This window comes from Cyprinus carpio, chromosome A5 (assembly GCF_018340385.1).
Source record: "Cyprinus carpio isolate SPL01 chromosome A5, ASM1834038v1, whole genome shotgun sequence".
NCBI classification, from domain to species: Eukaryota; Metazoa; Chordata; class Actinopteri; order Cypriniformes; family Cyprinidae; genus Cyprinus; species Cyprinus carpio.
The window spans coordinates 21964702-22253059 of NC_056576.1; the positions used below are offsets into that span (position 1 = coordinate 21964702).

At 37.7% G+C, this 288358-nt stretch overlaps 14 protein-coding genes, 2 long non-coding RNA genes and 1 pseudogene across 40 annotated transcripts; 5 read left to right on the forward strand and 12 right to left on the reverse strand.

Moving 5' to 3' along the window:
* Positions 1-7974: 7974 nt before the first annotated feature.
* On the forward strand, positions 7975-8539 carry LOC122145052. Its single transcript, XR_006160066.1, has 2 exons — positions 7975-8142; positions 8240-8539. It is a non-coding gene; the product is annotated as an uncharacterized LOC122145052 (long non-coding RNA).
* Positions 8540-21829: 13290 nt separating this feature from the next.
* On the reverse strand, positions 21830-39404 carry LOC109104832 (insulin receptor substrate 1-B-like). Of its 2 annotated transcripts, none has more exons than XM_042756489.1 (3): positions 38700-39404; positions 33278-36463; positions 21830-22587 (listed from the first exon to the last, which is right to left on the reverse strand). In XM_042756489.1, exons 1-3 carry the CDS (start codon positions 39043-39045, stop codon positions 22580-22582), a joined length of 3540 nt encoding a protein of 1179 aa, XP_042612423.1. In that variant the 5' UTR covers positions 39046-39404; the 3' UTR covers positions 21830-22579. The 2 variants fall into 2 exon arrangements, with proteins under 2 accessions (XP_042612423.1, XP_042612422.1); XM_042756488.1 differs by having other exon boundaries at positions 38694-39403.
* A 10183-nt stretch (positions 39405-49587) lies between these two features.
* LOC109104831 lies at positions 49588-55594 on the reverse strand. Of its 5 annotated transcripts, XM_042756493.1 has the most exons (5): positions 55269-55594; positions 53626-53692; positions 52178-52761; positions 51795-52081; positions 49588-50537 (listed from the first exon to the last, which is right to left on the reverse strand). In XM_042756493.1, the coding sequence occupies exons 3-5, from the start codon at positions 52722-52724 to the stop codon at positions 50526-50528; spliced, it is 846 nt and encodes a 281-aa protein (XP_042612427.1). In that variant the 5' UTR covers positions 52725-52761; positions 53626-53692; positions 55269-55594; the 3' UTR covers positions 49588-50525. The 5 variants fall into 5 exon arrangements, with proteins under 5 accessions (XP_042612427.1, XP_018973686.1, XP_042612424.1 ...); XM_042756490.1 differs by having other exon boundaries at positions 49598-50537; positions 51795-52761; positions 55269-55593; XM_042756491.1 differs by lacking the exon at positions 55269-55594 and adding an exon at positions 54700-55211 and having other exon boundaries at positions 49598-50537; positions 51795-52761.
* A 607-nt stretch (positions 55595-56201) lies between these two features.
* On the reverse strand, positions 56202-71877 carry LOC109105317 (retinal guanylyl cyclase 2-like). 2 transcript variants are annotated; one of them, XM_042756495.1, is made up of 20 exons: positions 71200-71877; positions 68159-69224; positions 67221-67522; positions 66205-66580; positions 66015-66099; positions 65795-65909; positions 65367-65486; positions 64314-64397; positions 63994-64170; positions 63614-63770; positions 63328-63477; positions 63010-63158; positions 62595-62758; positions 62329-62521; positions 61719-61893; positions 60843-60941; positions 59114-59208; positions 58336-58421; positions 58156-58244; positions 56202-57539 (listed from the first exon to the last, which is right to left on the reverse strand). In XM_042756495.1, the coding sequence occupies exons 2-19, from the start codon at positions 68973-68975 to the stop codon at positions 58157-58159; spliced, it is 3432 nt and encodes a 1143-aa protein (XP_042612429.1). In that variant the 5' UTR covers positions 68976-69224; positions 71200-71877; the 3' UTR covers positions 56202-57539; position 58156. The 2 variants fall into 2 exon arrangements, with proteins under 2 accessions (XP_042612429.1, XP_042612428.1); XM_042756494.1 differs by having other exon boundaries at positions 68159-69175; positions 71200-71876.
* A 3484-nt stretch (positions 71878-75361) lies between these two features.
* Positions 75362-77735, reverse strand: LOC109104833 (E3 ubiquitin-protein ligase lubel-like). The gene is made up of 3 exons (XM_042756496.1): positions 77296-77735; positions 76907-76949; positions 75362-76135 (listed from the first exon to the last, which is right to left on the reverse strand). The coding sequence occupies exons 2-3, from the start codon at positions 76919-76921 to the stop codon at positions 75656-75658; spliced, it is 495 nt and encodes a 164-aa protein (XP_042612430.1). The 5' UTR covers positions 76922-76949; positions 77296-77735; the 3' UTR covers positions 75362-75655.
* Positions 77736-82500: 4765 nt separating this feature from the next.
* LOC109083401 (very-long-chain 3-oxoacyl-CoA reductase-like) lies at positions 82501-89520 on the forward strand. The gene is made up of 11 exons (XM_042756504.1): positions 82501-82766; positions 84281-84327; positions 84992-85067; positions 85181-85291; positions 85935-86002; positions 86112-86156; positions 87490-87524; positions 87610-87691; positions 87791-87856; positions 87933-88082; positions 88287-89520. Exons 1-11 carry the CDS (start codon positions 82502-82504, stop codon positions 88422-88424), a joined length of 1083 nt encoding a protein of 360 aa, XP_042612438.1. The 5' UTR covers position 82501; the 3' UTR covers positions 88425-89520.
* A 432-nt stretch (positions 89521-89952) lies between these two features.
* On the reverse strand, positions 89953-100158 carry LOC109079634 (solute carrier family 12 member 9-like). Its single transcript, XM_042756507.1, has 14 exons — positions 99430-100158; positions 98183-98396; positions 97913-98047; positions 97656-97793; positions 97283-97557; positions 96619-96796; positions 96341-96452; positions 96066-96223; positions 94601-94683; positions 94380-94504; positions 94032-94224; positions 93778-93952; positions 92487-92633; positions 89953-91475 (listed from the first exon to the last, which is right to left on the reverse strand). The coding sequence occupies exons 2-14, from the start codon at positions 98376-98378 to the stop codon at positions 90652-90654; spliced, it is 2739 nt and encodes a 912-aa protein (XP_042612441.1). The 5' UTR covers positions 98379-98396; positions 99430-100158; the 3' UTR covers positions 89953-90651.
* Positions 100159-100360: 202 nt separating this feature from the next.
* On the reverse strand, positions 100361-103695 carry LOC109104827 (annotated as a pseudogene).
* Positions 102887-121971, forward strand: LOC109105200 (guanine nucleotide-binding protein G(I)/G(S)/G(T) subunit beta-2-like). 2 transcript variants are annotated; one of them, XM_042756506.1, is made up of 10 exons: positions 102887-103014; positions 114246-114355; positions 115630-115668; positions 115761-115867; positions 116674-116737; positions 117035-117197; positions 117439-117505; positions 118001-118202; positions 118297-118513; positions 120556-121971. In XM_042756506.1, the coding sequence occupies exons 2-10, from the start codon at positions 114299-114301 to the stop codon at positions 120660-120662; spliced, it is 1023 nt and encodes a 340-aa protein (XP_042612440.1). In that variant the 5' UTR covers positions 102887-103014; positions 114246-114298; the 3' UTR covers positions 120663-121971. The 2 variants fall into 2 exon arrangements, with proteins under 2 accessions (XP_042612440.1, XP_042612439.1); XM_042756505.1 differs by lacking the exon at positions 102887-103014 and adding an exon at positions 106395-107231.
* LOC109104824 (misshapen-like kinase 1) lies at positions 121967-163960 on the reverse strand. 6 transcript variants are annotated; one of them, XM_042756503.1, is made up of 32 exons: positions 162752-163960; positions 156804-156869; positions 150492-150665; positions 150427-150435; positions 149862-149972; positions 149560-149650; positions 149020-149150; positions 148135-148189; positions 147021-147099; positions 145249-145424; positions 144540-144609; positions 142166-142376; positions 139926-140036; positions 137468-137644; positions 137228-137389; positions 135798-136064; positions 135531-135610; positions 135343-135446; positions 134405-134499; positions 134165-134188; positions 132910-133058; positions 132711-132831; positions 130253-130369; positions 129986-130097; positions 129053-129208; positions 128537-128680; positions 128273-128407; positions 127984-128084; positions 127516-127665; positions 127163-127322; positions 126757-126896; positions 121967-126294 (listed from the first exon to the last, which is right to left on the reverse strand). In XM_042756503.1, the coding sequence occupies exons 1-32, from the start codon at positions 162806-162808 to the stop codon at positions 126211-126213; spliced, it is 3819 nt and encodes a 1272-aa protein (XP_042612437.1). In that variant the 5' UTR covers positions 162809-163960; the 3' UTR covers positions 121967-126210. The 6 variants fall into 6 exon arrangements, with proteins under 6 accessions (XP_042612437.1, XP_042612436.1, XP_042612432.1 ...); XM_042756502.1 differs by lacking the exons at positions 150427-150435; positions 150492-150665; positions 156804-156869; positions 162752-163960 and adding an exon at positions 139164-139250 and having other exon boundaries at positions 130253-130372; positions 135798-135956; positions 149862-150020; XM_042756498.1 differs by lacking the exons at positions 150427-150435; positions 150492-150665; positions 156804-156869; positions 162752-163960 and adding an exon at positions 139164-139250 and having other exon boundaries at positions 149862-150020.
* Positions 163961-167496: 3536 nt separating this feature from the next.
* LOC109069543 (phospholipase D2-like) lies at positions 167497-190107 on the reverse strand. The gene is given in 26 exon segments (XM_042756509.1): positions 167497-167946; positions 168342-168459; positions 170581-170734; positions 171554-171688; positions 171927-171976; positions 172079-172192; positions 172300-172388; positions 173387-173491; positions 173614-173727; positions 173836-173954; positions 174782-174938; positions 175043-175237; positions 176634-176710; positions 176713-176743; positions 176922-177000; positions 178304-178387; positions 178507-178650; positions 178755-178865; positions 181333-181467; positions 181585-181643; positions 182264-182329; positions 182420-182513; positions 182617-182759; positions 182832-182959; positions 184915-185043; positions 189645-190107. Coding segments are annotated over 25 exon segments (2832 nt in total). The 5' UTR covers positions 185021-185043; positions 189645-190107; the 3' UTR covers positions 167497-167721.
* An 8859-nt stretch (positions 190108-198966) lies between these two features.
* LOC109089019 (ceramide-1-phosphate transfer protein-like) lies at positions 198967-208259 on the forward strand. 2 transcript variants are annotated; one of them, XM_019103138.2, is made up of 5 exons: positions 198967-199404; positions 200867-201498; positions 202358-202416; positions 202603-202775; positions 204012-208259. In XM_019103138.2, exons 2-5 carry the CDS (start codon positions 201429-201431, stop codon positions 204649-204651), a joined length of 942 nt encoding a protein of 313 aa, XP_018958683.1. In that variant the 5' UTR covers positions 198967-199404; positions 200867-201428; the 3' UTR covers positions 204652-208259. The 2 variants fall into 2 exon arrangements, with proteins under 2 accessions (XP_018958683.1, XP_042612444.1); XM_042756510.1 differs by having other exon boundaries at positions 201327-201498.
* An 840-nt stretch (positions 208260-209099) lies between these two features.
* On the reverse strand, positions 209100-220974 carry LOC109089021 (sodium/potassium-transporting ATPase subunit beta-2-like). Of its 8 annotated transcripts, none has more exons than XM_042756516.1 (9): positions 220925-220974; positions 220578-220672; positions 214108-214236; positions 213868-213972; positions 213545-213750; positions 213040-213099; positions 211935-211961; positions 211504-211599; positions 209100-210810 (listed from the first exon to the last, which is right to left on the reverse strand). In XM_042756516.1, exons 2-9 carry the CDS (start codon positions 220666-220668, stop codon positions 210643-210645), a joined length of 882 nt encoding a protein of 293 aa, XP_042612450.1. In that variant the 5' UTR covers positions 220669-220672; positions 220925-220974; the 3' UTR covers positions 209100-210642. The 8 variants fall into 8 exon arrangements, 6 of the variants coding, with proteins under 6 accessions (XP_042612450.1, XP_042612447.1, XP_042612446.1 ...); XM_042756513.1 differs by having other exon boundaries at positions 220855-220964; XM_042756512.1 differs by having other exon boundaries at positions 220890-220961.
* Positions 220975-222449: 1475 nt separating this feature from the next.
* LOC109075141 (neuronal tyrosine-phosphorylated phosphoinositide-3-kinase adapter 1-like) lies at positions 222450-266155 on the reverse strand. Its single transcript, XM_042756517.1, has 7 exons — positions 265219-266155; positions 244113-244359; positions 234975-235372; positions 232081-233778; positions 231739-231963; positions 230479-230582; positions 222450-225747 (listed from the first exon to the last, which is right to left on the reverse strand). Exons 2-7 carry the CDS (start codon positions 244295-244297, stop codon positions 225352-225354), a joined length of 3006 nt encoding a protein of 1001 aa, XP_042612451.1. The 5' UTR covers positions 244298-244359; positions 265219-266155; the 3' UTR covers positions 222450-225351.
* Positions 266156-267887: 1732 nt separating this feature from the next.
* On the forward strand, positions 267888-273403 carry LOC109052109 (diacylglycerol O-acyltransferase 2-like). The gene is made up of 8 exons (XM_019069573.2): positions 267888-268369; positions 270283-270378; positions 270508-270615; positions 271120-271190; positions 271309-271513; positions 271614-271788; positions 272466-272650; positions 272805-273403. The coding sequence occupies exons 1-8, from the start codon at positions 268354-268356 to the stop codon at positions 272957-272959; spliced, it is 1011 nt and encodes a 336-aa protein (XP_018925118.1). The 5' UTR covers positions 267888-268353; the 3' UTR covers positions 272960-273403.
* A 23-nt stretch (positions 273404-273426) lies between these two features.
* On the reverse strand, positions 273427-275421 carry LOC109107736 (zinc finger HIT domain-containing protein 1-like). 5 transcript variants are annotated; one of them, XM_042756520.1, is made up of 5 exons: positions 275225-275370; positions 274820-275002; positions 274620-274699; positions 274204-274373; positions 273427-273813 (listed from the first exon to the last, which is right to left on the reverse strand). In XM_042756520.1, exons 1-5 carry the CDS (start codon positions 275244-275246, stop codon positions 273792-273794), a joined length of 477 nt encoding a protein of 158 aa, XP_042612454.1. In that variant the 5' UTR covers positions 275247-275370; the 3' UTR covers positions 273427-273791. The 5 variants fall into 5 exon arrangements, with proteins under 5 accessions (XP_042612454.1, XP_042612456.1, XP_042612453.1 ...); XM_042756522.1 differs by having other exon boundaries at positions 274832-275002; positions 275225-275369; XM_042756519.1 differs by having other exon boundaries at positions 275219-275365.
* Positions 275422-278970: 3549 nt separating this feature from the next.
* LOC122145054 lies at positions 278971-281053 on the reverse strand. The gene is made up of 3 exons (XR_006160069.1): positions 280362-281053; positions 280180-280237; positions 278971-279256 (listed from the first exon to the last, which is right to left on the reverse strand). It is a non-coding gene; the product is annotated as an uncharacterized LOC122145054 (long non-coding RNA).
* Between the last annotated feature and the right edge of the window lie 7305 nt (positions 281054-288358).

Genomic DNA, 288358 nt, shown 5'->3' on the forward strand with positions numbered 1-288358 from the left:
CACTGGTCACTCTCAAGCTGGATACTGGTGCCAAAGCAAATTTCATTGGCATGTCAGACATAAAAAAATATGACAGAAAAGCCCAAAATCAAGAAAAAACCAATAATTGTCAAGGATTATGTAATGTCTGTTATGGGTTTTGTTTCACGTTCATGTTTTCATGTCTTTTATTTTGTTATTGTTTGATTTTGCTGTTTGTGTCATGCTTCCCTTGCCCTCTGCTTTGTGTATGTGTCATGTTCTCATTGGTTATTGTCTGGTCATGTGATTATCAGTTCTGTTTGTTCTCATTGGTTGCTTTAGTCATGTGTCTTGTTCCCACTGGTTTGTTCTTGTCATGTGACCCTCATTGTTTGTATAAGTAGTCATGTTTTTGCCATTGTGATTTTTCGTGTATTAACGTAATGTTGTAATCTGCTGCCGGTGAGTCAATTCTGTTCCTGTCAAGTCAAGTCTGTTCCTGTCAAGTCAAGTCTGTTCTTGTCAAATCTGTTCCTGTCAAGTCTGTTCCTGTCAAGTCTGTTCAAGTCACGTCAAGTCAAGTCTTTTTTTACTGTTTGGATTATATTTGGATTTTGGATTGCACCGTTGTAAATAAACTGCACTTGGGTTCTCACTACGCTTGCCTTCAGTGGACTGATTGTTACAGACTACAATGGAAGAAGTATTGCCTTTAGGCATATGCAAGCTAAAAGTAACAGTGAAGCACAAAGTGTATCACCTACTGTTCTCTGTTGTTGCTGAGGAACTGGAGCCCCTGCTAGGTGACAAAGCCTGAGAGCTTGAATCTTGTCAAAAGGGTGTACCACATCAACCATGACAGTTCAGTTGTGACTACAAGTAACTCTGTGGATGACATAGTGCAGAGCTTTGCAGATGTTTTCAAAGGCTTTCGTGTTTTACCTTTTCTTTACAAGATTCCGCTGAAGGAAAATGCACAGCCTGTAGTGCATACTGCACGCCGAATTCCAGCTCCACTCAAAGATCGTCTAAAGAAAGAATAAGACAGGATGACCATATTAGGAGTTAACTGAAGAATAGAAGAACCAACTGACTGGGTGAACTCTATGGTGTGTGTCAAGAAAAGAATGGAGACTTAAAGGGATACTCCATCCCAAAATTAAAATTGTCATTGATCACTTACCCCATGTCGTTTCAAACCCGTAAAAGCTTCGTTCATCTTTTAGATGAAAACCAGTAGGCTTGAGACTGTCCCATAGACTGCCAAGTAGATAACAGTGTCAAGGTCCAGGAAAGAATGAAAAGCATTGTCAGAATAGTCCATCTGCCATCAGTGATTCAACCGTAATGTTATGAAGCGATGAGAATACTGTTTATACAAGAAGAAAACAAAAATAACGACTTTATTCAACAATTCCTCTCCTCTGTGTCTCTCCAAATCAGCGTAGCACCATTTTGACAAATCTGAGCTGTATGTGACCGGCTTACGGTCTTCTGTATCAGCCATGCCACAAGGATACGTTTTTTACGTGTATTTACACTTTGGTTTGAAAGCAAACAGCGCATCGGCACAGCGCGGCTGACACAGAAGAGTGTACGCCATCTGCGTACTGCTCAGAATTGTCAAATGGTGCTATGCTGATTTGGAGTAACCCTTTAAGAGTGTGCATGGTTCCTAAAGATCTGAATGACAACATAAAGCATGAGCTCAAATACCAAATTTAGTAGATATTCTTTCCTCAGGCTACCATTTGGAATTGTCTCTGCTTCCAAAATCTTACACAGAGCGATGGAGAACATTACTGAAGGACTTGAAAGAGTCAGAGCATACATTGATGACATCATCATTTGGGGTTCTTCGCTTCAAGAGCACAACAACATACTGACCAAAGTGCTGCAGAAAATCTGATTGAGTGGACTGAAACTAAACAAAAATAAGTGCCAGCTTGGTGTGCAAGAACTTGTATTTCTTGGGGACAAACTGTTAAGTCAAGGGATATAGTCAAACAGTGAGAAATCAATCCATTCTAGAAATGAAAAGTCCCACAGACAGGAAAGGAGTACAGAGTGTTATCGGTATGGTGAATTATATAGGAAAGTTCATTCCATATCTTTCTGCAAAAACATCATGCCTACGAGATCTCCCACAAAAGACAACAGACTTTGTATGGACAGACAAACATGAGAGTGAGTGGCAGCAGCTGAAATTAGCATTGACCTCTGCACCTGTATTACAATTCATTGATCCTACTGAGAAAACCAAAGTGTCCACAGATGCCTCCAAGAATGGTCTTGGTGCAGTTTTATTGCAAGCTGATGATGAGATCTGGAAGCCAGTAGCACATAGCAAGGTTTTTTTTTATTATTTATTATTATATAATAAAAAATAGAAAAACTAGATAAAAAAGAATAGAGCAAGCTAGTTTAGAGGCTGTTTTTTTTTTTTTTTTTTTTTTTTTTTTTTTTGCTTTTATTAATTGTATAATAAATAAAAAGAAATCAAATAAAATACAAAAAGATTAGAGAATCTAGTGTTTTTTTTTTTTTAAAGAAAACAGGCAGTTACTAAATTAATAGAGTGCAAGTCTAAAAAGGGCAAGTTTTTTTTAAAGAATATAATTAGAATAGAGTGCTTGAGTTAGAGGGTCAAATAAAGTTGGAAATTTTTTTTTGCCAATTCATTGAATTTCAGTCGGAGTTGTGTGACACTCAATCATCATTTACGAATACCATAGGAACAAATGTATCTCACGTGTAGCAAAAAGTCAGTGACTTCTTTCATAAAATGCCATTTTTTTGGTTTAAACTCTATAAAAATAGTCCAGTCCAAAAGTGTTGTTAGTGTAAAACATGTTGGAGATTAGCTGATAGGCTGTCGATTCATTATAGGGGGTCATATGATCGATTTCAAGTTTTTCCTTTCTCTTTGGAGTGTTACAATCTGTTCGTGAATAGATAAGATCCCAAAGGTTTTACTAAAGTCTCAAACCCAAAGAGTCATATGATCATATGATATTCTTTATAAAAGTTAAGACTCGTCCATGCCCTCCTAAAACGCCTTGTTTAAACACGCCCTCAACGTCTAGGTCACTGTGTGGGAAGATTTCCATAACGCCGCCCAAATGTTCAGGCAAAGAAAGAAGGCATAAATTTGATTCTCGCTGTAGTATTGTTGCTGCCGCTGCCATGTTGTGGAGACACTGTGTTTCATTGTGAAAGCGAAACTACTTGGTTTGGCCTTCCAAAAGAGGACACGACTAGAAATCAGTGGTTAAGTTGTATTTACAACACTGTTGCAGAAGAATTCAACCCAAATATTCAGATGTGTGCATACAAGTAGCGCTTGTTGTTTGTCGTTTCTCCGATCACAAATGCAGACATGGTTTTATGTTTATGCGTTTCAGAAAGGCGGGGCATAGAGGAGAAACAATAATGTACAGTATGTGGAAAATAATCTTTTTTTTTTTTTTTTTACTTAAACCGCATAAATACATTCCATTACACCAAATACACAAAATAATGTTCTTTTTAGCAACGTCATATGACCCTTTTAAATTATTGCTTTTTAAAATGTCATTGAAAACCTTGAAGGGAGACAACCTCTTATCTGTATCTTCTGGAGACAATACAGTTATTCTGTCTAGTTACAGAAAAGAGTTTTGCCTTTGTCTCTCTTCAAGGTTTTCAATGACATTTTAAAAAGCACTAATTTCCCATTGTCTTTTTCTTTTCTTGAGAAACACTTGATGAATTTGTTTCAAGGCAAACAGAATCAAGCAGATCTTTGGCTATTTAATAAATTCTTATGATCACTTGGTTTCTGTTCTCCTGCTCTTCTCCTGCATCTGCCTCTTAGCTGACAGAAGAGTTCTTTCTTGACTGACTGAATATTAGACAATAGACTTATAGCGTTAATTCATAACTGGGACATTAATCTCAATGGAAAAAGTGTCCCAGTTTCCTTGAGAGATTAGCAACAAAGACTAGATCTCCTTTAACACAAGGCTGAAACAAATGAAATAACATTGTAGTTACAACAAGTAAACCTCTTATAAGTCTATCTATATGAATAGCCTGGGATAAAAAAAGATCTAAAATTAAAACGGATTACATCAACTACACTGACTGCTTTATGCAAACATCTGAAAGAAGTGAGCAAGTCTTAACATTATATTTCGCGCATAGTTTTCTCGGGATCTAGCGCCCCCTTCCTGTTATGTTTTGAAGTGTTGAACTGTTTTAACCGCTGTTGCAAGTTATAAAACAACAAAACTTTAATTTTAAATAATAGACCTATTATGACCACAGTGTTTCTATCTTTTTACAGAGCACGTTCACTGATCAAAAGAAACAGACCAACAGAACAGACCATTATTCAGGTAGACTATATCAAAGACATATACTTAATAACTTAAATCTTTGTCCAAACATATTATAAATATATTGTTCTTTCATAAGGATTTGGATATAAAAAAGTTATCAGGCGGCGTTAAATATCAAACCGTTATCAGCGGTTTATATAGGTTTGTAGATATATTATTTATAGTTTTGTTAAATTTGTATTTCATCAGTTTCACTGTAAATTTAGCAAACCGCAGTTCATGAGCATGTGTTACTCCATGTAGGGATGTTTGTTTTATTTGTATTTCATCAGTTTCACTGTAAATTTAGCAAACCGCAGTTCATGAGCATGTGTTATGTTAGTTGATCTATAGGCAAAGTAGCCTAACAGTGTAATCTATTAACTTTGCATAAAAACCCGTCTTAGGGTCTCATGGGTCCGTGTATCTTTTGGTCATTGGATTTTTTGTTTAAATTGAAAGTAGAAAAATGAGAAACGGCTCCTTTTTCGTTTTTAAATTTTTTGCAAAAAACGAAAAACAAGAATTCGGCTTAATTTCCATTTCAGGGGTAGAAAAAATGAATAAACAGCTTGAATATTCGATTTCTACACGTGGGTGGGAATTAAACGCCCATTTCTGCTGATTGGTCAGACAAAAAAAAAAAAAAAAAGATCAAACTGTCATCAGTTCTTCTGCAGTTCCGCGCGGCAGAATACTAGTCCTCTGCTGCTGCTGCTGGGGGGATTTCATAGCCTACCATATTTTCCAAACTGTAAAGTCACTTTTTATCATGATATATACTGTGATTTATTCTAAAATGACTTAAATAATGCATTTAACGTCAAATAACCTTAATGTAGACTTTTAAAAATAGGCGCATCAAGCAGCCTACTAGCTGTGTATTGGTTCATGTTTTGCGCTAAAGCTGTGCATTCTGTTGTTTTTTCTTTATTTTTTCAACGGGACGACATTTTGTAGTCATTTTGAATGTACACAAATAAAAATATGCATTTTTACCATATGACTATAAATGACAACTTATTAAATCATTTCCCCTCTTCAGGAACAAATCCAGGTGAACATCAACTAATTCTCAATATTAATTAAATAAACTGTTTAGATTGCTGCATATTTCCTGTGCACTTCAATACTGGTCTGTGCTTGACAGTAGTCGCGTTTTTTCTGTTTTTATTTAACTAGGGTAACTAGTCAGATGTTGTTCTAAAGGGTTATTAGGTCTACCTTCTTTTTTCCGAAACAGACACACAAAAATGTCCTGCTCGCACTTACCCATTTAATGGCAGAGAACGGTGACTTTCACTTTTCATTCTTTAAGCGGATGCAAATCTGTCATAAAATAATATGCATCTCGTGGCGTATGCTATATTCCAAACGTTCTGACGGTATACAGTAAGGTTTGGTGAGAAACAAACCAAATGGCAATTAATTACATTTATGTAACTCTTGTGTTTACATTCCTGTGTGCGAGAGCACAAGTGTCAGACTAAATCAGACTACAGTTACTTTTTTATAGATTACATATTATTCACACAATAGAAATAAATGATTAATCGTTTATTGATTCTCTCTAATTCCTCTTTTTTTTTTTTTTTTAAATGTTCCTTTCTAAAATAGTCTACCGCTTATATACACTCAGAAAGTCTTCCAGTTTGTGGACATTCACACAGGTTATCAGTCATTAATCCGGTGGCTATACAGCATTTGACCAATGGGTTTACAAAAATAATTTCAGGTTTAAGAAGTGTTTCAACATTGCATCAACTACTGATGAACGCATTATTTTTTTATTTAAATGATCACTCAGTAGGTTAACCATGTATTATTATGTATTATTGAAAGGCTTTTGTCTTTCAAACTCATTAAAATGCACAAATTCTCATTATTTCTTATTTGCAGACATTCTCAAACTCTTTGTCCTCTGAACCTCTTTCACCTAACATATTTACTTTAAAGGGGTGGTCAATCAGCAATTCTGTAAAAGACAAGACATCTCCCTTCCATTAAACTTTGAGCATCGTAACTTTGCAGATGTTTTTTATGCTCAAACAGCAACATTACACACTAAAGTTAAAAAAAAAGTGAAATCATAATCAGTGATCCTTTAAGTACCCTCTGGCATAGATGAATGGTCATATGGCACAAACAAATGAAGGTAAACATAGTTTATTTTTTATTTTTTTTTAGTTGTATGATTTATTTTAATTTTACATTTTTATGATTTAATTACTTTTCAGCCTTTCATTAAACTCTACCCCCAAACCCCCCACCCCCGCAGTTCCTTTACTAACCTCAATTTGGGAAAACCCTGACGTAATATAATGTTTAATGCACTTCATGTTGTTAATTACAATGAAAGGAATATATTTTCTCACTATTTGTATTTTTACATCATTATGGTACAAGTTTATCCTGTTTAAATCAGTGTGATAAATGAGTTAGGTCAAAAGTAATCAAAAAGTAATCTGACTATATTACCTAAAACGTGAAATGTAGTGGATTAGTTACTGATACTTTTGTCATGTAATTTGGAATCAGTAACGGATTACAATTTGTAAGTAATCTACCCAGCTCTGAATATACCCAAGTCAAAGCATTATTCTTTCCTTTTTGTATTAGTGTTTCAAATATTTATTTTGAAATAATTAATAATATTTATAATAATAATAATTAATTACTTAATAAAACAAACAAACTTACTGGGGGACCAGGGTAGGATATAGCCTGCCCTGGCATGCCCAGCTGATGCAAAGCATAGAATTTATATCTTCACAGAAGAAAGCCCTAGGCTCTGCCACAGAACAGGTTGTGTCGAGCCATTCATTTGTCTGGTTGTTTGATGAGGAAAAAGATTAAATGTAGTTGCAATAAAAAAGTTTTAAGAATCTGTACACTGCTGCTGCAGAAGAGGACTAGTATTCTGCCGCGCGGAACTGCAGAAGGACTGATGACAGCATGGTTTGATCTTTTTTTTGTCTGACCAATCAGCAGAAAGGGGAGTTTAATTCCCGCCCACGTGTAGAAATCGAATATTCAAGCTGTTTATTAATTTTTCTAACCCTGAACGAAAAAACTAAAAATTAAGCCGAATTCTTGTTTTTCGTTTTTTGCAAAAAATTAAAAAAACGAAAAAGGAGCTGTTTTTCATTTTTCTACTTACAAAATTAAACAAAAAATCAAATGACCAAAAGATCACGGACCCTCATGCCATAATTTTTTTTGAATACGTCTGACTTTGTATTTAATGTGAATTTAATTAAAAACATTGTAACAGTGTCAGGGGAGTCATGCACTCATTATTTTTGTGGGGGCACGAGTGAAAGTGTGTGTGTGTGTGTTTGTAGGCCTATCCTAAAATAAAATTAAGTTTTGTAATCAAGAACTGGTTTCTGCAATAGAGAACACTGTAAAGATTTCCATGAATTATAATTTTTGTTTTCTGTTTTTGGGTGGTAAATATTAATAGGGAAGGGTGGGGGCAAAAATGTATTTATCTTATGTCACAAATAGGCTACTCTGCTGAACTACATTTGCGCTCGTGTCTTGTACTAAAAACGTGGCACTTAAGTCAAAAGAAGTTTAAAATGTAAAAAATGAGACCTTAAGTTGTTTACGAATTCCACTGCGTGTCTTGCATTTTTCAAAGCAAAAATAAATTCTTTGTGATTTGTGAATGTTTTTTTTTTTTAGAATGTCCTGTGACGGGGGCAACAGGGGCTGCGGTTGTGTCTGGTGTTGGTCTTGATCCAACATGTTTGTCTGTAATTATGAAGTGTTCCTGAAGATCTTAATTAGCTGCTTCAGATATATTTGCAGGAAGGTACTGTAGTTCTCCAGGAGCAGGACTGAGCATCCCTGCTGTACATTATGCCTTCTCGCTTACATTATGATTGATCTCTCTCTCCCTGTTTCTCAAGGAAAATGGCCGAAATAGAGATTATTCCAGTTGATGGCACACATGTGGGGAACCCACCCAGATTTACCCTAAAGATAGTAACTGAGCAGACACATGCAACAGAGCTTGTGGAGATGTTAACTCGTAGAGGTCACTCTATTGAGGCTCCAGATCGCCATAGTAACTCTGCTGTTACAGAAGATGATGACAACGATCAAGATTACACAGATGCATTACAGAATATATAAATCTTTGTGTAGATTAGGACATTTTTAATCACAATATTTAGTTTACTTCAATTACTTAAATGAGAAATACATAACTATGTATGCAAGTGAATTTTTTTTTATTATTTTAATGATTATAAAACAAACTTTATCATAAGAGGTATAAAATGAATCATGCAGGACAGCATTTTGTACATGTTGTAACTTACAGTAAAGTGTAGTACTTTGCTGCAAGTTTGAGTGGAGTGGCATAGCTGACATATGCTACAATTTTGCTAGTTTTCTCAATAGCAAGTTAGCCATCTCCACTTTAGTCTTACTGTAGAACACAGTTGCACATTGGATCTGCTGAATGGAAATATTAACCTCTGTTAATGTCAGTGCATGCACTGCAGAGTATAATGAATGAAATATACAGTTTTGTCAAAGGGAAAGTGTGCAACAAAAACACAGACAGAAACAGAAAGACAATATATATTGGATACATGAGTCTACTGACACTCCAGCATCCTCACAATCCTACACAAGAAAAGCAGTCTGGATAACAGATGAAAGATCTACTGTAAAAACTTCATACATACAGGGGTTGGACAAAATAGTGTTAAAACCCATTATTATAGGGGTTAATATAATAATAATAGCCTAATATCATTTAGGCTGCAGTGAAAAACAGATGTTGCATTATCTTTTATTTATCTTTTCATTAGCTATACTTTCTAGGTTGTATATCAGTGTATTATCACTTGTGTTTAGCAGTGTTTAGAGACCTGTTAGACTTCCAAAAAGGGCAAAACATGGGAGCCTGTTTGGCAGAAGCATCTGTAACCTTTTGTTGTTTTAGGAAGAACATTCTTTACGATCATGACTGCATGCACAAAGCATGGCAAGACTTCATCCACGACTATCAGTGAAGAACATCATTGTCCAAAAATGAATGACATCTGTCTAAACAACACAGAACCACTGCAGCAAATTGACATTAAATTTAAAATTTCACCCTGAAGAAGGAAAAAAAAGACCACAGATAACTTTACAAAGCCAACAACCATGAAATAACTCCAAATGCTAAAATTTTCTTCACAGACACCATGATAAAATGCAAACAATGTGGTGTCATGATCATAAAACCTGGGCAGGTGGAGCATCAAAGATGAACAACATCTGCCCTGACTTCAATCACCTGAATTTAATATTATCAAATCACTGTGGCCAGTTTAGGAGAGAATAGTGAGAAACAGACTCCCTGATGTTCTGATTCAGCTGGAGTCTATACAAAAGTTGTATGAATCTATTCTAAGAAGGCTGGAAAATGTATTAAAGGCAAATGGTGGTAAAACACCGTAATAAAGAAATATTGCCTATTTCCTATGTATTCACATTATTTTGTCCAACACCTGTAGTTATGTAAAAGTTCTACTACGGAGCACCTCTGTAGAGCATCTATAACTTAAACATGACAAAGTGAGCCTGCAAAGGTTTTAATTGGTTATCAATATGCATACACTATCAAATAAATTTGGGTTATTCACAAGCAACACTGGTAAGATCATGAAAATACGTGTAAAAAATAAAAATGAAACAACTGATTCATCCACTATTTCTTTTCCCAGTTCATCTGTGCAGAAGTTGAACTGGAAGTTTGTCAGGATTTGGTAGGGGATCCTTTTCATTTACCACTTTTTTCCTGGAGATAATTATGTTTAAAAAGTTCTTTCTGGTAAGAAAAAAAGAAAAACAGAAAGGTTGTTATTAGAATGTTTATCAAAATGTATGGTGTATTTAAGTTCTTGAATCTTAAAACTCACAAAAATTATTACAAACACACACACACACACACACACACACACACACACACACACACACACACACACACACACACACACACACACACACACACACACATTAGTGCAAGCCCCCGTATAAACATGCATGTGAGGAACAAGTTATACACAATAAAAAAACATGCTGATGAAATTATAACGTACTTTTGATTTCAGCCACTTCATAGCATCTTCACAAGCTTTATCATTTCTTTTACATTTTAATAATCCTTTGTCCTCGTAGAACAGACAGTCCACTGCAAATGTGTGCTTTCTCTCCAAAAATTTACTGCTGTTTGACACAACAGCCTCAGGGTCAAATGTGTGATGAAGCACCACTAAAATGACTGGCTTACTGTCTACAGAGTGTAAGAAAGAGAAGATGATTGTGAGATACCCAGTATATGTAACATATTATATATTTCAGATTATTATTTTTATTTATTATTATTATTAGGAATCTAATGCAATATCTTCTATAAGCCATTTCTTACGTGTAATCTTACTGAGAGCAGCATCAATGTCAGTTCCAGTGCGAGAAACAACTGAGAAGAAAACTAGGTCAATTTCACTGGGCTTCTTTTTCTTTTCTGCATTTTTCAACTTGATACCCGGATTCAATTTTAACTTTGCCTTAAGACTTTTTCTGAATGCGTTAGCGATGTCTTTGAGATTTTCAGGTGTGACGATGGAATATTTAACTGCAAAGAAATAGCATATGAAAGATATACAGGTTAGGCCCAGTCAGTTGAGAAACACTGAAACCTCTTCAGAGGTTTAATAGCTTGAAGCTTCTTCAAAATATTATTACATATCATAAATTAAACATGATAGATAGCAAAATAGTCATGTGACCGACAGTAAAGCTGTGAGACAACCTAAAATCTTACTGATATGCACTATAATCTATAATAATATCTAAATGCTACTTTCAAATAAACACAAACTGCTATGTTGAATGCTATTTTAGACCCTATTATAGGAGGCTTAAAATTCAGTCATCATTTACTGACGTTTACGTTGTTCCAATTCAAACTTCTTCTGTGGATCATAATAACCATCATTCACTTTCACTGTATTGTGAACTTCACTGCGGAAGACTTTTGTGTATGCATGTATGTATATCTGACCTGCCCATTTAGGTTAAACAGATTACGTTCATAAGGTTAAGATTGCGAATAATGACTCGCTGCAATAGAAAGAACTGTGTTTTGTTATTTAGCCAATGTCTGACTTACTCGATCGCATCATGTGCTAATTCTGAAGTGGAGGGGTGAAAAATATTCGCTGCAGAAAGAACATAAGAGAGTAATTAAAACAAAACAGTTACATAGCTACACAAAGTTGCTTTTAAAAGCCTGTGACAAGCGATCATCACGGGCTACGTACCTGTTTGTATTCAAATTATTATCGTCTGCAAACCTTGTTATATTTATCTTACCTTGTTTGTCTTGTTAAATAATGCTATTCATAGAAATCTTGAAGGGCGAAATTGATGTTTGAAGACCATGAACGCTAAAAAAACAAAAAGTCTGGCGTATGGGTGGAAATGGCAAAATGTGAAAGTGAAAGCAGCTTTTAAACCTACGTCACACATTTCAGAACTAACCAGATCGAGTCACGGGAAGTCAGCTGAAACAATACATACTGTGTAGGGCTGGGCGACATGGATAAAAAAAGGCTCAATAAAAATTTTCATATCAGTCGATATCGAGAGTTATCACAATACATTTCGCATCTTTATTTCTTTCAAGTTAAAAGTCGGCATGAAATCAAAATTAAAAATTCTTATTTTTTAATGGAATAGCCTACTGTATTGTTTATTATAAATAATTTATCCGTATACTTCATTATTATTATTTTTTAATTAATGTGCCCTCATAATCTTTAATCAAAAACGTTAACCTCCCCTCTCCCTCAAAAGGACTCATCTTCTCTTCTGGTCACGAGTTATGGCGCAAGGGCGGAGCTATTGACGTGGGAGGTAAACGCTGGGATAAATGACGGGGATGGAAAGGTTGAGGCTGATGCTTCACTTTATAGAAATTAACGCGACCAGTGCTGATGCAGCCATGGGGGAGTACACTACCCTGAAAAATTGAAAGGATATTTGGATATTACCACAACATTACTCTTAGGACATCGCAAACTATTTTTTATTTATAAATATGACTTAACCTGATGGAGGATGCGCTCAGTCATTCAGGCAGTCTCTCTTGTGCACATGCTGTTAGGCTTGTTTTGTGCCATTGATCATCCTCGTCATCTTCATCCTCAATAAATAAAACATTATTTCATGCTAGGGTGTCGGCTGTGAATCCAGTGGAGAGAAATCCCCCCCAACTAACTGCAAACTGGCATTCAGATCTGCCTCCATTTTATTAGCAATGCCCAAACTTCCAATGATCTAATCAATTCTCGAAGGATGAAATCAGGTCCCGCCCTCTCATTTCAGATGCTGTTTTACTCGGATAGACGTCACAGTAGAGAAAAAAAAGACAATCACTACGTCCGTTTCATGCCAACTTTAAAAATTTTCAAAAAACATCTAAAGACTCATCTTTTTCACCTGCACTTAACCAACTAATACTAGTACTTACCTTTTTCTTTTTCTTGTCTATCATATTCAAAAAAAACAAAACAAAAAAAAACCCTGGCTACGTGTTCTGTACTAGACTAACTGAGACTTGTCATAGCACTTGTATACTGTTGTTGTTTTCTCGTTGATCTGATTGTTTCTACTGTTCTCATTTGTAAGTCGCTTTGGATAAAAGCGTCTGCTAAATGATTAAATGTAAATGTAAATGTAAAAGCATATTTTTACTCCCAAGTAAAAGTTGTAGAAACTTGGGCTTTTTCTTGAGGAGTGAGGTGAGAGGTGCACAGATATGGCTGGAGTTGGAGATGAATCTGCGATAGAAATTGGCAAAACTTAGGAAACGTTGGAGTTCCTTGATGGTGGTTGGTTGAGGCCAATCTCCAATGGCTTGTACCTTCCTCTGGTCCATGTTAATGCCATGATGGTTGATGTAACCGAGGAATTGGATGGTATCATGGTGGAACTCACACTTCTCCAGTTTAAGATACAGATGGTGCTCTCTCAACTTCTGAAGGACCTGTTTCACATGGTGGCGAGGTTCAGCCAGGTTCCAGGAGTAGATAAGCATGTTGTTGATGTACACGATCCTGGTGGAGGTACTTGAACCCCTGGTAGACCAAGGGTGAGTTGGAGAGGCCATACAGCATCACCTGATATTCATAGTTGCCTGATGGTGTTATGAATGCTGTCTTCCATTCATAACCCTCACGGATCAGAATGAGGTTATACGTGCTATGCAGGTCAAGCTTGGAGAAGATGTGAGCCCCACGTAGCTGTTCCAGGGCGGCAGGGACCAGAGGAAGTGGATAACGGTACTTGACTGTCTGGGAATTCAGGACCCTGTAATCAGTGCAGGGCCTCAAGCCTCCATCCTTCTTACTGACGAAAAATAAGCTGGATGCAGCTGGTGCAGTAGAAGGTGGATGAATCCCTGTTTGAGAGCCTCCTCAATGTACTCCTCCATCGCCTTCTGTTCCAGAATGGACAGTGGGTAAATTCTCCCCTTTGGCAGCATGGCCCCAGGCAGCAGGTCAATTGCATCCCGTGGCCGATGAGGTGGTAATTCCATGGCTGCCTGCTTGCTGAAAACATCCTGGAACGCCCTGTAGTCGGGGGAATCTCTCGAGCTTCCAATCTTCTGGAGCGTTCCTCCTTGTCTTGGATGATGATGGTTGATCTGCTGGAGGTGCAGAAGACTTCTGTACTGAGTATATACAGTTTTGGATGCAATAATCACTCCATTGTAGGATCTCACCAGTGTTTCATTTTAACTTCGGAGAATATTGAGTCAACCAAAGGCATCCCATGATGATGTACACAGTTGAACCCTCCAGCATCAAAAAGGAGATGGGCTCTTTATGGAGACCACCGATGCAGAGCGTGATGGTAGATGAGCAATACTGGATTTTGCCTGAATTTGCCAGAGCACTCAGAATTCGTACTCTGCATTTAACCAATCCAAAGTGCACACACACCTAGCAGGGAACACACACATACACCGTGAACACAACAAATTAGAATACTTCATAAGACCAATAAAAAAAACATTTTTAGTGAATTGTTGGCCTTCTGGAAAGTATGTTCACTTGTACTCAATACTTGGTAGGGGCTCCTTTTGCTTTAATTACTGCCTCAATTCGGCGTGGCATGGAGGTGATCAGTTTGTGGCACTGCTGAGGTGGTATGAAGGCCCAGGTTTCTTTGGCCTTCAGCTCATCTGCATTTTTTGGTCTCTTGTTTCTCACTTTCCTCTTGACAATGCCCCATAGATTCTCTCTGGGGTTCAGGTCTTGTGAGTTTACTGGCCAGTTAAGCACACCAACACCATGGTCATTTAACCAACTTTTGGTGCTTTTGGCAGTGTGGGCAGGTGCAAAATCCTGCTGGAAAATTAAATCAGCATCTTCAAAAAGCTGATCAGCAGAAGGAAGCATGAAGTGCTCCAAAATTTATTGGTAAACGGGTGCAGTGACTTTGGTTTTCAAAAAACACAATGGCCCAACACCAGCAGATGACACTGCACCCCAAATCATCACAGACAATCACAGAAATGCAAAACTTGCTCTCATCTGAAAAGAGGACTTTGGACCACTGGGAAACAGTCCAGTTCTTCTTTTCTTTAGCCCAGGTAAGACACCTCAGGAGTGGCTTTACAAGAGGAATATGACAACTGTAGCCAAATTCCTTGACACGTCTGTGTGTGGTGGCTCTTGATGCCTTGACCCCAGCATCAGTCCATTCCTTGTGAAGTTCACTCAAATTCTTGAATCGATTTTGCTTGACAATCCTCATACGGCTGCCGTTCTCTCGGTTGGTTGTGCATCTTTTTCTTCATCACTTTTTCCTTCCACTCAACTTTCTGTTAACATGCTTGGATACAGCACTCTGTGAACAGCCAGCTTCTTTGGCAGTGAATGTTTTTGGCTTACCCTCCTTGTGAAGGGTGTCAATGATTGTCTTCTTGACAACTGTCAGATCAGCAGTCCTCCCCATGATTGTGTAGCCTAGTGAACCAAACTGAGAGAACATTTTGAAGGCTCAGGAAACCTTTGCAGGTGTTTTGAGTTGATTAGCTGATTGGCATGTCACCATATTCTAATTTGTTGCGGTGAATTGGTGGGTTTTTGTTAAATCTGAGCCAAAAACATCACAATTAAAAGAACCAAAGACTTAAACTACTTCAGTCTGTGTGCATTGAATTTATTTAATACAAGAGTTTCACAATTTGAGTTGAATTACTGAAATAAATGAACTTTTCCATGTCATTCTAATTTACTGAGATGCACCTGTACATATGAAGTTAGATTTTTAAGTGTTTTTTTTTTTTACCTATAAATATTATCAGCTAGGCCTATAAACTAACTTCATAACTTTTATTTGCACCTATATGGCAAGATGTTTTCCACTTTCATTGATGGGTCGTTTCATCTTGTTGTGTAAATGTGTTTAAATTCTTCATATTTTTAAATATTTTAATCTTTGGTAGTGAATCTCACTGACTCTCTTGTGAGAAGTGAATCAGAGTTTCATTGGCTGTTCATTACAAATGTCACACATTCATGTGCACATACGGCTTCATAGCAAATCATGAGTTGACAGAGAAAGTAAATAATCAGCATCATGGTACCAACAAAGCCAGACTAGACTGGTTTGTTTTTGTCAACTCAACTAATCCTGTAGTTTGTTCAGCCACCTTGGTCAAAGAGCAGGCTACAGAAGACCAGTATAAGTTATTTGCCTTGGTACAAGTCCTTGCTCTGCCATTTGATCTTTGAACCGAGCAGATAACTGGTCCGCTTCAAATGAGTACCGCTGTTTCGTTACACTTTTGGCACATAAACATTAGGCTATATCGAACTTGTCATATCGTTTTATCTGGGAACATTATATGGCAATAATTATCAATTTGTTTTGCCCTGAATTTTCCACAACAGGGAGAAACCATAGACTGTATAAAAACATGGACGTAGTGTCTGTGACGTCACCCGTAGATTTCTGAAGAACGTTTTTGAAGCTCAAAGTGGGTGGAGCGGGCCGGGGATAATCCCGGATAATCGAAAATGGGAAAAGAGGCGGGAGCTGGTTGCTGAAACCACACCCACCTAGCTTGACAGCGGTGACAGCAGTGGTGATCCACCTGTCACTCAAGTGGCCACGCCCTTAATTATGCAGAACTTTAAGGCTTAGTATAATTTAAACGGATGAGTTATAAAAAAAGTTATTCGCCCCCTCACAGTTGTCATGAAGGGCAAAATTTCTGCTGTAAAGTTGGGAATTTTAACATGGGGAGTCTATGGGACCCATAGATATATACACTAGATGTCGCCTTGGCTACGGCAGATCATTGGAATGAATGCATCAATAGAGCCGCCATCTTGGAACAGGGGAGCCCCTCCTCTTTAATGCATCAGCGTCAATGTAGGAAAGGTCTAATGGAAATAAAATCACCATAAATCGTCATGAATGCGATTCAGATTATTTTATTTAATGCCTTGTCAGCAATCAAAGCTATTTTCATTTCAAAAATTAAATTACAAAAACAAAAACATCATATAAATACAATAAAAACAAAACAAATATAAACAGCAAGTCATATTATAATTTTTTTTTTTTTTAAATAACATATGATAAAAAAAAATCCAAAACCTTTTCAGGCATAATCTCATTAAATATGTCCTTAAGTGAAGTAACTTCATAAAAGAGCATTCTGCTTGTGTTAAGTCCAGGGCAATCTAATAAAATATGTTTGACCGATAAGGGAATCTTACAAAACATACATAAAGTTTGGTCTTCACCTTTAACCAAAAAAGCATGGGTCAATTTTTTATTTCCTTATTAAGAGCTTCGGAATCTACAAACAAACAAATCCATAAGTCCATAGTATTTAGTGTACTTCAAGGGACATAGCCAAGTGAGAGCAGAGTAAAGGGCCTGGCTGAAAAGGTTGGTTCCCGGTTTTTTGTTGTTGTAAACCGTTTCTGTTTTTTCCGTCACGTCGTAGCTCATCAGATACAATCGGGGTAAACAGCCAGAACCAGTATGTTTGGATAAACTTGTTCAGGTGGACGTTTTAACTTAAGACTCATCTCCGTTAGCCAAGAATGATTGAAGTTAGCGTAGCCAGCCAGCCTCGTGCGGCCAGTCGATGAATTGCAGGTTTAGTCACTTCCGTGTTGTTTTCACGAGAGAGACCGGAAGGTTGCCGCTCGGGAGAAACTGATGACAAAACTGGGCTACAAAAAAGTATTAACAACATACCGATTGTTCAGTAAACAAAAACACATAACAAAAGATAAAATAAAGTGGCATTTATTAAAAATAAAAAATACAAATATACTTTGCATGGAGTATTTACCAAAATCAGTTATACAATATATAAAATAAACACAGATCAAAATTAAAATAAAGTATTTGCATTTTTGTTTGTGGAAAGGTGTCGTAGGTAGAGTGATGAACTACACCTGTCATTGTTATAACTTGCCCTGTCTGCTGAAAGGTTAGTAGGCTAGTCCTTTTGATCCACCTGTTTTATTATTTATAACTCCGCTTTTCTGATGAAGTTTCATCTTCAGGACTGTTAGTTTGTGTATTTGTAGGCTATTGAAGATTTTTTTTTCTTTACTCTTTCTGCCGTTTACATCGTTACACCACTAGGGGGCCACTTACTTTTTGTAAGTCATTGATACAACAAATAAGCCAATTCATTCAGCAACACTGATCCATTCCGGAACAAAACTCCTTCTGTATTACATTTAGAAAAAAAAATTCCTAGCTTTTTCCTCCAAACATTTTATTGAAAATCTGGCCATAAGATACTGTCTACAGCCAAGTATGGGCCTTTGTGCAATTCAAGTTCCTCAAGCTCCTCTTTTCTCAGTGCTAGGCTTTTTCTGATCATTAGATGACTCAGGTCCTTTTTGGTCACCACATTTTACTGCAGTTTAGATAATCAGCAGCAAAATAAGTGTTTTATTCTTCAATCTGTTTTGCAACTCAGCGACCCGCACATGTATTTTTGTAAACACATTTACTGTACCTGCCCCATATGTAAACATGAAACTTAGAGTTTATATTCAGAAAGTTGTGATTATAAACTATAAAAAAAAATAAGAGAAGGAAAAAAAGCCAATCTTTATGTAATGCATGTTGATGATATGAAAACATAATTGTGATCAAAAGCGTTATCTTTTCTTTTACACTCTAGTGATCCTTCATCCTCATAGAACAGACAGTCTGGTAAGTGTCCAAAAGTCCAGTAAGTAGAACACTAAGTGTATTCTCCCTGTCCACAAATTTACAGCTGTTTGGCACAATGCGCTCGAGGTCAAATGTGTGATGATCATATAGCACTATTAAAATGTTTGACTTGCTACCTACAGAGAGAAAAAAAATAGTCACTGTCAGTTATTGAGTATATATGCAATTGTTTTATATTCAGGTATGCAACACAATATCTTCTGTAAACCAATTATTTTTTTTTACCTTTAATTTAGCTGAGTGTGCAGCCCCTGAGTTCTAGTGTTAGACCAAGTCATGCTCATGTTTCCAAACATGTATGATTACTTTCTTTGTGGAACACAACAGGAGATGTTAGACAAAATTGTTAACTACTGAAAAGAAAAAGGGGGGGGTGGGCGGTAAAAAAAAAAAAAAAAAAAAAAAAAAAAAAAAAAAGAACAGTGATTTCTGTGCACTGCTCAAAAACAGCAGCTGTTATTGATGTTTTACCACACACTAACCACACGGTGTCCTCAGAGGCCTAACTTTGGCACACAGACACACTGAACGATTGTGAACGTTCCTGTCTTCCCTTGCTAGGGATGTGATGTTGTATTTTTCAAGGGGTAATGGCCGCCTCAGAGTCTCGGAAATGGGGACAAGATTGTACGTCGGCACACGCAAACGCACGCGCGTTCACATTCACACTCGTGCCTGTTATAATCATGCGGCTTAGCAGGTGGTTTATCCTTTGAAGTCATTTCAGAGGCGGGTGTCTGTCTAGACTTCAGTCACACAAACACATGCACGCGCGCGCATACACCTTTCCAACATGGACGGCTATATTAAAAAAAGACACAGGACACTCATTCCGGTTCTCTCATTCTTTTTTTTTTTTTTTTTCATAAATTGGAGTGACATTGTCTTAATCACAGGCAATAATCATTGAGAAATTTTTGAATTCAACAAACATTTCTACTATATCCATACCATACAGTCTCCCATTGCCCACGCGAGCCCAGTATTTCCCCTTATTCACAGAACTGTACAGTAGCCCACAGCCTATTCATTCTCTTAATGAAACCCTTTTATACACAATTGTAATTGAATGTTTCATAGAATTAGATATACAGAAGAACAGATCAACTTTGCAACTTTACACAGACCCCTGATTGTGCATATCAGACCCTTTTTCCCAACAATTGCAGGTACTTAAATACAATAAAGGATTACTTTTCTTTTTTTTTGTATATTTTTTTCTGGACTATACATAGATAGTCCATACCTACAGTATACATATGACCTTGGCTGTATTTCTACATCAATTAATACCATGTTAATGTTTTCTGGAAAGAAAGTCTGGGGACATACAATTTTATACACAAAACCAGACTCAATAGAACTGTCATTCTAAAGAAAGAAAGATCCCACTGCTAGAATGCAGAATCTTCAAACATAATTCCCACTGTTCTAGAATAAAAAGCATCTTTTACAGCTGCCGTGTATTAAATAAGAGCTAATATAGACAATAAGGCAATCAAAATATAGAAAAGAAAAGACATGGAGTAAAACAGAATAGCCAAACACGCTTTGCAGTTGACTGGACAAACAGAATCACACAAACATGATTTGATGGTTTCTTTGTTTTTGTAATGGTCTACCTATGAGGTGGATTAAAAAAAGGCATATGTCTAGCTCAGAATGATAAGTAAACACAGAAGTTAAAACTCAGAAGGGGACTTTATTAAGCCCACTCCACATTATATTCACCACCTGTTGTTGTTCTCTTAGATTTAATCCCTAGTACAGATTATGAAGCATGTGAACGTTTTGGTGGGAGGTATGCATGTTATCTGTAATTACTAACAACCACTGTAAGTGATGTGGATGAGGAGTATAAATACTTTAAACACTTAGAAACACTGCATTGAATGTCACATTTTTACATATAAATGAACCATATAATATGCATAACCTAAGGAAACTCTTATTTTTACATGATAGAAAAGGCATTCATATAAGCACTATAAGGCTTCATGTTGATTCCTGGTAACTGAAGGCAGCTGTTGTACTATGTGAGATATTGAGACTACATTGGCAAAATAGGTGATAGAAAATACGCAGATTGTGCAGGCAAACGAGGAAAATATTGGTTACTAAAAATCTGGTATTAACAAGCATGTTTTAGTTTATGAGATCACTCATTTTCCTCAGTGCATGATCAATGGTAGTGTGTGAGTTAGGAATTTGGCACTAAAACAGGATCCTTTTGTTTTTGCAAGTTACATACACTACACAAAACAAAATCTAGATTAATTAGAAAATTGCAGAAGCCAACAAAATGAATCGTAAAAGTCAAAGCAGGTGTTTAGAAAAAAATAAAAGACAAACAAAAAATATATATATATATATTATATATATATATATATATAAATATATATATATATAATATATATATATATATATAAAAAAAAACATGCTGCGTTTCAGCAAAGACAGGCACCATAGTCCAGATGGCAAAAAAAAGACCCTGTTCCCTTGTAACTCTCATTTGTAAATTGCAATACTGAACAAAATAAGCGAAAGCAGAGGAAACTGGAGCACATTCTCTATTACAGGGTGAATTAAGTGTGTCTGTGTGTGTAAAAAGTAAGTTACAGGAGTGTAAAAACCAGTCAGAGTATCATCAACAAGTCTGATGGAGAAATTTGGATATCTGCATGTGTTAAATTCATATAGCAGCTGAGTCTGTGATAACAGAGCTGCATTTGAGGGAGGCACAGTTTTAAATCTGAATGCGAGTGTATGTGGCCAAAATAACCTGGGGATGGGAAGCACTACATTTAAACACTACCCTGGTTATATGACTAAAGACAATAGGCTATGGATGGACGGACACACACACACACACACACACACACACACACACACACACACACACACACACACACACACACACACACACACACACACACACAAGCAGTTTCCATTATATTGATCAAACCTATCAGTCATCTGATTTTGTGCTCATAGCCATCTGATGCTACTATGCTCAGATTATTAGAAGAAAGAGTAGATAATATTAATGTGTTTAAGTGTTTATCTGTGTTGAGGAGTAGATGCATTCAATAAAGTTTTAATCACACAGCAGTATGGTATATGCAATCAGTTTTGATCTTACTGTGTGTGCGTCCAGATCTTTTTTAGTGAACTGAGGCACAACATGGCTGAGGCTTAGATGACTGATTACACACACACACACACACACACACACACACACACACACACACACACACACACACACACACACACACACAAATACAGCACAGTAAGGCAGTCTGATAATATAAACCATGGCAAATAAAGCTCTTCCATCTATCAAATAGTTTTTCTTCACTGTGTAACTATCTGTCTTTCGACTTTGTTCAGCATAGCGAACACAAAGGAATGGGAAAGCAAAACAACAACAACAACATCAGCAGCAAAAAACTAAAGCATTTTTTACAGAGCACATTGAGACCTGTGTAAAAATGGCTACAATCAAAAATGAGGCACTTTTCTAAAAAAAAGTTGTATTTATATAGAGATAGATATATTCTCAGTAATATTATGTCTGCTATATATTTTTGATCTATCATCATACTATTTAACACCTCTCTTAGAATAATTGAAAGTATGTGGTAGAGGAAAAAAGGAATATCATTGGCTCCTGGTTGGCAGTCAGAGTCGCAGTGGCCCTTCATAAGCAGCTGAAGGACATGTCCATCTCAGTGATGTCTGACGGAAATGACTGATAGTCTTTTGGCACAAATTTTATTTTGATCAAACCAATGGCAACTAATGAGAGTAAATGTTTTTATGAGGCAAGGGCAGTTACATGTCCACTGCTGAGGGATGTGGAGAATCGCACCATTTTTCAGGACACATCAGGTGCACACACAGACAAACACACTCACGCAGGAAGGACAGGTGCTGACAGGTCCGAATGCAGGAGCACATTAACAATCTGCAAAAAGAAAAACAGACAGAGACACTCGGTTAGGCATCTTAAAAGTATTTACAAAAAAATTCAAAAGTACTTGTTAAGGACAAAATATACAAATCTAATGTCTATTGCAGGTGAGCAGTAAAATAAATAAATTAAAATATAGAATTATATACAATAATGTTCAAAAGTTGGGGTCAGTATTTTTTTTTAAATAAAATAATAATAATAACAATAAATAAGTCGTGATAATAATAAGGAATGTTTCTTGAGGATCATGTGACATTGAAGACTGGATTAATGGCTGCTGAAAATACTTGTCTACTTTGACATCACAGGAATAAGTTTAATTTAATTTAAAATACAGGTGTGTTAAAATTTTTTAATAATATTTCACAATATTTCCATTTTTGCATATATGTTTGTTTTAATTTAAAATACAGGTGTGTTAAAATTTTTTAATAATATTTCACAATATTTCCATTTTTGCATTCCATTTTGAATTAGCAAATTTGCCCAGAACATTTGTTGTGCTCATTTTTTCACAGATAATTTTTTTGCCATAAAAATTGGGTTTATGTTTTGCTTTTTTTAATCTGAATTCTGACTGTTTACAATCTCAAGGCAGCAAACACAAAATGATGTGTTTTCACAGTGCTGCCTTCAGATGTGAGGTCATTAGAGGACACTGGTGCCAGTCTACTGTAAGCCATTACCTACGCAGTCTCATACTCTTAGTCTCAATGTTAAAACAAACAGCATACCAGAGGATAACATAGTCACAGAGGCACCAAACCACTTTCAGTTTAGTCTAGAGACAGGAGACAGTCGGAAAAGATTCAGATACGCACAAACACACACTTTCAAGCAGAGAAACACACTTGAAAAATATAAAAAAAGAAACGTAACTAGAAACTGACCATCACTGAGATTTTTTCATTCTGTTTACTTGAGAGTTTTTCTTTTTGTCTATATTTCTTCTACTCTCTGTATAAAAGCATCAATGAACAGGTCCCATGGGATTTCCACATTTTTATTATTTTTTTTTTTCAATTTCTCATCTTTTTTTCTTCACTGCACTTTCACTGTCAGACATGATTAAGAAACATCAAAATACTCTATTTCTGTCCTTTTTACTGCCAGTATTGGTATACGTGGATTTACACAAATCTGATATCATATTCCCAATGCCCACACACATACACGCACACACACATCAGTCTATATGCACAAAAAGGCCAGACAGGTTCACATTCAAAGATGTAGTGCAGTATGTGAACAGCCTACACTCCAGTGAGAAGCACCTCACACACTGCAAATGCAGCACACAGTGCTCAAGCAGCAAACACTCCTCCCTGTGTAAAAGTGAGAGTGAGCCCACACACTGCGAACATTCCTCCCTGTGAAAGCCGGTGTAAGCTCACACACACGACAACGATTCCACCCTGTCTAAAGCCGCGGTCACACTAGACTTTGAGCATGTGAAATTTCTATACACACTGCAGTCGTAATATGACGTCACGCTCACCATACTTCTACACATAACACATATAAAATGTAAAAATATGCTTCACTTTACTGCAATGCTGCAATCCTGTAGAATTAATGTTTGCATTCTTTTAATTTAGCTAAGAGACTATGCTGATCTTCTGATCTACTATAGACTGCATACCCCCCAATAAAATGTGGATTAGTGGTAAAAAGACATTGATTTTTCAAAGGCCAATTCTTAGATTATTACCTCAATCCTAAATGTATGGTTACTACAAACATTTATCGTTACTTATTATTTCAACCCGGTGAAGGTTTAATTAAAGGTTTAGAGGAGCACGGTAAAAATTAGCATATAAAGGCATATATAAAAAATGCTTACCTTGCTTCAAGTGACAATGCTTCTAGCATCCCTCCACCACAACAATAGCCTATTACCTCTAATTATTAACAATTGAATTTTAGGTAATTCAAGAAATATAGACAATGCTTTTCCTTTACAGTTTCTTTTGGTGCAAGTCTAATAGGAAGACTCAAATTAATCAAATCTTAAATGTTACTGAATCTAGCCGCTGTCATTATGAATTTATAGAAAATTCATTTTAATTGTAATTTTGAGTTTTGAATGCATTATCTGAAAACAAAACTGATTTGCTAAATCACTGTCAAGCTAAACATTCACAAGCCTAATATTTGGCATTTGTAACAAGGATGTGAATGTTGGCTGATGTTCTGAAGACGGACAAACACTTGAAAGAGTCATACAACAAATAATGTGAGTTCAACTAAGCTATATATCCTGTTGTTCATAGGAAGCAGTAGTACATCACTGGGACACACAAATGGCGCCTATAAGAACATTCCACCACTATGCTACAGTACACAGTAAATAGATAATTTCTGTACATGCAAACATGCATACAGTCCCTCTGCCTCATAAAAACAGCTTGGAGGAGTGAAATGTCTTGAGTAAAAGATAATACATCCAGTTGTCTATAGTAAACAGCTAGATCATTTTACTATAATCTGGATCACAAAGTTTCTCCATCCTGAATTGGTGGCTCCCTCCTCTTCTCTCTAACAGACCAACACTGTCATTGCCAAATATAGAAAACAGACATGAGTGAGACAAGCTCAAAGACACATAGGCTAGGACAGATGTGTATGTGTGTGTGTGTGTGTGTGTGTGTGTGTGTGTGTGTGTGTGTGTGTGTGTGTGTGTGTGTGTGTGTGTGCGTGAGCTTGTGGAGAGAGAGACACGTAGAGAGTGGTTTGCATGTGTTTGGGTCTGTTTATGTACTTTGGGAGGTGTGTGAATTGTGATAGAGAATGTTGTATGGATCTGTGGAAGAGGAATTGCCAAGCAGAGTGTGACTTAAATGTGAAAGGCCAAGAGAGAGAAAACAGGCCTTTGAGTGTGTGAGTGTATTCTTAACATTCTTTTGAACTTTCTATTCATAAAAGAATCTCCCTCAAAATATGACTTTTTCCACACACACACACACACACACACACACACACACACACACACACACACACACACGCTCTCTCTCTCTAAAAAAAAACTATTGTTTTAAAAATTGATAATAAGAAGAAATTTTTGTTTTGAACATTGTTAGTATGTTGGAATGTAGGTTGATGTGAAAATGAGGATTGGAGTAATGGCTGCTGGAAATGCAGCTTTGCAGGAATATTCAATATTACTGTTTTTACTATATTTCTGATCCAATAAATGCAGCCGTTTAGCATAAGCGACTTCAAAAACATTTTTCACACACATTGTTGATTCACATGATCATTAGGCAGACATTTCTAAATGATACTTTCTAAATAACAGAAAATATTTCAGCTGTGTATTTAACAGGTCAAATAAAGGGAATAAAGGAAAAGTGCTCAAAATGACATTGTCTCCATCAGCAATGCCATTTCATCTCTCTCTCTACAAATTCTAATTCATGACATCACTAGCAGTAGGCAGGGTGCATGGTATGCTTCTTGGAAGAGTCCTACACATTTGCTGTATATGTGTGTGAACTGGCCAGCTGCCACCTTCACCTTACTGTATGAAATGCTACAGACTCTCTAGAGTAATGAAATGAATCCAACAATACACACAATCTCTCTATCCAACCTTACTATATCAGCAGTCTAAACACACACATTACAACTCATTCTTTCTCATCAGTCTAACTATGCCTCCTGCTCTGAGTGCATACACATGAGTGAGTGTTTGTGTGTGACAGTATTTGTGTGTGAATGGTTTGTTAACAGCAGACAGATCAATTGGCTCTGCTCTCGGTACACCCACTTGAGTTAACCATAATCTCTCTCCCTGCAGACAAGCACCTACCCACACACATATACCCATATTCATACACTCACTCACACACACACACACACACACACACACACACACACTCACTCACACACACACACACACACACACACACACACGCATTATATATATATATATATAAACACATGCAGATGGTGTTTGCTTAACATATATGGTATCAGTTTCCACTGACAGTATTTTACAGTCTTATCGGTTGAGTGTCTAGACTGAAATTTATTTTCAGGATTTCAAAGATGAATTCAAAAATGTATTGGCTTACTCTCCTTCATGGAAGGCATGTGCAAAAATCATGTTGTAAATTACCACTGGATTACTTAAATCCACTTAATCACTAAAATTAAGCAACATTTACCAGAAAATTACTAGAATATTTACGTAATAGAATTAAAAAAAAAAAAAAATGATAGGATCAGATGAACAAGCCCCAGCCTAAGAACTATGGACAGCCTGACAACTATGGACAGTCTAACAAGAGTTAGCATTAATAATTTTTTATAATTTATTGACGGTTATACACAAGCAAACTATTACTTTCCTGCACAGTTTAGGGCCAACCTGGCTCTTACAAACCTGTCAGTAATTCTCAAATAATCCTGAAGACCTTGATTAGCTGGGTCAGGTATTTGATAAGGATGGCCACATAAGGTGTATAAATATGGACACTTTTCACATTTCCAGGGTTTTCGGTCATAGTGTAAACTCCTAGTGGTGAATGGAAACTACAACACGTGTATTTGCATTCCCATTTGCTTCAGTAGTAAAAGAAAAATCTACAGTACCCTTTCTATGACTTTCCAAAGGAGGAAAAAATTTAAGTTGCCTGCAGTGTTCAGAGGAGAGAAATTTGCCATTCCTCCCTCAGCCATGGTGTTAGAAACACTGACATCAGCATTAACTAGTTTTAATTTAATGTCAAGGTAATATAAACTAGTTTTAATTTTGGTAATATAACACAAAGCATAGTGTTATAAATGTACATAAAAAAAAAATGAATATATATAAAATTTTGCTACATTTACTACATTAATAACTGTGGAACCATGTTATCACAGTCTGTGAAAAGGGTCCATTGGCCACACAAAGATCTCCAGGACCATGGTATATTATAACTAATTATTAACACATTCGATTTCATAAAAAAAAAAAACATGCACAGCTGTAGTAACTACAGCTGCAGGAGAAATAGTTGTTTGGTTGAGGGCCTGTGACTGTCAGTCTAGATTTTACACCTCGGCCCTATAATGAGCATGTATAAATGTATGTGAGTGATACAGTCAAAGACTCAGAGAGGACGGTGCTGAATCTCTAGCTGACAAGCAGAGACTGAGAGAGAAAGACAGACAAGCAGGGGGGAGAAAACGAACAACATTCTCATTAGTATCACTAAGGAAACGAAACGGATGAGTCTTCCTTTGACGTAGGACAAATCAAACATCCAAAATAAGCATCAAATCTTTTCTCTTCCACTACAAAAGCATATTTTTTCATGTCATAGAAAGTTCTAGGCTTGAAATGGAATAAACAAGGCTCAAAACTCTGAAATATAACCTTCAAAAGGTCAAGCATGTATATTAACAGTACAGTCAAATTGTTCAGTCAACAGTACAGCATTACATTCAGTTCCCAGAGCCTCGGAGCAGTAGCGGTTTTTGACACGGGTGAACTGGGCAGCGCCCGGGGCGGCATTTTTTCATGATACATGGGGGGCGGCACGAGCAGTTAAAAAAAACTAATAAATAATCCTCTGCGTCGCCGCCACGAAGCGGTTTTCTATTATCTATCATTTCACTGTGTGGGGAATTTGGCAAATTGGCGCCCCTGCTTGCTGAGAAGGTGCTGTGCACAGAAGCTGTGTGAGAAGGGGAAAGGGGAGCAGGGCGCGTGCACAGAAGCTTTGGGGAGCGGGGCTTGCACAGAAGCTTTGGGGAGCGGGGGGGCGGGGTGGGGGGGGGGGGGGGGGGGGGGGGGGGGGGGGGGTGGGGGGGGTCCACTTTATAGAGCAATGCTTTAATGGAATTAGTGGGCTAAAGTCAGTCACACCTCGACTTTCTTCCAAATAACGCACATTTCATTCATAATATTATAAATACAGGTCTATAGTTCGTGCACATTTTTGTTTTTCTGAATTGTGTGAAATGGCTAATAAATATAGGTAAAACAAAATGATTATGTGGTCACCAAGGTGAATTGGTTTAGTCTTGACTTCTGGTCGTGAGTGACAGTGTTGGGGGGATGGGAAATCTGTTGATTGTCCAGTGCCAAATAAACACAGTTTGCCCAGGGTGTAATTCAATGTAGAACCGCCCCTGCCTCAGAGTACATCCCAGACTGTTAGTGAATATCAACTTTAATAGTGATGTTGCGATTCAGTAAATAACAACTTAAATTTCAGTCTGTTCCTTGGAAATACTTTTAAAGTGTGACACTAACATTAAAGGATTAGTTCATTTCTAGAATAAAAATTTCCTGATGATTTACTCACCTCCATGTCATCCAAGATGTTTATATCTTTCTTTCTTAGTCGCAAAGAAAAAACATTCCAGGATTTTTCTCCATATAATGGACTTAAATGGTGGCCAGCTGGCTGAAGGTCCAAATTGCATCTTCAATGCAGCTTCAAAGGGCTCTACACGATCCCAGCCAAGGAATAATTGTCTTATCTAGCGAAATGAACTGTCATTATCTTAAAAATAAAAATGTATATACTTTTTAACCACAAATGCTCATCTGGGACATCCTGCAATGTTTTCCTTAAAAACCTTAATTTCTGAATGAAGACAGAAAGACATGAACATCTTGGATGACATAGGGGTGAGTAAATTATCAGGAATTTTTTATTCTGGAAGTGAACTAATTCTGTAATTATTCACTTTTCAAATATTATTTACAAAATAACTGGATACTATTAAAGGGATAGTTCACCTAAAAATGAAAATTACCCCATGGTTTACTCACCCTCAAGCCATCTTAGGTGTATATGACTTTCTTCTTTCTGTCGAATAAAATCAGAGTTATATTAAAAAATGTCCTGGCTCTTCCAATCTTTATAATGGCAGTGAATGGCTGTTGATATTCAATAGTCTAATAGAAGTCCAATAAAATGCATCTATCCATGTACTCCAAATGTAATACACACAGCTCCAATGTGTTTTTATAAGAAAAATATCCATATTTAAAACTTTATAAACCTGAAAAATTGCAAACACAGAAGAGCAAAGGAGAGAGCAAAACAAAACACCTGTCAATTAGAAGTACAAAACAAGAATTTGTAAAGAAAAATGTCAGAAGGATTTCGTTATAAGCCAAGAGTAGACTGGTTTTCCTTTGCTGTAAACAAAACTTGGTTCTCACAAGTCTAGCATATATTCTCACGGGAGTTTATGCTATCTGCTGGAGTGCCACTCGTGTACACATGTACAGCAGTTAGCAGAAGCTAGAGACCATTATAGTTTTAAATATGGATATTTGTCTTACACAAATGCATCGATTCACTTCAGAAGGCCTTTATTAATACCTGGAGCCATGAGAGGCACTTTTTATAATAGATGGATGCACTGTATTTTGCTACAAAATTTTGACCACAATTCACTGCCATTATAAAGCTAGAAAGAGCCAGGGCATTTTTTAATGTAACTCCAATAGTATTCATCTGAAAGAAGAAAGTTACATACACCTAGGTTGGCTTAAGGGTGAGTAAATCATGGGGTAATTTAAATTTTTGGGTGAACAATCCTTTTAAGCCACATTATTATTACATTTTCTCTATTTAGCATTGTGCTCTTAAATGTATTATTTAATTTAATTTAAAATTAATTTTAAGTTTGAAAATCCCTGTGCAAGTTAAAGGCTTTAAGATAACAGAATTCTAAGCGAACTTGTAAAACGATGACAAGACATCTTGTGATCACTGCACTATTTGTATTGAGATGCAGAATAGGCCTTTGAATAAAATTACACTGTTCTTTTATTCAGAGGTTTTGCTTCATCAGGTCCAATAAGGTTGCAGGATCAGATGTAGACTACAAAGACCTTCTAAAGCAATTCATATAACAGAAAAAAAAAAAAAAAAAAAAAAAAAACCATAAGACGCAAAATCAGCACATTAAAGCAGTTTTCGAAAGGAGATCAAAGATCTGTGCTTTTACAACAAATATGCATACAGACAAAAACTGATCCTAAACTTCTGCCCAATGAGAGGTGTGTTACTTGGAAGAGTTACACTGAGGACAAATTGGATTTTTTCTCTCCATTTTCTAACTGATGATAATTCTAGCTGGGTAATGTAATGAATCACTGCACATACACAAAACACACACATACACTGCCATGCATTAATGCTGGTGTGAGTAAATGCCCTCCTTCAGGTCCACTATAAAGGAATGTATTCTCCTCTAGACTAGATTACAGCTCTTCTGACCAACAGCAACCTGCCTGTCTAGACAGCTTTGGGTCGGAGCAGATTCCCCTCTTCTTAGCACCACTGTGGTGACTGGGTTTGTATGAGGTAAAGCCTTCAGAGCGTTACTTGGAGTCACACAATACCTGCATTGACGCTCTGACTCCTTGTCTGTCTCTGTTCATCTTTCTCTGTCTATCAAGTCTCAACCTTACTGTCTTTCAGAGACCACATACTCTTTGTTAGTCCATTCTTTTGTTTTCTGGTGTAATCTATCTTTCAAGCACTAAAAACCTTTCTTTGTCTTTCATACTATTCGTCTTACACAATTTCCAATTTCCACCCCCGCACACTTTCCACCCTGATGGTAAGTAGTTTAAGTAAGATGGTTTTCAGGATGTTTATCAAGCCTAGCACTGAAGTAAATTGCAGAGTCAAGGATACACCTTCACATTTCTTTCTTTTTTAAAGTTTTGGACTAGGCTAAATCATTTCTATTTACAAATCTGCGGTATGTGAGTTATTGAAGATGGGTCTCTTACTCAAAATAGACACAATTTAGCAACCACATAGCAATGCCATAGTAACACCCTAGCATTGTGACACTTTTGAATGGGCAAACACCACTCACTTTTTCTACAGAAAATTTTAAAAAAATTAAAATTGAAGTGTACAGTCTCAGTGGCAGCTGCAGCACCAATCAGAACTGCAAATAAAATTGCTGTTTACAAAACACTTCCTACAGATTGTTTGGAAAAATACACTACTGTGCAAAAGTCTTAGGCCATTAGTATTTTCACCAACTATAACAACCACATTTTTTAAGCCAGTTATTTCTCTTTTGCTGTAGTGTGTCAGTAGAAAATATTAGTTTACATTTCCAAACATTCCTTTTGCCATTAATTGTAATAATCCAGTGAGATTTTTGTATACATAGAGTCTGACAACAGCCAGTGCTCCACACAGAGATCTGATCTCACCATTATCGAGTCCGTCTGGGATTACTTGAAGAAACAGAAAAAACTGAGACAGACTAAATGTAGAAGAACTGTGGCTACTCCAAGATGCTTGAAGAAACCTACCTGCAAAGCTACGGTACTATGAAAAGGCACTTGTATAAAAATACTGTAAAGTGATGATGCTTTCAAAAACAATGTAGAAAATAGATTTTATTTATCAATTAATTTCTATTAACTAAATCAAATCAACATTTGGTGTGACCACCCTTTGCGATTAAAACTGCTTTTGTCCTTAGTACACTTGTGCATAGGTTTTTAGCTTTGCAGGTAGGTTTCTTCAAGTGTATTGGAGACGTTGCCACAGTTCTTCTGGATTTAGTCTTCTGGATCTCAGTTTTTTCTGTTTCTTCATGTTGTGCATACAAAAAAATCACACTGAATTATTACAATTAATGGCAAAAGGAATGTTTAGAAATGTACTGATAAAACTGATATTTCCTACTGACACTACAGCAAAAGACAGAAATAACTGGCTTAAAAGCATTTTTTGTTGGTGAAAATAGTGTAGGTAATACACAGTAGTGTAGGTAATCCCACCCTCAAAACCTTTGGTTGAATCAGTGTTGCTATGTTGGGCAATCAATGTTGAATGTATCACAGAGCCACAGTGTTTAAATATTTTGGAGAAATCAACACAGAGAGAAAGAGAAGAGATATGAGTAGAAGCAGAACCACATTCAGGAACATTTTCAGCAAGACTGAAGTTAAATAGCCATAATTATCTACAATCACAGTGAGTTAAATATATATGCGGATACAGGGCTGCTCAGAGGTATCCCTTATAAACACTTAGACAAGCCACAAATATGCTATATTCTCTATCCACACACATCTAAGGAACAAACATGCATACAGTACATCTGTACTCACACTGCCCTTACCATGCACTCATGAACTGTAACAAACACACACTCACAACCAACAACCTAAATGATCTGTGGTAAATAATTCAATGCAGAAGTTGTCCGATTCTTCTTACACTCAACCTCCCCTTCCCTGATGGAACCAGGCAGAGAGCAGTCCAAATACAGAACTAGGCCTCTTACAATATTTACTATTGTTCTATAACAAAAAGAAAGATAGGAGTGAGGCCCCCAAATAACCCTTGAAAAGCCCATTACCATCACTGTGTGAGCCTCAGCAGGAAATATTTTGAAATTTCCAACACAAATAGACTGAATAACAAATAAAATGACTGCATTCTATCTTGAATGAAGAATAGTATGTTGACCAAGGATATTGTTACTTTATAGCCTTTATAATTCTTCCTCAATGAGATAAGGATTCAAAAAATTCAGCAGTCACATCATGACATTTTGGTTAGGAAGGAAAAACACCAGAGATTAATACTTTGAAAAGACAAATGCTAACATGTATGGAGAAGCAAACATATGAATTGGGCTTCAGTAATGCAGTAAATAAAGTTTAGTAAAAGGACAGTGTTTTTACCTTTGCTGTCCTTCCTGCTGCTCTGATGAACTCTCAATTCATCTGATTTAATGAAATCAATGCTGGCATATGTGTTGATGCTGGAGCTTGTGTTTCCTCCTGCTCCACCCAATCCCCCAGTTAACCCTCCTACTACAGGAGAGAAAAATGAATGAGGGCCAGAGGGTCCATCCACACTGGTTTGATTCTCCTTACTGACCAAGTCCAAATCAATGTAGTTCAGGCCTTGCTCCAGGGTTAAGGAAGATGCCTGAGCAGCAGGAAGATTTGCTACTCCAGGACTGGCACACTGTGGAGAGGGTGGCTGATTATTAGACCAAAGGTTGCTCTCTAATCCTTGCTGTCGTGTTGGACCAACATGTGGTGTTTCAGAAAAGGGACAAGGGGAAGCAGAGGGGGAGAGGGGGTGAGTTGGGGGAGTGATGAATGTCTCTGAGCGATGCCGCCTTCTTGCTGTTGATTCTGCCCTGACTAGACGGGCACCCTGATCCACGTTTGAAAAAGCCTTGGGTGAAGGGAAATTCATGTTATGCTCCTGCTCCATGGAGGATGGCAGAGCTGTTTGGCCAGCTTTTGGGGACTTGGGTGTTGTATCTGCAACCAATCCAAATTTCATCTCAGTATAGTCCGTAAAAGGAGCAGAAGCCACATCTGCAGATGTCAAGCCTGTCATACTGCTCTTCCTGAGTCCCATTTCCACTTCTTGTTCTACTTGATGAGCTCTGCTGATCTCCTCTCTGACCTTTGGGGTAGGTTTAAAAGAAGAGAGCGTAGTGAGAGAAGAAGGAGAGCTACCTAAGTCCATGTTTACATATTCAGACGATAAAGAGATGGAGGTGGAGAGGGGTGCTGAGAAGCTCCGAGGAAGATTGGCAGATCCACCTTGACATTGCTGTGGTTGGTGAAAGGCTCTTTGATGTCCTTGTGGTATAGAGTTCCCTGACTCAGCCGTAGTCCTACCCTTCTTATGTCCTACTCGCTCACCCTTATATACAATGCTCACATACTCTCCAGGGCTTTGGGATGCAGTTGGGAGCAAAGTCTCTCTGACTCTCGGCAGCGTATTGGCTTTGGACACATCCACAAAAAAAGTGGATGACTTCCTTGACTGTAAATGACCCTGTTTCTGAACACCTGGCACACATCTCTGCTGGTGATGGTGTTGGGCTGAAACTTTGGGGTGAGCCCCCCCTACCCTGTGTCCTGCACCCAACCTAGTTGCTCTTCCCACTCCACCAACAGACAGAGACAATGACCTGTCCTCAAGACTTTCACTGCTAGCTGAACTAGAGGAAAAAGACGATGAGGACAGAGAGAGTTGTCCACCACCACCTGAGCCCACAGGTGTGTCCCCGCCACAATGGTAACCACCATGCCCAACTTTTCCTCCTGCTTCACCTCTACCCATACAAACCCTGTCCAGATCATCCTCAAAACGGGTTGAGAGGGTAGTGTGTTTGTATGAACGTGGCAGCGAAAAATAAGAATAAACCATCTTTGGCTGCAGTGGTTGCTGCTCTGGGTGTGATGGAGGAGTACTGCAAGCTGACCTGGCACAAATAGGTGACATGTTCATGTAGTCGCTGCCTGCCCTACTCTCCATGCTGCCCCTGCTGCCCCAAATGCATCCACTTAAGCCATGTAAGTCTGGTGAACAGCTGCTATTAGGAGACATCATCATGTAGCCCTCATTGATGGGTAGGCGGATGTGCTGAGGGGGTGAAACACTACTGTTGGGGGTCATGGCCATGTATTCATCTCCACCCTTTGGCACTACATCTGAACCAGTAACTGACAGTGACAATGAAGCAGGAGGAGCCGTAACGCCTGGTAGCATAGACATGTATCCACTATCAATTGAGGAGTCTTCAGGCCCCCCTTTAGTACTGACACCTTTATCTGCTGAGTTTTCCTGCACCAATGATGTTGTAGCTGAACCCCCTGAGCCTCGGCGAGATGTGAAAGACTCTCTACTTGCACTGCGTGACATCACTGCATAGTCTTCTTCATCCTCTTCTTCTTCTTCTCTGCGGTGTGGGACCAAACGCACTTGGGTAGAGATGGGGGGTAGGGAAGCACGCTTGCTAAGCAGCCTGCGCTCAGCCTCACACTCGCGAGTAGATGAACGACGTAGAACCCTGCGTCCATGAACACGTTTGTGAGACCCTTCTCGGTGACCCATCAGGATATAACTGGCTCCACCTTCAACAAGAGCAGCAGGGAGTCCTGTGGCTAGCAGGGAGTGCTCTCCGGGGCTGGAGCCATACTCATCTGATGAACCATAATCACTAGGTGATCCTGACATGGACACTCTCTGAGGAATTCGCGCATAAGTGCAGATGGGCACTGTTCCAAAGGCAGCTCCACCCAACCCACATTCTGACCCATGGCCCGAACTGGACGAGAGGCTGGGGGCTGGGGAAGGTGCAGGGTTAGGGGTGTATCGTGCTAGGCTGAGGGTGATCTTTGCTGGAGTGGGTGCACGTGTAGGTTTAGGCCTCAGGGTTGGGGTAGTAGAGCAGGATGAACCATTGAGACTCGGACTTGTGCTGAGTGCTGTTGCTCTGCCCCCTCCATCATCTGTACGTGCCCCGATGCTGGCTGTTCGTGACCTAGAGAATCCTTGCCGTGGAGTTGGAGACGTGTTGCTGTTGGAGACACCAGGGGTTTCCGTTCTAGCACGTCTGGAAAAGCCAACCTGTGAAGGTGGCAGATTTGGGTGGTGTCGTCTAGAAGGTACACTGATAGGGTTAGACGCAGTTCCTCCTCCACAGCTTACACCAACAGTCTGGGATTTGCTTCTTTGACGAAACTCTTCGCTCAGAGCCTTCATAGCCTCAAGAAGGGTCTCATGCATGTTCTGCGCCACCACTGAATCCTCTACTTGCATCCAGAATTCTCCAGGACCTGTCATGGCAGAACGACCCACTTCAATAAAAAAGAAGTTTTCTGAGTGGCCACAGCGTCGCACATTCATCAACTGGAGGACCACAGCTGCAACATCAGAGTTGAGTTTGACAAAGTTGACTGTTTTGTCTGTCAAGCAAAGTCGGTAGATTCCAACTAGATTCCTGGCTTGGCCCAAACCTTTAGGCCAGACTTTCACTTGCCAGACTTCCTTAAAGGCAGGGCCAGGGGAAGGCAGTCCACAGTCTCCTCCACTGCCACACTCATCAGGAGTCTTACCTACAGATATAAAATAAAAAATAGAAAGACAATAAAAAAAATGCATATATTTGAGGGAATTTTAATGTAAAATGTGTTTTGCACTATGTTGATTGTGTATATGTATCTACTTATAGACATAATTTAAACATTCAATTTCTCATTTCAAATAAGAATTTTTACAAAAATTAATATTTTTTTTCATACAGCACACCATTAGTTGAAGGAAGCTTTGTGTTATTAAGCCATGCTAATATGAGGAAAATTATAGTCACTTGCTGGTCACATCCTAAAACTTTGGAATTAATTTCATAAGTGGAAAAATCAAATACAATGTTATACATCTTTAGAGCAAAATGTTATGATGATGTGCCTTTTCTATCCCAATGTCATCTTATTAACAGAACTGCCATGAAAACATCAATTTTATTAAATATAATGAAATATTTCAATTTATTTTATAACCACAAATTATTTAATTTTATCCTCACCCAGGTTTTGTGTAGGTCAAAAGGGCAAACGTTTATTTGTTACATTCGTGACAGCATTCAGTTAAAGGGGTCCTATTATGCTCTTTTTCAAAGTCTTGATTTTGTTTCGGGGGTGTACTAGAACAGGCTCTAATACTAGGTTGTTAGAAAAATACATTATTTTTCACATATTTTACATTATTACAACATCTCTCACCCCTGTCTGGCATGAAAGGCTCGAATAGCTTCTGTATCAAATGAAGGCCCGCCTTCTGTAATACGAAACGTGCTGTGATTGGTTAGCTGGGCCAGTGTGTGTTGTTACTGGCAGCACTCGGCGCCTGCTCGGGAAATGTTAGATAGCCGCGGCCGCCTGCAGCGAGCTTCAGTGTAAATATTGGTCAAAATCTAATCTATTTGAGCGTCATTTAAACCCAGATGATTGTAACCACTCTAAGCTTGTCTGCTTTGGGAAAGCTAGCGTGTCTCCGACATAGTTATAACACCCTTGTAATAATCCAGTAAGATTTTTGTATACATAGACTCTTGCCTTCTCTAGTGCAGCTCAACCAGGTCTCATCCCATTAATCGATCTTTGTGATATCACAAATCCCGGAAAATATGTGTTGTAGTCCAAACGACTCATTCGTTGTACGTTTTGAAAAGTGATTTCTGTTAAATAAAATATCTCCTTTTGAAGTGGACTTTGAGCTTTGTAACTTTGCAGATCTTTTTAATGCTCAAACAGCAACATTACAGACTAACTTAAGTTAAAAAAGTGAAAAAGCATAATAGGACCCTTTAAGAACAATAAAGTAGACCTGTGCCAACCAAACCAATCAGATCAGGTCAGAACTAATTTTGACTTAATATGCTAACTGGTTGTAACCGATTTGTTTGCATACTATTCGATTTTATTAGAGTTGGTCAGACCAGTGTTGCACTTGCATATTTTTTAGCGTGCTTGTGAAAACGGAGAAAACTAAAGATGCTCTCTGTGCAGTAGTTTGATGCAAACACTTCAGCCAAGTGAATCCATTATAGCCTTTTTACAGACGCTAATCAAACCGAGGAGGGCTTATAGAAACGCTTGCTTGGCAACTAATGTCTCCATATCATCACGTTGATGGCCTGCTGTTCAACCCGGTGATCGGTTCATTCAACGGTGGGGTGGGGGGATCGTATTCTACCAAAACACGAGGGATGGGGCAAGAGGAGACCCGTATTCCAATAAACACGCACGCGGCTCCCCTCCCCGGCAGAATCGCTATGACAGAAATGTAGGTTACACGCACAACATGCATTTAAATGTGTAGAAAAACAAATACAGTCGTGAGCGCTGCAGCAGCGTCCGCTGCACAATGCGCCACTCTTGCATTACGCACTATAGTAGTTCTGTCTAGTGCTGCGAGCATTTAAATATTGAACATTCTGCATCTCGATTTTCTATTAACAATCTTATTAAAATCAAATTACGAATTCGTCCATTTATGAATTTACTGAAAGGCTGAACAAAGCATGCAACGCAATCAATTTGGCCGTTTAAATACCGCGTGCGTCCACATTTCCAGGTGTGGTGGCTACATTAAACAGACGGGTGGGGTAGAACATGCATTTGAATCCAAACAGCTTCGCAAATATAGATCCAATGAAGCCAAGGGGCTCCCATCATCAACGCGCAAGTTGATGGGCAGGTTAAGCAGCTACAACCACCAAGGTCCATGCTGCAGCCTATGTGAATGAATTCGACTCAAGGGTACAATCATCATTTTCTAGCTCACATTTACATTGTAGATCCAGCATGGCCTGGTACCATTCGTTTTGGACCTCCTCAGTGTCCGCGGCTATGGCAAAGCTCTCCCCGCGGGTATACAGCACTATCATATGCTTGTTCTTTGAATCTGCCCGTTTGTTGATGTTGAAGCAAGAGTCCAGGTTCACAGCTTTCTTTGGGACTGGTGATTTGCTTCGGAATTTCTTTTCGTTTTCATAATATTCGAGTCTGGCTGGGCCCTGCTCCGAGGCAGCCCGGAGAACGAAAAAGCGCCGGTGCATAGATTTCTGCTTGCGGAGATAACCGCTTTTCCGCACGTCCTCGTAGCTCTGCTGCTCCATCGCCGTCTGGTTCTCCATTGCTGGGCGAGTTGATGTTTTTTTTTAATCCACCAGTGTCTGCCTAAAATGTGTGGTATGTTTTACATTCGTTCATGACAGCAGGAGTTCTCTTCTCTCTCATCATGCAATCTAATCATGCAATCACGCGCCCTCGAGGAGAGCCCAAATAAGCGCTCGAGCTTGTTTTCCTCCTGGTCCAGCTTGTACGGTTGTGTGCACCCAAGCTCCACTGACAGGCGTGCACATGCGGCATACGACGTCTGCACTAGCATGCAATTCTGCTGTGTATCACTGCAAGCGTACCAGAATTGTTTACTGTACAGCTCTAACCAGCACACTAGGATGCCCCCCTCTGCCTGTACATTAATGAGACTGGTAAACCCGCTAATGCCAGTTCATGTACACGGTGTACACCAAGCGGAACTGAGACTGCATTGATTTCATTGATGTCTGGAGATGGATTCGTTGAACGAGACAGTTCAGAATCCTCTGGGTTTAATTAACACATTTCGCGTGCCAGATTTTCTTTTCAACATTAAGTGTTTCTTTTAATTGCCAGTTTGTGAATTTGGACATGGACATTTGGAGGAAATGCACGTCGGATGTTTTTTAGAATTATTCTTAAGAAAAATTTCCACGATTCTGTTTTTCACGTAGTAGTGCATTTTTTTAATTATTAAATGCGGAATCCCCTTCTCTCCGGTCATTGGCAAGTCTCTTGCGCTAGTGCATCTCTCATAGCGAGGCGTTTGCGACACCTGTTGGTTACCTTCTGCAATTTTGTGTTAGTGCAATACGGCGAGACTCAATTGCCAGTTTTTACCTGTACCAAGAAATTATGAATATTAATGCTGATGCAAAATCTGCAGTTAACGAAAATACATGCACATAATCCATTTACAAAATGAACATGAAACAGACACTTAAAATTTCAGCTGAAAACGAGCAATTTGTACCGAGAATGTTTCTCAGCCATGTTCCCTGGCCACTGTCATTCCAAGTCAATAGAAGGGCCGACACACATGCTTTTTTTCCTCTTGCACTCCTACTGAAAAGACAACAAATGTGATTGTTTTCAAACTTTTAAAATGTGTATTAACAGATTAGATCTTCCATTTTAATAAAATAGCTAATGGATAATGCTTAAAGTCCGCAATGCATGAAATCAAAATTGACTTTATTTACTTTACTAGTGCACATTGCTAGTCTTGATGTAAACAATTAATCAGTGCAAGTTAATCCTCTGAAAAAATAGTTTGTCTTTTTAATCTTTAATCAAAATCTGAACATTTACTTGCCCTCTGGAAATGCATTCCTTTACTGATGACATCAGTTTGACGGCTAGGGCAGAATATCCTTAAACACACCCCTCCAACCATTAGGTTGCAATGAGTGAGAGACAGAGAGAAGGAGTGCAAACATATAACCATGCCCTCTATTCAATATTCCATTTCAGCTGGAAATATGTCACTACACTGAAATAAAGTCGGCAGCAACTTCCGGTTCACGCGGACTTTAAGTAGTGCTGTCAAAAAAGATGCATAATATTTTGCAGTAGGCCTATGTTATCTGTTCTAAAATCATCGTCCGACTTCCTCCACACCGTCTTTCATCACCCCAACCATGTCGTTTTCTTAAGCAAAAAAGAAGCTCTCACCTACTTTCAGCGAAAAGTTATAGGCCTACTACTTGTCCGTTTTTATTAAACTTTGTTGTTTATTGCAATGCACAAAAAGGCAGAACACACCTCAAAAGCCTTCTGATTGGACAAAGAACAAAAATCTGACAACAGTCACTTTTTATTTTGAAGTTTATTGAGACTAGGGCTGTCACGGAGATTTGCGTGATATCTCAGTAGGCCTACAGTAATTTTTCTGTCTTTTCATTTTGCTAAGGCCCATCTGGCGGACTCAGGTCCCTCATTTAAAGGGGTCATATGATGCTGCTTTAAAGGACATTATTTTGTGTATTTGGTGTAATGCAATGTGTTTATGCAGTTTAAGGTTAAAAAAACACATTATTTTCCATATAATGTACATTATTGTTTCTCCTTTATGCCCCGCCTTTCTGAAACGCGTAAATTTTTGCAAAGCTCATAATTCTGAAAGAGCGAGGTGTGCTCTAAAAGGTCAGCTATCTAGTGCATGGTGATTGGCTGAATTCCTCAAGCGTGTGATGGAAATGTTACGCCACTTAACATACTATGCCGTTTCCCAGCGGCACAAGACTCAATCCAGCTGCTCGTGCACATCCCATCATCGTTTTCTTTTAGCAGTTCAGTCAATGTACTGTTAGGAGTAACTGAATAACTCGGGGTTTTTGTTTATTTAAATGCGGAGTGTGTTTTGGTTGTGTTTATATACCGGGTTATTTGTTTTTTTTGTGTATTAGTGTGTGTTGGGGATGTAAACCGTTTCAAATGATTCAGGTCGATTTGGTGTCCTGGTTCGACCGGTTCACTAAGAAGATCTGGTTAAATAGAAAGATTTGTTCGCAACCCGGACATCACTAGACGAGACAAAACCAATAAAACCCATTACAAGCGAGCCATTTGTTGCATCCAGTTGGGACATAATTACTGATTATAATGACTTATACTGTCTTTTTACACGTTGCGTATCACACTGCGTAAACATAAAACCATGTCTGCATTTGTGATCTGAGAAACAAGCTCTACACTACTGTTCAAAACTTGCATTTGAATCATCATTGGCAAATTATTTAAATATAAAAAACGTACTTACAGGCTGTGAGTCAGAAGCGCCAGACTGTCCTTGCAAAGTTGGAACTGCCTCACTTTATAGAAACATTGTGCCACAGACGCATTGCAGGCTACTGGTTCAGTAAACAGTTCTCATCCTCCATAAAATGCTCAGCACACATCTGAATATTTGGGTTGAACTGTTCTGGAACAGTGTTGAAATTCAGCTTAACCACTGATTTCTAGTCGTGTCCTCTTTTGGAATGCCAAACAAAGTATTACTTCAATGAAACACAGCAACTCCACAACATGGCAGCAGCAGCAACAGAGAGAATAAAAGTTATGCCTTCGTTCTTTGCGTGAACATTTGGGCGGCGCTATGCAAATCTTCCCACATAGTGAGGTAGAGATGTGGGGGAGTGTTAGAATGAGCTGTTTTAGGGGGGTGTGGTTGACCCTTAACTTTTATAAAGAATATCTCTTTGGATTTGAGACTTTAGTCTTTACAACTTTACAGATCTTATTTATGCACCAAGAGCTTGTGACACTCCAAAGAGAAAGGAAAAATTGAAATCGCATCATATGACCCCTTTAAGAAGGACCACTGAAAGGGGACAACTGTTTAGTATTGACATGAAACTTGATAACTTGGTGATGTCTATAAACTAATGAAAAAATACTTTCATTTACAAACAGCTATAATGAACTAAATACATAATGCATTTTTCGTTTATCAATAACAACTCGTACAACCTTGCTGACTTTCAGTGAAAATTAATTGCATAACATTCTTCCTTTAGATTTAAAAGACATCATGCTTTATTTATATATATTTAAAAAAAAACATAGTAGAACGCCTGAAAACTTATGCTCATCTAGGTCAAAGATGTATTTATTGCTGTCCTGATTTACTTTTTTTAATAAGTCCATTTCATGATATTGCTAATTTTTCATGTTAGTATATCTTTGTATGTTCCCTGTCTAAAAATGTATGTTGTGCAATAAAAAAATTAAAATAAATACATAAAACAAAAACACACAATTGAGGGGTTGATTGGATTGAGATTGACAAAAAAAATAAGTACAAAAAACTACACGTTCAGTTGTTTTAATTGAACGCAATGAAGGGAACGTTTTGGTTGGCCAACTACTAAACGTTTGGCACTGCGGGGTTATCAGGTGTCCAGTTAACTTTGTCTCTTCTTAAGATAATTACAAAATTGTCGAAAAGTTATTTTAAACGAGGAAGGAAATGGAGGTAAAAGGTGGTCCGTCAAACCCCGCAGTGCTTGCTGACGTATCATTCTCTTTTCAAGATGAACTGACTGTGAGCCTTAATGTCGGGCAACAAACCGAGCCCGCCGTGGACTCGGAACATGATTATGAGGTGTGTGGATCAAAGGAAACGCTTCGGTTACTTAACGTAACCTCGGTTCTCTGAGATAAGGGAACAAGCATTATGTATGGGAAAACTCCTTTTTTCCTTTCTGCTGAAGCCTGATTTGTTCACGTTTGTGTAGCTGCACAAACCAATGGCGCTTCAGCCCGCCAAAAGGGGCAGGGCCGACCACTATATAAGTCGGCCCATAGCGCCATACATCAGATCATTCGACTGAAGCGACGATCATCAATTCTTGCAGCTTGTAGTGCGGCAAGTGACATAACGCTTGTTCCCTTATCTCAGCCCAGTGTTAGAGCACTAATAAGGACCCTAAGGGACTTAGGCATTATCTCACCCCAAGCTTAGCTGAGGGCATGAGAAACCACTGCCCACATGGGAGGTTTAAACAGATAGAATCCGTGCCTGCAGGGCGGGGATGTCTAAGTTATAGAATCTGGCAAAAGTAGACGGCGACGACCAGCCAGCGGCCGCACAGATCTCACTGATAGATGTGCCGCTGGACCACGCCCATGAGGAGGCCATTCCCCTTGTGGAGTGGGCTCTCACACCAATAGGGCATTCCAGTCCTTCTGATGTGTAAGCCAGAGCTATTGCATCAACAATCCAGTGAGACAGTCTTTGCTTGGTAACCGGCAGACCCTTCTGGCGGCCTCCAAAGCAAACAAACAGTTGTTCAGACTGCCTAAAAAATTTAGAATATTCCACATAGACTCTCAGAGCCCTAACAAGGCAGAGAGCGTTCGGTCCCTGCTCGCTGTCTGCATCGGGGGCGCCAGTAGGCATATTACTTGTGCTCTAAAGGGAGTAGAGAGCACTTTAGGAACATAGCTGTGTCTCGGTTTCAAATGACCTTGCAGTCATTGAGCCCAAACTCAAGACACAGGCACTGACCGACAGCGCTTGTAAGTCACCCACACGCTTAACCGACGCCAAAGCAAGGAAAAGGGCCATTTTAAGCGATAATGGCTGCAAGTCAGCCGAACTGAGCGGCTCAAATGGGGGCCTTTTTAGAGCCCCTAGGGCCATGGATAAGTCCCAACATGGCACAGTCCAAGGGCGAGGAGAATTCAGTCTCCTTGTGCCCTTCAGAAATTTTAACGACCAAGTTGTTTCTGCCTATTGAATGGCCGGCCACAAGAGAATAATTTGCCGCGATGGCCGCCACATATACTTTGAGTGTGGATGGGGCGCACCCCTTGTCCAGCAGCTCTTGCAGAAAAGTCAGCAGGCAGGACACGTCACATGAAAATGGGTCCACCTGCCGTGCAGAGCTCCAAATTGAGGAATACTGACCATTTCAGGCCATAGAGCCGTCTCGTAGATGGTGCCCTTGCCTCAAGAAAGGTGTTGCTTACTCTCTCTGGGAGCCTGCAACATGAATGCTCCACAACTCTGGGCGGGGATGCCAAATCATGCCTTTCGCCTGCGAGAGAAGGTCCCTCCTCAACGTGATGGGCCACGGAGCCATCGTCACCATCTGCATCAGCTCTGGAAACCAAGCCTGGTTCTTCCAGAGCAGAGCTACAAAGAGGAGGGAGCATTTGGTTTCCTTGACTCGCCTGATGATCTGGGGAATCAGGGCGATAGGAGGAAATGCATACAGACGAGCACTGGGCCAGTTGTGGGCCAGGGTGTCCCTCTGTATTGAGAAAAATGTTGGGCAGTGAGAGTTGTCTTCTGAGGTGAAGAGGTCGACCTCTGCCTTCCCAAAGACCACCCAAATTTGCTGTACCGTCTGAGGATGCAGCGCCCAACAGACCAGGACATGGTGGCCTTTGATGGCTGGAAGGAAGGAATACAGGGCATAGGAGACCCCCAACATTTTCAAATGACTTTGGTTAATCTTTGAAACACAAATTAAGATATTTTTAATGAAACCTGAGCCGTTTCTGTCCCTCCATTAAAAGTTCAGGTAACCAAAACTTTCAAGAACCAAAATGGAGTTTTAAAATGAATCCATATAAATCGCTTTAAAACAGATTTAAATATCCTTTTATTTACATCTTAATAATGATCAACACATACATGGAACATCACTTTTAGTGAACACAGCAGCTCAAAATGTGCATGATATGTGGGAATCAGTGAGGTTTGTTGCTGCTCGTAACACATGCATAAGCATCCATATTTACCATATGTGACCCTGGACCACAAAACCAGTCTTAAGTCGCTGGGGTATATTTTTAGCAATAGCCAAAAAAAAAAAAAAAAAAAACATTGTATGGGTCATCGATTTTTCTTTTATGCCAAAAATCATTAGGATATTAAGTAAAGATCATGTTTCATGAAGATATTTTTTTTTAATTTCCTACCGTAAATATATCAAAACTTAATTTTTGATTAGTTATATGCATTGCTAAGAACTTCCTTTGGACAACCTCAAAGGCGATTTTCTCAGTATTTAGATTTTTTTGCACCCTCAGATTCTAGATTTTCAAATAGTTGTATCTCGTCCAGAAATTGTCCGATCCTAATAAACCATACATCAATGGAAAGCTTATTTTCAGCTTTCAGATGATGTATAAATCTCAATTTTGAAAAATTGACACTGAGGACTGGTTTTGTGGTCCAGGGTCACATATGTGATGCGCAATCCCTTTAAGAGGATATTCCTGGATTTATCCCTGAAATGCCATCTGTCAAATGGATATCGATTATACCTTAATGCCTTTCAAAAATATCTTGTGCCTGACAATAGGACCCTGATTCTGGACAAAACTCTGTTGTGTAAGACTTTAAAAAGAATACAGGTAATATGTATCTCCACACCAGAATACTGGATACAGTCTCTTTACCAGATCCTGTCAATGTCTACCATTTTAAAATGTGTTAAAAATTTGAAAAGTTGTGTAGTTTATTCCAGCCTTTTGTTGCTCTTCAGACTTCCTCCTTTCTGTACTTTGATTAGCACAAATCCAACAAGTTTTATACCAGTCTAAAAGCAATAAAAAATTGCTTCTTCACCACATCATCATGTGACATTGAAATCCTTGAAATGGAGACATTTTCTTATCTCCAACTTGTGAAGACCCTTGAAACCACACAAACATAAGATTAAACAGCAATAAAATGCACTATAATAGCAAGTAAAATGATAAGTAATATAGAATTTAATAAGTATAGGTTGCCATTAAGTATCCTTAGATGCATTAGTACTTAAAATGGAACGCTGTATGTATCTTTCTGTATTGCACCATGAGTTTTGTTTTAAGTGATAAGATTGCTGACATTTAAGATATAAAAGAAGTAAAGTGGCACAGTGATATAGGAAAAAAAAAGTACAATCCGATTCTCTAATAGCTACGTTTTACATGGATACAAATCAGCTAGTGTCAACTAGTGCTACTTTATTGAAGTTTACTTGAGTTGTTATTCCTGCTAACCAAAGTCCAAGTCAGTCAGGTGTAAGGCACAGATACTGTAGCATAGATCCAAAGCACAGGGGAAAGATGGGATCAGTGCAATGTTATATTTATTTTGTATATTGTATCAGTTTGTGAAATTAATTGTTACTGATTACTTCTGTATTGCAATTGACAAATCTTGCATTTGCATTTTGTCCAACCCTGGGAGGAATCTCTGTTCAGGTTTGTGGTGACATAAATCTCTGTCTTTCTGCCCTCGGCCTTGTGCAAGTTAGATTCCAGTAGTTTGCTGCATCCTTGCTACAATCATCTTGCAAGCAGATGAAACAGAACCCATGAAAGCATGATGGGCATGTAACAAACTTGCATCCTTCTTCATGCATAATCAGATTATGGCACTTGGGACAAGCTCTGAACATTGGACAACCAAGCACTTTGCTAATTGGATCTGAGACCACTTCACAGGTTAGCAGTGTGGAGACGAGGGGGCACAGCTTGTTGGTGCAGGCAGCAGAAGTGCGGGGGTAAAGACAGGAGCCACAGAGAAGCTGACTGGTTGGGCATCGAGTGCACTGAAGCAGTTTATCAGTAGTACCTTTTATATATGCAGGTTTAAGTGCAAAGAAACAAACCAGGCACTTTGGAAAAATGTAAGACATTGGTGGAAATTAATAAAGATTTACATGACACTATGTTGAGTCTGGTTCAGATTTAGTTGTACAATGAAATGAAGTTAATATGGAGTGCTTACTGTGTTTGTGGGATCTAGACTGTTTCTCCCTTCCTGAGATCCAGAAGTCCTAATGGATTGGTTATTAATTATTGATTGAGTTTGAGAGGGAGAAGAAAGCACCTTTACAGAACAGACAAAAGATACAGTGATTAATTTGATCAGTTTATTCCAGTGACTTAGCCAATAGCACTGCCAGCACTAGTGCTCCATTGACATTACTGTCTTTATGCTGACCTGACATTTTTAAGCAGCGTTTTAGGGGTCTTTTGTATATTTGACTGGTATTTAATGATGCAACATCGTAGTTACAAGCTAAGAATGTACAGTCATGGCCACTTCTTTATCACTCTTGCCTTGTGACAATGTGCTCCACCATGCTGGAAAATGCATGGATCATCACCAAATTGCTCATGGATCGTTGGAAGAAGTCGCTCTTGCAAGAAGTTTTGATACCATTCTTTATTCAGGGCAGTGTTTTTGGGCAGAGTCATGAGAGAGCCCACTCCCTTGGTTGAAAAGCAACCCCACACACAGATGGTCTCAGGATGCTTCACTGTTGGCACGTCACAGGACTCATGGTAGCTTTCACCTTTTCTCCTCCGAACAATCAATTTTCCAGATGTCCCAAACAGTCGGAAGGGAGTTTCATCAGAGGAAATAACTTTGCACTAGTCTTCTGCTGTCCAGTCCTTGTACTTCCTGCAGTATTTCATTCTGCCCTTGACGTTTTCCTTGGAAAGAAGTGGCTTCTTTGCTGCTTTTCTTGACACCAGGCTGTTGTCCAAAAGTCTTGGCCTCACTGTGCGTGCAGATGCTCTCACACCAAACTGTTGCCATTCCTGAGCAAGCTCTGCACTGCTGGAGACACGATTCTGTAGCTGACTCCTCAGGAAGAGACTGTCCTGGCGCTTGCTGAACACTCTGGGACGTCCTGAAGACTTCTTCACTGCAGTCGAACCTCTCTCCTTGAAGTTCTTGATGATCCGGTAAATGGTTCTTTCAGGTGCAATATTCTTTGTAGAAATTTTCTTGCACGTAAGGCCATTTTGATGCAAAGCGATGATGGCTGCATGTGTTTCTTTGGAGGGAATCATTGCTAACAATAACACTATGATTGGAAGAACTTCTTCCCTCTTTTTATAGCAATCAGTCTACTCTTACAATCTAATAAGTATGAAAGTGATTAACCTGACTAGTACTCATTCACACTTTCACATGTGCTGCTGATATGATTAGTCAATTAATGTTAGCTGGTCATTTTGTGTCAGGATCAAAAAACAGTGATTTATTTATTTATTTTTTTTTTTTTGAAAAGTTAATTTTTTGGCCAATGTAGCTAATTTAAAAATGCATCTGATCACTCTACACAATAATCTAGAAAAAACGTGAATGAACACCACAACAGCTTAAGCAGCAAACTTTGCAAAACACAAAATTTATGTCACTGCCAAAACTTTTGGCCATGAGTGTATTCAACAGTATTCTCACCTTAAAAGTACTTTCCTCCAGGCTGAGATCTTCAGTCACCTGTGAATTTCCTACAGAACAATAATTGGCAGTTTTTTGGGTATTATAATGTGAAATGTGTAATAAGAGTAACTGAAGCATTGATTAGGCATGTTGCGTCGTACAGGACAAAGTGAAAGTGAAAGTAATTTTTCAATAGTTGTGAATATATTTATAAACAAATGGATTAATAATTTACCATTCAAAATGTAAAAATAGTTAATAAATAACAAATACCAGTTCCCATTGTTGTCCTTCTTCTTTCTCACGCTTCTCAGCTCTTCCTTGTTTGGGTTTATACCTGCATTTTTCACACAGTTTTTTCTGGTTCTTCTAGTACATTTCATTTGATCTGTTTGAGTGAGATTATTTAAAAATCCTCACCAAAAATGTCTGTGCTGTGCTGTCGATCTGTTCTGAGTGTGAATGAAAGCGCAACATAATTTGTTTACAGGAAACCCCACAGCTGAGCTCTGGAAAGTCCTGGAGATTCATGACATAATAATTAAACCTTTAGTGAGTTTAAATCGTTTGTGTATTTGTGAATTAAAATATACAGGCCATAATATAATCCATAATATTCCATTACAAACATATATTGAAATTTGGTTGTGTAAACTTTTTCTGAGATTCATAAAAGAGACAATGTAACTGTTTCTCTCTAACTTTAAAATCAGATAAAATGTGAAATACTTGACCTTTGCTATAAGTTATGTAATGTATAGTTCCTCAAAATAAACATGTTTTTAGCTAATCAGAACTTTACAAAACTTTACAATATTACAATAAAAATGCATTATATTCCTGCAAAAGGTCAATATACATCTTTCATAATAGTTAAATATCCATTTATACTCAAGGTTTAAATGTAAATAGTGAGTTTTGTTACTGTTGATGTTGGATTAGCTCTTATGTTTATATAAAGCTTAAATACTTCATCTGAGAACCTGAGAGGTAACCTGTCAAACAGGTTTTCTTGCAGAGGACATGCCTGTACTGAAAAGTCAAACATTTATTTCTGTATGAAAAAGTCTTTACTCACACAATTAAACACTTGAAAACAAGCGGTACATTTTTAAGATTTAAAGCTACTAGCTCAAAGCCACTAGACATTAATTTCCAAAAACATAAAAAATACAAAACAATAAAAAGCTAATGTAACAAATCATTATTAACAAACCTGTCTGTTTGTGCAGCATTAACAATAGCCATTATTTTGTAGGCACCCAAAGCTAAATATTTAGCCTGCCACTATGCACACAGTGTGGGGAACACATATGTAATAAAATTCATCCTCTTATGCACCAGTCCATCAAGCTTCACCCACCCCTGTAAACACGCTGATGTATGTGTGGAATAGACTATAAATCTGGTTCTAATCCCCTGTCTTGAGCTGAAACCCCATTATATTTGATGGTCCTTATGTGGGGCAGTACATTTTGACCTCTTCTGAATCATGAATAGGATTCTGTGTGTGTGTGTGTGTGTGTGTTTGTGTGTGTGTCAGCACACTTGTAAGTGTACTGTATGTGCATGCATATTGTATGCTTGTTTGTTTCTGTCTGTTCAGTTCTGCCTTATTAGACATCACAACATCAGTCAAGACAAAGTCTTGCATTCTTCCTAAGGTCTGAACCCAAACGTGTTTAATGTGTCTTTGATCTCCCTATAGTCCTGCCAGCAATACCACTTTAGCCGGTCACAACACAAGAAGGCCTCTGATGATCCGATTCCATATGATGTGGCATTAACTGTTTGCCAAAAGCAGTTCTCACTCAGTACTTCTGCACTTCAGTTTGGTCTCTGTGAACACATTGTAATTGTTAATTAGAAATAATGATGCTGAATGCAAAAAAAAAAATTTGTGACCGCATAATTTGTAACAAATTACTTAAAAAGGAACTAAAAAAGTGATAGTTCACCCCTACTTATTTGGAAATTTGACCAAACCTGCATGAACTTTTTTCTTCTGTTAAACACAAAAGAATTTTGAAGAATGTGGGTAATTAGTTGTTGGTGCCCACTGAAAAAAAAAATGCTGTGGAATGGGGACCAGAAATTGTTTATTTACTCACATTCTTCAAAATATCTTCTTTTGTGCTAAGCAGATTAAATAAATTCATACAGATTTGGAACAGCTACAAGGTGAGTAAATGATGACAGAATTTTAATTTTTGGGTATACTATTCCTTTAAAGGTTTATGAAAATGAAGACCTTCATTCATCTTCAGAACACAAATTAAGATATTTTTGATGAAATCCGAGAGCTTTCTGACCCTGGATAGACAGCAATGCAACTACCACATTCAAGGCCCAGAAAGGTAGTAAGGACATTGTTAAAATAGTCCATGTGACATCAGTGGTTCAACTTAATTTCATGAAGCTACGAGAATACTTTCGTGGACAAAGAAAACAAAAATAACTTTATTCAACAACAACAACAACAACAAAAAAGGCTGGGCAAAAAAAACGGCATGGCATCCTCTCTGTTGAAATCTGCAGACATGTTTACGAAGACTGTTTTATGTGCATCTTCTGCTTATAAACAAGGTGCAGCGCATCCGGGTTCTACGTCGGAATGCTGGCTCCTGTATCAGGAGGATCACACACATCCGTTGTGGTACTTTCGTGAACACGCATCGAAGACTGACGCAGAAGAGAAGAAATTGTTGAATAAAGTCTTTTTTTCTGTGCACACAAAAAGTATTCTTGCAGCTTCATAAAATTAAGGCTGAACCACTGATGTCACATGGACTATTTTAACGATGACCTTACTTTTCTGGGCCTTGAACGTGGCAGTTACGTTGCTGTCTATCTAGGATCAGAAAGCTCTCAGATTTCATCAAAACTATCTTAATGTTCCGAAATTGAACGAAGGTCTTATGGGTTACGAACAACATGTGGGTGAATAATTAATGGCAGAATTTAAATTTTTTGGGTGAACTAACCCTTTAATTTACATACAGAGTATATACTGTAGTTGTGTATGTCACCAAAGAAAGTGAGGGTGTAATCATTGTTTATAAATAGTTGGTTTATTTAACAGTTAACGTTAGTCACCTTATCTCTATGGCTCCGCTGATGAGCCCTGAACTGCTCAGGGTTTGTGAACATCTGTTGGCAGAATGGGCAGACTGACTCTGGGAGGGTATTCCACGGTACCCGTCTGACTGAATCAGGAGAGTTCAGCTGTTCTTCCAGGTGACCTGCCTTTGTCCAGCGCTTCTGCTTATCTGTGTACACCATGTTAATAACCGATGGTCTGTTGTTTCTCCCCAATGTTGCGTCGCTATCAGATCCAGAACCAGATTCTGATCTAGATCCGCAAACTGATTGTAAAGCAGCTTCTGGTTTAGTAGAACAGAACCTTAGAGGTGCATTACCTTTCTCTAACCTCTGTGGCACCTCTGAAGTGTAGTCGTGTTGAGGACTCTCCTCCTTACCTGAGACTGAGGTGTGTGTGTCTCTTGGGAAAGAAAATGCTGTAACTCTATTCCTGTTCTCGTTGTTTTGATCTCTTGCCTCGTTCCTTAGGTTATTCTTCACAGTCCCAGAGTCATCTTGTTTCCCCTCTGCATTAAACCTGACGAGCCCTGCACTCCAGCTTTCTAAAGGGGGCACAGACAGCTGCTGAATGCAGTGGTGGAGAGATGGGTAGTCCACATATTTAAACTTGGGAACCTTTTCCTTAGGACTGGTGGGCCTGTAGTCTGGTGCCTTTGTCAACGAGCAGGATCCCAGCCAACCATTGAGCGGAGGCACAGAAAGCTGTTGGATGCACTGGTGCAGAGAAGGGAAATCCACATACTGGAAACGAGGCACCTTGCGAGGGACATCACAGAGATCATCTTTTCTCACACGCATTTGTGTCGAGGTCTCAGGGTCACCCTGCTCCTTCCTGACCACTCTATCCTCTGTGTCGCACTCTGCTGAGGCGGAGCGCTTGGCATTGCCACCTCCATCTGGAGGCAAGTGCCTCCTGTCCTCCATCCCTCTGACTGCACAATCCTGCTTTCGTCTCCTGTGACTATAAAGAGATATAAAATCAGTAAAATATCAGTTCTGTAAGTTAGGACTAGTTTTGATTGTGATTATTTTTTAAAGAATATTTCAGATTTAGCATTTATGGCATAAATTGTGATTATTTTTTAAAGAAAGGTTCAGTGTCTGTTGAATTTAGGTTAGTAATGTATACTTGTATATTGAAAGTTGCGTTGTCTTTTGTACAATAGCGTAGTAATGTGTAGTCACACACAGAAGTCACTTTCAAAAGTCATGTGAACTTATAATTTTACACACACACTTGAAGTCACTTGCAAGGCTTTATAATTTACAACTTTATGTAGTATTAGCAGCAATGTTGTAAAACTGTAGACAATTTTAAAAGGTTAGTACATTCTGTGTATTTACATTTTATGGCTGTACTATTGAAACAGTGTGTATTTTGAAGTTTCACAGATTGACCCCATTCATTTCCATTGCACTGTAAACGCCTTACTGTAACCTATTTTTTTAATTTTTTAAGAAAAAAAGGGAACACCACACTTTATTTTTATATTCATATTATTATTTTGTGGTAATCAACATAATGCCACAACAAGTGCTGTTGATTGAGCTGAACTTTTATTGAACCCAGAATACCTTTTGAAACATATTTTCACTGAGCAACTCCACAAGAATCAACATGAATTTTTCTTTTGTGATAAATAACCCAGTTACGGTTCAACAAAACTGTAATTCAGTCTCTAAACATTCTGGGACAAACAAATAATTACAGATGTGGGTTGATGCTTATTACATAGATTAAACAGAAAGGCATTCATGCTTTGATATGTGAAACAGGCTTCAACATGTATACTGGGACCAAATCCTTTAAAAGAATACAACTCACCCTCACTGCACAGGGGATGTGGATTTCACACTGTGTGGGTGGGTGGGTTTACTCTCCACAGGCCAGGCTGGGAAAATGATAATAACAAGAAAATAAAGAAAAAACTCTGAGATGGCAGGAGATGTGTACACATAACTGTGTGAGCACTGTAGAAAGTGTCTATGTGTGCGTTTGTGAGGGGAGAGATGGTCTGAATTGCTCTTGTAACCCTGTGCCATAGGTATAAATAGCTCTGCAGGTATGGAGTAAAGGAGAAAAGTAGGTCAGCTTCAGACTGATCACCTTCTCCAGGGGGCTCAAAACAAAATATCTGTCACACACACACAACACTACGGTCTTCTCTTTCTGTATTCACTATGGTCAAAACCAAGAACACCCAATACTGCCACACAAAAGCCTAGGAACAGCCCAGCCCACCCTGGCTTCAGATCACAACACACACCTACTGAAATTGACACTGGCTCACTCCCCATGTGTAATCAACAGGTGAAGAGATGTAGTTTACCGCCTGGTCAGCCCACAGGCTATACGTAAATGGAAGATTATTATTTTTTTATTTTTTTTCTGATCTAGCACCAGTATGTCACAACCACACCCCAAGCGTTATCCTATAAAACACACACAAAGACCCAAAATTGCTTGAATGTTAGGAGAAAAGATTATCATCCCAATCAAGCCTGTGCTGAGAGAAAATGTTTATGCTGTGCTCAGTTGTGAAGTAAATATTTCCTGTTTATTGAGGGCTATGGTCAGTATATAGATTGCAGGGCTTATTGTAGGTTTCAGACAAAAAAAAAAAAAATATATATATATATATAAAACATATATATAATATATAATATATATATATATATATATAATGTTATATAATGTTTTAAAAATACCTATTTTACTGACTTTGCATGTATTGTGTCAAACTAGAAATGTGTCATGACATAAAAATACTTACAATACAAACTTTTGATACATTGTTGTCATTTAAAACAGCAAATTGGTTAAATGTAACATTTCTTTCTTCTCTTTTATATTTCTAAAAGCCCCCGAACATTGCCTGGCACAGAGAGAAAAACACACACTGTAGAACCCGCCCTGGAATCGTGCCGGGCGTGGAGGATAATAACCGTGCTCCACATTCACTCTCGCTGTGTTGTTCATGAGGAATTGGGTCACGCGCCGTGGCCTACATTTTTAAGGTTTGTTGTCTTCGGGTTTTTTCCCCCTCCCCACATTTATTTGGGCTGGCCCCGCCCTCGTTGCCTGAGCAGTGCAACGGGGGTTGGGGAAGAGCGGAACAGTTTGAGGGGAGCGCTGCCAAGCAGTTAGCGCCCTCGCCACATGCAGACAAACAGAGCATTCACACGCGCGTGACAGCAGAAATGTGCGCGTGCTGACACAACGGGCTAATACAGAAAGATGCGCATGTCTATAAACATATTAATTTGACTTCTTATTAAGCCGCGTATCCCCCCGCAACATATTACACCTGTCATGGATAGCACATTAGAAAATAAGCTCATTCAGACAACTGTTGTTACAAACCTGCGTTAAGTAATAGGAGGTGACGACAATAATTCAGCTATAAACAAATATCAGGTTGAATGTATCAGATATAATTGACACATTTCATGTTTCCAGAGGTTTACCTTATGTTACCGTAGTAGTCCGTGGCGGTCCGTGAAGTGCATGTCAAGTGAGTTCTCCGTCGATTTAATCTCAATTGTGTTCGTCTTATTTCAAAGCAAGAGCTTCAACATCATCAACACAGTATTTTAAATAAAACATAAGGAAATTATTTCTCTCTGGTCAAATTAAGGCGTTTGCTTTCTTGAAGGACCATTTAAACTTATTCAGTTTTAAAACTATATTTATCCCGTGTTAGTATCAGCGACACTTTACCAGAAACAGTTCCTTAATGTGTAAAATGTGGTTTGGCTCTAGGAGCCGCTATTCGGATTCTGACAGAGGGAGACGAAAGCCAATCATAGTTTGGTCACGCTTCATGACACACCCATGGACTCCGCCTCACTCACGTATCTTTGTCCAATCAAAGAGCTGCTTGTCGATAAACGGGCGGAGCTACCATGTCCTAGTTCCAGGCGAATTATAATTCAGCTCAGACTCCGTTTACTCGAGTCACCCGAGCGCGAGTTGACACCCAATCCTCCGCACGTCTTTATCAATCAGTCATATTAGCCCTGACATATGCACGCAAAACAGAGATGTCTTTCCTTCTTTTAAAATCACACGGATATACAACTCGTTCAAATGTTTAAAATAATAATTATAATGATAATCCATCATGGCAAAATGAACACTAGGATTTTTTGCCTCTTGTATGTTTATATTATTTTGTCCATACTGTCAGCACACAACTCTTGCTCAGTGTAGGAGAAACATCCATGTTTGTAGTTTATATTTGTTAGTCGGATGTGCAGGAAGACTTTGAGTTGACACATTATCTGAAACTCTCCAAACAAACCTAAGATATGATGACCTTTTTTGCTGTTGGTCCACTTACTTATATGGAGCTAAATAAGCACATGGATACAGTAATTACTAAGAAAGATTGTACACACTCACTAAAATCAGCTTTTATTTACACAATCACAGACAACAAGATAAAATGGCGAGACTGCAGTTGAAATTCAGCTACATCCTGCTGTGATTGTAGCTCCCCAGATTGTGGTTTAGGTATCAGGCGACAGAACGTCATCCTGGACAGTCAGCCACAGGCGCCAGAACCCTCCTATCTTAATGAAGATATCCAGACCACACATTCAAAATTCCCTCTGTCATGTAGTATAATGCCCCTTATAGGGCACGCATGCATTTACTGAGTGTATGAGCAGACAATGTAGTGCTGAGAAAATATTTGGACAAATCTCTGATAAGATTTCTCTTTGGTAATAGACTGCATGTCAGGACTTTGAAGCAGGGTTTGACATCAGGGTATTACGCATGGGTATCAGGATCATGTGCCTTGCTATTATAAACCTGACAATTTGAGTCTCAGCCACTGGTCTATATATGTTCTCTATTATAGATCAGTGGTCTCAGCTCACGAGTTTCCTTTTTAATATATCTCTTATTCTTAACTCACAAATAAATATTAATAATTGTCTGCCATATAATCTTGGATTTGAAAGGTGTTTGCTTGGCCGTGAAAACGGTTCTGAATGCATTTCACTTTCTAGAAAGGCCAAACAGTGCCACATGAAATTAAACTGAATGAAAGCATTTTCAAAACGAATATGTGAAGAATGTGAAGAAGTTCTTTTTTGAACTAACACCTAGTTTTTAAAGCCTGAAAATCCTAGCAAATAAAATCAACACGGTATTTTAAATAATTTCAATACATGGATATTATTGGCATTATTTCCACTGAATTATGACTAAATTGACAGGTGCCATTATAAACAAGCACCATCAATTTGTTGCTTTTGCTTGTTTTTGTTTTGTATATATATATAAACAATGAAATAAAGAAAAAATCTCTTTGCAGAAGTGGAGGGATTAACTGGAGGGATTGCATAACTGCAGAGATGAACGAGGCGTGTGTTGCTGCTCTCATTTTCTTGTCCTGATGAACTGTTATCTCAGCAGTATCTTTAATTTAGTATTAGATGAACTGCAGTATAAACTCTTTACAGTTTTTTAAAAAGTCCTCTGTGACCATCCATAGCAGTTGGTACATGCCTTCTTGTTGAGCTGATGGTTTTGATGGGCTGGCATTCAGAGTTCAAGTGTTTTTGCTTCTTCTCAGATGTCCTAGTGAGCTTTTCCACTCTTTTTAGGAATGAATAAAGTAGAAAAGGGTAATCGAGGGGGTGAACACCTCAGTCCACCCCTTTCATCCCCTTGCCCCACTTTCTCCTAAATCCGATAGGCTGGTGCAGAAACATGAGCATCACAACCTATTGGAAGGCACAGAAACAGAACAGCATGAGTACAGAAGTTTAACAACCTTAAAGGGTTAAAAATTGTCTTTGATCTTTCAAGCTGTTTAATGGCACTCAGCGGGTGGTGCAGTGCTTCAGTCCAAAAGAAGTGAAATAAAAAGCCCCCATCCATAAAAAAGTGTCTTACATGGCTCTGGGGGGTGAACAAAGGCCTCTTGTAGCGAATCAATGCATTTTTGAAAGAAAAATATCCATATTCAAAACGTAATAATCACTTTAATGTAGCTTAATATAATATAACTCCGACTGGATTCGTCTGAAAGAAATGAGTCATATACACCTAGGATGACTTGAGGGGGAGTAATTTATTAGCTAATTTTCATTTTTGGGTGAACTAACCCTATAAGTTGCATGGCTCATAGGGATATTTCACACAAAAATAAATAACTTCTGTCATAACTTACTCACCCTCATGTTTTTCAAACCTGTTTTATTTTCTTTCTTCTGTGGAACACAAAAGACTGGACCCCACTGACTTTTCAAAATATATTTTTTTATGTCCCACAGAGGGGAACATCATTCGAAAGAAGTAAAATATGACTGAAGTAACCAAAATGTTTCTGTTCTCTACCTCAGTTTCCCATATTCTTCTGTCGATCCAGGAATTTCTGCCGCCTGTCCACAGGAATCTCATCCAGGCTGATACCATGGTTGCTCGCCCTTTGTGGCAACATAAAGAAAATGATCAATTGTCTACATTATAGACATCATATAGTGATGTACATGCAGATAGAACTGGTTTCTTTCTTACCCAGGAGTAAGGTCTGGCGGTACAGGTAATGGCTTGTTGAATCCATCTCTCCCAACCAACCAGAATGTTTCCTCTACACCTTTACCCTGTTAGAGAGTGACAGGAGCTCATATTATATTCTTCAAGACATTTTAGAGGCATTAAGCTCAATACTGAATAGTGTTGTGTGTGATCCCAGGAGGTTTTTTGGCAAATGCCAAAACATTTTCACCTTCACACTATTTAATTTTATTTATTTATTAACGGTGGACATATGTGCAACAGAACAATTCTGTTATTTTTGTATTCAATTTTTTTCCTTAAAGTCCTAAACCTTTCTTCCATAGTGTAATTTCCATTAAATGAATTGCCTGTAATAATATTCTGTGGTGAAAATTATTGTGATGAAAATTTAGAACATGAAATTTTTGGGATTTTTTTATTTATTTTTTTATTTCTTTTGTTCATTTTATGGCTAGCATTCAACACACAACATGTCTCATGTTTCATCTCAAGTGTGGTCTTCACTATTGTCTTTGTGATAAACCAGATCTACTTTTGATAAAAATATATTAGGGACAACATTGTTCTGGAAATTGCACCAGAATTTTGGGACAGATGCAGTTCTGGAAATATGTATCTACTATATAATCATCACAATCACATCAAAGCTAATATTGAATTGGTTTATAATTATTTTACTATTTATGATTATCTGTTTAGACAATAGTTGTGCATGTATAGTCATAACAGTGCCTGAACTGTAGAAACACCTATCAGTGTGTGTATGTCTGCGTACCTTGAGCTCTGTCTTGCCCCTACCATCTATTTTGTAGCCAAGTTTGAGGCTCTTCAGGACATCAACAGTACTCTGGTTGACATGAATTCTGTAAGCTGTAGAAACAGGAACAACAAAACAATGAAGAAAAACATAGTAAATTAATTAATATTACAATAAAAAGTGTTACAAATTGAACACCACTTGATCATTGTCCATACTGGTTTCTTGTGAATTAATACAGACTCAGGACATCAAGAACATATTATGCAGAATTCCATTTGGAAGTAATGACATATGAAACCGCTAGATGGCAGTATGTCCAAGACTGCCTGATTGTTCACTCTGAGCAGCGGACTTGGGCTACTCTAACACTGTTGCCGCAGGTTGTTTTTTATGTCCGCGGGTTGAGAAACGACCCAATAACGTGATTTAGCCACTGGATTGCGAATCTTACCAGCGGAACCCCGCCAAAACACGTGCTTTTTATCCCCGGAACGCGATTTTTAACGGGAGACCCTCGAAACGCGATTGGGAGGGTTATGTTGTGAATACCTGGCAACCCTGACTCTGAGCTAGTTAAAGCTGAAGCACTGAGCATAATACATCACTCAAGACATTCTGTCACTTTTCTGTTTCCTTCAGATAATCTGGACAACTGTTTTAGTCATTTCATTGTGTAGGTGAAATCACATAGCACTAGATGCGTAATCTATGAAAATCTTTAATTTTGAAACAAACTGTCTGAATTTGAAAACAAACCCTTCTTGTACAATATGATAATATCTATAATAATAATTTTGAGGTACTTCAACTCTAAAAATCACACTTTTCACAATTCAAAAGTTTGGGGTAAGTAATTTTTTTTGAAAGAAGTCCCATTCACTAACCTAACCTGCATTTGTTTGATAAAAATACAGTAAAACAGTAAAATTATTAAATATTGCTTTTTTTATTTTAATATATTTAAAGATTTCATTTATTCCTACAATGGCAAAGCCATTGCTCCAGTCTTAAGTGTCACATGATCCTTCAGAAATCATTCTAATATGAACTATTCAACATTATTATGTTAAAAACAGTTGTGCTGATTAATATTTTTGTGGAAACCGTAATACATTTTTCCAGGATTTATTGATGATTAGAAAGAAAGAAAAAAGAACAGCATTTATTTGAAATATAAATCTTTTGTGGTATTATAAAAGTCTTTACTGTCACTTCCAATAAATTTAATGTATCCTAGTTGAATAAAAGTATTGATTAAAAATGTACTAACCAAACGTTTGGAATGTCAGTGTATATATGTGTATTTTTTTAGGTATTGGCAACTTATAATCATATTTCAAGATGTTTTTCCATGTTCATCAACATGAAACATGTTCTAAAGGTGAAGTAACTGTTCTGGGATAAATGTGGCAGAAGGTCTGATTAAAGGTGAGACAGTTCAGGGTGATATCAGAGCCTGAGTTCTAAGAGGACATTAGCTTTAAAGCAGAATTTTCTTTCTAATTTGGCTTATACTCTTAAGAGCTTACAAGGAACTCTGCACTTTAAACCCTTTGAGCTTCTCACTGACATGCACTCACTGATCAGCACACACACAAACTACTAACCACTGAGTCTTCAAACTGATCCTTAGCCAAAGACAAATTCCTGGAATCATGACTTTGGAGACGTCCACAAGCACTAACATTGTTACTATCAGACCCGTGCTGATGTATATACATATTAAACACATAAGTGTACTCACGCAACCCTGTGGATTCCATTCGGGAGGCTGTGTTTACAGTGTCCCCGAACAGACAGTACCGAGGCATCTTCAACCCAACTACACCTGCTACCACTGGACCTGTCACATACACATGAATAGAAAGTTAGCACATTAGCAACTCTATAGAATTACATGTTGTGTCAGACACACCTGTGTGAGCACCATGTGATCTCTACTGAGTTGTAGGGTGGGGGAAAGAGCCAACAGCATGCTAACTAATTGGATGAATCTGATAATTGGATGATGCCCGGGATTTACATTTCACTTGTTCTAGGAATACACAGCCATCAAAGGATCAAGTGTAAATACGTTTTTACATTTAGCACAATGTTCAGTTTGGTGATGTAAGGCAAGACCATCTTTGTCAATGAAAAATACATCCACTGGATTAATTATGTGTTTGATTTTTAACTTTGTGAGATGATGCACTTAGTTTAAGGGTGTAAAGCGCTTAGAAAAACTAGTTTAACTGTACTCTTAATATTCTGGCTCTCTTATGGCTTTGTTAGCTGTGTAGGGTTACAAGGCTGCTTCAAAATTTAACCGGCTACATGCCTTATGTAAACTACCTTTCAAAAGGTTTTTTTTCTAATGTATACTTTTATTTAGCAAGTATGCATTAAATTAATCAAAAGTGTCAGAGAAGACTTTAAAATTGTTTCAACAAAAATATTAAGCAGCAAAACTATAATAATATTTTTTTCATGAGCACCAAATTTAGCATATTAGAATGATTTTGGAGTAATGGCAGCTATTTACTATCACAGGAATACATGACCTTTTAATATATTGAAAATATTAATGATTTTGATCAAATAAGGAGCAAGAGACTTGTGTGCTTTGTGCTATTCTTACCAGAATGGAGTCCAATGCGGATTTTGACTTTGACGTCAGGCATGTGCCTCATTTTAAATGTTCCGATGCAGTGCAGAATGTCCAGACACATGTTGGCCATCTCTGCTGCGTGACGGTTACCGTTGCGATTTGGAACCCCTGATGCCACCATGTACGCATCACCAATAGTCTCTACCTGTTGATATATAATGCGAAATGCAAAACTGTTTGTATGTACCATAGATATTATCTCAAATTATATCATATTATATAAGTGATTTATTATTTTCATTTATTCCATCACAAGATAAAAAACCTTTAAAGAATGTCTTATTAAAAGATTCACTCAAAGATCACTCTCAAAAGTCATCTCTGGGTGTGTTAGCCTTTCAAAAGGTACTAATATATACAATTTAGATACTAATATGTACACTTTAGGTACTAATATGCAACTTTTCTGCACAAATATGCACCCTTTAATGTTAAATAAGGCACAAAGGTGTACCTTTTGATAGGGTACCACACAGTGACAGCTTTTGTAGCTTTTTTCTGAACTCAGCATTGATCGTGAAAGAATCTACTCAATTTCCACAACAGTTTTTAAGTGAAAGATAAAAAAGCTCATGTAAACCTTGTAGACATCGTGGATTGCGATGATTCCATCAAAGAGTGTGTAGAGGTCGTTAAGCAGATCGACCACTTCGATAGGTTCACTCAGAGCAGAGATGGTGGTAAAACCCACAATATCACTAAAATACAGTGTGACATCTGAAAAGTGCTCCGGCTTCACTGGCTTCCCTGTCTTTAATGCCAAGGCCACAGATCTGAAAGACAGAATGGCATTATAAGAAACAAAAGGAATGTGAAAAGATACTGAACATCTGAAGTGGGACTCACTTGGGCAGCATCTGAGCTAGAAGAGCATCAGTTTTCTGACGCTCTACCTCTAGTTCTTCAGTCCTCTCTCGGATCAGATCCTCCAGGTTTGAGGAATACTGCTCCAGCATCCTTAACATTGAGTCAATTATATTCGTCTTCTTTCCCTTGTTCATATTCTTAAACTGCAAGTTAGAAAAAAAAGGGCACAGAAAACAGGAGATTTTTTGTTGTCGTTTTTCCCCTGTATATTTTATATAATGAATATTTTAGTGTTTTTTTTTTTTTTTTTTTTTTTTTTTTTTTACTGGAAGAAAAGTCTTTATGTTTGTTTATTTGCTTTCTTTTTTAATGGCATGCAATGAAAATAATGCAAAATTTTACCTTTGTCTCTGTGTGTGTGTGTGTGTGTTTGAGAGAGAGAAAGAGGGTGTACCTGTCTGAAGATCTCCTCAAATGTGGGTCTCTTGTCAGGCTCCTCACTCCAGGCCTGCTTCATGATCTGAATCACCTCCAGCGGTGCTTCATCCACAGACACAGTGGGTCGGCACAGCGGTGGAGGAGAGCGCACCTTATCTATGATTTCTGCACACAGAGATACACAACTTGAGTATTCACAACTTGGAACACTGTATTCATATCTGAATTGCTCCAAACCAACTCAATTAAATCCTTGCCATCTTTAGTTTGTCCATTAAGCAGGTGAAAACCTGAGTGGTATGGGATAATATATTGGTATGTGAGAGTGTCTAACCTTCAGGAGGCATATCCAACATGCAGAAGGGTGCACAGCGAGAGATCACCTCCTGCATGATAATAGCAAAGCTGTATACGTCAGCTGGATACGTCCCCTTCTTCTTCAGTTTAGGATTCCGCAGGATCTCTGGAGCTGTCCAAAATTGATCTGTACCAAAAATACAGAGATCAGAATCAGAAAGACTGAGTATATAAAAATAAGCAAGAGGAGAGGAGATAATGAGAGCTTCTATGTCCTGTTTATCATCTCATGATTTAGCTATTTCCACATCTATTACACGTACCCTCTGGTTTGGTGTCCTCCAGGATGATGTTTTGACTGCTGATGATTTCATTTAAGCCATAATCTGTAACCTTCAGGACAAATCGACCATCTACCACACAGTTCCTTGACTTCAGGCGTCCGTGAATGATCCCACGATTATGCAAGTACTTCATTGCCTGATAGGAAAAGATAAAAAGGCATTAGAAGGAAAGCGACAGAGAATGAGGAGTATGAGGAGATGGGAGCAGGTGACATCCTTGACTGTTCATTAGTTAACAGCCAGTCATTCTTTACCACATTTTCATCCATATCATACTGAGCTGTTTTTACTTATCCATTCATCTATGCTTTCATTCCACCCTTTGTTTACTGAACTATTCTACCTTCTCAATTCCTCACCCTGATCAGGTCAAGAAGAAGAGAGGATTTAAACATCCAGTCCAGTCTCATTTCCTCGTTGTTGAGCAGGTCTTCCAGGCTGCCTCTGGTGCAGTGCTCCGTAACAATGCCAAATATGCCAGTGTCCAAGAACAGACCCAGAAACAGGTTCAGATTCTCATGACGCATGTCTCTCAGCTAGAGTGAGGGAAGAGGGGGACAAGCAGAAGCAAAAACAGGTACAGGGTGGGAAGGTGAGTATAGTGTTCAGTTTTCGTTTCAAAATCGGTCCACAACTTTTAAGCTAAATAATTATTAACTTTCATTCACTTATCTCTTACCTTGATAAAGACGGTCTGAGTGCTGTCACTGATTTCTGAAACAGAATCTTCACAAGGGCATTTCTTCAGCCAGACCCAGTCACCCTGACAGCACAATTTAATTTAAATTAGATAAATGGTTTAAATAGAGTTTAAGGTACTGCATTTTTATTGCTATTTTGGTTTTATTGAATATAATGATACTGTTATGTCTATAACATAATATAATTTGCTTTAGTATAACATGCAGATTTATAAACAAACATGCAAGGAGCAAGTGATGTGTAGAATTTTGTGAAAGTTCTGCAGAGCTACTAATACTTTTCCACAACAACTGATGTATAAAAAATGGCTGTATGTTGTTCATATTAATATACAGGTTACTTTATACTACATCCCTCTAATTTGATTGTTAATGTATTTTGCCTGCAGTGATGAACAGGTTTTTCAAAGTTTAAACCTCAACTTTTGTTTTCATTAGTGAACGTGAAGCAAGAAATGGAAAACCTAATGAAAACTTATTTCCGCCATAGAATAAAAAAATAAAAAGGTAATTGCAACTTTTTATCTCACAGTTCTGGCTTTTTTTCCTCACAGTTCTGAGTTTATGTCTCACAATTAAGACTTTTTTTTTTTTTTTTTTTTTTTTTTTTTTGAGATATAATTTTTTTTTTTTTTTTTTTTTTTTTGGATTTTAAGATGTTTACTTGTTATGTGGAGTTTTGATGTTTCAGTTGTTTGGTTTATAATTTGAAAATTGTGATTATGTCAAGCCAGAATCGTGAAATATAATTATTTTATATCTTGCAATTCACTGCTGGAGAAAAATATATAAATTAAATGCTTGAATTTTGTCTAAAAAGTTATTTCATATTAACTTACCACTTATTGAATTGTTTTATAAGACCAATATCACACTTGGAATCATGCTGTTGAATATCAGCTAGACTGTTTTTACTTGTTTTTTTTTGTGGTTTTTGGTATTTATTGTATTTAGTTTATGATAATTATTTTAAAAAGTTTATCTATGTTTTTTCTATGTATGTAATCTAAAATATCTCAAATTTCACACACCTCAAAAACAGCAACATTGGACGTTTCAGGAGTTGATGTAATGTAACTGCGACCTGAAACTGAGCGGTGAGGGGTTTTAACATCTAGTTGACTCTTCACCATACTCTCCTCATTCAGCTTCTACAGAGAGAATGGAGAGAAATTAAGAATGTGAGAGACATAGACAAAAACCTAAGTGAGCGAGAGAGTAAGTCCTATTTAGTATCATCACATGTGCAGCAGCGCACACACTAAAATTGTATTCAATTAATTTAGATTATTACCATACTCTCCTCATTCAGCTTCTACAGACAGACAGACACACACACACACACACACACACACACACACACACACACACACAGAAATGGACAATGAGAAAGACATAGATTAAGTCTATGAGCAAGACAGAGAGAGAGAGAAAGGAAGAGAGAGTATTTGTGTCTGACCCTTCTGCTGAGTGTGGTGTTGATGAAGATCAAGTCATCCAGTGTCAGCACTATCTTTGTGGGGCTTCCATTTCCTCCTCCACTAAATGCTCCTAATATCCCCTGCCCATGTTTCCTGGACACACACACACACACAAATATGCTTATTTGTTTATCAGTAATACAATAAACTGATTAAATACAAGATGATTTGCTGCAACTCAACCAATTTAATTCATACCTTATATGGAGAAAACATGCACCTGCTCCACTTATCAACACACAGAAAAAGAGAAGGAGGAAGAAAAGGGTCACTCCATCCAAGCCTGCAATGAAAGGAAAAGAACGACGGACAGAAACAGACGTGATATTGGTGCTTTTAAATATATTTTAATAAAACTGATGTGGTACAAGAATTTTTGCTTTCTCACCTCCACTACAAGCGACATAAGGACTGAACCAACAGTTTGAGTCAGTTCTTGGAGATGCTCCAGCAAAATGAATTGATTTCCCCAAGTACTTCAACCCTCCATATTTCCCATACGTGTGTGGTGCTTCCAGGGTGTGAGTGCGGTGTAGGCTGGACCCAGAGCCATCTGAATCCAGGACAGCGTAGCGGGCCTGCATTCCTTCTCCATCAGTGCCTGCTGATATCCGCTGGTTAAAGCCACTGAATTCAAATCCACCCTCGTTTTTAGCCAGTGCATCACCCGATACCCAGCGTCCTCCACTCGCTACTCGGCTCTGCTCTGCAGCCATGGCTGTATAATAGAGCATGTTATAGATGGTCCCAAAGAATGGAGAAACCTGCCCAGAAAGAAAAAAACATCCACAAAAAATAGAACAAATAAGACCATGATTGGGATTCTAAACAATTTCTCAAACTAAAAAAAAAATTTAATGATAAAATAATAAAAGTAAACATATTTTTATCAATAGTTTTAATAGTATTATTTAGAATCTATTATAGATTTTACAGTTTTTAAAATTAGTTTTTATTTTTAATTTTAATTGTACTTTAAGTAATTTTGTTGTTGTTTTTGTAAATCATTTTTTATTTTAGCTATTATAGTTATACTAAATGAAAATGAGAAACGTCACCTTTGCAACTAACTGAAATAAGTTTTTAAAATATTTTAAGTTTCAATTTCAGGTAACATCTAGTTTATAAAAATGGTTTTAGTTGTAGTTAATCATGTTTTATGAGAATCATTTAGAGACAAACTCAACTGAGCTAAACATCAACCTGTCTTATTGTATACAAATTACATAAATATTAAATATATAACACTAAAATATTAATAAAATCTATAATCTTACTGTTGTGAAGATGATTTGTTGTTAATTATTGTTTTTGTTTTTTTTTTGTTGTCGCAACCCTTTTGTTTGTTTTTTATGATACCTCTAATTCTAAAACACTAAGGCAAGTTCAGACCGATTGTGTTACCTCTTCAGCTGGTGTGCTGGTACGGATGTCATAGGATTCCTGTGCTGCACTAAAGGCCTCATAGAAGTTTTGTTCCCCTTGGTCCATGGTTATTGTCAAGACCCCATCATACGCTCGTCGCAGTTTGGTGTCATTGGCCAGGACTGGATAGTTTGCATTTTTATATGGCAATGAATACAGCAGTGTGTCATATGGAATGAAGATGTACCCACGGTCAATCATTCTCATGTCCATCGCTGTGGTTAGCAACTTATACTGTTCCTCTCCACCAATCAGAACAGAGTGCATGCACATGATGACAACTGCACACAGAAAATGAAGAGGGAGGGATAAGAATGGGGGAATGTAAAAACAGAATTGAGGAATAAATGAAAGGATAATTTAAAGTTAATAATTATTAAAACACAATGAGAGACATCCCACAAAATGATATACTCAAAAAAAAGAAAGAAAAAATGGTGCTAAATAGCACTAAAAGTGCTCCATTAGCTCGTAATCATAAGGGAACCACTTTTAGAGCTATATAGCACCTATCTTTAAAGGTGCTATACAGCTTTGTCAAATGGTGCTATGTAGAACCATAAGAGGATATCTCAGTATACCTGAGGATATAGAAGTAGATCATATCAACTGAAACGAATAACAATGACTTTGTCATCTTTTTTTAATTCTCATTTTTGCTAAATGAGTAACACTGTAAAAAAAAAATCTTTGAAGTTATAAATAAAACAAAGCTTATTGGAGTATGTTTTACAAATTTTTCAGTCTTTATACTTCAAAATTACATGTTTAATTCAATGTGTTACATGCCAATTCTTTGTAATTCTTTGTGAAATTTACTAGCAATTTCTGAGTAACAATTCTACACCAGTTTTTTATTCAGTGTTTTAAATTTTAAATTCATATTTGCATTTTTAAACTTAACTCATAGAACTCACCCCTCACTCGATCGGTCTCCCGTATTGTCTTCAGGGCTCGCCGTGGCCCTTCCTTGTCCATTTCCATGGTAACAGCCACACCAACTGGCAGACCAAGAGCACGCAGGGATTCTGCAAGTTCATGCCCAGTCGCTTCCCACATGTCATTCTCCGCTGTTATAATCCCAACATGTGCCCAGCGGAAAAAGCGCAGCACAGAGAAGAGCACACGAGAAGACAACGGGAGTGGACGCAGAAAAGTGGGATACATTCCATCATCCATGTCAGCCTTCAGACAAGCCCAGGACAGGATGCCCTTGTTCCAATTCTTTGCCAGCAGTGTAGCAGCAGTGCAGTAGCCAGGGTTTGCCGGTCCAAGAAAGGCCGAACCGTAGCCCTCCAGCTCGACAAAGCGTGCCAGCGCTTTCGAGCTTGAGCAATCCTCATTAATTAGTGTGTAATCATACCAGTAGCCTTTGTTAAGGTCAGGGTCTTTGTTTATTCGGCTCATAGCTAATCGTGCAGCCAGGTCTGGCAGGGCTTTGGAGAACATGGGGTCACATGCCCATGGTCCTACGATGGCAATTTTGAAGGTGGTGCCCCAGGCCTCACAGGGCAAGTATGATAGCATGACTAGAGGAAGGAGTATACAGTTCCCCCACCAGCTGTGACTGCGGAGCACTGGGGTCGAGGACACTGGACTCCATGAGCCATCAGGGTGTTTTGCTTTTTGCTTTGAGGTTTGTTTTCTTCGTCTCTTTCCAGCAGAGGACTGTTGCCATCGTGGGTGGTGGGACTGGCAAAGAAAGCTAGAGTTTCTGCGGTCATCCATTTTCATTTTGTTTTACTGTTTATTGTCAGGGACAATGAAAGAACAAGTGGCACTGAGAGATGCTGTGTTGTATTGTGTGAATATTTTGTTAGCGACAGTATAAAGGCTGATAAAAAACACACCCAAAACACCCAGCTCTCGATTTGGGTTCTACCCACTGAGGGGCACTAGCCCAAAACTATTGCACAATAACCAGCCATCACTGTCTGTTTTAGAGATGAAGCAAATGTGTGCAGATGTATTTGAGAAATACAACTTATAAGGGTTTGGTGAATGAGAAGGAAAGAGGGGGAAAAAGACAAGGGATGAAAACAGAGCAGAAAAAGTTAGTTTTTTTGATATTGGAATATTAATTTACATTACATTGCATATCTTTTTAATATAGTTTACTATATGTAGTAGTGATGTGAGAGTAACAGTGGCTCAAAAATCAGCATAAGGGTCAGGGGCCCTGGGCCCGTATTCACAAAACATCTTCAAAACATCTTAAAATATAGTGACCTGGTGCTCAAAAATCAGCAGATTCCTAAATTTTTTTGTTTTTGGAGGTTTTCCCACTCTAAAACTAGCTCCCAAAACATCTTAAAATATAGTGACCTGGTTTTGTAGGTTATGAAGTATCTGATTTTTTTGATTATATCCTTTTTTTTTTTTTTTAGTGTATGCAAGAAGTAACAGCTGTTCTTGAGAATCATATTCTACTCTGTTAATTAAAAGGCTGTTTATATGCATATTCACTAATTATTTACTAGAAGCATACATGTAAGAAGCTGACAATTAGCTGAACATATACTTGTTTAATTAGTGACACTTTGCCTGCACTTTAAAATCTTTATTTGAATGTGGCAACATTTTTATTTTTTAAACCTTTATATAGGTTTTAAGAGAAAAATCTTAGCTAAAAACTTTTACTGCTATTTAGGAGAACTCTTAGTGGTAAGATAAAATGTTTTGTGAATACGGGCCCTGATATCTGACTCCAGGCTTGGTCTGATCAGCTGACCAGCCACATCCTCACCTGACTCATGTGCCATCTGTGTTTAAAGGTAGAGTTGGGGTGAAATGTCACATGACTTGTACCAGGCTGTCTGCCATTCCTCCCTCCCTCTCTCCCTCTATCCATTGCTCAGCAAGCAGCAAGCAGATTACAATTAAAGAGCTCTGCCTTCATTAGCCCTGGCCATAATAACTGCCAAATAACGTGAGGTTTAATCAATCTTAATCTTAATCAACCTTATCTCTTTACACCATCATCACTCTATTGACCTGTCAAAAGAGTTTTGTTCTTCGATGTTTTTCTTTGTTCTCCACCCTCTAATCCATGTCTTCAACATTCTGTCTGAATTCTGTATAAATGTCCTGTTTAACCCCTCACTTCTTAACCTCTAGGTCTGGCTTGCTCTCTTTCTTTGGACCATTAGCCAGCTCTGAAATAACTCAGGATTACAGAGGATTGCACGGGACCTTGCTGTCAGACTCACACTACCATGTACTGTGTTTGAGAATTTTACTGTCTATCATATTAGAGAACTATCACCCCATTTATTCAGTCAATTTTACGGCATTACAGCACAGTAATTTTATCAGCTAAAGGAATTTCACATTTTTTGGCTTTATACAGTCTGCTTAAATATTTAATTTGGAGTATTTAAATCTGTAAATCTAGTGATATAGCTATTTATATAGCTATTTTTGGCATTTACGTATGTATAAAGTATGTAATGTGTTAAGTAGTGAAGTGACTGAACATTTCAGTAAATAGACAATACTATTTCAATACTATTTTTTTTTTAATCAACAAAGACCCATATCTTTGAATGTTAGCTGAGTTAGCATAATTAGCAATTGACATCATTCAGTAGCTTGATACAGGCAGACATTTCATTTAAGTAGGACCAATAAAATGAGCTAGTTTAAATTACACTGAATTTTGATTAAAGTAATAATAATAATATAATGAAATTAATTGAGAAGTTTAACAGATCAAATACTGAAATAAAACAATAAATTTCTATTGAAACAAAATTATTTTTCAAACTATAATACAAAAAAAAAAAAAAAAAAAAAAAAAAAAAGAATCTTTCTAGTTACCAAGCCTAAGATTACTTAGCATCCCTCAGGGACGTCCTAATCCTCTAAGCCTCAGAGAATACTCTAGCAAATTCAATATTGAAAACTACTGTTACCCTTAATAAAGGATTGCTAATAAAAGAGCAAAAGATCGGCTAACCTGGCAAGTGTGGCTAATTGAGAGCCATGATGAGTTCTCGTCCCATTAGAACACAGAGAGTCTGAGAAGAACCAGAGCGGGACCAGAACCGCACTCCCACAGAGGAAAAAATCCAAATTAAAAATGTAAAACTCCAGACTGAAGGTGGAGAAAAGACAGATATTCCATGTCAAAACAGATAAAAAAAAAAATAAAAAAAAACTTTTTAAAACATGTCCTTCGTCTTATCGTCTTTGAAAAGCGTAGTATAAAAAATATAGATGTAGAAATCCACCTTTCTCTTTTTAAAATGGAGAGGTTGATCTTTGGTTTGTGGTCCCTGGAGGTTGGAGGCCCTCTGCTGAACTGAGTCCTGCCCCAATCTGGAGATCTTAATGGGGGGAGCCACTGGAACAAGAGCGCCTCTGAGTCCTGGGTCTTACTGGGAATAGGTAGATTTAGAGAGAGAGAGATGGCAAGAGACAAGGAACAAGCAGAGGAGAAAGGAGGGGCAGGCCGGGAATCCAAGCAGTGACTTCTTAACACTCTTTAGCCTATAATCCACACATACATGGCAAAAGGCATTTTGTCTCCTCAGTGTGCATATGAGCTTGTAGCCCAGTAACAAACAAGATGAGTGACAATTTTAAGTAGAAATAATAACTACTCTTAAATACTGACATTTTCAGTCACAACATTAGACATTAGGCATTTTAATTATTTTTAACCACTTTCAGTGTTTATAGTCTAACTGTAAATGGATAGTTTTGGCAGACTATTTCATTTTTAATGAAATGTCGTGATAGATATTACAACAGAAATGTTGTATGATGGTTTCTAATTAAGCTGAGGATTTGATCCCACTGACTATGTAGGATCAGCAGCGAGCCAACAAACGTTACAGACTGAGCTTGTACTGTCCCGCTCCATTTTGTTTCCTTGGGTGCTCTCTGTAATTTTTGTTTAAGCTGCCTTAGCCAATATAACAGTCGTCTTGGACACCCAAAATGGCTGTACTAGTCACAGTCAGCCTTGATGATTTATTCCTATACTGAAAGTGTCAGATAACAGTAACCGAAATAAATGAGAAGCATCTGGTCATGTGGCCTCAATACAGCAGCCCCACTGTTAAGATTGAATAAACAGATTTCATAAAGCTACTGACATGACACATTTTTTTTAGTCTCAACTTTTTTGGGGACAATTTTTTTTTTTTTTTTTTTTTTTTACACAATTTAACACAATGGAGATGATATGATATGATATTGTTTTCTTTAGTGTATGATATTGTTTCCATTAGTGTAACCCATCCTCATATTACATTAAAAAATCCCAAATGTCAATGTGCCCCTCTTTCTTTCCTGCTCCTCCTCCCTTCTTTTTGATCTTTCTTGAGTTTATAAGCTCGGCAACAGGTGAAAGGAGATTTGAGTTCCCAGGAAGCCCTAAGCCATGATACCTCTTTGTTCATTGTGACATTGTGTCCTATAGCACAACCCTATTACACTCTTCTTTGAGTTTACTTTGACATAAAAGCTAAATTTTTTTAGTCTGATATTTGCAGATCAGACAAAGACATGCTTAAAGGCCTTCTGGAGAAAACTGGAAAGAAAGGTTACATGGTAACCAAGCTGTTATTACAAGAAGCAGCATTCAAAATAGTGAAATGAAAGGATGGAGATATATGAAACTAGAGAGTGGGAGCTGTGAGAGGTCACATCAGCACTTGTGAAGTGGTAAGCGCTCCAAGGTCAAAGGTCAAAACCTGTGAAGATAATATCCTGACTATATCCTTGAGCAGTCCTCCAGCCAGGACTCCAGCACTCAGACCTTTATTCAAATACAAATGAGCTTGTCCAAAATAAATAATTTAACAAATAGAACAGTGGCTGATTGTGATTACAATAGTCACCATAATTAGTCCCATTAAGAGTTCTTTTGGAATTATCTAATAAAGATTTATGGACAGATTTAATGTTTGATTTGATGTTGATGCTTATAAAACAAATACAAAATTGAAGAAAGAAAATTATTAGATTTTACAATAAAGTTATCTCCTAAAAGCCACAGAAAGAGTTATTTATAATAAATATATATAGATATATATGATAGGTAAAAATTGATAGCCTGAATGCACTGTAAGTCGCTTTGGATAAAAGTGTCTGCTAAATGCATAAATTTTAATTTAAATTTAAATATATATGACATGGTTTTTCTCTCTCTTTCTCTCTCTCTGTATATGCTGGTTGAATTTTACATGTACATAATATATTGCTGTTCAGAATTTTGGGATCAGTAAGATATTTTAAAATAAATAAATACTTTTATGCAGCAAGAATGCATGAAGTTGATCAAAAGTAACAGTAAAGACATTTTTAATGCTACATAATATTTCTATTTTGATTAAAAGCTTTTGAACTGTATGTTATGCACCACTCTTTTCCCTTAAAGTAAAGTAAATGGTTTGTTGTGTTCTAGAATGTTACTGTCTTTCACTTGATCCAGTTAAATATTTCCTTCCACTTTATTATCCCCATTAATGGTTTTAACAGAAGGACCTCCATACAGCCACTGGCAATACTGGCTCAGCTTTGACCACAGCACTATTAAACACTATGTGGATGGCTCATATTAATCAGCGACTGGAAACAAACTTTTTTGCCCCAGCACAAGTTATGTGCCTGACAGAGAAGACAGACATATTTTTGTCTTAGTCCTTCATTTCTATTTACCCTTAAGCTCCCATTCCCAAGTTTTATTACCTAATTTACTGAACATTAGGATGTGTTATAGCACCACGAGTGTCTTGATCAAGGTCAAAATGGTGTAAAGAGGTGGAGGTTACACAACCCTTAAAGGCTTTTTCAGTCATGACTGGCTCTGCCCTAGATTTTTAACTTGTTGCTGACTGACTGATCTCAGTAGCACTTGGCCCACCCCTGTTTGTGTGTGTGTGTGTGTGTGTGTGTGTGTGTGTGTGTGTGTGTGTTTGAGTGTCACCCTAGCTCATGATTGATAGGAGTCCATTTTAAGTTAATCAGATTAGTTAGATTTGGCTGTGTTGTACTGAGCTTCAACCCGGCAAGCCTCTTGCCTCTGATCGGAGAGAGAGAAATTTTGTTAATCAAAGTTTGACAGAATTATCAATACATTATCATAGTAAAATCGTGTTAGTATAAATACACTAAAATGTGTGTATGACATGGAAACAACATGTATGATGTATTTGCGTAAATCTGCATTGTTTAAATAGTTCATCCAACAATGAAAATCCTCACCCTCATATCCTAAGTCTAATGGTTTAAGATCCAATTATAGGCTATATTTTGGAATTATGAACAGAAGCAGGATCATTTAAAGTCCTGCATCGATTCAGTCTTCCACGTTTTTGGAAAAACTCAACTACTAAATGAGTACAAGTTAATGTACCTATTAGAAACCTGTCTCATATAGAACGCAAAAAAAGTTATTTATGGCAGAAGATCTGATGGATCGTTCACAAAGAATGTGTTTTTTACATTTCTCTGTGCCAATTTTACAGGTGCTCGAGTCACGCATCTCTTGCTCATGATACAGTGTTTTAAAAATGCAGAGCTCAAGTTCAACTAAAAAAAAACATGTTACTAGACCCTTTTTTCCCCATTCGACCACACTGAGTCTCCCCCTTTTAAACCGCCCCTTTTCCATACAATAAAAGTGAGTGCAGTGACACGGCTGTCAAGCAGATAATTTTCCTAGAGCTTAAATGTAATTCTGTCCCTCATAAGGATTACGATGGAACCAAGAGCACTTGAGACACTCCGGGTTTCCACTCCAGGTTAAATCATTTGGTCATATTTACCCTATTGCTCCCCTTCTGTACCTTTACCAACACAGTTCATCATAGGACACACCTGATATGAACTAAACCAGTAAGCATGGCATAAAAAAAATCTCTATTTATAATTTTGACCCTAACAATGAGACTGTATCAATTCCCTTAAAACCAAGAAGGCCTGGTGACTGCTTTGGCAAGCTTAAGTTGGGAAAATATGACTGTTTTAAAAGAGTGTAGTATATCTTTTCAGTAATGGCCAAGTTTAAATTGACTGTCTAAAATTAAATTGCTTCCTTGAAGGCATATTACAATGCCTGATTATAATCTTGGTGCAATAACAGAAGGATTTGATAAATTAAAATAGTATTAAGGGTTTTAAAGATGTTTATTGATATTATGCAATATAATGTAATCAGCATTTCAGATTTGGAAAAAAAAATGAATCATTTCATGCAGGCTTCATTCATTAATCAGTGAATTACTGTTACAGTACCTTTTTCTGAAAATGTACAAGAATTTACAATAACAAGCTTAACATATAAATTTATATTCCATTATAAATCACACACAGGGTTGGCCTTAGCTGGCCATATTTCATTATAATGTAGGTAGGTTTTAGTGTTCTGCCATTTATGAGTTTTTATAGTCAAATTGTTTTCATTACAGTCCTAAAACAGTGAGACTCTGTTTGTTGTCCACAATTCTGCATGGAATTATATCATTATCTTGAAATAAATACAGTCGATGGGTAAGAAACCCAAGGGTTTCAATATTCTGTATCCCGGGGCAAAACTCACGGAGGCAGCGGAAGCAGAGGTGTGTGTTACACTGAGGGCAGATGATGTTGGGACAGCCTTTTCCGTTGTGTGTAAGCAGGGTCTTGCACCCTGGACAGGCCCTGAAGTATGGACATCCTCTTGCCGAGCTGTGTGGGTCAGTGATTTTTGTGTCGCTGAGGAGGGCAGCACGGAGCGCACAGTTCGGCAGTGTGCAGGAACTGGTGATCGGAGCACTGCGTGGCCACTCTCTCTGACATGCCATGCAGAAACGAAACACAGACCTCTTCACATCAGAGCAAGATCTGCAGACTGCACACTGACCATCCAAAACTCCGACATTAGACTGATGACAACTGGGACACTGGAAAGGGGGAAAGAATTGATGAGATATGGTCACAAAATAAAATGAAAGAGGAAATCCACTTCACACATTCCTTCCACTTGCTTTTCCCGAGTAAAAATGACTGCACCTTTACATGAAATATTTATTAGTACGCTATAATAATAATAGGCCTACTAATATAAAATATATAATGTTTACAATGTTTAACAGTGAGTTATTCCTTTATAGATCACATAGGGTAGGTCATTTTTCATTAGGTACGCATTTAGCATTAAATATACACATAATGTCCAGTAAAATATGTAAATGAATGTGTAAATTACATTCTGGGAGGGAAAAAAAGTATGATGTTTTCCCAATTTAATCAGATTTAAATGAGTAAAAGTACACATTTTGTTTCAAAAGTACAGTATTGAAGTAGGCTACAGTAAGCTTCACACATTAAGGTTTACACAGTTACATAATTATTCATTCAACAACAGTGTCATAGCTTCAAATTTAATAGGGCTAATCTTATACTAGTAGCTTTATGGGTACATTTCACATCTCAAATATAGGCTAATCAAAATGATTGAGCAATAGCTCAATGATACTAAAAGTTTTAACCCAGGAAGGCTCTTCTAGACACTTATCAGTGGAAAACTGCGTCACAGTTAATCAGACACCTTGACATAGTGTGCTAAATAAAGTCTAAGAGCTTAATTCCCTCCCATAGTATTCTGGTAGAACAAGTGCCTGAAAATAGCTTGTACGAAATGTTTGACGTCATTAGGGATCACTAAGATCTACCTTTGGAACATTCATGGCTCAAATCCTCCACAGATGGACAAACCTGAGAGAGAGAGAGACGAGGGTCAGCCAATTAGTAAGGAAAAAGTAAGACAAAGAACTGTGCTGACAGGGAAACTGAGGACACTGTGTCTCACAGTTACACACTGTACCACAGAATGATCCACAGTATGACAGTTTACCAAGAACATTATCTATGTGTAAAATAACAAGCATTTTGAGAATCAATATGTCTCTGCCAACAAGAAAAGAATATTCCTTCCTACAAGTGTGAAATCAAATAGTCTTAATTCTACCTACTTATGCAGTTAAAGGGACTCTTAGCCTACTACAGAATGTGAGGAGAGTAAATAACTAGTAAAATGAATAAAATGTGAATCAGTACTTACTGGACACCAGCACACTATTCTAAGCACTTCTTTATTAGAAGAGACACAACATGTTAGTACTCATTTCCCGTGAGAACAGATCGAAGGGGAATACCAAAAGTCCTGCGTCTTTCACTTTCTGTTTATAGACAGGAAAAAAAAAAACAGAAAAAAGGATACCAAATCTACCCCTATTGGAAGTCTTCCAAAATATAAATTTTCACATGAAAAAGGTATACTGTATGTAAGGTTCTTTGGCTGTTTTTTTCCCTTGCAAAACACTATTAATTTAGCGATTAATTTAGCCAGCGATTACAAGATGATTGGTGATTTAGGTTTATATAGCGCCACCTGCTGGTCAGTGAATGAAAGTGGAAAATAAATTCTTGCTAGCTTGCAGTCCCTCTTCTCTTTATATTCTGGTTCTGATCACTTGATCACAGATCACGTTCTCTGGTACTTTTCTATTCTCGAAAAAAAAAAAACTAAATACACTGGAAATACACTGAGCTATCTTTAACAGATGTACTGAGTGTTTCTATAGTCTTCTTGCATTAGCAGCACACGTTTTTCCTGTTTAACACTAAAGCTGCTTTGACCCACTCTGTATTGAATAAAGCACTATATAAATAAAGGTGACTTGACTTTTACAAGTCTTTACAAGGAGCTTTTACAATGAGAATGAAGCATTAAAACATGTTTACAGTTTGTTAAAAATATTAATTTATCTCTGGATTAAAAAGAAAAGACAAAACAGAAAGTTTTTAAAAATATTTTTAATAGTTTATGCTCATCCACTAGAGTCCCACATGTTTAATGATCTCAGCATTATCCACTATCATACAGGGATCTGTCTCAGGATCATCATCGTCATCATACTCATCGTCGTAGCATTGTGGACGCAGGCAGCGAAAGCAGAACTCCTCCTCGCAGTGGGGACAAATAATGTTAGGGCACCCCTCACCATTGTGTGTAACTAGGGCCTGGCATCCCGGACAAGCCCTGAAGTACGGGCATCCATTCACTGAGCTTTGCGGGTCACTGATCTGTTTGACGCTGAGGAGGGCAGCACGGAGTGCACAGTTCGGCAGCATGCAGGAGTTGGTGGTCAAAGCGTTGCATGGCCACTCCCTCTGACATGCCCAGCAGAACTGAAACACGCGCCTCTTTGCTTTAGAACAAGGTCTGCAGATTGCTCGCTGTCCATCCAACTCGCTGATATCAGATTGCTGACAGCCAGGACACTGCAAGTCAGACAGACTAGTTAAATTGTGGCCAGTATGTGGCAATAAAATACTTTTGTCACTATAAGTGAGTCATTGAATCATTCACTCAGTCTATCCTTATTAATGGTGCTACTGTGTGTTGGCAGGAGATTCAGTGATTCATTTGATCAGAACTGTTTGGAACTATAAAAAAACCCCACAATATTCTGCAGTTCTTCTGTCTAAAATGCTATAATATATATGTTATTATAAATGGTATTATATAAAAGTTATTTTCTTATTGAACTGTATCAGAGCATAACTTGACTAACAACAGGTTGCAGTATATTGCGGTATCCTCTTTTGGAAAAACAGATGTTAAATAGATGCTAAATACTTCTAAATGTATAGATCTCTTTTCTTTCCAATAGTACGCTGTCATAATGTGGGTAGTTTTTACAAATTCATGAAAATAAAATGAAAATAACAGTTGTACCTTTGGACTGGTCATGTTTAAAGTCTGCTGTTCCACATCCACAGATCGACGGAAAAAACTGTGAACAATATGAGTTACTGGTCACTTAAAGTAATGTAATACTAAGCCACTGGTGAACAACATGAGCACAGTTTTCAAATCAGTCAGTAAAATGCCAATAAAATAACAATAATAATAATTAAAGCAAACAAATACCTTCTTCACTGGCAGATCATAAACACACCATACTCAACACTTGTCTGTGCAAGGAAGCTGTGTTCCTTCCTGTCTGTAAACACATCTCGAATGAGGGGGAATACCACAGTTATATGTAACTTTCACTTTGTCTTTACTCACTAATCTTAAAGGGGTCATATGATGCTGCTAAAAAGAACTGTATTTGGTGTAATTAAATGTATTTATGCGGTTTAAGGTTCAAAAAACACATTATTTTCCACATAATGTACATTATTGTTTCTTCTCTATGCCCCGCCTCCTGAAACGCATCGATTTTTACAAAAAGCATTTTTACAAAGCGTTTGAATCATCAGTGGCAAATTCTTTAAATATAAAAAAACATACTTACATTCTGTGATTTAGAACAGCAAGCATTGTAGTCTACTCTCCCGGGATCAGGAAACAGTCCTTCATAAAATGCACTGGACACATCTGAATATTTGGGTTGAACTGTTCTGGAACAGTGTTGTAAATAGAGGCCTAGAGTGAGCGGAGGTCGGCTTGAGTGAACGGCGTAGCCGGTGGATTCGACGAAGGAGCAGCTGGCCGGCTAGCAGCAACCACATGTGACGCCCCCAGGCTGGACTCCGCTTCATCCAGGGTGAAAGCTGATCCAGCGATCCACACCGCAAACTTAAGTTGATGTATTTCCTCAGCGACCAGCACGGACCAGCTCTAGACATGACGAAGCGGATATCTTCCTCTTTTGGAAGGCCAAACAAAGTTGTTTCGCTTTCACAATGAAACACAGCACCTTCACGACATGGTGGTGCAGCAACAACAATACTACAGCGAGTAACACCTTCTTTCTTTGCGTGAACATTTGGGCGGCGTTATGCAAAGCTTCCCACATAGTGATGTAGAGATGTGGGGGTGTGTTAGAATGAGCCATTTTAGGGGGGTGTGGTTGACTCTTAACTTTTATAAAGAATATCGCTTTGGATTTGAGACTTTAGTCTTTGCAACTTTACAGATCTTATTTATGTACCAAGAGCTTGTAACACTCTAAAGAGAAAGGAAAAACTGAAATCACATCATATGACCCCTTCAAGCACAACCCTATATGACTTTTCTTTCCCACTGATTATATGCAAGGTGGGATGACTTTAACTGACACCAACAGTTAGTACAATATTTATTGTCTGTTAAGCTTACAAGCTGTCATTTATAGGGCAGAATGGTATTCAGAGAACTTTTTTATGTGACATGAGCTGCATTTAAAAATTTCAGTTATAGCTTTTTACTTGATCATTGTTTTTAAATGAAAGTCAAATACTTAAATACTCCCATCTTAAAAATATTTAATATTATACATTTTAATAAGATAACAGTGATTTATTTTGCAAAACACACACACAAAAATGTATTGCATATTACATTTTATAAAACGGTTAGTTTTATTCCTCAGTTCTGATTGGTTTTATTCACAATACAGCACGCTATAACTGCTTCACTCAACGGTTCTGTGTATCACCAAAGTCTCTTTTAGTGTTGATAGTAGACGTACTATAGGAGTGGGATGACTTTCTTTTACATAAGGTAACTTTTAATTTTTACAATGTTTTTGCAATGTATTATCACAGGCTGTAATAAAAAAAACAAGTATAGTAATATATACAGTATATACATTTGGTTTGAATATGTTTTATTAGGCTATAAATATGTGACTATGTAACAGCTCCCCTTTGAAGATATGAAATGTTTTCTGAGGCAGCTTGATGATACTCAGCCACTTGTTTGTAAGGATTAAGCTGCATTCATTCATTCATTCATTTGATCGCTTGAATCGTCGTTCGGCATCTCTAATAGTTAGGAATCTTCAACTTGGTTCATTCAAGTCATGGTATTTATATATGGGGCGCCGTTTGTAAAGCGGCTCACGCTGAAAATAACAGCAACATTTTGTCACATTTAGCTTCAAACAATGTTTAAAAAACTGTTAGGAATTTTTGACAGTCACTTTTTAGCACATTTACAACAGTATTTGTCAACTTAGAGATATTTTAAATAGTTAAATCTAAATATTAAATGTTACACTTAAATGTTAAATGTTAAATCTAAATGCTAAATCTAAATCTAAATGTTAAATCTTAATGTAAAATCTAAATTTTAAATTTAAATGTTAAATCTTAATGTAAAATCTAAATGTTAAATCTAAATCTAAATGTTAAATCTAAATCTAAATCTACATGTTAAATCTGAATGTTAAATCTTAATCTAAATCTACATGTTAAATCTGAATGTTAAATCTAAATCTAACCGTTGAATCTAAACATTTAAGCTCCATTAGATTAGGCCAAAGACTTTTGAATGGGAAAAAATGCAACACTCAATATGTCCCCCCAATCGCAGGAAGCCCCGCCTTCTGAATGAAAGAGCCAATCGCTAATCAGTAAAGTCAGTGCATCACTGCAGCTACTGTTAGAAGTCCCGGTTGCTAACCGTTGTGTGGTAACCGTTTTATAAACGTAATAAGGTACTCAAGGCAGTGCTGTATTGTGAATAAATCACGGCTGAAGGGTGTTATTTATTCACAATACAGCACCGCCTCCAGTACCTTATTGCTTAAGTCAGTGGTTCCCAATCCTGGTCCTGGAGAGCCCCCAACACTGCACGTTTTTGGTGTCCCTCTTATTTGACACACACATTTGAGGTCTTGGAGTCTTCACTAATGAGCTGATGAGTTGAATCAGGTGTGTTTGAATAGGGAGACATCTCAAATGTGCAGTGGAACCACTGGCTTCATAACTTAAATGTTTAAACTTTAAAGTCTCAGAACTAACATCCACCAGGTTGAGAAGCATTTCGATATCGCCATCTTGTGTTTGTAAACGGAAACATAAACGAACGATTCGAACAAGCTGTACCGGCATGTCCTTAATATTAATCTGTCATCTACTCCTGTGCTGTACAGCTTACATAACTCTGGGCTGTTCCTGTGTACACTTGTCAATGTTTACAAATGATCAGGAAATGACAGCGTTTGTTTGTGATTTAATATCTATGAGTAAGACTACAGTCAGGGATGGCTTTTTATCTGTCCCGTACAGTAATATATTGTTCAAACAGGATGTCATTTGTAAGTGATAAACTTTGACGTGAATGGCAAGTCGGACCACATGACAGACCCAAAAAATCACACTTAGGATCCACACAATCACAGAGGTGTGGAGAGTACATACAGTTAACGACCTCTCACCTGTTAACACGAACAAAATGTTTGTTCGAAGAGGCGTTACACTTCGGCGTAGCTTATGTTCTATTCTATACTGATGACCAATGACAGACAGGCCTCGGCGATGGGAGGAGCATGCATATAATTACGCCTGTGTATGTATGTGGAGTTTTTTCCAACTCTACAGCATACCAGAAGAAGCCCAACACGTCGTTGCAAGGGAGTAAGATGGGAGACACTGCAGAGCTGAGCTGGTATTCCTTGGTGTTGTATATCATCGGTTCCATTACGGTTGTTTATTACCTGCTGAGGTGGTCATGGCAGTGCTGGCATGGATTCAAAGTGTTCGTGCTCTCTCAGATCTGGCAAACGGACCTGAGGAAATATGGCCAATGGGCTGGTAAGGTTTTCTTCAAAGATGCACAATGGGTTCCTTTTTCCGATTAGTATGTAATTATAAAAGGATCTATTGTTTAGTGTGGATGCATTAGAGGAGCAGGATTAAATCGAATACTTTAAATAATAATAGTTAATCATTTGCTTCTTCTTTCACTATTAATGGTATGGCAAGCTATTGTAGCATTTATTCCCTTTAACTAGTCATCCAAAATGTATTATTATGCTATTCATGCTTTTAATTAAATAATCTGTGATAAGAGTGACAAGTTAATACAGCAGTGCTACTGATAACAAATTAAAAAGTGAATTTTATGGGGTTATATCTACAATATGTTAACTATTCACTTCCAACTAGTGTGCATTCCAGTTGTCCCTGGTAGTCATTATAGTTCTACTAGCAACTAATCATCAGGCACTTGTACTTATTTCTCAATTTATTAGATACAAGTATCCATTTATGCAAATCTTTTCTTATTCTTACTAATAACATTTTGATGTCTTACATTTTTATGAGTAACTACTAGTGACCAGTTGAACAGATGCTAGTCACTACTGTAATAAGTATTAGTATCTAATGCATAGTTAATTATAAGATTGAAAAAGATTCTAGTTACTGTAACATTGTGTATTAGTAATTTTAAAATAATTATTAGTATCTTAAAAACAATACATATAACAAAAATGCATGTTAAAATAGCTTGCCATAAAATTCTGATCAAGAAGATTTCATAAAAAAAGTTTTTCTGAACTAAATTGTACATTTCTTTGAACATCAAAACTTCCACTTCGGTGTTCTTTGTACATTATATCATAAACAATTATAGTAAAATATTGTTTTATATGAGCTGTCTAAAATATTTATTTCTCATGCAAATGTAAAATTATCTGATGTACTGCTCTACACACAGGAAAAGCTTTCCTGGAAACATAACATGAATTTCTATTTGAATAAAAATCAATGTAGCAGGTTTTGTCACTTGTCTCTTTTATCTAGACTTAGATGATAGTGATTGATATCTTGCTGACAAAATAACTATTACCATTTGCGCCAGTTTGTACCACTCAGCACTGGTTTTCTGCTGGCCCACCTGGTGGAACATGCGTTAACAAGCAGAATCCTACTAATTAGTTGGTGGACCACAGGGAGTCCAGCAGGCCGGCAAGTGATGCAGCAGGGTCAGCAAATGTTTGTGGTTACATAGCATGGGGGTGTCACACCAACATCTAGTGTCTAAAACACAACATGTGCTTGTGACCTGCTTTGCTGTTTTTTTCTGCTGGGGTGTTCTTTTGCATTGGTTGTACAGTACTCACTCTGCCCAGGGCGTCTGCATAGCCAGAAGCTAATCATTGCTGCCTTTTTCTTGTTTACTTAAAATGTGCAGATTCCAGACATAATCAAAACTCTTAAAAATCAGACAAGAATTATAGTGGTTAATGTTGGGTGATCTAATGATAACTGACGATAGAACAAGAAGGATGAGATATTTCACTAAACTTTCCTGTCTCTCACAGTTGTAACTGGAGCAACATCAGGGATTGGTCGTGCATATGCTGAAGAGGTCAGTAAATAACTCTCTTTTCTGAAAACATTAATTATGTGGGAGTTTAAAAGCATTCATTTTGATACTAAAAAAAAATTAACTGCAGATCTTCGTCGTTTTTTTATGCACGTTGCATTCTTCCTCTAAGCTAAATGCAATATTTGACTGATTTTGGTGTCCTGTAATGGCTTTAGCCTTCAATTTAAGTAAAGTAATGTCAAGTTTGCTCTATAATTGTCATTAAAAGCAGCGTTCGATAATATAGGCAAATTGCTATAATAACCTAGTCTGGAGGATCCAGACACACTAGTAATTTACGTTTTCCAAAATCTGCATGGATGTGGTAAAATATTTTATCATATAAAAATCCGGGCCTCTCATGGCTTCCACAGTGTGTTGTTCTTGTCCTCAGTGAAGGAGTAAGTATGAAAGGATGTCCATAAAAACTATGTGTTTGCACTCCTGCATATCTAACAGAGAATAAGAGGGACTCCTGTGATCGACTTCCACAAGTTATTAACACTGTTACTGTTATTTTTGGGGTCCAAAAAAATATTGGACTCATTTTGTGACTTTCAATCCGTGGATAAAAATCTGTTGAAATGCATGGCAATAATTACTATCCTTAATATTTCCTCTATATACATACACATTAATCTTTGTGGGTGTATTTATGTCTTAGCTTGCCAAACGAGGATTAGACATTGTTCTGATCAGTCGTTCGGAGGACAAGCTTCGCAGTGTCGCCAAGGAAATAGGTGAGTTGCAAGATAAAAGTCAAGATGAAAAATGTAGCTTCTCCAAGTGATCCAAGCAGAGACAAATCCATTGTAAAAAGAGCAAAAAGAGTATAAATCTGTGTTTGTTTCAGAATCTCGGTACAAGCGGCAGACACATGTGATTCAGACAGACTTCACAGAGGGCCATTCCATCTACTCTGCTATCGCAAAACAGCTAGAGGGCCTAGAGATCGGAATTCTGGGTAAGATAAAGATCAACAATGATGTGTCAAACAGTGAAGATGGTGCAAAAGAATGAAATGAATTTTGGTAAGCCTCATAGGGGCCATAGAATAAATGCTTTTAATTTGTGGACCAAAAATCATCATAATATAGTTTTAAATGACCATTTTTTTTATCCTTTTTTATTGCTACTGTACCTGCTTCTACAGTATACAAATGACTACACTTCAATGTCAGTAATGTCACTGGACCACAAGGCACTGAGGTTTTATGAACATTAAGAATGACTGTAAAGCTGCTTTGAAGTATGTATTGTGAAAAGTGCTACACAATTGAAATTGAAAATTAAAACCGAAAATGTAAAATTAAATGCCAGCTACTCATTTTCTGTAAATCTGGTAATTCCTCCCCCTAGTATCATCATCATCATTACCTTCTGGTGATTAGGAGTAAGAGAATTTACACCCCCCCCCCCACCCCCTTCTCATTTTTTCGAGTCAAGTCACAGCTGCTGTTTTTCCTGCTTATTTTCTGCTTGTACTAGATCAGAAACTCTATGCTTTCAACAGTTAGTATAATAAAACACACTAAACACACAGTACTGGATAATTTAGTCTGCATGTATTTATATCTATTATTAATTTCTTTCTGTTTTCTCTGTAGTGAACAATGTAGGTATGAATTATATAGGCGTTCTGGCAAATTTTCTGGATGTTCCTGATCCAGACCAGGTCTGACTCAGCTTTTCTACACCACACAGCTTGACTTTCTACTCTATTGTAATCGAAATCCATTGTATGAAAGTGTCTATTACATGAAGTACTTTTTTTTTGTCTCCAGAGAATCACACAGGTGATAAACTGTAACACACTATCCGTCACTCAGGTAAGACTATCTTTATGTGAACCTGTTTATACATGGCCTGTTATACCATATATTTGTTATCTTAAATATCATCTTGACATAGCAGCATACATAGGCTCTTTTACTAAATGTGTGCAATTTTTTGTGCATATGTAAAAAAAAACATATACAGGGGATGGGAAACATAACGTGAATGCCTGGGAAATAAGCAATATTTCTTTATTAAAGTGTGTTACCACCATTTGCCTTTAACACAGCTTACTACATTCTTTGAATAAATTCATATAACTTTTGAATGGTCTCCAATTGAATGTTTCTGATCATATTGCTCGCATTTTAGCATCTGTGTTTATGATGAAAGTTTTAGCAATTACAGCTCCATGTGTGTTAGCTTTGTAAAGTTCCCTGTGGTTGGGGTTTTTTTTGTGAAAAGAGTGTACAAGGTGAAAGCTGAAGTTTGCAGTCACTTTGCAGTAGTTGTTCTGTTTTGTTTGGACACAATATTTCTTAGTACTTTGACAGTTCCTATCATTCACATTCCCTGTCATTCACTCACGCTGATGTAGTCTTGCCATGCTTTGTTGATGGCAATCATAATCATAAAGACTCCAAACAACTGGGCTATTAACAGACACTCCTGCTGAACAGGTTCCCGTGATTTGTCTTTTGTAAGTCATCGATTTGACCCATGGCTTACTAAAAACTGCTGAACACAACTTATACTATACTGATATATAACCTAGAGAGTATAGACAATAGAAAGATCAATAAAGACAACTGCAACGTTGTTTGTTTTTTACTGCAGCCTACACACACAATATTAACCCCTGTAATGTTCACATTATTTTGTCCAGCCCTTTAGATGGATATGGATATAAAAATGGTTACAGGTTCCATATTATAGATAATCCAGTAATTTATAAACTACATACATATAAAAATACATACATTCACTACCAGTCAAAATTTCAAAATACGTTTTTTTATATGTTTCTTATGCCAAGGCTGAATTTATTTGCATTTATTTTACATGATCCTTTAGATATCATTTTAATATACTGATTTGGTGCTTAATTATTAATGATAATGACATATCATTATCAATGTTTCTATAAATTTTAATACTAAATTAATTTTTGAATGGTAGTGTATCATGGTTTCCACAAACTGTTTTTAACACTGATGATAAGAAATATTTCTCAAGCAAGGAAATATAAAAACATGAAACAGTCATTTTAAATTGTAATGTTAAACAATATTACTGTGGCACATTGACCTGTGATTCTAATGCCAAAAATAAGAATTTGGTGGCGACGACAACAGTGGTGTTGATGACAATGTTGTTGTTTTGTAGATGAGCAGGCTCGTTTTGCCAGGCATGCTTGAAAGGTAAACACACAGCCGGCTCTGATCATATCGGTTTATTATGAAAACTGTGTTTATGCTTTAACTGAGGGCTTGTGTTTACCCTCAGGGAGAAAGGCCTCATTATAAACATATCATCAGAAGCTGCATCTCAGCCCCAGCCAATGCTGTCGGTGTATTCTGCCACTAAGGTACATCTTTGTTACACACATAACAAATTTCATGAAGCTTTATAGAATAACACACAAAAATAACAACTAAAGCGTGTCTTCCTCTTCTCTTACACCTAGATATTTGTAACATATTTCTCTCGCTGTCTGCATGCAGAATACAGCTCAAAAGGAATCACGGTTCAAGTAAGTCCAGCACTAGTAAATATCTCGTACATTTGTTTTTGCTGAATCTTAATGTTGTTTCTCTGCCTTTGTCCAGTGTGTGGTCCCGTTTGTAGTCTCCACTAATATGACTCATAACGTGCCTGTCAATCCAATGGTGAAAAGTGCTGCTTCATTTGCTAGAGAAGCTCTGAACACTGTGGGTTACACATCATACACAAGCGGATGTTTAACTCATGCACTGCAGGTAAACACCACTCACAATCAGTTTGTATAATGTGGGATATCAGATTTATAACAATTATACCCTCTTCTCAATATACTGTATATCTCAACAGTTTGTACTAAATAAACATGCAGGGTAATGTCCTATACATTTGATTTTATTTCAGTAATTTAGAAGTATGAATATGTTTATGGATCGATAACTTACCATCCTTTGTGGTTTCAGCACTTTGCTCTGTCCATATTTTTCCCGGGTTGGCTGCGTCTCTCATCCTTTTGTGTGCAACGCATGGCAACATTTGCTCAGAGCATTGAACCCCACTTAAAGGAGAGGATGGCAGAGACAAAAAACAAACAGGACTGACACAAATCCAGTGGATGTATAACACAAAAACAGTTTTTACTGCAGTGATTACAATAGGGACATACACACATTTACATTTTTTATGGTAAGTTGGCAGATCTATGGTCTACATAAAATTAACATTTTGATTTGCATTAGAATCAGGAGTCCGAACCTATGGACCCTTTTCACGGTTCAGTTCAATGACATTTACATTTGCATTTACAGCAGGGTGAACTGAGAAAGGGTACATCTAACTTTTCCTCCTTTAAATGCATATTATGTTCAAATGTTTAATAATTAATGATTAAAGCTAACATTTAATTTTTAAAAGACAGTAAGATCTTGAAAGGAGTGCAAATTCCTTTTATGATCGATATCTGTTTCGTTACAAGGGTTGTAACTGTTTAGTTACCCTTGTTTTATGTGTTGAATGAATCAGCATTTTTTTTTAGAAATGCAATATGCCAGTTGTGATGCTTCAAGGTCTAGTTGTGATGGCAATAATTAACCGCATCATATGAATGATTGAATGATTAGATACTATACTTTTTAACTATATGGGCCTTTCATGCAGTTTCAAATACGGAATGACAGTAGATTTTACCTCCCTACACTCTAAGTGTGAAAATGTGAAAAATATCCATAGGATAGTACTGAAGAACATTAACTTCTTTACAATCACTAGTTTATACTATTGGCTATGACCTTTACATACATCATGTATTTATTGCTTTTCAATAATGTGACATGAAAACTCAGTCTAGACTGGAAGGAACAGCATTATAACTTGAGCATACAGAAAGAAAGAAGACTGAATTATTTGTTTGATGACATAGTCTTCTGTTTACAGACTCTATATTGTATATAGTGCTGGGGAACTTCCTGTTGAGTTAAATTGCTAATAATGCACCTCAATGATTTCTGATCTCAGATTTCTGAATACTTAAGATTGTATGGAAGCTGGATTGTGTAAAGTGATTTTTGCATACTGAAAGCAGTTTAAATTTTTTATATATATATATATATAATAAATGTACAGAATGGAATTACTTTTTAGTATATATTTTGTATAAGACTCTTATTACAGGTTTGATAAAGGCCTGATGTTCTTGGACTGTGGCAATGTGTTTTTGTTAATGCTTAACACACGCAAACGTGAAAAATATTCAAGTATTATTTTTACCAGTGTCCCTTTTCAATTGACAAAGACTGAAGCACAGTCTCAACACAAACATCATCTTTAGCCCTGACCAGTCAGACGCTGTTCATGAGCTCCCTGCTCCGCTTCAACCCAGTCAGCATTATCATAAACACAAAGAGCCTTTGAACTGTAAAGACTGCAAGAAACACACAAAATTAACAGGATGTAAAAAGGTAAAGTAAATAGTCAGGGGAAATTCTTGAAGCTCACAACAGGAAATCCAGAATTAGCAATGAAAACAGGTGCACAAGAAGACTTACTTTCTTATACACACACACACACACACACACACACACACACACACACACACACACACACACACACACACACACACACACACACGTGTAATAATAAATTACATGTCTATATAATTGCCCAAATGACAGTAAATAAACTATGAATGCACAAATTCAGTTCAAGTTCTGCCATGACACCAACAATGACCCAAACCCACAAGGGCTCACAAGCTGTAACTGGGTCACAAGGGGTTCAAAGGGTCTGTTTTATACCAAGAAAAGCAAAAATGATTAACAAAATCCTCCAACAGTGCATTACAATAACAAAAAGTGAACAAACAGATTAACTTTTCCCTATTACAGTGCAACTGTAACCACATCTCATTTAAGACAAACTCTTTCCATCCTAATTAGTCAAACATTTTTTTTCCATATTGCATCTTGCACAAACACATAAACATGGATAACAGAATATGCAAGCACTCACTTTCCAAGAACTCTAAACTTACTGTTAATGAGAACAGATGGAGGCGCATGGAGAACACAAAAATAACTGCGCACAACATCATGATTCGCCAGTATATACCCATGAACACAAAATAGCTGTTTTCACCAATGACACAAACTCCATCCATCTGTTTTTAAATAACATTTTAACCCAGAGGAAATAATTCAGCAGTTTATGAGATATGGTCCTCAAAATCATCCACCATTTGAGAATATTAGGAATCAAATACACTTGTATTCCACTCACTCAACATTTCAGATGTTCCTCTCGATCACACAAACATGTTTTGGTTATTGTTTCTCAGAGTTCAGTACATGTGACCGGTGTGACTCCGTGAATCAAGAGAGTTGGGCCCAGGTCTCGCGTCAGCATATCCAGCTGCGTCAGGTACTGCTGTGAAAGCTCAGAATTGGAGGGAGGGTGGGGCAAATACAAGAAGCGGACTGCTGCCGTAGAGCTGTGTTCCCTCAGCAAGGCGTTCATGGCACACAAGAAATCCTCTGACACTTTTTGACCCTCTGAATTTGGCCCTCTAAACATGCATGCCACGTTATCCCACGCCACAATCTTAATAGTGGCACGAATCCTCAGCATTCCCAGCAACTCTCTAAACTGCTCCTCATTGGTGAGCCAGCCCTGGTCTCCCGATTCTGTTGCCACACAGACAAATATGCGTAACCTGGCACGGCGCCACCTATTGGCCATGTTTAACACACACGCCATCTGAAGCAGGAAAAGACTGCACACGTCTGCGTAACTGGCACTGCCTGGAGACAGTAGGTTTGTTGGCCACACGTCAATGGTGTCCACATTGTCATTTCCCTTTATGTATGTTACGCCTTTGCTCTCAGGTGGCAACTGGAAAAAGTAGCGGCCTAAACAAACGTTCTTGCCCATTTTTATGGCATCATAGATGATGCTCACATACTCCTCGGGCTGCAGACCGCGAGGGCTCTCGGCGTGGCGCACGGGTGGAAAGTGAGCCTGTAAGGATGGAAGGTCCACCCCGAAATTATCCCCCTCACCCCTATCACCCTCACAAAAGACAGGGTCCTGCAGGAAGTAGTCCTCTGGATAGCAGTTGTCATAGAAGCCCAAGACCAGGGTATTAGGCTTCATGCCTCCTGGAAAAGAAGATAAAAATTATGGTCTGACTACATAATACATACTACATACATACGCTGTATGTTTTTGAATCATGAAAATGAACCAGCTCATAGGAGTCACTTGTTTACGAATCAGGCTACAGTAGTTTTAGATGTTTTTGATTCATTATAAGGAACTAGCTCATTAGAGTCATTTGTTTGTGAAATGGGCTACATTATTTGTGCTTCACGTTTCTGAATCATTAAAAACAATCATCTCATAAGAGTCACTTATTTATCTATTAGTCTACAGCTGATTTGCATGTTTTTGATCGTCTAAAAAGAACCAGCTCATAAGAGTCATTTGTTTGTGAATCTGGCTGTACCTATCTCGCCATGTTTGTTTTTGCATTCAACTTGAAGGAAAAAAAAGTCAATAGAAAGTTGTTTCTTGCCCTTTTTTGCCATACACTTGGCCTTTTTAGTGCATCTCACTGAGTCTGTACTCAGACTGCAACAAAAAAATATTTAAAAGAAGAATGCGATTTATCAGAAAATCTGCAGTATGTGATTACTTGTGTGATAGTAGTGTTTACAAGTTTATCTGCATACAAGTATTCAAAAAAAATTTATCTGAATAACTTTGTTATCTTACAAACTGATCTAAAGGAAACATGCTGTATTCTCCGAATACTTTTTGTGATGTTTTTATGCTATGTTTTTTTTTTTTTATGTGAAACTATTTGCGCTGCCGTCTTGACTAGGACTCTCTGGAAGAAGAGATCTTGTATCTCAATGGAAATTTCCTGGTTAAATAAAGGATAAATTAAAAAATAAATAGAAATGATTAAGGATATACACTACGCTTTTTGTGGAGCAGATGCCATCTCTGAACTAGATGAGCTCTAGATGAACACTACAATAATGTATTTTACTGTATTATTTCACTAGATATGTACTTGTACTTTGTACAATAACAATAAAGATGTAGTCTAAATTATGCTTCCTGGCTCTGTGCCATAAAGATGACACGATAAGAAAATGTCTCACCTAGTCCAGTGATGCGGAGCAGATGTTGAGTGCCCTGCCTGACAGACGGAGAGAGAGTCAGATCCACAAAGGCCTTCACACCCAACTTATCCACTAGACTCAACCAGAAATTATACTGCGGCTGCACTGGGTCTGCTGGAAACACATCTGAGAGAGAGAGTGAGAGAGAGATTACATTTGTTTGTGTGGCCCTTTCTATTCTGACAATCAGTGTGCAACAACATGAAAGTAAAATGGATTCACAGCAGAAGGGCTTTTTAGTAATCTTAAAGGTAGTTTTCACTCAAAAATGGCAATTCTGTCATCATATAGGTATTTGTCATGAAAAAGATATGAGTAATGTCTTTTTGTCCATACAATGAAAGCCCTGGACACTTTTTTATGATGGATGGATGCGCTTTATTGGACTTCTTTTGGACTATTTAAAAATAACACCTATTCACTGCCATTATAAAGCCCGGAAGAACCAGGACATTTTTTAATATAATTCTGATTGGATTCGTCTGAAAGAAGAAACACATAGAATGCATTGTTGGTAAGTAAATCTTATGGTAATTTTCATTTTTGGGTGAAATATCCCTTTAACAGTCTTTCAAATCATCTTCTTTTATTCTTCATGTTCCGCAGAAGAAAATGTCAGATTTGAAATGACATGAGGACAAGTAAATATTTTTTGGTAAACAATGCCTTTTAGATCATAAACTCTACAAAAAAAAATAAAAAAAAACCAAGGAAGCAAGTCATCTTATGGAGGTGGGTGAGCCTGAGTTATCATTGATTAAAATGACCAGATTACAATGGAATGAGAAGAAACAAACACAATAGCTGCAAACAGAAATCATCAATATGCCTTATGGTGGATTTGCTCAAATAAGAAAATAATAAAATGTCTCCCATCTTAAATTAGATTTCTATAGACAACTATTCATTGTCAATGAAGGCTTGTTGTCCTTGCAAAGTGTAAAAACGCTGTGACTGTGATATTATCAAAACACTGCTTTCTTTAAGCGTCCTGACCAGCCCCACATAGCACCAATGACCCTGCTTACATGCACTTAGGAAATGGTTTTAGTCCAGAGATCTTGCAGAAAGCAGCATTCTGGAACATCATGTAAACACAAACACAGCCTTTCTGTACATTTCAAGAGATTAAGAAGCAAGAGAACACACTTTATGTGGTCAGAAAATGCATATGTGGTAACTGACAATCTTTGCTCTAGTCTATATGCCTTGCGAAACTTGGGTTCTATCATTAAATTGCTCCCTAATCCCAATACCCCTGTTGTCCTACCCAGATCTCCAATCTGCACATGCCCAAGAACAAACAGCCCTCCTTTCTTTAGCTGGTTGACAAAGCAGATGAGCTGACAGGAGGAGCGTGGGTTCGCCACCATCAGCAAGACCTGAGGCCGCCAGAACTTTACATGATCCTTACGGGAGTCTAACATCAGAAGGTACTTCCTCACCTGAAAGAAGCACAGAAAGACCAACCATGGATTTAAAGTTCAGTGCATTCATGTGTGTTTTGTGTGCGTGTGAAGGTACCTGATGGAAGATAAGCGCTTGGCTGATGTAACCCCAGCTGCTGGTGGGAGAGCGGTAGTGTAGGAACAGTAGGAGGAGCAGCAGCAGCGCAATACTGGCTGAGGAATACACTGGGTTTATCACGAACATCATTACCACACAGCTTATAATACCCAACAGACATGTGTGCCAAGAGAAAAACTGAAATGTTGGCCTGGAAAGAGAGAAGGAAAAAGAAAAATGTTCAAAAGTTTAGAGTCAGTCAAGACATTTTTTTCAAGAAATTAATACTTTTACTCAGCAAGGATGCATTAAATTGAGCAAAAATCTAAATGACCTTATAAAATGCACACACACTTTGACCAGTACCTGAAATTTGGAGCAGAGGCCCATTCCAGAGCCAGACAAGCCAAATCAACCGCCGCATACGCTAACAGGTAAAACACTGTCACAATACCAGCAATCACATTCAGTTGTCCTGCAAACAGTGTACACTACAACACACACACACACACACAATCTTAACAGACTTAAACTTTATATCAAGTGTCACAGAAATAACATCCAAAGACGCACACAGCTCCCTATACCTGCACCAGACCCCAGGTGTAGAGCACAGACACCCACGGGTTCCCAGAGCTGGAGGTTACAGCAGCCGGAGCCAGAGGCAGACCTGAAACCAGATCACAGCACAGATCAACAAAACACTGACACACTCTAACAGAGAAGAACAGTACCAACATGTCACTCCAGGATAATATTACACCATCATATCATAACAATCATGTCATGTCAAAACCAACAATGTAACCTAGTTACTGGGTCATCAGGAGGTTGACATAATATTCTTTATTATATCCAGGGTGCCATACATCTTTCACCATTTACCTGTTTATATTGATAATCAAATTTCTACTAAGAATTGATGTAAACATTTAAATCATAAAAGTGGTGTTTTTCCTCTTCTGATCAGAGTAAAACCAAGAAAATAAATCCTACACACAGTGGTAAGCTGTGGTTGAAATGCTACATGGTGTGAAACTAAATTGCTTGTATAGCTCTTGTTTGTAAGTCATGGTGTGACCAGCCAAATACATGAATATGTTTTTAGTGAACCTTTGTTCAACCAGACAGAACAGATCAAATCTCTGCTGGGCTAATGTCTTTTTACTCTTCCCTTTTTAAATGCGGTGGTGCAACACCATTCAGCAACTATGCAAAAACTTTGCCACAGGTACATTATAAGCATTGTAGCCAAACCTGCCATGTGGTAGGATTTTAATCAGGCCACTGACCCAGCACTACAATAAACGGTGTGACATTAAACCTTATAATTAATTTAAATGTTTAATAAGCCACAATAAATAAACCACATGATAACAAATAGATTCCTATTGTTTTCTTCTATATGCAAACAACCTGAAAATAGTGAACCGTTTTTTTTTTTTTTTTTTTTGTGCATTGCAATGAACAGGCTTATTCTTGAATTCTACATGCCTTATGTTTTATTCCTGGATTTTTAAAAAGTTGTTCCATGTAACATTTCCTAAATAAATTGTGTATTCTTTCATCAATCATTTTCTGTGATTCCTGTGACTGATTTGTTTATATGATTTAAGAGGAAAATTTTAAATTTTCAATAAATTCAATAAAATCAATAAAATCAAAATTTTTAAAAGAATAGCTTGTTTAGTTTTGATTATGCCTGGTGAGTTAACTGATTTGAGTAGAAAATGTTTAGAGGAAATATTTGTTATGATTTTATTTTTATTATTTTTTTTTAGATAAAATTTACCTTTTCACACAGAATATATGAGCTCTCGCACCATATAACAGCCTATAAAATGTGACAAAAAAAAGTTACACTGAAAAATTTTCACTAAGCATATTTTCCTTAGAAACCATGAATACTGCTTTCCAAGTACTGCTTACTAATGTTTTCCCATAACACTTCTTGTGGAGATGTCAACCGCCCCAACACATAAACATCTCAGTATCAGTTTCCAGCATGAAATATGTCCTTTAAACAGACCAAACCCACAAATGCACACTAACCAAAAAGCTGGTCCAGAGCAAGTGCATGGAGGATTCGAGAAGCTCCTATCATGGAGCACATAGCAGCTGAGAGAGACGCGCAGTACACCCCAATCGTCACAAATGGAGGCCACACATTCACCCGCTGAAACACTGCGTAATCATTGATTAACAACAACCTGAGAGAGAGACCAGGAAATGACAGAAAGAATAAGGCAGAGATGAATAAGAGGGAGAACAAAGCATTGTGTAAATTGTCATGTTTTTCCATGTGGCTTGAGTGTTGTAAGCGGCACCTGTCACAGGTAGAGCTCAGCAGCAGGAAGAGAAGCAGATAAACAGTGAAGGTGTATGACACCGCTATGATGGTCCCTTTAGGTATTGACTCACTGGGGTTCTTCAGCTCACCTGAGAAAGTGAGACAAATCAAATGACAGTTTATGACACTCATCCATTATACAAGTGTTATCAATTTTGCAAAAGTCAACACATTTACATTGACAACCAGAAAGTAAAGGAAGTGTGCAAATAAAAGCAGCGTGTGAATGGTGTCAGTGGTTGTCTGGTTTTGTACCCGACATGTTGGCTCCTGCCATGATGCCTGTGCAGCTGGTGAACATCACAGCAAATACAGTGGCGAAAGACATCATTGTGTTGGTACTGTAGTCCAGAGAGTACTGAGCTACAGAAGGAGACATTTGGACAATATTCATGCCAGTGCAGTAATTATATAAATTAACGGTTTTATGCCCCTGATGAATGACTGCAGTACAGAAGCTGTTATATTTGACTGCATCCATAATCTTTAAGTACAAACTATGGTGTGGTTATGATTAAAACAGTACTATCCGTGCCATCCCAAACACTCTTACATATAATCCATTTATACAGCACTATATGACCGACATTGCAAGGCTACAGAACATCAGAATCATAGTATAATTGAAATATTATTTTCTAAATGTCAACACAATCACAGATAGAACATTTAAATATATCTGCATTAGGTTCTACCTGTTATGAATACTTTTAGTGGAAAAACTTTTAGTGGAAATTTTCTCCATATGCACCACACCACAATAATATCGCCACCATGAAAATTAATGGTAAAGCTGCTGCAAAACATTTTTTGAAATATAATAGCTAAATAGCCTCAATGACCATCATCACATCATGTCAATATTATTATTTATTGATTTTATTATTATCTTACTAGGTTGTTTTTTTTTTTTTTTAACGTTGAATCCTGTGTAGCTGGGGTTGACAGTGACCGTGTGGTTATTGCCGTATGTGTGTGTGATGTTAAAGCGCTGTGGACTGAGTATCAGGGGGCTGATGACGATAGAGATCAGTGACATCGTCACCACAAGCAGAATGATAAAAGAGGCTTTGGCGTAGATATGAGCACCAACCAGACACACCACCAGACACAGCAACAGCACTAGAGAGGAGTACAACACGGTGTACCAGTAGCCCTGTGGCAACACATGCAGCCCTTGTGACACAGCAGAGCCTAGAGAAGAAAAGAGAGGCTTCAATGTAAAAACACAAGCTATACATTTAATTGCTTCAAAGACTGTTTAGTACAGTGTGATTCAATGCACCGCTCACCTGGATCCTTCCCAAAGACGTCCAGTATGGCCTCCACCAGACCGAGTACATAAACGCCACATGCACATACCTTCGCCAAGTAAAACATCAGGCCGATACTGCCTCCAAACTCTGGTCCCAGAGAACGACTGATCATGACTAAGATTAAAGAGTTGAAGGTCAACAACAATACGCAAACACTCATGAGCAACAGATTCATATATGAGTGAGTCTGCAATTCTAGCACTCTCTATGCCACAGAGATTGGTTAAGGATACAGTAGGCCCCGCCCCCTTCCACTGCTCCATTAGTTGAAATAGCACATATAGACAGGATTGTCAAGGAGATGATGAAGTAGGCCACAAACAGCATGAGGAGACCATGGAGAAGACCGGCATGACCCACTACAAAACCTGCAAAATCGACATATATTGTATCAGAATCATTTATGCACAAAAACACACCTAGGGTCACACACTTGGCCATAGTGAAAGTGTTTTATTAAGTCTCTGGTCATCAGCTTCTGTCTTTTCCCATCTCTTACGCACCTGTGCGAAGAAAGAGCACAATACTGAACATGGAGAGGATGGTGGGCACCATGACGCCAAAGAAGGTGTTGAGTTTGCGGGGGTTTGATTCGGGGGATCCCTCTCCAGTCTCTGCTGAGCCACCCCTGGAAACTTCAGCATCACCCATCATGCTGTACACCCCGTGAACAAGAAGAGGTGAGTGCTCGTTTGCCATGGTCTGAAAAAGAGGAACCTGCGATAAGAAACATTTTGAGTGTTTCCTGGTTAGTACCGTGACAGTAAAACCATTTACACTGTTACAAAATATTTCTATTTAAAATAAATGTTGTTTTTTAACATTACATCCATCAAAGAATCCTGAGAGAACATGTTACAAAACAACTGTTAATTATGTTTATGTTAATTATGAAAAATGTTTATTGTGCAGCAAATCAGCATATTAGAATGATTTCTGAAGGATCACGTGACACTGAAGACTGGAGTAATGATGCTGAAAATTTCAGCTTTGCCATCACAGGAATAAATCACATTTTAAAATAGAAAACAGTTATTTTAAATTGTAATAATATTTCACAATATTCATGTTTGTACTGTATGTTTGGACAAATAAATGCAGCATTGGTAAGCAAAAGAAACATATAAAAACTGACATTTGTGTTGTTGTAATAAAGTAATTATTTTCAAAAGAAAAAAAAAAGAAAAAAAAAAAGCATAATTAATATGATCCAAAAAAGCAGTCAATCTTGATGATAATTGGATTATTTATTTATACAAGTTTTTTTCTTTCAAAAACATCTGGCCGATGTATTTAGAGCTATCTAGTCACCATAAATGTCAATGCCTTAGTATTTTGTTAATTTCCATACTTTTTGATGCCTGTAAATCACATTTTTCCATTTAATCGAAATTTCCATGAGCATGGAAACCTTGAGGCTGCAAGACATTGAATGCGTTTTTAAAACAAATGTTGCATCTTTCAAGTAGCGGAAGTAACGTACTGACCATGTAAACAATCCGACGTACGCGGTTGAAAAACAATTGTATTACGGTCTTATGTAAGTAAGGAATAATAATGTAAAACTACCCCGCTGCTAAAACAACATTCGATTAGTTGTCTGAATAAACTAGCAGACTTCCAGCCCAGAAAAGGCAGCCAGTCCGCCACCTCCTCAAGCAGCGGTCACGGATGCTTGGGCGTGAAAGGTTTTAAAGAAACAAATAACGGTGAAGTACAGTAAGGAGCTGGAGAAGCAAACGTGACCTACCTGTCCCGATGAACAACTGCAGCAACGTCAGTCTAAAAGCGGTATAACTTCCGCTTTTAGGAAGAAACTACACAAACCACAAGGAAACCAAACTACTCGTTTTGGCGATGTGGATGCAGGATGTCCTGAAACCGATATGTTTCATCAAAGCATCTTGTCGAGTTGTTTTCGTTTCTTTAAAGAATCGCAGGTAACGTTAGAAAGTTTTCGGTGCAGCCTCAGATCTCGTGATCAAACCCCCGGGACATGACGGATGGGAAAGAGCGCGCTGTGAACAACAGACAGCAAGACCTTATGAAAACATAAAACTATTATATAACGATCCACCGAGAGATTATGATCGCGTACTCTCATACTGCAGCACGGCTGGGACTGTACCGCCCGCCTCTCAACCACAGACTCAGACTGTACGGTTTAAACAAAAGTCACGGGACAGAGGAAGCGCCCATGTGACTTCACAGAGAGGACGGGTGAAATATCACAAGTGAGAGACAATTTTGAGTTGAACATGAGAGAACCGCGATGTTTACTCTTGGATTCGTTAAACACCTAGATATTTGACCAGTCAGACATTGTATCTGATATCAAACCAAGTACACACATACCCATTTCTTAATTTTAGGTTGCAGTAAGAACACTATGTACTTCAACTACAAAAAAAGGAGCACTTTTGTACTACTAAACTATGGTGACAATTCCCCCAGTAGTACCATACTAGCAAAAAAAATGTATACATTAAAAATAAATACATATCTTAACATGGGTGTGTTACTTTCTGCCTTTATTTGTCAGGACATAATTTTGAAAATCTCTTAAGTGCTGCATTTATACTAAGTATAAACATAATTCCTTTCAGTTCTGATTTATGCCGGATGCACTTTTTTTTTTGTACGATAATCAGAGAGTAAAATCAATTCTCAAGACCAGAAAATACCTTATTGTGAAAGTTTAATCATATCTGGAACCCATTTAAATGTTTAAAGTAGTGCATAAAAACAACTTATGGTTATGTTGCCCTGCTGATGAGGTATTTTGTACATATGGATCTAAATGAAATGCAATGACTTTTTTGTGCAATGGACAAACTGTTCACACAATTAGGCAAATACATATCTTCCAATATACCTTCAATTGTTTTTGGACCAAACTGTCACTGAATAAACTTTATCTGAGGGGTGTTTTGTGCCACAACATATATCCTCATAATCCTCATTCACTAGGTCTTTGACTGACTTAGAGATGTGCTGGTAGTTGGTAACATGATACATCGCGGTAATGAACATACAGTATTGTTCTGGGTAACTTATTTTCTGAATTGTTGAGAATTTTAGACTGCACATTAGCTTATTTTCCATCAACCAGTTCAAATTTATGACATTGCGAGTATGCCGTCTGATTTTCACTTTGGTCTGAAGTTCAGAAAAAAGCAGCAGACAGACTGAATGGAAATGCAAATTCACACTCTGACAGTAGGCGGCACTTATAGAAAAGCAGAAACATAGCGGTTACCCCTATACACACAGAGCAGAGCTATGCAAATTTCTGTTTCTGAACTGAATGAAGTCAAACTGTATTTAAATGTTTTCAAAACAACCATTCAGATTTTTGTATTTGCTATGGTATTTATAAAACACCAGATATTAAGTTCTTAATACTAAGCATTATATAAAAAGCATTTGTTTACACTTGCACATTTTAATCTGGATTAAAACACGTTTTAATTCTTTATTATTGTTCCTTACAGTTGTGTTCTTAAGCACTTTAATCTGTTTGAAACATTTGTTTACTTTATAAATTTTGATTGTGTAGCTTTATTGTATTTTAATGTCCCTGATTTGAAAAGTTATTCCATTTGTTATTAAAAGGACGGGTTTGTTTATCTTTTCAACCTGTTTTTGTAACACAGTTCAATACTGCTGTAATACCATATACCAAGTTTCCACAATTACCATGCTTTGAAAATACCATCACATGCTTAGACTGAATCCAAAGACTGTGTGTTGAGATGTGGCCAGACATAGGAGGGTCCGGCTGGGAGGAGAGGGAAGGTGGGATTGGTAGCAGAAACAAATGTGGGTGAGTGTTTGAGTCTGTGCTTTTTGAGTTGACCAAGTTCTCTGAAGCAGCATCCGCACTCAGCACAGCGGTACGGTCTCTCTCCCGTGTGAATGCGCTGGTGCTTGTGTAAGCTGTCCAAATGGCGGAAGCGTTTCTCGCAGTATCTGCAAGGATACGGGCGCTCTCCTGTGTGTATGCGCTGGTGTGTTTTCAAGCAGTAGAAACGTCTGAACCCCCGGCCACAAACGTTGCAGCGGTGCACTTTATCGGGGCTCTCCATAGTCCTGCTGAACCCAGAGTCACTACTAACAGGTGGTGCCAAGGCCAGCAAAGCATCGCCATCACTCTCCCGCACTGAAGGCGAGGAGATCTGCAGTGACTCTTGCATGGAGCTGGATGAAGATGCTACAGCTAGATTTGATGAAGGAGGCTCTAATGTAAGAGAATCAGGATCATCTTCAATTTTAATGGTGCCCTGTTTGACATCATCAGAGTCCTCCATCACCTGTATCAGCTCCAGCTCATTAACATTTCCAGCAGGTGTGCTCATTTCAAACTCAAACTTGGTCATGTCAGACGGATCCTCAGGGGGGTTTGCGGAGGGGCCTGAATGTTCTGGTTCCTCATGTCTCCTCTCACTGCCTGTTACTGCAGAACTGTTGTCTATAAAACAAAGAAAAGCTTGTGTTTATATATATTTAGCATATAAAACTCCTTTAATTTTTTTAAAAGCCCCCCTTCAGATTGTGGTACACAATGTTTTGCTGCGAAATCTTGCTGTGAAATGAAAACTAAGAATAACTTTCATAATGTTAGCAATATTTCAAGATAAAAATTTACTGAACTTAAGTTTGCATAGATCTTTTCTAAATATTTTTTTCCATGATAAAATAATGTTAAATTAACTTTTTGAGGCTTTCGAGGAATGTTTATTTGTTCATCTCTCAATCATCATTGCATTGCATTATGTTTCGTCCTCCACAATTAAAACTGCAGAGCTTTGATCATAAAAATGATCAAGTGACAACTGATATTTATATGCTAGCAGTCTGTTATACAGTTAAAAGTCCCATTGATTACAGTACAAGCTATCAGAATTTCATATAAATAATGACATGTGCATCAAATTGCATATTTTCAAAACATAAGACACATACACACACAGTACTGTGGAACATAAGACACATACACACACAGTACTGTGGATATATGTGGTTTATATATATATATCTACTATATAAAAGACACATACACACACAGTACTGTGGATATATGTGGTTGTTTGGCAGTATTCTACTGGCAAATGGTAAACAATAATAACATTTAACCTTTTTCACCCTCATTCGTGAGGTTTGAAGAGAGCAGGGCTGTTTTCCACAAGAGTTTGTGAGGTCGCGGGGTCACTGGTGCCGACTGAAGGCCCTCTTGCCTTTCTGCGGTTGACACACTCCCGAGGCCAGTCTGACTGCACCGTGGGGAGACAGAGGCCAACACTAGGGAGATTTTTAGGACTGTGGATTCTTCCCGGTGAGTTTCGGAAGCTCTTGCGGGCGGAATCTCTGCTCTGCGCCTGTGCTGCGGGGCTTCCATCCGCAGCGCGTGACGGAATCACGAGAAGTGCGTCGTCTGCGTTTGGGCGCACGGCATTTGACCCGGGCTGGCTTCTGTTGAGAAGTAAACACTGTTTGATGTTCTTTTCAGCCGCGGTCATGTAGTAGCGCACTGCTTTCAGCTCGCTCTCGGAGAGCTCCAGTCTCTCGCGCAGGGTCTGGTTCTCGCGGTGCGACTCTGCGGCTGCACTACGAGCCGCGGCCAGCTTTATGCCAACAACTCGCGCTGTTTCTTTTAAAACCGTTTCGACCGCGCATCTTACCGCCTGGTCGATAGTAGAGGCGAGTTCGCACTTGAGAAAAGAAACGCTGATGTCCATGCTCAAAGTCATGGTTACGATCCCCGGCGGTGTTTCACTGAGACGTAATGTTGCATACGTGATTGCAGAGCTCAAGTAGAGGCGGACTTGGCTTCTGTCTTAGCTAACTGAGGACTAGAATAGAATAGTTGACGGCCTCACTTCCATCACTATTGTAGTACTTCGAAGATTCTACCTGGTTGCAATGTTAAAAGAACAGAAACCCCAAAGTGTTTTGTGAATCTCACTCAATCTGTCGCTTTCTGCTGTCGTCACTGTCAGTGTCGAAGAATAATGACGTCAAAAGCCGCCTGGGATTTCGAGTTTTCGTTCTGAGAGCCATTCCTTGTGAATCAATCGGTAGTTTATTTACAGTATATATATAGATTTAAAAAAAAAATGAATTATTTTTTGAGTGAGTGAATGAGTTAAGTATGAAAACGGATCCATACAAGAATGAATGTCCTTTATACAGAAATAGAAAAAAATTAATATAATTGTTACTGAGAGATGCAATGCTCTTTGGCTCCCCTCAATACAGGGAGTCAGAGAAGAATCGTCACTGTGACAAAGGAAATGAGTATTTCCACTTTGTTCTGAGTATGTAGCCTATCTGCATGGAATAAAAAACAGTACATTGAGAAAATATTTCGCAACTGCCTGTCTAGAAAGCATATGGTAATCTCTAAAATCTCAATTCAAGAACAGATGTGTTGCATAAATTATGACAGGTTTAGATTTACAAACTTGCTTTCTATATATATATATATATATATATATATATATATATATATATATATATATATATATATATATATATATATATGAAACTGTTGTTTTCATATGACCTTTGCACTAGTAGAGGTTGTTTGATTAAACAAACAACAGGATTAAACATTTGAGGGACCTTGCACTAGAACACTAGGTTAAACACTGCTTCTTCATTACAGTTTTAGTTGGATGAAAGATCAAACAACACCAAAATGTTCCCAACGTTTCAGAGAATAGCATACTGTCCATTTTTGCTCAATATTTTTTAATCATTGCTGGAAATGAACGATTAACAAATTTTTCTTCAGCATTTCCATATTTAACACATTCTTTGATTTATAATGTGGCCTTAGTTCAAATGATGGCAACATTTGGACAGCAATTGTTTTTTTTCTTTTTTTTTTCTTTTCCCAAACATGCTGTAAGAAAGAGCAATAGCGCACTCTAGAGGCTGACAAGTGGAAAACACAAACTCTATTTATTTTAGACCCAGTTTTGTTGCACCAAAATCTGGACTGTGAAACCCCCTTTCTCTGGTGCCTGTGAACCTGAGCCCTGTTTAGCCCATGTGGAGAGGAGTGTGAAAACATTGCACTCCTCATGTTCTTCACCCGTCCTTTCATTCTGTCCATCTCATCTGCTGCCAGAAGGGAAGCTTTTTAAAGCTTTTACATACATTTCTATACATTTTGTTGCTTATTATCATCAAGTTAACTACATCGTAGACTGGATAAGATACTATGTGACCTACCTAAGTGGCTGTGAATATATATGTGGAGAATTAATGCAGAACAGTTCATGTCCATCCAATCACATACTGCTTGCATGCATGGGTCTGTGAAAATGGTGTTGCTGGGCAACCCATCCACAGCTATACTACAGTCCCTTATGGAGAATAGGGCAGGTGGAATGTACCATCACTACATTTGGGGAGGGGGGATGCATGCTGATGATAAACCATATTTTGCTGCTCATAATGTGTGGGCCAGTCTAAAGGTGCAGAGTTGTAGAAATAAATTAAAAAATAAATAAATAAATCACTGTTTGATATTCATTCATAATAGTATAGCATAGACAATCCAGTTTGCCATAGATTTTAATATGGGCCAATCAGTAAGCGCACAGTAGTACAAAATATAATCTGTCTGCCCCTCCCCTCATCTTGTAATTATGGCAGGTGTAATTAGGAGTGTGTCTCCGGTGGGTGGCAGCTTATGTCTCTAGAGAGAAAGTGTGCATTGCATTACTGAGTGCCCTTACAAGGGAATTTTAATTACATCTCTAAGTAATCTGAGAAAGTGTGAGGTCGGTAACTTGTCTGGATGTTTGGTATTTTTAGAAATGTTTCGAAAAACACTGGGGGAAAACAAATCATTAAATATGCTCAACAAGAAAAAAAGATTAATACATGAACGTTTATAGGCTACATATTAGTAAACTACGCAATCGTTTGAATTCAGGCATACTGTTAATACAGCCAGACGGTGTTGCCATGTCCGTCTATTATAATCGTTTGTTTTTTGTTTGTTTGTTTTTATTTTTTTCAATATATGGCTAGCTTCACACACACACACACACACACACACACACACACACACACACACACACACACACACACACACACACACACACACACACACAGAGTAGACTATTTATTTTATGGCTGGTGCTAGGTCTCCAAAACACAATAATAATGTTTATAATGAGTACTAGTGTCTGTTAAGTTAGTACCAGGTAAAACTAGAATAGAAACTTGTAACTATTTAAATAGTTAAAAGTTACTAAAGAACATAGCCTACAAGTGAGTAATTATAGCATAATTAAATTAGTAGTAAAACTGGAATAAAAAGACAAACTGTGACCAACTAATGGCACTTCCAAATACCCCCACCTAGTGTTGGAGCCACGTCCTCTATCGCTATAGTTATTATTATAGTTTATTCTCTTTTCTCAGCTCCGCTATATTTCTTATGGGACGTCGCCTATTTTTGGCTTTTGTTGCGCGATCTGGCAACACTCCGCTCAGGAGCGCATTCATGTATTCATTCAGCAGCGCGTAGGGGGAATTCTGTAGAATGTCACCATTTTCTCCAATTAATTTATTTGTCATTTCCCACAAACGTTTAAACTGAGGTCTCCACATTTCACCACAGACCTGATATTAGCTTTAGCGGCCTAAACTCGAGTGTGTTCCAGTGTGAGGTGCTGTTCACCCCCCTGAGCCGCTGTTTGTCGGTGGAGGTCTGCGCTGCAGTGGTACATTCGCAATAAAATGGGTGTGGTTGAATCGCGCATATGTGATGCTTCGTGTTTCTGGTGCAGACCGAATGATTTCATTTGGGACTAAATTGACAGCAGAGTGAGCGGCACATTATTTGAATTATTTAGAAAACAACCGTACTGTTGTTTATGTTGAATTCACCCCGCCTCCTGTTCTGGCACAGTCACATCTGAACTGATGGATGGGTATGCGCCTCCGGAGAGATAGCCAAGTCGATTTTGGTTACTTAATTTTTATTTATTTAAAGGGCCACGGCCTCGCGTTGTATTGAATTGGTCATTTCTTGGACGAGGAGCGACGGTCAAAACGAAGAGACCAGAACGGGAAGACGGAGGAAGACGACACTCGGGAGGAAAGAGACGAGGATCAAGCAACGCAGTATAAAGACAATGACGGCATGTGCTTGATTTGAAAGCTTTACTGTATTTGAACTTATTACATCTGTCGGTAATTATACAATTTAAAGCGCAAAATAAGTTTTTTGCCCTCCCAATAGCACAGTGTACTGAAACCAGGAATACCGTGGAAAAGGCTTCTTTCCATCTTCACTAAACGATCAGAGGGCGACATGGTAGCGCTGTACTTCATGATAACATCGTTTTGATTCGTTTCACACATGAAACACACAGTTGCCGAGGCCTAACTAGCACTAGGAGAAATCCGACAGTATGCAGTCTTAATCATTTTCCAGCAGAAAAATTCCCTGCGAATTACTTCCGCCACCCACTTCTGCATTCCACTCACTTTACGTGGAGACAAAAAGCCAAACAGGAAGATTAACAGGTAGGCCTATATTATTTCCTAAGATTCATCTGAATGTTGTGACCCAGATGAGCCGTATGGATGAAAAGTAGTAAGTTTTATACCATTAAATTGGTTTGTGTTCATTTGTACTATGTTATTTTCGATCATTTGGGATTTTACTGGTTTTGTCTCAAAATCGCATCAGTGATGTTTTTCGCAATCAGTCGGAATAGGAGTATCAATAGGAGATTATATATCACATTACATCTGTTTTTATAGGTGTTGCCTGTCTTATTTTAGCCATGAGTCGAGAATTGATGGAGCAGAAGCCTCCTGTACTTCAGCTGGCCGCAGCCTCCAGCGCTTTACTCACTCCACAGCTCTGATTATGGCAAGCTGCTTCAACATTTATTGCTGTATAAATTATTTGTTTTAAATGACTAGTAATAAATCTAATACTGACTAGTATCATTTTCACTTTCATTATATAATGATTCCACTAGGTATACTGTTCACTTCCTACTAAGCATTACAGTTGTTACTGGTACAGGTTTTTAATATTCAGTGGGTACTAATGTTTTTTTGCTTAACTGGGATGGTTGCTAGTATATATTTCAGCTTCACTAGTATATATGTTTTTAATATTTGTGTTTATACAACACTGGTATTTAACCAAATTGTTAACTTTACTTGTCTCTTGCTTATGCTATTGGCACTTGCTTTTTTGCTTGTCATATGTAATGATTAGTCAGAATGGTTATTTTGGTAATTTCAAATCTTATTGGTAGATTTTTTTTTTTTTTTTTTTACTAGTTCCAATTTGAATACTCCAGTGTAAGGTTTGCACAGACTAGACGACTAGTTGATTAGTCAACTTTAATGCACTGTCATGACACTTTAAGATTGACGAGGTTGGATTAATTCACATACGCAGTCGCTCTCTCACTAATGCATTATAAATGGAATCTTTACTGTGCTATTATCTGATTTAGAACAAGCAGAAATCTGTAAGAAATATTACGACCCAAAGACGAAAGAACTGATAAAAATGAGCTGTTATAGGAGAAACAGTGCTGTGACATATGCCATAGCTGTGCACAAGGTGTTCGAGTCTCAGCTCAAGGATCAGGCTTATTTGTTCATTAATGATGTCATCAGTGACTAGCCGACTGGACTTTTATCACATAAATGTCGACTTTAAAAAAAATCCGAAGTCATTCAACCCCTACACCATAGTGTCCAATAAATGGGTACTAGTGTTTGATTAAGGCTGGAATACAATTTTTAGGTAGCCCCGCCCATTGCTATTGACTGACAGGTGCGTATAACCATATCCTCAGCTCTCAGTGTTGTGTCATATTGTCTGCGTGCGATCGGCTCTGTCGCATCCATCATCACAAAGCGGCTGTGAAAAAATTTGCAAGTACATAAATGATTCAAACTACCAAGACATTCTGGTTCGTGGCCTGCTGTCTGGGAAAAGGGCTCTGAGCTCTGTATTTTGCCCAGACCCAGAATGCCCCCCCTAGGGTAGGAACAGGTTGATGGTGAGGAGTTGGGGTGGTGGAAGGATGCTGAAAGACTTACAGAGAATGAAGGTAGATTCTCTCTCGAGCTGATAGGATAGACAAAATGATTGCTGATAATGAATTGGCCAGGTTAATTATCTGTACGAGCTCCTCCCGAACTTTGTTAATATAACATAATTTCTTCTGCTGTAGTCTTTCCTTGTTCTGGGTCTGACTCCGGTTGGTACATGCAGTGCTTGAATTGGAAAAAAAGAAGTGCCGGTACTCACCCCACCCACCCATTTATTTATTTTTTTATTTATTTTTATTAAATAAATATGTACTTTTTAATAATTCACAATGTATGTATACTGCAACTATAAATATATCAACCAATATTTAAATAAAAGTTTTCAATACAAATTAGCACAAGTCAGTCTGCGATACCGAACAGGACAACAGAGAGACGCGAAGACCACTAAACCTACTATACGGATCCATTCAGAATAGCTAAACCTCTAACCAACTTCAGCCAGCGTCTATTATTAAACACTCTTGGTTTTAAGCCAAAAACACGCTGAACAGAATAATTTAATGACATCTGGACATAAGTCACAATTCTCTCCGCAATCTCTGATGAAATCATCCATGTTTTCTCTGCATTAGTGCGGTTTTGAAGTGACTGTCTGATCCTTGGACTTTCCAGGAGTTTACCAGTTTAAAATTATGTTTTTGAAAAAGCCATCTTTTCATTTTTAAGGTATTATTTTCGTTATAAAGTACTGATTCAAATTAGTAATCAATAATTCATAATTTTTTAATTAATTAATTAATTATACTATTCTATGCGCCTCCCCTGACATGCTCTGGAACTCCACACATGAGGTAGACCTATTCCGCTTGAATTCGCTCATGTGATTGGTCAAGATGAGAGGTGATCCCGTCTGTGTAGTATGATTTATCTAGTGACATTTCTAATTACCCAGACACTGACGCTTTTACTCAGAGTACCTGCAACATGTCAGAAGTGGTGGTATGCACAAAAAAGTGCAGGTTCTCTAAAGCAGTGGTTCCCAACCACGTTCCTGGAGGCCCCCCAACACTGCAGGTTTTCCATGTCTCCTTAATCAAACACACCTGATTCAGATCATTGCGTCAGACAAAGGAGAGATGCAAAATGTGCAGTGTTGGGGGGCCTCCAGGAACGAGGTTGGGAACCACTGCTCTAAAGACTAAAATATAGAAGTGCAGGTACTGTGTACCGGTGCCTACTGGCCCACTTCAAGCACTGGGTATGTATGGCTGAAAACTGGTCCTCTTACTCATGTTGCTTCTCCTCTCTGTTTATTGCCATATGCAAAGCAGAGATGTCTAGGCTCTGCCCCCTTCTGGAGTCAGGCGGGAAGTTGCAGCTCATTTTCATGAAAGGGAACACACCTCTGAAACAGCACTTTTTAGACCTGCCCCAAAAATGACACTTTTCAACACGTTATAATAAACAATCTGGGGTGCGTTTCCCAAAACCATAGTTGCTAACTAAGTTAGCAACTTCGTTGGTTGCAATGGGAAATTGCATTGAAATTGGCCGTTGAATGCTTGAATCTGATTGGCTGACGAACGTTCTGACGTGTGCAATTATTTTCTGGGAAACGCACGGCGAACGTAGTTCCAGGCAGCTCTCTGGACCGCATTACAGTTCCATATCACTTCGCATATAGTAAAGCTATAATAACGGAAATTACAGGACTAACAAAAACAACAACATGACAGACGATTTTCCGAAAGTAAATACACATGACATTTCTCAATAGCGAGGTAATAACAGCACTGTTTAGAGACGCTGCTGCAGTCTAATTCACACAAGCTCTCTCTCTCTCTCTCTCTCTCTCTTTCTTTCTCTGTGTGTCTCTGTCTCTCTCGCTCTCTTTCTAATTACTTAATTAATAACGGCATTAGAATTCTATCAACGGCTCAAGCCTCAATTACCAGATTTAAAATGACGTTTTGGAACCAGCAAAAGAGGCAATGGATGAGAAGCGGAAGAAAGAATCCTACTCACAATAGCGATTTAAGTACAAAAAACGGACGAATCCCTTTAAATATATCATCTGATCAATGTCTTGAGGTGTGGTAACCATAGTATAAGCGGAATAATTGACTCCGGGCTGTTGAATTATTAGAGGAATAATGCACACCCGAGGACACCCCATGACAGAGCATTAAACCCAATTATTCCTTACATCTTGTAAAAAGAGGCATAATAGGTGCCCTTTAAAGTCTGGTAGTGTGTGATCCCCAGTCGTGTAGGTTGAACCGCTGATGTTACATGGACTATTTTAATAATGTTCTTACAACTTCTACAAATGTTCTTTCTGGGCCTTGACTGTGGTAGTTACCTTGCTGTCTATGGAGGGTCAGAAAGCTCACAGATCTCATCAAAAATATCTTAATTTGTGTTCCGAAGATGAACGAAGGTCTTACAGGTTTGGAATGACATGAGGGTGAGTAATGAATGACAGAATTTTTGGGTGAACCATCCCTTTAAAGGGGAAAAACCCCCACAGGCAACTAAACATCCTTAAAGGGGGGAAAAAAACAAGCACAGTATGTGAATTCTGTCACATCTTTAAGTATATGCTGCCACACTAGCCCCCCAGAATTCATTCTACATATCCAGTTTATCAGGAGCATGAATTCTGTGTCCGGCTCTTGAACTAAACATCCTTAACCCTTGTGCGGTCTTCGGTCACTTCTGACTGAAATTCAATTTTTTTACATTTTACATTTTGAATTTTTAAAAATCGTAGCTTCACCAGAATGGTACGAAACTTGGTAACTTTTATGGCACTTGGTATGTGAACACACACACAAAAAAAAATGAGGGCATGATTCGAAAAAGCTAAGTGGTCATTAAAAAATAGTCACAGTCATGGTTTTCTGTCAAACACACACACACACCTATAAACTGGTGTGACTGTAACACTGCAACTATGTATAATAAAATCAATAATTCAGCTACAATGCAGTAAAAAAGTGGACAGCAAGAAATAATTCAGCTACAACAGAGTTTAAATCCAATCTCTGGATAAAAAACCCTCATTTTTATAGAATTGTAATGCCTTCGTAAGTGCTCTGGAAAAAACCCTCACTTGTCTGTAGCCTTCGTACTTAGTGTAGGTGTTGATCTGTTTGTTAGGGTGTGTTTGATTGGGGTAAGTTGTATACTCTTGAGGATTTATTTTATTTTTATGTAATGCATTAAAAATTGATTGAGGCCCTTTTTTTTTTTTTTTTTTTTTTTTTTACTATTTTCAATTTTTTTTTTTTTTTTTTTTTTATTACCGACGTTGCCTACCCCTGCTTTATTTTAATTTTAAATACTGCATTAATTGATTGATTTTTTTTTTTTTTTTTTTATTTTTAATTAATTGATTATTTTATTGATTATTGCATAAATATTAATTAGTACCACAAAATTCTCTCAAAATAAACAAATATTATTGAACAAAAATATGTGTCTGCGCTCACTTTTGACTGCAAAGAGTGTGATTCCCAAATGAGGAGCACAAGGGTTAAAGGGGAAACACAAGCACTGTATGTGAATTCTGTCACATCTTTAAGTAGACTATATGCCGCCACAGTAGAAAGATAAAAGAGGACTAACCGAGGTTAACCTTTCACATGCCTGTTGTTCTGGGCATAGGTCGAAATGAATGAAATATAAACGTAACCCATGTGACCAAGCAAACGCACGTTTTGCAGCTGTCTCCTGGGTTTAAAAGGATGCGTAGTTTAAATAGGATGCGGTTTCAGTGAAAACAGCGGTTGGTGTCAGTAAACGATGCCGCTTACTTTTCTCCCTTTACTCGCAATATGCAGAGAGTGCATATGTCTGACATTCCTTTATAGTTCATGCTAACATAACTCCAAGGACACACACGCAACGAACATATGATTCGTATTGGGCGCTTTTGTATCGGTGATGGAACGCTAATTTAACCAAAAATAGTTCTGTACAGCCGCCATTCTGCGGCAGCGTGATGATGGACCATGTTGTTTCCACATCTCATCTTTCTGTTTATGAGCTTCTGTCTGTAAAAACATTTTACATGTGTTCTATGTCGACGGAGAATACATTTGCCTACTCCGAGGTGGTGGCCTTGTTATTGCTCTCAATTTGGTGCTTATTAGCTGACAGCCCCCTCCAGTCATATTTAATGTATGAAGTCGTATTATTTTACATAGTGCTGACAATAATATAACCCCGCTGCAAAGAAGATAAAAAAACAGTAGGCTGATAAATAGATAATGTTTGATCCTAAGGCTATTTGCAACCCATATATAGCCTATAACTGATTTCAAACATCAGTCCAGAAGGCATTATGATGCACTAGTATGGACCGGAGGATAACTAACCCCTCTCTCCTTAACCAGCTGCTGCTTTCCCAACATGCCTGAAGACCTTAAAATGTGCAGAAGAGGTTTGAGTCATCCAGTTTAGCTAAGATTCCTCAGATCTAAGCCCTTTATCTGAGTGAAAGGTTTTGTGGGTAAAATGGAATTATACATCATTGCGGCTTCTTTCTCCATGATGGGTTGGGAAGTAAGTTTTCAAGTGGGTGTGTGTAGCTTTTATGCTTTTTGTGGAGTTTCCTAACAGATTGATTCTTATGCATTGCTTAATTCCTTTCTTCCTGCAGTGGTGTGGTGTTTGCGTGTGTTGAGGGAGTTAAGGCTCTCTAATAAGTATGTGTGGTAAGGGGGTAATAACAATCATTTTTGCATCTGTGTCTCACAGCTCCCATCATCACTGATACAATAGCCATACTGAGATCTTTGGGTTATAACTGGAAACATGCAAAGTAGAACTGTTCATAAAGTCCGAAAGACTATGGGATTGGTTGATGATTTGTGACACATTTGACTGTGTAAAAAACACATGCAAAAATCCTGTGTGTTTTTGCATGCCAATTTAAATGTGGAGCCTCATGTATGGTTTCAGGTCAGGCAACCTATTCTTTCTCACATTTCAGTTCATATATATCAACTATATTGGCATGGCCAAAAGTACATTTTGTAGACCTATTGCCAAAGCAAACAACATAAAATGTAATTTAGAACAACTGAATGATTGAAATTAAAAATCTCTCTATCTGATACACACACTTTTATTTACCGTCTTGTTTCTGTTTGGAATGGCTCCCAGAATATTAATCCTATTATATTATAGGTTTTTATCCAGATTATACCAGATTAAAGATTATGCTGTAATGTTAATATAAACCCGCAGGACATCTGCACTATGAAATTATCAGTATTAAACACATCTTTTATACGTATTATTACAATAAAAAATCTTACCAAAAGACTTATTAAAATCAAGATTTATTAAAAACAAAAGAAAAACATTTTTACTTTCAAATTGCAATGTAACATTTGTATTGTTCTGCTTGTCAATCCTACAAACTGTCTGTGATTCATAACTGGGTTCAGCTAGAACACTGTGGCCTCTGATGTTATTCATATGTCATGTTTTATTCTACAGGTGTCTGCGGGGGTGAGAGAGGTCAGAGGGTAAAGGTTAAAGGCCATTTCAAGATGAGTGAGCTCGAGCAGCTTCGTCAGGAGGCTGAGCAACTGCGCAATCAGATCAGAGTGAGTCCTAATACTGATACTGCTAAAAATAAACCGCACTGGGGTCCTGATCACCATGTCAGGGTTTATGTTGCCATAATGACAGTTGGCTTTTCATTATCCCTTGCATATAGTAATGAACAAAATTTGTGTTTATGATGTTACTGCTTATGATACACTTATATGAAGGTTAATTTCGGTCTTAAAATCTGCACTGATTCTCATTATGCAAAATCCACTTTTACAAGGTGTTTGGACAGAAATGTGGGTTGGAATTGAGTGTACACAATCATCTTAGAATGAAATCTTCACAAAACCAAACCATGCTCAAAAAAACGAGCGGTTTGGATCCTATCCGCAATATGAAGTCATATTGCAGTAGCCCCGCCCACTGCTATTGACTGACAGGCGCGTATAACCATATCCTCAGCTCTCAGTAGGCTCATATGAGATGCCTTGGCGCTGCGCAGAAGGATCGGTGTATGACATCAAAGTACAACGAGAGACATAATAGAGCAAATGACTCTTTATGCTTTTGAATTGCTCTTGCGATACTATGATGTCATAAACCGATTGGTCTGCGCAGCGCCGATGCATCTCGAAGAAGCCTCGTGTGTTGTGCCATGTCTGTCATTTTGTCTGCGTGCGATCAGCTGTGTCGCATCCATCATTACAAATATCGGCTGTGAAAAACTATACAAGTATATAAATGATTCAAACTACCATTCCGAGACAGTCTGGTTAATTCGCATTATTGTTTCTTCTGCTGTCCGGTTGGTACGTGTACTGCTGAATACCGATCTCTCACTCTTACTCATGTTGCTTCTTCTCTCTGTTTATTGCCATATGCAAAGCAGAGACGTCTAGGCTCCGCCCCCTTCTAGAGTCAGGCGGGAAGTTGCAGCTCACTTTCATGAAAGGGAACACACCTCTGAAACAGCACTTTTTAGACCTGCCCCAAAAATGATACTTTTCAACACGTTATAATAAACAATCTGCATGGTATTTTGAGCTGAATCTTCACAGGCACGTTCAGGAGAGCCATAACCCTTTACAATACAATAAAATATCTTTGAGAAAATCGAATAATTTTTTTCAAGACAAAGTGTTGGTGTAGTTACTGTGTGTGGCTTTTAGAGCAGTATGGATGTCATAAGCAATTTCTAGTGATGCAATAGTGGCTTTCCTGAGACTGCACTCAAAATTAAGTGTGTACTGAGATCCTGATCATTTTAAAAACTGGCCATACCCCCACGTGCAAATGGTGGACACTAACATAGTCTTCTGTCCCTCAGGATGCCAGGAAAGCATGTGGAGACTCCACACTCACTCAGGTGAGATGTAATTACACGTAGGAGCTGGATGAGGTGATCTCCAGAGGTCTGTGGGTTTTCATTTATGTGGCATTTATGCGTGTGTGTGGTAGATAACAGCAGGCCTGGATCCGGTGGGGAGGATACAGATGAGGACGAGGCGCACACTGCGTGGGCATTTGGCTAAAATCTATGCCATGCACTGGGGCTCAGACTCCAGGTATCTCAAACAATTCACAGTTTACACCTGGCATCAAAGAGAACAAAAAAATGTTATGAGTAGCAGATGAGCATGACTCAGTGGTTTGTGACTTGGCTTTGGTTTTGCACCTGTTGACGGCACAGAAGACAATGAACAACATGACACATTGACCCGCATGTTAACTAATCTTTGTTGGCCAATCATCTACAGCTGCACTACTGTCACAATAGAAACAAATTTCTTTAAAGACATATGATTTTTGTGAGCTGTTCTATACTCCATGGACATATTGCAGTAGAGCCATTTGTACAGTTATAATAACTAAAGTCAGAAGTATACTCTAGTTTACATAATTTTCATCATCATCCCAGTCCACTGATGTCCATATATTTTTAACTATGTGTCATTTCGAAAGCTGCACCCTTCAGAGGTCATATTTGTCACCAACATTTCTTTGAAGATGTTTTATTTCAGAAAAGTACCCATTATAAAATTGACTGTTATTTCTTTTTTAGCTGTAAATTATTGTAATGTCTTTCTTACTTGATGAAAATGAAATGAATGAAATAAGGTTTGTCCATGAAGTCGCTAGATTTGTCGCTAGGTGCTTTTTTGGACACAAAGTCGCTCAAGGGGTCTGAAAAGTAGCTAAATCTTAATAAAAGTTGGCAACATTGTTCATTCTACAGTGTTGTCCGTTGACGTTGTATGTAGTCATGTCGCCGGAAATTGAGTAATCAAATGCTGAGTTCATGCCATATATTCTTTTTTTTTTTTTTTTTTATCTATAATCATATATATCCATTTTCTTATCTTATCCTCAGGCTTCTTGTTAGTGCCTCACAGGATGGAAAACTCATTGTCTGGGACAGCTACACTACAAACAAGGTCTGTAGCTCCATCATATTATTACACTTGGTGCAGCCAAGTACTGTAGTTTAGAGCTAGTAACCAAAAGCTTTTTATGAACTATTACCATCAAGTAAACCAATGACAGGTTGATTATCCCTGTAGTAAGTATATTGTAAAGTCACATTATATTCATCAGGTAAAAAAAAAATATTTAGGAAGACAGTTCATAGCTAACACTGGCAAAATGTGAGTAATATATTTTCTCGTAAAGGTTATCTGATTTTCAACAGCCTGTTTAATCTTTGTGTGTATGTTCAATATTATAAATTTCAGATTCATGCCATCCCGTTACGGTCATCATGGGTGATGACGTGTTCGTATGCGCCATCAGGAAACTTTGTGGCCTGTGGTGGACTGGACAACATTTGCTCCATATACAGCTTAAAGACTAGAGAGGGCAATGTTAGAGTCAGCCGAGAGCTGCCTGGACACACAGGTTTGATAACACACACACACTCACCTTCATTTACACCGAAACAGTAAAGCAATGTCATAAACATTAATAACTTTTATACAAAGAATTGATTCATAGATCAGTTTGTATACTGTTACTGGTAGCAATCAAATGCACTGCTCATGACTGCATTTTTTCTGTATGTTTTTTTTGTACGTCTAAAAGAATAGAGATTCTACCATCATGCAGTTTCATGTTGACTTCCTGTCTGTTCATTTCCTAGGTTACCTTTCCTGTTGCCGTTTCATAGATGACAATCAAATTATCACCAGTTCAGGAGACACAACCTGGTGTGTTCAATAACAACACTGTACTACACTGAAAATGTAGTGGTTCTCAACTCGTTTTTTTCTTCAGGACCAAAATTTGTGGTGCCCCACCATAGTACCAGAATTGTCTGTTGTACAAATCTGAACACAAACGTCCTTAAAATCAAACATGATTTTTTAAAAAAAATATTATTAATATCAATGTACAATTGAAATGTGTTAATAAATAGAATGTTTAATATTATTTAATTAATATCAAACACAGAAATCAGTATTTCTCCTCTCTTTTAAAAGTTGATGAGCCTGTTTATTTTGCATGATTAAATGGTTATTTGTGTTTTGTTGTTTGCATTTGTTTTTTTTTTCCCTGCTGTCCGTGATTAGACCAGTTGAGAATTACTGCAATCAAACAGACCCTTCACTTTCAGTTACAGCTTCTTTTGAATGTACACTTACGTAATTCAATAATGTCTGTGCAGTTTGTACGTTTTAACCTTGTTTATGTGTTTGTGCCAGCGCTCTGTGGGACATTGAGACCGGACAGCAGACCACGCTGTTCTCAGGTCACAGTGGAGATGTGATGAGTCTGTCATTGGCTCCAGACTCACGGACCTTCATCTCGGGGGCCTGTGACGCCTTTATTAAACTCTGGGACATCAGAGATAGCATGTGCAGACAGACGTTCACCGGACACGAGTCAGACATCAACGCTGTCTGTGTGAGTAAACGCGCTGCTTAAACAAATACATACATGTTGCAGAATCAAAGTAGATCACTATTGCTTTTCACTTCTTTTCTCCTCAATCTCTCAGTTCTTCCCCAGCGGCAGTGCGTTCGCAACTGGTTCTGATGACGCCACCTGCAGGCTGTTTGACCTGCGTGCGGATCAGGAGCTGTGTTTATACTCTCATGATAATATCATCTGTGGCATCACCTCTGTGGCCTTCTCCCGCTCTGGCCGTCTGCTGCTCGCCGGTTATGATGACTTTAACTGTAACATCTGGGACGCCATGAAGGGAGACCGAGCAGGTGAACATACTGGCATTATTTCGTGGCAGTACAGTAACCGTTTGCACAATGTTTCATTTGTAAATTGTGAGGTCTTTGAACAATAATTATATATGATATGATGTGTGTGGTGTGGGGGGGGATTAGATAATCTGGCGCTGGTATTTACACAAATGCAAAACACACTTGTGTAACAAAACACTTCATTCTTGCATCAGACCGTAAAAAAATTACACCGATCTTACACTGATAAAACAGAACTGCCTACAGTGCAAGATAGTTTTGTTGCATTGCTACACTTGCTTATAATGTAGATTACTTCACATAGAGTACTTTATATTTACAATATTAAAAATACATTGCCTAAATGCACATTAATAAAAAAAATTATATGCCTTTTATATGGAAATTATTCATATTATTATTATTATTATAAATAATACTTATTTTATATTATCAGTTATTTTACTTCATTTTTACACTACCATTTAGAAGTTTAGGGTCAGTACGATTTTAATTTTAAATAAATTATTACTTTTATTTAGACAATTATAATGTGACGAGAATGTTAGAATAATAATAATAATGTCAAAATAGATTTATATTTCAAATAGATTATATTCAAATAAATTTGAATTCTATTAATCAAAGAATCCTGAAAAACATATCACAAAATAGTTTTCCACAAAAATATTAAAGTGCCCCTATTATGCCATTTCAAATATTACTTTTCATGCAGTGTGTAATGTAGCTCACTAAAGAAAGAATTGATTCTGAACAGCCTGAACGAGTCGTTAGTAGCACATTTGCATAATGCGCGCCTATGTTCTACGTTGGCCGGCCGCGAACAACTTGACCCTCCATCAAACACGTCATTCTACTGATGACTGCTTCTCTAATCTCTGAGTTCAACGCGGGATTCACAAAACTCTTGCCCTTTAAGGCAAGTCTTGTCACTGGGTGGCCATCTTTGAAATGCCTTTCGGGCATGCAGGTGCAGCTTTGAATGGAGAAACATCAAATTCTTCAAAACTGTACACCAAGCTTAAGATTAAATATCATACTTGAAATCACCATTGAAATCGGACACCAACTGTGTCATAAATGTTGTTTCTTTTATTCAAATAGCGTTAAAAAAAGCTTCTTTTTCAGGCGCACGTCTCAGAACACTGACTGTTTCTATAGCAACCGGGACTTCTAACGGCAGCTGCAGTGACGCGCTGACTTTACCGACTAACGATTGGCTCTTTTACTCAGAAGGCGGGGCTTCGTTTGATAGAGCAGCCATATTGAGCATTGCATTTTTCCCCATTCAAAACTATAGGAGTGACATGTCTTGAGTATTCTAGTCTTTGAGATGGCTCAGAACCCAGTTTATTTTGACCAGCTGCTCCACTGAATCACAACCTGTATGTATGATAAATAATAGATGTTTATATTTTCTATCGAGCATTTAAAATACAGAACTATGACAGCGGGGGTATCGTTTCCGACACATACTGTACACGGTGGACCAAACACAACAGACTGGGCCATCTGACCAATCAGAGCAGAGCAGGCTCACGGAAAGGAGGGGTTTAGAAAGACTGAATCTTTGAACTGCTTCGAATGAATCATTTGAGAATCGTTGGAAAATGAGGTGATATTAAATGCATATTTTGAGAAAACAAAAGAGTTTTTTGACCTTGCATGCATGTAATCCTTTTGTAGGAGACTCCCAAAACAATATTAGGCATAATAGGGGCACTTTAAGCAGCACAACTGTTTTCAACAGCTTTACTATCACAGGAATAAATTTCATTTTAACGTATTAAAATATTTTTGGTAAAATTGTAATATTTCACAAAATAACTTTGTCTTTTTGATAAAATAAATGCACCCTTGTTAAGCATACAAGATTCTTTCCAAACATTTCAATAGATTTTACCGATCCCAAACTTTTGAACGGTAGTGTATATACATGGTGCATGAGGTGGGAAATCCACAAATAAAAGGGTTTTGAAATAGCCCAATATAAACTGTATGTTTACACTTTAACCCGTCACACTCATTGTCTCTTACAGGAGTGCTGGCTGGCCATGACAATCGTGTGAGCTGTCTCGGGGTCACAGATGATGGCATGGCTGTAAGCACAGGTTCCTGGGACAGCTTCCTGAAGATCTGGAACTGACCACACACAGCTCACATATTGTACACATTATTCACTCATCACACACAATGTATGTACTTTACTGTACATATGATGTACACTTGCCTACACAGACACATGCCTGACAAAAAACTGTACATACTATATATATATATAATTAGTTACACGTTTACACCAAACTCTTCAGTGCGACATAATCCTATACATATAGTCACACTATAGGTAGGTTTGGACCACAAGTTTGAAACAGGAATGTTTACACACACTTACTTTTTTCCCACCTTACTTAGGGTTTGCTGGACCTACATGGTACATTCACTTACTAAGAGACAAGTACATTTGGAGAAATGTGCACTGAGTGAGCCGTCTAATTTGAAATCCAAAACATTTATTTCACATGCTTTTGACATGCTTTATTTTGAGACTGAACCTTGAGCTCTAAGTGGTGGGTGTTGATCCAAGAGCAATCTTTTTTTATTATTTTGACTTCCATGAGCATGTAGAGTTGAAGAGATGGAAGACCTGAGACAGTTACCCATCAAGAATTGTCCTAGTTGATTTAGAGCACACTTTATGTAGGCCATGTTTTTATAGATGCGTATGCCGGCATAATCCAGTATACAAGTAAATATATGATGTTTTGTCTTTCATTTTTGTTTAGATTTGACATTTTTTAAAAGCTTTTATTCATGTTTTCCTGTGTGCCGCACCCTAAGGAGAATAAAGAAAACTGAAAATCAATCAATAAAAATCTGTGCCACTAAATGTGTGACCACAGTTGCTCACAAGACTGCGTAAATATTTATTATGTGAAATTACTCTGTTCATAAAAGTGGTTCTCGGCTGTTTTTTGTTTTTTTAGGCATCCAGACTTCACATTGGACAAGCAAAATTATTTATCTGACAGTGTTGTAAAAGCATAAACAATAAAAGTGTGATAAAAACACACTTGTGTATGACAAATTTGGGCCAAAATTTGGAGAGTTGGATTGGATGCAAAGCTTTCCATCAAAATTTGTGTTTCAAATTTTATTTTTTTTCTAATATCTACTACAGCCCAGTCAGAAACTTGTAGAGAACCACTTCTTTATGGTTTCTGTCTCAGTCACAGCAAACAGTATGCATTTATACTAAACCATTTAATTGACTCATCTGAGTTTTTGTGCTTGATTTACTCTATTTGATAATTATCTTATATGCCATAAAAGTATACAAGCACACGAAAGCTAATAACATTACTCAAACAAGTGAATTTAAATATATTGTTTAAAAAAAAGTGACAGAATCTAATAAAATGAGCTTGAAGGAATAAAGAGTTACACCACTTTAACAGAGATCAAGTTATTTTTAATTTTCAAATAATGCTGTATTGAGACGTTACAGACTTGTGAATGCATTCAATCTTTAAGACTTAAAATCATCTGAAGCATTGCCTCTCCTAAACAGAAACACTAAAAATATGTCCAAAACATCAACTTTTTTTTTTCTTTTTTCCTGAAACATAAAAACTTTTAAAAACTAAATGAAAAGAATGATAATCAACCCATCACAGAGGATCAACTTTATCAAGACCTCCAAAACAACCTTTAACCTCTCCTGGCTACTGCTATGAGACTGAACCAAAATCACAAAGTAAAAGAACTACAAATCATGAACTTTTTTTTTTGGAGTAGTAAATATTTTACAAAAATCAGCTAAGGGATTAACTTTGTATTACTAGAGAACGACAAGAGAAATGCCACTTGTTAGCAGAGTGCTAATAGCATGTAGAGTAGATAAATAACCTCAAACACAGCAGTAAAGGCCTTAAAACCAAAACCAGACAGCTCCGCGTCTCTCGAAGACTGCTACACATGAACTAGTCTAGCTTTTTAAAGACTGATTGGTTTAAAATGATGCTCTCGTTGGATATAAAAGAGAACAGGCATTTAATGATAAACATTTGTTCAAATCTGGGGGATGGAGTGTAAAATATCCTCTTTACATGTGCACCTAAACCATGGATTCTGTAAAAGTCTTACAAACCTTCAATCCGACAGATCAGTTTAATAGACCAGAATAAAACAAACTGATTACATTCAATAACGTCCACAATAAAGCCAACAACGTGTGTACCTTCAGAACAACCCCAGACACATGGAATTACATTTCAATACAAGCTTTTGTACTGTGGTCAGCTGCTGTCGAAAGACTAAAATGTTCAACTGCTCGTCAGTGGCATTTACAAACATGACCGGAGTCGCATCTGTGGCTTGAGTCCAGTGATGATTTATGTATGTTTGATCATTCTGGTCCTCAATCGACTGGTCTTGTCTTTTCTCTCCCGCCCCCCCACACTCTTTCCTCTGAGGGAATAATGAACAGCACACACGCGGATCAAAAATAGCTCTCCGATTCACACATGCACAGTCGCACACCCACACGCTCTCTTTTATAACACTCACTTGGAAAAAGAGGGGAGAGAGACGAGTCTAAATGAAAGTACAGCCGTATGTACAGCTCGACAGGCAGAAGCTTTGTGCTCGAATGATTATTCTTCAACCAGAAAAATGCTATATAACATTGCATTCTTTTATTCAGTTCTATTTTTTAAGGTTACGTTCATTAAATCCTTTATATAAATGTACATCTAGGTAAAAAAGAAGATTTCAGGGATTTATATATATATTTCCTCTATTTCCATCATCCTGACAGGCCATTGTAATCTTAATATAAACTCCTTATCTAATTAGCAAACCATATTTCCACTCTGTTTTAATTTCGTTATTCCTTACATCATAATTCTTCTATAAAAACGTAAAATCTGTCAATCCATTAGTGTGAACGCAGTTATACACATTTACTATTAAGCATAAAGGCAAAATCGCACCAAATTCCAAGAGCTCTTGGGAATGCTGGGGACTGTTACATCACACGCATGCGAGCAGCTCCTCACCATGACAACCCGAACCTTTCGTGAACCTCCAGCATGAAAACCAGAGGCTTTCCCTGTTTGGTGAAACGATACAGCCACTGATATACGAGCTAAAAGCATCACCATCATGCACTCCACAACAAAGAGCTGGTCTTGTCATGTAACTGTAGGGCGTTTGGACTGTAATTTGGTGGTAAGCAAACATCTAAATACTGCAGAGGAATGCACTGCCTTTAAACTGGAGGAATGAACTCATTATGGCATGGCTTTTGTGCTAAAACATAGTGAGAAGAGCCTGTTTTGGTACTCTGGCTATTGTCAGTTTAAGTGCACTTTGTTGGCACAAGACTCCTAACTGCGCACTGGACTTTTCTCTTCCCTGAACTTCAGTTCTTATTAAAACAATCACATGCTCAACGCTCTCCCACACACACACATGCACACAATCAAGCAAATACACCCAACCCCAATCCAAGGCACTGTTATTTCAGTAAACATGGCAGTTTGATTTACTAAGCAGGAAAATGCTTAAGTTCTATAGCAAGTAAGAGAAAGAAAGTAAGGATGAGGGGCACAAACCAAGTAAATCTCAGAGAGAGTGAATCTGTTCGGTTTAATTTTGCCCACTAACAGATGATGAAAAATCTAACTCTCTCTGAAATGCAACTATTTATAATTATTTGTCTGAAGTGTTGCACTGCCATATTTTAATAATGACTTACTGAATGTGTCATCGGTGTTTAGTGCTCGTCTAGACTGTGCGACAGCAGGCAATATGTCCAGTGGGAGGGGCTATTAGGTATTAATAGATGATGATTGTACCGCCACAAGCTTCTGTACAAATCAGTGCTAAAATCATTTAGTGTTCATAACTACAAAACTGTTTAGAACTCTTCTGTGATTGGTGTACACAAACGTTTATTTGTAAAGGCAGCATTTAAGTGATATAATGGTATAATACTATCTCCATCAAATAGGGTGAAGATTGTGAAGGTATTCTTTTTAGGTAAATGCTGATTATCTGCATGGAAATGAGTGAAACGCTTGAGAAAAATCTCTGGTCTAGTATTGCAGAGCTGAGCACAAACCCGTCAATAATCCTTTAACTATTGCTTTATACTGATCCCACTATATGTTACTGTTGAATATTTCCCACTGATACTCACTCACTCACGCATACACACACATGCAGCTCATTTGCACACTGTCAGATAAACGAAAGAATATTCTTGCTCCAATCCACCCAAGTCTTCGTCTAAAACATGACTTTTGTGTTGCTAATGGTGGGGTCCAAATATCAAAGAAAAAAGTCTGATCAAATGCACACATCCCTGATGAACTACAAGCCTGCCTAAAAGAACTACACCTCCCATAAGCAATCAAGCACTTTTGACAGCACAAACACGACTCGGTTATGAAATCGCTCTCAAGTGTATTACACAGACCTAAAAAAAATCATGTGCCTACTGAATACAAATGAGTATATGATCATGGCTGTTACATACAATTTACATTGTGAACTATATGTTTATGCTGCCAAAAAGCGCTTTCAATCATATCCGGAGTTAACTTACTGTATCTTCCTGTCTAAAATCAAAATAACCCAAGAGAAACTCCCTCGTAAAACTTCGAACAAGAACGAGCACACAGCACGTATTGCAATAGAACAGCTATAGAACAGCAGATAATAAAAGTAGGAGTAATACCAAATACGCTTACGTACGGAGAATATCAAACTGTAGTAGATATGATGATACTTCCCACATAGAAAGAAAAAAGTGCATTGAAACGCGAAAGCAGAGACTGTTGCTTCATTGTGGGTGACTTGGTCTCACCAGCTGACTAGTGGAAAAGCAAAACACTGGATTCTGCTCCGTAAGCGGCCACCGCCGTTTCCATCAAACAAACAGTTTGGTGACATAGGCGTCAGATTATTGTTTATACATCAAGAAAGCGAAAAACCTTCCCTTGCTCAGAAGGGAAGCCGTCTCAGAATAGGTTAAAACTTGTATTTTTAAATCCGTTTCTAAACTTCTACTTGTTGAAAGAAAACAGTATATCACTTTTATCTGAAACTCTGAATGCAACCAAGAACAAACGACTACTACACTGTACAGTGGAAATGGAAAATTACAGATGTTGCAGTACCACCTCACACCACTGTGGTTTCAAGTTGTTTCTGCTGCTCAGAGCAGCTTATAAAGTCTCTCACACACACGCACACACCGCTGCTGCGTCACAAGACGAGCAACAATTGAACGATTTCTAGTAGAATAATGTACAATTAGTCTTTTTTTGTCTGGTCCTAAAAAGGTCAGAAATATTAGCAGTGAGGAACGTTGGCCCCAGTGAGCTGAAAGCTAACCCATGTGGAATCAGATGAACACAACATTGCTCTGTCAGAGGTCAGCAGCGCGCTCATGGCAGACGCACACACGCCTTGTACAGTTGGCTCAGAGATCACAGGAGAATGAAGGAGTGTCTTCAGGAAGATGTGAAGTAAATAACTGTGTGTGTGTGTGTTCTATACGTAGGTGTGTGTGTTTGTGTATTTACAGAGTGTGAGAGTGTATGTGGGTGTTGTTATGTGTGAGGACTATCTCTTCAGTGTTTGTATGTGTGCACACAGCAGAATCTGTTTATGTGGCAGCTCTTTCACCAGTTCATAATGCAGTTTCTGTTGAGAGTCATGAAGTAGACTTGACTGCTGCCACCTGAGCGCACTGATGCAAAAAACACCTAAAAAGAAAGAAAGAAAAAAAAAAACATGATTACAATGTAAAGTGGATAAGCTTTGTGAGAAGATAATTTTTCTGTGTAGTTCAACTGAATTGTATTAAATACGATTTTTAATTACCACCTTATTTTAATGACTAAAAACATAATATATTGCGCTGTCTCAAATTTTGCATGCAACCCTGCATTATTTTCCTTTATTACAAAATATATACCATTCCCTTTAAGTAATGTCAGTTTTTCTCTATGGGGGAATTTTATTTCATTTTCTCAATTTATCTTTATAAAAGAGATATAAGAGAATATGAAAACTTTTTATTCTTAAACAACTATTAACAATTTATTTTCACCACCTGAGGTATGGTTAAGTATCCACTTTAGTATCTACTTGTCTTTTGAAAAAGGAAAGTGGCCCTATTTTGTACCCCATTTGTGTAAAGTGCTGTGTATGTGAAAACGTATCACCTTGTCGTTTCTTTCACACAGGAACTTAAGCCTCTGAGCTCTCTTGTGCATGAAGACTCCATCCAGGTGTCCCGTCTCAACAGAACGGATCTCAATGGCTTTCTCTCCCCAGCCCATAATCTGATTAGAGCAGATGTGGGCTACATGCAAAACACAAATACAAGGACATTAGAATATTTGATCATTCGCTTCATTAACACAGTCTCTAAAAAAAACGTCTACTGCAAAAACTCAATCCCCTGCAAAATAATTCAAAGTAATGTGCTTTCATCCAGACAAGACTACACCATGCATTTCACCAATTTTACAATACTGTAAAAATGTAAAAAGAATATAAGGGCAGAATAACAGGATGTCCTTTCTTTTTCACATGACTGTATATGTGTGTGTGTGAATGTATACTTACCCACAGATGTGGGCATTTCTCCCCACTGCAGCACCACATCTTTAATGATGCGTCCATATGTGTTGACGTAAACACCCTCATCCTCATAACACAACAGCATCTCCATCCCATCTGAATTGGGCAGGAACACGATGGCGTGAGGAGTCACCTGTGACTGGATCTACAGAGACAGACAGATATGCAGAGAGCAAGAGGGAGTGAAAGAGAGGAACAGAGGTCAAAGGAGATGTATCTTTCTGAAGGGGCCATAAAACATTTCTCTTCATTTTCCAGTTGACTCACAAATCACTGATCACTCCCATGTGATCCAGTGCATTCTTGTAAAAAAAAATCTTCACGACAGCATAACTCACATGTACGGGAATGTAGATGTCATAGTTGTTTCCAGAGTCAACATCAATGGCATGGAAGCCAGCACTTGACCCGTAGATGACCTTTAACCTCTGACCCTCTTCCACTGTGAGGTCAACCAACAGAGGTCTATGTGGCAGGTCTCCAAATGACTGAGAAGACAGACACAAATAAGCAAGAGACTGAAAGTATAGCACATAATTTGGTACTTGGTTACTTTCGATTACTTTTAACATACAGTACAGCAAGCAATATTTATAATAACTTGCACTACCATTCACAAGTTTGGTCAGTAAGATTTTTTTAATGGTTTTGAAATCCCTTTTGAAACAGCAAAGCTGAATTTTATAATATAACGATCTGGTGCTTAAGTATCAAGTAAGTAACTTTAGAATGCCCAGTAAACCCCATGTAAGCTGTGTACATGATAAATAAAACAATCTGACATTAAAACAAACTTGTGTCTCTACCTTGAAGGCCATGAATTTGTGGTAAGGTTTGGGAGCCCAGGCGTAAACCTCCACTGCATTCTTCATAGCGATAACCAGAAACTTAATCCTTTCATATTTCACTGGGAAAATTAACAAAAATGTGATATATGACATGAAGTACTTCAGAAGAGTTTGAGTGCACATATACTGTATTCTTTAATATTTTAATGGGAATACACACATTTAGACTGTAGTAGTGCGTACTTTCGCTAACAAAAATGTGATATATGACATGAAGTACTTCAGAAGAGTTTGAGTATTCACTTACCAACTTTGTAGTGCACACAGCCCTCCATTTCCCCTACAGTGGTCCAGCCCTGTTTCTTCTCCACCTCTGGGTCATTATGTAGGATTTTATTTCTCAGCCAGGCCAGATAATACACACGCACCTTATTCTTCTTGCCTGAGAGAGAGACACTAAACATGAAGAGCCTAAAAATGAAAGGTGTGGTTGCATGTATCCATGTGTCCTGACAGTGATGAGTAGATGCATCTCTGTATGCGTAAAATAATGAATAGAACCGTGTGTAACCTGATATAGTGATGAGGAGGTTCAGTCCCTCCAGAACATCCATCTGCTGAAACCTGCGCGAGTTGATAAGTGGATAAACTTTCCCCTGGCCGCTCCGATCCAGCAGCTTTAAACCATTCTCTGTTCCTACCAGCAGATTCACACCTGACAGAACAAACACACACACACACACACTCATATATAAACACCCTCATGACCTAACAGACACAGTGTTAGAGAGCTATTCTGAAAATAACAGAACAAACACACACACACACACACTCATATATAAACACCCTCATGACCTAACACTTGGAAAAAAGTATTGAATTTAATAAGCCCCAAAAATGTTTGGAGCAATGACCTTAAGCCAAATTATTCCACAGTTCCTAAGCTTTTTGGTCTTATTTTATGCACTTTGACCAGAGGGTGGCACTGCCATCAAACTAGTCTTGAATGTTGAAGGAATTAAGGAAATGATAATAGAAAGTTCACATACACACACACCTACACAAACGGCTCTTGTTCATCTCTTACCCCAGAGAGCAGCACAGAGGATCTCAGAGTTGAATCTCTTCTTGTATTTGCGGATTTCAGGAGTGTCACTAACTGGACGAGTGTTGGTGGGATTGACATTAACCATGGAGCCTTTCCTCACCTCCATCTTCAACTGCTCAAAACGAGAGCCCAGACCTACAACACCCACAAAAAACACAAGCAAAGAACCGAGAAGCACAGCAGTGAGTGATTGTTTCATCTGTCAGCAATACCTTCAACAATGAAGCAATGATCGTGGATCTACACTGCAAAAAAAGTAAAGTAGTGTCCTTTAAAAACATATGACATCTTTCAAACAAGAAGTCCAATCTGACACAATTTTGTTTCTCAAGTACATTTATTAAAGTATATTTATTATTAGAAAACAATACCAAAATATTGATGTTTTTCGAGTGTATTTAACCTGTGCGAAAACGTTACCATTCAAAAGTTTGGGTTTTTAAAAAAAGATTTCAAATAAATAAATAAATGAATACTTTTATTCAGAAAGGGAGTATTAAACCAAACAAAAAGTGCTCTGTTTCCAAAGGTTTCCACAAAAATATTAACAAGCACAACAATTCTTATAATTAATACTCATAAGAGATGTTTACTGAACAGCAAATAAGCCTATCAGAATGATTTCTGAATGATCATGAGACACTGAAGACTGGAGTAATAGCTGCTGAAAATTTAGCTGAGACATCACAGGAATAAATATTAAAACATAAGGCAGTTATTTTAAATTGTAATAATATTTCATAATATAGTTACTGTTTTTGCTATATTGTTGATGAAATAAATGTAGCCTTGGTGAGATTAAGAGCCTTTTTTCAGAAATATTAACAAGGTTTTACCGACCCCAAACCATTGAACAGATGTGTATCTGGGTAACAAATACCCCAGTAACAGTCAGCTAAATTAATACCATACCTCCAACAGACATATTATCTCCTGTGCCCCCTGACGGCTGGTACATTCCAAGGTCCACAAAGGTAGTAAAAGAGGACTTTCCAGAGGCCTTCACCAATCCCCTGGACTGATACTGAAATTGATCACATGATCTGAGTTAACCAATCAACTGCACACATTGTGCAATGTTTCTGTTAATGACTCAAATAAACAAAAAAAGAAAACATGATAAAATTATAAACGGTGGAGAGAATGAAGCTTTAAAAGTTAGGTGGGCAGAGAGCTCACATCATAGGCAGAGTCTTTCCCAGGGGAAGAGTGGGAGGCCGAGTCTGTGGGGGAGTGGGAGGGCTGAACCACATCAGGCAGGTTGGTGTATCCATTATGACTACGCTTCTCTGGAGTCTGCTGGAAACAAACACACAAAAACAAACACATATTGGTATTGCCATTATTCATGTTCCACTCATAAAGGGAAAAAAACAGTCCTTCAAAAGCAGTGAATACATTATTTTGGTTTCACGCATACATGTAAAGTCTCTCTTTGAGGCATCGTAGGGACACTACTGATGGAAGCCGTCAAAGGCTGTATTTACACTGCAGATCTGGATGCCCAAATCAGATTTTTTGACTATATCCAATTTTTTTGATGACCCGCTTACACCTTCTTTTAAAAGTGACCCATATCTGATATCTGCATTTACACTACAGGGGCTTAACTTGACGTGCCTCAATGCATTAGACAGAGATATTAAAAGACCAAACTCTGCACACACTTTTAATAAAGCATACTTTGTATAGTTAAGCAAATGAGTCCATAATATGAATGCAAAGACTTGAACTCAGAGAAACATTATTAATGCAATAGGCTAGTTTCATCCTCACATCAAAATCATTCATTATTAGTACCAATTCTTCACAACAGTGATTAGCCTATATACACAGATCCGCTGTACACATCTGCGGGTACCAACGGTCTAGCAGTAGAACTTGTGCCAAGTTAACGGATCTGGCTTCTAATATATAGTAGAGTTTTATAGTAAAGTTTTTAGTTTAGTACAGTAGTCTAGTATAGTTTTTTCCTCATTAAAACCAAATGTGTTCATCACTAAGTGTACAGTATATCAAGAACAGGGACATGTTTGTCTGCATTTTATTTTGTGATTTCACCCGAATAAATTGAGAGTCTCCACAAGAGTTAGCAACAGACTGAAGCACTCGTCTGAGAAAGAGGCACCATCACTGATAACAGCAGCAATGAGCAAATCAACACATTTCAGCGCCAGATCGCCTCTTATTTAACACAAACAAACCAAATTAAAACTCTGCTAGTCAACTAGAGATATTTCATTTGTAATAGATATATCTGTACTGTGAGATGTTTCAAAAACATTTGACATCGGCAGGCACAAATGCACGTATCCGACTCATATCAGATTTATTTCCACATATGAATGAGGCTTGATACCGATCTGAGAACATCGGAATCCATGTGCTTTTTTCCTGCTTACACGTTCATGGGCCATATCCGATCTGTGCCACATGGGAGAAAAAAAAATCGGAATTGGGTCACTTGAACCATGCAGTGTAAATGCGGCCAAAGTGTTGGTAGTGCAAACATGCTAGTGAAAGAACAACAACAACAACACAGTATATGCTGCATTAGAATTAAATGCTGTTCTTTAAAACTTTCTATTCATTAAAGGATCGTGGTAAAGAAATATATCACAGTTTCCACAAATATATTAAACAGGACAATGGTTTTCACCATTAATAATAATAAAAAATGATTCTTGAGCACCAAAGAAGCAAATTAGAATGATTTCTGAAGGATCCAGTGACACTTAAGACTGGAGAAACGACTGCTGAAAATTCAGCTTTACCATGCCAGAAATAAATCGCATTAGAAAACAGTTCATATTGTAATAATATTTGAAATTAATAATATTATTATTACTAAATTTAATTAATGCAGCCGTGGTGAACATTAGAGTCGTACGACTGCTGCGGTAAAATAACCAGTAAAAAAAAAAAGTAAAACAATAAAATTGGACAGAAAATATATTAATATTAAATATCAATATATATTTTTTTAATTATCCAAAGAATGTATAGCCCTATAAAGCTATTATTATTAGAGCATGTGAGCAGAGCACAGCGTCATGAGAGGGTAAAGTCAATTACCAGCGTTTCTCAGTACAGCTGTACTATACCATGATACAGCACAGTAGCGATATCGCAAATAGTAACAAATACACTACATAGAAATTTCCTGTCAGCACGTTAATTGAGCGGACTTTGCTTTTCCAGTGAGCATGAATAGTAGAGTGGAGCGTTCACATAAGCCGTGAGAATGCACTTTCATAGAGCAGAATATTGAGCAGAGCGTCACACCGCGCAATGACGAAGGCTTGAGGGAGAGTGAAACCTGAATGCTAAACACTGCCAAGTGGTGCACTATATATTTTCAGCTCATATTTTTTTAAGTTTTTCTATTTCGGCCAAAAATGCCACTTTAGGCCGAAATTTTGGTGCATCCCTATTACAAATATATATAACATTAAATATATATTTTTTTATCCCATAACCCCATCCCTAAACATAACCCTTGCAGAAAACCTTTTTTGAGTTATGGGTACAGCTAGATGCACTCATCATGTAGGGGTAAAGATCTGAAACCTGAATACACATTACAAGGATATTTAGTCATCATAAGTTAGAAAAAAAAAGTAAACACGCATCCTACCCTCTGTACAAGCATGGTTTGGTCTCCATACCCCCCGGCACGTTCTTCGTCTCCTCCTTCACCTTCCTCCTCCTCATGGACCACCATAGTGTTCACAGAGTCAGAATCTGCATCACGTGGGCTGATAAACACATTCAAAGAAAAATATGAAAAATGAAACCAAAAAACAGTGAGACATTCACACATTGCTGTCTTGTACCGGTCAGTAGGGCTCTCCTCTTCTGCTCCCTCTCCACTCTCACTCTCTTCACTGCTCTCACTGCTTTCTGAGGAAGAGGAGTAGTCATTAGCCTTCACCGGGGGCCGCGGCTGCTCCTCTGCCCGCTCCTTCGAGTACAGACCGTGGTCCTGTTCACATGAGGAAGAAATCAACAGGCAAGTGAGAAACACTTCATCACACCTCACATATCTGCAGTCATCACTGCATTAACATTAGATCTCTCCAGAATGAGTCGGACCGTAATGTTTTTATCATGCATTCTTTTAAAGCTATATGGAGTGTGGAGGGTGTGGTGTGAGCTTGGGATCTTGGCTGGAGAGGGTGAATGTGGTCACAAAGAGACTATGAGTGTGGGATTGTCCCACTACAGATGCTGATGGTTGTGTACTGGTGTTCAACTGAAATCAACAGGAAACACACTTCTGAGGAGAGACGCGAGAATCTACACAATGGTCCAAGATCCTTTATGAATTGCTTTTAATGGGATAGTTCACCCAAAAATAAATATTCTGTCATCCTTTCTTTCTTTGAGGGAACATAAGAGAAGATATTTCAGAGAATATTTCAACTGTTTTTATCCATACAAAGTTAATGGGGTTCAAAACAACACAAGACCTCAGTGACTGATTGTATGGACAAAAAACGATATATATCCATTTATTTGCAAAAATAAATTTGAATATTTTTTTTTTTTATTTGAATATATTTTATAATGTAATTTATTCCTGTGATGGCATAATTGAATTACTCCAGCATTCAGTGACACAAGATCCTTTAGAAATCATTCTGAAAGGAGTGTTCAAAAAACATTTCTAATTATAATTGATCAGTGTTGAAAACCATGGAAATGAAAATATTTTGTAACAGTATACAAGGCTTTACTGTCAATTTTGATCAATTTAATTCATCCTTGCTAAATAAAAGTAGTCATTTCTTAAATAAAAAATCATACTGACCCCAAAATTCTGAACAGAAGTGTATATATGTGATCCACTTGATTAATTCATCAGCACATCACATAATGTCATTAATGTTATTGATAGCCTTGATATTTTTGAAATCTTACTTGATTCATGCAGTGATTACCCTGAATTACATTTTTCATGATTCATTATTTTCAACATGTAATGAAAAAACATTAATTTGACATTTATCCTCATCCACATCACCAGTAGATGTAATCATGCAAGAACACACACCGACATCATGCTGATACACAGATACGGGCACTGACCTCTCCTATTGCTCTCTTATAGCTCTGAGGGCAGGAAGAGGGAGGAAGAGAGATTGATGAGAGGAGAGAGGGATGAGAAGGATAAAGGGAGAGGAGGAAATGTAAGGAATAGAGGTTAGTGTTGAGAGGAGGGTTGAGTGTGTTCATTCTATAGAAGACACCTGCGGATGATTTGGGACTCTGTGTGTATTTTTACATGTGACTTATGTTCACGTGAATGTATGTGTGTCTGTATCTCACCGCTGGTCTGCTGGGTCTGGATGAGGTTCGGGATTCTCCTGGTTTGTGTCGGCTGTCATGAGAAAGGGTGGGGGAGGAATCCATCTTGGACGAACCTAAAATAAACCCCCAACATTATACACTTTATTTTTAAGATTTTAGGTTTGTCTGCAACAATTATGAAGGTTCCAAAAGGGGGTTTGACCATAGAACAACCATTTTGGGTTCTCCAAAGAACCTTTCAGTCAATATTTCTTAAAAGAAACCATTATTTTCTTTAATCTAAAGAACATTTTAATCATTTAACCACTATAATAATAATTTCCATTATAAAGAAGCTTTTGTGCAATGTAAGGGTTCCATAGATGTTAAACCATACCTACATGCCAATAAAGCACTTTTATTTTTAACAGTGTATCCAAAAAGAATAAACTTATTTTATTTCTGAATCAATGTTTTTCAATTGTGAATGTCCCATAATGTCTCTATGTCTTGTTTGATTTTTTATTATTTTTTTATATTTATACTCTTACAATTTTTTAATTTTTTTTTGTATTTATTAATTAGTTAAGCAGTGACTTCAGGTATTATTGTATTTATATTTATAAGTGCTACTAGTACTTAGAGTTACTCATAATTCTACTTTGCTGCAGGACAGGTGAACATGTGTTGATTAATATGTGTTGGCTCTGAATTATGGATTTTGATTCACTAATATTGCTTTTCCCACTCTCAGGTTTTTAAAAGAAGATTTGTGGAAATAAGACAAAAATTCAGGCTGATTCAAATAACAGAGTTTGCTTGATTTCACTTCAATGATTGCAAAATCCTGGAGGGACTGATTAAGACATTATTTAGTATGATTATTTAGCTGTTGTCTCCACAACACAAGTCATTTCAGATTGTAAGACTCTTGCAGGGAGATGTGGCACCACAAACCTGACCTACACAACACTCACTGAGTATGCGGTGTCTCTCTAGAGAGCCGGTCTGTGGCAGGTTGGACATGATGCTGATGCTATCTCCTCTCTCCCAGCGCTCATTGCGACTCAGATCAGGATTACTGACACAGAAAGAACACACAGTGCAGGAGTCAGTGCAGTCATATGATCCGTGTCACAGCTGGATGTGTGTATATGTATGTTACCTTGCTCGAACTGGGTGTCTGATGCCGGAGGAGAGGTTTGTGTTCAGTGCAGTGGCTATGGAGGCTGTTCTCTGAGGAATCTAAAAGAGAGAGGGGTGAGGAATTATGGAAAAACTGTACATTAATGACTGTGATATTAATAATCACTTGATGGAATAAATAAGAGCCCACTGATTACATTGACTATTTGCACATGCTGTTTTAGTGCCCAAACTGGGTGAGTTTTACACAACCTGTATGAAAGAGAAGAGCATTATTTTGTCTTACTTTGGGAGGTTGCTCAATCTCAGGAAGACGGATCCAGGGTCCCCGGTCTTCCCTCATTGGCCGAGACTGAGGGGCAGGGGTCTCTGAAGTGGGGTCAGAGTTTTGACGGACTAGTTCTCTAGAGTGTAGAGGACGAGGTGTGGGTGTGGGAGAGGGATCCTGGGTGGGGAAGGCGGACATGGTCTTAGTGGGCTGATCGCAAAGAGACTGAGAGCGAGGGACAGGAGCGGCATACGGTTTTAAAGGCACCAGGTGGGCCATCTGGAACTACGGCAGATGGGAGGGAGGATGACCCGACAGGAGAGGAGAGAACACAGAAAGTAGTATATCGATGGGAGGGTGAAATGTTGCCCATTTGAGCAAGGGCAAAGTTTTTTTTATTTGAGAGGTAAGTCAGGATGTTTTCACAAAAGGGGTTTAGAAGAGAGTGGAAATCAGTAAAGCAGTTGTGGATAAATAGAAACAGGATTGTGTCATGCCAAGGAAGGAAACAGGCCACCGGGGTGGGGCAGCAGAAAAAGGTAGAAGATCCAGCGCAGGATATGCAAGTGAAGAGGAAGTTCCCGAAAATGATGGAGGATTACAGAGGAAGCAAGTGGGCCCCACAGGAAAGAAAGAGAAGAAAAAAGAAAGTCAGAGAGTGTAAAGAGTTAGCCAGAGCATGCAGCATTAAAGAACAGACATGATAGCATCCTCCTGCTGATTACCATCCTTTCAAAAGTTTGGGGTCAGTGGGATTTTTTTTTAAAAGAAATTGTTATTATTATTCTTATTTTCCAGCAAAGCAATTAATCTGATCAAAAGTGACAGTAAAGACATTTATAATGTTCTGAAAAATATTTCAAATAAATCTGTTATTTTGATCAAGGTTTCGACAAAAATATTCAAATAAATCTGTTATTTTGATCAAGGTTTCGACAAAAATATTAAGCAGGGTTTTGATTTAGACATTAATCAGAAGTGTTTTTTAATCAATTAATAGTTATGTTATTTTACTATAATTTCGATCAAATAAATGCAGCCTTGTAGAGCATAAAAGACTTATCTTAAAAACATAAAAAATCTTCCTGACCACAAGCTTTTGAATGGTTGTGTACACAATTCAAAGAGATTCAATTACTGGGGTGCACACTGGACACTGATAAAATGTCTTTAAAAATCAACATACTGTTATGTATTTCCTTAACATTAAACATAAGACATTAACTGGAATACAGTTCAGAGCAGCCCATTTTTTTTTTTTTTTTTAAGAGTTTCATCAGTCCAAAGTAGACTTCGGTGACATACACACAAACATGCATTCGCTGCAAGTGCTATATTTTTATGATCTTTTAAAACATTTTATAAACACAAAACACTGCATTTTAGTTGAATTGTCAGCTCTAATAATTTTACCGAACTGAGATTTACATAAAAGACAGGTTGCACACCTTTCCCTGCCCACCCTGTGGTTCCACAGGTCTCTGCATTGGTGGAGTCTGTGCAGCACCTGATTGGCTGATTGACTCCGAACGAGACTGGATATTGGTGTCCGAAACTGTAGTGCAGATTTTGGGAGAGCCCTGTCTGTTCAGTTTACTGCGCTCCTCAACCTGATAAACCAAACATAAGAGTTTATATTCTGACAGTTCGATTCCGAGAGCTACTGTCCTCAGCAGGCTGCAGTGTACCTCTCTAGCCCAGGCTGGTTTGTTGTTCTCTAGGTTCTTGCTGTAGTGGTACATCTGTGGTTTCTTGTCTTGTTGCTGCTGCTGCTGCAGTGAGACGAGGTACGCGTGCTCCTGCTGCAGCTGTCTCTGAAGTCTCTCAGACTGTCTCTGCTCCTCCAGCTGTTTACGCTTATACTCCTACATACACGAACAAACAATTAATAACGGATTACCTAGCAAAATGTGACTACTGGAATTGCAGGCACGAAAAAAACAATTAACATATAACGCTAACAGAACACCGTCACATGCATAAATGACCACACACACAAACATAAATGTAAAACATATGCCCCTTCACAACATGCAAATGAAATAAATATGAATTAATGAAGAATTACACACACAGAAACACGATTATTTGAGTTTTACATTATTTTGAGATCATGGATCACATTCATGAAGATTTTGACAAGTGTTTAGAGTTCAACTGAACAAAAAGAAAAACATTTCCTTAGCTGTACAATTCTTTCCTCAAAGATTTAGAGCAACTGAACAATCTGAAAAATAGACAGTGTATTGGGTACATAGTGATCGGCGCATTTTGAGATTTAGCCATTATCCCCAATTAAACTGTACATTAAAATCAAAGCATTCCAAACACTGACTAAAACAAACACAGGGGTTTGACACACAAGTTTGATGAGTCTCACTTTGGTAAAGGTTCTTCTGCTTTAGAACAGGGGTCTAAATCAGGTTTATATACTTCTTCCAGGACCCAAAAAAATCCCTCAGACGGTTAAACCGTTTGCGTTTTAAAATAATACAAATAAACTACCTTTCAAAAGGTTGGGGTCAGTAGGTTTTTATACTTTAAGCAAACATTGCATTTGACTGATCAAAAATGAAAGTAAAGACATTTATAATGTCACAAAAGATTTAAAAAAAAATCTGTTCTTTTGAACGTTCCATTCATCAAAAATCCTATATTAAGTGCCAATAAAAAATGTTTCTTGAGAAGCAGATCAGCATATTAGAATGATTTCTGAAGGATCATGTGACTCTGAAGACTGGAGTAATGATGCTGAAAATTAATTTTTTCATATATTCAAATAGAAAACAGTTACTTTAATTTGTAATAATATTGACAATATCACTGCTTTTACTGTATTTTTGATCAAATAAATAGAGTCAGTGACGATCCTGGAGGGACTGATCAAGACATTATTTAGTATGATTATTAGGCTTTCAAATAAATTCAACATTTTTAAACTGTAGTACATGTTCAGTACCATATTAAATGTCCTTTCATACTTGATTTGAATGCTTTCATTGCAAAGTCATTAACATATTTAATCATTTACAAAGTATAAGAGCATACATTAGTACATTACATTTTATGTTTACTTACTGTTTTATTTTAACAGTAAACTCAACTTGGGCTTCTTAACTTTAGCTAAGTTTACCGTAATACTGTATTTTTCTTTAATGCATATTTCAGAAAAATTAGTTTGTGAACAAACAATAATTGAAGACCCCTGCTCCAAAACTTTCAAAAACAACCTGTTCCAAATTTCCCACTCTGATACCAGGAGTCGTCTGATCATTGAAGCACTATCTAGGGGTAACATGAGACGCATCAAAACTGACTGAGGACTGACGTGACCAGAACAAAGAAGCAGAGGGAAGAAGAGAAAGAAAGAAGGGTGTGTGTTACCATTAGCAATGCCTGCTCCTGCAGTAATTGCTGCTGCAGTATCTCTAACTGCCGCTGCTCTTCCTCCAACTTATGTCTTATAAACTCCTACAGAGAGAGGGATGGAGACAGAGAGAGAGAGAGAAGGGGAGCAGTGGAGGAGGAGGAAGAGATGGATCAGAATAGACTCAAAAGGATGGACTAAAAAGATATTTGAGGGAGTGGACAGATACACCTGTCTGAGAAGCCTCTGAAGAAAGAGGTAGACATTTTAAAGAGGTGTTTTTGATGGGCTTTTTAAAATGGCTGAAGAAGCTTCGATGGAGTGAAGAGATTTATTCCATGCATTTCATTCACTACTGCGGCAGAGCCGGAACGTCACACCACTTTATAATCATAAAATGATGCCCAAATGGTTCCTCTCACGCCGAGGAATGTGTTGCGTATGCAGTTGTTTTAAGGAGGACAATTGAAGGAAGTGTGATGTGAGGCATGTACATGTGAGGCCGTTTTGAAGAGTGTGTCCTGTGGCACATTGTGTACTAATTCATTGTGATTGGTCTTTTGTGTTTCTGTCAGTTTGAATTGTACTGAATGTAGGGCTGCACACGGCTCCCACACACACACACACACACACACACACACACACACACGGCGTTTGAGAGCCTGCTGCCATGGCAACCACTCTACAGACATTCCAGGGCCAGAGCTGTGCTGAGTGGAACACCCACGCTCTGTCGTGATTGGCTGGCTGGCTGCAGCTCTGTGGCTGTGATTGGTTACCTGCTCTCTCTCTGCCATCCTCCTGTCCTCCTCTCGCCTCATGTCATCGAGTCTACGGTGAGGAGCTTTATCCTGTTGCTGCCGCACAATCTCTCTCTCCTTCCTCTGTTGCTGTGCGCGTGAGTGAGAGTGTGTGAGAGAGAGACAGAGAGAGAGAGACTTTAACATATTTGGCAGAAATAATGAGAGCCTTCCTGTTGCTAAAAAAATCATTTAGTGCTTTTGAGAGGGGAAATTAAGGGGGCGAGAACGAGTAACATAGCCAGAGAAAAGAGAGAAATGAGAGAACGTGAAAGTGACTAAGACGCTGGGCACCGTTAGGGTGAGAGAGAGGGCGAGTATAGTGATTTTGGTGAGTCAGTGCACTGCGGCGCTGTTTTCTGTAGGTTAGTGGCTAGATGGTGCTGTGTGCTGGTGTCACCCTTTAGATGGACTTTACAGTATGGAGCTCTGACAATAAACCGAAATTCTAACATAACCAACACAGAAGCAATTTTATTTTATTTTAAAGTATAATAATTCTTAAACATCTTAAAGTCTGAGACCACTGGTGAAAATGCTTTTTTTTTTTAATACAACTGTTTTCATTATAAATTATATTATTACAACAGTTAACTCCTCATGTTTGTGTAAAACCTGATGACCATGTTCTTCAAACATGATTTGAGGAGGTCCAAAGATCTTACGCTTCAAGGGAAGATCATCTGACCATCTGTACAAACACATGATCAATGACACAAACATACTTACTTGATTAGTGACCTATAAATAGTGCAGAAAATTATCATATTTATTATTCATTATTGTTGAAAAGTTTGAAGTCGTGTTATGCTCAACAATGCTGCAATTATCTGATCAAAAATACAGTAATAACAGTAATGTGAAAATAATAGATTTTTAATATATTTTAAAATGTAATTTATTCTAGTGATGGCAAAGCTGAATTTTCAGCAGTCATTACTTCAGTGCTCAAGAAACATTTCTTAGTATCGATGTTAAAAACAATTGTGCTGCTTAATATTTAATGGATAAATTTAAGGATTCTTCTGATGGAAAGTAAAAAAAAATGTATTTAATATAATAAAATGATTCTAAATAATATAATATAATAATATACATTATTGAAAGTATAAATTTCTTTAAAAATTAAAAATCTTACAGACACCAAACTTTTTAAAGGAAAATATTTAAGCTTGAAATATTTCTGTTTTATTTTTCTCATATTTTCAAAGTGGTCTCAGATTTTTGTACCCTACTATATATAGTTATTTTTGCTGTATTCTACAGCCCCCAGCAAACATGTCTTAAACCCACATGGCCTTGATTTAATTAGCTTAGCTGTAAGGGGCTTGACTTTGAGAATCTCTCTTATATTATAAAGGCAGACATGAATATAATGGCTTATGATGCGCAGAACATAACAAATACACACACTCCTGTGTGCTGTGGCCTATTCATCACCCCGTCTCACTCAGATAATGCAGTGCTAATCGGCCATTGTGTCCTTTCACACTCATTCAGTGACAATGACCGCTCAAACTAATTCAATTCAAAGTTTGACTTTGTACAGTATAAAGAGTTCTCACTCATTTTCTTTGTTCGCCTCTCTCAGATCCACCTGTATGTACGTCACGAAATTCCACAAATACTTCCTTGTGTTCAGTCTAATGAAGAGAGCCCAGCTCCAGATAAGAGAAAAATGTTCAGCACTTCAAACAAACACTGCTGTAAAACCTCTGCCTCTGAAGTGTGTTTTATTTAAAACGTCATGGAATATTCTAGGACATGAGATAAAATCTAAAATATCTGTATGATTAAATCGCCAAACAATGAAAACGGTGTCTTTATTTAGTCATCCTCATGTCATTCTGTACCACTTTTCAAAAATACACTTTTTTTAAACATTTTAAAGTCATATGATAGCTTTGAATGATGAATAGATCAGGATTTAAGTCATTTCGGAGTTTGACAGTCCTTGTCATGTTTTCATTTTCATTATAATGAAATAGTTGACCAAGACATTCTTCAAAAATTCTCATTTGCACTCCATGAAGGAAAGGAAGTGAAGAGTTTGGAGCATCATTTCTGGGGAACTACCACAATAATTTTTACAAAAACAAAATATTTGGCAAGTATGTTTATACTGACACCTTTCAGGATTGGCACTCTGCCCTTGTCATTTCCTGTGAGAAAAGAGATCATGTTTGGTTACGTCAATGTGCACGTGTAAGCATGTGTACCTCCTCCAAGCGACGCCTCTGTTCTTTCTGCTCCTCTATCCGTTTCTGTCGGTCATGCAGCAGCTGGCGTTTGTGCTCCTCGGGGTCTCTGCGCTGAGCGGCGAGCTGTGCCTGCTGTCTCTTTAAGGCCTCTGAGCGCTCTTTATTTTCTTGCTGCAGCCGCAGGAAATCCCTCCGCAACGTCGACTCACCAGGAACATTCAAAATAGAGCTTCAGACAGACATAAACAGAAACCGAGAAGAGTTAGCTGTTATAAACATAGTTTAGAGTAGAGGTAGGGCAGTGAAGACAAAGTTCTGTGGTTTTCAAGGAGGACTGTACAGTACGTTCATTTCTCTCTCAGTTACATGAGTGTCATGTACACGTGCAAATGAGTAAAAGGATTGATCCTTGTTGAATGATATGGCAAAGCTTTAACAGAGCATTACAAGGAACCATCTATGCAGATAAAACAAATCCATTAAGGGTGATGATGTAACTTCTGCCCCAAAGCATCAAACACAATTACAAAAATGACAATTGTTTCCAAATAGCATAGGTCAAGTTTTGATGAACAGGAAAGTCACGCCTCAAACATACAAAAGCTTACTTATTCTTGACTCATTCAGACATGCACAGACAAGTCCAATTAAAGTGTCAAATCTTTTCTCCCAAGTTATTGTTGTAATCAAAAGATAATTTCATTCAAGTAAAGTCTCATAAGTTATGTCCTAGTTCAAGTAAAGTCTCAAACCAGATATCTACTAGTTTGTCAAATCTCATGTCAGTTATAAACTAGTTTAGGTCAAGTCTCATGTCAGTTATTTACTAATTATTCCAAGTCTCAAGTCACTAGTTTAAGTCTTAAGTCAGTTATCAACTAGTTTAAAGGGATATTCTACCCCAAAATGAAAATTTTGTCATTAATCACTTACCCCAAAGTCGTCCAAACCCGTAAAAGCTCTGTTCGTCTTCGGAACAAAATTTAAGATATTTTCGATGAAAAGCGAGAGGCCTGTGACTGTCCCATAGACTGCCAAATAAATAACAGTGTCAAGGTCCATAAAAGGTATGAAAGTCGTCGTCAGAATACTCCATCTGTTATCAGACGTGCAATCTGGGTTATATGAAGTGACGGGAATACTTTTTGTAAGCAAAGAAAACAAAAATAATGACTTTATTCAACAATTTCTTTGTCAACAGTCTCTTCTGTGTCTCTCCATATAACTGTATGCTGCGTATGTTCTTCTGTATCATCCACACCACAAGGATGCGCTGTTTCTACATGTATTTTGTTTTGTTTTTATGGATATAAGTGTATGCTTGTTGTGTTGTTGTTTATGATGCTCATACGCAGCATGATGCGCAGTTTCTACATGTATTTGGGTTTGTTTTGAAGGAAAATTGTTGATTATTGTCATTATTTTTGTTTTCTTTGCTTACAAAAAGTGTTCCCGTCGCTTCAGATAACCCAGATTGCACGTCTGATGGCAGATGGAGTATTCTGACGACGACTTTCATACCTTTTATGGGACCTTGACACTGTTATTTACTTGGCAGTCTATGGGACAGTCACAGGCCTCCCGGTTTTCATCCAAAATATCTGAAATTGTGTTCCGAAGTCAAACGAAGCTTTTACGGGTTTGGAACGATATGGGGGTAAGTGATTGATGACAAAATTTTCATTTTGGGGTGGACTATCCCTTTAAGTCATCTTAAGTATGTACTAGTTCAAGTCAAGTCAGTTATCTGTTAGTTTAAGTGAAGATTCAAAATCAAAACTAGTTCCCAATTTGAATAAAATCTCAAGTGCAATTACCAGTTTAGGTCAAGTATCAGGTCAGTCATCTAGTAGTTGCAAGTCAGTAATCTACTAGTATAATCAAGTCTAAAGGCGGTAGCTCACCGGACGAGAAGCACAGTGTCGCGCCACGTCTTTAAAATTCGAACACATTGTTTTCTATAAGTGTACGCACACCCGTGGTGCTATTCACCGTCTGTCCAGGGCGCCCAGCTACGTCATATGGTACTTGTTGTATGAATTGTTCTAGACGTGGTGTGGCGCAGCGCTGGGCTTCTCGTCCAGTGTGTGACCACCTTAACACTTTATCTAACAGGTTCATTTCCTAACAAGTCTAACAAGTTTATTATCTAGGAGTTTAAGTCAAGTTGACCCTAAAGTTAAACTACTGTAGAGTTTCCATCTCTGGTCTCCGTACATTACACAGGGATAGGAGAGTGTGTGTTTAAACGTCATCAAATTTACACATATCACACCACTAAGTTCACTCAAAATGTCGATAACATTGCAATTCAGATCTTCCCGGGGAGAGCTTCTGCAGTGTTGTGTAGTGCTATGTAGGGTTGTTTAAACACAGATGCTGTGGTGTTTACCTGGATTCTCTCTCATCTCCTCTGTTCTCATCCTCTTCATCACTACCACTGTACTCGTACTCGGTCTCCTCTGAGAGGAATCAAGATGAGAAAGAGAGAGACAAAGAGAGGGAGAGGAGGGCAGGAAAATAACGAGAAAGGCTTTAGGCATTAATATAATATGTCTAAACACCATTTATGCAGACTGCAGCACCTTAAGAGTCTAAATCATCTGCGCTCTTCTTTAACTTGTACTGTATGAGCTCTAATAATACAGCTGAAGGCCGCTTTCAATTTTTAGCAGTTCCTCATTCTACATATACAGAAATAAACATGATTCAAGTCCAGCTGTGCTATCTGATTATACTACTGACCACAGATCTAATGAACTGCTCTAAGATATGTGAGCTATGTGCAAGCACCACTATTGTGGTCCAAGTCAAAGATGAGCTCTGATTGGATGGGAGTTTAAAGTAAAGCAAGTAAACAAACTTTCTGTTCCACCACAAAACTCCAGTGAGTAAATGGATAGATACATTATAATTTATAGTCCCAGAGGAGCCAGTGCATCTATCCTGACTCTGAAAACAAAACTAATTCAAATACTGAATTAATTATTGAGCACTGGAATGAGAAAATGTGGAACAGAAAGATCCTGTCTAGGGATTCTGGGATTAATAAAGCTCTATTGTTCTTGTATTTTGTCTACACACAACAAACATGCACATACCTTTTTCACCACGTTTCTTGCGTGTGCGGTCGATGTGATCTTTGAGCTGGATGCGGACTTGTCTCTCAGTGGGCTGGTCTCTGATGAACGAGTGCTTCAGTAGCTGCTCTGTGGATGGACGACTCGGATATGACTTCACAAGACAGCCCTCGATGAAGTCAATAAACTTCTTAGACCTGAAAGACACAGTAAACCATGCAAGAAATGTACGTATTAGCTGGAAAATAAATTCAAGACGAAACCTGATTGTAGACTGATATTGCACAGGGCAAGAGGGAATGCCCTAAATTCCTCAGGCCAGCACGAAAGCTTTTCAGGCCCGTTGCTGGTACGGCTGCTTGATCTATCATTGACATTGATCTGCACTGACACAACATCACTCGTTGACAAAGTAAATGTCTTTTTATGCCATGCAAACACAGGGTTTTCTGTTATGAATGAAAATCTTGTTGCTGTGAATTCTACTGATTTCTGCTTATTTCACTAATCACAGAAGTAAAGTCAGCTGGTGAACACAGATGAGATGCTGTTGAAAAAGGCTAATATGTTGTAACAGTCTTGGATGCTGCAGTTAGAAGAAACTGAAAATGACTGACAAATCAGCAATATTTCACACTGTAGTGTACACAATAATACAACTATATAACGGTTATTATAATCAATTGCTAAATATTTTAAGTAAAATAAAGTAACTTGTTTGTTTTGTTAAAAAACACATTTAATTATTTAATTGATTGAAATGTTTGTGTTTGGTTTTTGTTTGGGTTTTTTTGTGTTTTTTTGTTCTTATGCTCTTATAATGTGATATTTTGTTTTATTATTTGTTTTATATTTGAATATATGTGATGGCAAAGCTTAATTTTCAGCAGCCATTACTCCAGTCTTCAGTGTCACATATGATGATTTTATTTGAGAAATCTCTTTTTATTATCAATGTTAAAAACAGTTGTTGTTTAAAATGTTTGATTTTTTTTTCTTTTTTAGGATTCTTTGATAAATAAAAAGTTCAAAAGAACAGCATTTATTTGAAATAGAAATCTTTTGTATTATTATAATATAATCCTTAGTCTCTTTTAATTTAATGGATTTAATGCTAAATAAAAGCATCAATTTCTTTAAAAAAAAAAAAAAAATCAAGATTTCTTCTTGTCACATTAATAATATATTGCTAAACCAGAAAAACTCCTATTTAATGAGACAGCTTAACTTTTCAAATTTTAAAGAAAAAAATCTCAATCAAACAAAAACAGACAGTCAGCACAGAAAAAAAGGCAAAGAAAACAGCAGAATATCTTATTCAACATTGCTAATTTGATAATAAGAAGTGAAGTGGTAAACTTGGATGTGTTTTAATTTTAAGTCTAAGATTATCAATCTCTACTTCTTATAGCCAGCTGTTCAAGGGCAGGGCTCTGACCAGAAGGACTAAAATAACTCCAACCCGAAAACTAAATCACAGCATGCCAATATATGACAACTACAACCAAAAGAAAAAAGAAAAAAAATGAAGAAATGAAGGTAGAAAGAGAAAGCATCTTTCATCATACGAAAGCACTCAATATGTGTGGAGATGTAGAGAATGTGGAGAACTCCTGTCTGAAAAACATTACTAAACAAGGAAACCACATATGAGAAGAGAAGCTATATGGATTGCAGCGATCATAAGTATGCAGTGCATGTATATATACTGTAGCCAAGGGGAAAAAGGGAGGGAAGGAAGAAGGAAAATATAGCTTGATCTTAAAATAACAGCTGAGACAGTGTGTCCTCACCATTTCTTGGACTTCAGTTTAGGAGGAGGGTTCCGTGGGATAAGGAACAAAGCTCGCATGGGATGCATGTCACACAACGCTGAGGGAAAGAGCACAGCAATCAAACACGCTGATAAAAGACTCTTTCACCCGTGTGCCCAATTATCAGACTGACTCAAGAGGTGATGACAATTCATAAACGCAAGTAGAACAGTGACTGGGTCGCCGCTACACGCTGTCCGTGTGAGCGGGTGAGTGTGTGTGCGAGAAAGAAGATATGACTATGTGTTGTGCTGCATAAGTTATGACAATGAAGCACAGATCGACATCCACCTCTGATCTTCTTTTTTTCAGGAGTGTGAAATATTACAAACAAATGTTGTTTAAATTGATAATAAAGTAATTTACTTGTTTTTTTGTAAAAGTTATTCCATACAACAGTTAAGGCCCATTTACACCAAGGATGAAAATTCTAATGATAACAATAAAAGTTTGAATAATTACGACACAGAGTAACAATATCGTTGGAATCACTTTCAGCCAATGAGTGAGAAAAACATTGCCAGCCAATCAGAACCCACCCGACTTTAAAGAGCTCAAGTATTTAAAATGGCACATGACTACTGTGCACTTATAATAAACAGAATTTGTACCTCATAAACCATGTACGTGCTTTGCAAGGAGGAGTTGGATAATAAAAAATAATTAAAAATCAAAAAAACAGAAAAGTAATTGTCCAGTACTTTCAACATTAATATAGCTATAATTAAGAGTTACTGATGTAAATGTAGTTCTTGGTGAAAATGGGCCTTTATTTCTGGCTATTTCTAATCCGATTGGCCGAGCAGTGTTCAAATACCTTTCACTGCTTACAGTATCACTCGGTCTGCATTTCAGACCAAAGTATGGGAACAGTATGATAAAAGCAGTAATGGTGGTAGGGCAAACTCATATACTCAACTCTTTTTTGATTATTCATTTAAAAGCAGGAGCTGTAACGGTGACTTTAATGCGAGTATAATGCAGCGGGTATGAGGGACTGATATAAAGTATATATGGTTTTTATTCATAATAAGGCTTGGATCCACACTGTAATGTGAGGTTGCATCAGTAAACACATTAGCAGTATACTTACGAGGTGCTCCTTCAGCCATCTCTATAGCGGTGATTCCCAGAGACCAGATATCACTCTGTTGTAAAACAACAACAAAGATTCATTCCGAGTCATATGCTATAGTACAACTGACCTGATATAAAAATAAGTTAATAAACACAAACACTCATAATCAATAGAAGAATTGCAATTTTGTATCAAATTAAAATAAAGAGCCAATTAATAATATTAACATTAATGATTGTACTGATTATATGAACATTAATGCATATCATGAGCTTAAAAGTGAAAAACAAAAGAATGCTTCCACTAAATAGTAATAGAGAGGAACCATTTCCTCTTCTACAAGCAGTCACAGACAATGCTCATTCAAATCAAACAGAGAAAAAAAGTGTTGTATTGAGTATCACTTCACTAAATAAGGACCAAGCTAAATGTCACGTATAACAGGCTGATAGGTTTTTAAGGCCTACTTTAAATCTCAAAAAGCTGGTGATTGAACATATTCAGTTATCAGCATTTATGAAAAGAAATTTGGTGTAAAAAAAAATTGGGTGTATTTAAATTTGGGTAAACATGGCTTTATAATGTTAAATTGGTATCATTAAACCATCTCATTTTATTGTCAATAATCACAAAAATCCTGTCCATGGTCTGTTAGTTTTGGTATCAGAATCTGAAAACAGGGCTTTCTGTGATCTCAACATAGCAGCCACCATGTTTCTAGACCACTGATCTGATAAACATGTTGTAATTTAATAAACATTACATTAAAACTGAAAATGCTTAGTGACCCACACACAGGTGTACACAACCGTTCAAGAGTTTGGACTTTTTTCAAAAGAATCTTACAAACCCCAAACTTTTCAACAGTGGTGTACATCAACAGTCAGAAGCTCACTGTACCCTGTAATCATAGGTGGAGTCGGGATTCTCATCACAGGCAATGACTTCTGGGGCCATCCAGTATGGAGTGCCAATGAAAGTGTTTCTTCTGCCGACTGTACGATCCAACTGTGCGCTCACCCCAAAGTCCACTGCAGAAAGAGTGAGAAAGGAGCAAACATTCAGGGTCTGTAATATTACAAGACACTTTGTGTTTACAAACATTCTTATGAAACCTGTTGCACAGCCAAAACGTTTATATTCATCTATGCTAATTCCTTTCCTCTCACGCACGCAGACACACTCTTCCACTTCCGCCACACTCTCCCTCAGGTTGCGGTTTGTGAAGATATTTTTGTCACGGTGTCAGGCCTATATTAATGAGCTTTGGTGCTTTGCTCTAGTTGTTAAAAGATGATGTTCTCTAATCAGACAGGATATAGGCTAGACAACACACACACACACATTCAAACACACAAATCAACTACACAAATCAAATACCACAGCATTAGACAGCCCTGAACCAAAAACAAATTTAATGAGAGTTTGTTTTTCACTCACCAAGTTTAACCTCTGCGTTCTCTGTAAGCAGTACATTCTGTCCCTTGATGTCTCTGTGGATGACTTTATGAGCATGAAGGTGAGACAGACCCTGAGAAGCAGAGAGACAGTGTTTACTGGCTGTGCAGCATTAAACTAAAAGATTAACTTAAGTAAGGATCCAGTTAAGTGTCATTGACCAGGAATGTAATGAAGATTTGTAACATAAAAAAAAAAGGTGTGCATGGATAAATTCATTTATAATAAACATGGCTGAATATTCCACAAAAATTTTGATTTCATGGTAACTTCATGAGTCTCACTCGAAGTATTTCTCTGCAGATGTAAGCAATCCAGTCTTCTTTCAAAGAGCTGCCCTTTGTGTTCTTCACCAGGTCTGTAACTGAGCCGGCGCCGCAAAACTCCATCACCAACTAAACAAAAACACACTAAATTTACATGTGTGACCCTGGACCACAAAAGCAGTCTTAAGTGTCAATTTGTCATGATTTATACACCATCTGAAAGCTGAATAATTTTTGAATGATTTTTGGCTACTTGATAAAGTTTGTTGTATGTGTGTGATATGAGGTTTAAATAATGTGTAAATAATGTTTAAAGTTGGCCAAATTAAGTTCTTAGCAATGCATATTACTAATCAAAAATTAAGTTGTAATATATTCACAGATTGAAATTTATGAAATATCTTCATGGAACATGATCTTTACTTAAAATTAAGTTCTTAGCAATGCATATTACTAATCAAAAATAAGGGTCACATAAAACTGCAACCTGAAAAAAATAAGGTCCATGACCTTAAAAAAAAAAAATTTCCACACTAAACCATTTCATGATTTTTGGCATAAAAGAAAAATCAATAATTTTGACCCATACAATGTATTTTTGGCTACTGGCTATTGATGCTGCACTTTTTAACAGGTCAGAGAGGTTATGTTGTTGTTTAGGTTTGGGGTTTTCTTCACAAAGGCTCCGTAGTAGGTGGCGATGTTCCTATGGTGACTGTACTTCTTCAGCATGTTAATCTCAGCTTTAATTTCCTCCTCCTCTTCCTCGGTCACATCCATGACCTTTATGGCTGCCAGCTGACCCGTCTTAACATGACGACCCTGAAACAAAAATAATTTTAATAGCAAGTAGCATAGAAATGAATACTTTTACATAATTTGTTACTACACCATAATCAGCGTACTATATGGCATACTTAATTTAACCAAATATGAAGCAGTGAGGCATAGAAGTATGAAGAAAATCTATGAATATACATTGCCGGTCACAAGTTTGGGGTCAGTTAATTTTTTTAAAGAAATGAATACTTTTATTTAGCAAGGAGACATTAAATTGATCAGAACTGACAGTAAAGATCTATAATGTTATAAAATATTGCTATTTCAAACAGTTTCTATTCATCAAAGAATCTTGAAAAAAAGTCAGTTAAGGTTTATACTGAAACTGTTTTCAATAAGTAATGTTTCTTGAGCACCAAATCTGCATGTTATATAGGGGTGGGAATCTTTAGTCACCTCACGATCCAATCCGATTCCGATTCTGGGAGTCACGATCCGATTCCAGATCTACTTTTTCCCCCTTATTAATTAATTAGTTTACCGAATTGAGAATCTTAAAATCCTTACATTAACATATCCTAATATAAGTAATTAAGTACTTTTAAAAATAATTACAAATTGAAAAAAATAATTAAAACAGTTGTATGTTAAGAATTTTAAACTAATATAACTTCAAAACGTGAATCGTTACATACCTATTTCTGAAGGACTGTGCGATCATTTTAAATATATTAAAATATGAAACAGAAATTAAATAAATAAGTAAATATGTATGCATATATATATACACACACACACACACACACACACACACACACACACATACATACAGTGCCCTCCATAAGTATTGGAACAGTAAAGACAAAATTGTTCTGGTTGCTGTGGAGAAAAGAAATCTGTAAATATGATTAAAAGATGAATATGAGACAAAACTACCGAATGTCATATTTTATTATTGGGTGATTCAACACAAAAGATGTTTTACCAGCAAAAAGATCAGCACTTTTAGAGTTTCATCTCCCTATCTGATCTGAGCTTAAGTATTGGAACAGTTGCCTCACAGGTCTTTTATAAGTGTTCAGCTGTGTCCTGTTCCATTAATTCTTCAGATATTAAAAGCAGAGAATGTGTCTTATCAGTTATAGCCAGTGCTTCTGCATTCTAAATCTTGCATTCGATGATGACACACACAAACCAGGATTAAGATGAGGAAGCCAACTCTGAAAGAAAAGCAAGCAATTTGGATGCTAAAAGAAAAGAAGTCAATTAGAACTTTAGGAAAAACAAAGGGCATGAAGAAATCAAGAGTTTGGAAACTACCGGCGATATCAGGAACCAACGATGACCTGATCGGCTGAGAAAAACAATAGTAGTTGATGACAGACAAATCATAAAAGCTGTGAAAATGAACCCTAAAATACATGTCTGTAAAATCACTAACAACTTCCAGAAAGCTGGGCTGATGCTCTGTCACAGCAAGATGCAAACCTCTGATGAGCACCAAAAATAGAAAGGCAAGATTCTTCACAAATGTGAGCCAGTAGAGTTTTGGAACTGAGTTGATGGACCGATGAGACAAAGATTAACCTTTATATAAGTGATTGGAAAGCAAATGTGTGGAGATAAAAGGGAACTGCAAACAATCCTAAGCATACAACCTCATCTGTAAAGCTTGGTGGAGGTGGTGTCATGGCATGGACATGCATGGCTGTCTCTAGAACAGGGCCTCTTAAATTTAATGATGACTTAATGTATGATGGCAGTAGCAGAATGAATTTGGAAGGGTACAAAATCATCTTGGCTACAAATTTTCAAGAAAATGCCACCAAACTCATTAGGAAGCACTTCATATTGGATCAGGACAATGACCCAAAACACCCTGCCAGTTCAGTCAAGGACTTTATCAGGGCAAAGAAATGTAAAGTGTTAGATTGCCCAAATCAATCTCCAGATTTAAATCCGATTGAACATTAATTTCACCAGCTGAAGAGGAGACTAAAGACAGAAACTCCCAAAAACAAGCAACAGTTGGAATTGGCTGCAATTAAGGCTGGGGAAAAGCATTTTAAAGCATAAGACCAAGAGTCTGGTGATGTCTATGGGTTGCAGACTCACTGCAACTAAATATTAGCTTTTAATCTTTTACATCTGCTTTAAATTCAACTGTTCCAATACTTATGCTCACATCAAATAGTGGAATGAACTCTGAAAGTGCTGTCCTTTTTATTTGGTAAAACATGTATGTGTCGAAAGACCTAATAATAAAATATGACATTCTGTAGTTTTGTCTCATATTCATCTTTTAATCATATTTGCAAATGTCTTGACTCCAAAGCAGAGAAAGCAATCTTGTCTTTACTGTTCCAATAATTATGGAGGGGACTGTATTAAATATATATATATATACATACACACACACACATATATACACACTGTATATATGTTCCTGTGGCTCAGTGGTAGAGCATTCTGTTAGCAGCGCAAGCGCAAAAGGTGAGGTCGTGGGTTAAATTCCCAGGGAACACACATACTGATAAAAAAAAAAATTTAAATTGTATAGCCTGAATGCATTGTAAGTCGCTTTGGATAAAAGCGTCTGCTAAATGCATATATATATATATATATATATATATAATATATATATATATATATATATATATATATATATATATATATATATATATATATACATATATATATATACACACACACACATACAGGTCCTTCTCAAAAAATTAGCATATTGTGAAAAAGTTCATTATTTTCCATAATGTAATGATAAAAATTAAAGTTTCATATATTTTAGATTCATTGCACACCAACTGAAATATTTCAGGTCTTTTATTGTTTTAATACTGATGATTTTGGCATACAGCTCATGAAAACCCAAAATCTCAAAACATTAGCATATCATGAAAAGGTTCTCTAAACGAGCTATTAACCTAATCATCTGAATCAACTAATTAACTCTAAACACCTGCAAAAGATTCCTGAGGCTTTTAAAAACTCCCAGCCTGGTTCATTACTCAAAACCGCAATCATGGGTAAGACTGCCGACCTGACTGCTGTCCAGAAGGCCATCATTGACACCCTCAAGCGAGAGGGTAAGACACAGAAAGAAATTTCTGAACGAATAGGCTGTTTCCAGAGTGCTGTATCAAGGCACCTCAGTGGGAAGTCTGTGGGAAGGAAAAAGTGTGGCAAAAAACGCTGCACAACGAGAAGAGGTGACCGGACCCTGAGGAAGATTGTGGAGAAGGACCGATTCCAGACCTTGGGGGACCTGCGGAAGCAGTGGACTGAGTCTGGAGTAGAAACATCCAGAGCCACCGTGCACAGGCGTGTGCTTTTGAACCAGAAACAGCGGCAGAAGCGCCTGACCTGGGCTACAGAGAAGCAGCACTGGACTGTTGCTCAGTGGTCCAAAGTACTTCTTTTTTCGGATGAAACCAAATTTGCATGTCATTCGGAAATCAAGGTGCCAGAGTCTGGAGGAAGACTGGGGAGAAGGAAATGCCAAAATGCCTGAAGTCCAGTGTCAAGTACCCACAGTCAGTGATGGTCTGGGGTGCCATGTCAGCTGCTGGTGTTGGTCCACTGTGTTTTATCAAGGGCACGGTCAATGCAGCTAGCTATCAGGAGATTTTGGAGCACTTCATGCTTCCATCTGCTGAAAAGCTTTATGGAGATGAACATTTCGTTTTTCAGCACGACCTGGCACCTGCTCACAGTGCCAAAACCACTAGTAAATGGTTTACTGGCCATGGTATTACTGTGCTCAATTGGAATGCCAACTCTCCTGACCTGAACCCCATAGAGAATCTGTGGGATATTGTGAAGAGAAAGTTAAGAGAAACGCAAGACCCAACACTCTGGATGAGCTTAAAGGGATAGTTCACCCAAAAATCAAAATTATGTCATTAATGACTCACCCTCATGTTGTTCCAAACCCGTGAGACCTCCGTTCATCTTCGGAACACAGTATAAGATATTTTAGATTTAGTCCGAGAGCTTTCTGTCCCCTCCATTGAGAATGTATGTACGGTATACTGTCCACGTCCAGAAAGGTAATAAAAACATCTTCAAAGTAGTCCATGTGACATCAGAGGGTCCGTTAGAATTTTTTGAAGCATCGAAAATACATTTTGGTCCAAAAAAATATCAAAAACGACGACTTTATTCAGCATTGACTTCTAATCCCGGGTCTGTTATGAGCACGTTCACAACACTGCAGTTTAGTGATATCCGGTTCGCGAACGAATCACTCGATGTAACCGGATCTTCTTGAACCAGTTGACCAAATCGAACTGAATCGTTTGAAACGGTTCGCGTCAACAATAAGCATTAATCCACAAATGACTTTAGCTGTTAACTTTTTTAACATGGCTGACACTCTCTCTGAGTTCAAATAAACCAATATCCCGGAGTAATTCATTTACTCAAACAGTACACATGAGGGTGAGTCATTAATGACATAATTTTGATTTTTGGGTGAACTATCCCTTTAAGGCCGCTATCGAAGCATCCTGGGCCTCCATAACACCTCAGCAGTGCCACAGGCTGATTGCCTCCATGCCACGCCGCATTGAAGCAGTCATTTCTGCAAAAGGATTCCCGACCAAGTATTGAGTGCATAACTGAACATGATTATTGAAGGTTGACTTTTTTTTGTATTAAAAACACTTTTCTTTTATTGGTCGGATGAAATATGCTAATTTTTTTGAGATAGGAATTTTGGGTTTTTCATGAGCTGTATGCCAAAATCATCAGTATTAAAACAATAAAAGACCTGAAATATTTCAGTTGGTGTGCAATGAATCTAAAATATATGAAAGTTTAATTTTTATCATTACATTATGGAAAATAATGAACTTTTTCACAATATGCTAATTTTTTGAGAAGGACCTGTATATAAAAACACATACACACACTGTTATAATATTTTAAAATAATATTTTAAAATATATATTTTTTTTTTACTGCATTTTTGATCAAAGAAACACTCGGTGAGCAAAAAGTATCTTCTTCCATAGATATTAAGACATCTTACTGACCCCAAGCTTTTGAACACTATTTCCAAAAATTTCATCAGATGAAAAAGATTTATATTAAAGCTTTCTTTGACTGAATGAATGACAGTAACATTATGAAAGTATATTAACCATCCAAAAATACTGTAGTAAAAATGTAGCACTTTAAGAAATGTCACAGGTAGGCACATTGTATACACTGGTCTATAAACTGCATATTTAAAACAACACTAAATCTAAGCTGGATAAACTACCTCACTATCTTACTACTACCCATAAACTACTCATGTTCATCACACACCATATCCTTTATAACCTACAGTACACACCAGTAAATAAACTACAGCCTCACTACAGCCTATAAATGACATTACCCAAAGAAAACAGCCTGAAGTATAAATTACACCCAAATACTTTTTAAAGAAGGCTCATGTCATACCTTGCAATAATTACAGAGGCCTGTAGGGTTAAAATCACTATATGAGCCTGTAAGTATAAAGACTTATTACACACTACAAGTCAAACTGTTTTCTTAAAAGTGTGTATTTTTCTATGTTAAAATACCTTTCCCAGCTTTATATGCAGACTATAAGTCAACTGTAGACTAATTTATCAAAAAAAAAGCCCCCTGACTAACCGAAAACATTATCACTGAACTATTTGTCTAACTGGAAATGAGAAGAGTTTTAGGGAAATTTGTTTGTATGCCAGCATTATTTCGAATTTAAACAGGGAAATTTGTTTGCATTCATTCTGTTCTCCATTTCTCTGTCAGCTTCCTCCCCTCGTCCAGGTGTCTTCATCTCAATAGCGAGTACTGTCAGCTGCAGTGATCTGAGTTACTCTGTGTGTTATTGCACCATGCTGAGAGTACAAAAACATTCTCGCACATGCCCTCACAACTGCTTTAAACCACTTCTGTCCTCTGTTACTCACGTAGCAGCAGCATCTCTAATCCATCTGCCAATGAACCCATCACTCTCGCTCTCAAACACACACGGCACATAACTCGATTCTTCTAAGAGCACAAATGGGAGTTTTATGTATCACTCGAGGAGTGATCTATTATTGCTGAGTAACAATAGAATAGCATTTACTGCAAACAAAACATCACTGTGCCTCTTCCTCCCGCCCTCCATCTCGGTCTCACCTTGTACACTTGTCCGTAGGTGCCGTTACCCACCACCTCCACCAGCTCGAAGATTCCTGCTGGGTCCTGGAAGAGAGAAATTATTTTTAGAACGGTAAAATCATTCAATCATGCTAATCCCCCAAAATGAAGCTGATTTGGAATTACTCCACAATAGTTATGTTTAATGCCAAAAAAAAAAACCTTAAGAGGCTTAGACCAGAAACATTTGTTTGATATACAAATTAACATCAATTATTAGATTGTATTTATGCCAGAACAAAAAGTTTGTAAACACACCTTTTCGCAATAAGGTTTAGAATTATTTTTGAAGCTTTTATCAATTGCCAAAGGAATTAAATTTCCAAATATTTATAAAGTATTAAAAGAACTGTTTAAGTTCCTTATTTATATTTAAGATGAATCAGAATCATTCAATCAAGTCGCCAGGAAAGTATTGACAGATCATTTCTTTCCTTATTTGTGATGAACATCCAAGTGAAAAGGATTAGTGAAAAGAAAAGAAAATGTAGCACGGCGATAGAAAATCTATCACTCTCAGTGAAAAACATGGAAACTCATGACTTGAAGTGCACAATGATCAGGAAAGGAAATATTTCATGTCTTCAATCAAGCTTATTTCGATTATTTTTCTCTCTTACACAAATGGCTCCCTGCTGGCTCAGGATGGCAATGACAGAACCATTACCTGCTCAGCCATTGAGAACAAGACAAAGTGCCATCTTTTTACAAACTCCAGGGTTTAAAATTTATGGAGTGCTGTCGTGTATTAAGAACCATTATGAAACTCTCAAGCAGCTTTATGTACCTCTTACGTGCAGCTTTAGCTGGGGAGCGAGGCCAAAAACAAGAATGAGTAGAGGGTTAAAAACAGCCAGCGCAGCACATAAACACACACACACACACACACACAGTGTGATTCAATATGGCCTCGGTACAGCTCTGTGGGTGGACAAGGCTAACGTTCTTCCTAGCTCTCACACACATATCACATACACACCACGATCATCTCACTCTCATCTGCCTCCAATAACTGCAATCTTTTTCTCTCTCACTCTCTTTTTATGTCTTCCTCTCTTTCTCTCTGAAAGGGACCTGGAGTGGCGAGCTGTAAGCGAGCAACACGCTCTTATGTGAAACATCAGTAAGAGGACGAATGGAAATGAGAACAAACAAACTGGATTAAAAAAACAAGACAGTTTATAACAAAATAATAATAACATATCCGACATATATATTTTATTGCCCTTATAATATTCAAACTGATTTTACAAAGATCATCAAACGAAATTAGTCTATTCTCTAAAGAGCATCTGTCTCAAAGAGAGAAAGAGGGAGAGAGAGAGAGAGAGAGAGATGACACATAAGCAGTGAATAGAATAAATGAGCTAATGAATAAAATGATAAACAGATAATAAAGCTTTCCTCTGGAGAATAAAGGAGGATAAATTGAGAAGGGAAAGACCAAGGGAAGGAAGTTTGCTGAAAAGGTTGCTTCTGGCTTTTGAATTTAATATTAAAAATACAAGATAAATCTTATATGATTCAGTATATGTTTGTGAAAGTGATAAGTGACAGGACTGAACATAAACTAACATCCAAATGGAAACTATATGCTAATATATGCTAATGTTAACTGAAAACCCCGTCTGAAACGTACAAAAACATCAAATCAAATTTAAAAATAAAAAAGCCACGCTAACAGAGAAACATTATTATCATAAAGGATAATGAGCAAATTGGTCTACAAAATCTATCTGAATACAAACTGTAACTGCACAACAATAAAGTGACTGGCATGTTTGGCAAGGTGACCTCATATAAATCTTGTTCACTGATATATGTTTGTATAACAAGATCATTCTCTTAAAGGGATACTCCACCCCAAAATTGTGTCATTAATCACTTACCCCCATGTCGTTCCAAACCCGTAAAAGCTTTGTTCATCTTCAGAACACAATTTAAGATATTTTGGATGAAAACCAGTCCAGAAAAATATGAAAAGCATCATCAGATTAGTCCATCTGGCATCAGTGGTTCAACCATAATGTTATAAAGCAACGAGAATACTTTTTGTACAGTTCTTCTCCTCTGTATCTCTCTGCATCACTGTAGCGCCATTTCTGTATCAGCCGCACTGCACTGATGCGCTGTTTTCGTTTAAATCAAAGCATAAATACACATAGTTCAGGGGATGTTCTCCAAAATGGTGCTACGGTGATGTGGAGAGACACAGGCCCTGTTTACACTAGTGCGTTTTCATTTTAAAACAGCGTTTTAGAATGAAAACAATCCTCACCTACACTGGCGTTTCTGCTGCTTTTCAGAAACGATCTCCGTCTACACTACACAACCTCAAACGCATGTCACGTGACCATTCATGCAGGTACAGCCATAGAGTCCCATGAATAGGTAGATTCCCTATTATTTTTTTTGTTGATGATTCTTCTTGGTTTTTTGAGAGAGCGTGTGGGGTATATATATATATATATGTTGTAAAAATGTGCGTGTTGTTTTTGTTTTTACAGTGTTGTAGGGTACGCAGAGTGAATGTGGGCAGCCACGCCATCATTTTCAAAAGTCTCTGTTTTAGTCCATTTACACTGAAATGCAACCCCAGAGTTTTCAAACTAAAACCGGGTCTGCAGCGTTCTCAGAAGTCTCTGTTTTTGAGGGTTCAAAAACGCCGGAGTAGTGTAAACGATAGGCGTAACCGTAGAAAAAGTTATGCGTTTTAAAACGAAAACACACTAGTGTAAACGGGGCCACAGAGGAGACAAATGGTTGAATAAAGTGGTTATTTTTGTTTTATTCGCGTACAAAAAGTATTCATCGCTTCATAAAATTCAGATTGAACCACTGATGGCAGATGGAGTATTCTGACGATGTCTTTCATACTTTTCTGAACCTTGACAGTGTATTTTACTTGCCAGTCTATAAGACAGTCTCAAGCCTCCCTGTTTTCATCCAAAATATCTTCAATTGTGTTCCAAAGACGAACAAAGCTTTTACGGGTTTGGAATGACATGGGGGTAAGTGATTAATGACAAAATTTTCATTTTAGGGTGGAGTAACCCTTTAATCATAATTAATTTGAAAGATTACTGATTTCAAAGCACAGGAATAGATTAATATACATTATTATATTATTACCATATGTTGCACATGACAAAATTACAATCAAGTCATTTATGTTAAAAAAAAAAGGGTCTAACATCATGATGACTTGTTTTTGTATAGTGAATTTTTTATTTTTTTTGGGATTATGCAACTGTATTAGTTCCTTTGTGGATGTGCAGCAAAGTTAACACAGCTAGACAACTTAGTATCTGCTACATAAATACCCTCATAAACCAACATAAAGTTGTAAAATATTCTGACCAGCATGCAGCTATCTGACTAGGGATGAAGCCAATGCCCATCCGATCCAGTCTACGGTTATCAATATTTAAGCATTACTATCAAGTTACATCATTAACCTGCAACCTCATGAATGCAGATACCAATAAACATGAATAAATATTTGCTCCTTCACAGTGTACAGCTAACCTCTGGCTTTATGCATGTGTACTTCAGCTGTTAAATTCGATAGCTTGTTTTATTTTGATTAGCCAATGACAAGCTTCTGTTAAATTTGTCAGATTTTTCGAGTCATGCATATTCATTAGTTGGTGTTTACCCAATAGCTTAGATCATTACTATTTAATATTTTGATTTCTGTTATGATGTCATTAGCATTTAAGTCTCATTTACATAAGCAACCCAACCATCAAACAGCTGCTGTTGTGATTATATAATAGACACATTTAAATATGAATCTACAAAATTCAGGCACTAAATAACTTCACCTGCTTCGATGCCAAGTTTGATGCTCGGCAAGTCTAATGTTATTTAAAAGTGATCCTTACAAGAAGTGAAACTGAGATGACCACAGGTGAACTGGAGAGCAGGTTGTTCTCAAGTTCCAAATCAACACAATGAAACTACAAACCACCTCAGTCATGTGCAATTCTAGCTTGAGGGCCACATGTAAGGCAGACCTCTTGTGATATACTCTAAATGTGCATCTATGAGACACAGTATGTGGGTGTTATATAGGACAGCTATCAAACAATGAGCTCAAGTGAATCATCGTGCTCCATCTCTCTCTCTAGGGGCAATATCAGACACATCACATCCTGGAAAGCTGTGCCCAGGAACAACACACAAGAAAGAAGGAGAGTTACGGACAGAGCTCTAACATATATGGCTTATCCACAACCCCACTAACACACTTAAGTGCTTACTGCGAGTGTCAAAAGAGGGATGGATTGAGTCCTCTACTGTTCACTTCCAGTCCACAAGGCTCAAATCACTTGTTTAGGAGTGATGCATACCTCGGCATTCATAAACAACCAAAACTATATAAAATGTTTTTGTTCTTTTGGAAAATAAATATTAATATTAGATTAAAAACATGGGTTTAAAATTAGAAATGTTGCCTTGGCAACTAACAAAATGAATGGAGAAGTCCGGCTTACGTCACCAGAAGGAAATCTGTCATTTCACATGAAGACTGACTAACAGATAAGTTACCTTTTCTATATGCAGGAATTCACCTAATTAGTGAGCGTAATTAGCCCTAAAACACTGGATTAGCCACCTGCTAACATACCACTAAACTAGATGATAAGATTAGCCTTCTGCTCACACATTAACTACATGGGGCCTATTCTGGGATACAACATATGCTATCTATTCTGAGGTGTATATATATACACACCATTGTTCAAAGGTTTTGATTAAGATTTTTTTTAAGAAAAAAATAATAGTTTTAAATCAGATAAGACGCATTAAACTGATACAATGTGACAGAAAAGATTTAGAATTTTGCAAAGATTTCCATTTGAAATAAATACTGTTCTTTTTGAACCTATTCATCACAGAATCCTGCAAAAAATGTATCATTGTTTTAACAAAGACATTATTTTAATTTGTAATAACTTTTTTTTTGTACGGTGGTGTATTAAGAAATTAATTGTTTTGCTAAAGTATACTACTTACTTAACTTTATTGTTCTTAAAAGGCAATCCTTTATGTAGACAGCAGTATACATGCACATAAAGCAGCAACACTCATAAAACACGCATTTATAATGAGTCATTTAAAACCATGATTGCAGCAGGTACAAAGGAATTCTTGTATCTGTTTGATTTGTACTAGTCTAGCTTCCTGCTAAAACAGACTTTGGTAAAGGATTATCATCTTCTTGCTATGTAGTCTGGATTAATGTCAAGATGATAATCTGCCCACTTCTGCATACTAACTGAGCAACTCAGTTTCTCCCTTCCCAATACTGACTCAATCGTTGCTGTAAAAATATCTGTTTTATCCATTCACCAAGACTTTCCAGCATCTGGCTAACAGAGGGAATGTTGAGCTCTTTTAAAATAAAAGCCATAAAATCAGACAGTGCACTGAATCATTCTGTCACATTTGCATTGTATGTAAACACAAATAGAGTGATGGCCTAAATGGAAAGTTACTCTAATGTTTTGCAGGGTATTCCCCATATAACAAGGGAGCTGTTCTAATATTACAAAGCAAGCTTATTCAGTGTCAGCACTTATTTGCAAGGTAGGCCCTCGCCCTCCCAAACCACAACTGTCCGTGTGCAAGTGAGAGAGAGAAACCTATACTTACATACACACATACAGAAATGCATAAACACTCCAGGCCTGGATTATTAGATTACAGGATACAGGCCCAAGGCTCACCTGCTCGCAGAAAATAAGCAATTGTGAGCTATAAACCTTTAAGATTATTATTAAAAGCTCGTTGATGTGTTCATATTGTCCCTCGTAGCCCATAATCATGGCACTGACCATACTGCTGTGGATTTGTTTGGGTGTGAAGGCCCGTGGCAGGTGGGCACACACACACACACACACACACACACACACACTCACCCGCAGGGCGGCCAGGTCGATGTCATCCAGACTCCGCGTAGGTGCGTTTTCTGACATTTTTACAAGATTTCTTAAGCAAATTCAAAATAGGTACTCCAGAAGTGCAGCTACGACTGCGATATTATTTTATCACAATGTTTTTTTTTTTAAAGGGACAGTTCAGAAAAACTTGTGAGGTTCCCGGAGAAACATTTGGCTCGTCCCCGGCGCGACCAGTTTAAACGACAACAGCTGCAGGATTTCGGACCATAAAATGTTTGTTTCTTCTTTACCCGGGAACAAAAGGTTCTTTAAGGCCAAGCAATCCGGTTCTTCGGGCGACTGTTAGACGGAGGCGATCGAGAAATGCCTAGCGAGCATTAATCGATGATAAAGGCTGAGATTGAGCCTATAATCCTGAAGATTGCATGGCAACATTCACATGAGCTTGAGTCAGATGTGCCACACTGCGCTCCGTCTCTTCGCTCATTTTGGCAGCACTGCGTAAGTTAAGACAAGCCTACCTCAGTCAAAAACAGTAGACTGATATATACACGAGCCGTATAAATCACAAAATATGCAAATAAAGAAGAGAAGTCTGAAGCCGAGCTCCTGAACAGCGGCGCTCGTGATATCCGCGTCAATCTGCCACAGCCGTCATGTTACGGCGCAACCCACGCACACGCCTTAAACAGGATTTCTGTGTTGATTTCGACCTCACTGCTCGGCTTCGTTAATGTCCACAGTTTTTAAAGACTCTACGACGTGTATAGCATTGAAATATGCAGTCCTGGTGTCAAAAACAAGAAGTGTTTCCGTCGAATAATATTCCTCCCCGCCTGGCAAACTTTCATTCCCTTCTGCCGTCAGCCAGCGGCGCCTCCCGGTTGTGCGCAAAACCTCCGCCGATTTGTCGGAGAGAAAGAGAGGGGGACGAACGGAAAACCATAAACAGTCCCTTTTTTCCAGCCCGGACCCTTTATGGCAGTGACTGGTCACGATGCATACATAATATTTATTATTATTCAGATATTCCCTAAAGAGTCGCCTCGGGAGTCAACTTTGTCCTTCTGCTGTAATGTTGTATGTTTTGATGTGTCAGATTGAACTTCTCTGTCCTGTCTTGGTATGATCCTATTCGTTTCGTAGTTCTGCTGTCTGTGGTCGGGCTGTGACGTCTGCAAGAAAACACAACACTCTGTCTTCCAGCCACTTACTGTTTTTTTTCTTTCTTTTTCTTTTTCCTCCCTCCCCTACACTTCTCATTCCCGTCTTCCTGGAGTGTTGAAGTGCTACGGTGTTACAACAGGGACAAACTACCTGAACTAGCTGGTTGCAATGGAGACAGGTGAACCGGGGCATACAATCACACGTTGTTTCTATCATTTTGAACTGTATTGTTTTTATAGTAAGTTGACATCTTATAGTAAACCCTTACCGTTCAACTTGCAACCCCTCCCACCCCACGTTAGCACTAATTTATTTTATTTTAAGAAAAGTGCTGTATAAATCATTTAAGGTAGCTAAGGATTACTAGTCCTCACAATGTTTTGAGGGATAATTTGGTGCTCACAATAATGTAGGCAAAACTTCACACACACACACACACACACACACACACACACACACACACACACACACGTTTACTTAGCTATCTCAATGGGGACATGGGACATTACATAGACTTTTTAACTTCTCATGTCACACTTTCATGTGTATGTGCTTCATAAACTCAGGATGAAAGCCTGAGTTGACAGAGAAAGTTGATGATCAGCGTCATGGTACCAACAAAGCCAGTTTGGATTGGTTTGGTTTTGTAACCCTGAGTTTGTTCAGCTACCATCCATGGTACAAGCCCCTGAAGTAGATGAATACAAGTATATTTATTCAAATGGAGAACAGATGGAGGAAAAAATAATTGATTGCTCAATGGTTTACAAACAACTGTGATACGTCATTTATAGTCATTAATCCAAAAATACATGTTGTATATCTAGAAAAGAAAAGAAAAAAAATCACTTATAAACCTTAGTCAGGGTAGCACCATATTTAATTTTTGACAAGAATGAAAATGAGTGTAGAAGTACAGTGTGTTCAATTTATTGTCCTGTTTAACAACATGCAATTTGTTCAGCTGACAAAATATCTATCCAAAAAAAAGAAAATAATAAGTTGTGAGTTTTGAAAATAACGTGATCTAGGACCTTTGTAGAGTGCATGCTGTTCACATCACAGCACTGTTTTCATCTGAAGAAAATTAAATTTGGCATCTACCCTAGGTAAGGCCTATACCAAACATCCCAAAGTTGTGAAAACGCTGCATTAGACAAGATTCATTGAAGTATTAGTCAATGATTTCTGTTTGCTTTCTAAATAAAAGCAACTGTATGTACATGAAAAGTATAAAAATGTGCAAAAGCAGATATATTAATATGTCTGAAAAGGTATAGAGATTTAAAAAGATTTTAAAATTCATAATTGTTAGTTCATAAAGGTGATTGCTTGATGTGATTGGAATGTTACGGTATATTAATAATTGTGTCTTCAGTGGTCAAACCCCTAAAACATTGTCTTCAACTGCAGGTTAAGTCATCTATAACATTCTACAGCATTACATAGACAGATTAGTGATTGTTTACAAAGTGGGGCACTGACAAAATTAGCATTGCTTATCTGGCCTCCAGTGTGCTCTCTACTTGTGTCAATACCCCCTCCAAAAAACCAAAAGTGGAATCTTCTGGGCTGCTGACATTATTACATAACACTAATTTCTCCTGGTTGTCATGGAGATTGGGGATGGGGTGGGGGGATTGCTAAATGTTGAGCTGAGACTCCCCCTGAATATCTCACCATGTTTGAAGCCCCACCTGATCCCTGCTCCGTAACACTCCTCCTCTACCTGCCTCGAAAAAACATTACATAATTTCTCTGACCAAGTACCCCAGCATACCACCCCCACCCCCCACAGTTATCCATGTTTTTAAGGTTTGTCTATTATTTCATGCTTCTTCTCGATCTCTTCCTCTCTTTCTTTTTTTCTATCTCTCTCTCAGCAGCCAAGACCAAGTCAGCTCTTTATATCCGTCACCATAACAACCACAAATGTTCTGACAGATTTGCTGCCACTGCATTGAGAGGTGTAGTGCACACAAGAAAGAAATAAAGAGAGAGGGAAAATAAGGTAAAGCAGCGCCATCCACCCACACACATTCACAACAATAAATGTACTGTACGTTCTGTTCCTCAGTCATCGAAAATACTCTCTCTTTCGCCTTATTCACTCTTCTTTCCTCGTTTGATATGCAGCACTTTACATCCTCTGCCATCTTAAGTACTCAGATCATGACATTCATGGCCGTAATGGGCTTTTGGGGAGAACATTGTTGCCATTTCATTGTATCTTCATATAATTAGCAAAAACAAATTCTTCTAGTATAAACATGTTTATCCTCTCATACAAGATCATTTTGTTTTTCTACACCTGGGGTTCTTAACTCTGGCGCTCAAGGTCCACTTTCCTGCAGAGGTTAGCTCCAACCCTAATCAAAGTTTGATCGAGGTTGGAGCTAAACTCTGCAGGAAAGTGGACCTTGAGGGCCAGAGTTGAGAACCCCTGTTCCACACTAAAATTGGTTAGTGTTCAAACCTTAATCATTCATTTACTAGTATTACTTAAAGTGCCCCTATTATGCCATTTCCAATATTGCCTTTCATGCAGTGTGTAATGTAGCTGTATGTGAATGTAAACAATCTGCAAAGTTGTAAAGCTGAAAGTGCATGATAAATAAAGTTATAGTCTCCCAAAATAAAGAACTGACTCTGTACAGTGTGAATGAGTCATTAGTAATTCGAATCCCACTTCCGTGACAGGTACACGTCACAGGACAACACATTTGCATAATGTGCGCCTGTGTTCTACGTTGGTAACATCAAACTTTTGACCCTCCCACAAACACGTCATTCTACTGCTTCTCTAATCTCTGTGAGTTCAATGCGGGATTCACAAAACGCTTGCTGTTGAAAGATGAATCAGTATCCTGTATATTTGGACCAGCTGGTCCACTGAATCACAACCTGTTAGTACGATAAATATTAGATGTTTATATTTTCTACAGAGCATTCAAAATACAGAACTATTGAAATAGGCGTATCGTTTACGACACGCGCTGTACGCCGCAGACCAATCACAACAGACTGGGCCATCTGACCAATCAGAGCAGAGCAGGCTCACAGAAATGAGGGGTTTAGAGAGTCTGAATCATTGAACTGCTTCGAACGAATCGTTTGAGAATCGTTGGAAAATGAGGTGATATTTAGGGTGGCCATATGTGCCGTTCATACGGGACACGTCCTGGCCAGGATTTTAATATTGCCTACAACATCCAAGGCAGTTAGACCAATAACATTCAGGTATTGTACATAATTACCATTCATGGGGCTGCGCGTGAGAAGGTGAGATCTACAGGGAACGATCAAAGTGATGCAAATATGCGCACATGTTTGTTCGTTCGTTTGACTTGAAGCGTGCTCCACACCGATCAAAAAAGACACCAAAGTAGGTGCGAGAGCGATTCGAAAGCATAAGGAGCTGTCTGCTCTGCTCTCTATAGCTCTCGTGAATGTCACACAATGATCGACCTGCACAGTGCAAACAGCCAAAACCTGGATATTTTAGGCAATATTAAAATCCTGGCTGGGACGTGTTCTGTATGAATGGCGCATATGGCAACCCTAGTGATATTAAATGCATATTTTGAGAAAACGAAAGAGTTTTTTGATCTTGCATGCATGTAATGCTATTGTAGGAGACTCCCAAAACAATATTAAGAACCAAAAAAATGGCATAATAGGTGCACTTTAAGTCCAAACCAAAATAGACAAAGTGTGGCAGTTAACCACTGTAGCTTCCAACTTAGTAGATGTGTGATATTTTAATCTCTGAAGTCTTCAGTTTCACTGGCACACTTCAAAATATTTGACACTCTTCACTATTATGTCCACACCTCCACAGGAACCATTCCTTCTTTGCTTTTAAGTGGCGGGAGAAGGTACTCCTCGCACAAGAAGTGCAAAGGGAAATGGACCAAGATGCCCTTGATGGCCTGTAGTTCTTCTTTGGCTTTCTCCGGGTCAGTAAGACCGAGGTTTTGAGCATTCACATGTTCCTGAAGCTCACGCAAGTTGCGGATGCAGTCCAGCGGAAGACATCGGAAGACCTTTACAGTAAAGAAAAGATAATGCAGTATAAACACTGGCCTGATATTACAAAATGTATTACATAATTTATTTTAAAGCAAAAACATTTCAGATATTCATAATCAGTATGTGCACCCAATGGGATCTCTGGTATTAGAGTTGGGAGTGTAAATACACGGGTAATGACAGCACAGAAGTGCTATTGTCTGAAGGCTTTACTGCAGGACTACTGCACAACCTGCAAATTACAGTAATTGAGGGTTTGCCGTAGTTTAGTCCTGCATTCAGTGCATCTGTATCAGTTCAAATCCTGTACAGTGACTTTAAATGAAAACCTTTAGTTAAAGACATCAAGTACATAAAATGGCATAGAGAGGGTGTGGGGAAAATCCAGAACACAGGTTCTGTTCCTCACCTTCTCATAGATGATGGCATTTGTTTGGGCGATTTTGTTCCAAACATCGTTGAAGAAATGATCACTGATTGGATCATCAATGTTCAGATTCGGGTCAGATTTTGCTCCAAGAAGTACGCTGAGGAAAAGAGGTAAAGGATGAATTTACAATTTAGACAGGTACAGTTCAGTTTAACAAAGTATTTAGAGAAGTGGTTCTCAGCATCAGACTTCATTGTCCAAGACAATATTTAAAGCGTTTTCAGACCTTGCTTGGTTAAACTATTACAAATGTTGAATTTTCTGTGTGGTTTGGTTCACTTTCACATAGCAACACTTCAAAAGGGACCAAAGCATGTCGATAAATATCACATGTAAGCCCCTCATGTTTGTGAGCCATTTATTTCTGGGATTCAGTTTATAACAACATTTCTGCAATTCAAGATGAATGGACAACAGCTCTTCCGAAACAGCATTCTCACCAAAAGAGCTGCTTTTGGATGCACAATCTCTGTCTCCAACATCTCATTTCAAACTTTAACCATATCATATCGAGAGCCAATTTAATAACATTTTACTTCATACATCAGGACCAAGACAACATTGAAAAGTGAAAAAAAAAAAGACAGAAATATAAAAAATATGTTAAACTCATTTAGACTGATACAGTGCACCCTCGGGGGCGTTTTCTGTAGAACGTCTCATAAAGCCAAAAAAAGTGTGAGCTGTGAATACTAACATGATGAGATTAGAGTAGAATAATTCAATCATATCACAGGACTCAGAGACGGACATTAAGACTGTCACTTGAGGTCACATCCCAAGGCCAGCAGTGAAAGGTGCTGCAGACACACGCATCATTAGAAACATCTCACTGTTTCCCTTGGCAACCAAGAGATGTTCTGGAAGCTGCAGTATGGAACGCAGCGTACCAACACAAATTGCTCCACTCACACACACAGGCGCACACCTCTCTTTCACTCACACACTCCTACACAGACAGAGGAGAAGTTGGACAAAATGGGAAGCTGAGGTGCTTCACTGCACAAACCACTCTCACGTTATACAAATAGATGAAGGCTATGTTAAAGGCATTTTTGTGAAAAATGGAGAAATGCAAAAAGAGCCAAAGTGATTGGCTATGAACTACTATTAACTAATTCTCTCTGGCACTCATGTCCAATCAAGTGTGCTAACACATAAAGTAGCATATCATAACAAATGTCATAAATTAATTCTTTAAATGGTCTCAGTCATTAATTTGAATTTAAGATGAAAAGCCTTACCACATCAATAAATCGTGAAGGATTCGTCTTGAACAATTAATTGAAATAACTAGTTGATAATTAGTTTAGTCATTTGTTGCAAATCAAAGTATACTACTATACAAAATGTTGGGGTCAGTAAGATTTTTTTAAGGAAATAAATACTTTTATTTAGCAAGGACACATTAATTGTATCAAAAGTGACTGTAAAATATTGATAATTTGACAAAAGATTTGTATTTCAGATAAATGTGGTGCTTTTGAACTTTCTTTTTATCAAAGTATCCTGGAAAAATTTCCACAAAAATATTTTAATTCTCAGCATTGACAATAAATGTGCAAATCAGCATATTATGGTCAGACAAATAAATTACATTTTAAAATATATTAAAATAGAAAATAGTTATTACAAAAAACAAATACAATCTAACTTTTTTTTTTTTTTTTTTTTTTTTTTTACTGTACATTTAAATCAAGTTATGCACCCTTTGGTGATCATTTCTTAAAAAATAAAAAAGTCTTACCAACCCCAAACTTTTGAACTGTAGTTGAACTATATTTTTTCCTGCATGCAGTTTGCAAGCTCAACAGAATGATGCGTTTTCTTGCCATTATTTTTTGGTACACAGCCTGGTTATCTCATCACATTGAATTCAGACTGAAAACTCGTGTGTGGTGCTGTAGAGTCAGTGCTGAAATGCTGGAGGATCCAGAATACTGAGCCTCTATGCAAAGCATGTCCAAAGAAATTTTCATTCACTATGGAAATTTCCATGACTTTTCTAGGCTTACTTTAAAATTCCCTCATATTTCCAGGTTTGCCATGATCGGGAAAATTCTGATGCATATCCTAAGTGTGTTTACTTAACAGTATTTGTTTAAGGTGGTGTTTGTTTAAGGTGTTGTTTGAGGCTCTTATGACGTCTTCACAGAAAGCTTGACAACTTCATACTCTGGTGCATCTCTGTAGCTGCCTTGGACACAAGTATACACACCTAAAGCACTCCTTTCGTAAGGCAAGTGCTAGTGGTCCAGCCTGGTACTCCTCTCCGTTCATGACTGAGGGAACTCTTTCCTCATCCTCCACCAGCACTGCCAGCTCACTGTCACGACTGCCCAGCATGCTCCTGTCATTGATGTTGGCTGACCCTGATAACAACAGGAGAGGAAGGACATTTTGCAGAATGTTTAATTTGAACGACACTTCCAATATTAACCAGCAGGTGGTTTTTGGAGCTCATCTTCATCATGTAAATAGTAAATATCAGTGATTCCCAAATCTTAAAAGGATAGTTCACCTTCACCGTTGACTTGGGGGGGGGGGGGGGGGGGCACTAAGCAGGTCAATGGGGGCCAGCAACTGAAGGTAAACTATCCCTTTAACCCAGGGCAACAATACTCCAATGGTACTTATTCAGATTTTTCTTTGATTATTGAAAATGTATTATTTTTAATTATTTTTTAGTTATTTTGGGTGGTACATTACTGTTCAAAGTTTTTAATGTTGTTAAATAAAGTCTCTTATGCTCGCCAAGGCTGCATTTATTTGTTCATAAATCAAGTAAAACGGCAATACATTAAATATTATGATTTAAATTATATATGAAAGTTTTCTAATCAAATCATTCTAATATTCTAAATTTAAAATCAATCTAATATATTCTGATTTGATGCTCAAGAAACACTTATTATTATCAATGCTGAAAACAGTTCTGGTGCTTAATATTTTTTGCAGCATTTATTTGAAATAGAAATCTTTTGTTACATTATAATTGTCTTTACTGTCACTTTGGATCAATTTAAAACATCCTTGCTAAATAGAAATATTACTATATTTAAAAAAATCTTATTGGTAACAATCAATTGGTAACGTACATAAAAATAACAAAAAGGTTTTGAAGCATTGTCCAGGGTCACAGACACAGTAAAGTGTGTCTTACTGTATTAATCTGAGGGCAAACGTCTCACCTATGATGTAGCAACGGTCGTCAGCGATGAGGGCTTTGCTGTGGACGTAGATGAGCTCTGTAACAGGGGACTGGCCGAGCTGAGAGTGTGTGCGCAGACCACACAGAGAAATATACTGTGTCCATTCATCCTGCACTGATGCGGAGATGAGACAGTCATTATAACAATAAATGGCAAACCATCTGTGTGATTGGTTAATGGGTGGAATGTTATAATGCATGGCTGAAAAAACAACAACAGATAAACTAAATCATTTTGAACCACTTATAAGACAGAAGTGAAAGTGACAGATGGAGAATGAGACAGGATCCAAAAAAATGTCCCAGAGTGGCAGAATTACAGACAGCTAAATATGTTTCTGTCAGATACTTACTTCGCTCCTTTAATCTTGAGAGAATGGAGTGTTCTCCTCGATTAATCGTTCTACACACAGAAAAAGTTCTGTTAGAAAACATGAACAAGTATTTTGTGTTGTGGGAGTGTGTGTATTAGTGTAGACGTTTGGCTGGGCTGGTGTGTGTGTACCTGTAGGTGAAGTGCAGTATAGCCTGAATGGCATTTCCTCCTCCCTGACTGATGTCACCCTCAAAGCCGGGCAGTAGGGGAATTACGACAAACACCCTGTACTTCTTCCCCTCACTGTAACAATTCAAATAAAGCTTACACTTGAAGCTAGAAAACACAAAGACATGGCAGAGCACATTTTATTTCACTAAACTTGTATTAGTTTTAAAGAGGTAAGACACCTGTGAGCCCGTAGGATCCGTCTGACAATAGCATCTCCAATGGTGTTGAGTACATTCTTCTGATCGGAGCAGCTGATGAAGAACTGGTTCTGAAAAAGAAGAGGGACAGAGGGTGGTTTATTTAATTTGTCTCACTTGTTTGTGAACTATGAAATGGGCCGCAGCAAGATCTAGCTCATGATCTTGTCCACTATTCACACTACTGTGGAACACAGAAAATATGTTGAAGAATATTGGTAACCAAACCGTTTTTGGTGGCCAGTGCCTTACATTGTATGGACAAAAAATACTGAGAACTCAATAAGTATTTTTTTTTGAGTGAAATTTGTTTTTTATAAAAGAATTATTGTTTTTGTATGTGATTTAATTTTGAAAGTATTTTTTTTTTTATCTTGAATTTCAATTTATGTACTTGTATAATTAGCATACTTGTAGACTTGGCAGATACTTGTGATGAATACGCTAGTATACAATCAGACCAATGACAAAGCATGCCATTTTATTCTTACGGAAATATATAATAACAATAATAATACTTGCAATTGGGAGCATCCTTATATACATTTAAATAAATACATACATTCATAATTAATTGTGACATAACTAAATTAGTTAAAAAGTTATTTTAGTTATCAATAACACTGTCATACTGTTAACTCTACTTATATTTTAATATGCTTAAATATAGTCAGCAGAATGTCTTCGGGATAATATCAGTGTTTGTTGATGAATGTAAAGCTTTTGGGATGGTTTCAGTGTTTGTTGATGAATGTAAAGTTTTAACAAACATTTCATCTGAATATAGTTTAAGTGCATCTGTTACATTCTTCCTAGTTTAGCTGACTTGCATTAGGACCCTGTTTCTGAGCACGAGACAAGAGCTATTGTGTGCTGCCAGCTGAATGCAGCAGAATCACATGATCCTAGTGGGAGAGAACACTGCAAACAACTCCACAACACTGAGACTTTGTGTGTGAACAGAGCACAGTGTCTGTTCAGCTGTGTGTGTGTGTGTGTGTGTGTGTGTGTGTGTAGACTTAGGAGTCAGAGGCAAATGCATTTGGTAAGGTCATAGAGAGAGTGTTACCTCCAGATAAATGTAATGCTCGCTGTTGTCAATAACATGTAAATAGGCATTGAGGATAGACTGTTCACATGTGCCAGCAGACCAGCGATCCACAGAACGAAGAACCTGGGAGAAAAAGAAAAGCAAGAAAGAAAAAAAAAGTAAATAAACAGATTACGACAGAGAAGAAAATAAATTAAATGAGGGGGAATGAGGAAAAGAAAAGTAAATTGCATGAAAACACATACCTGTACAGAGGCTTTTGTGGCACCGGGAATGGTGAATGGCAGTTTATCTGCTGTGCAGTGGGATTTTGGCAGTAGGTACGGGTAGAAGTCATCCTTGTACTTGTTTTTAAAGATCTTCAAAGACAAATAAGAATACAAGAAGAAAAGACAACGATTAAAGATTCTGAAGAGTCTGATTGTATGATAAATAAACACATTAAAATTACCCATTTGATTTCTGACCTTAGTGAAGTTCCAGCGCTGGATGAAGTGTCGTGCAAGATCTCTGGCTGCCTTCCCATGATGCACCGCACCCAGGTCTCGCCAGGGGATGCGTGGCACCTGAGTTCTGTCAACATTGTCTGAGGGGAAAAAAGCAGAAGCTACACTATGAATTCACATTCAATATATCTCTGTTCTTGTTCAGAAAAACGCACTTCTATTGAGCAGGCCCTAAGCAGACACATCAAATATTGATGATGATGATGATTATAATATTTCAATTTTTATTTCAAATAAAGTTCGTTCCTTTTAACTTTCTTATTTTTAATTATTCTTTTTGTAAGTGTTAGTTTATATATTGTTATATAGTTGATATACTGTTTTTAACATTTTATTTCATTTAATTATGAGAAATGTTTCATGAGCAGCAAATCAGAATATCAGAATGATTTCTGAAGGATCATGTGACACTGAAGACTGGAGTAATGATGCTGAAAATTCAGGAACTGGGATATTCATTACAGGAATTAATTTTACTAAAATAGAAAAACATTATCTTAAAATATAATAATATTTCACAATATTTGGGGTTTACTGTATTGATTAATTAATTCAGTAAAATAAAATATATATACACACACACACGTTGATTTAAGTATAATTTACAAGCATACAAAGTACAGTTAATAACAATATATACATAACGTGTACTAAGAGATCTCATTTTCATAAAAAAAAAAAAAAGAAAAACAACAGTATTAAATAATCACAAGACATCAAGCAAGCCATGGTCAATTTGAGTTTCTTTATGTACCTTTATGAAAGGAAAAATTATAAACATTAAATATAGGGAAGTAATTACCAAATTCGGATGTAGTTATACTGTTTTTATAAAAAGATTTTCAAGGGGTAAATGGGTGATTTACAAAAACGTAAGTAATATGTAAATCTGCACTGGACTGTGTACCTTGAAAGGGCTGATCCAGCTGTGTCCAGTCTCTCTTGATAAAGTTGCTGTAATCTTTTCCCAGCCACAAGAGGGCATTACAGCTCAGATCCACTTCATCCTCACACTCTGACGCAGGTTCTGTCAGAGGAACTGCAGAGCCATCCACAGTATCAGACTGAGACAGGAAGAGAGAGAGGGAAGGTATGAGAGAGAAATGAAACACGGAAAGATGAAGAGTAAGAGACTGACATGTCATTTAAGTATGCCATACAGCTTTACCTCTTGGGCAGCCTCTGCATTATTGGCTGTTTTTGGGGGTTCCAGATCACTTAGCCTATAGTCGCTGTCATCCCACCTCCCAAATGCAAGATCCAACCCACCCACAAAGGCCACTGATTGGTCGATGGAAACCATTTTCTCATGATGGGCCCAGAGTAACACAACTGAGGCCACATGATCAGGGTGACGCATCACCTAGGGCAAAAGAAATACAGACATACAGACAAATACAGAAATACAGTCATTCATAACATGGCCCGGAAAAAAAACACAGTAAGACAGCTATCATGATGTTGACGAACGACAAAAATGGGAAGGATGAGCAAACAGCAGTATATGGAGTCAAGTTTTAGTGGGAAAACATTGGAGTGGATAAAGAAGCATGGAGGAATGTTTGAGTAATAGAGTGCGATGTGCTTGGTGAAATTGCAATTATTATAAGTGCAGTATGCCACGAAAGGAAATTCAAGTTCACACTCACACGTTGGCAGGCAGTTTTTTGTGTGTGCGCTCCGAGATGTACTTTTGACTTACGGGACGCAGCATGCAGTGTAATCACTGTGCAGCTTCAACTTTCTCTCGTAGTGGAAGCAGTTTGCGCAGTTGAAGCCTTGTTTATATTTTCACCTACCCCTACACCACAAACCTGCTGACTGTGCGCACTTCTCCCTAAACGGTCACGGCTTTTTTGACACTTGCTTGACACTTTTTACACTTGCTCGCCTTTTTACAATTCTGTGAAATGATAGGGGCGACTCGGAGTACTTGTTCTCCAAACCAACAGAAAGCAGCAGTAAGAGGAAGTAGTTTGCCAAGTAGTTTATCAAACAATCATTTTGTGAGAAGTTTATGAATAAATGGATTTCTTCACATATAACTGATAAGGTTGTGGGTCATTTTGAAGAACACGTGAAAATGTAAAGGACACTACATAAACCCACACAAAAGAATCAAATCGTGTAAAACCCAGTAAACTTGAGAATATGACTTGTGACATTAGAACAAAACATTCTGTTTAAATATGATGACATATATATTACACTAAATTAAACAATATTGATTGAACAATACTGATTATTGATTACAATACTGATACAATCACTGATGAATGGTACACCACAAAAAAAACTTTAATAGTCCTAAATGCTGTTTAAATGAATTCTATTGAATGAATTTTAAAATTAACATTTTAGATAAACTGTTTAGATAAACAAAATAAGCTATACATGAAATAATTAACAGCAGATGTTCATGTTAGCAACTTCAAAACAATGCCAGAAAGTGAAATGCACAGAAACGTGAAGTGCAAAGCGAAGAAACTGTATCGTAAGCTCACACTTGACTGAAATGCAAAATAAAAGCAGCATTGCAAATAAATTAGTAGCTATGGCCATGGATATCATGAGGTGCAAAATCATTGCTTTTGCGCTGTTTTATTTATATTTTGCAATTCTTTATTTTTGTTTGAAAAAAGTACTTTTTTTTCTCAATACTTTAATTTTTGTTTGCAATACTTCAATTCATTTGCAAGGATATGTGGCATTGATTTGACTTCATAGCAGTATAAACAGATGTGCGTAGTGCATCAAACCTTAATATTGGGGTGCAGGTTCATCAGTGTTCTCTTGCTGTAGCCGCTGTTGATACCAAGAGCCAGTTCCACCTCTTATACAACAACACACACACCTTCACGCCCTGTTCCTAAATACCACACACACACACACACATCGGGTCATGTTAAAGTTCATTACCATCAATATAACTATAAATAATGGTCTATAACTATAAATATACAGTAACTATAAATGATTGTCTGACAGATGGAGTGCTTTTTAAGATATTGGAGAGAATTGATTTAATGTATAAAAGTTCAACATACTGCTTTGCGTTTGAGAATCTTGTCCAAGCGCCAGTATGTTCCTGTAGCCGGACGTTTGAGGAAAACCTCTGGACTGAGCCTGCAGAGAGAGAAACTCAAATATCTTCACAAAACTCCATCACACATATAATTTCAACACATTAAATATAGTATATGACAGTGGTGCCTGCAGGTGTATGACTGTATGCACTGTGCGTACCATGTGCGCTCTGACCTGAGAAACATTTTCCCTGCAAATATTTCAGCAGTTGTTACCTATTTGTGTCCCGTATTTCTCTCAAATGAACCAGTGATGCCAATTATTCATGATTTAATCATTCCTTTGTGTCAGTTCTCTCTTTTCAGTTAACTGGCCGACAACTTTCTAGAATCATACAGCCTTCCTCTGGCCTCGGGTTTGAAATTAATGGGGACTTAATTGGACAAAAATGCCCCTTCACAGTTCAACTAAATCTATTACGGCTGTGAAAATGAAACGAAAAGTGTTGATTGCGGCATTACATTTAGATCTGCTCATATCGAAATGAGTTGAGCATTATAACAAATCACACGATTCTGTTGAGTTTATGAATGCAATGGCCAATCAGAGGTGTTCAGATTAGTCCTCACTGACAGAGCCCTGCATTTCAGCCTGAGCCTGATGGGGCCCGACTTAGTAACGCCCCTATAAGACCAGGTTTTGGGCCAATTTTCACATCACAGCTCACAGGCAGGCCTGCATCAGGCACCTAGGCTTCACCTTCTTTATATATTTTAAAAAGACAGAGACCGCAGAAGGCGTGTCCTGTTTGTTTCCTTTCATTTACAAAAGCACAACATTTTGCTGTTATTGTGAGTGTACACAAAGAAAAGTAGACCCTTTACAGGGTGATGCATGATGTATTACTCAATAGTATAGGCTGGGTAATGTGGTGGAGTAAAAAAAAAAGGGGGGGGCTCCAATCAGACCCAGGCCAAGAATTCTGATAAGGGGTCGGACAAGGGCCGGGCTAGGGCCTGAGCATCTCGGGCCAGAGCCGGGAAACGGCCTAGATTTGAGGCCCGTGCAATGATTTAGCTGCACTACTTTGATCACAAATACAGGAACAAACAATATTAATATTGTGAAATATTATTACAATTTAACCATTTCTATTTTACTCCAGTCTTTAGTGTCACATCAAACTTAAAGAAATCATTCTAATTTGAGTTTTTTTGTGCTCAAGAAACTTTTCCTATTATTATCAATGTTAAAAACAGTTGTGCTGCTTAATATTTTTTGTAGAAATCCTGATTTCAGGTCTGGATTGTAGGTCTGGATTGTATACAGTACGTGATTACAAATGGAGCTACAGACCCATTAAGGCCATTTACTATACATGTGTGTTTAGTATTACACTGACCACCAATCAGTGATAAAGATCTCCTCCTTGGCCTGTTCCAGTGCATCAGCCAGGTCTGAGAAATAGCCATTCCCATTAACATACCTGTCAATCAACCAATAAGTCATTTACTCAACACCCACTTCATTACACAGAATAGTCAAAAAAATCAATTTTGCTTGATCGAAAGTTCATCAAAGTACATATTACGTAAATGCACATACCACTTTGTGAGTGTGTCCGGTCTGGGAGGGGCGAAGCCTTCACAGCGATTTGTCTGGTGGAAATCACAGCGCTCAGAGAGACTCCGAATCTCATGACTCCACCACAAGGCCTGCCTGTAGCTATTGCACTTAATCACCAGCTTCCTACAAAACACACATATACCAGCTGTTGCTGCACATGTCTCTGTAAAACAGTCTGTCAGACAGAAATAAGATTTCCTTATACTGGTCCTCAGACTCCACTTTACCTGCTGAAGTTCTCGATGCAGACACCATGCTTGGTATCAGTGTGAACACGTCCAACCAACACCTTCAGCTCAGGATCGAACAGCAGAACAAACGACACAACGCCAGGATCTCTGCTCACACACAGCAATTACAGAAAACAACAACAACATAAAATCAATTATAAAAATTAGTCACCAGAATAAAGCAAATATTAATCCACATTAAATATGAGTATGGTAAAATATGTATAAAATATGGTAATAAAATGGTAATAAATGGTAATAAAAGCTTGAGGCTATTCAGAGCAGAACCCAGCAACATTATACCAAATGAAAAACAACCAAATGATTTTGTCAGTTTCACATTGATAATACATTACCATTTAAAAGTCTTTTAAAAAAGAAATTCATTATTTTATTAGCAAAATAAAAATGACAGTGAAGACATTTGTTACAAATAATATTTGTTTTTATTTCAAATAAATGCTTGTCTTTTTATAAATTAAAAAAAATCTTGAAAAAATGTATCATGGTTCCCACAATAATATTAAGCAGCACAACTGTTTTTAACATTAATAATATGCAGTAGCGTACCGTGGGGTCTCAGTCAGGGCCTTCAGTAAGCAACTGTAAACTACATACCCTTACACACATCTCTGTAACAGCTAATGCAGCCATATGCATATAATTCACATATTATGCCGCACACAGGCTCTCAACGACAATGACAGCTAATCAACAAGTTCAACAGTAGACTAGATGGGGGTGGGTTAAATTCAGAGTAAATTTCCCTACATGGATCAGTAAAAGTAACCCACCAATAGACGGGTCACTATGAACATTCACATCACTCTAAAATGACGACGCGCCCACAGCAGCAACACTGTACAAATGCTGGACATCCACACACCACGCCACAGCATTATCAACCATCACATACACCTCCATAACAATGTACATGATTCAATACTCGTCAAATCATAAAGCTCTCCCCTGTCACTTGTAAATAAAAGTCAGTGTGTCTGTCATTCCATGTCCCTTTACTCGTATTAAAAAAATAAACATGGCCAAATAACTTGTGCTCGGTGCTAGCTGTTAGCCACTCATAGTTGCAATCTTTGAAATGGCGCACAAAACCATTGTTAGCGAATTAAGTTTGAGTAGTTTATCTTTTCTCAGTTATTCCTGTTTTGTCTGCAAAAGAGCGCCTTGAAATAGGCGGATCGGCAACAAGGTCTGGTGTAGAGGCGCTGGCGACAGCGACAGCGGCTTGGAAATTCCCAACTAAATGCTGGGCCAAATTGTTGCCAAATTGGGCTACTTTAACAATGTTGCCGCAAGCTGTTTATCATGTCTGCTGGTTGAAGTGACCTCACTGACGTGATATTTAGCCCCTGGAATGTGAATTTTACTGATAATATGCAAGAAATGTTAGCACCAAACCCAGATAAGGCTGGTCAGCCACTGAGAAAACACCTCTGAGTGTTTTTATGAAGACACATTTATATGTAAACAAGCATGTCTGAGATTTCCATCATTAAACATTGGGAAACCTCTCGGGATGTCAGTCTCAGGCCAATTTTCACATACTTTATGATCTACTGCCTTTGTTTTTTTTTTTGTCAAATATATGCCAATAACTCAAGTTCAGCTTACATATTTACCCTCATGTTTTTTTACAAGCACACACAATGAAGGGCTGGGCAAAGTTTCACCAGTGTTTTCAAGGAAACTGCTCTGTTTTCTAGAACTGGCCGGCCTGTTTGGCTCACACGCATGATGCATGGTTACTGCAACAAACATAAACTGGCTCCAGCGGTAAAAGGAAGAAGGAAAACGATGACTCATGACGTTTCCTGAAACACTTTGAAATCCTGTTAAGATTACTGATTAGGCTGATTAGGCATTTAGTGGTGTGCAACTGAGTTGTTGAATGTGGCTCTCCTGACCTGTGCAAACTTATTTTAAATTGTATTAGAGACACACACACACACACACTTCCATCTGCACTTGGTGACAGTCCTCTCTAAACAGCTAATGTCTGTTCTGATTGATGACACAACACAGATGACCTTTATACTGACATAGTAAGGGGGGACTCGTTAGACTGGCTTCTAGTCCAAGCACTAACTCCAGCATTATCTCCAACTACAGCTTTAACCTTTCAATGACCTTCTGTGATTTTGATGCTGGAAGCTTCAGTGAGAGGGATCGATATTTGTTTTGAGTGACAATCCTTTCTACCCTACATTGTACAATACTGCACAATAATGCATAAATGAAGGATGCTAGATGTAGTGTCTCTATGTTGGATTTGGGTATCAAGAGATATTTACGTTTTCTAAGGGTTAAATTAGTGGTTTGTCGCATGACAACAGAAAGTTCTGAAATATATGACTTAAAAATGAATTAAAAATAGCTGGTGAATAAAAAAATCTAAAGAAAGAAATAACAAAAACCAGCAGCTGATGTGTATCCTATCCATTCACAGCTTTGAAAGGCATGTTGTAACTTGAAACAACAGAAAAGAGCAGAGAGCAATGTGAAGTAACACATAACAGTACACATGTGGGTGTGTTTGTATTGTGGAGAAACTCACCTGGACATGTACAAGAGGAACGAATCCTTCACCACAAGCCAACGGCGAGACCAGCGAAAGCAGAACTGATGATGTCCGATGCAGTTGAGCCCCTGGATGCGGTGACCCCCGGACCGTTTCACAATATAACCTTCACTGTGGAAAAAAAACAAACAACAAGGCTAAAAAAAAAATAGTTACAGAAATAAATTCAGGCAACAATGGAATAGTACTAAAATTGCAAGAGAAGAAACACACACAATCTGTACTCACAGGCCTTTGGGTCCAAGGTCTCTGATGAAGGACAGTGGACTGATTGCCAGGAAGTCCAACTGAGAGCACAATATACACACTTTAATATGCAAGCATACAACCACAATCCTCTGCAACTTTGTACAGTATTTGTCCATATGTGTGTGTGAGAAGAACTTGGATACACTTTTAGGCAAAACTGTCTCCAGAATATTAACTAAATCTGACAAAAAATCATTAGGGAGACATCCAGGCACATCCTTAACAAACATTACAGACTGACCGATAATACAAAATGTGATACAATAACAATTATTTTATGCTGTTCAACAGCCAATATACAGAAATGTATTTAATACAGCTTTTTAACACAATAAGTAAATAATTTGATTTCAACAATAAAAACATATGCATTATCATTAATATCATTTTTATCTTTTATTATTATTATTCAGTAGACCCAAAAATTGAAGGACTAATAATCATTAATAAACAAAGTAGAATAACCATAAAACATGCATTATTATTATTCAGTAAAACGAATATCGAATAACGGAGAACCATCAATATACAGCATTAGTAGAAAAGTGTACAAAAACTATATGAATATCAGTTAAAAATATAGCTTACGTATACTTATAAATGATGTGCATAGTAATTCTATATATATACTTATATTATGTGCAAATAAGCTTCTCACCATCCCATGATAGTTCCTGTAGAAAGTGTTTTCTAGCAAGTTATTTAAATATTCCTCCAGATATTTCTGAAAAACACATATAAAAACAATATATATACAATACAGTCGGTGTGCAACTTTTAGAGGGAGGTGGCCTTTGCTTTAGTACGTATGTACCGGTTTGCTAGACGTTCTCCTGATTCTGTTGATTCCATGTAAAGTTGGCATTTCCTCTGTCAAACTTGCCAGCTGTTGTCTCTGAATGGCAAATCTAATTCAAATCACAAGAACAATGCAAGGAAAATACCAGGTCAAAACTCCAGCTCAAACAAATGAAGCGTTGTGAATTTGCATGGGTCTGCGTGTGTGCTCACCTCCCCAGAGGCAAGAACTGCAGCATCATTTTGTGTTTGTACAGGTCTCTGTGGAGCTCCTGGAAGTGTTTGTACTTTCTTTTTATCGTCCATGTGAAATCACCATGTGTCAGACGGACCGTGTACAGAGTGCACACACGTACCTGCAAACAGGATTTTTACACTGTTAGGTACAACACAACAATACACTATTAAGTACAAACCCACAAACGCACCTTGGAGCGGGTGGTGTATCGCTCTGTGTTTTCCACTTTACAGGTGATAGGTGTGCCATGAATGAGAGGAGAGATGCAAACTTCTTTTAGGTCTGCCAGGTGATGCACCACAAAAAAGTTCCGTTCCTCTGATAGAAATAATAAAAGACAAACATGAGGCTGAGACCACTAGTATAATGCTGTGCGATGGGCTTTTTTGTCTAATTTAATACAAAATATTACAGCAAAGCAGTTTGAGTGAAAATCTGAATTGAAAAATCATCATGAGTTTCTGTTTTAATGAGAGCAGCATTCAAGCTGTATGAACTCATTCAGGATTTGGTAAAACGTATGTTTTGTAGTCGAGACAATCTCATTAAGTCCAAAGTATACTTCGGCCGTCCACATACCACACACTGTCCTTGTGATGCAATTTTCATCATCAGAAGAGTCTGCGGACATATGTGCATACCCTATATGCATGCCCAATTTTTGTGACTGCGTGGACGGTCCATGTACAACAGCGCATGTGTCGAGCTCGTCCATCCGAGCTCATCCGCGGTTGAGTATACTGAGTATATGAGCTGTATGAACATGGGCTGTGCGCTAGACGGAACGCGGAAAGTGAAGTATACCTGGGCCTTTATTAGAGTCTGAGTCAAGACAGAGACCAGAAGCAGGTCAAGATTAAGTCCACATGCTATCGAGTCCATAACAAGACCAAGACCATGTAAATACGGTCTTGGATTCAGACTTGAAGTACATATTTCATGGTCTTGGTTTTGTCTTGGACTTAGAGTGATCTCAGTCTTGACTCAGACTCGAATGAGCTGGTCTTGATCCAAAGAGCATCTTGTACTTCAGTTGAAGAACATCTGACCATATGATATCACAGACTTATGTGATTAGTGAACAAGTAATAGTACAGAATCTAAATTATTTCTTATTTATTTTACACAATAATGATTCTTTGTTTATTTTCAGGTTTAAATTATATTTTGAATAAAAGATGTTCTATTTTTGGCCCCTCTGTTCCTCATTATGTTTTGAAATACAGCTGTTGTTAGGGGGTTATATCACCAGGGGTCAAAGATCAGATGAGTCACTCAGTTTCAGTGTGGTGTTTAAGAACACAATTCTTCTAAAAGCATATGAATGAGAGAAAATAGCTGTGAAGCCAGTCATTCCTCTCTCTGCATTCTACATTTTTCACAGTCTTTCCACAAGGAAGTATAAAGACCCACTGTCACACTTTCAATACATGTTATACAGCATAACTGACATGTGGATTTGGCATTAATAATCCTTTGTCCTTAGAGACAAAGCAGTGATTGAAAAGAAGCCAGAAGGATGAAGCGAACTATGAAGCAAATAATTATTAACGGTTTTTATTCTATAATAAAATAAATAACAAGAAAATGTCACTAGCTTTATGCCTGTCCTTTGCAATTCAAGACATTGTTTCTGTAAAATATTCAACCTTACTGCTCATATTGCCATTGTCAGAGTCTTGATTATCAGAAAACATTCTGTTTTTGGTACATAACTCTGTACCTGCAAACCTACTAACCGTAAACTTGAGTCACAGTCATAGCTAAGTGGGCAGTCCTTGTGACAAATACATTTAAACACAGGTTCCAATCACAATCATGTCCCAATCTTATTACCCTCTCCCCCAACCCCCTTTTCCATTAACGTCCACTTGTCCTGTCCATTACCAGCAAAACCCCATGAATAGAAATGTACTGATATTACAGTTTTAGCTGACAACAATAAACACATTATTTTCATGTTTTTCCATGAAAACTTATAAATGGCCAATATTAAAAATCTAAACTATTAAAAACAATAAAACATACTTAAAACTCCAATAAATAGTTTCGACTTTGGGTATCAAGGTGAGGACAGGCAGCAGATGCAAATGCAAATGATTTACATGGTGATGAAAACGAAACTCTAAGCACAAAAGGTTCTCTGTCTAATTCCATCTCAAATCAAACACATGAACCAGCTGACTTGCTCTTCAAGCTCACTTGAAAGTTTACAAGCAGGGTTAAAAATTTGTGATCTGTTAACAAATACTATGGTATGTGATTTGTCTCACCACTGTTGTTTTCAATAGATTTCAGCTGATCCTTAGTAAGGTTGCACAGCACGGTGTCCACACATTTCTGCCACCTTTTTGCTGCATCTGTCTCAGAACTAGCCATAAGGCTACTGGACCACGACACACCTGTGTAAACATACCAACAAACAAAAACACCCATGCACACAAAGAAGGAAAAACATTAGCTATGGCTTTTTTACGTAGTTTACAAAATGTGAAAATTAGAATGATTTTAGATAAAACTAGAAGGAAACAAACTAGGCTGTTCCCAACTGGGGTACAGCAGGGATCTGTGCTGAGACCTCTGCTCTTCTCCATTTACACCAAATCTTCACACCGCTTCTCTTATCAATGGTCAGAAAGTTGTATGTTCTCAGCTACCTGTCCTGATCTGTGCAATTTAACTTGATTTGTGCTCTGTCGTGGCAAATTTCCATTTTAATAAGGGTTTGAGACAAAAGTCTTTTAAATATTAATTTTCTTGCAAGAAAAGTTAACAGTCATACAGTCATCCAAGTTGACTGCAGAGTGCGACAAAGAGTAAACTCCCAAACTCAACATTTATACCTTCATCAAATGTGGGTGCTTTGATATCATCTATTCATAATGCATATTCAACATATATGTCCATTTAAGGTGTCCAACTATGTCCTCCAGATGAGTTTCTAAGAATTTAATGCAAATCATTTTCTAAGTAGCCAGGACATCTAAGAAACTAAAATAACATTTCTGTCTCACACTTGTCTTGCACACACTCACATCAAATAGATTTCCTGTTATCTCTCAGCTCATTAAGAATTCATACTGAAGCACTCAGAGACCGTCTAAAGAACACTCTTTAGTACAGTGAAGCAAATAATACTAATAATAATAATATTTCAGATAAAAATAAAATTTCTTCTACACGCACCTTACTATAAACAACATTGGTAAGAAAACACTTGATAATAATGTAATGTAAAGGCATTTACAAAAATTCTGCACATAGGAGAAAAATGGCTATAGAGATTTGGGCTTCTAACACAAAGTTCACACATTTCATGAAACCATTCATACCATTCATATCGTATTGTCACAATAAATCTAACATTTTATCTGCTTAACTTTTTGTTATATTCCAAATAGAGATTATGGACAGTAGATCCATAATCTTTGCATCCATATTCTTCTTTGCATTTCTTTTGTGTATTTCTATTTATTCTCATTTATTTGGTTCTGTTTGTTTGTTCCTAAACCAGTGGTGTCAAACAGAGCCCTGCAGAGTTTAGATTTAACCCTAATTAAACACGCCTGATCCAACTAATCAAGTCCTTCAGGCTTATTTGAAAACTACATGGTACAGTATGTGTGTTGGAGCAGGGATGGAACAAAACTCTGCAGGGCTCCGGCCCTCCAGGAATTGAATGAGACACCCCTGCTTTAAACTTAAGCCACATAGCATAATATGTATAAAAAGACGTGTGATTAAAAAAACCATTCATTATTGTTATTACTGTACATGTACTTTATATTCACAGATGCAGGATTTGTCTGCACTGTTGTTATTATCACATAATCTGTATTCATTTAAGCATGACTAAAAATAACTAGGACAAAAAAACTAAAGCGCCTGTGGCTGTTGGAGTCATTCCAGATAGTCTTTGGGCTGAACTGTGTTGTATTTCTAAAGCAACCTTCCCCACAAAACAAAGGAGCCCATCATTCTAGCAATATAAAAACTACACTCCAGCTGTGGTACAGATGATTTGCTATCAAGTTACCTAAGGGTGTGCGATATGACGTTTTTTGAACATGGATGATTAAAATGTCTCCACGATCGGCTTTTGAAGAAATATTGTAGTATCAATAGCGCACATTTTATCAGTTGCCATGTCAACAAGCATGGTTCCCCCTCTGGCCCCCCAAATTTGGAATTGCATGACACCAAACAATTTTGTGTGCAATGTGCAGTTTGTCCTGTCGGTGGCAGTAATGAAATAAATTAATTCAATGTGTCATAACTTTTATGTCAAGGGAGAATGCATTCAGAGACCACACGCTTCAGAGAGAAGGAGCTTCACATATTCATCAGAGAATATGTGGGGAAAAAAAACATATACAGGTAACAAAAATGTTTAATTTCAGTCGTGTTTATATGCTCAAATAAACTATCCAAGTGTCTGCTGTTGCTTATATTATTATCACATTACAATTATCACAGTTGCTTTAATAATTATCCATGCATAATTTATACAGTGAAGTGTATAGCATTTCATTTTTATATTTGTTTCATTTATTGAATGCTACTACTAAATACAACTACTGTACCTGAAAAATAAAGCACTGTTTGTTTTATTTGTATATTATGTGTATCTTTGTTCTTACTTTTTAATGACAAAGATAAAATAATGACAAAGATTTTTATCTTTGCCCATTTTGGCCTAAATATCTGCCATTCTTTTTTATTTTATATTTTGTTACCTTTGTTTTAGGTTTGTTTTTTGTTATAAAGTTGTTTTTAAAATTAGTTTGGATGTACTGCCCAGACAACTTCCAAAATCGAGATATGATATTTTTGCCATATTGCCCACCCCTAAAGTTACCTCTTTATTATTTGTTCAAAATATGTAAATCATTCTTGAGTTCACAGTAAACAAATCAAAAGTGGAAAGTGAGATAAAAGATAACTGATTGATTACAGCTGATTTGACAGTGGATTTTACTATATAGTAAAAGTCATGTTCTAATGTTACAAATTCAGTACTTCCCAACCATGTTCCTGTAGGCCCCTCAAAACCACACATTTTGGATATCTCTGTAATCTAACAAGCCTAATTCAACTTATCAGCACATCAGTGTACCAGAGACTCCAACACCTGAAATACAGGTGCTTAATAAGTTAGACATCCAAAACATGTTGCGGAACCTCCAGGAACAGGGCTGTGAAATGGTGCTGTTGTAAATAATTAACAAAGCAGAGTGAGATTTCTTAGGTAATATGACATTAGCCATGTCTCTGAGGTTCTGTAACGACACTTGATACGACTGTGACATCAGCACTGACACACGTACATCTCATTAACGTCAGGGGAATCAGATGTTTCATTAAATTGTTCTTTTTTAGATAATTTTTTAATCTGAGGACAACCAAGACAACTCATAAATATGCAGAATAATGTTTGCAGGTTGTATTACTTCCTTAACTATATAAATTAGTAAATATGTGCACTACCATCATTAGGTGTGGTGTGTGTGTGTATATATATATATATATATATATATATATATATATAAAACTTTCTCAAAGAATCAAAGAATTCTGAAAGAAAAATTATCTCAGTTTCCATTAAAATATATTATGAAGCATAACTGTTTTCAATACTAATAATAAATCAGCATACTGTATTAGAATGATTCATGGAGGTTTTTGTGTTTATTAAGAATATTTTAATGGCTGCTGAAAATTCAGCTTTGCTATAATGGGAATAAACTATATTTAAAAATATATTAAAATAGAAAAAGTTATTTTAAATTGTAATAATATTACCGATTTTAACTGTGTTTTGATCAAGCATTGAAGTCTCGGTGAGCATAAGAGACTTCCTTCAACAAAAACATTAACAAATTTTCCTGACCCAAACTTCTGAATGGTACCGAGATATAAATTCAAAAACTAAACATCTGATATCAAGGAAGTGAACAGTAGGGCATACAGAGAGGGCATTAGAGGGTGTTGCAATGGCTGACTGTGCCCACTGTTGCCAGGCAACCAGGCTGCAGGTGAAACACTAGACACAGTGGGAGAGAGGCAGAAGTTCAAGTAAACTAGAAAAGGGCTGGAAGAAAGAGAGGCAGATATTAGTACAGTAACAAGATCGAACAAATCATAAAACAATATACGAGTAAAACTATTTGACAGTGCATTTCACTCTCGAGATAAAATGCACCTGTTTGCATTTGATGATTTCAAAAATAGCACCTGTTTTGCCTAGACATAAAAACCACAGCTAAAATCACTTCCTGTGATTCGGACTCAATAATCTGTGATTTCTTGACAAGCACTATCAGCCATGAGATAACAGCTGCAACCACAATTACATTTGTACTTGACAGATTTAGTCAAATAAGTGATACTTGGAATGGGAATGTTTAGTAAAAGTTTCATTACTATAAAGGTAAAAATCGAGCTGATATTCAAATGCTTGTCCTGGCTCACACATTGTTGAAATTATTTCTTTTCCCTCGGGATCTAGAATGTGACGATGGGTGAACGCGATTATGGAACGTTATGATTGACATCTAAACACGCTCGTATCGTGTCTTTTCTGTCATGCGAGAAAATACCTTTCTTAGACACGTTCCCTTTTTAAAAAATCTCACCGAACCTGCTTCTACCTGGCAACCCAGATGAGGCTGTTTACTGTAGATCCATCAGCAGCAGTGGAGAGGATGTGGGAATGAAGAGGGTGGCCGTGCTTCACTACCTAGTCTGCTCCCCAGCTAGTGGGCATCACGCGTTTTACTCGTGATTTCAAACGAAACTCGGATAGAAAATCTAGTTGCTTAAAACACACAGTATAGATGTTCAACAATAACAATAAGAGTGTGTTTCGCAGTGTGTGAAAGACAAGCGTAAGAAAGACAATTTACAATTCGCTGCTGAAAATGTGCTTGAAGCCGCATTTTCCGATACACCATGATCGTAATAACTTAGCTTTTTCAAAACAAGATTTTATTATTTTACTCACCCCCAAGGAAACTGTCGCTAAATGCTCGTTTGGCACCTTGTAGTTTCGTAGGTTGTTATTTCCCAGTTAGACTCAAACTTCTGGATAACTTATCCCCCATCACAAGTCCCAAGGCGTAGGTTTGCTGTAACGTTTAACGTAGGCAAACTTGATAGGCCGTATTTACCGTAAAGCACCGAGAATGATCCGCAGAGAGAAGGAATACAGATGCATCTTCATTTTACTCGCCCTTTCCGGTGATTTTTAGTAGTGTGGTCCGTTTAGGGAAATGATTCATAAAACAAACACTCCCTATACTTCTTGGCCGATTTGTTGAAGCATATATACCTGGATTTGTCTCTGGCGCAAACGGTCCACATCACCGTAATTTGCGTAGATGCGACGCGAGAAGCTGCAGCAGAGTCTATTACAGAATTCTGCGACTCGAGGTTCTATTGTTGAAACAGTTTCTAGGGTGAGTAGATATCCGGGGTTTTTATCAGAGTAATACTTTTATGTGTAGGAATAAATTTATTGGGGTTTAATTAGTAGCCATGTTCAGGAGTGGATATATATATATATATATATATATATATATATATATATATATATATATATATATATATATATATATATATATATATATATATAAAACACACACACACACACAAATCACTTAATATCTATTTCTTTTTACTGAATTGTTGCCCTTACTCGAAGAAAAGTCCACACCATGCTAACCAAACCGTTCATGCATGTGTCCTAGGAAGACCGCATCTAATTCTGATTATCATTAAATATCGATATTTGTTTCTTCACAGTGACAGTGCTCAAATAAAATAATTTGACACATGGCAAAAAATCGGTATTACAGCGATAAGGTATACAGTAATTTGATCAGAAGCTATTGTGGCTAGTTTCTGATCGCTGGTTGGCCAGTTTCCATGTCGGTCAGAACTGTAGAGAGGGCGGTTCTTGTCACGAGTGAATAACTTTCACTTCACTTTATTTCACTTTTAAAGCACGCGTTAATACAACTGTTGTTGCCCAAGGTGCTGTACAGACAAAGTAAAACAAATAAAACCAAAAACATACAAAGATAAATTTGAAGTAAGCACTAAAGATTCAATGACACCCCTCAAAACCCAGTAGAATTACAAGCCTGAGATAATAAATGAATTTTTAACCGAGTTTTAAATGTAAATATTGTTGGAGCTGCTCTTACATACAGGGGTAAAGAATTCCACAGTCTAGGTGCAGCTACCGAAAAGGCCCGATCACCCCTAAGTTTTAATCTAGACCTAGGAACTGTTAGAAGCAGCTGATCAGAGGACCTAAGGGATCTAGTAGGCAGTTTGTCTGTTTAAGAAGGTGCCAAACCAGGTAAGATTTAGGTGCAAACAAAACCATCTAATGAACGTTGGCAAAAGGGAAATGATTTAAAAACAAACAATAAAAGTTTGAATTCTATTTGGAAACGTACTGAATTACAATATTCGAGCCATGAAAAAATAAAGGCATGGATAACTTTCTCAAGGTCTTTAAAAGAGAGAAATATCTTTACCTTAGCCAAAAGTCTCAAGTGGAAAAAGCTGGATTTAATGACAGCATTAATTTGCGTATCAAATTTAAAAGCTTTATCAAATAAAACACCCAGATTTTTCACCACCATCTTATTATACTAGGCCAGAGGGCCAAGGTTAACAGTCTCACTTGGCCCAAAAATAATAATCTGTTTTGTTTTCTTTTAGTTTTAAAACGTTTTAAATTCATCTAGCCTTTTATATCATTTAAACAGTTAAATGAGTTAAACTTTTAATTACAGTGTACTGTTGGATGTGCAGAGAGCAAAACTTTGGTTCTTATAGAAATGATTTTAATGTGCATGAAAGACTGTGATGATTTTTATAGGGCATAGTAATAAAAACATTGGGGGCTTCAGCCCACTTAGCGCCGCCCCTCAAACAACACACTGATAAAACACACATCAGAGGAGACACGTGAGCCTGGACCACATACTAGACAGAAACCTCATGGTAGTATGACAGGAAATTAACACTGCGTGCCGTGCACAAGGGCTGGCAGTACAGGAAATGTAGGTAGTCATTGTGGGATTAAAAATATCTCTAAGCTTTGACTAAACAATAGGCCCTTTTCACATGAAACCATTTTGATTGTGTACTGTCAAAATTTATTTTAATATAAAAACAAGTCAAGTTTAAGTCCCAGTGGTTACAAAGTTGAAACAGTTTTTGGACAATTTTTTTTTCTGAGATTGTGGTAGCCAAGCTCAAAAAAGAATCAGATAGATTTTTACCTTGAAATATGCCAGTTACTGTATCTTATTCTCTGTCTTTGGTGCATATAGAAGAATCACAACAGCACAGTGCTTAATAAGGATTTAAAAATGTTCTTACAAGCAGACATGAGACTTGTTTCTTGTGCTTTTGCACTAGATATTTTAAGACACTTACTGCAAAGAGGCCACTATATATGCAGGTGCATCTCAATAAATTAGAATGTCATGGAAAAGTTCATGTATTTCAGTAATTCAACTCAAATTGTGAAACTTGTGTATTAAATAAATTCAGTGCACACAGACTGAAGTAGTTTAAGTCTTTGGTTCTTTTAATTGTGATGATTTTGGCTCACATTTAACAAAAAGCCACCAATTCACTATCTCAACAAATTAGAATACTTCATAAGACCAATAAAAATTTTTTTTTGTGAATTGTTGGCCTTCTGGAAAGTATGTTCATTTACTGTACATGCACTCAATACTTGGTAGGGGCTCCTTTTGCTTTAATTACTGCCTCAATTTGGCGTGGCATGGAGGTGATCAGTTTGTGGCACTCCTGAGGTGGTATGGAAGCCCAGGTTTCTTTGACAGTCGCCTTCAGCTCATCTGCATTTTTTGGTCTCTTGTTTCTCATTTTCCTCTTGACAATGCCCCATAGATTCTCTCTGGGGTTCAGGTCTGGTGAGTTTGCTGGCCAGTCAAGCACACCAACACCATGGTCATTTAACCAACTTTTGGTGCTTTTGGCAGTGTGGGCAGGTGCCAAATCCTGCTGGAAAATTAAATCAGCATCTTCAAAAAGCTGGTCAGCAGAAGGAAGCGTGAGGTGCTCCACAATTTCTTGGTAAACGGGTGCAGTGACTTTGGTTTTCAAAAAACGCAATGGACCAACAGCAGCAGATGACATTGCACCCCAAATCATCACAGACTGTGGAAACTTAAAACTGGACTTCAAGCAGCTTGGGCTATGAGCTTCTCCCACCCTTCCTCCAAACTCTAAGACCTTGGTTTCCAAATGAAATACAAGACTTGCTCTCATCTGAAAAGAGGACTTTGGACCACTGGGCAACAGTCCAGTTCGTCTTCTCCTTAGCCCAGGTAAGACGCCTCTGATGTTGTCTGTGGTTCAATAGTGGCTTAACGAGGAATACGACAACTGTAGCCAAATTCCTTGACACGTCTGTGTGTGGTGGCTCTTGATGCCTTGACCCCAGCATCAGTCCATTCCTTGTGAAGTTCACTCAAATTCTTGAATCGATTTTGCTTGACAATCCTCATAAGGATGCGGTTCTCTCGGTTGGTTGTGCATATTTTTTTTACACACTTTTTCTTTCCACTCAACTTTCTGTTAACATGCTTGGATACAGCACTCTGTGAACAGCCAGCTTCTTTGGCAATGAATGTTTGTGTCTTACCCTCCTTGTGAAGGGTGTCAATGATTGTCTTGTGGACAACTGTCAGATCAGCAGTCTTCCCCATGATTGTGTAGCTTAGTGAACCAAACTGAGAGAACATTTTGAAGGCTCAGGAAACTTTGCAGGTGTTTTGAGTTGATTAGCTGATTGGCATGTCACCATATTCTAATTTGTTGAGATTGGTGGGTTTTTGTTAAATGTGAGACAAAATCATCACAATTAAAAGAACCAAAGACTTAAACTACTTCAGTCTGTGTGCTCTGAATTTATTTAATACACAAGTTTCACAATTTGAATTGAATTACTGAAATAAATGAACTTTTCCATGACATTTTCTAATTTATTGAGATGCACCTGTACATATATATATATATATATATATATATATATATAGAGAGAGAGAGAGAGAGAGAGAGAGAGAGAGAGAGTCTATAATACTAAAACTAAATACTACAGTACAATCACCGTATAAAAAGTGCCTGATGTAACACACTGTTAACAGTAACACATACTGTTCCCATATGATAATCTGATGTGAGGCGTTACACAATGCAGCAACAATGAACTGGAGAACCACTACATGGTATGATATAAGTTTAAATCATTAGCTTATTTATTATTACTCATTATTTCACTAATTAATATTGTTTGCACAAATATAAGCAAAATGTATTTCTGTAAAAATCCCCCTAGTGTAAAGAATCTGAGTGTTCATGACATGTGTGGTCAGGGTACAAAATATTATTTTAACGCTTACATAGTTGGACACCCATAGTCCCTCCCTAATATCAAATATAAGACAAGATCACATACTAAGGCAAACGATCCTGTTCAAATCATGTGTAGCTTGTTGTGCTCTATAAAATCTGTCTTGGTATTTATTTTATGTATTAAATAAGCAGAAAAGAGTGGCATTTTGTTCGTTCCTTCTCTGGACAGAGTCTCCTTCTCTATTCAGGTGTGTACTTTTTGTACTCCCAAGGAAATGGGTACTCCGTTACCTGGTTGTAGTGACCCATGAGAAAGATGGCAGCGGTGTCAACAGGGAATACCAAGATTGCTGCCCAGAAACAAACCTTGTCAATTATCTTACCAATCAGCACCCAACTCTCCATCTCCTTAAAAAAAAAAAATGAGGAAAAACAGTGTGTGGGTATAGATGACTGCACTGAGGATGTTTAGAAAAGTGTTGTCTTGCTAGGACACTCCTGCACACACACACACACACACTTACAGATCCAATGTAATTTTGCTGCTTAGTGGATTCAGCAATGAAGTTACATGCATCCACAAAGTCTTTTATTTCTGGTGCTGTCTTTGCCAGACTCTGGTAGAGGTTTGCCGTACTGCTCACATCAATTTCATCCACTAGAGGGAGACATACACAAACACTTAAGAAAATACAATTAAATTCAGGTATTATAAATGTAAACATAAATGAACAGTACTTTAAAAAAAAAATATGCCTAAGTAATGCTAATGCTTATGAGATTAACAAGTTAACATGCAAAATCCAAATATGCCAAAACACTTAAAGTTATACTTCACCCAAAATTAAAATTTGCTATAAATGTACTCACCCTCACAGGGTATCCAAGATGTATGCAGAAGATTCATTAGTGAACAAGTGATGGAATGTTAAATTTGGAATACAAAAAAAATACTCATCTTCATCTTGAATGGCCTAAAAGAGTGAGAAATGTTCAGCGAATTTTCATTTTTAAGTGAACTATTCCTTTAGTTGTGCACCTCTAAAAACCGACCACTGTAGTTCACCATACTCTTATATGTTATGCTTTGGGTAAGTGAATGTTTGAATTTGTGTTACCAATTGAGCGCATGAGTCCATGTCTCTCTCTCTGTTTATCAAACATCATCTAACTGCATGGCTGTTTCAAAACATATTCTTCAGCCCTCTGCATCAGCCCAAAGGAACTGCTCCACCTCTCCCTCATTTCATATGTCCCACCAACCGGCTCCTCCGTATCCAGAAATAAGGCCATGCCAAGGAAACGAGGGACCACCTCAAGGAAAATCTAATGAGTATAAGAGAAGTACAGTAAAAGAACTGCAGAATCAGAAGATGTGCAATGACATTTATAATTAGTAAAAAATAATTTATTAAGGACAAAAACATGTTTGATGGTGTGTGACATGCTGTGTGTACTAGGACTACGGAGGGAGAGGTTGAAGACAATGATGCAGTTGGTCACGATCAGTGTGGTCATACACATGACGGAGATTAAATACCTAAAAAAAAAAAAAGTTAGATGATAAAGTTGGTTAAAAAATTTAATTGTCTACACATTCACACAATGACACTAACTTGCCGATAAGAGGCACAGAAAGTGATGTTTCTGGAATCTTCTGAGCGATCAGGAAGAGAAACACAGTCTGAGCCAGCAGTACAGAAATGGACAGAGTCAACTTCTGCCCTCCAGCTTAGAGACAGAGGAGAAAGAAAGAAAGAAAGCGAGACAAATACTTGGTGTACAGTGGAGACTGAGGGCAAAAAGAGAAATGTCAGACAGAGGGAGTATCAACACTGTAAGACTGTAATGGGGTCTTAATATTTTGAGGCATACTGAACATTAACCTCATAATGTCTGCACATGCACACACAAACACTTTTTGCAGGTAGAAAAAAGCCCAGAATGACCAGAGAGGAGAGAGCAGGGCAGGATGATATTGATGATGTTGAAGAGTGGTTTTCTCTGGATGATGAGATTGAAATAATTTAATTTTAAAAATAAAAAATGTAATTACCCAAAATAAAAAATAGAATTTTAATCCATAATCTTATCATTAATCTCCATGACTCCATGAGTCTTGCATTTAAACATAAATCACACTCTTTGCCAACCTGAAGACTAGTGTGCAGTTTTGCCAGTCAAAAGGGAAGTACAGTATGTGATCTCTATAGCACAGGTAAAAAAAAAAAAAGTGCAAATGACATGACATACAGCCAAGTATGGTGACCCATACTCAGAATTTGTGCTCTGCATTTAACCCATCCAAAGTGCACACACACAGCAGTATACATACCCAGAGCATTGGGCAGCAATTTATGCTGCGGCACCCGGGGAGCAGTTGGGGGTTCAGTGCCTTGCTCAAGGGCACCTCAGTCATGGTATTGCCGGCCCAAGACTCGAACCCATAACCTTAGGGTTAGGAGTCAAACTCTCTAACCACTAGGCCACGACTTCCCCTGTACTGTGGTAGATGGAAGGAGGAAGCCAGTACATTGGAAGCATCCCTCCGAACCAGCACATTTGCATAGCACGTCACATCAAATTTGCCATCAGTGCTGCAAAGAGAGTGAAAAAGAAGTGATTTTGACATTTATGTAGTAACAGAGAGAAAACAAATGGAAAATTAACTATCTCTGCTAACTCACTTGTTTTCCAAAACTATATCTGGTAGCCACACAGTGTTGTATGGCACACGTATCAGATTAATGCCATGATACTCAGATGTATTCCATGCAAGACGGTAGTCATGCCATTGCTGAAGAGCAGAAATGTGATAGAAGGAAAGCAGGAATGTTTAATGTTACTGTGAAACATTAAACTTCTCTCTGGTGACATCCTCTTAAACTCTGCCCCTTTTCAAGATTGCATTCAGATCTGCCTCCATCCAATCAACAACTGATATGCAGAACCAAGTACCAGCCCTACATTTTTCCATAGGTGATTATTTGTTTCACTCTGATGTACATCAAAATATGGGGGGAAATTTTTATAATATAGTAGCTATGATGTACATGATGATAACAGATATAATGCATTGATATATGCATTTGTTTACTAAAACTCACACTACTTGTTACTCTTATCAGGTAGATAAGTTACCAAGGAGATGAGGTTGGTGAGAGTTAACTTGACTTGAACCTTCACTTTTTCATCAGGGTGTCTTGCTGGTCGAATATTTTTATTGTACTTCTTTAACTTATCTGCGATTAACTGCCTCTCCTCATTTGCACTGACTGCAATGTGAAAGAATTAAAGACAGAAATGAGTTTTATAACAAAAACACTGTTAGTAGACAAACTGAGAGTTTAGAGATTTTATTACTAAAAGTACAGAAAGCCCATAGTTGAAGATTAGCCCATTACAAGCAGCAGGGAGATTTATATAAATCATACTGCAGTTTGCAAATTATTTTACATTTAATATGTTACAAGAATCCAAATCATAACAAAAATATTCAGAATATATATCAGACAGCCATTTAAAACTTAACTGACACAGCTCTGTGAACCCCGGTTATTGATAGTGTTGCTGCTCATCCTCAGGGAATTGTGTTTCAGTCTGAAGAAATAAGCAATGCTAAAAGGTGTACAGGAGGGACCGGCTGAAGGGCCATAGTGTTGATGTCTCCCATGAACATGGGTATAAATAACCAGTGTCTGTCTGGACATTGTGCCCGGCTGCCCATCTGCCTAGAACATGGTAAATGCAGGGGTTAGGGGGGGAAGGGTATTTAATTGTATTCTTTGCCTATGCACTCAAAGAGAAATCTGTAAAAATAGGGCCCAATGTACTGTTAACATAAAGTAATCTTCCGTATTCATTTTTTTTACAGGTGTATTTTGAATTACACATTGCATTGTGATGTGTTCCAGGTTTAAAGGAAATGTCTGTAAACTTAAAAGATAATGTCCTAGCAGACATTAATGTCCTACCTTTCCCTTTTTTCTTACAGTGTACATTGGGACCAAATGTTATCACAAGGATCGTAATACCTGAAATGACAGGTAGCCAGCAGTCTTCATGAGGAAAACAGTTTAGTAAACACACTAGTAATCTCTTTATAAAAATATTAAAAAATGCAATAAATTTAGGCTTTAAGGGTGATGGATAGAAAATATCATTAGCTTAGTATAAAACCAAAAAACGTCAATGGAAATTTGTCGAAAAATGTGTGTCTCTTTTAATATCAGTCTCTTTCATCCTCTTAAACTAGATTATGACACAATCACAATGTTTATTTCATGCATTTTTGTTTACTTTAAATTCTGTAGGCTATAAGCCAAACAGCATAGATGCATTGCTTTTCCAGTTGCTGGCCACCGAGCTTAAGTGGTACATGGGCTTAAGTGTCACTGGATTGCTAAACTTGTGAGTGGGTTTACCGGAGCATGAATTCCTGTCTCCTTTGTGTACTATTAATATGACTTGAAATGTAACTGTGTTCCATGTGGATAACCGGAAACACCACAGCCGGGGAAATGTCATGCACTATCTTTGCCAAATGAGAAAATCAGAAATGCATATGAAATGTCTTGTGGGCAGGTTTTTTTTTTTTTGGTCTTTATTTTCTAAATGTTTCTTATCAAAATGTACTTATCATATTGGGTCCAAAGGTCTCAAAACAGATTAATTTCCCACTGAGGATGTAGTAAACACAGGGACGCTGTTCTGTCGATTTGTGCTACCCTGTCAGATTTTGCTACCTCTCAGTGGGTAGTACAATTCGACATCAAAAAATGCAAGCTGTAAAATTATGGGTTATTAACGTCTACACCTACCACAACACTAAACCTATCTTACATGTAGCTAGAAGGGATACAGTTACAGGAAACCAACAATAAATATTTTTTTCTAACTATTAGATTGTGTATTATTAAAGTCTATACCTACCCCAACCCTAAACATACCCTTACAGTAATGCAGATACATTAAATATTGTTGTTTAGTATGAGAAAAAGGCAATATTGATGTGTGCATGCGCACTGGTAGTACAATCTGACGGGTAGGATAAAATGTCAGGACACCGGCGCTAAGGCAGAGCAGGCAGTTGTCTAAAAGGCCTCAGGCTTCGAGGAGAGGCCTCCATAACCGTTACATCCCCTATTCGTTAGTCAACCAATCAAGACAGGCAGCCAAATACTAGCCTCATTGTTCATTGGATATAGTTGAATTGTCACTCACCTGCAATTAAACCAATTAATGCTGCCGTTTCAAAGCGGGTCCCGCCTTCTGAATGTTTGCCGTGACGAACTCATCCTTCAGGTGATGTAAGCTAAGCAGGGCTGGCAGGCAAAGAAGTACAGCTCCTAATCCAGGTGTGTGCGTTGTCGTCATCTATTTTTGAGAGATTGCATTGTATAAACTTGTTCTGTCGATGAGCGTCGTTTCTGCACAGATCATTCACCGGTTTATTACGAGTTTAAAAGAGCGCGAGCGGCGTTGACGCGCGCAGACGCGACGCTTTAAATTTGCGAGTACAATGACTGACATCGCGTCGGGAGCCAACTAGTAAAATAGCTATAAAAGTAAAAGCAAAAGCAAAGAAGTTTGTATTAATAGCCAAAAAGCAAACACACTGGAACATTTTTTTATTGTTTCAAAAAAGAAAAAAAAAAGGACCTCAGAGGTGTGTATCTTCTGAATTCTGCTTATGATTTGAGCTTCTTAAAAAACAAAAAACAAAAAAAAAAACAACACCTGTGTTTATGATTACTACTATAGTGTTTATTTTTTATTTTAAGTTTAAATTTTGTATAATGCATTACAGTGACTGTAAAATATGTATTTTACATATGGGGAGGCATATTTTGAGGTTTGATATTTGGACTACATCATTGGGATAGGTTTTTATTTATTTATTTATTTATTTAAGAAGACCTGGCAACTCTGGCCCCGGGCCCCTCTTCTGTATGCAGTTCTTGAATTGGTTGTATGTTACTTTGGAGACTGAAAAAAAGTCTTAGTTAGATTACAGAATCTTCCAAACAGTGTTGATAATCCAGTATTAAATGTAGAAAATCTATGAAAAAATATCAAAATCTAGCATGTTATATAATTGAATGTACTGTATGATTGATGAGTTTATTTTTGAAGAAAAAAAAAAACATTACAACACCTTTTATGTGGTTTCAACAAAGGTTTTTTATTGATTTCTCTTTACTTTTAATATACCAGCTTTAGAGATAAGAATAATTTAATCATGAGGAGGTAAATGACACTGATAATCAGTAATCTGTAGCGTGCGTATGAGTTAATGATAGCCTTGATCAGATAATATCACCCTTCATAAGGGCCTGTGATTGCTTTTGTGTAAATGAACGGACATCTATAAATCAGCAGTTGGGCCTAAATATTATGACACTGAGACAAACTGCTAATGCCTGCAGACATACTTCCTCTGCCAAACTGGGGCATTGAAATTCATCAGCTTTGAAATCAGAGGGTTGGGTTTTTAGGGCATGACAGCTTTTTTAAGGAGCTCAATGACATTTCAGGTCACAGTGACTGTCCAGTGTTGGCTTGATTTGCATTGGCCTTGTCATTCAGTTCACACAATTTGGATATACAAATACGATGGTCTCTTTTAAGAGTTTGTCAGCTTTACTTAGATGATATATGTATATATAATATACTAATCTACGGTAATTAAAGAAGAAAACACACCAACATTATTTAGTTGCCTAACCAGGACATTTAAATTCAACATTTGAATTGAGAACTTGAATCTTTCAAACAGTAGTTATCTGCTGCTGAAAGAAATCTCTTTTTTTCACTCAGAGATGCACGTTGAGTAAATAAAACTTGGACCTTCCCTTGTGGATTCCAGGACTTCACTATTTATTTGTGGCATGTGTTGTACCAGTGTGTGCATCTGTGTAAATATTACTGCAGGTAGCTTAGGGCTTGCCTAATAAGGAATGATTTGTTGTTCCTGACTAATCTATGGACTCTGAGATTGTGCAACATCACAGGAGACTGACAATACAGATAGAGCAAGACAGTAAACGAAAGAAAGCAGCAGCATGAAAAAACAGCATAATGCAAAAATCAGCTTAGCATAAATTAGGCCAGTGGACTAACCTGAGGATACAGGAAGAGAAGAGTTACAAAACAAGAAGTTACATCGAGTCTGTACAGTAGTGTGAACACATGAGGGCAGGGATTCGCTTGCCAATTTGTGGTTGAATGAAGATCAACACCCATTCAGAAAACTGACAAACACACTGTGTGAGAGAAGAAAGGTCCTGAGCACAGTGGTGTAGAGATGCTCAGGAGAGAGAGTGGGAGCACATAGACTGAGAAGGACAGCAGGGCCCCCCGAGGAGGACAGTGGATCATTATGGGAGTCAAATTCAGGGCTTGTGTAGCCATTGTCTTCATCCTCCTTTTGCTTGGCTCCTTGTGGCTACGTAAGTTTTGCCAAATCTTTCTGAATATTCATTTAACAGACTGAATGCAATTTTTGGTTTGCTGACACACCAAAGCTATGTATTTTGCTGTGGGGGTTCATATATATATATATATATATATATATATATATTATATATATATATTATTTTTTTTTGGAGATACTATATATATATATATATTTTTTTTTTTTTTTTTTTTTTTTTTGGAGATGCTTTATTATTTTAGTTTTAATGAAGATTGAAATTCAGTCAATCACAGCAATATCTGTTTTGGTGATATTGAGTTACTTTTGTCCAGTCTTATACAGTCACTTGGTCTTGGCTGTTACATTAAAGGAAATAAACATATAAAGATGCTAAACAGACCTGAATTCACATCTTAAATAGATTTTATAATAGAGTTCATGAGAGAAGTATTGGTGACTGAATCTTATTCATGAACAAATGTTGAATGCTTCTTTTGAGACAGGTCTTTCAATGATTTAGTGTACGATTCATTCCTAATTCTCGAGTTCATCTCATTGGCTCAATAAAGTAAATAATACTTGTTTGAAACAGCATGAGAATTAATAAACATTGAAAGAATTTGTGTTTATTTTGGAGGTAACTACTTCTTTAATATTCAGAGAAATATTATACTAGAAAAACTTTATCTCACTCAAGTCACTTATGCAGTTCAAAGATCTTCTGGACAAGTTTATGTGAGAGCCTAATCAATTTATGATACTGGCTTTGGCTTTTCCAATACTTTATGTAATGTATGATTTAATTATGGGATTTAACTATATGACTTTTCCTTCTCTCTTCCTATTTAAAATGATTTATTCTCCCATTACTCATCCTCTGTCTCTCATTGTAGATGGGAACCTGGAGGACCACTGGAATACTTGCCCAAAGGTTTCTAGTGTAAAAAATAAGGTAAGAGTGCTGAAATATAAAAGAGAACATGAAATAACTTGAGGCTTAGTAGGTCATTTTCAACCTACGCAGCCGCAGAGCTTCAGTCGTGCCTGCTAACAGGAACTTTGCCCATACATTTTATGGCGTCACCCTCCTCTGAAATCTGTCCTTACATCACTTTTCCATCTGTTGTCATTTCCTCAGGTTCTGTCTTTGATTAGAGTTAATAGTTCAGATGACGATGTGGCTCCACTGAGGGTGTGTCCTGGCAAGAGGTTTCAAGTTGCCGATTTGCTGGCTCACCTGCAGGCAGCACCAGTCTCAACCAATGATGTGCTTCTAAAGCCATACCTGGCAAGCTGGGATGAGCTTATCAGGTAAGTTAACGCACATAATTGCATCTCATTCTATAGCAGGCTAAATATGCCACATTATATAATTAGCCCAATTCTAGCAAGAGTGCAGCTTGATCGTGAATGTGATATTGCTTTTATCACAACACTTCAAAAAACAAGAAATTAATATTGAGTAACCTATTATTTAAGACACATTGTTGCAGGTTTAGTGTATTTCGTTCCAACAACAAATATATTTCCAGTCGAAGGCAAAGCAAGAATGAACCGTTGTGCATCTCCGTGCAACACACTCTCCTTGTCCAAATACCCGCACTTGCGGTAAAATGATGCACTATATACTATGCACTTACACTGACGTCACAACGCGCTGAGTTCTGGGAAACTTCTTTGTTTATCTGCCATACTGAGAGGATTGTGCTGCCTTTGCGCTATTGTCGTGATTGTGAAAAAAGTCACCATTGTATGCCATTCATACTGCATCGAGAATTGCAATAGTAACTCAGATCATCGTTCTGAGAGAAAACTGGACAATGTGATATGTTTTTTCACCTTTTCTACGTGTAAAAACACCAACAGAAGCAGGTTGTGGAGATGAAGAGAAGATGAAGAGAAGACGCCGGATAGAAAATGTTTATTTACACCTTAAGCATTTTCCTCTTATAAAAAGAAAACGCTTAATTCACTGAGACAGTGATATTAAAAGACCACATTCTGTGCACACTATACTAATAAAGCATACAATGTGTAGGAAAACAGATGAGTCCAAAATATGAACTTTAAATGTATTTGTCTGTTCAATGCATAAGCCGTGTTAAGCAATTTCTTTTTGTGGTTTTCTAAAAGGAGGAAAATGCTTAACGTATAATTAAGCACATTGTGTTAAAGGGGTCATATGATGCGATTTTCAGTTTTTTCTTTCTCTTTGGAGTGTTACAAGCTTCTTGGTGCATAAAGAAGATCTGTAAAGTTACGAACACATTCTCAAACCCAAAGAGATATTCTTTATAAAAGTTAAGAGTCAACCACACCCCACTAAAACACCTCGTTTAAACACACCCCCACATCTCTACGTCACGATGGATAGATAGATAGATAGATAGATAGATAGATAGATAGATAGAGGATTTTACAGCCCCGGCAGTTTGTCTATCTGTCTGTCTCTCTGTCTGTATCTCTGTCTCTCTCTGTCTAGATAGATAGATAGATATGAGTAGAAACATACACATTCAATATATCTCCTTTTTCTGTGCATTTAAGGTTTTTGGAAGCCCTTGGGCCAATGGTGGGTTTAATTTCACAAGAAATTGAATCGAAAACTGACATCATTCGTGACCTGGCCCAAAATGCGGAGAAAGAGGCAGAGAAAAGAATGAAAGACAAACAAAGAATGCCTCAGCAAAGTGACCCAGTCTTAATGATATCTCATAATAGATCTTTAAACTACTCCAAAATGAATCACAGACTCTTATTTGGTTACACTTCTATTCGGTCTATGATTAAATGGGAGCTGGAGAACGGTTTGGTGGACTTCCACAAGCAGACAAACTCTGGCTGCAGGACTCTGTTGCGCTTGCATCGTGCTCTGCTCTGGCTGCAAAACTTCCTGCAGGAACTGGGGAAGGATGCAAGTGAAGGAGAGCATCTACGAAGACCTTCTGACCTCTGCAAAGAAACTTACCAGCGCACACTGGCCCACCATCACAACTGGTGGGTAAGGAAAGCAGCAGAACTGGCCTTTCTTGCTATGCCTGAACGACCTTATTTCTACCAGTTGGTGTGTGTGGAAACGCAGTCAGAAGCTGCTGTGGTGCTGAACAGGGTAGTGAGAGCAATAGGAGAAGTGTACGAGAGAAATGAAGTGGCTCTACAGGAGCACGGCATGCTGGATCTACCCTGAGTGTAGAAAAAGGGAGGAAAAATGACAGGAAATATGAATGGGACCAACCTAAAAAACAGGGCACTAAATTATAAGACTGGAGCTTTGAACCCTTATGAGAAAAGAAATGAAGACAAGGCTTATTTATTCATTCTTACTGATGTTCTCAAATTAAGTTAAATTTTCTTAAAGAGTTAGTGACCACTTTCTTAAATTATTAGTGACCAAATTCATGAGTTCATCTGGAATGGGCAATTTTTAGTGAAAAAGTGAAAAAGGTTGGCAATAAAGAAATAAAAGCATCTCACTATCAAAGATGTAACAGTTTTGTTTTTAAAACAACTAAATATGCTGTATATTGTTGGTGCTTGTCATCTCTTTTCCTGATATTGGAGAAAGCCATGCATTGATTCTTGTGAAGATATTTGCGGTTGTCAGTAGGTTTGCACCCTAATAGAACTGTTTGATTGTGAAAGATGCAGCAATGCAGGCTCAGCAAAAGGGACAGACTAATCCAAAGTCCGAACAGAAGAACTTTTTTACAATCCATACGCTTATCAAAAGCAGTTTTATAGCAGTGTGATTGATACCTAATGATTGCTCAGGGGATATTCTCTCAGAGGCACACCTACATCCATTTTGGCATGACAAACTGGATAGCAATGAGTCATTCTATAATTAGGGGTACATGTCATGTCCATGGACTCTATTATCAATTTTACTAGTTTTTCAGTAACTTTTCACTTCAAACAATGATCACTTTTATATCAGGGGACATTTCTAATTAATGTAATACAAAAATCCAACAGATATCTATCTTTTATCTTGCAAAAATGGCATATTCTATACTGGAATTTGCTGTTTTTTTGTGCTGTCCGATTTGGTAAATGTTTTTGCAAAAAGGTTTTGCAATTCAGATTAGCTCTAAAATACGTTTCTGTATATATTTCTTATAAATATTTGTCCAAAATAATCCTTAAATTAAGAGAAAGACATTTTAAAAAATATCTTATCATTTAAATTAAATCATCCATTTTGTGTGTGTCCAAGAACTCAATGTCAACTGTGTTACACCCTGTAAAACCCCCTATAAATCAGCAATGGTTTGTTCCAAAGTCACATGTCCAACATTACGTGATGTATTTTCTTTTTTTGGAGGGAAAACTATTGTCATTAAAGAGAAATTACATAGGAATTGCCTAAAACCATGGAAAACAATGGATGAACTTAACTGATCTAATCACGGCCACACTTTCTATGAACTCTGTATCCATAATATTATATACACATTATATTCTCATTTGTCAAGGGTTAAAACGCATTCAATATTACTCATGAACCTATATAATATTATAGATTTGGCATATTATCTATTTTTGCTTAGTCATGACTTCATTTACGTTATAATAATATAATATATATTATTTAACGTTTAAATATATATTATAATGTGTGTGTGTTTAAAATGCTTTACTAAGTTCATTCTTACCTGTCAACTGTGTTACTTTGTCAGCTGTGTTATGTGTGGTTTTTATGTTATAAATCTTTTAAATGTGAACTAAACCATCATAAAAAAAGATGGGGATATCTCTGGAGATGGGTGTGTTTGGTAAGGATGGTGAATAACGCTAAATTCATCATACTGTGGATTTATGTTGAAGAAAAGTATCATCCTTCATGATAGCATCCCACAGTACGCCCATTATAAAGCCCCAAATTCATATTTTCAAATCAGTTAGACAGATAACCTCAAAAACTCTGGTGAATAGACTCAGAAACAATCAAACAAATGTGTAATCAAATGTGTGGGACTTCATTCATGTTTCATTTGACACAACCTTTGTCTGTAACACAGTTGACAAAATAATGAATCAAATTTTAATTTTCAATAACGTATTTAAAAAGTCGTTAGAGCTTAAGCTTGCCAAACAATTAATTTAGCACATTAGGAGTATATATTATTCAACCACCTAATTTATTTATCAAAAAAGAATACTGATTTTCTGACTTTTTGGCTGACATGAAATGTACCCCTTAATATAGAATGACTTCAATGTGTTTACAGAACTACTTTTACGGAAACCACTCAAGGTGGCTAAAAGTGGCTCTATATGATGAGCACAGAGGGGTATGGCTGTAGCATAATTTGAAATAATTTTGAACAGTAAATTTGAAAATGTACTGAAATGTATTGTCTAAAACCTTAATAATAACAATTTTAAAATAGTTATTTTTAATGCTACTACCATATACACAAAGGTATGCAATTGGGGTAAGTAAGATATAGCTTCTAGATTTTGTATCTTTATTTTACCACCCCACTGACAACTTTTTTGAGGGTGTATTAATTCAAATGACATATGACATCAAAATGGTTGTTGTTATGTCACATTACCTCACTTTGTCAAATATGCATATTATTCCACAAAGTAACCCTGTCGAAATTGTGTGACTGAAAGGGCACTGTAGCGTTAGAGAAACTGGAGAAACCTAATACTTTTTACCTTGAGAACTGAATTCGGGAAATGATAATGCAGATTTTATTGATGAAGAGGAGACAGTGTATTTTTGGTAATGGTTTGTTATTTCAATACATCAGATTATGAACATATAAGGTGTTTATATAATTAAACTTAACTAGTCAATATATTTCAGGCTCTCATTGTTCATCAAACATTTGAGCAGTTTGCACAAGGTCCAGTGCTATATGAGCACTGAGCCATATCAAATGAGCTCTAGTTTGTTCTGTGATGTTGTTGAGGTGGTGCTTGTTCTCACAACCCACTCTTTTCAAGCACATCTAAACAGCATTCCCTGTATATACTTATTCATACATTAGGGAAATGACTTGTCACCTTGTTTTTGAAAGCTGTTGAATTGTGTTGGGTAATATGTTCACAGGAGACTTATTTAAAATTTTCCATGTATTGTCAATGTTAAATCTGTACTTTTATGATATGATACATTCTGGTATTTTAAAGGCTACAAAGAGATTCAGACTATTAAAGTGACAATTATTTATTAAATTCTTGCCGAATTATTGTGACCTCCTTGTATTTTATAATAAGCACTAAAAACCTAAAAAGGGGCTCTAATGCTAATCCGTGCATTCTGACTTATTTACACTGTTAAAGAGTTGGATTCTCATGCTTAACATGGCCAAAGTTTAAAAAAAAAAACGAGTTGGATGTATAACGGAGTATTTCTGTGTCAAAAACACTCCTTTCATTTCGGAAGGTTTTATTTTTTTTTTTTTTTTTTTTTTTTTTTTGAGTATGGCCCTGTATGACATCATAAAGTGCGGAATTCCCTGTGTGGGCACTTCTCCTGGAAGAGCCTGAACAGCAAACAGATTGAAAGCAAGAGCACCATATCGACAAGCTTCATTGGGGTTACTGAAGTCATCGGCAGCGCTGCACAGGACTTGCTTGAGAAGGATTTGTCATTTTGTTTTTAGACCACCAAATCAACAGTGTCACCAAAGAAGTGAAAGATAACCTTGTTCAGCTTCCCAAAGTACCCAGCTGTTTGTTTCTCCAGGGCAGCAAAGTAGTTGTGCAAATGTTTGTTCTTGGCATTTTGTGACGAATGTTTTTATAAACAAATTAAATAAAATTGAAGTCAATAAAGTTTTTGTTCCTGTTTTATGTCGATGTCACAGCTTGCAGACAATTGCTACGTAAAAGCTGTGCAGGCTCGTGATGCTTTAGCTCCGCCTACAGCACGCCTCCAGGAGCTTGACTGCTTTCAGACAGAATCATAAAGCTGTATCTGTCTTTTATAAATCTGATGAAAACTCTTGTGTTATGTCCATAAAACAGGTTATGTCCCCTTTAATATACTCCATACATTCTCCAGCTGTTACATGCTTTTTCATAAATGATCAACAAAAATTTTTTTTAAGTCATTTGAGAATATAGGATCTTTTCTATATTGTATTATATGATTTTAAAATACATATAGCCATTTTCATCTAGCCTATATATTAATTTAAATATACTAATAAACAATCCTCTTCATGATCAGCCAGTCTAAAGGAAAATACAAATAGCCTATAGTATGTAACTTTTCTTTATGCAGCAGATGGACCCAAAATATAAATATATTACTTTTCAGAAGACTGATGTATATTGAAACTTGCTAATAGTTCACCAGTAAAAACAGTTGGTGGCATGGGAGAGGCACAGCACAACTGGGACACTGGGGGCGCTGTTTACAAAATCTCAAAGCCTGCATGCAACAAAAACTGCACTTATCATAGATATGTATTTTTTCTCTTTGCCTTCTTGTGCACTCCAGAGTGAACTAGTGTCCAGGGTCAAGTTAATGATATGTGATCTGGGGCCTGAGGTGAATGAATATTTAATTCTGCTGATTTGAAGCTTTCTCTGTCAGGTCAGATAACCTCACCATGCACAAACATAAAATATCCAATGTACAGACACAAGAGGTCAACACAGACGCACATGTGAAAGTGATCAAATTTTCACTCAACTGAATATTTTTCAGTAAATGAGCTGTCACTTTATTTATAGATGGATACTGGAGGAAATGGTGTAAAGCATTTAGGATTATCTAGTGCAGGCGTCTCCAACCCTGCTCCTAGAGAGCTACATACCTATCAAACATACCTGAACCAGCTTATTGATAATTACAGACAGGTGTGTTGGAACTGAAGTCTGCAGGAGGGTAACTCTCCAGGAGCAGGGTTGGAGACCCCTGATCTAGTTAGATTAAAGGATTAGGGCATTAGAGGAAGTGTACACTTGTCAGTTATATGACTGCATGTATGCTCTTATATACTGTATGAACTCGCCACAAAACACTTCCAACAAAACCCAAATATATAGATAATTGTGCAAAAAGATTACATAAAACAAATCAAATCAAATAAAACACACATGTAGGAATCCACACATATTCACACACACACACACACACACACACACACACACACACACACATCAAACACACTTCTTCTATCTATTTTCAGATTTTAAACTGAACCCAGGCCCGCTGTCATCCTCTGAGTTGGTGCAAATCAATACAAAACATCATATCCCCTCACCATATGAGACAAATTGGATTACACATGCCAAAAAAAAAAACAAAAAGTAAAATACTGCAAAGACCAATTTTACATATAAACAACTTAAATAGACATGCCTCATGATAAATGAAACGTGACACACTTCATCATATGAAAGTACAGACTGTTCCGAAAACAACAGGAATGCAGTAATGTGAATGTATCAGTTTTCTTGTGTGTGTTGAAGAGAAATGCAGAGCTGACGTCATCGTGCACAGCATTATGTACATGCTGGTATAAAATATCCTCTTCACTTATAAAGCCACAAATCAAACAGAGAAGACGTTCCAATACCACTCTTCAGAACTGATACACACATGTAAAAAAAAATAAAATAAATGAATAAATAAATAAAAATAATAATTATAATAATAATAAAAATAAAATAAAAATCCTAGCAGTCAAGAGATGTTCCAAACACACATGAGATCATGCTACATCAATTCATAGATACCTGCTTAAATTAATTAATGATACCGAGGGAAGAAAACAGCATATTTATTAGATACTGAATTTTTCTCCTTTTTTATTATATTCCTTTCCTAATATTGTTTTAATAGAATATTATTTTTAATTAATAGCTCTGATAGCTGAGCATGCAATTAAAATTTCAGAAAATAAATACTGTATCTCAACTCATACATGCTAACACACACACACACACACACACACACACACACACACACACTGATGTACACACATAAATACACAAAAACAACCTTACTAACTCCACAACCTCACTACAGTCTCAAATGAAAAAAAAAAAAAAAATCTATGCTCTGTCTGTGCTGAGGATTGCTGTGTCTGGCTTATGTCTCTAGTTGTGCCTTCTGCGCATAATCATGCAGTCTTTTAGATGAGGATGACCTGTGTGTGTCTGTGTCTGTGTGTAAAAAAAAAAAAAAAAACACACTTTTGCCTATTTAATTTCTGGAGTTGATCCTCAGTTTGAAGGAAATGCGTCCTGCAAACTTGTCTCGTTCACTGCCGTCTGGAATGTTGTTAGCGTTGATTCTGCACTCCACGTTGACGTCCTCATTCATGGTGATGTTGAGGAACTTAATGGCCACTAAAGGCTGAGAGTAGTTCACCTGCAGCAGAAGAAGAGTGAGATACTGTAGGAAGATTTTGTAAGAACAAGCTTGTTTAATTAAAGGTGGCCTAATAAAAGCTGTTTTACATTATTGGAGACTTTGTTTACTACATTTCCACAACTTTTTCTCTCCTTTTTCTGTGATGCCACATCCACACCAATAGGTGTCAGTATCAGCAGAGTATCATATCAGCACATAGAATACTGATTGCACCTATAAAGTCAGCATAAAACATAAAATGAGAGGGTCTTTTCTTCCATATTGTGACATACATCAGAGTGAAACAGATTATTGGAAAAGAGTAGGATGGGGACGGGTTCTATCCATCATTTGATCTAAATGCAGTCGACTGTAAGAAAGGGATGGGTTTAAGCAGACTTAATGATTGGAGATACATCACCAGAGAGAAGTGTGCCATTTCAGCAGAAGATCCATTTATGACATTTTGATTAATAATTAAAAATGGTTAAAAACTATATATATATATATATATATATATATATATATATATATATATATATATATATATATATATATATATAAAATGCATAGATAAATAATCACAATAAAGATCAATAACATGCATTTACAAAACAGATGGTCAAAATGGCCAATTTTCATTTCACTCTGACTTAAATTGTATGTGTAATTACATATGTACAGTATATTCTCTAAGTGTGTGTGTTGTACCTGGGCTTTCTTGCCATAGTATGGGTAGTACATAAGGTTGAAGGTGCCATTAGGGGGAAAGTACTCCAGTTCACCAAGTTTATCTGAGTCGTCCACCTGCAGAGGGAGGAAGACTTTATGAGTTCATCTGTTCTAATACCAAAACTACTATTACTGTATTAAAAGAAAATAAACAGAAAAACCAATCGCCCCTTGAATTGATCTTATGCTGGAATTATCTAGCATATGATCTGACTATGAATAATCATTTTACCTTTCGCTGCTAAAACATGTAGATTTTAAAAGTAAATAAATATTTAAAATAATAGGACAGTTTGATACATAGGATTCCAATTTTACTCTCACTGCAGAATATCAAAGCTGTAAATGCACATTATGAATTCTCTGCCTCTGTTAAAATGATTATTCTTCATTCCGTCTATTATTCTTACCCACTCATCATTGCCAACTTTGTATTTCTGACAAGAAGAATGGAGGAGGAGAACAGATGAGACACACAAAAAAACAAAAACAATACAAATCAACCACATGGAACATAAACAGAGATGATGAGCAATGGTGTAAAACAATACAGACTGAACAAACCCTGAAACAACACTGAAAACAACAATTATATGACAACAGTACAGAACGAAGGAGGAGGAGGAATGATGGGTTCATGATAAGAGAGAGCAAAATATATTGACAGGATAAAAAGGTGTGATGTTTAACTCAATTGGTGTGTACATTGCAATCGAAGAGAGAATTGGATTGAGGAATGTATTTGCATGAGCCTGAATGGTGCTTGATATCCATTCAGAACCCACACAAGCCCAAACATACTTGATTCGGAGGGAACACACTATTGAGAAATCTCTGGGAAAGAGCAAGAAAAGCTTCCACTCTAATACAATATAGATAACTAACCTACAGTATGAGAATACAAACAAGCAACAGTGTTGTTGTTAACTGAAACTATCTAAATATTTTCTTTGTTAATTTAAATAAATCTGAAATAAACTCAATATTAGATGAAAAACTAGAATAAAAATCAGAAATGTTGCCTTGACAGCTAACATAAAAGTATTAAAATATGAAATACTAAAATGACTTAAAAACAGAAATAGAAATGAAAGATAAAAATAACTATTTTGAACTAATAAGCTATAACAGTTTCAACACCTGATTCACACACGCCCAATTAATACCTGCCAAAAGAAAGCTAATAGCTCAGACATGCCCACCTCTCAGTCTCATGGAATATGAAAACAGAGACTGAACCTTGCATGACTGAAAGATAATTCCTGAATACATTCAGACATTAAAAAGGATGGGAAATACATAATTGTTACTTTAATTGTCCTAATTTCTCTGTTTATTTTTGCATGTGAATCAGCAGCAGATAGTCTGTCATGGCAGGTTTCACAGTTCTGATTACCGGATAATTTAATCTGGTGACCTTGTTGAACGGCTCATGTAACTTTAATCTGAAATCAACCCCTTTCTAAAAGACTGAAGGATAAGGAGAGTGAGAGAGTGGAGGACGGAGACACTTACTTTAGCACCACATGTGACGTAAGGAGGCTGCCTGTCCCTAGCAGGCAACAGACCAATCACCTGCAAAAAAAGAATAAACACAGAGAAAGAAGGATTTGAGATTGAAACGAGAGAGGGATAAAAAGAAAGCGACCCAAAGATGGAAACAAAAGGGAAGAGACAGGTCAAATTGGGTCTCATTAAATAGCTAAAGCAACTCTGATGAATTATTAATTATAAACATTCAGGCCACTGTCTCTGATTCTGCGGTTTCAGGTCAAAGACTGGGGATTCAATGACCTAAAATCAAATAAGGCATATATTTGTTTTACTATTTGCAATATAAAATGCATCATAGAATTCTGTCAGGGTTTCTCAGGAATACTTGATCCTGACTGGTCAATGGCAGTGTATTTATTTTTGAGCAATAACTGCTAAACTGTAATTTGACCATTGTTTATTTTTGGATATTATTGGACACAAACGATTTCTCCACACATATAAAGAATTCTGTTTCACATCTTACACGGTTGAGCTTAATGATGATGCAGGGCTTGCCCTTATCGTAACCATAGTAACGATCTGTGATCCCAGAGCAGTCCTCCAGTATGGAGCGTTTGAACTGGCAGGAACGCTTGGGGAAGTTTTTCAAACTGCCGCTGTCCTCCTGGATGAAGTACTGATCAGGTTTACACTCATAATTCTTCTGGGCTTGGACTGAGTCATTGTAGGCTGCACACAAGAAAGAACAGGACATGGCCTTCTGTGAACGTCTTGCTAAATGGCATACAGAATTTTAATAGCAAAATGACTACTACTGTGTAATATGGTTGTTTGCATGGTATTTACGCGACAGGAAGTTATTGAGGGCTGAGACATATCTTTCCCAGGTCTCTGTGTACTCCACTGTGTAAACGATCTCCAGCTGCTCTCCTTTAGGTCTGATCATCATCCCTGCAAAACAACAAATAAGAGAATGGGAAGATTAATAAATGTCAAAAGGTATCTGTAAGGGGAAACAGTAGGGGTGTAGTTGTTATAATTAGCTTAGTGTTTCCATATGTACAGGATCAAGTCTGTGTGTTTTACCTGGAGTTGAAAGTCTATCTTGGTATGTTGGTCTGTGGTCATCGAGTGTCTGCAGCATTACGTACATGGTGAGAGCAAATAATGCAGCCAGGAAAATGTAGAATGCCAGATAAAACAACAGGATCAGACCTACAAGGACACACACAGACACAGACACAGACACAGACACACACACACACACACACACACACACACACACATTGAAATCCAAACTAAATACAAAAACATACTGTTCTCAACTTTTGGAAACTTTCCATACTGTAATATGTCACTGGTACACTGTTAAAACTTAACACCGAAATATATTTATTTGAATGTAATTCTTGTTGAAATCAATTTACAATGCATATTAACTGAAATTAATAAATACAGTTACATGCAGCAATTAATGGCATTTAAGCCCCATAAACCCATATTTTTTCATGACATTAAGCATTTTTGATGACAGATAGGACAAAATGTCGACTGGACTAATGGTACAACAGCTCAGTTATTTACTATGATAGTGCCACCAAGTGGCCAGGTCCCTCGAAATTTGTAATTTGTGTTTAGCGTAACCCCTTACGGTATATATATGTCCCAAAGTTTAAGTCTAGTTCACAAAACTACAGTATGGTTTTATTCTTGATATAAATGAATTTAGAGATTTACATTTGTGTATCTAGACCCAATGACTCTGAAGTGGCACTTGAGCCTGTAACATACTGTTCAGGTGTTATAAAACAAAACAAGATTTCCTTCATTGTAGCTCCTCCTACACTTTATGCACTTTAATAAAAACACATTTGTTAGGAGTGTTTGCAATAGGACATGCAGAATACTGTGACCATATAACTATAATAACCATTTATGACTATATCTTTTGCACTCTCTATCTCTCTCTTTTACTTGCACATCTTCTGCTGATGTTACTGTGAAAAGATACAAAACTAGTAGACCTAATCCTCTTAAATTCTCACCAGAGCTTCTCTCCTCATTCATAGAGTTATACATACACACATTCATACTTTTACACACCAATGTCCCTTACAAGAAGCTTGGTAATCCTGTCTGGTAAATGTCTGGTCTTTGGCAAAATTGAATTATTAGAGGGCAGATGTGGGTTAAGAGGGGTAAAAAAGGGGAGGGAGGATGACAGAAGGAAAAGAAGAGGGCAGATTAAGTCAAAAGGGAATTTTCAGGGAATATATGGTTTAGAAACACCAGTCTCTACACAGACATTTATGCAGACACCCCCAACTACTCAACTAAATTAATCATTACACTCTAGATTATTATGTCTACACAACTGCACTAAAGAGATCTCTATACATAAAGGGTTGATGTTTAGCATACTTGGAAGAATGACAGAATGATGCCAGGCTTTTATTTATATAATGTCAGTACAGTAATATGATGTGGTACAGTATGGTTATAGAAGATCCAGTCTGAGAAATCTTTGCTGATGTTAATGTTATTGTATTTATAGGTCATTTCCAGCACAATATTTATTATATTTTTGTCTGAGATTTTCTCAGACAACAAACCTAGAAACTCTATATGGGCAGTTGACATGGTGTTTTTTCAGAGTCAAGATTTAAAAAAATGATATACTGTAGACTGTATAAAGAAAAATGTATATTGTAGCTGCTGTAACTGGTTTTTACCATTTTAAATACCTTTTAGCTTTTCACAATACACTTAAACAATATACATATCAAATATGCATTAGAAAATAATTTATACAATTAGTATAATAAGAAAGATTAAATATACTACCATTCAAAATGTTTCTGAAAGACTTTTATGCTCACCAAGAGTGCATTAATTTGATCAGAATATTGTAATATTTATAGTAGCATTGTAAAATATTATTACAATTAAAATGGTTGTTTTCTATTTTAACTTCTAATGATTTCTGAAGGATCATGTGACACTGAAGACTGGAATAATTTACATCACAGATATAAATAAAACTGTAAATGAATATGCTGATTTGAAGAAACATCTCTAATTGTTAACAATGTTGAAAACAGTTGTCCTGCTGAAGATTTTTGTGGAAAGCATGATTACCATACTATTACCATTGATGAACATAAAGTTCAAAAGAACAGCATTTATTTGAAATAGAAAATTTTTGTAACATAAATATCTTTGCATTTTCACCTTTAATCAGTTTAATGCATCGAAAAGTATTCATTTCTTTTAAAAAATGTTTACTAACTCCAAACTTTTAAAATGTAGTGTACATACAGAATGTATAGTATACATTAGAAAAATATAGTTTTAAATCATATAGGATGCAAGACATTGCTGCACTTACAAAACTGAATGTTAAATACATGAATGCTCTGAGATAAAAAGCAAAGATTCAGTAACTTATCCTGTTGCATCTGAAATAAGAATGTACTTCAAAACATCTTCACCATCACAATAAATAATTTAGGGTTGCTATTTGAACAGAACAGGCTCTATTGTTTCATAGAGAAAACTGAGTGCTGAAGGTGTATGTTTGTATGTGTGTGTGTGTGTGTGTGTACTGTAAACTGTGGTGCATAGTGTGTATGCCTGAGGAGAGCTCATTAAGATACAGGACACCTGAGCTTCATTCAGCGAGGCCCCTGGGGACAGTCGATCAGGTTGCCCCGGACTGAAGGGAGGAGGGATAGTGGATCTCTACCCCCTGCTCTGCTGCATCCTGGAGCTCCCCGCAGAGACAGGCTTTCACTGATCAATAACAGCAGTGCAATGTGAGGTTACTCTACAGACTAGAATTACACAGGAGTGTGTGCTAATCTGCTTGGAGAGAGTGAAAAAGGATGCAATGCATGCATAAGAGAGAGTCGCTTAACTTTTGCAGCAAAGCCCAAATGTTCAAATCATTAAGCACTACTTAATCTCACAGCAGGACAGCCTCAAAATAACCACCATCTTTCTCAGAATAACAAGTACCTGCATTATCAAACATTACTTGCTGAACTTGGGGTTAAAACGTGGTACATCATAATCAGCTGTGCTAGCTCTCCTCAGCTCTGTGTGTGTGTGTGTGTGTGTGTGTGTGTGTGTGGCAGATACTGCACATGGTGAGACTGATACTCTGTCTGTGCTCTTCTGTTTCTTTATCTGTCTCTCATCATGATGAAAGTCACCCTCCCTCTTTCAACCCTCTAATTTGAATGCAACCTGAAAGAGAGGAGCAGAATGTGCCACTGTGATCTGCTATTTGCATGTTCACATTCATTAATACAGACATGAGATCCACAGACACATCCTTTCAGATTCATCATGTCCTAAATCCATTAAACCTATACCAGGCCACCATACTATCAAACACTTCAGAGGAACTCACACCTGTGATGTAGACAAAGGGAGCAGTCTGTCCACTGTTTTCTCTGAATATCAGTTTGCTGTTTTGTACCGGGTGCACATAAATAATGACAGTAACTACAGGCTGATAAAATGTTAAACTAAAATGTGTTTCACATTGCAAATAAACTAATTAAAAAAGAAAGAAAAATGTTCTCAGGGTAACAACTACAAATAACTATTTACAATTCTGGAATAAAATAATTATTAAATATTTCTTAATACGCATCCATGGCTTAACTGAAACCCATGCTTTCAGAAAATGTCAAATTAATATTACTGTAATATTGTTGCAGTGTTTACCTTGACAAATGTTTAGTACTTTGTAAATTAATTTCAAAGTGGAAGATTAAGGATAAAAATTAAAGTTAATTAATAATTTCAGTTCAAGTCAATATTTCATGTCCACGTATTTATTTATGAGGTGTGCAACTGCATACTAAATGACACAATATACAATTGAACAAGAATTCTGTGACTAAATTCAACAAGAGGATCTTAAAATCCTGTATATCGCCCAGCTAGAACCAAATTTCCCAAGCAGGGTTTGAGAACTGATGAAAAAATCATAAAAATGCAATCAATCAATCAATAGATTTATTTTATTTTTATAATTTACTTTTTTGATTGGGATTTATAAAAAAAATCAATTTAGTTTTATTTTACATATTTTAATTACACAAAGAAAAGAGCAGCATTTTGAGAAATATCAAAAGGACAACTTTTTAATTTATATCTGTCTTAAATCTCATCTTGAGATTATCGAAAACTGTATCGTGCAATCATTATCAACACTATCGTATTATGAGTTGAGGGAAACTTTACATCCCTAAGATTAAATATTTTATTTTATAAATATTTTATGTCGAAACATCAGTGAAAAACAGTGAACAATTTATGTTAACAGGTTTTAGCTGATTAAAAAAAGTCTGGAAATCTTCTGAACTAGAATATCTCCAGAACTTTTCTAGGTGGTTCATTTCAAGCCTTATATTTCTTTGAACAGAGTATTAAGATTATCTGCAAGTGTTTTTATCTGATATTATTGGCCCCTCTGTGCCCAGGGGTCCTGAAAGCAACCCTGGATATGTTTCAGTAAGAGACACAGCTGTATGAATGTAGCTGCAGCTTCCACGGTACTCCATTGGTGACTATTAAGCTCCAGTAATGAGGATGTACTTTGTTAAAGAATCTAAGCATACCCAGGTTCACTCTGGTTTGGGCACAGACAAAAATAGACTAATTAACGAGTCTTAGAGAGCACGATGGCTTAACTAGGCATCTAGTCCTCAGAGCATCACACACACACACACACACACACACACACACACACACACACACACACACACACACACACACACACACACACACTCACACACACACACACACACACACACACACACTCAAACACACACACACACACACACACAAAGATTCTCAAAGAGGTGCTACACACTTAGCTTCCTAGAGCAAAATGTGCTGGCACATCGAGGTCTTGAGGGCAGTGATCTAGCATTTCTCTCTCTCTCTCTCTCTCTCTCTCTCCCTCTCTCTCTCTCTCTCTCTCTCTCTCTCTCACACACACACACACACACACACACACTCCAACTATTCCATAGAATTAACAGCTGAATTGCAGATGCCTGAGGGGCAATGTTAGAGAGCTGTTTTAATGCCATCACACCCTGATTAAAAGACACATTCATTACCACAATTAATCTATGGCTGTTGGAAAGGATACATCTCCACATGATAGCCTCACCAAGGCAACCAATGAGCCTATTAGTAAAGGATTACATCTTACACTAATTCACAACGCGCACACTCAAAATGGCCCTCGGCTAGATTAAATCATCTCAATGTCACTGCAAAAGACAATTTGTAACACTATCCACTGGGCAAAAAGTGTTTTGTTGTTCACTTCTGTTGTTGTAGAAAGATCTTTCACAATTATAAAGGCAGATTTCTTTGGGGTTTGAATATGTTCAGAAAGTTTAAACAGGTTAAACCAAATGGCAGAATGTAAAAATGTTCACTGCACTGTATAAAAAGAAAGGCAGCTGAAGTATTTTTTTTTTTTTTTTTACAGTTCCTAGATGTTATTCAATGATATGTTAATATATCAACCTATCTGAAATATTAAAATAAGTTTGCTGTTATAAATTGGACAGAAAACGATACAGATGGCACACTGGGGCTTATAGCGGATCAAAATTGGCCTCTCTAGCAGCTGTCAGGGTAGCTCAGGGTAACACATAGACACTTAATTATTTTGAGCAAGGAAATTTTAATGCCTCTTCCCCAATAATTAAATAGCGATTCATTGTTTTAACAAAAACTAGTATTTTTACTGCTATATTTTACAACACATGAATTGCCTTGTTAAAATAATATTTAAAATAACATCAATACAATAATTAATTCATTGTACTTCTTAAAACATTTTAACATTTCATAGAAAAATTAAATTCTACTTCTTACCATAAAGTATAAATTTACAAATTTTTTTTTTTTGTTTTTTTTTTTTTGTTTTACTGCAGCACCTCTACATTCTTTTGCAGTTAAAATGATTGCTGCAAAACAGAGCGATATGTTTTGCACTCTTAAAAAAAATGATTGCTGTTCTTTACAGAAAGTGGTGCAGGGAATACTGAAGTGTGCAAGCCTCTATTCAGACATGCTGCTTGAAGCGCATTGTGTAGTTTAACAATAACTCGACGCATCACATTTCTCCACGCTGTTCATTGGCTGATGCCACGCATTCAAGTCCATCAAAACACAATAATCAGTGAATACCTGATTACCTGGATCTATCAGTAGACCTCAAAATTCGCAATTTGCTCAAGATAAACACATTCTAAGGCAAAGGTATTACGTTTTACAGCTGCGTATACACGCGGCGAAGAAAAGGAAACGCATGTGACGCATTACAGCCCGGTGGCAAAAGCCTTAACTGGAGTTTCAGCACCTAGGACAGCGATTCGTCTCTTCCGTGAACTTCTCTGCACTAATACAGTGGGACTCGCTGTGCTAACGACTGCAGCTCACTACTTATTATAACGGCACAATTTTATGACACTAATAAGCATTTGTGCATGCGTGTTTTAATGCTGTGCAAGACTTACCCCAACTGCTCGCGGTCCTACCGCAGAACTCGCGCGTCCTCGGGTTCCAGAAGAACTCCTTCCATGCGTTCTCCTTATCATCCTTTGCCATTTTCCTGAAATAAATGTGCACTCACAGAGTCAACGCCTCGGGGCTAACACTCTCTTTGAGAGCAATAAATAACTATTCAACCCTTGAATGGTATGGAAAAGGGGTTAAAACGATTTTTAAGGAGTCTAAAGAAAGCTTTTTTAATTATTAGTAACAAAAATGATTCTCAAGGCACTCTGCCGAAACCTGAGGACTCAAGCCAGGACTAAGTTAGACCAGACCTCGCTCCCTCTTTAACGCCTGCCGTTCTGCTCACCCACAAGTGCAGTGCGCATTCCGCAGAGAGAGCGAGCGAGCGAAGTTTTGCCTTCCTTTAGCAAAACTCAAATCACTTCTTGGCCAATAACAGCGCTATGTTGCGCACTTGTCCCCGCCCCCAGCAAAGTGGCACATCTAAAGCCCGTGATGGCAGAGGCTTGTGGGGGCATCTGTCAGTATCTCATGCGGAAAACTCTTCTCAGGATGTGCGTGGCGTTTCAGCTCTGTGCGAATGGTTTCAGATTATCAGATGCACTGTAAAACATAATCTTGGATCAAGTGAATAATACTTAAAATAAACAACCCAAAATCTGCTTGATTGTTGTAGCTACTTACAGCTAGTGTAAAGTAAGTAATGTATCTTAATGCTGCTTTTCGTTTACAATATACATAGGTTGATCATCAACGTGCATTACAGGTAAGTTGGATGAATGCAATTTTTTAGTTTAAACAGCTCTAAATTTATATTCTCAATAATATGGCTATATCATTTGTCTAATTAGCAGTTTTATTGTTAATGTTATTGATTATTTTGATAACTTGTCTAAAGATGTCAGGAATCATTAAATATAGATTTATTTTTTAAAATGATAGCACATTAATGGCAACTTGACATTTTAATTTTGCTAAGTATATAACTAATAATAATAATTATTATTATTATTATTTTTAAATTAAGAAAATACTTCTTCTTTTAAGTTCTACAAACATCCTGATTTTACAGTGCAGAATTAAACTTTAGCAAAAAAAAAAAAAAGAAAAAATCCTACTGGCAAGTGCAGAGGCACTCATTGACTGTTTAAATGACGTGCAGTACATGATAAATCTGTCACATCACAATAGTCAAATGACATCTGTTATGATATTCAAGACCAATGACCGGTCAGAGCTAACACTAACCTATACTGCAGAAAGAGAGAACTTGTACAGGAGCTGCATCTGTGATACAGGACATCAGTGAACAACAAATGAGTCAACACATTTCAGAAACAGACTGTTGTTACAGCATCCTGTGTTCATGATGCTTACACATGAGCAAGAAACAATTGGCCACAGTCTAACTGGACACTGAAACAACAAGCCTGCAAGGTCAGGATGAAAAGATGTGGATAACTTGTGAATTATTGGAATTTAATTAATTAATTGTGATGTTTTTATCAGATGTTTATGTGATGTTTGGGCTCTCATTCTGATGGCACCCATTTACTGCAAAGGATCCATTGGTGAGAAAGTGATGTAATCCTAAATTTTCTAAATCTGTTCTGATGAAGACACAAACTGATCTACATCTTGGATGGCCTGAGTGAGTACATTTTTAGCAATTTTTAATTTTTCGGTGAACTACTCCTTGAAGAGAAAGGGAATAAATAAAAAATGATCACATTAGAATGTGAACGCAGCTATTGCATTGACTGTTTGTTGAGCAGTCTGTAGGACAAGAAGACATTAAATCCATGTGCATTTGCAACAGTTTCTTTCACTCCCTCACCCTCACACACACACACACTTATTCACACGTGGTATTCGTTTCATCATATAAAATTTATTTCATGACGATATCAATGCAAATATAGCACTACAGTGATTTCCAAGGTACACCGTATCTTACCATACCAATATATTATGGCACTCATAATATGGCCACCATTTATGTAGACACGCAAAGCCGACAGTTTCTGTAAACTAGTTTACCCAATAATACTTAAGTTACCCTTTTCATCTTAATAAATTGCCACTAGATGATTATTTAGTATATTTGAAGTACAAACTGGGCACAATTTATATAGACTGGGACGCAGCCCAACCTTGAACTGAATGATTCAGGGAATCTGTCAAGGACCCCCAGCATGCATTGCACCAGCCCTCCTCTACTGTGGTCCTACTTACTGTTTGATAAAGACTGTATTTCAAATGGCCACCCGGTTGGTGCAGTGAAACCCTGGTGTCATGGTGACAACATGTCAAACCCTTGGCAACATCACTGTAATGTTGACATCACATTTACAGTAGTGTTGCCAGGGTGGGAACTGTACAGGTTGGTGGTGCTAACGATTTGGAAAAATAACAGCAACTTTTAAATACAACCACGACAACTGAGAAACATTCAATTGCCAACAGTTACAAAGGGTTCCAGTCCTAAAAACTACATCACATGATCTAAAAAAAAAATGAAGAACACCCAAAAGAATAAAGAAGAAAAATAAAGCAACAGCAGTGAGGGATATGTAAGCAATAGTAGAAATTCAATATAGCAGCAGAAGTACTTCAAAAATATCCAAGTGATATTCCAGTGAACCGGGTGGAGTGTGTTGGTTAGGGTTTGAATGTGATCAGACTTAAGATGCTTAAAGGGACTTGCATAACATTAGCCAGAAAAAAACATTGGTGTGTGTGTGTGTGTGTGTGTGTCTGTGTCCGAGACTGTGCCTTTAATAGAGAGGGCTCGCCTTTCAGTGGTCCATTCAGTACAGTGTAGACAGGTAGCCACAGATAAAACTACTAAATTTCTTTATAAAACAGTTAAACACCTTGTACTTTTATACATTATATGCTACAATATATTTATTGATTACAAGTATGAAAGTGGAAATAATTGCTACATAATCAATACAGTTGTACATGTTTATTTTACAGATTTAACACTTTTTTTTTCTTTCTTCTCGTTTAATCTCAATGTCATGTGGTTCACTTTCTTTTGTGCGGAAAGTTCCAGGATCGGTCTGAGGAGCGCCACTGCATGTTCCTTTTTCCCAGCAGGGCGCTGCGAGTGTGTGCGTTTCTGTATATGCATGTGCACATGAGGGTTGGACAGTGTGAAGAGGTGAAGTTTGCTCCAAAACTGATTTTTCTTTAAGGGACAGGGTAACTGGACTGCTTAATCTGACTGTAGTATGATAAGACTGACAATGAGCTTGTATACATGTTATTATATCTTATTAAAACCCCTTTGCAACCCCAATTGATTCACACATGAGACTGTACTGCCAAAAAGACTGAAAAATACAGGCAGACGTTAGCTCCGGATATGCTCAGGTACAGGTTCAATGTAAACAGATGCTTAAATATGGTGGTCTGACAGTTTTCAGGTGAACAGAATGACACCTCGTGTTAACACAGCCCGTGCATTGGTCCTCACTATATTTCCTATCTTGCTCATCCTGTGATCTTACTATTTCCACCAAGTGAATTTTACACAGTTGATTTGCCCTCATGATAATGCAATGCAGATCTGTCTTTTTTCTCCATCATGTTTTTGTATTGGACTGGGCTAGCAATCAGTCTCCTGCTTTAACAAATATTGCTACAAAAGTCAAGTAACTTTTGCTGAACAGCTTTTCTTCTACTCGCTGAATACGCAGACACACGTGTCACGACACTCAGCAAATTGGCACTCAATCAATAGGCAGTAATTAGACTTCAAATGAATCTCCTCTACAAACTAAGACAGTACCACACAGCCCTTCATCATCGTTTCCTGTGTCTGATTGTGTAAGATTTTTTTCATGTATACATGTCAAATTTTGTGTTTTATTGACAAGTTCCCCTGTACTCCTCACCATTTTGTCTGGATTTCCTCTCATTTCTGTTCTGCTTCCAACCTCACCTCTCCAGTGCAAAGGTACATCTTACAAAGTTCACCATGACACCACACACTCGCACGCATGCGCACACACACACACACACACACACACACACACACACACACACACACACACACACACACACACACACACACACACACACACACACAGACATTCTGACACTCCTCTGGAATGTAAAAAAAAATCAGTCTAGTGGGTGCCCAGGAAACAGCAGCATAACTGAGTAATTCTGGTCAGTTAAAACATACAAGCCCAAAGTCACAGACAGTTTATGAAATGAAGAAAAGCTCCACTATGATCTTTCAGCATCTCTTCATTCTTTACATATCAAGTTTTTATAATTTCTTCATTCCTTGGAGGAAAAAGAATGTCTATTCTCCTCACTAATGGTTTATATTCAGAGTACAAATGTCACGTTGCTCCAAAGGTTTCCAGTGTGTTTCAAAAAGGTTGTAAACTCAGCAGCACAGGTTGTATTCGCAGAGAGTTCCAACTCGGGTGGCTCTCCAGGGTGTGTGTGTTTGTGTGTTTCATCTGCTGCATCTGTATGGCACATAAACACCGTGTGGAACACATTTTCTCCTGCTTCTACAGAGAGATTTATTCTAAATCATGCTATTCTCTGAGCAAAATGCTCTAGCTTTGTCATTCCAGTCTTATTTTAATCTCTTCACTCAAAGGCCACTTCTCTCATTTCCCCTAAAATTCCCATTTTGTTTTTTTCACACGCAAAAGAGAAAAAAAGAAGAATAGATTGTTACTCCATCTGTCTCTCTCAGTCATGCCTTTACTCCCTACCCACTGTTTGCTCTCTCTGCCTTGGTCAGATGGCCGTGTCCCACACCACAGCCTGTGGCCTCTGACAGGGTGGTGTTCCAGTCTTGCGGGGCTCTGGCGTTTTCCTCCAGCTGGGTAAAATAGGCATACTGTCCTGCTTACATAAGCTCTTATCCGGCCGACGATGAGCCTTAATCTCCTTACATAGGCAGCGCTTTCTCTCGATCACCTCCAGGAGCTTGCCGTCACGTTGGGCCGAGGTTGTGGAGGTGCCGGCCGTGCCCGTGCTGAGGGGAGCCTGGGCCTGCGCGGCAAGCTGAGCCAGCTGTTGGAACTGGAGCTGGACTTGCTGCTGGTGCTGGTACTGCTGTTGTCGGCTCAGAGATGGGCTGCAGGGAGCTTGAGACTGAGTCTGAGCCTGAACCTGCGAGAGAGCGTGGAACTAGACACAGAGATAGAGAGAGAAAAATTGTAGAAAAGATTTTAGAGTTTGGATAGTTCAGTGCAGATGAAATGCAATGGTTAGCCATGTGGTTGTTTGCTTTGGAACAAGGTATAAAAGTTTGGCTGGTTAGCATGGTAGATGCAGTAATTACACCATCTGGCTGCAACTGAGTGATGCATTGAGGGCCATCAGTGCTATTTTAGTATTATTTATATATTATAATAGTATTCATTAAATATTTTTATTCATTTTTATTTTTAGATTTCCAGTTTTCATTTTAATTAGTAATTTTTTTAATTTTAAATAATTTTGTTATGTGCTTGTAATTTTTATTATTTTATTATTTTAATATTTATTGTATACATATTTCTATTTAGCTTTATTTTATTTTTTCTTTATTTTTTAGTCATTTTAGTGTTTAGCTTATTTTTTTTATTTAAGTTAGTTGCCAAGGCAACATTTAATATTAAAATGATTATTATGATTATTATATTATATTATGTAATATACCATTTTCCAATATTCACCATATTTTCATTTTTTTGTTTATTTTATATTATTTTTTCAAGGACACAAAATGTTTTTTTCTTAAAAATCACAATTCTTCTCTTTTTAATTTTGACCAGCATCAAATACAACAATGAAAGTTAGTTTATTGTTCCACTGCCTGATGCATCTTCACTATGGATTTAGAATTTTTGACCAAGGTTCCAGGTAAAAATAATAATAATAATATATATATATGTATGTTGTAATGGACATTGTCCACTTAGAATGTTTGTTTGGACTCTGGGTGTGTGCTCTTTGCTATATCAAAGAACTCCACCAGATAGCGGCATAGCGCCAACTCACAGCATCCATCCCATCCCCCTGCTCTGAGAAGGAAGGTCATATCAGCTCAAAGAGTCAATCTCTGTGCTACACACACACACACACTGCGTCAGCATGTGAACCTTTGCCAAGAGGCAACAGCACACCAGGGGAAAAGAACAGAGGCTTCTGTATGGCAACTAACATCCAACAAGATTGAAAATGAAAGATTATTTCTCGCATGTGTTGCCAGTTTCATGCCAGTCTGTCTATAAAACAACCCACACGCCACTAGACCTATAGGAAGTGGAACATCCCTGTCTGTTAACATGCAAAACACGAGCTGTTTCACATGTTTGCAGTCTCTCTGGATTCTTCTTGTTACTTTTCACACATTCAACAAACTAAACTCCCAAAATGGCACTCTAACAAACTCCTGACAGAGACAGTCAGACCGCAGAATCAAAGCCTGTCACCGACTGACACCCAGAGACACCGGCAGTGCCACTAGGTTTGAGTTTGATCATTCTCAGACTGTTTGTCTGCCTGCCACAGACTGAAAAAAAAAAACACTCTCTTACTGCTGCACCTGTTTTCTCCGCCCATGTGCTGCATCTGTTCCCTCTGTTTTCTATTCTGTGCTGCATTTTTCTCCCTCTCTCACTTTCCGTCTGTCTTTCCCTCTGCTGCATTTCTGTGCCTCCCTCCCGCTCTGTATTCATCCCCCTTTTTCTCTGCACTCATTGACCCTGCAGCGGAGTGCAGTGCAGCTACAGACGTGTTTGGGTGGGGATGCTGGTGACTCAATGGGCTCCGCTATTTACCTAATGACTGTCTGGAACAGCAGCCACAGGGGCACAAAACGGAATGAAATTAGTTACAGATCACCTGCCGTAACTGTCAAGCTCGGTGTCAATTACACTTACGCATGTTAACCAGCTGAACTGAATTTAATTAATTACTGCAGTATCTACACCGACTGAGGCTGAACAAGCCTGTGCGATTTCAAAGTATTCCCTGAATACTCTACAATATTCTAATGCACTCTTGTCTAGGGTTTTCTCAGAGTGTCAGGCTGGTGTACGAGGTGAATTTAAGGTCATTGCAACAGGGTCCATGGTTCTATAAGCAGGCCCAGATGCAAAATGCACATTTGTTTTCCTTTTTAGGAGAACCTGTGGAATTTGTACAAAGGAGTTAAATATGGTAAAATGTCCTGCATGTTACACTGTTGCAACATAAAAGTGTTAAATGGAGCTTATAGTTATCCATGCATCAGGTATCATGAAGAAACAATAATTTTACAGAATTAATTACAGTCACATCAGAATTGACTGTTGACTGTTTTTATGGAATACTGCAGTGTTTATGATAAATGATTTATTTGTGCACATCATTACTTTTTAATAGATTGCGTGCCCTCTTATAATCTTTAATCATGACCATTAATGTCTCCTCCCCTCATAACTCGTCTCTGGAGGGCCTTTGCTGGCCATATTGGGTGCCCTAAGCAGAAATGTATTGTTGTGCCCCCTTCCCCAAATATTATGGAAGTAAAAAAAACAAAAAAAACAACAACTAAAATTACACACATTAAATAAAACATTTTAAAAGATAAAATATTATCAAAATAAACAATAATAAATCAAAAATCAATGGCAGCAACTATTTACACTAAGTGAAAATAACAGTATTTTCTTAGCGATATGTTATTTACACCAAGTGCAAATAGCTATAGATTTCATTTACACTATGATAAAATATCAGGATTTTTTGCTATTTATACTACTTTTTGCAAATAGTGGCAATTATCTGCACCTCAATATTGTAGTAAATTATAAAACAGTATGCAGTAATAACTTATTGAGTGTAAATTATCATTTTAATTCAAATAAAAAAAGATGCCACTTTATTGTGACGATAAAGTCCTCCTTACACACCCTACCCCTACCCGAGACTTTATTTTCAACTTTTCAAATATTTCCTTCATTTTTATTGAAAATAAATGCTTTTCCGATGCGATATGAGATTTGAAATGGGAGAGAAAAAAAAGTTTGGCAAAAGACATCAAAATGACTATGGCGCTCACTTTACCACCTATGCCACTGACCAATAGTCTTTTGTAGTGTTCACTAGCCCAATCACACGTTGGTGGGCGGAGTTCATGTAAATAACTTCTGCCAACAAGGCGGGCTAATTGCATTTAGTGTAAATAGACACTCTGGAAATCAACTCTGATCTGCTGGAGCATTCCAAATGTAACTGCTGATGTTTTTTTTTTTTAATTGCAGTCAGCCGTAAACATGAGGTGAGGGCAGGCACGGGCATGGATTTGGGAATGGCGCATCGCATGTGCTTATAGCCTGCTTACTACTGCGTACACAGTAAAATGCATTTTTTATAATTAAAGGGTTAGTTCACCCAAATATTAAAATTATGTTATTAATGACTCACCCTCATGTCGTTCCAAACCCGTAAGACCTCCGTTCATCTTCGGAACACAGTTTAAGATATTTCAGATTTAGTCTGAGAGCTTTCTGTCCCCCTCCAAGTCATTTGTGGATTAATGCTTATTGTAGACGCGAACCGTTTCAAACGATTCAGTTCGATTTGGTGAACTGGTTCAAGAAGATCTGGTTACATCGAGTGATTAGTTAGCGAACCGGATATCACTAAACTGCAGTGCTGTGAACGCGCTCACAACAGACCTGGGAGAGAAGACAATGCTGAATAAAGTCATAGTTTTTGTTATTTTTGGAGCAAAATGTATTTTCAATCCTTCAAAAAATTCTAACGGACCCTCTGATGTCACATGGACTACTTCGAAGATGTTTTTATTACCTTTCTGGGCGTGGACAGTATACCGTACATACATTTTCAATGGAGGGACAGAAAGCTCTCGGACTAATTCTAAAATATCTTATACTGTGTTCCGAAGATGAACGGAGGTCTTACGGGTTTGGAACGACATGAGGGTGAGTCATTTATGACATAATTTTAATATTTTGGTGAACTAACCCTTTAAGTATACATGTTCATGTTTATATTTGTATTTATGTATATGCTTATGTTAATATTAATATAGAACAAAAGTTTTTTTTTTGTTTTTTTTGAGCAACTGGGATGGTGCCCCCCTGGGAGCTGGTGCCCTACGCAAACTGTGTACTCTACATATAGGGAGCAGTGGTACTGCTTCAATGATGACGTCTGCAGTGTGGGACAATAATTTATCCCCTCCAGCAACTTATCACTCACATGAGACTCACACTTACAGCAATGAGCAAACAACAACAATCCAATTCCCGATAGACAAAACAAAAGCTGTCCTAATATTTTTTTTTTTCTAATTTAAAAAGCGTTTTCACTTGGATATACCACTTGGATGACAATAAAGGGAAAAAATGTGATTGCTCCTTCCATTTAATGACAACTTTAATCTTGGTTAATGTTCATTTCTACATATACAAATACTTTTAAAAACATTTCAAGTTATATAAATTAACATTAGTTAAAGGGATGATTGACCCCCCAAAAAATCTGGAATTTCTTTCTTCATTTACTCATCCTCATTTGGTTCCAAACCCATATGACTTTATTTCTTCTGTGGAACACAAAAGACGAGATTTTGAAAAATGTCTTTTGTCCCTACCATGAAAATCAACTTCCACGACTTTCATTGTTTGAACAAAACCAATTAAAACATTCTTCAAAATACCTTCTTTGGTGTTCCACATAAAAAGTTCTGCAGGTCCAAAGTAATTTCATGAGCTCAATTCCTAATGTTATCACGATTGTTCCTGGATGAGTTTGTGTTTAAACAGGGCTGAGGAAACAATAACACTGCGGGTGTACAATAACTCTCTGAGTGTGTGTTTATGTGAATTTAGTGACTGTTTTTGTATTGGTTTGTTTTTTTACCTGATTGAATGCTTCTCTTGTCGGCAGGCTGCTCTGCCTTTGAACGTCACCACCCACTTGTCTCACTCCCGATGTGGAGGAAGACCTACCAAGGCGACCCAACTCTATAGAAGATCACAAACACACAGTCAAGTTATTGTTTTAGAAAAAGAATTCCCAGGAAATCACATTTTTAGTCAAATCTTAAATAATGATGGAAACAGCATTTCACATAGCCTAAAACAAATTAGTTTCTATCTTGCAGAACAGAAAGCAGAAATAATATGGTTCAAATGTATATTACAACAAAAGAATTGTGCCTGCTGATAGCATTGTTAATTTAAAGGAATTATGAAAATAAGGTAATAGAGTGATGACCTCCATGCAAGGACTGCACACCACCATTGCAATCCAGCCACCTAAATTACTCTTTAAAATGCAGAAAGGGGACTCAGCTAAAAGTTCCATCTGGTTTTATAACACCTTTCACCTTCATTTGATCATCATTTGACGGATTATTGCTGCCTTGATGAATAGAAGCAGCATACAGTACAAACTCTTTCTACAGATATTAATGAAATTCAGCCTGCTTTCTACCCTACTTTCCACTAATAGCGCAACATTAATTGTATTATATTGTATAATAATGCTGACATCTGTGAATGCTTTGCATTTTATAATGAGCCTCATTTGTATTGAAAGCAGGTTTGTTTACATTGTAAAAAATGACATTGACGTCATTTAAATGTGCATTGCACAATGTCATGCATGAAGTGCTAGTTAAGTTGGACTGCGGGTGGTATGTGAATAAAATGCATGATGTGCACTGCAATACTGCAATTAAACTGGCTCAAGTGTTTAGTGAATTTACTCCTTAATGTATCATGGCCTACAATTATAAGGTTCTGAAAGGAACTGTGACGTACTGCAGCTAGTTAGCTAGGATAACATATGTTTAGCTGTTTCTAGCTAATATTGTGTGTTGCTTGCCTAACTGTGTTACATGGTCTTTCCCATATTTTAAAGACATTATAGCTATTTGATCATTCTGTTATAAAATTTGATGCTTTCCAAACAAATCAATGCACACTAATCCCAGAAGCATGAGTTAGAATCAACTTACAGCTCATAAACAAATGACCTTTTCAATCAGTTGTTTATGAACTGTAAGTGTACAAATGTTTTATCTCTAACCTAAACACACTTGATCTATATCTAGAGTTTTAACTATTAAAGTCATGGCAGAAAGCCTGTGTTAATGTAATTTAAATTGGATCTCACCTCCATTGCGGCATGCTGGGAAGGTTTGGCAGGGTAACGGCAGTCCTGCTCGTATCAGTCCTCTCAACCCTGGTGGTCCATCCGCACCAGCTAAGCTCTCGCTGTGTCTCCCTGTTGCCCACACAGGTATTCCAGAGTGTCCACCACCCCGCATGGCCCCTAGGTCATCCCTCTCTCTCCTCAATAGAGCATCTGAACTGCCATTCCATGCACCTCCATCTTCCTCTACAGAGCATTAGAGAGAAAAACACAATTAAACATCTACGATAGTACCATAGAAAGAAAATTCCCTCAATAATCATCCCTCATACTTATTCCACCATCCCTACAAACATTACTCACTCTCAGTGTCTCGGCTCCCATGACTGAATGATAATTTTCGGTGCATGGGCCAGTAAGCCTGTTCTTCGGTGAGCCCTAAGGCAGCTGCGCTCTCCCAGGGAATGAACCCGGCCTTGGCCTGCAATGCCTGGGCTGCAGATCCAGTTTTAGTGGGGTCTGTATGCAAGGATGGCAACTGTGAGCCCCCGCGCAGGCTATCGTAGGCGGGTGGGCGGCGGAAGCCAACCGAGGGGTAGGTCCAGAGCAGGGGGCTGTCGGAGGGGGGAGGTTTGTAAGCAGGAAGACCATGAGACAAGTGCGGGGTGTGTGACCGGTGCATGTGAGAGCGAGACGGAGGGCGCTGAGTGGAAGAAGAAGAGGTGGAAGGTGGCGTGGCTGCTGTGGATGACGATGGTTGACTCAGGGTTGGCGTGGTGCTCGTGCCCGTTTGAGAAGTGTGTGTGTATGTGTTTGAGGCAGGGGTATCAGAATGACTGGATGATGGCGTGCTCAGGTCTCTTTCTCGTTCACGATCCCTCTCTCGATCCCTTTCCCTCTCAGATTTCTCAGACTTGAGCAGAAAGCTGACAGACTTGCCCTCCTTAGGCTGTGTTTGCGTCTGGGTGGAGGACTGTCCTGTCCCCTTGCTTGATGACGACACCTCTTTCTCAGGCTTGCGGTAATGGTGATAGTGGGAAGGCCTGTGGTGAGGGTGATGGTGATGATGGTGGTGGGAATATGGAGAGGAGGACTTTGATGATGGAGGAAGAGGAGTGGAATGACTGCGGGCTCTGAGTCCTGGTGCCGGACCCAGCTGTCCTTCCCTCCTCTCCTTTTCTCGTTCCTTCTCGACTCCAGAGGACTCTTTGGAAGTGCAAGTGGAGCTCATGCTGGAGGATGTGCTAGTAGATGCTGTCAGACTGGAGGCCGACTGCACACTGATCTTAGCCGAGCTGGTCTTGTGTTGAGCCCCTACCCCACTGGAGGCAGCAGCCGGCTGGGGAAATGCCAGGAGCGGAGGCTTGTGCTGGAGCAAGTTTGGGAAGGGTGCCGGGATCTTACTGGAGCTGGGCTCATGTTCAGGTTTGGACCCTGGCAGTAGGAAGGGTGTGGGAGCACGAGGAGGGTGTGGTGAGGAGGAGAGGGCTTGAGGTACAGGAGTGGAGGATGCAGAAGAGCAGGATGAAGGAAGAGGAGAGGAGTGAGAGATGGAGACAGCTGCTTTAGGCTTGGAGGAGGAACAAGCTGGAGAGGAGGATGAGGGGCGCGGGAGTGAGGAGGCAGAGGATGAGGAGGATGAGATGATGGAGGTGTGGTATGCTTTAGAAGACTTGATGCGCTCGTGTTTGAGTGGCAAGCGGCGGTGGGCTTCTCGAGCCAAGTCGTCTGGTAGGGGGTACTTCATCTCTTCATAAATGGCCTCTCCATGGTCTGATTCAGAATCAGGTGTTGTTGCAGATGGCGTGAGCGGGTGAGGAGTAGGGGTGCTGTGAGTCTCTCGGGTAAAGACCTGGCCCACCATTTCAATGTAAACTGGCTCGTCATCTCCCCCCTCGCCTCGTGGAGAGGGTTCAGAGCTCTGGAAAGGAAGAGGTGTGGTCGGGTGTTGGACCCGAGGGGGCAGGGGGTCAAAGGAGAGCTGTGTGCTTGGACTCCGTTTGGGCTTCAAGGGAGGAACTTTCCGTCCTGGAATTTCACCTGAATCAGATTTTTTCATTGCTGTTAAAGAAATAAAGGCAGACAAAAGGTGAAAAAAGAGTGAAACAAAGGCAAAGAGAGAAGATATTTTACAGAGACCAAAGGTCAGGTGTGTACAGCTTTCTGGTTACATTAAATCAAAATTGACTCTTTTTTCTTTATTAATATAGTCCCTGGCCCTATGATTTGATGTTTCATCATGTTTTTTTACTTTTTACAACTCTTCCATCCCCCTCACAACTGAATCAATGGATAAAATCTAGACCGACCCAACATTATTTCCTGTTGAATAATTATTTGGAATTAAGTCTGAAATAAATTTTAACCAAATGGCTTGCAAATGACTCCGCACACATAACACTGGTTATTATTTATTTAAGTTTTAGACATTAAGACAAATACATTTTAATTAAGGCTGGGGGGAAAATGTGTTAATTTCTGTGACCAATGTAGACAATCTTTTTTTATACAATAAAATTTTAAATAAATACTGTATAAATATAATATTTAAGATACTAATGTTAATGTTTTCAACATATTTCTTTAACCATGTTGAATATATTATTTGGTGCAAAGCAATTATTAAATCACCTTTTCTTTTTTATATTGTATCAAAATAATACTAAAATACAAGAAGCTGCTTTCTAAGATTTTATCTTATGAATAAAATAATTTCCTGTGCTGGAAAATAACATTCATTAAGTATTGTAATCATCCTTCAGAATAAAGGCCCAAATTACACTGTAACAACATAAACATACTGTCAGAGAACAATGGATGGTTTAACAGCTATAAATCATAAGTGCTTATACTTAAGAACTAGACACTGAAGTTTGAGTTCAAGCTTCATGGCAACAAATCTTTTAAAACCATTTTGTTTGACACATTTAGTATCAAGTAACAACATACTGTTAATGCGTTTCATGTTCTAGCAATGGTACCATCTTTTTCCAGATGTACCGACATCTGAACTTAAAAACAATTAAACTATGATTAGTCAAGTTACATGTGAGTCAGATGGCTCCTTATCTATATTCGAAGCATCAGAAATACACCAGTTTATGAGAACTTCCTCTACACATGAATTATCCCAGGTAAAGAATAATTTTTTAAAACTGATTCACATCCCTATCTTCAACATTGGTTAGATGATTGATGGGACTAGAACTATGCATGTTTCAAAGACTTCCCATATCGCAAGAGTTGTGCTCACTAACCATTCCGCTTCTCTGGGTGTTTGGTTGGGTGATTGGGAGGTGGAGGTGGCGGAGTATCAGGTGGTGCGTGTACCCCCCGGGAAGGATGCTCCTGCTGGGGTGTGGAGCTGAGACGAGTATTGGGGTGGCGTTTAGGCTTGGCTGGAGGACAGCGGGAGGGATTTGACTGGTCTTGGGGGTCTGAGTCTGGATAATATCCATTCTCCATTTCCTCTCCCTCACCGGTGCCCACAGCATGGCAGGATTGAGAGCGTGGGGCCATGGCGGCCGCACAAGAGTGAGGCGAAAGGTCCTGGGACGCCGGCATCGTCATAAATCCCATTCGGAAATGACGCCGAAATGATGCCAGATCCCTAACTTTCCCAACCGTCGCAGAGGAGGCATCTTTATAATTGGAGCTATGGGAGATGGGAAGATCAGAGAATGAGAGATTAAAGGAATTATTTCTCTGTGGAGAGATTCTTTATCAGATTAGAATAATACATTTGTTTCTCATTGTGCTGTAGGCCTCCCACATTCTCCTCTTTTCTCTATTTCCTCATTTCTACTGATAAAGGCTCTATTAATAGCTCACAGTCAATTTCATTTTTGTCTCTAGCCCCCATTGTACACTCTCATTTCCGGAGTTTAAACATCCCCCCTAATACTTGCACAGTCACACAGACCAATACCTACACACACAAAACACAAACACATCTCTAAGTTATAATAGGGACTTTCTATTGACTTATATTGTTTTCATACTGAGTTAATGATTTTTGTCTTCTAACCCTAAATCATACCCTCACAGACATTTTGAATAACATTTTGTTATTTTATATGTTTATTAAGCTGTTCTGTTGAGGTTCCCACAATGTAGGTAATTTCAGGTGTTAATATCCTTGTGGGAACTTTTGGTTCTCACAATCTAAGTAAAATCAGACCACCAACCCCCCCACCCAAAGTCCAGGATGAATGATGAGAGAGGAAGCGGTTCATGCCAGCCTGTGAGAGACCCAACAGCCTCCTTCACCCTCCTATCCTTCTTTTCTCCTCTATTGTCCTCAGCTCCCCTTCTTTCTTCTTATTCTTTCGTTGTTTTGATTCATCTTCTCCATCTTCAATTATGTAAAAGTTGGCATGAAATAAAAATCTATCTATTTTCTAAATGCATGTTATAGATATTATTGTGAACATCCATGTATCCATATACACCCAGGTATGTGTCCAGTTATGTGTCCAAGTAATTGACCTTGTAATGTTCGATCAACATGTCCTTCTCCAGATGGAAGCAACTCATCAATACACTGTTAAGCAGTGTGTGTGAGTGTTCATGTGTGTGTGAGTCTTTGCTGTCAGGCAGAAGGCAGAGAAGATGCTGAGCTGGTAGAGTGTGACACACACTAACATAAAAGAACAGCACTACAGGATATGATGCGCAAGCAGGGCAAACAGCGTATGAGTTGACCATGGAGATCTCACAGTACAGCTGTCGCCCAGGTATAATCTGGACAAAAAAGGTCTGATGAATCTGAACATCCTATCAAATCATAAACGAACTGAAGTTTTCTGCACACACCATAGTAAAATATTCAGAACAAACCACTGGACTGAATTATACTGTCTCGTTGTGTGATGTTTATTTTAGGATGTTTTCTACACAAGATCAGTGTGTTAACTATGTTTCTGTCATGACAATTCTCGGAGGGATTGGCATGGTAATGTACATGACAATGTTAATGTATTTGGTCTTGGCGGAATAGATCTGCTATGCTGCTGCTACAGCAGAGCAAGTACCGAGACTTGCTACTGCCAATACATCCACAACATGCTGCTGTGAGCATGTAAGAAATATTGCTGCTGCAAATATAACATACATGAAATAACCCCATAGCATACACAAATCACTTCGTAGCAGTGGAGCTGGGGAAGGTGGAGGGTTTCTGAAGCAAGCTGCACTGCTACGGCAAGCTCTAGTCATATATTTGAATGCTGAGCAGTGAGCTCATTGGCTACCAATACAGGAGAGAACCAATCAGCTGTGCCATGTGAAAATGATGTCATGCAACTAGCATGTTGTTAGTTACTAACATGTTGCTTGCATGATTCTAGCATGATGAGCATGTTACTAGCATTTTGTTAGCATGTTTCTAGCATGATTAGCAAGTTACTACCATGTTGTTACCATGATTAACTAGTTATTAGCATTTTGTTAGCATGTTTCTAGCATGATTAGCAAAGTTACTAGCATGTTGTTAGCCTTCTTTAGCAAGATTAACAAATTACTAGCACATTTTTAGTATGATTAGGATGTTACTAACATGTTAGTATGATTAGCAAGTTACTAGCATTTTGTTAGCATGTTTCTAGCATTATTGGCAAGTTACTAGCATGTTGTTAACATATTTCTATGCTAATCCATCTAAAACCAGTTGATTTAGTAAAAAAAAAAAAACCAGCTAAAAACCAGCTAAGACCAGTCTGGCCTGCTAAAAAAGTGGCCAAAACCACTTTAAAACCAATCAGCTTAGGCTGGTTTTAGCTTTTTTTTTTTTCTGTAGGGAGTTGTTAAGCTTTGCTATAGCAATAGACAGCTTAAATACACCATAAGTCTTATTGTATAAAAGTTTTCACCCCCTCAATGAAAGTCTATGGGATTTTTGGTGGTTTGATAGTCTGGTTTACAAAAACCGTAAGCCGGATCAGTTACAACAGATAGAGCAACCCAAGTCAGACCAGTCTGAAGGTTTGACCTGAGTTTGGTGGTTGTAGCTTTAGGCCCTGTCCACACGGAGACATGTTTAGCTGTATATGCATAAATTTTGTATCGTATAGGCATTTTGTCCAGACGGATCCGGCGTTTTGGAAGAGTGAAATCAATATTTTTTGAAACTGGGTCACGGAGTGGATAAATCTGAAAACGCTACCCTTGTGTATTCGTGTGGTCAGTGAATCTGTATATTTTCTGAAATGACGACGTCATCAGCCCACGTCTTGCCCCTAGTCAGACACTGCTACGTCATGTAAGAGCAACCAAAACATGAACAAACACTGAACGATTGTCTTTTTATTAACTAACATTAACACAGATTAATAAATGTATTGTTCCATGTTCGTTTGTATACCGCGCGCAAGGTTTATGTGCATGGTCCAAGTCTTTTTCTCCATTTTTAGTGTATCTCTGTGGCAGAATTACAGCGGCACATACTGGTCTGGCATGTATACTACATCGTTTTGATGTCGGTTTAATGTGGACGTGGATATTTCTTGAGATGAGGAGAGAAAAAAATTGGATAAGTAAAGCTCCGACTTCATGTGGACGTAGACTTAAAAGTCAAGGAGGAGATACATTTTAAAATTTGGTTTCAGAAGAAGAAGAAGAAGAAGAAGAAGAAGAAAAGACGGTTTAAATAGGATTTCAGTAAGTCGGCTTTTTCAAGCCAACTTAATTAAATAACAGAAGGAGGAATTTATTTGTGTGTGTGATCTATTCCACCAAGACCAAATACATTAACATTGTCATGTCCACTACCATGCTAAAATCTTCAGAGTTCATGGCTTTATTTGATCACAGTAAAAACAGTAATATTGTGGGATGTTATTATAATTTAAAGTAGTTGTTTTAAATTTTAATATATAACATATATATTAAAGGCACAATATGTAAGATTTTTTTATTAAAACATCCAAGAACTACTAGAATAGTGTTATATATTTTGCTGACTTGTGTACTTACATTATCCCAAATGTTTCAAAGAATGTTTAAATTCAGAGAAATAAGCAATTTTAAGTAGTGACACGGACCGTGTCCATAGTGTCATTGTGTCGCCTGTCAATGATGTCACACACCCTCGATTTCCGGTTTTGTTTTGTAGAACATGGAAACACCAAAGACGCTTTAATATGTTATGTGTTTTATTAGACAGGTGACGACCGCACAAAGTAGCATTGAGACAGAACTTTCAAATGTATCTAGTACAATAAAACAGCACTGCTTTACCCCACATCCGCACAACCAGAAAGAGCGGAAGCAGTCGACTGTGGCATAATAAAAGCTCCGCTGCTTTTGAGCCGTGTGTCACGCTTCAGCAGCCTTGTTTCGCTTCGACGGCCTTCTGCCTTACTCGGTTTCATATTATGACGTTAATAAATCTTTAATACATTAGCTCATCCATGAACATGATTTCTGTCCCATCGGATTGCATCAGCTGTGGGGATGAAGATGACAACTCCCTTGATTCCACATTCAGTCACGGCATCATCAAACTACGCCTTTTTTTCTATGTTTGTTTTGAATACGCGCCCTTTAGCGGCGAAAAATTACATATTGTGCCTTTAATATATGAATTTATATTACTTTTATAATTTAATTTATTCCTATGATGGTAAAACTACATTTTAAGAATCATTACTCCATTCTGAAGTGTCACATGATCCTTCAGAAATCATTTTAATATGCTGATTTGCTTCTCAAGAAGCTTTTCTTATTATTATCAATGTTTGTGTAAACATTTGTGCTGCTTAATATTTTTGAGGAAATAGTGATACTTATATCATAAGTGTCATAAGTAAGATAATTTATGCTCATTTTATATTATTTTTTAACCTACATACCTAAAACATTTGAATGGTAGTATATACCAAAGTTTTAAACTAATCAGTGCAGAAAATAAATGCCATGGTTTGTAACCCATTTGTGCCAAAAAAGGTTTGAAAGAAAATCTGTGCCTGAAAGCAAAATGAGAGGGAACAGTCTATGAGTCATATGAGGTTTGTTCTCATAGCTGAGGATTTTAGGTTGTTCGGTTTCATTTGACACGATGCTTCACATGGCAGAATGAAAGCTCAAAGGTACAGGGAACTAAACAATTCATGTCTGCTCTATTTCTGCTGTTTTGCTTTAGGCTGCACAACATGTGGCTCTTACATGGCTTTATCTGAGTCTTGAGTTTAAAGGCACATTAGTGTGCAAAATCAGTTTACTAACATGCTAAGTGATTCACTCGATTCATCCATTCAAGATGTGGGAAAAGAGAGGGGAACAGGGAGGGAGGGATAAATGAATGAGAATCATCTGCATTCAGCAGCAGAGAGGTGGAGGATTGAGGGATTGAGTGGGAGGACGAGAGAGGGAGGAAGTGGACAGATCCTCCAGACAGAGAGCAAGCATGCGTGGGTGACCTCTTGTGAATCTCTTTACGTCTGTGAAGGGGAAAGAAAGAGGTGTAAGGAGCCAAGATAAATGCCTAAAGATATTGTGCATGTATAAAAGCATGTTTGAAGTGACAGCACATGTATGTCTGCATGTGTGAGCAGTTTATACAAAGGCAACTAAAAACAGCATGTTTGTCTGAGCTCAGGATGTGTTCTGCGTGTGTCATGAATGTAGAACACAGAGTGGATGAAAAGCGCTTTGATGTCCATTTGCACAGGTGTCAGAGACAATCATCTAAATGCATTCTCCTCTTCATCCAGAAACATGGATATGGCGAGAGAGAGAGAGAGAGAGAAAGAGAGTAGTGCCAAAAGGCATAACAATTGCAATTAATCCTGTCCAGCTGAGAATTACAGAAGGAAAAAAGCACTCAAAAATGTTGAAGATGTAAACAAAGCATTGCAGAATATGGTAATATACAGACTTACATAAGAAACGTAAGGTGTCTTAAAGGGGTCCTATTATGTTCTTTTACAAAGACTTGATTTTGTTTTGGAGGTTTACTAGAACAGGCTCTTATACTAGGTTGTTCGAAAACACATTATTTTTCACATATTTTACATTATTACAACACCTCTCTTCCCAGTCTGGCATGCACGGCTTGAATAGGTCCTGTAATGAAGGCCCGCCTTCTGAAATTCGAAATGTGCTGTGATTGGTTAGCTGGGCAAGTATGTGTTGTGATTGGCTCCACTCTGTGCCTGTTTGGGAAATGCAGCGCCGGCGCTGTGGTGGGGCATTCGAGGGCCGTGCCCCCCCTAGCGGTCATTGATGCCCCTCCTACAGGCCATGGCGTGGCCCAAAAAAAATATCCCTTTTAGTTATTATTTTAATATTAAATGTTCAAACTGTAACTTAAATTAATTCAAATAAAAAGAATGGGGAAAATGCATAATTTTGGTTGTGCATGGCACGTTAATAGGCTTCGTCATGGTGAATGCTTATTGGTCGCCGAGCAAACTTGTTACATTTGATTTGCAGCATGCGCGCAAAATCCATTTCAAGTTGAAGAACAGTTTTGTCCGTCTATATATAGACAAATGTTAGCAGCTAATTTTAAAAATTTCTAAAAAAAAAAAAAAAAGATTTTAGACCTCCGCAGCCTCGTCAATCAGTAGACTTAGATACGGCCACGACCACCAGTACCACGGTCTATGAGAGCCGAGCTGGCGCTTTTTCTGCAAATGCTAGCTCCGGACAACCGCCAAAAGATTTAATACGCAGACATTTGTGTGATGATGTCCAATTCGTTTTCTGAAGAAAAAAGCCTTAAGTTTTCAGAAAACATCTATACGAAAAAACTTTGTCTAATGGGTGACATTTTTTTTTGCCGGTTTTTCAAAGCTTCAAACTGATTCAGTGTTTTTATTTTTTGTCGTCGTAATTTGTTAATTATTTAAGTATAAAAAATATATTGCTATTATTGTAGGCCTATTTTATGTTTTTTTATTTAGCCTATATTTATATTATTATTTTCTTTCCTGTTCTGTTGTTTAGGCTATCTGTTCTGGGCCGGGTTTCCCGATAACGATGTAGCCTAGCCTATCTTAGCTCTTAAAAGCGCTCTCTACGTGCAAGGTTATAAACATTAGCCGCAATTCCTCGCGCGTTTCCCAAAATGTAGGCTACTGAACTCGAAACGCGAGAATAGGCTACTACGTGCTACTTGAGTCGCTGTCCATTCGCAAAGTGCTGAACTAGGCTATACTAACCTTATATGGAATCGGAACGTTTTAACTAACAATCGTCATCTGTTGTGTATTAGTAATCAAGACAGGTAAAAATAAAAAATAAAAAAAATTATATAATGACATTCTTGTAATAATAAAAAACTCCATAGTCACGGGAAGGAGGAGGCGGGAACCGGCGAACATTTAAATAAAACTTTAATAACCAAATAAAGATAAAACAGCGCGACAGCCACTCACGGGGCAACTGCCTCGCACAACAAAAACCAAACACAAAATAAAGCCCAGGCCTGGTCCTCTCTCGTCCTTCACTGTCGTCGCTCCTTTTGTATCCTCCCAATCTCCTCCGTGGGAATCGAGACCGGTGAGTGGAGCAGGTGTCGCTCATTTCCAAATCACTCCACCGGCCTCGCTCCGTTCCCACGGCTCTCGGCCCCGCCCCACTCGTCACAATTCTATATAGATAGATCATTGGAGCTAACATTCTAGGGTAGAATGTCATTCTATATAGATCATTGGAGCTAACTGACTCTTGCCGTATCCGGTCGGCAAAACAGCAAATTACAGCCCTGTCTTCTGTTCCTCTTTTAGATAAAAACCCAAGTCTAAATCGTTCATTGTCATTCTATATAGATCTTTCAGATTTAGGTCTGGATTTCCATGCTACTATGATGTTGCCAATGCGTCTAAAAATATTTATCAAACGACAGTGCCCCCCGCCGATGATCCAATGCCCCTCCAGTAGATCTGCTCTGACGCCGACTCTGTGGATATTTAGTGCCGCTTCATTAGTCCTGCTGTTGCGGCCTTCTGTGTGATTTATGGTACAAATTGAAAATCAGTTTGAGCGCGATTTAACGGATGATTGTAACCACTCTAATTTCGTCTGCCTTGGGAAAGCTAGAGTGTCTCTGACATAGTGACACCACTCGTTTCCTTCTCTCTAGTGCAGCTCAAACAGGTCTCGTCCCATTCATCGATATTTGTGATATGTGACCATGGACCACAAAACCAGTCATAAGGGTCAATTTTTAAAAATTGAAATTTATACATAATCTGAAAACTGAATAAACAAGCGTTCCTTTGATGTATGGTTTGTTAGGATAGGACAATATTTGGCCGAGATACAACTATTTGAACTATCAACTATTTCCAACTATCTTTTATGCTGAAACAGCAACATTACAGACTAACTTAAGTTGAAAAAGTGAAAAAGCATAATAGGGCCCCTTTAAGAAGAAAAAGAAGAAATGGTGATTTAGGACAAGGAATTAGAGTGAAACATGACACTACAGACATACACATGTTAACTTAGATAAATAGATATTGATACCATATCAGTTATATGTTAAATATTAGATATTTTAAGTTGCTGGAATCAGATGATGTTGATTTTAGGACGATATTAAGAGATTTTAACTTATTGTATCAGCCAAAATTTTTATATTTTATTGTTCATGCTCACTTCATGAAATTTTAACTAATCTTGAGTGAATTCTAATATTAAGTGAAACTAAATTCACTTGAATCATTTACATCAAGTCTTTTTTTAGTGTTTTATTTTAATTTAATCAGACAAAATATTATTTATAGTCATTTGTTGTAATCTTTCATTTTTTTTGTTATTGGCCATAAGATGTGATTTTTTTTTCTATTAATGACAGTCAAATTGTATGTATATTGAAACAGTTAATTAAAAAGTAACTCATTTCTAATTAAAGTTAATGAATTAAAAATAAAAACTTGAATAAATATGGATAATTGCATTTATTTGTAAGATAATTAGACAAAGAAGTCTGTTTTTAAAAGCTCCAGCTGTTTTTGACTACACTTCGTGTCAGCTGATCTACTGGACACCAGAGGGGCAGATAGTGTTGGTATATATCTATCTCTCTCTCTCCAGTCTTTCAGTGTCTCAGGCAGAAAGATGATTTGGATGCTTTGCATAAATTATGAAAGACAAATGTCTCTATTTCAGAGTTAAAACTACTTACTCTTAATCGTGTCATATTCATCCATCTCACTCCCTCTCTCTTCTCCTTTATAATCTTTTTCATTCTACTCTCATCCTTCAGTTTCACCTTTTTCTCACCTTCCCTAAAGTGTTAGGATTTTACTAATCTTCCCCTTGCTCCCTTCTTTCCTGTAGCTTTCATTTAAGCTCTGGAAGGCATCTGTGTAACCTCTTCTATCCTTCTCTCTCCTCACAAATTCCTTCATTCTCCTACAGCAGGCTCACAGATTTCTTTCTTTTACCTTTTCTTGCCCTCCTGATCTCTGTGTCTCCAATCCTGTCGACTTTTGCGGTACAAAAGGTTCATGTCGCCACAGGGATGCTCCTCCTCACAGCCAATAACAGCGCAGTGCAGCCACTGGCCCCGCCTCTCTATGTCACGCAGGAAATTCTCCACCACCACATCCTGGGCGGAGCCAGAGCTCATGGTATAAAGGACCAATTAGGAGCAGGGGGAGGGATTTTAAAGCTTTTCCCCGTCCCTGTTATCTGTAATAGAGCAAAATGCAGGCACTTGGTTAGTAGTTTGCATTTTCAAACGTATGCAAATTCATTCCATTCTTTCTGATAACATAAAATCCCAACCGTCCAAACTGAACTGAAACAATTAACACAGCACAGACGCTTCATGAAATTACTTTACTCAGTACCCTCTACACCTATACTCTGTGTTCCCTAGTGCGGTTCATGTTGTTCTTTTTTAATGTGGAAAAGGGAAGACAGTTTGGACTAATTGTCCATAATAGAGGCTCTAATGCACAAGTCCCTTCTCCCCCTGGACATAAGCTGTTTATATTCCTGTATGATCATAAGTGGGATTACAAGCACATTTACATAAAAATTTCATTAGGACATTCATTTTTATGCTCTATACAAGGTTCAGTGTTTTTGAACAAAATTTACAAGACTTTCCAGTGACATTTCTAGTTGTTTGTGATTACTAGACTAAACTAATTAAAATGATTGTGATTTGTTACTAAAAATACTCAAAATCATTTTTGTTAATTGAAGTAAATCTGAAATAAAAAGAAAAATATTATATAAATTATAAAATAAAAGAAACTTTAGAAAATTAGAAATGCTGCCTTGGCAACTAACTGAAAAATAAGTTGAAGTACTAAAATTACAAAAACTTAATTAAAAAAGCTAAATATAAATATCTGAAAAATAACAAAAGCACATGACAAAATTACAAAAACTTGAACTAAAATAAAAATTGAATGTCAAAATAATAAATACTATAATAACATATAGTAATAAAATAACACTGTTATTTTCACACAAGCAAGACTTCTTTACTACACTAACCAAGTCTATAAAAATGACAGATGAATCTGTGCTAAAATACAATGAATTTTAATTCATACAGTATATCACAATATATGATTGTTTGCATTTCTCATTGTTTTTTTATTTTTTTCTTTTCTTTTACAACAGGTCTGCAACCCACCATCGGGGAAACACTGTGTTATATTCTCTTTTTATTTTTAAATCATCTTTCACACTTTGCCTTCAGATCTGTCTTGCACATTTACACATCACACATGTGATATAAAAGGAGAGAAAACCTTAAGTTGTGACCTGAAATCATCACCACTGCACTTTCATTTTCATCTTCATCACTGTGGCCTGCAAAGGGCATGTACCATCTTTCTCTCTTTGAGAAGAAGATCTGAATAAGTATGAGTGGCTCAGTTGGCTGCAGGCCCCCGGGCTGCCCCGGCTGTGCCTGTATAAATCTGCAGTCTGTAATGCAGCCTGTCACATGTAGTACACAGGCATTTTGGCAGGAGAGAGAACAAGCTAGCCAGAGAAGAAGAGAGAGAGCGAGCATGTTTGAGCTGCTTGTTGTGGGGCAGATATTGTACAGAGTGCTCAGAGTTTGAGCGCCGGGTAGTATGAGAGAGTTCTGATTGGCTAAAAAGTATACAGCTGTCAACTGCTGTGCTTTTCCAGTGTTTTTCCAGCACAGAGAGAAAGAGAAAGCACGGAAGAGGGAGAGAGATAGGGACTGAGAGAGATAGAGAGCAATGGCGAGAAGGTGAGTGGGTTAGCAGAGTATGTTGCTGAATGTGCAGATGTGTGTACACTGAGTGTATCAGCAGTGCTGCTATGTAACAGGAATATAGCTGGACTCCAATGTTTTCACACAGTTTTAGTGTCCAATAGACAACAAACACATTTAATATACACCCAAACACATCACATAATAATTCATTTGCATCCAGGCACCCACTTATGCAGTCATGCATCACTAACCAGTTCATAAAGTCACACAGAACCAAAAGGTATTATTTGGATCACACATGCAGTTTAACTTCCAGTCTTTGCCTAACTCAAGGAAGAGCTATGAATGAAAAATAAATGAATTTATATAATTACTCATTAAACCCATGCCTGCAAGTTAAATTTCATAGTAAACTGGGTCAGATCTTATAGTAGAGGGGAGCTAGAGATGAATATGGAGCAATACAGAGTGTCATAGATGTATACGGCTTATATTATAATATATGACTAATTTTTTTTTATGTACAACAATTTTACCAACAGAGATATGATACCTGACAGAGAAAACAGAGGAACTGATCAATGATGAAAGTTTTGGCAGAACATATTCATACAATCTTGACAATAAAAATTGTAAAAATTAAATATTTCAAAACGTGGTAACTGTATCAGGAAATATCTCGATTCTCAAATATGTATAAGTAAATGCGTTTTGCACCTTTATAGATTATGTTATTTGATCTATAATGGGTGATGGGTAAAGTAGACTAATACTGTAATCTATTAATTACACATAAAACCCATCTTTTTACTTAAGTACCAGATATGGGTACTGTAATCTAGTCATGCCATTACAGAAAATAGTTTTAATATTAGAGGTGTCTGCCTCAAATCATTACAAAGCAACTTTACAGAAAATTAAGTTTCTACAATATTTAGTAGGTGTCATGCCATAAAATATTTTTTTTAATTTTGAATTTGTATTTGATGTTTTTTTTTTTAAAAGAACATTTTAATTCAGTCTAGCCAGTCTCCCATTAAAATCACTGAAGCTGTTTACACTGTGAAATGATTATCTTGTATGCACATCTGCACTTTGTTGTTTCTGATGAGAGAATTCGGCAGAGAATTCATTCAGCGAGCGAGTGAACAAAACACAGCGTTTCAGCGATGACTCATCTGAACGTCTCTGATTGGCCATTGCATTCATAAGCTCAACAGAAGCGTGTGTGATTAGTTATAATGTAGCGCTGTACAAACACGTCTGTCTCTGGCTGAGCCAGTCAGCGACCACAGATTTGAATTTAACAGCTGATGCTGTGCCGCACTGAACAATCTAATCACACCAGTGTGATTGTATCAAATATAAAAAATATTATTCGGCTATTTTTTGTCTTTTGGAAGCTGCATTCACTTTGAATGGGCATGGGGTATCCAATCCTGCTATTGAAAGTTTCTAGTGATCCTGAAGACCTTTATTTAGCTGTTTCAGGTGTATTTAATTGGAACTAGAGCTAAACTCTGATGGAAGGTGGCTTTAAGAAGCCAGATTAGACAAACCCTTGTCATTGACATTTCTGTATGTGGCTTAAACAGCTCAGCCACATCAGTATGAGGATGCTTTAACTGAATGGTTATACCTGGCAAGATAAACCAGGACATCTCTCTTGTTCAGGGGCTTGTACCATGATGGTGGCTGAACAAACTCAGGGTTACAGGATTTGTTTCGAACCGACAAAACCAAACCAATCCAATCTGGCTTTGTTGGTACCATGACACTGATCAACAGTTTTCTCTGTTGAATGCATCAACAACACTTTGCACGAGATCTGCCTTCCCCTATTGGAAGAAGTAAGATATCAAGAAGGGGATCAAGCATCAAATTTCCATTGTTACATTTAAAACATTTTAAATAAGTTAAAATAAAACATTAGAAAAATACATTATTTTTAAAAGTGTTTCGGGACGTAAACTACATTTTTACCTCATGCCTCACATGAGTTTTCTTCGTGTCAGTTGTGGTGAGCTCAAAAGTGACCACACGAAAGACGAGCAAGGTGTGGGAGTATTTTGAATTAGAAGGAAACTTTTGTTTTGTGTGAACTGTGTAATGTCAGATTGGCTTACAATCTACTGGAGCAATGCGTAATCATATTCATTACAGGCACGTAGGCATTAGCTTAGAGACTAATCCAGCTAATGTCAATTACTACAGTCCGCCGCTGCTGCGATCTCGTCTGCGCCGTCTATTCCTCGAAGACCCACTTCGGTGGTGCTGCGCGATGTCCAGGCACTTTCCGAAAATCTGTTGGCTTGCTTTTTGTTATCTCTACGTTTTTTCAAGTGCAGGAATATGTTTCCATCACCCTGTTTTAATGCGCATTTTGAAGTATCGAATGAGAAACGAGTGATGGAAACGCCAAATTTCGAATAAAAATCCCTTAATTTGCAAAAAAGTTTTTACGCTCACTCCGCTGCTGCTCCTCTTCTGTAAAGGGCATGCTTTCCTTCGCTGCTATTCTCCTCTTGTAAGGGGCATGCTGCCCCAGTCTCTGCATTTTCAGAAGGACATGATTCTTTCAGATTTGCCATCAATTTTTGGCCTATGGATTGTGTTGGGAGGGTTATTGCTGCCCTCCCTGCTCATTCATGACAGGCTGCATGGATGGGTAGGGAGTTTTTCTTTAGTGTCAATCTTTTTGAAGATAGTGGTCCCTACAGAACTGAAACTTAGTTGGTTTAGCTGGCTAAATCGGCTTCATGATGTAGGTCCCAGATGTCATTATTGACATCAACAATATTGTGTTCTCTACAAATACAAAGAACTGCACAAAATAAATACAACATCTGTGTGATATAATACAAAGATAAGCAAATCAAGTTTGAAAAATTTGGAAAGTGCTCACTTCCAGCAATTTCCTCTAAAATATGTCTCCAGCTAACCTGAACTAAACCCTTTAATCAACACTTAATGATTTGTGCTCAATATACAGCTGTTCTGCTGCCCACAAAACAACTTCAAGTATCTTAAAGGGATACTCCACCCCAAAATGAAAGTTTGTCATTAATCACTCACCCCCATGTCGTTCTAAATCTGTAAAAGCTTCGTTCGTCTTCGGAGCACAATTTAAGATATTTTGGATGAAACCAGCAGGCTTGAGACTGTCCCATAGACTGCCAAGTAAAATACACTGTCAAGGTCCAGAAAAGCATGAAAAGCATCGTCAGAATAGTCCATCTGCCATCAGTGGTAGCTGCCTGCGTACTGCTCAGATTCTCCAAAATGGCACTACCCTGATATGGAGTGACACAGAGGAGACAAATTGTTGAATAAAATAGTTATTTTTGTTTTATACGCATACAAAAAGTATTGTCGTCACTTCATAATGTTACGGTTGAACCACTGATGGCAGATGGACTATTCTGATGATGTCTTTCATACTTTTCTGGACCTTGACAGTGTATTTTACTTGGCAGTCTATGGGACAGTCACAAACCTCCTGGTTTTCATCCAAAATATCTTAAATTGTGTTCTGAAGATGAACTAAGCTTTTACGAGTTTGGAACGACATGGGGGCAAGTGATTAATGACAAAATTTTGGGGGTGGAGTATCCCTTTAAAGCCCCTCTGTATCAACAGAAGATAACATCAGAGAGGAAATGTGAAGACAACCAGGTTCTAGTAGTAGTAGTAGTAACTATGGTCAACTGGTACAACTGGGATATTTATCTCAGGCCTGGGCTTGAGGGGGCCTGGACTGAATTACAGGGAATTAAAATCTCATTGCAAAAGTCACCTGGACAAGACAGCAACAAAAGACAACATCAAAGAAACAATAAAATCATTTAACTACAATAAATAAATGAATATATAAATAAATATATAAATAACCAAATTATCAGTAACCATCATAGAAACAAGTGTAAAATCATTTTCTAAAAGAAATATACATTTATTTAGTGAGAAAAGCAAATACAGTTTTAAGGTTTTCCTATATTGTTCAAGGTTGCTGGGCATTAAACTTTAAGCCTTTTTTCCTTATTTCTGTCTGAACATGTGGAACAGTCACAAGGTACAGTGCATATAAAGTGTAATGGTGTGTTTAATAGCCACAACCGGTAATAAAATGAAAGCCACCATGAAAATGTCAGGATCATGGGCCTGTTTTGTTGTGTTTTCCCTCCCCATGTGCACCGTGACCCAGTTACTCCTGTGCTCAATTATGTTCATGTCATCCAGGTGTGTCTTGTAATTACCCTCATTACCCCATGTATTTAAGTCCCGGTGAGTGCGTTCTGTTTTTGTCGGTCTACTATAGTATGTAAATGTGTCTTCAGCCATTCCTATTGTGGATTAGCCCTCTTCTGGATTGCATTAAAGCATATCACTTTGATCCGCGTCTCTGTGTATATTCCTCTGACACTGTTTCTGACAGAAAAAAACACCTAGCTATATTAAATGTTGTTCATGTATTACATTTATCACCCCTTAATCACTTCCCCTGTAGACCTCAGGAAATACAGCACCTTTCCCCATACAGTATTCCTCTGGATTTTTTGTCACCACAAATCAGCAAACACATGAATGAACAGTTCAATCTGTAACATAAGCTATTTTACCACCTTCTCATCTTCCTCAATCCTGCCCCACACCCTCCTGCCTCAGAACTTACTGCCGAAACAAACACAAATGCACAATGAAACACTTTGAAAGTGTCCATCATTTGCAACTTCACCAGAACTAATTATACCCACTGCATGGTCCTGTCATCTACCTCACAGATGACTGTCTCAGATCTATCTATTTATAACACTCTACAATAAGGTTCCAATAAGCTTTATAGCATGGCAGTCTATGCAATGCTCTTTCCTGTTATCTCAGGGAACCGAGGTTACATTAATAACTGGAGCATTCCCTTTCAAAAAAGGTCTCTCACATTGTGCTTTGGGGAATGTATCCAACAGTGCCATACTATAAGAAAGAGCAGAGCTAAGCATGAAGCCACCCAGTGAGCCTAGCCCCAGAGTGCCCACAATAAGGGCTCCTAAGAAGCATGAGCTAATATCGAGACCCAGGTCCTAAGGCCAGGGTCTACATCACTAAGACCTTTTCCACTTGTAGCTGATCATGGAAACTAGGAGGACAAGATCCGTGCCTAAACGCTAGGGGCATCCAGGTTATAAAACCTAGTGAAGGTTGACTGCAAAGACCAGCTGGGTGCCGCATAGATATCACCAATTGAAACTGAGCTGGACCAAACCCAGGAGGAGGCTGTTCCTCTGGTGGAGTGGGCCCCCACTCCAATGGGACAACATTCCACTGGGACAAAAGCCAAGGCTATAGCATCTACTATCCAGTGGAATAGTCTCTACTATCGGTAAGTGGCAGCCCTTTAGATCAGCCTCCGAAACATGCACCTAAAGGGCGTAGAGGCATCTCGTAGATGTGGCTCTAGCCTCCAAAATGATGTTAAGGTATATATATACTTCAATATACTTCAAATTAAATCAAAGAATGAATTGATATGACATCATTTTGAACAAAATCATACCAAATAAAGTTTGTTTTGGGAGTTTAAAACTGCTTGCCAAAGCAAACTCTCTGGAAAAGTTTGCTCCAGCTGCAAAACACCTTTGTACTAGCATTGGTCTGTCACGATAACATAATAGGAAGTGTGCACTGAGGCCCTGCCATCTTTCATGCAGAACTCTTTTCTGGTTCATTTCATCTGTTGAGTCTATCAAGGTAAGATCTCCGTGGGTGAAAACATGAATACACTGGTGGAAAATTAAGTTGTGCTTCAGATTAAATGAGACACTGACACTGTTTTTCATGTTTGATACTGTAAAGATGCTTGCTTATTAACAATCCATTGAATAAAATGCCATAAATAAACGACGTGACTTTACTGGAGTGCTACTTTGCAGAGGCTCATACTGACATACTCACGTTGCTATGATCAGATGTTTAAATCATGCTTTAACCTGAAAATATTCAGTAAAAGGAACAGACAAACTCCTTGAGAACTAGCCTATAACTTCCCGATCCACTATTGCCGTCATTATAACCTTCTGATTTGAGAGATCCATTTGTATCAAGCTATAGCTAAATATGTTTAACATGTGAATTCTTGCTAAATATGCAGTTATATTACGAACCGTTGGCATGAATTGTACTCGTGATGGAGTACCTTACCTTCTTTACCCCTTATGCATCCGTGGTGCTTCAGTTGTGACTCAGGGTCCAAAATTATCTTATGGCACTTTTCCACATGCATGGTGCAGCATGGTACGGCTCGGTACGGCTCGGTACGGTTTACTTTTGGGGGTTTTCAACTGGGTACAGTACCTGGTCCTTTTTTTAGTACCTCCTCAGTTAAGGTTCCAAGTGAACCGTACCGATACCAAAACATTACATGTAAACTCTGCTGATCACGGATTGGCCGGAGAGAATCGTCCCTACCTGCGTCACTGAACTTGCGACACAAACACAAAAGAACCACTAGATTTAAATCAGAACAACCAGCCAATAATCGTACGCAACTGCTCGAGCGCACCTTTTTTAACAACCAAAAAGTTTTGTTGTCTGTTGTGGAAGTACAGATGTTCCTCTCGTTGATAGCAGAGGAGCGGATCCAGCGAAAGCTTGATGGGGCGACATGGAATGAAAATGTTTTTCCAGGAGTCGTGGCAGTAGACTACTATAACGACTATAACGCGGCACAACTATAACGACAAGTGAATAATCCCACCCACTCTAAAGCGATAATAAACTACAGTGGAAATGCAAAACGTGCCAAGCCGAGCCGAGCCATACTGGGCTGAGCTGAGTCGTATTAGACGGGGATATGGGTGCTTGTGAAACGGAGTAGAACTTGGCGGTAGAGAAGCATTTTCTGAGTTCAGGCTGAGGCTGAGCAGTCATTGATGTTGGCTTGACTGGCTGCTGGTGGCGTCCCCGCTGAGACTATTAGTCAAGTGAGCAATTGGCGCCTCATCTGGAGCCGACCACTGCATCGCCGAGATCCTCATCATCATCAGTGAGGACACGTATAAGTTTGGTGTTCAGCCTCTGTGTGGGCTTGCCCAAATAGGTGGCAAGCTCAGAGTTCTCATCTGAGGAATGCAGGAGTGCCCCACATGAGCCACATTCATGGCATGGCATTTTGCAGCAAATGCCACTGAAAATATGCCCTTTTGAACAAATCAGGCTTCAGTATTCAGAGTAAACGGGAGTTTCCAGCAACCTCAAGCCTCGTCTCAACCAACCTGAAGAAATTTTCCAAGGGAAAATGAAAAACTATTAGTCCCTTTTTGTAAAAAGCATCTGCTAACAACATAAATCTAAATGCAAAGATAAACAATCTCAAGAAAATATGACAGTTATGTCAATGACTTTGATGTCCCCCTTTTACATTCTACATTACAGCTCTCTTACATCTGAGTCTGAACTCTTGAACCAGAAATTCATGCCAAAGGCCTACCCAACACAGGGACTGTCATACATAATCATATCATGTATTGATCAGTGCGGACGTTCGTGTAACACACATGAGAGCTTCGTGAATGGGGTATACAGGTTTATTTTAGTGTCTAATAGAGATACTTAATAATGGGAATCGATGAAGGCTACCCTAGGCTATAACTATGGTAAGGCAGACAGATAATCAAGACAGTTGTGGAAGCATAGAAATAGTTTTACCTGGTGGGATTACATCTAAGTTTTTCCTCACAAACCGAACTCTAAGACTGATGGCACACTAAGGAGAGATCAATTCTCTTCACAACACAGAATAAGACACTATACAGAACCTGAGAAAACACAGATACTGTTACTTCACTAAAAAAAAAGACAATTACAAACACAGCATCCCAGATACTATTTCAAACTGTACAGAAAGTGAGTCCAATAATAAATAATAAATGATACTACATACTAATCGCAAAGGTGTACTTCAGTATAAATACAGCACATACAGCTTTTAGCATTATTAAAACACATTTACTGATATCTCCCAGCATATTATCTTACAACAACATACAGTAAATAGCAAGAATGTTATTGATGCCAGTCCCATCTGTATAATTCCACTTTATATCGCTGTCATGATTTGAGTTGATCCAAAGAGCATCTTGTGCTTCAGTGGAGAAAAGACCATCTGACCGTCTGTCATGTGATCAAATTGCTTAATTGATTAGTGACCTTGAAATACTGCAGAAGTTGAAACATTTCTTAATAATTTAAGGTTATAATGTTTCTTAGCTTGTTTACATTCTTTCAAATGAGAAAACTAAAAAATTGTGTATCCCTGATTTTCAGTGTTGTTATAGGTTTTAAGACACCACTATATTATATTATTAGTGACTGCACATGGAGACAACAAGACTGCCTTGCACATACACACATGCCTCATTTTGTATATAAATGTTTTTCACACACGTATACTTAAGTACATAACATTCCTTCAGGCGTTCAATTACAGGTGCAACAACCACTTAAGACATACACGCTTGTTTATATAAAAGTGTGGGTCATAAGGTCAGTTTACACAGATCACTAAAGCTCAGGGACAGATGGGCTTTACACACATCATACACACACAGAGCAATACATCCACTGCATAAATAATCACACCCAAATGACATAGACAACAGACAATTGAATCTTTGCTTGTGTAAATTTGGTCATCTCTTGTATTTGCATGGCAGATTTTGCAGCACTTCCCAATATCTGTGTGTGCGTGTGTGTTAAGTCACATAACCGGTCTCTCACTTATTGTCCTGTCCCTTTACACTGCACCTGGCTGTTGTCATGGTGACTGGCCAGCTGTCGCTTTGGCGACTGCACTCGTGTCACTTCGGAACCACAGAGCTCTCTCGTGCCGAATGACAGTGTGAATGAAAGACAGAGACAGAGATGAATTAGATATAGAGACAGAGAAATGGGGAGAGTAGATGGAAAGGTGGAGAAAAAGAAGAAGGAAGGAGGAGACCACATTTGAGAGGTTGGGGAAGGTTAAAGAGTCGGGCAGGAGGTGCTTAGAAAGACAATAGGATGTGAAAGAGAGAGAAAGAGCCAAGTGAGAGAGACGTGAGCAGATAGACGAAAGCAGACAGACAGGAGGACAAGTGCAGAAAGATGAATGGAGGGGAATATGGAGACAATGAATGCAGGAGCGGGCATAAAAAACAGATGGAGAGAAAGGAAGTGTGTTGTAGGGATGGGGGAGGGATGTGAAACCATGTCTCTCACACCAGTCACTGTGTGCGGTCTCCTAGCAACACTGTCTACTGCCGTCCACATCCCTCTCTGTCTGTCTCCATCTCTCATCTTTTAGCTCAATGCTCACAGTGTAGGATTCCAGTCTGTGTGTGTGCATCTATGCATGCTCGCTTTGCTTTACTTTAGCATACTCACTCAATCTGTCAGGACTTCTGCTTTGCTTTTAAAACACACTCAGCAACTCAATCAGACGGAACTGTCAAGGGATGGAGTCAAAAGCAGGATAAATGGTAGAAACAAGCCAGGACACATGCATGCTGGGAGTGCCACCCACAGGGAAATCAGTTGGTATAAGCCGCAGCACCTGTGTGCATACATTGGCAATGTGTGTTCTGTGCGAATATGGATAAACCCTATTCAGGTACTATAATCAAGACACACAAGAGTACTATACTACAATGTGTGGGACAACAGTATATAGACCTAAAGGGATAATTCACCCAAAAATTAATGTTCTGTCATCATTTACTCACCCTCATGTCCAAATCTGCCTGACTTTCTTTCTACTGCAGAACACAAAAGAAGATATTTTGAAAAATGGCTCAGTGTTTTTTGTCTATTACAATGAAAGGCAATGAGAACCAAAATTGCTACAAGCATTCTTTAAAATAGCCGGGTTTTTTCTTCCACAGAAGAAAAGCAAAAAGGTTTGGAAAGACATAAGGGTGAGGAAATGATAACAGAATTGGTCATTTTGGAGTGAATTTTACCTTTGAGATGTAAAAGGGTCAAATGAAAATAATGTGAATATGTGTGTACTTGATGGTATTATCATGTATATTGCTTCAAGAAGAGGCTCCATAAAAGTCTAAGTTAAAATGTAGTGGATTTAAATGATTATGAAAGAGAATCATAGAGAGGTCTGCTGTTGTAAATCTGATGATAGACAGTAGTCGTCTGTTGCCCCAAATATGTAGAAAACTTTAATGAAAATTTTACATTTCTCATAATTCATGATTGCAGGTCATCGTACAACAAACCATGCCACTACAAGTTATGCCTACTACTGACAAGTGGCTAAATAGGAATACAGAGGTTATCAGGATATTAACTATTATAACAGCAAACAGAAAATCATTGATTTTTTTCAGCTATTATAGTATCATTGTTTTTATAATCATGCATTTACAAACTATTCTATCTCTAATCTTTTGGGCAAATGTTTTTTAAATAAAGACTGATAGAGTTGTCAGAAGCTAATGATGGTGGCTTTATAGTCATGTGACCATGGTGTAGTTCATTTAGCTTTTACTTCTAGTGATTGTATTTAGGCTTCAAAAATCATAAATTCTGTGTTCATTTGTGATGATTATAATGACCAAAACTTGTATAAATCAAATTTTTGTTGGCCATGGAGTTTATTTTCTGCAGTAATCCAAAAGCCAACTGAAAAGTCCTATTGGGTTTTTGTCGAGGGTGATGCTAAATTCCAGGTTGTCCTACAGCAGCACTCTATTTCATACACCACAAGATATAAAAGCAACATAATTCAGCCTTACAAACATTTCATGCATAAAATGAAAAATAAATGTACTTGAAAAAAATTGTCTCAGTGAATAACATCCATAATTGTAGCAGTAGGTCTAACTTGTAGGCATTAACTTGTAGCAGTAGATCTTAACTTGTAGGGGTGTGGTTTGTAGTAACGCAGGATGCAAGTAGAGGCACTGGCTTGGTGCTGTGGCCTTCTGTGCATGTGCAGCCTATGCTCTTTGTGCTCATTTTAACACCCTGACCTGCTTTAATCATGTCTTTATGCTATAATGCTAATGCTATAATGCTAACACGCTATGCTAATAAATCATGCTATGCTAATAGATTTATGTGTCCTCCCTGCCTCTTCTTGTCCCTGCTCTCTATTTCCATACAAAAATATTCTTCTAAATTATCTAGCACATAGTAAAAAAAAAATTTGCAAGCCGAAACCCCCTTTCAATAATTTAATGACACACCTGCATGTTCACGGTTCTCTGGTGTTGGTTAATAAAGTGGTTTATAAACAAATAAAGTGTGATAGTGTCTCAGTCCACATTATATTCACACTGGTGTTTAGGAACTCAAACAAATTGAATAATAATACATTAATATTATTATTGATTTTAAAATGAATATTAATAATAATAATTTATGTTAAAATTAATATAGACATATATTACCATTGTAAATTACAATTTCACAGCAAAATTATATTTGATAATTATCATAATTTTATTTTACACTACAATCTACAATATTAATATTTATGCATTAAATTCTTCACTTTCAATTTTTTTTAAACACTTCAAAACTTTGAGCTTTTATATTGGTGGAATACTGGTGAAATATACACTTCTGTCCACAAAAATGTTGGACATTGTGTGAATGTGTAAATAAAGTAAACCTATGTTGAATCCCCCAAAATGCACATATTAATGGTTTTAATACATTTTAAATACATGTTTTTTAATCATTTTTAAATTCCTTTCTTTTACTGTTATTTTAACTTTTATTATTTTTTTTTAATTTTTTTTTGATTTTTTTAATTCTTTTTAATGTCTTTTTTTGTGAAGTGCTGTGTTGTACTATTGTATTTTGTCTTTTGGGGAAACATATATCACCTGAAATCACAGCTTTTACACAGGTGAGATATTTCTGTCTCCAATATTCACTCTGCTACACATTTTTAGTTCTCCAGCAAACAGATTTGGGTTTTTGTTTTCATCATGGTGGGGGTTTTCCAACTGCTATTTCCTAAACATATTTTTTTAGATTTGTTTAGTTTTAGATTTTCGATCTATATTTCATATATAAGATATTTCTGAAGCCACTTTTTCTTGTGAAAAATGTTTGTGGCTCACCACAACAAAAGTTACTCCAGTTTTTACTATCCTTGTGGGGACATTTGATCCCCACAATTTAAGCTTGACACACACAAATACATATACAATCTTTATGACAGATCAACAATACACCTAATAAATGATAAATATTTAATGAAGTCTGGTCTAAAAATAACCTGCTTTCTCTCAGTCTCTGTATCCAAATTGCTATCTCACACATTAAATATAAGAAACTATACTGCATCTCTGGGCAGCTAAACCAAAATCCCATTGCACTCAACCTGCAGTCTGTCTGTCCAGCTCCATAATGCTGCGTAGAGAGGCTAGCTGTGTCTGATTGCACCGTCTGGAAAACACCCATACATACAAGCAATCGCACACGGAGCACTGCAGCAGACTGCCAATTAGTGAGGAACTGTGGAGGAGCAACCTCTTCCTCATACACAGCACTCATCTGAACATGTGTTTCGAGAAAACACAGTGTGTTTTCTCGAAACAAAGTGCACCATCACCAGGGATTACCACTTAAGCCTTATTCTGCAAGCTGACAAAATATATCCATATTCTAATTCACTCCTCCCTTCCACTGCTGTTTTACTTTGTTCTTCTTCTGTTTTCCGCATCCAATTTTCACTCTCTCTCACTTTATTCACAGAAGCACTCGCTGACCTCCTCTCCCCCTCCTTCTCGCTTCACTCCTTCCCTTCTTCTCTCTCTTTTTCTCTTAGTTTGCCCTTGACTTCATAATGCTCACTGAAATCTGCAGTAATCAAGGTGACATGCTACATACACATGCAAGCCAGTACATATGCAAACATGTGAAGCAAACATGCATCCTGAATGGCGAAGACAAGACAATGGAAAAATGAAATACCCTCTTACGTTGTAGCGTCTGTGTGTTTTTGCATGTGCAATGCTGAAAGCGTTCCTTAAAACAGTCATTAATGTGGCATACTACTCAAAAAAATGTTTGCTTTGGGAAGGAGCATCATGATACTACAGGTACATGCCTACATACGAAAACATATGCAAACAGAAACACACAGCAACACTTACACATGCTAAGCTGGGGCAGACTGTGGAGTAATGGACCCCTTCACATGCTCATCCCAAGGGAAGACTTTGTTTTGGGCATTGCTTTTTATATGGTGTGTGTGTGTATTCTTGCACATCTGTTTCATGTGCTGGGTACACAAGTGAACAAAAGACTTCTCGTCTGAGTGTGTGTCTGCATGTGTGTGCAGAGGTAAGACGAGGACAAGGAGGTGGGTGCTGTGATGACAGAAACAAAAATATTTTCACTGTTAGAGACCTAGAGGCTACTCACCTACACATACATGCTTTACGCATAACAACAACCAAGAATGCACTCCCACAGCCTCATCAGAAAGCCACAACTATGCCATCATTTCTATTAACCCATATTATACTGGATCATTTAACATTATTAATAATATTACCAAAGTGCTCTAAAACGTATATATTTAAATAATTTTTGTTGCATAAATTCATACATTACATTTATAAAAGTATTAAAGTCTATTAATTTATATTTATATTACTGCATATATATTTTAGTTGTTTATTTATTTGCACATTTTTATGGGTTTTAAAGTGCATCCATTATAATAAGAATACATACATATATATATAATATTATAATATATAATAATAATATAATATATATACTTTAATTAAAATTAACACACACAAACAAACGTATGTAACAATAATAATTTAATATTTATGCCAATAAATATTTGAAGTCCAAACAACTCTTTAATTATATAGCCTATATATATATATATATATATATATATATATATATATATATATATATGTATATGCATATGTGTATGTGTATGTCACACACACGGTATATATATATATATATATATATATATATATATATAATAAGCAGCAATATAATAAGTCTGGCAGCTGGCCCACATTATAAAAACATTTTATTATATTAATACATTTTTTTAAAAGTATTTAATTTAAGTATTTAATATTTATATAACTGTTTATATTTATAGCCACAAATTAAATTTTTCTCTGTTCTATAGGTTTATGTAAGCAAAACCATAATTTCTAGTCACCCCTAGGGAACATGCACCTCTGGATGGGAATCACTACCCTAAATTAGCAGAGTATGTAGTAACCTACTCTGCTCCAGTTGTGAAGGACTCCCCCGGTTCACAGCAGCACAGTGCCTGCTTCTGACAGATGCCAGATCTAGCCACATGACACTCCTCCAGAAAAGCAAATCCCCCAAATATTTAGCACAGAACACACAAGCGCATTTAAGCACACACACCCATACACACATAACCATTCCAAAACTCCTCTACCTTTCTTCCATGCTAAAAGCAATAGACTCTCTGACCTGAAAGTGTTTCCATGTTAGACTGCAACAGATATGACATATTATTCAACCAAGACAGAATGAAATGTTTGACTTTTTACATAGCAGAAGCTATTTTAGACCCAGCAGACACAACTCATGTGATGATGTTGTGAATGTCTCTGGTCACTCTTCTGCTGCTTTTAAATTCACTAGAAACCAGGTCCACAAATCTAACTTCAACCATGAAAATGTAATGTTCTCCCGCTTGTTCCCTCTGTCATTATACAAGCTATGCTCTATTGAATCTGAAACACTGATGTTGCTTGTGAGGGTCCCCAATGACGCTGGCCTCTCCTCTTCCATGTTCTTTCTCTTCTGTTCTTTTTTACATTTTTTCCTGTAGTCCTAAGCAAAACATGTTCTTAACTCACCAGATCCAGCGCTCTCTCTTTATCTACAACGATAACTCCAAAGACAGGCAAGTATGTGTACATACAAAAATCCACATAGTTTCTGTCAGATGAAATCTCTAAAACTATACCATTCTTCCATAAGAGCACTATTTTACAGCATTACATTCAAGTGCTATGCTTTACTAACCAAGTTATGCTTTACACTGGTATGCTAAAGCACGTCACTAAAGGAATATTAGTGTGAAATACATGGATCGCTACTCTGCCAAGCATACAGCAAGCCTCAGTGCCTGAAGAGTTCATTCTAATGTACATTTTTCCCTTAATAATTCTGTCTTGCGTCACATTAGAAAATATTCATCTTTATTCATCAGTACTTCTCCACCCACCCTTCCCACATCTCATTGGATTTAAGCCTAAAACAGACATCATACTGTTGCTCAGATGCAAACATGCCATAAAAATTAAATTCGGTCCTTTCAGGAAATCTACAGTGTAAAGCCTGAGCCTGGATCATCCAGACAGACAGACAGAAATAAAGCCTTACCCTAAAAATGAGCTTTACAAGGGAACATCTGTCAAAGTCTAATCAGAGCCACACAAACAGTTACTCCTTCTGTCCAACACACACCACATATTTCTCCTCGGTTTCCTGATAAATCCTGAAGTCTCTTAAGGTCATATGATGTTCTCTCTATCTTGTTCACAATTGCACTTCTGTTCTCTTATTTTCTAATTCCACAGTATTTAGAACTATCTGCTCATTTTATTATTATGTTCATTATAATTATCCCCCTTTTTTTTGCTCTTTGCTCATCTCTCTCCCTTTCCTTCCCACATGCTGTTGTCATATTCTGTTTCATCAAATTAAAAAAAATTAAAAAAAGAAAAAAAAAAAAAAAAAAAATCATGGGAGCTTAGCGACAGTGAGCCGGTTAGAGATGGAAACAGAGAGACAGTAGGTATTCTCTTACCAGCCACTAGAAGTCACTCGTATTGTGTTGCGTGTGTTTGAGTGCAGTTGCTACAGATTTTAGTACAGGAATCTTAAACGGGGAACTGTGGTGGTACTGCAGGGGATCTCATTTTTCAAGACAAATGTTAATATATGAATGCAATATTTTAAAACAATACAATTATAATACCTTATTTGTATTATTTATATGAGGAATCATAAAGTATGTAGATACATTAATACAATACTCCACATATGTTTTTATATAGGCCAAGTTTATAATGCAACAAACAATTTAATACAGTGTCTAAATATCTAAATATAAGTCTATTTATCTATAGTGGGGAAATATTTATTTGATCCCCTGCTGATTTTGTAAGTTTTCCCACTTACAAAGAAATGAAGGGTCTGTATTTTTTATGGTAGGTTTATTTTAACTGATAGAGACAGAATATCAACCAAAATATTCAGGAAAAAAAAAACACATTATATAAAGGTTAGAAATTAGTTTGCATTTCAGTGAGTGAAATAAGTATTTGATCCCCTACCAACCAGGAAGAATTCTGGCTCCCACAGATTGGTTATGTGCCCATGTGGAACACAGATTAGTCCTGTCACTTTAAGAAGTTACTCCTAATGTCAGCTCGTTAGGTGTATAAGACAGCTGTCCACACAATCTGTATCTTCCATTCCAACCTTTCCCACCACCATGGGAAAGACCAAAGAGCTGTGAGATTGTAGGTTTGTAGATATGTTGAATGGTTTAATGGGCTATAAGACCATAGGTTAGTTTGATGGGGAGGAGTGCTGGTGCAATTATTCGGAAAATGGAAGAAATACAAAACAACCATTAATCAGCCTCAGTCTGGAGCTCCGTGCAAGATCTTACCTCATGGGTAAGGATGATCATGAGAAAGGTCCCCCTGCTCAAGAGGGCACATGTACAGGCACGTTTAAAGTTTGCCAATGAACATCTAAATGATTCAGAGAAGGTTTGGGGGAAAGTGCTGTGGTCAGATGAGACCAAAATCGAGCTCTTCGGCATTAGCTCGATTTGCCGTGTTTGGAGGGAGATAAAGGCCGACACGGTTTTGAAGCTCAAAGTGTGCAGAGCGGGCCATCGCCATCTTGGCAACGCGTCCCTGCGTGACTCTCCCGGATAATCGAAAATGGGCAAAAAGGCGGGAGCTGGTTGCTGAAGCCACGCCCACCTAGCACGACTGCATTGTAAGCAGCGGCAATCCACCTGTCACTCAAGTGGCCACGCCCTTAATTATGCAGAACTTTAAGGCTTAATATCATTTAAACCGATGAGATATAAAAAAATTCACCCCCCTCACAGTTGTCATGAAGGGCAAAATTAGCCATATAGACTAAAATCATTTTTTGAACCAGGCTGTAAACATGTTTTTTTTTCTGCTGTAAAGTTGGGCATTTTAACATGAGGAGTCTATGGGATTGACTCCCTTTTGCAGCCAGCCTCAAGCGGTCAGTCGATGAATTGCACTTTTAATCACTTCCTTGTTGGCTTCACGAGAGAGAGCTGGAGGTTGCCGCTCGGTCTTCCAGCATGACAATGACCCAAAATATACCAAGGCAACAAAGCAGTGGCTCAAGAAGCAGCACACTAAGGTCATGGAGGGGCCTAGCCAGTCTCCAGACTTCAATCCCATTAAAAAATCTGTGGAGGGAGTTGAAACTTCGAGTTGCCAAACGACAGCCAAGAAACCTCAAGGATTTAGAGAGGATCTGTAAGGAGGAGTGGATCAAAATCCCTCCTGAGATATGTGCAAACCTGGTGACCGACTACAAAAAACATCTTACCTCTGTGCTTGCCAACAAGGGTTTCTGCACCAAGTACTAAGTCATGTTTTGCTTGGGGATCAAATACTTATTTCACTCACTGAAATGCAAATCAATTTCTAACCTTTATATAGTGTTTTTTTTTTTTTTTTTTTTTTTTTGTTTTATGTTTTTTTTTTTTATATTAAAATATACCTTATATATTCAATTACAGATCCTTCAATTCTTTGTAAGTGGGCAAACTTACAAAATCAGCAGGGGATCAAGTAAATATTTTCCCAACTTATCTATCCATCCTCATTGTAAACACTGTATAAAACTGAAACAGACACACACACGCTTGTTCCCAGGTTTCCAGTTGCACACAATTCTTACAAACATGTACATCCACAGACACATGCAAAATAAAAGCACACTCACACTTGCTTACTTACATAGCCAAAAATACACATAAAAAAACACTCACACATGCTCTCTCTCGCCCTCTCTCTCTCTCTCACACACACACAAACTCTAAACTGAGAACACACCCAGCACTTATTTAAATGCATCACTCCCAAAGGGAAATACACAGTGATACAACTGCTTGATTAATTGATTGATCACCTGAAGGATTGACTGAAGGTCTTGTCATATACATCCTGTATTTGCAAAGTAGCCTATGTTTAATCATGTATGGTAAAACCAAGAAAAATATCTCATAATACCGAAATGGCTCATTAATTAATACCTCCTGTCCTGACTAAGAGAAATTTGGACAGTATTGTTTTAGACTTTTGCTGAAAAGCCTGAAGGTATCCACAGCCCCCAGACAAGGTGGGGCTGGTCTCCTCATGTCTGCAGTGTACTCTAGTCTACACCTCCTCGCCTAACTGGCTTTCCCCGCGCTCACCCCGCCTCTCTTGCTTTTAATACGCGAATAATGTCTCCGGTGGACAGTCTAACTTAGTGCTATTAATAATTACCACACAAGACCGATCTGGAGACCAGGTTCACGCCACAGACATACACACGCACGCAGCCACGCCTCCCATCTACTATCACATCACGACTGTAATAAAATTGGCTGCAGTTGTAGCTCGTCGCACGTGCCATTGGCATTCTGATGCCACCTTCACGCGCGATTCATGCAGACGTTACGTGAGACGAATATTTCTGGAGATACTCGCCGTTATTACAGACCAGGTTACACCACTAATAACCAAATTCTATGAATGGCTAATAGCGAAAATGTAAAATATATTAAAGATAAAGTCTACATCCTTCACATGCTTAATGGAATATCTCATAAAACACCCGTTACGGCTCGTAAAACTCTCGCGTGCACCTGAAGTCGCTCCTCGAGACGCGTCACTTATATACGCTCAGATGATCACAAACCCGCTGCCTTTACACAGTTACTCTTTTACATTGTTTAGGAACTCTGTCTCGTTTAGTGGAGAAAAGATCGACGGGGAAAGTACGGTCTTAAAAGCACAACAAATGTACTGGGTTGTCAATGAAAGCAATATTCATATATTGACATAAACATATTGACATAGGCGCTGGTTAATTCCTCTGTGGGAGATCGTATTGCTTGCCGTTACCAGATGTTTGTAATTATATTTCCACACACAAGTCAATACCAACTGAGTTCGACTTTCGTCACAATTTGTATGATTTAAAAACATCCGCCTTTAGTGTACAGAAAACAAATAGTGCAGAAGAGACTGACTTACATAAACGGTGAGAAGTCGAATAGCAGAGGCCAAGTAGTAAAATCAGACAACAACAAATCCACGCCGGTCTGCTGATGATGACATTGCCCTCTTCGAAGAGGAAAGACGGAGGTGACAGTAATTTCCAACTGTGTCATAAAAGATTAGATGAAAAAATATATGCGAGGAGACCGAGCATCAGTTCGCTGACGGCTGGCTGCTTTTTTGTAAACAACATCCTCATCCCCATTCACCCTCCGCGCGGAGCTCGATGAGAAAGCGCTTCGCTATCCATGGTGCAGTTCACTGCGACGTTAGCGAAGAAGAAAAAAAAACAACCGTTCAAAGCAGGCCCATAGAACCATTCACAAATGCAGTCTGTCAGTGCACACCAACAGCGAGACGACTTCACGGTAATGAATGCAGAGCCCGCAGATAAACAGATACGGCGCACTTCGCGCTGATATTAATATTAATATTCTCGCTTTAGAGCCCGTCGGTCACCGGAGAAGCAGATGCCGAGCTACTGAATCCGTTCTGGTGCGCGCCTCGCTCTCCTGAAATGACGTTGTATCGTGCTGCTGTTTTTGTGAAGGGAGACATTTTCTGCCCTCGCAATACTAAATATAAATTCCACCGACTGTTGTTATGCCGTTGTTGCGTTTACATTCTCATGCCTGCCATTGCCTCCACCGTTTTGACAGCTGATACGACGCACGTATTTACGATTTTTGTCCGGGTTCGCTGTGTGCAGACGTAAGCAGTCTGTCAGCGCGAGGCAAGCGCGCCAACGAACCCCAATACTCCACCAACAACACTGAGGAACATTAGGCTAATATTCCATACCACATAATTTTTCTCATGCTTATCTCTCTTTTCACTTACACATTTGTGTTTAGCCCATTTGAATTTAACATCAAGGCATAACCACCTACTCTCAGTCGTGACAATCACCAAACTCACCTGAAGAGGTACCCTACATCACAGCACTCATCATCACCTACCCATCACAGACCAAGAACAGCTCATTTTTAAAGACAGACCCACTTTTCCCTAAACCTAGGCATTCTCCCTTCTTGCTCTCATGACATCCCCACACTTCCATCACTTTATTATTAGATGTAGCCTACATGATCCCCTGCATGTGCTATCCATGCAGGCGTGAGAAAACTTTGGGATTTGAGCAAGAGACAAGTGAGGGAGAAATGTGAGAAGTGATACTTGAAGACAAACAATAAAAATAACAGTACTCACACTTCAAGATGGCGTAGAGTCATTGTGTCATCACACATTTAATTGGAGTAGCTCATGTGCATACGGCACGAGATTGCACAGAAATAATTGGGAAGCATATAACCATTTATCAGTAATGAGCCACAATTTGCCTTTACACACAAAAAAAGAACTTGGTACACTGAAGACAGAATATGTTGCCCCTCAACATCAGCTGAGTAATGAGTAAATCTATATGTGAACACTATATATTGGTGTCATAGGCATTTGCTAATCCAGACTGTTTCATGTAATATATGCTTGAGTTCAAACAGCATAGAAATTTGGTTGGTCCTGATCTGGTGAGGCCCGGCTGCATCATTGACCACAGAGACTTTGATTTGTGAAATCACAGGTCCAGATTCAAGTGTAAATCATGAAAATGTATATACAGTATAATCAATAAATAAATAGTGATACCTTTTGTGTTTGTGATTACATGAATATGTATACAAATATAATAGAACAGACACAAGACAATGCAATAGACTTGTAAACATGAATTTATACAAATGATGCACAGTTTGAGATATTTCTGTATGGGATATATGAAATGGGTTATTATTCCTCAAATGACTGCTCAATTCTTTCACTTTATGTAAGATTTAATGTACAATTTTCATTATTAAATGGCAACTCTTGTAAGTGACTTAATGGTGAATAATATTTTTTTTTAATTCTTTTTGTCAATCAGTTGAACTGGTATGCACAAAACTGAACAAATCATTATCAAGACATGAGTTTAATGGAAATCTTAAAATTAAGGCTAATTATCCTATAATCTATATTCTTAATCTATGGCTAAATATACTACTTTGCCAAATTTTGATGGACAACAACCAGAGGGGTTCAAATCAAACAGATAAACCAAAGGAGGTATAAACAAAGGAGCACAACTTACAATAATACAATAAGATAACACATTGTGAAATATAAGATGAACTTCAGCTTCTTAACTTTGGTTGAGTCCATTGCATTCTAATGATTCGTGTTTTTATTGCATTTGTATAGGTAAGTGCTTTTCACAAATATCTTATTAAAGAAGCTTTACAGAAAATGCATTAAGAGTGATCTGTTATCAGAGCTGACTGACAAAGTAATGTTTCTGCAGTTAGTAATATATTCATATGAATGTAGAGACCATGAACAAATGAAAGAAATTATTAGTCTACATGTTGTTATCATAACTGCAATATAAGGAACATTTGGCAGTTTTGTATGTTACTATAAAAGAACTCTAGAAGAATAGACCTATTTACAACAAAATTTGTATATCAATCTCTAAGGTTCATCTTTTGACTAGAAAAACAGGTTTGACTCGTTACAAAAGAGAGATGACGCGATATTTCCTGTGAGCACTAGGCAACTATTTTAAAGGCATCGGTTGTGCGCGCCGCACTGCACGCACAGTCGCTCTACCCCCCTACAAATGTCCGCATGCGCGCGAGGAGCGTTCATTCAACCAAACCGCGCCGCTGGCCGTTCCGTGTAACAGGAATATTTAAACGATATCTCACGATTTCATGTCTTATTTTGACACAAGAGTAGGCTTTTGTGGCGTTTTTGTTGCCTATGCGTGACAACAAAGACTCGAAATGCGTTCTTTGTTGTTTACGAACGATTCATGTTAAAGCAAAGGGTGACTTAAACGAATTTCAGTCATGCGGACGCGGACTCGTAAGTGGTTGGAGATAAACACCAGATAGCCAGTCCTGAAAGTGACCACATACATTTACAATGACGCGATTAGAGAGTGAATCGTTATCTGTTTGACCAACTGAACCGATCAAAGTGCAAACAAGAGAAACAAGAGAGGTTTCTATCAGGGAAGGTGGGGAAGAGGAATCTTTTGCTACAGGGATCACCAAAAAAATTGGCCACTTAATGGGAACAGAAAACGGTAGGCTCTTACGAATCTCATCATGGTAACCTTACAGGATTTGACTGGAGAGGTTATAACACATCTGAAAATGGTTTAAAATGTAACTTTAACCGAAAGGTTTAAAAGTTTTAAATTCTGTATCTAACACCTTAAATCTGGTTAAACTGTAGGCCTAAATGTTTAAATATCATTATTGTATTGGTGTGTCGTAACGCTAAACTTTGCAAGTATGCTGACTTAGTACACATATATATTTCAAAATGTAAAAAACAAATGCAACTGTGGATTTGAATTGCGGGAAGGTCACATTACTCAACCTCATGCCCTAAGTGGGGTCAAGATGTCAGATTGTACATATTAAAATGATACTTGCTTAGCCTATTTATACCTGAAACAAGTTGGTTTCGAATATCACGTTTGAAATATGACCATTTAATGATTAATGAGAAGCATTCTGGGATAACTCTGTACATCAATAATGATATAAAATGGCTATCTCTGAAGTTCTATAATCAGGTTTGTGATGCTGATAAGCACTATAAAGACATAGGTTGTAAAATAGAAAGCTGCATGCTAAATTAAAATGAATTAAAACCTCTTTTTACTGATTTTCACAGTAATTGTAAGTAACAATATAATCATATATTATCTGGATGCATATAAATTTATAACAAGTTACTGTAAAATATTATTATTTTTTTAATCTATTTTTTTCCCACTGTGTATGGTAAGCAAACCTACTGCTAACCAATTTCTGAAATAGCATTCCTATCCAATACTAATACTGTTTATGTATACCCAAAGTCTGCATCTTTGCTAATTGAGGAACAATATGGCGTCAAACACATTGTTTTTGCAAATAAACAAACCTTTTAAAATGTTCAGGAGCTTTACCTCAGTTGTCAGCAAACTAAATGATGGGGGTCTGCTGCTCCAACAAGTTAGTGCACACATCCCAGGTGCAACAGGTCACAGAAGTAGGTCCAGGTTCACTGCTGAACTTCAAATTGCACTTACACCTACTGCTCCCAGAAATGAATTTAGTGGAAATATAAGGGCTTTTTCCCCCTCAAATTTTACAAAAAAACACAACATTAGAGGAAAATCTGAACTATTATGGCTGTTATAAAAAAAAAATAATCCCTCAAATTTATACAAAAAACATAAGTGAAAAAATCTGAACAATTATGGCTGTTATAAAATCAAATCAAACAGCTGTAAATAATTGTCAAGATATAACATAATAAAGGAACTGCTGAATTAACTAGATGGTTCTTATGTTAGATTATACAGCTCACTATTGTCCATATACTCATGTCCAGTTTAGAAGTTCAGTGTTCGTTAAAAAAATCTATTATATTAGCTAAATCACTCACTTTTGAAACTGAGACAGGAATTACAGATGTCAGACAGCTGGGTTACTAGCATCTGCAGAGACACTAAACCCATAACTACAAAATGGTCTGTAACAGAATATAATAAAACGCATTGATAAAACAGATATTCACTACAGGCCATTTTTGTGTCCCCATATTTTAGATATATGGGGCATTTTTGTGATTTCCTGTGGCCTTTTTTGTGCTGAGTCCTAACTAATTTCTGATCGTTTTTGGTTTGGTTTGGCCTTTTTTGTGATTTAACCTTGTATGACACAGAGAATCTGACAACTGATGTCTCCGCTGCCTTCACAGGTTCAGGTCACTGGTTCAAAGACTTGAACCTGGTTGCAAATATTTTTCTTACCCCAAATGAATTAAAATGAGACATTTGACAAAGTCTTTTTTAACACAGTAATTTTAGTGAATTAGACGGCCTGCTCAAATAACAACATTTCCTCTGGGGTGACGCGTGATCAGCAGTAAAACACTGAGAAGAATGTGTGACCAACCTTAATCTGTTTCGCCTTCTCTGTTTTGTCCTCTTTTTCTCAGTTTCAGAGTTAAAGGGGAAGGAGGACAAGTCACATTGGAAGGAGTTAATCGAGGATATAAGTGTTTTACAATGGGTGTTTTCATTCCTGTTTTTAGGTGAGACCTGTTGCACACACACACACAAAAAAGTTACTTTTGGGTGCTAAATAGGAATTTCCATGATGCTTGTGTGTCAGATTGACACTGTAACATTATCACTAATTCTCTGTGTGTGTGTATATGCAGGAGCGGCCTGTCTGCTGCTGATGATCTATTTAATGTTCACCTCACTGTGGCTCATTCCCACACTCTACTTCTCCTGGCAGATCTATGACTGGCATACACCTGAAAGAGGTCAACCCATCACTAGAACACACATTTCTGTTCTTAACAGTCACAAAATGTGTTACACACATAAACACATGTGGATGGTTAAATGGATAGTACACCTAAAAATGAAAATGCTGTCATCATCATTTACTCACTCATGTTGTTACAAACCTGTATGACTTACTTTTCAGGTTTTGATAAGACATTCTGAGAACTTTTCCGAGAAATGTCTGTGGTGCTTTTTGGTCCAAGTCAATGGTCACCAAAACTGTTTTTTTTTTTTTTTTTTTCTTCCAAATATCTTTTCTGCTCCATAGAAAAAAAAAAACTTAAGCCATACAGGTTTGGAAAGACACGGGGTTGAGAAAATGATCAGAGTTGTCCTTTTTAGGTGACATATCCAATCTAAACTCACAGATTGACCTAAGAAATTATAAATCCATTTAATTCTTAAAACAGCCAGCTTTCACTGTCTTTGTATTTCACAAAATATTGTGTCAAAATGTTGATATTTTCTCTGTCCACTAGGTGGCAGACGAACAAAATTTGTGCGAAACTGGGAAGTATGGAAACACTTCAGAGACTATTTTCCTGTGAAGGTAAACATTATACCCAGAAACTGACTAACAACAGTTGTTCTTCAACTTCAGCTCTTGAATCTTTTGTGCACCCCACCCATTTTTTCTCTCTATCCTCTTTGACTTTCTATTCCTTCAGCTGGTAAAGACTGCTGAGTTGAATCCCAGTAAGAACTATATTATGGGTTGTCACCCCCATGGCATCATGTGTGTGGGAGCCTTCTCATGTTTCAGCACAGACCGTGATGAATTTGCGGGAACCTTTCCTGGTATACGCCCCGTGCTTGCAATCCTGGCTGGACTTTTCCGCCTTCCTCTCTTCAGAGAGTATATTTTAACCGCAGGTCAGTAAAACAAGAGCTAAAGTGAGACTTAAAGAAAGAGATGATGTTGAGAACATTTTGAAAAGGATGTAGTGTTTCTCCATCTATTTCTCATTCTCAGGTCTGTTGCCTGTCAGTAAGGAGAGTTTAGATTACTTGCTGAGTCGTACCGGTGTGGGTAACGCTGTGGTCATCATCATTGGTGGGGCAGAGGAATCACTTACCTCGTCTCCAGGAGTAAACACTGTAGTCATGAAACACCGGAAGGGTTTTGTAAGACTGGCCCTTGAACACGGGTGAGGAAGAGACACAAACAAGACAAGAAGATTGACTGAAATAAACCTCTAGTTTAAACCAGTGGTTCTCAACCAGTGATCGGGACCCACTATGGGGCCTCAGCAAACTTCCAAGGGGGCCACCAGATGACTAAAAGTATTCAAATTAGTATATTACTATTCATACAATGAATATACAAATTCATATACTTCTTTTTATTATTATTAATAAATTAAAACAATTAACTCATAAAGCTCAAAAAATCTTTTTGTTTTTATTTTTGTATTTTAATATTTAACTCATAAAAAGAAAATGAAAATGGGGCCTTCGATCCCAAAAAGACTCTGGTTTTAAATAGTAAGAATTACAAATAATACAATGTACTCTCGATCCAAAAAGGTTAAGAACCACTGGTTTAAACCTGCAAATTTCGATCCAAAAAGGTTAAGAACCACTGGTTTAAACCTGCAAATTACCAGTGAATTTACATGATTCTTCTTGCCTTTCTTGATGTGATTCACTGCTCAAAATAGAGGATGGAAATCATTTTAACTAGAAGGGAAGTTAATTGATTAAAAAAAGGTGTGGGAACCCTGAAAACTTTAACATGTAATAACATACAAACATAAGCAGCAACTGCCAACTTATGAAATACTGATCACATTTTAACATGATTACATCTCTGCTGTTCACTCAGGGCTGACCTGGTTCCCGTGTACTCCTTTGGTGAGAACGAATTATTCCAACAGGTGGTTCTATCTGAGGGCAGCTTGGGTCGACGGCTGCAGGCTCTTTTTAAGCAGATTATGGGTTTTGCTCCGTGTCTCTTCACTGGGGGGCGCTGGCTGCTTCTGCCATACAGACGTCCTGTCACCACTGTAGGTAGGTTCAAAACACTTGCATTTCACTACATAATATTTGCTTAATACTTATTGTTTTTGTAAAGTTAATGTATAGAACTGCCAAGCTGTTATTCAGATAGTACAAGTAGCACATTTTGGTATGTATGAATGCAGTGTACCTTTGTCTCTTTCAGTGGGCTGTCCCATTACTGTGCCTCAGGTTGACAGTCCATCTCAGGAACAGGTGGATCATTACCACAGTTTATACATGAAGGCTCTGTCTGAACTTTTCCACAAACATAAAACCAGCTGCGGACTGGCGGACACACATGAGCTGCGCTTCATATAGAATTGTTGGAAAGCACAAAGTTATTGAAACAGCTGAGAAACATACTTATTTGGGTATTGTTTTCATGTGTTTTTTTTTTTTTTAGCATTTTGGTTCTCCCAAATGATGCTCAAAGCACAAAGTGAACCGAATGAATGCAATTTGGGGTCCAAATCAGAATGATGCTCATATGGAGCTGTATATAATGTGCTGTAAATGAAAAAAACTTTAGTCTAAGGATTTGCCATCTTTATCACAGTGATGAAACACTGGAAATTTAAAACATGTTAGTGTGTGAAGAGTATTGAGGGGAAATGGTGTGAAAATATCATTTCCAGCTCATAATTATTTTTAATATCAGAAATATGGATGATTTATACATGTATTTTGACGCTTTTATCTTAAATACATCAGTGGCATTTTCAAGCGCACTGCAAAGTCTTAAAAATACATCTCTTCTTGCAAAAACAGATCATAAAACAAGCACATTTTTACCACTTGTAGTCATTTATTTGTATCAGAAAACACAATTTTATAGCAATAAGATAAACATGTACACATATTTACATACAAAAGCAATAATTTTTGTTAAATTACAAAACTTCATATACAAAAACTTTTGTTAACTGCTGCAGCTTCCTTTAATTATGATACAGAAATCCGTGAATAGGCATTTTGCTTTTTAAAGATGTTGTTTTAGCAGTCAGGTCTAAGGCTTCTAGTGATTTACAGCTCAACATGTTTATTGTGCAGACAATTGACTGGGATGCTTCTGAGGAACATAAACTCGTAAGTGTCCATTTTGACCCATAAGCTTGTTTTACTTTTGATAGGAGTTCAGTTGAGGAACAAATCATACCGTCCACTTTAGACACCTGAAAAGATAAGGAGCACAATTTACACTTATTTCATCTTCCCCAGTCCTATTTAGTTTAACATAGTATTCAATCTATTTTAATGGTGTTTCATTTTGATCTTAAATGGATATTGAAAATTCTGTCCTCATTTACTTAACCTAAACCTTTATAACTTTCTTCTTCTCGGAAAACATTCTTCAAAATAACTTCTTTTCCACAGAAAAACAAAGTGATACAGGTTTGGAAACAACATGAGGTAAACAATGACAGAATTTTCATTTTTGGGTGAATTGTTCGATTAACGTCACCTTTTCTTGTGATAACACAATTGTTTGTGTTGGTATTATCTGGTCTTACTTTTGAGGAATAGTGCTACCTCCCACCCACACGTGTGAGCGAGTGCGTTACCTGGTCTCGTGGTGTGTTCCTAAACATCGGACACAGCAGTAGCGAGCTCCACATGACACACAGGTGTAGTTTGATGGGAAGCCGCACACTGCACAGAAATGTCGCTGGGGAAACTTAGAGGGCTCAGCACATGCAGTCAGATAGTTTGGACCCTCACTGACACTCAAGTCCTGAAAGAACAAAAGAGAGAGAGAAAGAGGTACAAAACATAAATCCAGGACTCCAAAAAAGAGACGAAGAAACTATTTTGTTTAAGCCTAGATTTAGAACTAATAATTTTACATCGTGTACATGCATTTTACTATTGAGGCCTTTTTTTCTTTTTTTGACGTTTTATGACATTCACCCAAGAAAAGTGTGAGTGTTTCTCTCTGGATGTTTCTCAGCACGCAGTTCGAGTGAGTGGCATGCGTTACCTCCTCCTCCAGAAGAGCCTGGAAGTTTTTGCGGAACCTCTGTTTAAAATGATCACCCCTTGTCTTCTTCCTCCGCTTGCCTAAATCAGAATCCATCAGGCGAGAACAATAAAGACAAACACAACTGTCACCGTCGGATACAGTTCGTAAAGAAGGATTTAATTCGAGCATGAGGATTGGGACTGATGCATAACACCGACTCGATTCGTTACCGGATTCGTTGCTCTCGTCGAACTGCGGCAGCCGCTTGACGAGCTGCGGGAGGCTCGCGTGAGGGTCGTCCTGGAAATTGTCTTTCTCGAGCGCCTCGAGCTGGCGGGTTAAACGGCGCTGGCGCGTCGCGCTGTCCAGCACGCGCCGCTGGTTGGGATCCTGCGAGCGGACTGAGGAGGACAAGTCGTCTGAATGTGAACTACAGCTGGATTTACATGATCATACAATAGCAATGCATAACAAGACTGTTGGCATGTTTGGCCGCAAATTATGAGAAACGAAGGGATGGGAACAGATTGACAAGCATTGCAATTAATTAATTAATTAATTTATGCCATGCGGTTTTATAAGTCAAAGGATAGGCTACAAAAATCTACTTAACGCACGGTTACCGGTTGTTTTCTTCTCCGCCATGCCCGGAAGTTTAAAATGAGAACCAGATTGTTTTCTTCTTGATTTGTGGTGGTTCTCAATCTGCTCGCGCGCTACTGACCTCTAGCGAACTGCTGTGCAATGATCATCTGGCTAAAACCGTTAGCAGGTGCATCTCAATAAATTAGAATGTCTTGGAAAAGTTCATTTGTTTCAGTAATTCAACTCAAATTGTGAAACTCGTGTATTAAATAAATTCAATGCACGCAGACTGAAGTAGTTTAAGTCTTTGGTTCTTTTGATTGTGATGATTTTGGCTCACATTTAACAAAAACCCACCAATTCACTCTCTCAAATTAGAACACTTCAACAATTCACATTTTTAGTGAATTGTTGGCCTTCTGGAAAGTATGTTCATTTACTGTACATGCACTCAATACTTGGTAGGGGCTCCTTTTGCTTTAATTACTGCCTCAATTCGGCATGGCATGGATGTGATCAGTTTGTGGCACTGCTGAGGTGGTATGGAAGCCCAGGTTTCTTTGACAGTGGCCTTCAACTCATCTGCATTTTTTGGTCTCTTGTTTCTCATTTTCCTCTTGAAAATGCCCCATAGATTCTCTCTTGGGTTCAGGTCTGGTGAGTTTTCTGGCCAGTCATGCACACCAACACCATGGTCATTTAACCAACTTTTGGTGCTTTTGGCAGTGTGGGCAGGTGCCAAATCCTGCTGGAAAATGAAATCAGCATCTTCAAAAAACTGGTCAGCAGAAGGAAGTATGAAGTACTCCAAAATTTCTTGTTTAACGGGTGCAGTGACTTTTGTTTTCAAAAAACACAATGGACCAACACCAGCAGATGACGTTGCACCCCAAATCAACACAGACTGTGGAAACATAAAACTGGACTTCAAGCAGCTTGGGCTATGAGCTTCTCCACCCTTCCTCCAGACTCTAGGACCTTGGTTTCCAAATGAAATACAAAACTTTCTCTCATCTGAAAAGAGGACTTTGGACCACTGGGCAACAGTCCAGTTCTTCTTCTCCTTAGCCCAGGTAAGACACCTCTGATGTTGTCTGTGGTTCAATAGTGGCTTAACGAGGAATACGACAACTGTAGCCAAATTCCGAAATAGGTCTGAATTAGTAGTAGAACTGGCTGCTAGGTGGCGCTGTCACGAAAAAATAGGGTCCTAGAAATCCTTGACCTATTCTCTTCGAGGTCCACTAGGGGGCCTCAATGCAACAATCTCAGCCTTTTGAAGATAAACTCAGCAAGAAACAATATATTTCGTGTATTTTGATGATTTTCAAATATCCCACCAGTGTTAATTTAGTTGACGAATAATTTTCGTCATAACTGTCGTCAACAATTTTTTTTTCCACCGACAACAACGAGATGATAACGAACTTAAACTCTTTTTGAATGACAAAAACTATGACAAATCTATTGACATTTTCTTCCACGAATAAAAACGAGCCGAAAATGTTAGGGAGGGACGATTTTGGAAGAGATTCTTTCAGAACGAATCTGCTGCGTGGTTCGGACTCGGAGGTTAGATAGGTACATATGAACCGGCGGGACATAGCCTACTGTAAGATAACATACACTTGCTGCACGTCGGACAGCAGCCTAATTTAGTTGCTATTGTCCAAGTCATTGATGTTAAACAAGCAACAAAAGAAAGACAGAAAATCACACACTGCTCTTGAGTGAAAAACTTTAGTCGCCACAAAAATTAATTTCAGTTTATTTACATAAATATGTCTGCTTGAAAGAATGAAGAATATGGTAAGCAAGTTGCTATGAAGAATGCATAATTAGCCCATATAACCATTGTGATTTCATTAAAAAGAAGACCGTTTCTTGTTCTTTATGAGAAGTGGTTTTATTTAATTTTAACATAAAGGCATGTTGTGTGTCACTGCAGTTAAATCGGTGTCTATCATAAAACCTTAATATCAAACCTATGAGTTTGAAAATTTCAGAGAAATGCTTAATAAATGCACTGTAACTAAACCCCTTAGGTTTTAGCCGACTAAATTTACTGTAGAATTAGTCAACTAAATATCATAAGATAAAGACATAGACTAAAACTAAAAACAATTCTGATGACTAAAATATGACTAAAAAACTAAATGGCATTTTAGTCAAAAGACTATGACTAAAACGAAATCAAAATTTGCTGTCAAAATCAACACTGCCTCCCACTGGAACATTAGTATAAACTTTAAATTATTATTTGTGAATGTGTTTATGAGATTTTAAAACGTGGGATGAGTTAAAGTTTAAACACCAGTTGGAATGAGGCTATTCATCAATAAAACCTTATCAGAAGAGAAAACCTGGATCAAGCAGATGATTAAGCTCAGGTTTTTGTACTTTCTACTTTTTAGTAATAAATGTGACCGTATGACTCGATCAACTTACACTAGTAAGGCCCGTACCCAAGACCCCAATTTTGAAGCTCCCCCGATAACAGGCTTTCAACTAAATGAAAAGGACAAGCAGAGACCAAACCACAGGCTACAATTTTATTTCTCAATTAAAAACACCTTGAGCTCAACATCAATATAAAAAAAAAAAACCACGTTAATCAATGTGAATGAATCAGCCCAATGGGCTTCGTTAGTCAGTTCACATAGGTCAACCACCGTTGCACTGGCCAAACACACACACGAAGAAAATAAATCTAATACACAAAGAAACAGTTCACAAAAAGACTTAACAAGGAGGTTTCTTTCTTTGGAATTATGTCTTGACATAACATTTCACTGCTCCATGATAAAACAAAATACAAAAAAAAAAAAAAATAATAATTCAAACCAATCAAAACCAAAAGTACAATAATTTAAACCCACTCCACATCAACCAAATAAACCAAAAACAGAAAGAACAAAAATAAACCACAATCTCAACTACGTAATGGAGCAGCATCAATGTGAAACAAGACAAAGAAATACAACCAACCCAAATAATATAAACCAAATAAATTGGTTAATAAACAAGACCTAGTAAATAAAATACAATGAATCAACTTTAACTGAAACAAAGTCAATTTCAATCAAACTCCATTGCACACACACTTAAAGGGATAGTTCACCCAAAAATGAAAATTGTCATTAATGACTCACCCTCATGTCGTTCCAAACCCATAAGACCTCTGTTCATCTTCGGAACACAGTTTAAGATATTTTAGATTTAGTCCGAGAGCTTTCTGTTCCTCCATTGAGAATGTATGTACGGTATACTGTCCACGTCCAGAAAGGTAATAAAAACATCTTCAAAGTAGTCCATGTGACAGAGGGTCCGTTAGAATTTTTTGAAGCATCGAAAATACATTTTGCTCCAAAAATAACAAAAATTACGACTTTATTCATCATTTTCTTCTCTTCCGGGTCTGTTATGAGCGCGTTCACAGCACTGCAGTTTAGTGATATCCGGTTCACGAACCAATCACACGATGTAACCGGATCTTCTTGAACCAGTTCACCAAAACAAACTGAATCGTTTGAAACGGTTCGCGTCTACAATAAGCATTTGGTCTCTGCTTGTCCTTTTCATTTAGTTTTTGCTATTTTTGGACCAAAATGTTTTTTCGATGCTTCAAAAAATTCTAACGGACCCTCTGATGTCACATGGACTACTTTGAAGATGTTTTTATTACCTTTCTGGACAGTATCCCGTTCATACATTCTCAATGGAGGGACAGAAAGCTCTCGGACTAAATCTAAAATATCTTAAACTGTGTTCCAAGATGAACGGAGGTCTTACGGGTTTGGAACGACATGAGGGTGAGTCATTAATAACATAATTTTAATATTTGGGTGAACTAACCCTTTAAACAAAATACACAACAAACAAACACGATGGAGTTACCAGCGAACACCAGGTGGCGCCAGAATCAAAGGCCACGGTCTTACAGCGCATCCAACGCGAATGTTATACAGGCGACAGCGAAGACGTTCAGTGCAATCGCGTGCGCACAAAAATTCTGCGTCCCAAAACTGGAAACGGCATTTAAGCCACAACAAAGCATCAGCTAGCAACTTCTGTAAAACAAATAAAGATGTTTTCATTTACTTCCTCCCCACTCCTCTCCCATTTAAAAAAAAAAAAAAAAAAAAAAAAAAAAAAAAGGGGAAGGTAGGGCTGTGCAAAAAATCGAATACGATTTTCATGTGCATCTCATCCGTAAAGACGCTCCTGTAATTAGTAGCATAACTCCAGCACGTGCGTTCAGATCAGGGTTGCCAGGTTGTCACAACAAATCCTGCCCAGTTGCTTCTCAAAACTAGTCCAAAACTAGCCCAATCGCGTTTCCAGGAGGTTCCCCGATAAAAACTGCATCCCGGGTTTAAAGTGTACGTTTTTCGGCAGGGTTCCCTTGGTAATATTCACATTTTAGGGGCTAAATATCACGTTATTGGTATTGGGGTCGCTTCAACCCGCGGACATGAAAAACAATCACAGACTTGGCAACACTGGTTGGCATGTCTACACAAAATCGATTTTAAAATCGCAGGCGATTCTTTGTCGATTTTGAAAGCGATTTTGTGTAGCTTGTCGGTGGACTACGGCTCTGTGTAGTAAATGCCGCTCCACCTGAACCAGTGTTGCCAAGTCTGCGGTTGTTTTTCATGTGCCGCGGGTTGAAGCGACCCCAATACCAATAACATGATATTTAGCCCCTAAAATGAGAATTTTACCAAGGGAACCATGCCAAAACACGTATATTTTAACCCCGGGATGCAATTTTTATCGGGGAACCTCTTGGAAACGCGATTGGGCTAGTTTTGGACTAGTTTTGAGAAGCAACTGGGCAGGATTTGTTGTGAAAACCTGGCAACCCTGATCTGAACGCACGTGCTGGAGATATACTACTAATTACAGGAGCGTCTTTACTGATGAGATGCGCATGAAAATCGTATTCGATTTTTTGCACAGCCCTAGAGGAAGGGAAAAATAAAATTACCTTTGACGTGCATAACACTCACATGCTCACAAACAATCCCCGAACGTAACCGACTAATCTAAAATTACACCAAACAAGCACATTAAATCAAGCATGTGAATTAAGTTAAATTCCCACAAACACCCATATTCGAAGTCTATAATTCCCTTCCATCTATAATTCTCCAGCTGAACAAAACCTACCTTTACCGAGGAGTGAAGGAGATACAAGACCTACGCAAACAGGTCACATAGATACAAAGTCATGAGGAAACTACATCTCACCTGTGTCTATATAGCTACGTGATTACCTGACGTACCCAACCACCTTATGCAATCAGTGCGCCATTTTTAAAGGGGCCATGCAGACTATTATTAAAGGGGCAATCCCACTACATAAAGATACTATATTATTACATACAATAGGCTACTATTAAATGTATTTGTTTTGTAATGTAGGTTACCCTATGAAAGAGAATTTGAGTAGTACAATAACAGAATATCTTTATGATAATCCACATATCACGTACCTTAACGTATAAATGCACTATCAGCTAATTAAATTAATCATTAAAATATTCAAGTTTTCCTATTGTATGCTTCTGTTTATTATCTAATATAACATTTTAATATAAAATAATATAAAAAAAAACCTCTCGCAGCACTTTAAGCCTCTGAAGAAAAACTTACGGTGAGTAGCCTACGTATTATGTGTGTCCTCCATTCATTTCCATTATTTACAAAACAAAATGTCTGTTAACGTTACCCTATAATTTGTGCATGTGTTTATGAGTTTTTAAGTGCATTATCACAGAGCCTAGAATGAAATAGCAAATTAGGGGTGTTTGTTACCTACGTTGAATCTGTAAAATAGGTTACAAATGTGCGGAAGTATTCTATCATCTGTGTGTTAGGTTAAAAGTGTTATGCTTCAAATACTTAAAATAAATTGTTCATATTTTTATGGGATTGTAAGTGCATTATCACAGAGGCTAGAATTAAGACCGGTGTGATCACACCCCAGTGCTCCGCTTCCTCCAAGTATCTAAATTTTTGGACAAGATGAAGTGAAACCACTACGCGGCGCTTAAGCAAGATGACAAGGCAAATACATATGTGTGCTGCAGCGCGAGAAACAAAGCGAGAGCGATTCGAAAGCATATGGAGCGTCTGCTCTCGGTAGCTCTCGCGGTACTTTGATGTCATACAACGATTGGTCTGCCTACAGTCTACGGGAGGAGCCAACCCCCCCCCCCCCCCCCCCCCCACAGACCGTGATGAATTTCAAAAGCAAAAGTGAAAGCAATGTAGGTAACCTGGCCCCGACTCTGGGCGTGATGTTTTGTTGAAACTATAGCCTACGCTGTAATCATCCTATAACAAATGTTTTCGCTTTTGACTGCGTCTATCTAAAAGCAGAGTCAGCCTTTGCAATAAGGAGGCCCGTTTCAAAGAAACAGCTGAGGGATCTTTTTCGAGCGCAAGCGGAGGACTCTTGTGTTGCTTTTCAACTGAAACGGGTGAAACATAACAAAGGTAGTTACTGATTAAAAGCAATTCAAAAATACAAACATATTAGTGTCGTAAAAAAAAAAAAACATGCTTTCAGAACTGTATCAGATGAAGGCAAGGAAAATAGGAATAGACATGATGTGACGCAAACATGCTGTAGGATTTGAAGATTTCCTGCCTTTAGATACAGGCCTTTACAGTACTGTGCAGTTTAAACAGATGGTGTTGTTTTTTAAACATATAGTTTCTGTTTTGTAATGCACTATTTGCTGAATTTGTCTAATAAAACAACTTTTTAAGTTTGTATCCTTAATGTAATATGTAGTGTCCATTTTAACCATTCTTCAACCATTTTGTGTTTTTTCCCCCTAATTTTGGATTCAGGACAGACAATGGATCTTGCTGTAAATGACCTCAAGAAATCTCTAAACAGATCTGGCTTGAAGGAAGTGTCTTCCCTTCAGCAATGTCATTTCTTACTGTTTTTCTGCCCCATTATTTCTCGTGCTGGAACTGACATTGACGCTGCAGTGACGTACATCAATCAAGTGAAAGGTCACTTACAATTGTGGAACACAATTAGGCTAATGATAAAACATATTAGTTTTTTATGATCCAGTTAACAATCCACGTATAATTGCCTTACAGCTTCATCACTGCCAGTCATCATGGTGGTGCTCCATTACACTTTTGACAAAGACAAACTTACACAAGACAGCAACAGTGTTATAAAGAGCGAGGGCATATCTGCAGTGGACTGTCTGTTCTATGAAAATGGGTTACTGACATGTCAGAAGAATACGAATGCAATTAATAAAATTGCAGATTATTCAAAATCAGAGGTAGGCTGATCACAATGCCCTTTACACAAACCTTGGGTACAGTATGTGTTTACACAGTTATTAACAAAAAGCAAAGTTTTTAATTTTTAAATGTGGGTTTTTCTAATACAGTGGCTGAGGGAGTGAACATGAATTTGTCACCCTTTTCTCCTCTGTCTGCAGTAATATACATATATACATACATATATATTTATTTTTATTATTTTATTTATTATATATATATATTTTTTTTTTTTTGTTTTTTGATGGTGGTGGTGGTATTGCTGTTGTAGTGATTGTGAATGTAATATTTATTTTTGTTTTAGTTTACGTTTACCTATCCACGACAACTTCCGCTTCAGGGAAACCTGGAATCATGAAAAGCGTCCAAAGTGAAATGTGAAATGTATATTTTATTGCAGTAAATACAGATATACTGATGTATTAATTTCCCTTCCAGAAGCGGACTTTATATTATTGCTTGAATCGTAAGTATTCCAAGCTTTACATTCTTCATTATTCAGAGAAATTTTATTTTTTACAATGTAATACTGTAATTAATAATGATAATTATAAAATAAATAAAGGCCTATGATATTATATTCTGTATAAATTGTTTTTTGTATTTTTGCAGAAGATAAGAGAAGTCGACATCCATCAGACCAGTGTGCAGAAGACGATCCCTTAATCCCTGACAGCTCAGTGCCTCAACTGGTTCAGAGGAGGACCATTTGTGGTTTATCCAAAAGAACTGTTGTTTTTATTGCTATTGCTCTGTTTGCTCTGATTGTTCTGGCAATAATTTTAGGGATTTTCATAAAATAATGAAATTACTATTTCTGGTATTTTCAGAAGTAATCGTTCAGTAGTAATTGGTGTAATGTAAAGCACTGCATGAAGATAATTAAATGTTGAATATAAATAAGTAACGGGTTAGCAGGTTATGTGATAATATATGTATGCAAAACATAAATCTATAGAAAAAAAATATACATGAAGTTTATTTTGTAAATAAGCGGTTTGTGATTAAATAGCTTATTGAATCACACACAATCAAATATTTGCATGTGAGTCTAACAAAAAATGTTTTTCGCAAAACATAAATAAACAGCTGTTTATCCCACTTCTGACCACTTTTTCATGTGTCTACCACCCCAACTCTTCATCGTTTTATTTAAATTCATGATTCTTTCCACACCAAAAAAAAAAAAAGACCAAACCAGATTAGCTTTAGTACTCACATTATTTTAAAATATACAAATAAGGTTTATATGACATTGAAGACTGTAGTAATGGCTGATGAAAATGTAGCTTTGCCACGACAGGAATAAATTAGAATTTAAAGTATACAGATAAAAATTATTTTAAATTGTAATAATAAAATAATAATAAAATAATGTGTGTGTGTGTGTGTGCGTACATATTACCATTCAAACGTTTAGGATCAATAAAGGTTTTTAATATTTTATTTTTTATGATGCTGTATTTTAAAGCTAATTCTGTAAAATCCAAATAAGCTTCACAAAACTTTAGTGGAAAGAGTTTAAACAATTTTTCATGCTTGTTCAAAGAACCATAAAAATTATTACACATGCACCTTTGGAACACGAACAGACAGTAGGCAATTATGGTCATAGTCATAATAACAGTAAAGAGACCTTTCTACTGACTCTGAAAAACACTAAAAGAAAAATGTCATATCACTATGAACAACACCAAAAGGCTATATATATATATATATATATATATATATATCACTATATTGTATTATATATATATATATATTGTATTAAATATATATATATATATTTAAAAATCTTTCACCATCCCACTTCTACATATTTCTCATAATATCAGAAGGCCTACTGTTTGAATGGCATTACAACAGTGCGCCATTAATTGGGTAGTTTTCACTGGCTGGTGCTTTACAGATGAATCTGAATTTTTTTGAGCAGTGGCCATCATTCAGTTTCCCAGATGCAGTTAGTTCTCCACAGTCCTCTTCACCCAACCAATTATTTGGTTCACCTGGTTCCCATTGACTACAAACAAATAAATAAATAAGTCAAATAAAAAAGTAATCACATACAGACATACATACTGTACATATATGCATACATCAATAACATTTTGCCATTACAAACCACTGGTGGTGCCCAAAAGCATTTAATTAACAACGACAGCAACAAAAGAGGATTCTCAACATGACAAAATCCTTTTTGCAGTGGATTTAAGAGTGCAATAATCTCTTTAGTCAATGAAGCTGCCAGCACCTGAGCGCTCTTCTGCACAGTAGTAACCGCACTTTTTTTTTTCTAATCTCCAAACCTCTTCAAAATCTCCAAAAAAACTCACTATTACATGTACACAACTCTAACATTTAATTTTCTTAAATTAAAAACACTTCTTTCCCTCGTGTCAACAAAAATATTCATGTAGTTCCAACACAACATGATTAAATTAATTTAAATTTAACAAATTTAAGTGGACTGAACATAATGGAAATAAATTGTAAAAACAAAATCAAGAATTTTGTTGTTTCTGCTCATTTTAACCAAGTCATTTGAACAAGCATTAAAAATATTTCTTTTTCTTCTTCTTTTTTTTTTTTTGAGTGCAGATTTTCCAACAACAATAGTAGGTTAAAATGTATGTTGACTATATGTGAAAGGCTAAGTCTGTATTTTAGATACTGTATTTTATCACCTTTGTTGTTGTTTTGCAGTTCACTAGTTTAATGGTAGGACAACATTGACAGTCGTCTTGATTTTTGAAATGGTAAAAGTTACCAAATAACAACATAAATATTCAATAACATTAAGAGCTATGATAAAATCATGACTGAGAGGCTATTGAAGAGCTACAAATATCTACATGCCTGCTGTTCATGGTGTAAGGTGTTCCATCAACCCATCTCCAATGCCCAGTTATCGCATCTGTAAGACCAATCCAGTAAGATTCAGATGAAAGAACAGCGCGTTGCACAATAAAATCCTGAATGAAACAAATGACATAGACATAACATGAGATTATATTTAATTTCTATACAATGTTTGCATCTGTGTATCACTAACCCACTCCCTGGAGTCATTGCCCAGGATGAGCAGCAGGGTGCCTTGTCCACTGCAGTATAAACGTGCCGTTTGCCAGCTCACTTTATTACTGGAAAATTCATAGCAGTTGGAAAGAAAAGGTTGCCACCCAGCTTTACAGCTCAAATCAACACAGACTGTGGAAACTTAACACTGGACTTCAAGCAACTTGCTATGAGCTTCTCACCCTTCCTCCAGACTCTAGGACCTTGGTTTCCAAATGAAATACAAAACTTGATCTCATCTGAAAAGAGGACTTTGGACCACTGGGCAACAGTCCAGTTCTTCTTCTCCTTAGCCCAGGTAAGACACCTCTGATGTTGTCTGTGGTTCAATAGTGGCTTGACAAGAGGAATACGACAACTTTAGCCAAATTCCGAGATAGGTCTGAATTAGTAGTAGAACTGGCTGCTAGGTGGCGCTGTCACGAAAAACTAGGGTCCTAGAAATCCTTGACCTATTCTCTTCGAGGCCCACTAGGGGGCCTCAATGCAACAATCTCAGCCTTTTGAAGACAAACTCAGCAAGAAACAATGTTCTTCGTGTAGTTTGATGATTTTCAAATATCCCACCAGTGTTAATTTCGTTGACGAATAATTTTCGTCATAACTGTCGTCAACAACTTTTTTTTCACCAACAACAACGAGATGATAACGAACTAAAACTCTTTTGGAATGACAAAAACTATGATATAAATCTATTGACATTTTCGTCTACGAATAAAAACGAGACTAAAATGTTAGGGAGGGACGATTTGGGAAGAGATTCTTTTAGAACGAATCTGCTGCGTGGTTCGGACTCGAAGGTTAGATAGGTACATATGAACCGGCGGGACATGCTGTAAGATAACATACACTTGCTGCACGTCGGACAGCAGCCTAATTTAGTTGCTATTGTCCAAGTCATTGATGTTAAACAAGCAACAAAAGAAAGACAGAAAATCACACACTGCTCTTGACTGAAAACTTTAGTCGCCACAAAAATGTAGGCTATTTCTTTTTATTTACAGAAATAAATATGTCTGCTTGAAAGAATGAAGAATATGGTAAGCAATTGCTATGAAGAATGCATAATTAGCCCATACAACCATTGTGATTTCATTAAAAAGAAGACCGTTTCTTGTTCTTTATGAGAAGTGGTTTTATTTAATTTTAACATAAAGGCATGTTGTGTGTCACTGCAGTTAAATCGGTGTCTATCATGATAATCAGAATCAGAATCAGAATGAGCTTTATTGCCAGGTATGTTTACACATACGAGGAATTTGTTTTCGTGACAGAAGCTCCGCAGTGCAACAGAATGATAGCGACAGAACAAAAAACACACAATAAAAGAATAAAAAATACAAAAAATACAAATAAGTAGGTAAGGAATGACAATATACAAATTGACAGATATATTACAATACAATACAATATACAATACAATGTATTTGGCACATATATTACAATGAGCAGTTATGTATGTATGTACAGTGTACTAATATGTGTGTTAGATAATGTGTATGTGTCTGTTAATATAAATAGTGTAATGTGTTCCACAGTTATTATCAAGTGTTCATTGGATGGATTGCCTGGGGGAAGAAACTGTTCCTGTGTCTGGTCGTTCTGGTGCTCAGTGCTCTGTAGCGTCGACCAGATGGCAGCAGTTCAAACAGGGAGTGTGCTGTATGTGAGGGGTCCAGAGTGATTTTGCCAGCCCTTTTGCTCACTCTGGATACAGTTCTTGAATAGACGGGAGGGTTGTACCAATGATTCTCTGAGCAGTCCGGACTACTCTCTGTAGTCTTCTGAGGTCCGATTTAGAAGCTGAGCTGAACCAGACAGTTACTGAAGTGCAGAGGACGGATTCAATGATGGCGGAGTAGAACTGTTTCAGCAGCTCCTGTGGCAGGTTAAACTTCCTCAGCTGGCGAAGGAAGTACCTCTGCTGGGCCTTTTTCACAATGGAGTCAATGTGAATGTCCCACTTCAGGTCCTGAGAGATAGTGGTGCCCAGGAACCTGAATGACTCCACTGCAGTCACAGTGCTGTTCATGATGGTTAGTGGGGGGAGAGCAGGTTTTTTTTTTCGTGAAGTCCACGATCATCTCCACTGTTTTGAGCGTGTTAAGCTCCAGGTTGTTGAGAGTACACCAGACAGTCAGCTCTTTAACCTCCTGTCTGTAAGCAGACTCATCACCGTCCTGAATGAGGCCGATGAGTGTGGTGTCATCTGCAAACTTCAGGAGCTTGACAGAGGTGTCCTTAGATGTGCAATCGTTAGTGTACAGGGAGAAGAGCATTGGGGAGAGAACGCAGCCCTGGGGAGCTCCAGTGCTGATTGTACGGGTGCTGGATGTGTATTTTCCCAGCCTCACTAGCTGTTGCCTGTCTGTCAGGAAGCTGTTGATCCACTGACAGACGGAGGTGGGCACGGAGAGCTGAGTTAGTTTGGGCAGGAGGAGGTTTGGGATGATCGTGTTAAACCGTAATAAAACCGTAATATCAAACCTATATAATGAGTTTGCAAATTTCAGAGAAATGCTTAATAAATGCACTGTAACTAAACCCCTTAGGTTTTAGCCGACTAAATTTACTGTAGAATTAGTCAACTAAATATCATAAGATAAAGACATAGACTAAAACTAAAAACAATTCAGATGACTAAAATATGACTAAAAAACTAAATGGCATTTTAGTCAAGAGACTATGACTAAAACTAAATCAAAATTTGCTGTCAAAATCAACACTGCCTCCCACTGGAACATTATTATAAACTTTAAATTATTATTTGT

What these genes read in the sequence shown, in the direction of transcription:
- LOC109104824 (XM_042756503.1), bottom strand. Translation starts at nt 162,808, where the DNA reads ATGTCAGAAAACGCACCTACGCGGAGTCTGGATGACATCGACCTGGCC. An exon ending in GGAAAGACTCTGCCTATGAT is followed by an intron (nt 130,098 to 130,252) that starts GTGAGCTCTCTG and finishes GATCAATTTCAG; the next exon opens with TATCAGTCCAGGGGATTGGT. An exon ending in AGATAATATGTCTGTTGGAG is followed by an intron (nt 129,209 to 129,985) that starts GTATGGTATTAA and finishes TGGGTGTTGTAG; the next exon opens with GTCTGGGCTCTCGTTTTGAG.
- LOC109107736 (XM_042756519.1), bottom strand. Translation starts at nt 275,246, where the DNA reads ATGGCGGAGAAGAAAACAACCGGTAACC. An exon ending in GAAGAAAACAACCGGTAACC is followed by an intron (nt 275,003 to 275,218) that starts GTGCGTTAAGTA and finishes TGTCCTCCTCAG; the next exon opens with TCCGCTCGCAGGATCCCAAC. An exon ending in AGGCTCTTCTGGAGGAGGAG is followed by an intron (nt 274,374 to 274,619) that starts GTAACGCATGCC and finishes TTGTTCTTTCAG; the next exon opens with GACTTGAGTGTCAGTGAGGG.
- LOC109105200 (XM_042756506.1), top strand. Translation starts at nt 114,299, where the DNA reads ATGAGTGAGCTCGAGCAGCTTCGTCAGGAGGCTGAGCAACTGCGCAAT. An exon ending in AACTGCGCAATCAGATCAGA is followed by an intron (nt 114,356 to 115,629) that starts GTGAGTCCTAAT and finishes TCTGTCCCTCAG; the next exon opens with GATGCCAGGAAAGCATGTGG. An exon ending in ACAGCTACACTACAAACAAG is followed by an intron (nt 116,738 to 117,034) that starts GTCTGTAGCTCC and finishes TATAAATTTCAG; the next exon opens with ATTCATGCCATCCCGTTACG.
- LOC109052109 (XM_019069573.2), top strand. An exon ending in CTGGCATACACCTGAAAGAG is followed by an intron (nt 270,616 to 271,119) that starts GTCAACCCATCA and finishes TCTGTCCACTAG; the next exon opens with GTGGCAGACGAACAAAATTT. An exon ending in ACGTCCTGTCACCACTGTAG is followed by an intron (nt 272,651 to 272,804) that starts GTAGGTTCAAAA and finishes TGTCTCTTTCAG; the next exon opens with TGGGCTGTCCCATTACTGTG.
- LOC109104832 (XM_042756488.1), bottom strand. Translation starts at nt 39,045, where the DNA reads ATGGAGAACCAGACGGCGATGGAGCAGCAGAGCTACGAGGACGTGCGG. An exon ending in GCTGGATCTACAATGTAAAT is followed by an intron (nt 36,464 to 38,693) that starts GTGAGCTAGAAA and finishes TTATATCTGTAG; the next exon opens with GTAAGACTCCTGATGAGTGT.
- LOC109079634 (XM_042756507.1), bottom strand. Translation starts at nt 98,378, where the DNA reads ATGGCAAACGAGCACTCACCTCTTCTTGTTCACGGGGTGTACAGCATG. An exon ending in TGTGCTCTTTCTTCGCACAG is followed by an intron (nt 98,048 to 98,182) that starts GTGCGTAAGAGA and finishes TCGATTTTGCAG; the next exon opens with GTTTTGTAGTGGGTCATGCC. An exon ending in GCTCCGCATCACTGGACTAG is followed by an intron (nt 91,476 to 92,486) that starts GTGAGACATTTT and finishes CTTCTTTTCCAG; the next exon opens with GAGGCATGAAGCCTAATACC.
- LOC109075141 (XM_042756517.1), bottom strand. Translation starts at nt 244,297, where the DNA reads ATGAGCTCTGGCTCCGCCCAGGATGTGGTGGTGGAGAATTTCCTGCGT. An exon ending in CCCAGCATGCCGCAATGGAG is followed by an intron (nt 230,583 to 231,738) that starts GTGAGATCCAAT and finishes GATCTTCTATAG; the next exon opens with AGTTGGGTCGCCTTGGTAGG. An exon ending in CAAGAGAAGCATTCAATCAG is followed by an intron (nt 225,748 to 230,478) that starts GTAAAAAAACAA and finishes CTCTGTGTCTAG; the next exon opens with TTCCACGCTCTCTCGCAGGT.
- LOC109089021 (XM_042756516.1), bottom strand. Translation starts at nt 220,668, where the DNA reads ATGGCAAAGGATGATAAGGAGAACGCATGGAAGGAGTTCTTCTGGAAC. An exon ending in TAGGACCGCGAGCAGTTGGG is followed by an intron (nt 214,237 to 220,577) that starts GTAAGTCTTGCA and finishes GTGTCCTTGTAG; the next exon opens with GTCTGATCCTGTTGTTTTAT. An exon ending in ACGTCACATGTGGTGCTAAA is followed by an intron (nt 211,962 to 213,039) that starts GTAAGTGTCTCC and finishes TCTTCTTGTCAG; the next exon opens with AAATACAAAGTTGGCAATGA.
- LOC109083401 (XM_042756504.1), top strand. Translation starts at nt 82,502, where the DNA reads ATGCATATAATTACGCCTGTGTATGTATGTGGAGTTTTTTCCAACTCT. An exon ending in ATGTTCCTGATCCAGACCAG is followed by an intron (nt 86,003 to 86,111) that starts GTCTGACTCAGC and finishes TTTTGTCTCCAG; the next exon opens with AGAATCACACAGGTGATAAA. An exon ending in TTGCCAGGCATGCTTGAAAG is followed by an intron (nt 87,525 to 87,609) that starts GTAAACACACAG and finishes GTTTACCCTCAG; the next exon opens with GGAGAAAGGCCTCATTATAA.
- LOC109105317 (XM_042756495.1), bottom strand. Translation starts at nt 68,975, where the DNA reads ATGAAAATGGATGACCGCAGAAACTCTAGCTTTCTTTGCCAGTCCCAC. An exon ending in CCAATGTTGCTGTTTTTGAG is followed by an intron (nt 64,398 to 65,366) that starts GTGTGTGAAATT and finishes TTGTGCTGTCAG; the next exon opens with GGTGACTGGGTCTGGCTGAA. An exon ending in CAATCCACGATGTCTACAAG is followed by an intron (nt 61,894 to 62,328) that starts GTTTACATGAGC and finishes ATATATCAACAG; the next exon opens with GTAGAGACTATTGGTGATGC.
- LOC109104831 (XM_019118141.2), bottom strand. Translation starts at nt 52,724, where the DNA reads ATGGAGGACAGGAGGCACTTGCCTCCAGATGGAGGTGGCAATGCCAAG.
- LOC109089019 (XM_019103138.2), top strand. Translation starts at nt 201,429, where the DNA reads ATGGGAGTCAAATTCAGGGCTTGTGTAGCCATTGTCTTCATCCTCCTT. An exon ending in GCTTGGCTCCTTGTGGCTAC is followed by an intron (nt 201,499 to 202,357) that starts GTAAGTTTTGCC and finishes CTCTCATTGTAG; the next exon opens with ATGGGAACCTGGAGGACCAC. An exon ending in TTTCTAGTGTAAAAAATAAG is followed by an intron (nt 202,417 to 202,602) that starts GTAAGAGTGCTG and finishes TCATTTCCTCAG; the next exon opens with GTTCTGTCTTTGATTAGAGT.